Source organism: Coregonus clupeaformis, chromosome 24 (assembly GCF_020615455.1).
Source record: "Coregonus clupeaformis isolate EN_2021a chromosome 24, ASM2061545v1, whole genome shotgun sequence".
Taxonomy (NCBI): domain Eukaryota; kingdom Metazoa; phylum Chordata; class Actinopteri; order Salmoniformes; family Salmonidae; genus Coregonus; species Coregonus clupeaformis.
This window is the reverse complement of record NC_059215.1, coordinates 40,029,096-40,317,453: the sequence shown is the minus strand read 5'-3', so window position 1 is coordinate 40,317,453 and position 288,358 is coordinate 40,029,096. Positions and strand designations below refer to the sequence as shown.

At 44.0% G+C, this 288,358-nt stretch overlaps 9 protein-coding genes, 1 long non-coding RNA gene and 1 other non-coding gene across 14 annotated transcripts in view; 5 read left to right on the top strand and 6 right to left on the bottom strand.

The window, feature by feature from the left end:
* The first annotated feature begins 5,996 nt into the window (after positions 1–5,996).
* On the top strand, positions 5,997–20,582 carry LOC121538129 (serine/threonine-protein kinase Sgk2). 2 transcript variants are annotated; one of them, XM_041845917.2, is made up of 13 exons: positions 5,997–6,172; positions 13,163–13,233; positions 14,921–14,979; positions 15,496–15,553; positions 15,937–16,020; positions 16,662–16,793; positions 17,194–17,306; positions 17,412–17,448; positions 17,621–17,707; positions 17,827–17,922; positions 19,261–19,416; positions 19,604–19,693; positions 20,002–20,582. In XM_041845917.2, exons 2-13 carry the CDS (start codon positions 13,216–13,218, stop codon positions 20,158–20,160), a joined length of 1,089 nt encoding a protein of 362 aa, XP_041701851.1. In that variant the 5' UTR covers positions 5,997–6,172; positions 13,163–13,215; the 3' UTR covers positions 20,161–20,582. The 2 variants fall into 2 exon arrangements, with proteins under 2 accessions (XP_041701851.1, XP_041701852.1); XM_041845918.1 differs by lacking the exon at positions 5,997–6,172 and adding an exon at positions 7,087–7,192.
* Positions 20,583–24,572: 3,990 nt separating this feature from the next.
* Positions 24,573–34,212, top strand: mybl2a (v-myb avian myeloblastosis viral oncogene homolog-like 2a). Of its 2 annotated transcripts, none has more exons than XM_041845919.2 (8): positions 24,573–25,065; positions 26,619–26,724; positions 26,941–27,012; positions 27,121–27,213; positions 29,142–29,362; positions 31,069–31,189; positions 31,528–31,581; positions 31,797–34,212. In XM_041845919.2, exons 1-8 carry the CDS (start codon positions 25,046–25,048, stop codon positions 33,681–33,683), a joined length of 2,574 nt encoding a protein of 857 aa, XP_041701853.2. In that variant the 5' UTR covers positions 24,573–25,045; the 3' UTR covers positions 33,684–34,212. The 2 variants fall into 2 exon arrangements, with proteins under 2 accessions (XP_041701853.2, XP_041701854.2); XM_041845920.2 differs by lacking the exon at positions 24,573–25,065 and adding an exon at positions 25,080–25,182.
* Positions 34,213–54,879: 20,667 nt separating this feature from the next.
* LOC121538131 (transketolase) lies at positions 54,880–80,711 on the bottom strand. 2 transcript variants are annotated; one of them, XM_041845922.2, is made up of 14 exons: positions 80,353–80,711; positions 77,009–77,126; positions 75,580–75,693; positions 74,714–74,811; positions 66,508–66,699; positions 66,273–66,391; positions 64,042–64,238; positions 63,704–63,868; positions 62,558–62,702; positions 61,828–61,958; positions 61,578–61,661; positions 60,899–60,992; positions 56,640–56,762; positions 54,880–55,456 (listed from the first exon to the last, which is right to left on the bottom strand). In XM_041845922.2, exons 1-14 carry the CDS (start codon positions 80,457–80,459, stop codon positions 55,269–55,271), a joined length of 1,875 nt encoding a protein of 624 aa, XP_041701856.2. In that variant the 5' UTR covers positions 80,460–80,711; the 3' UTR covers positions 54,880–55,268. The 2 variants fall into 2 exon arrangements, with proteins under 2 accessions (XP_041701856.2, XP_041701855.2); XM_041845921.2 differs by having other exon boundaries at positions 62,546–62,702; positions 80,353–80,709.
* Positions 80,712–82,192: 1,481 nt separating this feature from the next.
* LOC121538132 (mRNA-decapping enzyme 1A) lies at positions 82,193–100,161 on the bottom strand. The gene is made up of 10 exons (XM_041845923.2): positions 99,994–100,161; positions 95,890–95,930; positions 95,449–95,576; positions 87,064–87,130; positions 86,753–86,894; positions 85,496–85,612; positions 84,755–85,330; positions 84,607–84,666; positions 84,247–84,483; positions 82,193–83,928 (listed from the first exon to the last, which is right to left on the bottom strand). The coding sequence occupies exons 1-10, from the start codon at positions 100,114–100,116 to the stop codon at positions 83,848–83,850; spliced, it is 1,572 nt and encodes a 523-aa protein (XP_041701857.1). The 5' UTR covers positions 100,117–100,161; the 3' UTR covers positions 82,193–83,847.
* A 3,710-nt stretch (positions 100,162–103,871) lies between these two features.
* LOC121538133 (voltage-dependent L-type calcium channel subunit alpha-1D-like) lies at positions 103,872–184,417 on the top strand. The gene is made up of 48 exons (XM_041845924.2): positions 103,872–104,285; positions 105,462–105,822; positions 106,391–106,496; positions 135,565–135,704; positions 136,940–137,079; positions 137,374–137,526; positions 138,851–139,047; positions 143,863–143,966; positions 145,413–145,585; positions 154,451–154,538; positions 154,697–154,723; positions 155,080–155,240; positions 155,555–155,780; positions 155,979–156,186; positions 156,610–156,730; positions 157,038–157,152; positions 157,252–157,309; positions 157,531–157,591; positions 157,686–157,836; positions 161,118–161,247; positions 163,500–163,559; positions 165,462–165,568; positions 165,649–165,736; positions 165,945–166,052; positions 166,174–166,226; positions 166,382–166,528; positions 166,668–166,869; positions 166,949–167,107; positions 167,396–167,506; positions 167,730–167,813; positions 171,457–171,585; positions 171,723–171,788; positions 171,881–171,972; positions 172,143–172,302; positions 172,768–172,895; positions 173,957–174,053; positions 174,200–174,302; positions 174,591–174,692; positions 177,554–177,690; positions 178,326–178,442; positions 179,511–179,887; positions 181,472–181,498; positions 181,753–181,893; positions 181,975–182,135; positions 182,247–182,371; positions 182,550–182,684; positions 182,876–183,061; positions 183,150–184,417. Exons 1-48 carry the CDS (start codon positions 104,258–104,260, stop codon positions 183,435–183,437), a joined length of 6,438 nt encoding a protein of 2,145 aa, XP_041701858.2. The 5' UTR covers positions 103,872–104,257; the 3' UTR covers positions 183,438–184,417.
* Positions 184,418–187,022: 2,605 nt separating this feature from the next.
* Positions 187,023–193,863, bottom strand: chdh (choline dehydrogenase). Its single transcript, XM_041845925.2, has 8 exons — positions 193,762–193,863; positions 192,115–192,954; positions 191,613–191,764; positions 189,829–189,958; positions 189,314–189,448; positions 188,956–189,098; positions 188,144–188,246; positions 187,023–187,916 (listed from the first exon to the last, which is right to left on the bottom strand). The coding sequence occupies exons 2-8, from the start codon at positions 192,869–192,871 to the stop codon at positions 187,498–187,500; spliced, it is 1,839 nt and encodes a 612-aa protein (XP_041701859.1). The 5' UTR covers positions 192,872–192,954; positions 193,762–193,863; the 3' UTR covers positions 187,023–187,497.
* Positions 193,047–193,121, bottom strand: trnaa-agc. The gene has a single exon. It is a non-coding gene; the product is annotated as a tRNA-Ala (tRNA).
* Positions 193,864–218,197: 24,334 nt separating the features above from the next.
* On the bottom strand, positions 218,198–222,941 carry LOC121538137. The gene is made up of 3 exons (XR_005995177.1): positions 222,862–222,941; positions 219,008–219,035; positions 218,198–218,779 (listed from the first exon to the last, which is right to left on the bottom strand). It is a non-coding gene; the product is annotated as an uncharacterized LOC121538137 (long non-coding RNA).
* A 21,266-nt stretch (positions 222,942–244,207) lies between these two features.
* Positions 244,208–249,279, top strand: LOC121538136 (zinc finger protein OZF-like). Its single transcript, XM_045206918.1, has 2 exons — positions 244,208–244,217; positions 247,313–249,279. The coding sequence occupies exons 1-2, from the start codon at positions 244,208–244,210 to the stop codon at positions 248,476–248,478; spliced, it is 1,176 nt and encodes a 391-aa protein (XP_045062853.1). The 3' UTR covers positions 248,479–249,279.
* Positions 249,280–251,122: 1,843 nt separating this feature from the next.
* LOC121537451 (zinc finger protein 90) lies at positions 251,123–258,810 on the top strand. The gene is made up of 2 exons (XM_041845080.2): positions 251,123–251,371; positions 256,986–258,810. Exons 1-2 carry the CDS (start codon positions 251,206–251,208, stop codon positions 257,999–258,001), a joined length of 1,182 nt encoding a protein of 393 aa, XP_041701014.2. The 5' UTR covers positions 251,123–251,205; the 3' UTR covers positions 258,002–258,810.
* Positions 258,811–288,353: 29,543 nt separating this feature from the next.
* selenok (selenoprotein K) overlaps positions 288,354–288,358 on the bottom strand; it is a 6,389-nt gene continuing 6,384 nt past the window's right edge. The window contains exon 5 of the mRNA XM_041845929.2: positions 288,354–288,358. This exon is cut by the window's right edge and continues 293 nt beyond it. The gene's annotated coding sequence lies outside the window, so the exon portion shown is untranslated.

Sequence of the window (288,358 nt, the reverse complement as noted above, 5' to 3'; positions counted from 1 at the left end):
GTCTCATATGATACTACCAAATGTTTTCGGCCCTACCGATCTAAAGAGCCCGCTGACGCCTGCTATAAAATGATTATAAAGTCAGTTTTATTCTTTACCCTCTAAAAGTCGAAGCCTTGGTGGCATAAATTGCATTGAATAACACATTCATAAATGGCAAAAAAAAGAAATCATAAGGAATAAGGTTTTGAAGTGTCTGTTCTATATCTACATAGGAGATATAAGAAGGTCTGGAACTTTTTTGTTTTTTGGAAACATATTTAAGGCCTTTTTTGTTGGCACAAAACTACCTCCATGCTAACATTAATTTGTATGGATTTCTCTTCAGACAAGTCCCGTGACAAGGGGAACACCATCTTGTTCGTGGGAATCCCCCCTTTCCATTGTGGGGTCATATTAGTTTGACTCAGAACCTGATGAGCAGTTTGACTCAGAACCTGCAGTATCCTCAGTCATATCTGCGGTACAGGCGGGTTTTGGGTCATTAAATATTGTGTGGATGAAGGGAGGACGGGTTGAATAATATGGAAGAGTATTAGGGCCAAGTGAAGAGAAAAAATAAATAAACATACACCTTAGACAAATACATTTTTTAATCCTAGTAAATATTCCCTGTTTTACGTTAGTTAGGATCACCACTTTATTTTAAGAATGTGAAATGTCAGAATAATAGTAGAGAGAATGATTTATTTTAGCTTTTATTTCTTTCATCACATTCCCAGTGGGTCAGAAGTTTACATACCCTCAATTAGTATTTGGTAGCATTGCCTTTAAATTGTTTAACTTGGGTCAAACATTTCGGGTAGCCTTCCACAAGCTTCCCACAATAAATTGGGTGAATTTTGGCCCATTCCTCCTGACAGAGCTGGTGTAACTGAGTCAGGTTTGTAGGCCTCCTTGCTCGCACACGCTTTTTCAGTTCTACCCACACATTTTCTATAGGATTGAGGTCAGGGCTTTGTGATGCCCACTCCAATACCTTGACTTTGTTGTCCTTAAGCCATTTTACCACAACTTTGGAAGTATGCTTGGGGTCATTGTCCATTTGGAAGACCCATTTGCGACCAAGCTTTAACTTCCTGACTGATGTCTTGAGATGTTGCTTCAATATATCCACATAATTTTCCTTCCTCATGATGCCATCTATTTTGTGAAGTGCACCAGTCCCTCCTGCAGCAAAGCACCCCCACAGCATGATGCTGCCACCCCGTGCTTCACGGTTGGGATGGTGTTCTTCGGCTTGTAAGCCTTCCCCTTTTTCCTCCAAACATAACGATGGTCATTATGGCCAAACAGTTCATTTTTGTTTCATCAGACCAGAGGACATTTCTCCAAAAAGTACAATATTTGTCCCCATGTGCAGTTGCAAACCTCAGTCTGGCTTTTTTATGGCTGTTTTGGAGCAGTGGCTTCTTCCTTGCTGAGCGGCCTTTCAGGTTATGTCGATATAGGACTTGTTTTACTGTGGATATAGATACTTTTGTACCTGTTTCCTCCAGCATCTTCACAAAGTTATTTGCTGTTGTTCTGGGATTGATTTGCACTTTTTGCACCAAAGTACGTTCTTCTCTAGGAGACTTCCTGAGCGGTATGACGGCTGTGTGGTCCCATGGTGTTTATACGTACAATTGTTGGTACAGATAAACGTGGTACCTTCAGGCATTTGGAAATTGCTCCCAAGGATGAACCAGACTTGTGGAGGTCTACAATTTTTTTTTTCTGAGGTCTTGGCTGTTTTCTTTTGATTTTCCCATGATGTCAAGCAAAGAGGCACTGAGTTTGAAGGTAGGCCTTGAAATACATCCACAGGTACACCTCCAATTGACTCAAATGATGTCAATTAGCCTATCAGAAGCTTCTAAAGCCATAACATCATTTTCCAAGCTGTTTAAAGGCACAGTCAACTTAGTGTATGTAAACTTCTGACCCACAGGAATTGTGATACAGAGAATTATAAGTGACATAATCTGTCTGTAAACAATTGTTGGAAAAACTACTTGTGTCACATACAAAGTAGATGTCCTAACCGACTTGCCAAAACAATAGTTTGTTAACAAGAAATTTGTGGAGTGGTTGAAAAACAAGTTTTAATGACTCCAACCTAAGTCAAATCAAATCAAATCAAATTTTATTGGTCACATGCGCCGAATACAACAAGTGCAGACATTACAGTGAAATGCTTACTTACAGCCCTTAACCAACAGTGCGTTTATTTTAAACAAAAAAAGTAAGAATAAAACAACAACAAAAAAAAAGTGTTGAGAAAAACAAAGAGCAGAAGTAAAATAAAGTGACAGTAGGGAGGCTATATATACAGGGGGGTAACGGTGCAGAGTCAATGTGCGGGGGCACCGGCTAGTTGAGGTAGTTGAGGTAATATGTACATGTGGGTAGAGTTAAAGTGACTATGCATAAATACTTAACAGAGTAGCAGCAGCGTAAAAAGGATGGGGTGGGGGGGCAGTGCAAATAGTCCGGGTAGCCATGATTAGCTGTTCAGGAGTCTTATGGCTTGTGGGTAGAAGCTGTTGAGAAGTCTTTTGGACCTAAGTGTATGTAAACTTCCGACTTCAACTGTATGTTCCTAGCGGCCAACATTGCAGTAATATCTAACAATACAAAACAATACACGCAAATCTAAAAAGCTAAATAATGGAATAAAAATATATAGAAATATTAGAATGAGCAATGTCAGAGTCCGGAATGTAAATATACACTACCAGTCAAAAGTTTGGACACACCTACTCAATCAAGTTTTTTTACATTGTAGAATAATAGCGAAGACATCAAAACTATGAAATAACACATATGGAATCATGTAGTAACCACAAAAGTGTTAAACAAATCAAAATATATTTTGTATTTGAGATTCTTCAAATAGCCACCCTTTGCCTTGATGACAGCTTTGCACACTCTTGGCATTCTCTCAACCAGCTTCGTGAGGTAATCAACTGGAATGCATTCAAATTAACAGGTGTGCCTGCTTAAAAGTTAATTTGTAGAATGTATTTCCTTCTTAATGTGTTTGAGCCAATCAGTTGTGTTGTGACAAGGTAGGGGGGGATAGCCCTATCTGGTAAAAAAACAAGTCCATATTATGGCAAGAACAGCTCAAATAAGCAAAAGGGAAACGACAGTACATAATTACTTTAAGACATGAAGGTCAGTAAATATGGAAAGATTTCAAGCACTATGACAAAACTGGCTCTCACAAGGACCGCCACAGAAATGGAAGACCCAGAGTTACCTCTGCTGCAGAGGATAAGTTCATTAGAGTTACCAGCCTCAGAAATTGCAGCCCAAAGAAATGCTTCACAGAGTTCAAGTAACAGACACATCTTTTACATTTTTACATTTACATCATTTAGCAGACACTCTTATCCAGAGCGACTTACAAATCTTGACATCAACTGTTCAGAGGGGACTGTGTGAATCAGGCCTTCATGGTTGAATTGCTGCAAAGAAACCACTACTAAAGGACACCAATAAGAAGAAGAGACCTGCTTGGGCCAAGAAACACAAGCAATGGACATTAGACTGGTGGAAATGTGTCCTTTTGTCTGCAGTCCAAATTTGAGATGTTTGGTTCAAACCGCTGTGTCTTTGTGAGACGCGGTGTGGGTGAACGGATGATCTCCGCATGTGTAGTTCCCACCGTAAAGCATGGAGGAGGAGGTGTTATGGTGTGGGGGTGCTTTGCTGGTGACACTGTCTGTAATTTATTTAGAATTCAAGGCACACTTAACCAGCATGGCTACCACAGCATTCTGCAGCGATACGCCATCCCATCTGGTTTGGGCTTAGTGTGACTATCATTTGTTTTTCAGTGATTCAGCCCGACAGGATGCTCTCAATGGTGCATATGTAGTTCGTGAGGGTCTTGGTGGGCAAATTTCTTCAGCCTCCTGAGGTTGAAGAGGCGCTGTTGGGCCTTCTTCCCCACACTGTTTGTGTGGATGGACCATTTCAGATTGTCAGTGATGTGTAAGCCGAGGAACTGTGGTCCAGTTGATGTGGATGGGAGCATGCTCCCTCTGCTGTCTCCTGAAGTCCACAATCAGCTCCTTAGTTTTGTTGCAGTTGAGGGAGAGGTTATTTTCCTTGCACCACTCTGCCAAGGCCACCACTCCCTCTGCTCTTGCTGCGCATCTATTCCTCCATCAGTTTTTTTAAATATAATTTAGCTGTGATGGCGAGCGGGGATGTAGACCCTGATCAGTCTTCTGTTGTTACATTTGTACAGTTGATACATTGGAGCCGTGCTCAGAGTGAGCAAAGTTGATACATTGTATCAATTCATCCTTGGTTTAACCAAAAGCACAGGCCAGTCTTAATGCCAAAATGTGGTCAGATGCCCCTCTCAAATTTTGTAACAATGCGGATGGATCCCTATCAGAGTACGTGAGCGGAGCGGAGCTGGAGCAGAGCGAGGAGCAGAGCGAGGAGTGGAGCGTGCCCAGTTTGACTGGAGCATGGAGCAAGATTCCCAAAGGTTGGAGCGTTGGCCTTCTCGCCCGCTCCAATTTCTCTCCTGTAGCGCTCCAGTAACGCTCACTTCATGAGCTCAGGGCATAACCGGCCCAGCATGCATTTGTAGTCTACTTGTGTGCTGCTATAGCCCCTTGCTTTAGCTACTGTCATGGAGTTCGCTAAATATTTTCAAAAAGAAACTGATAAAACACACAGGTGCAAAATCAAGGTGACTTACAAAGATGTAGACCAAGAGCAAGAGAGGGAGTGCGGTGATGTAGTGTCCACAAATAAATAATAATTATGAAATCTGAAAGGACGCATATCCCGAAAGCATGATGGTGTACTTACTACATGCATATTCTAAAGAAAGGAACGAGGTGGGTAGCTAATTAAGTGTGTCATTGTAGCAAAGTATTTATAAACAAAAAATCAGATCTCTTAAAAGTTTCCTTCATTTTTGTTCTGTTATCTATACAATAGGCTATAATTGATTTTGGGCCAATAGACCTGGCATATTCCAACTTTCATGGAGCTTTCCGTTTTGATTGGGTTATTTTGCCTAAAAACCTTTAGGCCTACCTATATATATATATATAAATTAAAAAGCTCTGCATCCCTGCCCAGCCAGGCAAGAGTGGCCAAAGGGTGTTCAGCATCCCCAGTGGCTCTGCAAGCATGAAGAGGATATCATCTACTGCTGGCCTGCTCTCCAGGCACCATCACATGAGCCTGAAGCCACAGACTCTGGCCACACTGGTGTTTCTAAAAATGAATTAAAAGGCACTGTAGACTAAGCCTAATAAGGCATTTTTCGTTGAATGTGTATTTAATTCTAAGTAAGTCACAGCCTACATGCGCAATTTATAGACTATAATTATTTAATACAATGAAATGTTGTTTAAATGCAGAGTGCTTATTGTCCCTGACTCCCTACCAGCCTAGTGTGTCGCACTCACAAATGCTTCACAATGTATTTATTTGTAGGCTATAGCCTTGAAATAATTGAAATAATATAGCCTAAATATTTAATTTCCATTCCTTCTTAGGCTCCCTGTCTGGCACCTGACCTATTTAGAGTGTTTATATGCTGTTTAATATGACATGTAGCCTATTTGAAATGATGAGCGCTTCTTACATTCACCTTTTCATGTTTATTAAAATACTTTTCATTCAAATCATATGGTTTGATTTCAATAATTAAAAACCAAATGGTAGGTCCAGGTAGTCACAAAAATAGATGGGCGTTTGTTCAATTGTGATTTTAATTTTAATGAATGGATAGAATTTGGAGCAGCAGTTTTTTTTTTCCTGTGAGTGCTGAGAGATTTTTTGTGGAGCCGTTGGAAAGGACGTGGAGCGCCAGAGCAGTGAGCAAGCACCGCTCCATGAGCGATGAGCGGGATATCCGACCGCTCAACTGCTTACATACTCTTCTCCCTTTAGCTCCGCATTGGCATGATTGGTTAACGGTAGGTGGGGGCGGTAGCCTACATCCTGTATAAATTCAAACTCACTTCCTTGACAACTTCTTTCAAAATAGCTCTGCTCTTCTCCTCTAAGCGCAAGAAGTATGAAAGCTCTGAAGTCGGCGGAGGCTGTAAATGCTGTACAGCCACTTCAGACGACGGATTGACCAATCAGAGCCTTTAAGTAGGATTTGCAAGTTTGCTGTCACGCAGCAGTGCCAGAGAGGAAAAAGGTTCGTGACAGGCATGCTTGTGCTTTACAGAAAATAAAACGGCTTCTCTAGCTCAACTTTTTTTTTATCTTCCTGCGCGATTTCACGTGCATCTGATATAATTTCACAAACCAGGTCGCGGGCGGTTTTAAACTAATCTCGGTCGCTAAAATTCAGCCCTGGCATTTCAGCAACACCAGCCCACAACACCCCCCCCACCCTCCTTTCAGGGTTAAATTTCAGCTGAACTTTGAGAGGACAGTTGCCTAACTACTTTAAAAAGCGTGTTTCTCTCAAAGAGCTATAAAACTAAAGTAATTAGCCGTATTAGACTGAAATAAATAAGTTCATGTTCATTAATTGCTTTTTCAAAATATTTGCTGCCACTTCACTCAATCCCGTTTTAAAATTATCCCCCTTCCTAACTACTTTACTAAAACTAACGTGAAATGTTCCCTTGGCCAAATATTCCCAGATTGTCGTAAAACAGCCATACATGTGGTCTCGTTTCTGCATCACCAAATTTTGCGCGAGGTTAAAGAGTAGGCTACATGCGCTTCAATTAGCTCGTTCCGTGCAGCGGGAGTAGGGGTGTAGTGCTGCTGGAGTTCACCTAAGCGTTGCTCACAGGAGCTCGGCTACTTCTCACAACGGTGGTAGGTGCTCGTTTAGTAAAGTTAGATCAAAGCTGAATCAATGTCTTAGAAGATCAGATAATTAGTATTCTACATTCCAATATAATAGCATAGTATAACGTTATTATTACACCAAAAACACCACCTTACTTATTTCTTATTAGATTTTAGGATGGTTAGCTGAGTAATCAAGTCCAGACGATAGTGGAGATCCATAAAGTCTGCTAGCGGCTGCCAAGACTAGTTCATTACGTGACCCCAACCAGCCCTGCTATCTGTAGCCTTAAAATGTAGGACAACAACAGCGCTGTGCTCTGAGCTGGGACACTTTACTTCACCCGCGGCACTTCGGTCAGTCAGTCGACTAGACAGCACTCAACCGACCGCACGCACGCACCTGCGACAGGTAGGCTTGAACTCAGTTTGAACATTGAGCATGTACATAATGTACTGTAAAATGTAGCCTACAGATGTTTTTATACATTTATGGTTAGTGGTGAATGCAGGGCCGGTCCTTGCCATTCTGCCGCCATAGGTAGGCTGGACAATAGAACATTGGCTAAACTGGAACACTAGCGCGAGCCCATAGCAAATTAATTGAATCGAACGTTTGCAGAGCCTATTTTGACTGGAATTATGCTTAGAGTTCCATTTCGCCTAAATGGCACCAACAAATGTATACCTTTTCATTTTACCACTACAATCTGTTCTTAGGACAAAACTGAAAAATAACAACTTGTGTAGAAAGTAAACATCCACACCTCGATGGTGTCAACTGTGCTTATGTCTGCATAACGAGGAAGTAGGAAATAAATGTCAACTTCTGACTATTTCTGGTCTAGCGATCGATGACAATGGAGTACGCTGCCCAGCCTTACATAATTAGAAAGAGGAGATTGTCGTGATTAAAATGGTGTCCTACTTGAAAATTTTTAAATATACTCATTGCAAGATATTTGGCGAAATATACCAGCATGCCTCTCCATAGGAAAACAATGGGGGGAGCTCAGCATTCCAAGGGCAAAAAGTATTTAGGGGCTAGCGTTTGACGACAACGGAGTATGATGCCCAGCTTTACATAATTCGAAAGAGGAGATTCTCATGATTAAAATGGTGCCCGACTTTTTGGCGAAATAGACAGACATACCTATATTTCCCCTATAGGAAACAATGTGACGACCTCAAAGTTACATGAGTAATTTTTTGTTGTTGTTGACGTTTTAACCACCAGCAATTGGTTCAACCTGGGCAGGTCTCATTGCCAACAATAGCAAAGCAGACATTGTGACGTAGAACAATGGGCTGGGAATAAAACATTCGGAAGGCGAGTTGGTGCCACGGTGCTCAATAGTACTAATAGGAGCTGGCAGGGTGAAAAATGCCCTAAAATAAGGCCTGTTTTTTCATGATTACTTCAAAACTACAGCAAGCAGCTGGGACATATGGTAATATTATGAAACTGGGCTCCACGGCGGATGCAATGAACTTGTTTTTATCAGTAAAAAGCTAGAATAGACCCAGTCTCAATGAGGTTGAAAATACATTAAAAATAGTTTTTTCCAGACATTGACCTTAGGTTCAATTTAGGTTCTGAATGAAAGTTGAAAATACAGTGAGGGAAAAAAGTATTTGATCCCCTGCTGATTTTGTACGTTTGCCCACTGACAAAGAAATGATCAGTCTATAATTTTAATGGTAGGTTTATTTGAACAGTGAGAGACAGAATAACAACAAAAAAATCCAGAGAAACGCATGTCAAAAATGTTATAAATTGATTTGCATTTTAATGAGGGAAATAAGTATTTGACCCCCTCTCAATCAGAAAGATTTCTGGCTCCCAGGTGTCTTTTATACAGGTAACGAGCTGAGATTAGGAGCACACTCTGAAAGGGAGTGCTCCTAATATCAGCTTGTTACCTGTATAAAAGACACCTGTCCACAGAAGCAATCAATCAATCAGATTCCAAACTCTCCACCATGGCCAAGACCAAAGAGCTCTCCAAGGATGTCAGGGACAAGATTGTAGACCTACACAAGGCTGGAATGGGCTATAAGACCATCGCCAAGCAGCTTGGTGAGAAGGTGACAACAGTTGGTGCGATTATTCGCAAATGGAAGAAACACAAAATAACTGTCAATCTCCCTCGGCCTGGGGCTCCATGCAAGATCTCACCTCGTGGAATTGCAATGATCATGAGAACAGTGAGGAATCAGCCCAGAACTACACGGGAGGATCTTGTCAATGATCTCAATGCAGCTGGGACCATAGTCACCAAGAAAACAATTGGTAACACACTACGCCGTGAAGGACTGAAATCCTGCAGCGCCCACAAGGTCCCCCTGCTCAAGAAAGCACATATACATGCCCGTCTGAAGTTTGCCAATGAACATCTGAATGATTCGGAGGAGAACTGGGTGAAAGTGTTGTGGTCAGATGAGACCAAAATCGAGCTCTTTGGCATCAACTCAACTCGCCGTGTTTGGAGGAGGAGGAATGCTGCCTATGACACCAAGAACACCATCCCCACCGTCAAACATGGAGGTGGAAACATTATGCTTTGGGGGTGTTAAGGGGACAGGACAACTTCACTGCATCAAAGGGACGATGGACGGGGCCATGTACCGTCAAATCTTGGGTGAGAACCTCCTTCCCACAGCCAGGGCATTGAAAGTGGGTTGTGGATGGGTATTCCAGCATGACAATGACCCAAAACACACGGCCAAGGCAACAAAGGAGTGGCTCAATAAGAAGCACATTAAGGTCCTGGAGTGGCCTAGCCAGTCTCCAGACCTTAATCCCATAGAAATCTGTGGAGGGAGCTGAAGGTTCGAGTTGCCAAACGTCAGCCTCGAAACCTTAAGATCTGAAAGAGGAGTGGGACAAAATCCCTCCTGAGATGTGTGCAAACCTGGTGGCCAACTACAAGAAACGTCTGACCTCTGTGATTGCCAACAAGGGTTTTGCCACCAAGTACTAAGTCATGTTTTGCAGAGGGGTCAAATACTTATTTCCCTCATTAAAATGCAAATCAATTTATAACGTTTTTGACGTGTTTTTCTGGATTTTTTTGTTGTTATTCTGTCTCTCACTGTTCAAATAAACCTACCATTAAAATTATAGATTGATCATTTCTTTGTCAGTGGGAAAACGTACAAAATCAGCAGGGGATCAAATACTTTTTTCCCTCACTGTAAGTAATTTATAGACGTCTATGTTTGGTCCAAATCAAGGCTGTTCCAGACCGGACAAAATCTGAACCAAACATAGAAGTCTATGATTAGTTCAGATTTGGTCCGAACCGGACCAAAAATCAATGTCTGTGGATGTGGAAATCAAGGCCGGTTCGGAACTGCTCCAAAAAAATAAGTCCAAAAGGCGTCAAAGTCGGTCCGTGCTTACTGAGGTGTAGCCTACAGTGTTGTCTGAAATTAAATTTTATGAATGCCCATCTATGTGGTAAGCCTATCATTTGTAAAACACCAAAAAACGACGTCCGGACAGGACCAAAAAAAGGCGTCCAAAAGACGTCGGGTCGTGCTTACTGGGGTGTAGCCTACCATGTCCGCCCACAATGGAATTTTATGAATGCCCATCCATGTGGTAGGCCCATCGTTTGTAAAACAGGCCATTGCGTTGGCTTTATTAGTCCTGATTCTTGTGACTAATCAATTAGGCTATTTAAGCTCTGAATATCAGCTACCCAACTTTATCAGGAGTTATCGTGAGCCTATTTGCAATGTGTTTACACAGTGGGAAATGCAGAAGTATTTTCTTTTTCGCTATGATCAGCTTGTCAAAAATTTATGGATACAAACTTGAAACCACTGATCATGACAATGGGGTGAAACTCCTGGACAACAGTTGTAATTATCCATTCCATATTTTCCATTTTGCTTTGACCTGTCCTGTTTTTAGGATATGTTGTTTGTTGACATGACAGCACTTTATTTTTTTGATTGAGCGCCATTTAGGTTAGACCATTTGATCGTAGAAACCTGCATGATGTAAAGAGTGTCATTACATGATCATACATTTTATCTCCAGCCTGTAAGCTACAGAAAAGACCACATACTCTTTCTACCATATCCTATATCTTCTCCATGATTTATGTTAGATACTTTTTTTGACGGAACGTTGGTGGAGCGCTGCAGAGATGCGTCTCTCCAACAGCACCCTGGAGAGGCGCGCTGGGAATGGACAAGCAAAATATTTTGCGCCTTTGTCAAAGTGTGCACTATTTATCAAAGGGTGGCATCAGCGCTCACCTAAAAAAGCCATTTGCGACTGGTTGAGAGAAATTGTCATTGTTTTTGGGCAGAATTAAGTGAGGTTTTATGTGTTGTTGTTGGAGGTGCGTCTTGGTGAGTTTAACTCAGAAAATGCCGCCCTCGTCAACCTTCCGCCATAGGTGGCCGCCTAATCCTGCCTAATGAGTGGGCTGAATACTTTACATAAGTATTCAGACCCTTTGCTATGAGACTCGAAATTGAGCTCAGGTGCATCCTGTTTCCATTGAACCTCCTTATTGTTTCTACAATTTGATTGGAGTCCACCTGTGGTAAATTCAATTGATTGGACATGATTTGGAAAGGCACACACCTGTCTATATAAGGTCCAAGTTGACAGCGCATGTCAGAGCAAAAACCAAGCCATGAGGTCGAAGGAATTGTCCGTGACAGGATTGTGTCGAGGAAAGGGTACCAGAAAATGTTGGCAGCATTGAAGGTCACCAAGAACACTGTGGCCTCCATCATTCTTAAATGGAAGAAGTTTGGAACCACCAAGACTCTTCCTAGAGCAGACCACCCCACCAAACTGAGTAATCGTGGAAGAAGGGCCTTGGTCAGGGAGGTGACCAAGAAACCGATGGTCACTCTGACAGAGTTCCACAGTTCCTCTGTGGAGATGGGAGAACATTCCAGAAGGACAACCATCTCTGTAGCACTCCACCAATCAGGCCTTTACAGTAGAGGGGTCAGACGGAAGTCACTCCTCAGTAAAAGGCACATGACAGCTCGCTTGGAGTTTGCCAAAAGGCACCTAAAGGATTCTCTGGTCTGATGAAACCAAGATTGAACTCTTTGGCCTGAATACCAAGCGTCACGTCTGGAGGAAACCTGGCAACATTCCTACGGTGAAGCATGGTAGTGGCAGCATCATGCTGTGGTGATGTTTTTCAGTGGCAAGGACTGGGAGACGTAGTCAGGATCAAGGGAAAGATGTACGGAGCAAAGTACAGAGAGATCCTTCCAACAGGACAATGACCCTAAGCACACAGCCAAGACAATGCAGGAGTGGCTTCGGGACAAGTCTTTAAATGTCCTTGAGTGGCCGAGGCAGAGCCCGGACTTGAACCCGATCGAACATCTCTGGAGAGACCTGAAAACAGCTGTGCAGCGACACTCCCCATCCAACCTGACAGAGCTTGAGAGGATCTGCAGAGAAGAATGGAAGGAACTCCTCAAATACAGGTGTGCCAAGCTTGTAGCGTCATACCCAATAAGACTCGAGGCTTTAATCACTGCCAAAGGTGCTTCAACAAAGTACTGAATAAAGGGTCTGAATACTTATGTAAATATGATATTAACGGGGGGGTTTTAATATACATTTTCAAACATTTCTAAAAACCTGTTTTTGCTTTTTCATTATGGGGTATTGTGTGTAGATTGATGAGGGAAAAAACAATTTAATCAATTTTAGAATAAGGCTGTAACGTAACAAAATGTGGAAAAGGTCAAGGGGTCTTTCCAAATGCATTGTATTTATGCATGTTTTATGCTGCATTTTTTATAGTTTGTAAGCACCCCATTTGCAATATGTGCATGTATTTACACAATGGTATAATCTGAGAATATAAGGCCTATAATAATTCCAAAGCCCTAATTAGAGGGTAATGCACTTGACTGTAAACATAGATATCAGCCTTCAAATGGGTTTCTAACTTTCCACACCTCTACTGTAGCAAATTACTATCTACTCTTCAGGACATATGGCTGATCCACTGTATTTATTCAGTAGGGCTAAAGGTTAAACATTTCTTAAGACCGAGGAAGGAATATTTCAAAACATTCATACATTCTTGGCAAGTGACTGTGTGTGGGGGAGATTAGAGTTGGTTTGAATAATGACCTAAGCCATCCTGCACACATTTGTGGACATGGGAATGGCAAAATAATATTTGCCATGTAAAGGTGTCCACTGATATGAACTCTCCAAAACACCAAATGTCCTTTGTTGTGTGTGCGTTGGGTTTCAAACCAGAACTACCAGTTTCTCAGGGTCAGGCTGGCATAGGGGGACCAGCAGTAGAGTCACACACTGACGGGGGTGCTATCAAATCATTATGTTCCTATTGTGTCCTCTTTGTAATGACAGGTCTGTGAAGCACTGATGTAGGCTCCCCGGTGGGAAAGGAATGGACCAAGGCCATGGCGAATTGTAATCCAGTGAGTGTTTCTGTCTGTACAGTCGTGGTCAAAAGTTGAGAATGACACAAATACTAATTTTCACAAAGTCTGCTGCCTCAGTTTTGATGATGGCAATTTGCATATACTCTAGAATGTTATGAAGAGTGATACGATGAATTGCAATTAATTGCAAAGTCCCTCTTTGCCATGAAAATGAATTTAATCCCCAAAAAACATTTCCACTGCATTTCAGCCCAGCCACAAAAGGACCAGCTGACATCATGTCAGTGATTCTCTCGTTAACACAGGTGAGAGTGTTGACGAGGACAAGGCTGGAGATCACTCTGTCATGCTGATTGAGTTAGAATAACAGACTGGAAGCTTTAAAAGGAGGGTGGTGCTTGAAATCATTGTTCTTCCTCTGTTAACCATGGTTACCTGCAAGGAAACATGTGCAGTCATCATTGCTTTGCACAAAAAGGGCTTCGCAGGCAAGGATATTGCTGCTAGTAAGATTGCACCTAAATCAACAATTTTTCGGATCATCAAGAACTTCAAGGAGAGAGGTTCAACTGTTGTGAAGAAGGCTTCAGGGCGCCCAAGAAAGTCCAGCAAGCGCCAGGACCGTCTCCTAAAGTTGATTCAGCTGCAGGATCGGGGCACCACCAGTGCAGAGCTTGCTCAGGAATGGCAGCAGGCAGGTGTGAGTGCATCTGCACGCACATTGAGGCAAAGACTTTTGGAGGATGGCCTGGTGTCAAGAAGGGCAGCGAGGAAGCCACTTCTCTCCAGGAAAAACATCAGGGACAGACTGATATTCTGCAAAAGGTACAGGGATTGGACTGCTGAGGACTGGGGTAAAGTCATTTTCTCTGATGAATCCCCTTTCCGATTGTTTGGGGCATCCGGAAAACACCTTGTCCGGAGAAGACAAGGTGAGCGCTACCATCAGTCCTGTGTCATGCCAACAGTAAAGCATCCTGAGACCATTCATGTGTGGGGTTGCTTCTCAGCCAAGGGAGTGGGCTCACTCACAATTTTGCCTAAGAACACAGCCATAAATAAAGAATGGTACCAACACATCCTCCGAGAGCAACTTCTCCCAACCATCCAAGAACAGTTTGGTGAGGAACAATGCCTTTTCCAGCATGATGGAGCACCTTGCCATAAGGCAAAAGTGATAACTAAGTGGCTCGGGGAACAAAACATCGACATTTTGGGTCCATGGCCAGGAAACACCCCAGACCTTAATCCCATTGAGAACTTGTGGTCGATCCTCGAGGCAGATGGACAAACAAAAACCCACAAATTCTGACAAACTCCAAGCATTGATTATGCAAGAACTGGCTGCCATCAGTCAGGATGTGGCCCAGAGGTTAATTGACAGCATGCCAGGGCGGATTGCAGAGGTCTTGAAAAAGAAGGCTCAACACTGCAAATATTGACTCTTTGCATAAACTTAATGTAATTGTCAATAAAAGCCTTTGACACTTATGGAATGCATGTAATTATACTTCAGTATACCATAGTAACATCTGACCAAAATATCTCATAACACTGAAGCAGCGAACTTTGTGAAGACCAATACTTTTGTCATTCTCAAAACGTTTGACCACGACTGTAGTATGCTATGCTACAGTCAATAAAGGATTTAATCCTATTTTTGGTACTGGTTTTTTACACTGCTTTGCTCTATCATTTATCGTTTTTTCTATTTGTCTTCTAGCTTAGATCACCGTCCTCCACCCTCAGTGAGGTCAACCTGGGACCCTCAGCAAACCCACAGTATGTACAGTATTAAGAGTCATGGATTTCAATGATTCATAATGCCACGTAGAACTGACATCTGGTAACCCTTTACCAATAGAATTGTGATCCTGATGCATTAATTGACAAAACTATTTTCACCTCGATATGATGCCATACATCAATTGCAACCACTAACATACATTGCTGTACTTTGCTTTTGAGACTTGGGGCTCTTTTCAATCCGCGTCGTGGAAAGGAAGCTTTATAGCGTGATTGAAATTTAAAGGCAATGTTCCTGCTTTAGTGGAGACTGTATTCACGATAAACACTGCATATGTCGGCTCAATCTGAAATGACCTTTACATTTCTATCGTGGAATCTGTAATGCTTCAGCTTTACAGATTGAATAGAGCCCTTGATCGAAAATGTTATTTCATGCATCATACCAGAGTCATGTTGCGAGACGGTTGTTCTGCCATAACCTGTTATGATAAGTGTAATGTCAATCTGTATGACACAGATATCTGTATCATCATTCCTGTCTTGTTTCAGTGCCAAGCCCACTGACTTTGACTTCTTGGCTGTTATTGGAAAAGGGACCTTTGGGAAGGTAAGACAGACTACACTGCTGCCTGCCTGATAAAAGGCTGCATGCCTTCATCAATGATTAACTCAGTCTATGCAGGACTGTTAAGGTTACCTTGATGAAAAGGCAAAAACAAAACAATGAATGAGGATAAAGAGTTTTTGACAAATTGTACTCAGGATAAGCAGCCATTTTGAATTCTTCCAGTTCATTTGCAGTCCTTTGTCATTGTGTCTATGACTACTTCATTTCTATATTTTGTGTGGCTGTTAATCAAATATGTTATTTGTGTGTACTCATTCCCCTTCTAGATTGATTTAAGATATGTTTATGATAAGAGTGTCATATTAGTAGGTGAAGTGTTGAGTAAACAACCAGAGATTTATTGGCAACCACCCTACATCCAGGTCCTGCTCGCCAAGCTCAAAGCTGACAACAAATTCTATGCAGTCAAAGTTTTACAGAAGAAAGTCATCCTGAAGAAAAATGAGGTTGGTCTATAAACGTTTAGTTTAGTTATTCATTATCACAACAAACTCACATAAGAATTCTTTATTTTCTGTGATAAAGGTCCATTAAATTACACTAATAAAACCCTTTATGTCAGTATATATTCAACATGTGTATGAATTTCACTGTGTAGCAGAACTGGTTTAGCCTAAATCTGTTGTGTGTTTCTAAGAAAGATAACATCCTAATCTAATCTGAAGTGTGTTCTGTCCTTTGTACTCTGACAGACTGATTATACAGCCCCAAGTCTCTATTGTGTGTTTCTTACAAACTGTACATCCCTATAATCAAAACGGTTTTATTCCCTTAGTTTTGTATCACTTGATAGTTATAAGCAAATTAATCTTGGACTTTCTGAGCTACCTACAGACACACGTTATAGCTGTCTGACAGACCTAGTCAGATGAGTGTAGGCGGCTGTACTTGTGACATAAAGCAGCATAAATAACACTGAGGACCTTGTAGGAAAGAGGTGTCTCGCTCTCTCTCCCCACTCTTTCTGTATATTGTCTCTTGTCTCGCGCTTGGGGTTGATGCAGTGGTGGTGACAGGGGCCTGTATTCTGCTGTGTCCTACCCTCTGCCTCGTGTCCGCTGGTTCAATGCTGCTTTGTGTCCTCTAGCAAAAGAACATCATGGCAGAGAGGAACGTGCTGCTGAAGAGCTTGAAGCACCCTTTCCTGGTGGGCCTCCACTACTCCTTCCAGACCGCAGAGAAGCTCTACTTTGTCCTGGACTATGTCAATGGGGGAGAGGTACCAAGCTAACGGCCCTGGGTTTCCCGAAAGGTTTCATATGACTGTTTGGTTATGAAAATGCTAAAAGGAATGGACTGTAGCAATGTTCCTAATAAGTCATCCTTTATTTGTATTAAAGCTGCCAAGCTATTGCCAGCACAGAAGCAGCAGAGCAGTGTGTCATAGCCCCAAGCCCTGGGCTTAGTCACACTGTACTCCCATTTAATCATCGGCTCAGTCCAAAGTCTCTCTGTATCACAGTATTATGAGGAGTTAATAATGTAGTGCTAGTAATATGACATGCTTTGTCAGAGCCCAGGAGACTGACAGTTAAAACAACAAGACAGAACTGTTTTCTCTCTCCCTCCATCTCTAACCTCTTTCTCTCCCTCTCAATCCATCTCTCTCTGTCTTGTAGATCTTCTTCCACCTGCAGAGGGATCGGTGCTTCTTGGAGCCAAGGGCTCGGTTCTATGCTGCTGAGGTTGCCAGTGCCATCGGCTACCTTCATTCCCTCAACATCGTTTACAGGTCAGACAGTTTGCACAAACACATTCACGTAGAAACAACACGTTATTATATACAGTATTGAGGTTCAGTGAAATCAGATATCTTTGTTTGTTTGTTCTTATGTAGAGATCTGAAGCCAGAGAATATTCTCTTAGACTCTCAGGTAAGTGTTGACTCATAAAGGGGTGTAAATGTAATTGGATTGTTTTCAATATCTCAACTCACTTCCTTCTCATCTTAGAGAAGATGGTTCAAGATTTCGCAATACGGTATCATATGCAGTCTGTAAGTTCCTGTAAGATTGGGATGGTGCTTAAAACGTGTATGTGTTCCAGGGCCATGTGGTGCTTACAGACTTTGGGCTGTGTAAAGAGGGAGTGGAGCCAGAGACCACCACGTCCACTTTCTGTGGAACCCCTGAGGTGAGGGATAGCCTGAGATTGTGTCTGTGATCAATGATATGTTAATGATAACATATGTCTAATATTCACTTATAGCTCTATATATCCATCTGCGTATTTATCTCTCTCTCTCTCTGTAGTATTTGGCCCCTGAGATTCTGCGTAAGGAGCCCTATGACCGCACGGTGGACTGGTGGTGTCTGGGAGCTGTGCTCTATGAGATGATCTATAGTCTTGTACGTTTTTGAATCTTAGCCACCCAAGGCTTTTACTAGCGACATATAGTTCAATGTACTAAAGATGAACAATGGGTAAAGAGGAACAATGAAGATGCTCATCCACATAATATTTGAATGTGTCTATTTTAAAAGGATAAAGCTAAGAACATAAACAACTTCATAGTTAAGAACACTATATCAACATGGAAGAAAATGAAACGTATTCTACAAGAACCAATATCACTCCCTAAAAACACAACCCTATGGAACAATCCTTGGATAGTTTTTTAAGAATTCACCGATAAATTGGTCCACATGGAAAACTAAAGGCATAGAGATCGTAAATGACTAATAGGAAATACATTTATTTCCATGACAGGATTAAAAAGCAATTTTGGATTGACCAATGTAGATATTTTCAAATATGCAACGTAAAAGTTTTATATCATTACATTTTGATTAGGAATCAGAGCAATCTTGAGGGAATCCTATTTGAGTCAGAAAAGGATATTCATATGATAGGTAAGCTATACAAAACCTTGCAGAGAGCCTATCCAACAGTCTCTTAGAACTAAATATAAACTATTGAAACCGAGACTTAAAAATAACTGATATTGGCACAAGATGGAGGGAATGTTGGAACATAACTAATGAAATTACAGTTAACGAAAATGTACGCTTAATCCAGTATAAACTAATGTATAAAATGTATTATACAAGAGACAAAATTCACAAATTCTACAGCACAACGGCAAAGTCATGTCTTAATTGTAAAACTAACAAAGACTCAATAATCCATGCCTTCTGGGAATGTTATAAAGTCCAAAAGTTATGGGCGAAGTTAGAAAGTTGTCTGTCAGAAGTATTACAATGTAAATTTACTTTTATTCCGTCTGTCTGCATATTTGAAGACATGGCATATGAGGGTGCAGTGAGATACCCGATGGGTTGGACGATACTTTTCTCGTCAATCATCTTGAAAAAACGTATACTTAACTGGAAATCAACACAATGGAAAGGTCAAATGCTTTATTATCTAAATGTTGAAAGTGTGTGGATGAAGGAGAGAAACAAAATGGTGCAGTTGGAGACCATGTGGCGGAGAGTGATGCGGGCGCTGGAGATAGGGGTGTGAGCTTGTATGTTTTGTATTGTCCAAAAACATCATACTAAAATAAAATAGTTTTTGAATCTTATATAGCTACTGTACTTAGCGCAATCTAAGGCCAACCCAAATATTGTTTACATGTGCAGCAAATGTCCAAGACAATTATGTTACCAACTTCAGGAAATGTTTCTGGAGTAGCTGGTTGCTACAGTACTGTGTGTCTCTTCTCCGTTCTATTCCGTTTCTAGCCTCCTTTTTACAGCCGGGACATGTCTGAGATGCATGATGGCGTCCTGCACAAGCCTCTGCCGCTGCCCCCAGGGAAGTCAGACGCTGTCTGTAGTCTGCTCCAGAGCCTCCTGCAGAAGGACCAGCACTGCAGGCTGGGAGCCATCGACGACTTTGTGAGTGGCTGACTAGACCCTCTCCATGGACCATGAGTTGCATCTGAAATGGCACCCGAAGCCCAATATAGTGCAGTACTTCTGTACCATTTCGGAAGCACTCCATGTCTTTGCCAGTTACTGTGTTTCACTAATGTTCATTCAGTTATACATTGCTTATATCTTGTATTCTTGTTTTACTTTACAGTTAGAAATCAAGAACCATGTGTTCTTCTCCCCGATTAACTGGGATGACCTGTACCACAAGCGAATCACTCCTCCATACTACCCCAATGTGGTGAGTTGTTGGAGTGGATGGTCGGGGGGGCGGGGGGAACAGATTTCCTACATTTGCTGGGGATTTTACTTTTTTAAACCAAAAACTAACCCCCCCCTCCCCACTTTGGGGGGCCAAAATAAATTGCCTGTTGCTGACCCCTAGCTTATAACATGCCGGTTGTTTCTTACCATGTTCTCTAACCTTAACGTCTCTTTCTCTAAAACTTTCTCTCACTACCTTTCTTTCCTCGTTTTCACCTTCACTCTGTCCCTCTCTTTACTCTATCACTTCCCTCCATTCCCTAACATGTCCCCTCTCTCCTCCAGAAAGGGCCAGCGGACATGCAGCACATAGACCCAGAGTTCACCAGAGAGATGGTGTCTAACTCGGTGGGCCGCACCCCTGAGCTCAACGCCAGCACCAGCAGCTCCAACGCCTTCAATGGCTTCTCCTACGTCTGTGGTGAAGAAGACCGCTTCCTCTAAGACAGGGAGGGAGGTCCCTCACAGCACCACCACTGCCTGAGCTCGAGGTAGAAGATACCCCTAACCACATCTAGGATTTAATTCCTCAACCCCAAATCCTAACCTTAACCTCTTAAGTCAGGAGGAGAAAAATATATTTGGCCCTTGATTCATCAGTTAGTGGCAACCTCTATCAACTTCATTGGCCACAGCCATAGAAATGGAGCACATGAACAGAATGCATTTTTGTGTAGGCTATGGACGGGGCTGCCACGTCTGTTTATCTAGACATTAGAACAGGCAGACGCAGCAGGCACAAATGATATGTGTGAAACTAGTCGAAACCATATTTCTGCTCTTTTAAGTGCTGTTTTTAATACAAACACGGTGGACTTTCCAAACATTTGTTATTTTGAATTAAAAGTGATGATTGTCAAACAATACATTTTTGTACATTATTGATTTGAAAACATGCTGTTTCTGTTATCACTGACTTTTTGTAGATTAGAGGCTTGACTCTATTGTTGCGTCTAGGCATGCTTAAAGGATAGCTCACCCAAATTACAAAATTACCTATTGGTTCCCTGTCAGCAGTCTATGGACAAGGTTTGACGGCAATTCTAGATGATTCGAACATGCGTGGAAAATGTGCATATCAGTACCATGACTTGAATTGGATTTGTGCCACAAATGCCACAGTCATGGTACTGATATAAGCAGTCTATGGACAAGGTATGACAGCAATCGATGCTTTGGTTTTATTTCCCTGCCACTGTTTCTAAATGTACAAAAGCTGAAGAACATTCGCACATACAGGTACTTTTTTGCAGGTGCAGGAGTTATAGGTGAACTCATAAAAAATACACTGCACACTGCTGTTCATGCTCCCAGGTGATTTTATTGAAACAAAGTTTTGACCCTTAGGTCTTCATCAGGCATCCAAAGTTTTAGCATTTGTGGCACAAATCCTGGTACTGATATTAGCATTTTTCGCACATCAGGTTCAAATCATGTATAAGTGACTTTGTTGAGCTTCACAATCAATTTTAGATACTTTCTCATGATTTGAACATGATGCGTGAAAAATGCTAATATCAGTACCAGGACTTGGATGGGATTTGTGCCACAAATGCTAAAACCTTAGCATTTGGAAACCGCGCCAGGGAAATAAAACCAAAGCACGGGATGCTGTTATAGCATAAACTGCTTACAAGGTAAGGAAACCAATGTGTCATTTTGTAATGTGGGTGAGCTATCCCTTTAACATAAACTAACGCCATCTTCTTACAACTGTAAAGGTGTGTACCATGGTGTTATTAACCATGTGAAACAAATCATATGATTGTGTCAAAACAACGGGTGACATTAAAGACTGTTGACTTATGCCAGCACCATGTTAAAGGTGACTGATGCGCAATGAAGCACAGTTACAAGTATGTGTACATAAAAACGTTACAATAAATAACTATCCATATGTTTACGGTGTCTTGCGTTGATAGATTTTCCATCTGATTGAAGTGTGAAAACGAAAACTATGAAGAAATGATTATTTCTCAACATTTTATTTTCATCAAACAAAACAAGCAAAATATACAAAGGTAGCACTAAAAAGGCTTTCTGCAAATGTTTTATTTCCAATATCTGCCCTGCTAGAATAGATTTCTGATCAACTAAATGTGTTCCTAAAACTGAAAACAGTTTCTAAATTAATCAAAAACATGACAAAAGGCAAGACAGAGATCACTTACTGACAGAGTACATGCTGAACAGCTCATCACGTTTCACGCTGCTCAGAGGACGTGCGTGTGTTTTCCTGTTTTGGGATGTATTGTGAGTGAGTTTTTGGGTGTGTGTTTGACAAAAAACCTTTGAATGTGTAAAGTGTGTGTCCATCCTATTTTTTTGTGAGCGCGCTGGCTGAGGAGAAAGCAGATGAGCAGCAGGACCACAAAGATGGCCAGGAAGATGCCCAGTGCCACACTAGATGGCAAAGGGTGAGGAAGGAACGCCCCGTACACACTGAATGTAGTGGTCAGCGTACAGTAGCTGCAGAAACACAGAGACAGTAAATATCTTCATAAATATTACAAGATCAATGACAATCCAGGTTTAATGTGTACTATATAATATGGCATACAAATAGTATACTGGCTATGACACTTTCTTCACTTGATATGAAAATATTCCACTACCGTATTCAACCTTCAGCTCCTGGGCTTGGATCAGCATCCGGTTCTCCTTGGAAACTGAAACACGCAGGCAGACACAGGACAGTACAAAACATTATAATACAGGACAGGACAGCTCTCTGTTACTGACAGTGGATTTATCTACCCAATCAGGTCCCTTGACATCATTCTGTATAATAATACATGTGTAATATACAGACCTACAGCGTATATATTTATGACAACACTGGCCAGGGCTCAGGACATCTCACTATCACTGAAGGGATTTCAGAACTGGCAGTTGATGCAGTTGCAATTGAGTTGCACAATGTGAAAGCAGTTGCACAATGTTGTGGGGGCGGCAGGTAGCCTAACGGTTAGAAAAGCAGGCCAGCAACCAGAGGGTTGCAAGTTCAAATCCCAGCTCAGATGGGAAAACCATCCTAGATACCATTGCCTGCCGTTGTGCCCTTGAGCAAGGCACTTAACCCCCTACAATTGCTCCCGCTGCACTGTGGCTGACCCATTGCTTTCAGCCCCTCTGTGTGCGCGTGTGTCTTGGGGGGTTGGGTTGTGAGCATAAAGACACATTTCCATACTCTGCAAGCTTGGAGAAACAGGAAAAAGTATTCGCACACTTCCAGGCAAATGTATTTTAATTATAGCTGAGCTTTCTGAGACTTTTCCCTGTTTCTCCAGTTTCGCCTTTTGCCTCCAGCACCTTCACAAATCAGGTTTGGGTGTGCGGTAGATTCTGCCTTTTACATACTCTGCAAGTTTTAAAGTACATCTTATCTTAATATGGAAATGACATGTTAATCACATACTGTATGTTCAGTATGTATGTACGTATATATACAGTTGAAGTTGGAAGTTTTCATACACCTTAGCCAAAGACATTTAAAGTCAGTTTTTCACAATTCCTGACATTTTATCCTAGTAAAAATCCCCTGTCTTAGGTCAGTTAGGGTCACCACTTTATTTTAAGAATGTGAAATGTCAGAATAATAGTAGAGAGAATGATTTATTTCAGATTTTATTTCTTTCATCACATTTCCAGTGGGTCAGAAGATTACATACACTCAATTAGTATTTGGTAGCATTGCCTTTAAATTGTTTAACTTGGGTCAAACGTTTCAGGTAGCCTTCCACAAGCTTCCTACAATAAGTTGGGTGAATTTTGGCCCATTCCTCCTGACAGAGCTGGTGTAACTGAGTCAGGTTTGTAGGCCTCCTTGCTCGCACACGCTTTTTCAGTTCTGCCCACAAATTTTCTATAGGATTGAGGTCAGGGCTTTGTGATGGCCACTCCAATACCTTGACTTTGTTGTCCTTAAGCCATTTTGCCACAACTTTGGAAGTATGCTTGGGGTCATTGCCCATTTGGAAGACCCATTTGCGACCAAGCTTTAACTTCCTGACTGATGTCTTGAGATGTTGCTTCAATATATCCACATAATTTTCCTTCCCATGATGCCATCTATTTTGTGAAGTGCACCAGTCCCTCCTGCAGCAAAGCACCCCCACAGCATGATGCTGCAACCCCGGTGCGTCACGGTTGGGATGGTGTTTTTTCGGTTTGCAAGCAACCCCCTTTTTCCTCCAAACATAACGATGGTCATTATGGCCAAACAGTTCTATTTTTGTTTCATCAGACCAGAGGACATTTCTCCAAAAAGTACGATATTTGTCCCCATGTGCAGTTGCAAACCGTAGTCTGTCTTTTTTATGGCGGTTTTTGAGCAGTGGCTTCTTCCTTGCTGAGCGGCCTTTCAGGTTATGTCGATATAGGACTCGTTTTACTGTGGATATAGATACTTTTGTACCTGTTTCCTCCAGCATCTTCACAAGGTCCTTTGCTGTTGTTCTGGGATTGATTTGCACTTTTCGCACCAAAGTACGTTCAAAACGTTTTAGCATTTGTGGCACAAATCCCATTCAAGTCATGCAAACAATATTAGCGTTTTTTGCACATTGTGTTCACATTTTTATAAGTGGCTTTGGCCAGCTTCACAATCAATTTCAGATACTTTTAGATGATTTGGACATGATGCACGAAAAATGCTAATATTGTTCCCATGACTTGAATGGGATTTGTGCCACAAATGCTAAAATGTTAGCATTTGGAAACAGTGCCAGGGAATCTAAACTAAAGCATGGATTGATGTCATACATTGTCCATAGACTGCTTACAGGGTAAGGAAACCAATATGCCATTTTGTAACTTGGGTGAACTATCCCTTTAAGCATGTTTAATAATGATCTCTTACCTAGCTTGATGAGTGTCTGGGGCCATTTTTGCTGTTCTAAAAATAACTAGTTAGAAGGGCCTGGGTCATGTTAAAACTGCGTAGAAATGCAGGAAATTAGCTTTAGGTTTGGGAAAAAGTTGCGCTCTTGCTTTTCGGTATTATGTAACGTTATGACAAAATCTCCGAGTCCAACAAACGCGTTGTTTCCGGAGAGCGTTGATGGTCTTGAACATACCCTTCTTCCTTACCGGTTCCCGGGAAAAATCTGCAACTAAAATGCGCTAGGCGCGAGATAGAAACTGAAACGCATGAGTCTGGTGGATTCGTTTTCTATAGTCTAGCTACTTTACTTGCAAAGTATTGTAATTTAAGAGTTTTTTTGTTACGGTTAGAGTTCCGTGTCGGTTGAACGTACGGGACTGTGAGGCAAGGCCGCGACAGTTGGGTTTGGGAGGTTTGCTGGACACTCCAAGAAGCTGAGGGGAAATGTCCGGTTGGCCGCGCGGGTAAGCCAATGGGCCATACGGTTCATCTTATTCAGTAGTGAAAAGGAGCCACGCGCATCAACTTATTCCACGAGAACCTGGAACTGTGGCTGCATCCCAGAAAGCGAAAATGCCTTGGTACATTGTGTCGTTTTACTTTCACTGGACTTCGTGTGCATTTTGGTTGTGAGCCGGAAACTAGCTCGCTAGCTAACTGTTCAGTAACAGTCCATTGCCGGTTTAGAAGCCGTTGTTGTTATCGTGGCCAGTAGTCGGCTAGTAGTTGTTTGCTAGCTAGCTGGACACGTTAGTTAACGTTACCGGCATCTTCACCACCAGTTGCAGTCAATAATATGTTTTTCTGTCATGTAAGAATGCAACAATTTGCTAATTATAGCTTTAGCTATCAACTTTTAAGTACCATGGTGTATATTATGGTATTGATTGGTGAAGATATTACTAAATTGATTTGCCTAAATTAAAGGTTGGCTTTATCGTTCGCAGCAGTAGCAAGTAGTTTGTTGATTAGCTAGCTAGCTAACTACATTGTTTCCAAGACTGTTGGGGTGGGCCTCAGGAATTCGTTACATTCATTGTATGTGAACACCAACTTGTTACAAGGTTGCGCAATTTGAAGCACATGCATTGGAATTTTGTATTTCATGTTGCCACCTTTTGTTGCAACCCACAGACGCGCATGGGGTACTAGGGCTGTAGTAGTGTAGTTTGTTCGATTTTTTTTAGTCGAAATAGCTTTTAAAATGGTAGAAATGACTAGGCCTTGTATTGTTAAAGAGTGCACTTTTAAGGATAGGGACCGGGTTACTTTTTACTTTTGGCCGAAGGACTTGGAGTATTGTAAGAAGTATTACAACTATGTCAGAATCAGCCGGCCTGCCTTTGTTAGGGGAACACCAGGCGTTACAACCATATGTGTTGTTAATTTTGTCCCGAACGATTATGAGAGATACCACAAGTGGAAGGCTGGTTTTGTTGACAGGCTCAGGCTGAATTTCGGCGCTGTACCAACCTTCATTGGGTACAGCACCCTATTGGACATCACAATGTGTAAGAGACAGGTAATAGGATTAGCGTTCTGAATGGCCAAACGGATTTATCAACCTTGTGGTAGAGAGGATACTGTCATAAAAAGTAAAGACTTCTCTAACAGTTCAAGTGTACAGTGCTCACATGTAATAGGTTCAGGTCAATAAAGTAGCTGGTATGAGTAGACTAAGTGATGGCAGCTGTGTAGGAACTTTGTAATTGAGGGGCACATCCATGTCTCACTCAAACATCAAATTCCATAAAATCCAGGTGTGCAAGGGTTGTATGCCTGCCTCTGGTCTCTTCTTGGCTGCGTTCCCCTGCTCAGACATTCTAATGCATCAACCAATGGTTGCGTGCCACGTTATCGGCTGCCATCGGGCACTAGATTGCTATAACATACGATGTAGTTAGCTGATAATTAAAATACTTACCTATCCAGGCATTGTAAAAATCTGGCATGCGTCAGCAACGCCTGGGCAGAGGAACGCACCCCTTCTCATCAGTTTCTACCTGTTTATTTGCAGCATGCAGAGTGAAGATGGAGATGAAATGCTGTGTGTTGACACAGACTCTGATGTGGCGGAACAGCGGGAGAGTTATAAAGTTAAAGTGAAGTGGACACATGAGGAGGTGAGTGATTGATCTGGACTGAACTCTGGGCCTTGTGCCATAACTCTAAAATGGCCTCTTTTACTTGTATACTGTCCTCTGTAAACTGAACACTAACCAGAGGCTCGCAGCCCTGACCTAAAAGTGCTATGAAGGAAAAATAGAATAATTGCTGCTCTAAGTACTTAGCAGGTGTAGTGGTATGTTCTCTAAGTTGTTTTTCTCTTGTACTGGCAGGATGAGAATCTAAAGATCCTGGTGAACAACTTTGGAAATAGTGACTGGACAGCTATCGCCAGCTTCCTACCAGTGGGTATTGGGGATAGATATAGCACAGGCTATATGGCTGAATTGTAGAAGATAATTCTAGTCCTATTTTTTTCTATTAGGATTGATACTAAAGTAGATTTCTTATAGGGACGAACAGAGTATCAATGTATGCACCGCTATATGAAGGCTCTAGATCCAGATTTAATCAAGGGGACTTGGACCAAGGAGGAGGATGACAAGGTGAGCAATGAAAAACAAATGCCATTATACAGACATATATAGATTAGTTATCCATCCCTTTTTTCTTTAGGGGGTATATCAGCTTTAATATTGCAGATAGATTGTAACTTCCATCAATGTAATTGTCTGCATCACTTCCAATCCCCATGTTCCCCCCCGCAAATATATATATACAGTGGGGGAAAAAATTATTTAGTCAGCCAACAATTATGCAAGTTCTCCCACTTAAAAAGATGAGAGAGGCCTGTAATTTTCATAATAGGTACACGTCAACTATGACAGACAAATTGAGAAAAAATAATCCAGAAAATCACATCGTAGGATTTTTTATGAATTTATTTGCAAATTATGGTGGAAAATAAGTATTTGGTCACCTGCAAACAAGCAAGATTTCTGGCTCTGACAGACCTGTAACTTCTTCTTTAAGAGGCTCCCCTGTCCTCCACTCGTTACCTGTATTAATGGCACCAGTTTGAACTTGTTATCAGTATAAAAGACACCTGTCCACAACCTCAAACAGTCACACTCCAAACTCCACTATGGCCAAGACCAAAGAGCTGTCAAAGGAACCAGAAACAAAATTGTAGACCTGCACCAGGCTGGGAAGACTGAATCTGCAATAGGTAAGCAGCTTGGTTTGAATAAATCAACTGTGGGAGCAATTATTATGAAATGGAAGACATACAAGACCACTGATAATCTCCCCTCGATCTGGGGGCTCCACGCAAGATCACACCCCGTGGGTCAAACTGATCACAAGAACGGTGAGCAAAAATCCCAGAACCACACGGGGGGACCTAGTGAATGACCTGCAGAGAGCTGGGACCAAAGTAACAAAGCCTACCATCAGTAACACACTACGCCGCCGGGGACTTAAATCCTGCAGTGCCAGACGTGTCCCCCTGCTTAAGCCAGTACATGTCCAGGCCCATCTGAAGTTTGCTAGAGTGCATTTGGATGATCCAGAAGAGGATTGGGAGAATGTCATATGGTCAGATGAAACCAAAATATAACTTTTTGGTAAAAACTCAACTTGTCGTGTTTGGAGGACAAAGAATGCTGAGTTGCATCCAAAGAACACCATACCTACTGTGAAGCATGGGGGTGGAAACATCATGCTTTGGGGCTGTTTTTCTGCAAAGGGACCAGGACGACTGATCCGTGTAAAGGAAAGAATGAATGGGGCCATGTATCGTGAGATTTTGAGTGAAAACCTTCCATCAGCAAGGGCATTGAAGATGAAACGTGGCTGGGTCTTTCAGCATGACAATGATCCCAAACACACCGCCCGGGCAACAAAGGAGTGGCTTCGTAAGAAGCATTTCAAGGTCCTGGAGTGGCCTAGCCAGTCTCCAGATCTCAACCCCATAGAAAATCTTTGGAGGGGAGTTGAAAGTCCGTGTTGCCCAGCGACAGCCCCAAAACATCACTGCTCTAGAGGAGATCTGCATGGAGGAATGGGCCAAAATACCAGCAACAGTGTGTGAAAACCTTGTGAAGACTTACAGAAAACGTTTGACCTGTGTCATTGCCAACAAAGGGTATATAACAAAGTATTGAGAAACTTTTGTTATTGACCAAATACTTATTTTCCACCATAATTTGTAAATAAATTCATTAAAAATCCTACAATGTGATTTTCTGGAAAAAAAATTCTCAATTTGTCTGTCATAGTTGACGTGTACCTATGATGAAAATGACAGGCCTCTCTCATCTTTTTAAGTGGGAGAACTTGCACAATTGGTGGCTGACTAAATACTTTTTTCCCCCCACTGTACATATCCTTAAAAAAATATATATTTCCCTTTATTACTTTCCAACCCCACCACCCCTTCCCTAATTGGAGTAAACTAGTGAACAACAATGCTTAGGCCTTTACTTCCAGCTTATAGATACTATACACATTTTATCCTTGTTCCTCTCTGTAGGTCATTGAGCTGGTGAGTAAATATGGGACCAAGCAGTGGGCAATGGTGGCCAGGCAATTGAAGGGTCGCCAGGGGAAGCAGTGCAGGGAGCGCTGGCACAACCACCTCAACCCGGACGTGAAGAAGTCCTCATGGACCCCAGAGGAGGACCTGATCATCTACAAAGCCCACTGTGTCCTCGGGAACCGCTGGGCGGAGATCGCCAAGCTTCTACCTGGAAGGTAACTGACCACAGCAGGGTTCCATGTTAACTACTGACCTGGACCTGTGGTAGATTAAATACATTAGGGTCATGCAGGGCCCATAGGTTAGCGTGCTGTCTCTCTGTTATTCAACTACGAATAGGCAACATTTGAGTATGGTAAGTATTAAAATCTGCGTAATATAAATTGTTAATGCAAATCATTACTTTATTCTTTAAAGCTGAGATCTGCATTAGGGTAAAAGGCGCCACTGGCCGCCCCCAGGCGCATTTGTTATTGTTTTGTTTATTAAACGGAGGAGAGGATCTCCAGCATCAAGGTTAAAAAGTTGCACATACTCTGCTGTTCGATCACTTGTGCAATGATGTCCGACAGGGAAAAAGATGGTGTTCGTTGTTTGAGGTAAGGTCTTTGTTGTTGTAATTTCGCAAACAGACATGGCAGCTAACTTTCAAATTGCATTGTAGAATTCATTTTTCATGTTTCTATTACGAAGTATGTCATTATCTTTTTAAAGCTAGTCCTTAGTTGCTACCTCCATTTTTGGATGTATACCAATTGATTCTTGAAGAATATACTGTATCTTATAAATGCCTCATGAGCTTAGTGCAACTGTCGTAACCCATCAAAACCTAAAATATAAGCTTGTTTTACTCCAATATTTATAAACAAGGTAAGTGTAAACAAACACTGTAAAGCCTCAAAACATGGTTAAAACTATAATTTTGATATCATGGATGGTCAGTCCTTGCATCCATAGCTCTGTCTTGAGTGGTTACATTTCTGAAGGCCCATCCCTGAGCTTTTTACCAAATTAGATGTGGGGTGACCGCTTTGTTATTGTTTCAAGTAAGGATACTAGGTTTAAGATGCCGTTGCCCCTTTAAGAACGGTATTTTGCTCTGCACAGCTAGCTTTTGAACACATCAACTCACTTCGCTAGAAATGTGAAAACCCGCAAGTTGTTTCTGAATGCAAGTCACTCTTATTATTATTATATTTATTATAACCAAAATCTACCAACATATAGTTAATAATTTTAGCTAAGTCTAGTAATATTTAACTAGTTATGCTGTGCTTTGATTTCAAGAAGTAGTTGTGACTCTTGGTGGTGCTCGAATGAACGGCTAATCATATTGCTCCAATAGCACAACTTTTACGCATATTTCCAACAGTGCGGTGCTGAATGCGATGCGGCCCCACTAGTTTTAATGGAAGACCACAGCAGCACACGGAAATCTCGAACTGAAATGCCAAAATACGCAGAAAAGTTTTTGGCCTGATTGAGCCAGTGACTGTAGAGATCTACTGGCCCAGACATGTTTGTACTGGCCCGGGTGACATCGTTAATCATAATTAATGTCGAACCCTGCCAAATGCTATGAAACAGGATCTGAATGCGACCTAACAGGATTTGTATAATAATAATAAATAATTGGTCATTTAGCAGACGCTCTTATCCAGAGCGACTTACAGGAGCAATTAGGGTTAAGTGCCTTGCTCAAGGGCACATCGACAGATTTTTCACCTAGTCGGCTCAGGGATTAGAACCAGCGACCTTTCGGTTACTGGCACAACGCTCTTAACCACTAAGCTACCTGCCGCCCTCTAAGATTTGATTAATTTAACAATGACATCTCCAATTTACTGGTCAATTTGAATAGAAGGTCATAGTGTAGTTTTGCACTCCAGGAATGACACACAGCTTTTCTACCTCTTGACAGGACGGACAATGCTGTGAAAAACCACTGGAACTCAACCATCAAACGTAAAGCAGAGATGGGAGCATATGTTATGGATGATGACGGGAGCCCACTACTACCCACTACTCTGGAGCAGGGCGAGGTCAGTCCTTTGTATTCTTCACATACTAACAAGCACAATGTTTCACCTAACCCACCACCCACTACTCTGGTACAGGGTGAGGTCAGGTCTTTGTATTCCTCAAATACAAACAGGCACCCTGTTATGCTGTTAGTGTAAACAAGGGAAATTGTGGTTGTTTTCCAACTTAAGTTGGTAAATAGTTGGTAGAGCATGGCGCTTGCAACGACAGGTTTGTGGGTTCAATTCCCACGGGGGACAAGTACGAAAATGTATGCACTCACTACTGTAAGTCGCTCTGGATAAGAGCGTCTGCTAAATGACAAAAATGTTAAATGTAATGTTATCTTTGCTTACAGGTAGATTTTCGTTGTGACGTTGTTTTGGACTCGGAGCCTGAACCTCCAGAGGTGGTAAGAATGCCATATCCTTGACTCTTTCTATATTTGCACATACTCACCTATGTCTGTGGGAGACCTATCAGAAGGGATGTGTAATGTGTTCTGTTATCCTCCTATCAGGCATAAAGTATTACTATCACTAACCAAATTGAGCCTGTTGAGCATTTTTTCACACAATAATCTTGAAACGTTCAACCCTTTTCACCCATTCTCTTTGTTCTTTGTAGATGAGGCAATATAGAGAGGCTATAGCCCCCATGCTAAAAATTAGGCCAAAAAAGGACTCTCACCCAGTCAGGTCAAAGACGGTGGTGTTCCCGCCTGTCTTAGCCAAGAGGGACTCCAACAACCCCTGCTCTAGCTCCGGCGGCGTCCCCACGCTCCACCAGTCCCGCCAGAAGAGCATCACAGAGGCCGTACTGCGGATGATAGCGGAGGACATGCTGCCCCTCAGCTTCGTGGAGGGCTCAGGCTTCAGGAGCTTCATGTCTGTGATCGGCCCCCAGTATCAGAGGCTGTCCCAGCGTGCCGTGGGCCTCCGGCTGTACGACGACGTGGAGAAGGCAATCAAGCCCCATCTGATCCGCGACCTGAAGACCTGCTTGGCTGCCAGCGCGGGCGATGCCGTTGTCCACGCCACCCTGGACCTCTGGGCCAGCCCCTACGCCGACCCTATTGTCGCCGTGCAGCTGCACTTCCTGGATGACGACTGGCACATCCACCGGCCCACCGTGGCCTTCCGCCACATCGGCCACAAGAACATGAACGTGGCCATGGCCCGGGAGCTGGAAGCCGTGCTGCTGAGCTACGGCCTGTTCCCCAACAACCTGGGTTACATCATCACCAACGAGGCCAAGCACACCATCGCTGCCTACGACCTCTTCTGCGACTATAGGATCATGTGCTCATCTCAGAGGGGCGACCCGGACGAGGAGGAGATGCTAGCCTTCCTGGGTGACCAGATGCCCACAGAGGACTTCTCAGAGATCCAGTTTGGCACGCGCGTGGGCTGTGTCGCCAACATGCTGCAGCTGGTGATCAAAGAGGCTCTGAAGAACTCTCGCGTGGTGGAGAACCTGCTGTCCCAGGTGCACAACGTGGTGGCCTTCTTCCGCCGCAGCGCCTACTGGAACGAGGTGCTGCTGAAGGAGTGTGGCCTGTCACTGGCTCCCTCACCTGGCAGCTGCCGCTGGAATTCCACCTTTGTGTCGATGCGGCGGATGGTGCAGGAGGCGGTGTGGGGCTCGGTCATGACCCTGCTTGCCCAGGCCCGCATTGAGGCGAAGGACTCGTCCAGCTCCCCGCCCATGGTGAGGGCCAAGCGGGAGCAGGTGGTGGACATCATCGGCCTGCTCGAGCCCTTCGAGGAGGCCATCCAGGTGCTGCAGAGCGATGCCGTCACCTTCTCTCTCATCATCCCCTCCCTGATCGGCCTGGACAAGACCCTGGAGACCCGCTCCACCAACTACAGCCACTTCTCCAAGGGGCTCCGCTCCGGCCTGCACACACACTTCCAGCCCCTCATCCTGCAGAGGGACCTGATCCTGGTCACGGTGCTAGACCCCCGCATTAAGCTCCAGCCCTTCGATGACGCCAAGCAGGAGGGGGACACTGCCTCCCTGGCCGCCCCCTCCAAGTTACAGGTCCGAACGCTGGTCAAGTCGTCGGTCAGCGACATGGATTCCTGGAAACCGGTGAAGCAGGAGGAGAGTGAAGAGAGCCAGGAGGACTCTGAGGCCTCCAGCTCTAACAGTGGCAGCGGCAACCTCAAGCGCAAGTCCATCTTCAGTTTCCTCCAGCCTGCGGCCAAGAGCATGAAGCTGTCTGAGCTAGACCAGTACTTGTCAGAGCCTGTGATGGATGGGGACGGCTCCACCCAGGTTTTCTGGAGAGACGCCTCACGGTTTCCCCAGCTCCAGAGGGCAGCCAGGAAGCTGCTGGCTGTGCCTGCCACCTCAGGCGGCTTTGACCGACTCTTCCCCATGGCGTCCTGCATCGTCAGGGCCAAGAGGAGCCGGCTGCCCCCTCACACCACCGAGAGGCTGCTGCTCTACAGGGAGTCCCTGAGGGGGAAAGATGGGAGGTCCAATTCCAATGGCTCCACTAAACAATAGACATGCTGAACACAGTGCCTGCTACTGTCCTATATATCTCATTATCAGTCCTGTGTGTGCAGGGTCTCTTACCCTAATCTGTTACTCAATTGTCATCCAAGTTTATATGATTGAACAATGAGCCGGGACAAAAACCTGCACACCAAGGTTTGAGCTTTGAGGGCTGAGTGATGTCATGTCAAGAAATGTAACACAACAGAAATAATACCTCTAATAATAATGTTATTTTTGTAATTATGAAGTTAATAAATTGTAGTTATCATGGAAAAAAATAGGAAAGAACATGTTTGGAACACCTTGTAATGATGGCCAATTATCTTTGAGTGTATCCTGGAAATGTTTCTTTACTTTTTGTGTTTGGAGTTTGAATCTGCAAACAGATATCAGAAATGTAATTTTCTACATAAGCATTTTTTTTCATTACCTACTGTAGTTACTACTTCTTATTTGGCATCTTCTTTAAAGGGGCAATCAGCAGTTGCTACAGCCATTTTTGGACTTATACATAAATTATATGTACCCATTGATTCATGAAGAATATAATGTATAAATGCCTCATGAGCTTAGTTCAACTGCCGTACCCCATCAGAACCCAACATATAAGCTTGTTTTACTCTAAAACTTAAATTTTTATATAATGGATGGTCAGTCCTTGCATCCTTAGCGCTGTCTATGAATTTGAGAGTGGTTACTTTTCTCTAGAATACTTTCTTATTGTTTCTACTGCCGATTGCCGCTTTAAGGATCATGTAGCATACAGGGAACCTGTGTTATACAGTGACAATTGAGGTAATTGAATGGTGTGGTTTTTCTGATTTGTTTGGTCAAACACAACTTTCAATCAATGGACATTGTTTGCATATATTACTGTAAACAGGTCTTCTACATTTTGTTGACATATTTCACAAATAGAAAGATGCACTTTTCTCTACCTCTTCATATTTCTACAACTTTGAGGTTTCAGTTGCTTTTCACTGTGAACTCTTACTTGGGGACTAATCGCATAGCAAGTAGTGTTGGAATAGTAGATTGATAAACTGCTTTTCTTTTGAAGCTGCACAAATATGTTAATTTGTATCTGCAAGGAATGAGTGATCATTTCTATGTCAGTTGTAAGTGTACTTATTTAAATAAAACAATTCCCTAAGAATTGAATTTGAATGTGCAGTACAGAATTTGAATGTACAGTACAGACAACCTGTGGGGGCAGTTTTTGTTAACTAATGATGCATAATGACAGAGTAAGATGCCTATATAATGTATGCAACTGGGTCAAGCAGTTAGTGTTTTCCTTGCCCTAGCCTATGTATTAGTCCAGCAGTTCCCCCGAGATTGTCTGGAAAGGTCACTATTACATTCTTTATTCTTATTAATTTTGTGAATAAATCATTTTCTCATTTTCTAAGACTACAATTTATCAGAATATCCACACAACTGTAAGTTCTCCATGTATTTATTCTACTCGCTTGAAACTAACAATGCCTTGAATGTATGCAATTTACTCCAATCATGTAATTTGATGGATTTGGATTTTTAAAATGTTGGTCTTATTTTGGGGGGGATTGTGTTAAACAAATGCAACCCCCTCGATATTTAATGAACTACTGGTAATGCTTTCTGAACCTCCATATAGTACTGTGTCCAATTGCCTTTTCTCTCACAAACAACTATCTTTAGTTGGGCTGAATTGTATGGAAAATAAAGACATTCAATTTTTCTGTATTTTTTTTTTAGTTTCAGGTTCTCATTTTTGTTTTGTCTGCATAAGAATTATGTACAAATGCCTACTGAATAATGCACATCTAAAGGTTGTGTACAGTTGTGGTCAAAAGTTTTGAGAATGACACAAATATTACTTTTCACAAAGTCTGCTGCCTCAGTTTTTATGATGGCAATTTGCATATACTCCAGAATGTTATGAAGAGTGATCAGATGAATTGCAATTAATTGCAAAGTCCCTCTTTGCCATGAAAATGAACTTAATCCCAAAAACACATTTACACTGCATTTCAGCCCTGCCACAAAAGGACCAGCTGACATCATGTCAGTGATTCTCTCGTTAACACAGGTGAGAGTGTTGACGAGGACAAGGCTGGAGATCACTCTGTCATGCTGATTGAGTTAGAATAACAGACTGGAAGCTTTAAAAGGAGAGTGGTGCTTGAAATCATTGTTCTTCCTCTGTTAACCATGGTTACCTGCAAGGAAACACGTGTCGTCATCATTGCTTTGCACAAAAAGGGCTTCACAGGCAAGGATATTGCTGCTAGTAAGATTGCACCTAAATCAACCATTTTTCGGATCATCAAGGAGAGAGGTTCAATTGTTGTGAAGAAGACGTCAGGGCACCCAAGAAAGTCCAGCAAGCGCCAGGACCGTCTCCTAAAGTTGATTCAGCTGCGGGATCGGGGCACCACCAGTGCAGAGCTTGCTCAGGAATGGCAGCAGGCAGGTGTGAGTGCATCTGCACACACAGTGAGGCGAAGACTTTTGGAGGATGGCCTGGTGTCAAGAAGGGCAGCAAAGAAGCCACTTCTTTCCAGGAAAAACATCAGGCAGGGACAGACTGATATTCTGCAAAAGGTACAGGGATTGAACTGCTGAGGACTGGGGTAAAGTCATTTTCTCTGATGAATCCCCTTTCCGATTGTTTGGGGCATCCGGAAAACACCTTGTCCGGAGAAGACAAGGTGAGTGCTACCATCAGTCCTGTGTCATGCCAACAGTAAAGCATCCTGAGACCATTCATGTGTGGGGTTGCTTCTCAGCCAAGGGAGTGGGCTCACTCACAATTTTGCATAAGTACACAGCCATGAATAAAGAATGGTACCAACACATCCTCCGAGAGCAACTTCTCCCAACCATCCATGAACAGTTTGGTGACGAACAATGCCTTTTCCAGCATGATGGAGCACCTTGCCATAAGGCAAAAGTGATAACTAAGTGGCTCGGGGAACAAAACATCGACATTTTGGGTCCATGGTCAGGAAACTCCCCAGACCTTAATCCCATTGAGAACTTGTGGTCAATCCTCAAGAGGCGGGTGGACAAACAAAAACCCACAAATTCTGACAAACTCCAAGCATTGATTATGCAAGAACGGGCTGCCATCAGTCAGGATGTGGCCCAGATGTTAATTGACAGCATGCCAGGGCGGATTGCAGAGGTCTTGAAAAAGAAGGCTCAACACTGCAAATATTGACTCTTTGCATAAACTTAATGTAATTGTCAATAAAAGCCTTTGACACTTATGGAATGCTTGTAATTATACTTCAGTATACCATAGTAACATCTTGACAAAAATATCTAAAAACACTGAAGCAGCAAACTTTGTGAAGACCAATACTTGTGTCATTCTCAAAACTTTTGACCACGACTGTACAGCATAGTAGAGTACACTATTATTGACAGCAGGTTGCTATCAACCTCCAGAGGGCAGTCACTCGCGCGCTCTGAACGTTCCTGAAATAAAGCCAGAGAGGAAGAGGCGAGGCGAGAGGTTTCACTCGACAAAATCTGTCCAAAATAAGCACATTGCGTTTATATTGGCTTATTTTGGACCTAAACTTGACCACGTTTATATGCCCACCAGTATCCCGTTATTATTCGGGATACTCAAGTATTATGTTTTTGAGTTGACACCAGGGGCGGTGTGTTCAATAGGGCGATATGGGCGACGCACTGCCAAACGGGAAAAGGAAGGGATTTTTTTTCTAATCAATTATATCACGGCAACAGTAGTTATCAGTGTTGTAATCTAGACGTCTGATCTGCCACAGTGCCACTAAATGTCCAATCAGGCTAAAGTCGTGCTTCAAATGGCCCCCCCCCCCTTTTGGGGCGATTTCAGTCAGGTTGAAAATCGCCCAGAAGTCTCTCATAGCCTCTAATGTAAAATAAAAAAAATTCAAATATCAGAGCTTTCAATACAATCTCTATGGGTTTCTGAGGGCTTGCACTTACGCGCTTTCGTCATACGTAACGTAACCATGAACGTAACAAAAAAAAGAGCGGGTAGCCTCATCAATCAATTCACTACTACTGTGAAAATGGCTATAGCGTTCAGTGCAACTCGATTGTCTCTTTGAAATAAGTTACTTTTTGTCGGCGAACAAATGAAGATAAATTGGCAACGAAACAATTAGGACCTCCCAGACCAAATTTAATAATTCAACAGGTTTCTACTAAAGGGGGGAAGTCCTACACCCGAGGATTTTCCAAAAATTGGTACGAACGAAAAACCTGGCTAGCAGGCTGCGATGTAGCTAATGCAGTCTTCTGCTACCCCCTGCTTACTCTTTCACCCTGAAGGCGGCACGGCAGACAGCACCGCTTGGACAGCGACTGGTGTGTAACGGACATGCACCATCTTTCAGGAAAGATTAAGAAACATGAGCTGTCAAAGACCCACATGGATAGCTGTTTGAGATTGTCTGCTTTGGGGAGAGTGAACATTCCCACTCAACTGGATGAGGGATACAGGCTAGCTGTCCGCCGCCACAACGATGAGGTTAGTGTTGATAATCACAAGTTTACTGGAGAACTGAAACTGACAAGGCTGACAAGATAGGACCCTTTTGTCCATTGTTATTGGATAGGAACATAACTTATAACCAGCTCCTGACCTAAATAGATCTTAGCACAACATTTTACTCAACATATCATATTCCATATTCACTATAACAAATATATTTACTACGACATTAGCAAGAACCGCCACATCCTCAGCCGGCTAATCCAGTGTGTGAAGTTTTGCGGAGTGTTTGAGTTAGCTTTGCGAGGCAAAGATGAAACTGAGGGCTCCACCAACCCTGGTAAGCCAACACTTTTGAGATCAGTCAATAAATGCTTCTGGTATTGACTTATATGCTGCCCCTGTCTTCATGTTGTTGCTGGACATATCTTTTTTTAAATGTGTGTAGGTCACCTAAATCATCAGAAAAATTGCCCCCCCTGAGAATTTTTTCAGGAGCCGCCACTGGTTGACACATATAAACATCATATCCAATGGTGGAACAAGCTCCCTCACGATGCCAGGACAGCGGAGTCACTGACCACCTTCCGGAGACACTTGAAACCCTACCTCTTTAAGGAATACCTGGGATAGTATAAAAGTAATCCTTCTACCCCCCCACCCCACCCCCACAAAAAAATATATATATATATATTGTAATGACCTGACTAGATCATAAAAGAACAACTGTCCAGACAGAGGATTGAGTTTACGAATGGACGGTTTATTAAACCAACTTTACACAGGCTACTGTTTGGCCGTAGCCCACGCCAAATAAATGAAAGATAACCCACAAGCCAATCGTGACCTTCTCTTGTGAAGCCCAGACGTAAAAGAGAGAGAACAAAGGCTAAACCTGGTCTTAACTTCCAATGCTCCATCCCCTGCCCAACCCCCCTCCACGCCACTCCGCCAACCGCCAGGATGCCCGGCATCAGAACATTCCAGGCATTCCCGTGATTGGCAGATAGCAGGTTGATTGACATGTCGGACCCCGCGAACACTGGGTACTGGTAGGTACAACACAACCATCTACTAGCCTAACCCATAACACACAGCTGTCTGTGCGGGTCGCTACACAGCCCCCCCACCACAAAGTCCCTCGTCCCCGAGGGAACAAACAAAGTTTCTGAAGCGACCCGGAGGTCTCCTTTGCCTGCGTGGCTGTGATGGCCGCAGAGTGCCCCTCTGGGAACCAGGGGATGAAGGCAAGGACATGGGGACAAGGAAGCGAGAACGGGTAATACAGTCCGTGGCTCTGGGGAACCACGCGGTGACACAGGGGAGTGGGCTGTCTGGAGCCTTGTCTGCGGCACCTGGGGGTGGGTGCCTGGAGAATGTCATTGCCAGAGAGGGGAATTGTGGGGGTTCCTGGGGTTTGGGGAGAAGAGGCCCCTCTATATGGGGCTAACCTGTCCCGGTGCAGTGTCACCTTTCTCCCCCTGGGAGGAAGCTGCACCCGGTAAACAACCTCCCCTACCCTCTCCAGGACACTGCAGGGTCCCACCCAGTGACTGTTCAACTTGGGGCATCTGCCTTTTTTCCTTAGCGGGCTGTAGACCCAGACCAGCTCCCCAGCCACAAAGTGCCTTCCCCGGGTGTGCACGTCATAGTTCCTCTTCTGCCTCACACCTGCATTCAGCAGCTGCTCTCTGGCGAAGGTGTGGGCTGTCTCCAGGCGGTCCTGGAGTCTCCGGGCATACTCCGGCCCCGGGGAAACATGAGGGCTATCCAGGGGCCGACCAAACGCCATCTCCGCAGGGGTACGGATCTCTCTCCCCAGCATGAGGAGGGCAGGCGTGCAGGAGGTGGAGTCTTGGACAGCGGAGCGGCATGCCATGAGGACCATAGGCAGGTGCTTGTCCCAGTCACGCTGGTGTTTGGAAGAGACGATGGCCAGCTGCTGTCCAAGCGTTTTGTTGAAGCGCTCCACAAGGCCATCACTTTGAGGATGGAGAGGAGTAGTGCGGGTCTTGTGCATACCCAGCCTCTCACACATGGTGGCGAACACACGGGACTCAAAGTTTCTGCCTTGGTCGCTGTGGATGGACTCTGCAGCTCCAAACCTGCTGAACATCCCCGCTGTCAGGGCGTCGACGATGGTCTCTGCCTCCTGGTCAGGCAGAGCATAGGCCTCGGGCCATTTTGTGAAATAGTCCATGGCCGTGAGCACCCAGCGGTTTCCACTGTCTGTGGTGGGGAACGGCCCAACTACATCCACTCCCACCCTCTCCATGGGAGCCCCCACTGGGAACTGTTGGAGCTGAGCATGAGAGCGGCCTGGGGAGCCCTTTCTCGCTGTGCAGTTGTCACAGCGGCGGCAAAAGTCTTCCACATCCCTCTTGTGCTGCCCCCAGTAAAAGCCCTTACGGAGGCGGCACAGTGTTTTTGTGACCCCAAAGTGTCCAGTCCCCACCCCCCCATGAGTACTCTGGAGCACAGCCTCCCGCAATGCTTTTGGGACCACCACCTGCCACCTCTCCTCCCCCGTAGCTGACTCCTTCCATGCCCGCTGTAACACGCCATCAGCCAGCCGCAGTCGCTCAAACTTTGACCACAACCCTTTGGTCGCGAGTGAGAGCGCTGTCACCTCTTCCCATGGTGGCCTCACCTGCGCCTCTACCCACTGTAGCACTGGCTGTAGGTCTGTGTCCCGTCCCTGCTGCTGCCCCCATTCAGCCACGTCGACAGTCTGCAGCTCACAGCAGACAGGCCCGCTCGCCCGACACACTGTGGCACAGACCCCCTCCTCTGCACACAGCTCTCTCTCCCGTCCCTCTCTCCGTTCACAGTGGCGGCAGCCGTCTGCAGTACAGGGCCGACGGGACATGGCGTCGGCGTTGGAGTGGCGTGCCCCTGCCCTGTGCACCACCGTGAAGTCATACGGCTGAAGCTCCTCCAACCAGCGTGCCACCTGCCCCTCTGGCTCTCTGAAAGACATGAGCCACTGGAGAGCAGAGTGGTCAGTCCTTACAGTAAAGGGCAGACCACCCAGGTAGTACTTGAAGTGTTTGACGGAAGCCACAACAGCCAAGAGCTCCCCGCCGGGTGACACAGTAGTGGCGCTCATGTTTGTCAAATGTTTTGCTGAAGTACGCCACCGCTCTCTCCCCCTCTGGCCCCACCTGGGCCAGCACCCCACCCATGCCCACATTGCTCGCGTCTGTGTCCAGGATAAAGGGCAATGTGAGGTCAGGGGGCGAGCACGGGGCCTCGATCAGTGCACGTTTGAGGGTGTTGAACGCCTCCTCACACTCCACTGTCCAAGTGAAAGCCTTGTCCTTCGGCAGCAGGCGGTTCAGTGGAGCAGCAACGCTTGAGAAGCCCCGTACAAACCTCCTGTAGTACGAGGCCAGGCCCAGGAAGCTCTTCAGCTGACGCTGGTCGGTGGGGGTGGGCCAGTCTCTGACAGCCGCTACCTTGTCCTCCATGGTGCTGATCCCCTCCTTCCCCACTCGGTGGCCCAAGAAGGACACCTCTCTCCTCATGAAGTGGCACTTCTCGGGGTGGAGCTTCAGACCTGCGGCAGCCACCCTCTCCAGCACACACCGTAGCGCCCCCAGGGCTGACTGGAAGGAGCTGCCATGGGCCAGGATGTCATCGAGGTATACCAGACACTGCTGTCGGGGATGCCATCCAGCACCCTGTCCATCAAACGCTCAAAAGTAGCTGGAGCGTTGCACAGGCCAAAGCACAGGACCTTGAACTGCCAGTGTCCTCTGTTAGTGGAGAACGCAGTTTTGGCTCTGGCCTCTGGGGAGAGGGGCACCTGCCAGTAGCCACTGCGGAGGTCTAGTGAGGAGAACCAGGAGGACCCCCTAACCAGGTCCAGCGACTCATCGATACGTGGTATGGGGTATGAGTCCTTCTTGGTTACCTCATTCAGCCGCCTGTAGTCCGCACAGAACCTCAGCTTGCCCCCCTTCTTCGGAACCATGACGACTGGCGCCGCCCAGGGGCTGTCTGAGGGCTCAATGAAGTCTGCCCGCTGCATCTCCAACACAGCCTTGTCTGCCGCCTCCTGGCGTGCCAGCGGGATACGGCGGGGACGCATCTTGATAGGTCGAGCATCACCTGTGTCGATCTCATGCTGCACCAGATGAGTCTGACCCACCTCTTCCTCACTCAGCGCAAAGCTGTCTCTGAATTCAAACAGCAACTGCCTCAACCGTTCCTGCTGCTCGGGGTCAAGACCAACACAGTTCCTCCCCCATATCTCCCTCACTGCAGACAGTGTCCTCTCCCCCATCTGGGGTAGCTGGGCTGGGGGCGCGGCCCGGGCTCACAGAGGACTGTGTCGTGGAGGTAGCTGGGGGAATGTAACGCAACGCCGTAGGTGACAGGGGGCTGGGGAAAAGTCACACCCAGATGTGGGGGAGGGGGGCAGCCATGAGTCTCTGCTGCTTTAACTGTTGGAGTAAAGGGTTTGTTGGGTTGAGTGAATGTGACATCAGGGGCCATGGTGACCTCCGGCCCTCCCTGGAAGCTCAGTGTGCCCCTATTTAGGTCTAACTGGCAGCCTGTGCTCCTAAGAAAGTCCAACCCCAGGATACAAGGGTCCTGCACAGCCGCCACCCACACAGGATGACGCACAGTCCTGCCCCCTACTGTCAGAGTCATTATTCCCTTCCCTTTCATGGGTGCCAGCTCACCTGTGACTGTGCGGAGCTGCACAGTTGTAGGCTCACACTGAGTCCAACCTGGCACAATATCTGGCCTCACCAGGGTTACTGTGGACCCAGTGTCCACCAGGGCGGAGCAGGGCACCCCCTCCACAGTGACAGGGACATGACAAAAGTCCCCAACACAGGTCCGGCCCACCACAACAACAGGCTCCATCCGCTTGCCCTCGTCTGCTTCTGGGGGAAGTGGAGCCTTGCTTCCCCGTCTGTGCCGGTGGGCTCCTCCTGAAGAAGATGGTGGTTGGGATAGAAAGCCAGGGGTCCGCACTACCCGGTCTATGCGGACCCCGAGCCGTTTCCCTGAACTCTGGGGGACATGGGGCAATCTCGGCGCAGATGGCCTGGCTGGCCACAACCCCAGCAGACCCTGGGACCAGGGCGTGTGTTTCGTGCCGCCTGTAGCGACACAGCACGAATGAGTTCTGTCATTTCAGCCACCCATGCAGGCTTTTCCGGCTCCGGGCTGCTCTGCCCCCCAGATCGCACAGAGGGTCTGTCTCCCTGCACCCCCACCAAAGCCCCAGCTGAAGCCCCAGCCCACACCAGCTCCCTCTCCAAAGCCATCTCCAAGGCTACCTGCAATGACTCAGGATGAGCCAGCTGGGTCTGTATGCGCAGCTCTGTAGGAGAGAGCGCCTGTATGAACTGGTCCCGTGCTAGCTCGCTCTGCACGGAGGGGGGCATGTGAGCATATGCCCGCCGAGAGAGGCTCTCAATGTCATTAGCTAGCACCCGTAGAAGCTCTCCAGGCTGCCTACGTCTATTACTCAGTTCGGAGCGCAGTAGCCCGGGCTGTACACACTGTCCATAGCGCCTCCTCAGTCCTCCCACTAAAGCACCATAATCACGTCTGTCCTCGGGGCTAATCAATATCAAACAGGCCAGAGCTTCATCCGTGAGGCATAAAGCCAACTGCAGTGCCCTATCTTCATCCGACCACCCCCTAAAATGAGCTAACAGTTCAAACTGAGCATGAAAAGCTTCCCAATCCGCCTTACCGGAATACTTCGGGGTCTTAACGGATCCGGACGCAGCCGGGAACTGGGCGCCGCCATGTTTGTTTACATCCTGAGCCCCAGATTCCTCGTCCCGCCGCGTCGACGTCACCCCTTCGGTCCGCCCACCAGAATCCGCGCGAAACACAGTCGACGAAGCACTCATGCCCGCTTCAGCTGCCATCACTCTAACGTCCTCCCTCAAGCGGCCTCTGGGCTCCGATGCCCTGGCGATCTCCTCAGCCAGAACCCCCGACGTCCATGCACACGCACCTCCTTGGCCATAATCGTCCCCTACCTCCACCTTCACTTTCGGATTCCCTCGACGCATCTTCAACCCCCGTTCTCACCTACGGTAGCTAGCCACAGAAGTCAGCTAGCTAGCTGGCTAACTTTTATCAACGTTTTTACTTCTGACACCAATGTAATGACCTGACTAGATCATAAAAGAACAACTGTCCAGACAGAGGATTGAGTTTACGAATGGACGGTTTATTAAACCAACTTTACACAGGCTACTGTTTGGCCATAGCCCACGCCAAATAAATGAAAGATAACCCACAAGCCAATCGTGACCTTCTCTTGTGAAGCTCAGACGTAAAAAGAGAGAGAACAAAGGCTAAACCTGGTCTTAACTTCCAATGCTCCATCCCCCTGCCCAACCCCCCTCCACGCCACTCCGCCAACCGCCAGGATGCCCGGCATCAGAACATTCCAGGCATTCCCGTGATTGGCAGATAGCAGGTTGATTGACATGTCGGACCCCGCGAACACTGGGTACTGGTAGGTACAACACAACCATCTACTAGCCTAACCCATAACACACAGCTGTCTGTGCGGGTCGCTACAATATATATAAAAAAATTAAAATAAAAAAATATACTCTAAAAATAACAAATAAAAAAATTTGGGAAAAAAATGTATATATAAAAGACAAAAGAGATGAAAAAAATGTATTACTAAAATATTGACAAAAAAAATAAGAAAAATAAAATAATATTTATTAAGTGGTTGTCCCACTAGCTATCATAAGGTGAATGCACCAATTTGTAAGTCGCTCTGGATAAGAGCGTCTGCTAAATAACGTAAATGTAAATGTAAATGTAATATCCCGTTTACAATAAGCAGAAATAGCTTGTATCCACGTTATGAGAAACTTGGGTAAAATGCCCGCCCGATTATTGTTGTTTTTCACGGTTATACGGGCTCAGTTTTGCATATTATGTGTGTTGTGTGATGATGTTTTCGTCTGATTGTCAAACAAATCACTTAAAAAGGTAGGCTATACCTGGGCAGTTCGATCCACCATAATAATTCCATAATTTATTTTGCTGATACACCGTAGCCTACTGGTCTGGTTTAGGCTACGTTCACTCCTAATTTATATAGATATATTTCTGCTTATAATTTCTGACATTTGGTAGGCCATTTGTTTGTAATCTATAGTTAGATACATGCAGCTTCTCTTCTGTCATAACTTGTTGCCTAGAAGACTAAGTAAAGTAGTGCTCACCAGAATAATGTTTTACATCGATAGAATGAATGCATTAGTAATCTAGTTAACACCGGTAAAGTTGTCTGTTTTGTTTAGGGACCCGGGAGAAAACGCAATAACTCCAAAACAGTGGAAAGATTGTTCCCATGCAAAATGTCATCAGGTTGACCGGTTGTAAGGAAATTAAAAGCTGAGAAACACGTTTCTAATAAGACTTTAGTTTGACTTTGGTGCATATTTTATGTGGTTGAAATACTGTACTTGCACAACAGTGTCAAAGATAAGTTACACCTGTACTTGCATTTTTTCAAGAGATACTGAAATAAAAACTCCAGTTCCCGATAGAAAATTAACATGTGTTGTAAAATTTTACGCCTACTGCAAGAAATGCATAATTCTGCAGGAGTTAATATTATTTTAGGCTATATGTGAGAGGTTATAGGCCTACAGACAGTGTCCAGATTTCAGTTACTATTCCATTTAACCCATATGAACTTAGATTAGAAATATTATGTTTATTCATGGTTACAGAGCTACTATTCGGAATACTGTGCTCGTGTAAACGTGGTCCTTGTCGCCTGCCTTCGCGCCTTTGGGACAACGACTCCCATTGTTAGGGCGGAGACATTGGGCATCTCGCCATTATATACAGATCTCTGTTAAAGTCAACCATTGATTGAGCACAGAACCATCAGCCTTGCGTAAACTGCCCAAAATGTTTTGTAATGTTTTGTTTATTACAGTTAGTGGTAACAAAGATTTAGCACACGGACTACACATAAATTACATCGAAAAGAAAGGTACATAACCCGCAGAGTCCAAAATGTTGCATACCCCTTTTGTATTTTTTCGTTTAAGTTAAAACAGCTAAGCTGCATGGTCTCTTAGGATGGCTCAAGTGCCCAAGGTTAGGCTGACAGGGGGCTTGGAGATATGCCGCATCCTGAACGGCAGGTGTCTGGTGGTCATGGTCCGGTTGATCAGCCCAAAGCAGGTAAACTTAAAGTGATAGGTCACTCCAAAATGTTCAGATCAAACGTGTCTGTCTTACATGAGTGAGTGTCCCACACCATCTGTTGGCCTGTTCTCCATACAGTATGAAGGGGGAAAATGGGTACTATGTAATTAAGCAATAAGACCCGAGGAGGTGTGGTATATGGCCAATATACCATGTCTAAGGGCACAACGCAAACCCCCGAGGTGCCTTATTGCTATTATAAACTGGTTACCAACATAATTAGACCAGTAAATTGTCATTTTACCCATGGTATACGATCTGATATACCATGGCTTTCAGCCAATCAGCATTCAGGGCTCGAACCACCCGTTGTATAGTTATGCCGCCTGACAACATATATATATATATATATATATATATATGATGCTGCCTATTTATTTGCATTATTTTACTCACTACTTGTATTGTTGTAGTAGTTCTTATCAAACCCCTTTTCCTATTTCAGTGCAGGTGATGCAAGCCTATGTTGATGCCGGCCTGACAACATTTGACATGGCAGATATCTATGGATCAGCAGAGGAGATTTTTAAACACTTCAACAGCCAGGTATGAGTTAGAATCATTGTTATTATAAGCCTACACCACATAAACTCCAGATTATGAACCTATTGGATTGAAAGTGAATGTGAAGTAAAAAAATAAATAATCTTATGAACATTGATCTTAGATCTGTGTGCAAGTGGAGCAGCACCCCTGAATAGGCACAGGAGGGAGCTAATGTAGCACAGTTGGTATTGGGTGGTGGGGCCGCACTCAAGTCAGGGGAGAGATGGCGAATGGAAAATCTGTATATTCTCTCTCACTCATAGACACACATGAATAAGCCCTTACACATGGAGCCTTAGTTATACATACATGGACAGATAAACTCTGACACACACAGATTCACCACTACCATTGGTTTCAATATTATATATATTTTTTCATTGCCCAGGCAGGCTGCATCTCTCACAGTTTTGACAGCCTAATGGCATAGACCCGAGTCAATCATCTAGAATAATGTCCTCTGAGAACGCTTCCCAACAAAACCTCTCTCTGGGGAATCCCCTTCATCATCACACACACTCTATAACTGGGCACATCTGCTCTGCTCTCACATGGGAAACGGAGAGATTTCGATGGTCCATAAGGTCGGACTGAAAAGTATCTGAGATCTTAGAGGGAATTATGTGGACTGAGGATGTTATTCTACATAGTGTTGTACACAACCACACCACAAGTAAATGTAGTGAATACCGGAGGGTATGAATTTAGTGAATACATTTCAAAGTGTCTAGTCACAGATGGCACAGATTCTAATTGTAGCATTCTGTTTTCTAGGTGAAATCGAAACCAAGCGGTGTAACCCCTGCAGGGTTTGACTAAATGGGTGCCTGGACCTGGACCGATGGACCGCAAGGTGAGTCTTAAATAGAGACTAGTGTGGGCAATATCATGCTGCAAGTTCCCCACCATCCAGTAAAATCTGAAAGCTGCATACTCATAGGTGCCTGAGCAATGGAGCAAATTTAGTTTTTGCACCCCCACTTTTCAACCAGAAAAGTATCATGGTCCATTGGGTAATTTGTCATTTTCAAGGATTAGTAATGATTTGAGCTAGTCCGAATTAAAAATAGATATGTCCATTTTATATATTATATATTGTATATACTGAACAAAAATACAAACACATGTAAAGTGTTGGTCCCATTTTTCATGTGCTGAAATAAAAGATCTCAGAAATGTTCCATATGCACAAAAAGCTTATTTCTCTCAAATTTTGTACACAAATTTCTTTACATCTCTGTTAGTGAGCATTTCTCCTTTGCCAAGAAGCTAATTAAACAGCAAGATCATTACACAGGTGCACCTTATGCTGGGGACAATAAAAGGCCACTCTAAAATGTGCAGTTTTGTCACACAACACAATGCCACAGATGTCTCAAGTTTTGAGGGAGCGTACAATTGGCCCACTGACTGCAGGAATGTCCACCAGAAATGTTGCCAGATAATTGAATGTTAATTTCTCTACCATAAGCCGCCTCCAACATCTTTTTAGAGAATTTGGCAGTACGTCCAACCGGCCTCACACCCGCAGACCACGTGTAACCACGCCAGCCCAGGACCTCCACATCCAGCTTCTTCACCTGCGGGATCGTCTGAGGAGGGGGAACAGGGGTGCTGAGGAGTATTTCTGTCTGTAATAAAGCCCTTTTGTAGGAAAAAAATCATTATGATTGGCTGGACCTGGCTCCCAAGTGGGTGGGCTATGAAATCCATAGATTAGGGCCTAATGAATTTACTTCAATTGACTGATTTCTTTCTATGAACTGTAACTCAGTAAAATCTTTGAAATTGTTGCATGTTGTGTTTATATTTTTGTTAAGTATATATAATAATTAACAGATTGCATTTTGCAGCCCCTCCCCAGTCGCCTCAAGATGAATGGTTTTGCCCACTCTAAAGTGTTGCTTCGCTCCCGCGGCCCTGTTTGTTTCAGTGCCGTTAGAAAGCACTAGTTCCACCACTCGTGTTTAAAATGAAAAGGCACCTGCAAAATAATTGTTTGTATCTATTTTGTTGTGCTCTTGTTACATTTGTATTTTGTTTCATGGTGTTGTTACATATCATTTGACCTGCGGGCACCACAAGCACATTTTGTCATTTCACTTTGCCTGTAAGAATGAAGGTTACGTATGTAACCACGGTTATGTGAGCTATATGGATCACTCCAATCCTCTACGGTGTTAGAGGCGCCTCAAAAATGATGTAGAGAACGTGTGTCGCGGTCATGGGGTCTATATATAGGGGCGGACCCCAGCCGTGACACAGGTGTACATGGGAGTAAATCTGTAAATCCTCACCTCGGATGTATCCCTCCGCCACAGAGTGATACCAATATATTGGAGTGATCCATATAGCTCACATAACCGTGGTTACATACGTAACCTTCGTTATGTTTCACTATATTGGATCACTTCAATATATTGGTATACCCGTACCAGATTTAGTCGGTGCTAGAGGGACCTGGCCAGCCAGCGGCCAAGTCCCAGCGTGGAACAGAGACGCAGGGGCCGTCAATGTGGAAGGGGGGTCCAGGCACAGTCCCCGGAAGGGGAGGTGACGCCCAGGACCGCTGAACCAACCGCAGAGGGAGGTGCCACATTTACCCGATAGTACCAAGCAAAGGTGCAAGAGGAAGCCCAGCTGGCCGCAGCACAGATATCAGCGAGGGGCACTCCTCTCAGTAGAGCCCAGGATGCAGTCACACCTCGTGTTGAATGTGCCACCACAGATCCCTAGAACTGGCCTGCCAGCCAGGCGGTATGCTGTCATAATCGTGTCCACGATCCAGTGAGAGAGCCTCTGCTTTGATAGCCCAGCCCCCAGGACTCTCTCACCATAGCAGACAAAGAGCTGGTCTGTTGTTCTCACTGACCGTGTCCACTCCACATAGGCAGCCAGTGCCTGCACAGGGCACAGCATGCCGGAGGGAGACCCAGACTCCCCCGCCGCTGCCAGGGGGTCGTAAGCAGACAGGATAAAAGGGATGTTCACATTCCTGTCTGACAGAACCTTCGGGAGGAATGAAGGGTTGGGGTGGAGAGATATACTCCTCCCACCGGGGTCCATCCGTCCTCGCCATTGAGCAGGTCCTAGCTGGACGCATGCGATAAACTCCCTTCATAAACCTGGAGACCAAGGGATGGTGCCCCACTGGCCTGTCCATCCACCCCACATGGCAGGTAGATATAGCGGCCAAATACCCTCTCAGTGTAGAGGCTGCCAAGCCCACATCCAAGCGAGACTGCAGGTATTGGAGGACATACTGCACCCCGCATGATTCGGGCACAACCTCAATACCAGTGCACCAAGAGCAGAACAACCGCCAGCGCAACTGATATGCCGTGGTTGTAGCCGGTGCCCTTGCGCTCTGCATAGTGTTCCTTACACCCTCCTGTAGTCCTAACATGGACCATTGGTGCCGCTCAGCGGCCAAGCCCACAGACTGAGGCGGTGCGGTCTCGGATGCCACAGTGTTCCCCCAGCCTGAGACAGCAGGTCGGGTCTCAGGGGCAGTTGCCAAGGTGTCCCAGACAACAGGGACAGGAGAAGTCTGAACCAGGGTCGTCTGGGCCAGTATGGGGCCACCAGCAGCAGACGATGCTCCGCCATCCAGCATATCCGCTGCCACATTCAGGATGTCAGTACGTGACCAGCTCGAGACGGCACATGCCTCAGCCTCAGAGCAGTCCTGCCATAAGAAGGAGCGGCGGCACCACAGTCCACCCTGAGGCATGTGAGCTCACCAGCTGTGGCGTTGTCTGTTCTCACCAGGACATGTCTTCCCCGGTGGGAGTTGAACCACTCGCGCATGGCATCCAATCGCGCCAGGCGTTCTGAGAACACCACACAAAACAGGCATCCTGTAGGGCGCTCCACCGCCCTCTCCGCGTGGCCCAAACCCAGGCAGTGCATACACGAGGTATGCGGATCCCCAGGGGGATGCCACCATCACACCTGTCACAAAGGGAAGCCATAAGCTCAGTCAAGCCAACAAGGCCATGGAGCAGGGGTCTGACGCCCTGGGAGAGCTTATGTCGTGACCCGCTTGGAGGAATAGGAACCCGGTGAGGGATAAATTACCCAGTACCTCTGCAAACACCGGGGAAGACCCCTGTGGGAAAAGCAGGCAGACCCCCCAAAAAACAGCAACCAAGTAATGGATTTGATTAGATTTTTTTATTAGATTTTTTTTACGGCAACTGCAATATTACTTATTTTAATATCCAAGCAGGAAAAACAGCCCATATGATGGAGTAACTCCGTTAAGGAACCTACAAGCAGGGCGGAGCTCAACACCGCCTCCCTCAGTAAGTACAAGAACGTGGATGGGGGCTGTTCCAGGAGCTGCTGGTTGCCTTGGACACGGTTGCCAGGGGTCATGGCTGCTCCATCGCCAACGTGGCTACCCGCTACGTCCTGGACCGGCCTGCTGTGGGTGGAGTCATCGTGGGCTGTTGTCTCGGTGTTGCCGGGGAAGAACACATCGAGGACAGCCTGCGCAGCTGCAGCCCAGAATTGGAACTCATGGCGCAAGACCTGCGCACCATCGACGGTGTGGTGCAGCTGTCGCGTGACCTCATGAGCCTCATCGGAGACGAGTACAGGAACTAGAGGAGGATGGAGATGATGGACCAGAACATCTGTGTTGGCAGGAAGTGGAGAGGTGATACTGAAGGAAGAACACACACAATCTTCAGTGTTGACGTTAATGTGTGAATAAATGTGTGTATAGATACATTTTCTGTTTGCCATCAAACGTCACATTCGAGTGATGCGTGCGCATCCCAACAGCAAAATGCACTGTAGCAGGATAGCTAACGCTAATGTCGGGACCTTGACAAACTTAACAGTAAGTGAGTGATGAACATGAAAACACACAAGACTGATGGCTATAGCTATGTTCAACAAGTATATTATTCTTCTGGCTTTATCTACAGTCCCTTAAGAAAGTATTCATACCCCTTGACTTATTTCACATTTAGTTGTCACAGCCTGAATTCAAAATGTATTAAATATTTGTTTTTTCAGCCATCTACACACATTACCCCATAATGACAAAGTGAAAACATGTTTTTAGAAATGTTGGCAAATTTATTGAAAATGAAATACAGAAATATCTCATTTATGTAAATATTTACACCCCTGAGTCAATATATGTTAGAATCACCTTTGGCAGTGATTACAGCTGTGAGTCTTCTGGGTAAATCTGTAAGAGATTTGCACATCTAGATTGGACAATATTTGCACATTATTCTTTGTACAATTGTTCAAGCTCTGTCAAGTTGGTTGTTGATCATTCCAAGACAGCCATTTTCAAGTCTTGCCATAGATTTTCAAGCTGATTTTAAGTCAAAACTCTCAGGAAAATTCTATGTAATCTTGGTAAGTGTATATTTGGCCTTGTGTTTTAGGCTATTGTCCTGCTGAAAGGTGAATTTGTTTCCCAGTGTCTGTTGGAAAGCAGACAACCAGGGTTTACTCTAGGATTTTGCCTGTGCTTAGCTCTATTCCGTTAAATTTTTATCCAAAAAACTCCCTAGTCCTTGTCAATGACAGGCATACCCATAACATGATGCAGCCACCATGCGTGAAAATATGAAGAGTGGTACTCAGTGATGTGTTGGATATGCTCCAAACATAATGCTTTGTATTCAGGACATAAAATTAATTTCTTTGCCACATTTTTTGCAGTTTTTCTTTAGTGCCTTATTGCAAACAGGATGCATGTTTTGGAATATTTATATTCTGTACAGGCTTCCTTCTTTTCACTGTCATTTAGGTTAGTATTGTGGAGTAACTACAATGTTGTTGATCCATCCTCAGTTTCTCCTATCACAGCCATTAAAATCAGAAACTGTTTTAAAGTCACCATTGGCCTGAAGGAAGGAAACTGCTCAGGGATTTCACCTATCTGGCAACTGAGTTATGAAGGATGCCTGTATCTTTGTAGTGACTGGGTGTATTGATACACCATCCAAAGTGTAATTAATAACTTCACCATGCTCAAAGGGATATTCAATGTCAAATTTTAACACCTGAACTTATTTAGGCTTGCCATAAAAAGGGTTGACTACTTATTGACTCAAGACATTTCAGCTTTTCATTTTGTATACATTTTTAAACATTATTCCACTTTGACATTGTGGGGTATTGTGTGTAGGCCAGTGACACCAAATCTCAATTTTAAATTCAGGCTGCAACACAACAAATGTGGAAAAAGGTGAAGGGGTGTAAATATTTTAAGGCACTGTAACTCTATTTGTCTATTTGTGTAAACAATACTCTGATGACATCTGCGATGTTTTAATGTAGAGGATAAGCATCTGATTACATGTTTGTTAACTTACACAAGCTGCATTTGAAGTTGCATGTGATCGTATCCACTGCTAGGTAAGCAGAGAAATCTGATGACGAACTGCGCACACAACTTTTCATGATGCGGACGGAAAATTGGTCTATAGTTGATGGTGTGAAGAGGATGGCAGGAGTAGAGGGAAATGTGGCAGAAACAGAAGGCGTGAAGGGCAGGAGCTGGAACTGGAAATGGCAGATATGAGGGGGAGTGACAACATGAACTATAAAATTGTTCCTCTTCCTGTATTCGATTTCATGACACCCCTTCAAAAAAGAAGAAAGTATTTATTTGACATTACTCAAAAGACGGAAATGTCTCTGTGTTTTAGGCGGTCTGTGGTGGACATTTGTGTGCAGTAGACTGGTTTTGTGTGTTTGTTTGAGGGTTACTAGGGGTGGAAGATGTGGGCAGACCTGTCTGGGGAACAGTTACAGTAGGGATGGAGGCCATGGTAGAGTGCTCTGATGTTCCTTGACAGAGCTAGCGGACTGGCTGTTCACTCAAGGGTGTGGATATACATGGCCCCCCTTCCAGCATTGGGGAACATCCTGCGCGCGCCACCTCTATTTCTATTGGCACAAGCACTGTTCATGACACAAACTGTTCACGCGCTCTTGTTGACAGAGAATATTTTGCAGGTTTTAAAGCTTATTTCCTGCAATTCTACACATTTTGTCATGAGGTGCAGAGAACATTTAGCAATTCTAAAGCAAATCTTCTTTCAATCCAATACATTTTGCCATGTCTAATGTGTATTCGTGATATTTGAGTGACTCAAACATTACAACAAAATCTATAGACTAAAAAACCTAGCTAAAAAACTTTAGCTGACATGGAATAGTTGATCTGGACATTTCTGACCAGTTATAAATAGCTCTCTAAGGTATGCAATGACTGACATGACAAGAGGATTCTACTATTACAACTTCCAAGAGTAAAAAAAAAAGACTTTGAGAACCACTGAGTTACAGTATCACATGTACTAACCTATGGGGAAACCCACACTAGGCTTGAGTACAGTGAGTACCATGGACTATGACTTCCAGTAAATCTCCACTGTCTCTCACCAAGGGACAGATTAGCCTGCTTCAGTGTCTCAAAATGCTTTAGCCTATATTCTCCAGCTCAGATGTCTTCAGGTTAGAGTGAAAGCAGCCATGTATGCAGTTTGTATCATATTTCTGTGGTGGGTTTCTGTGCATCATTTGTCTACCCTCTCTCATCTTGTTGGATGACCCTGATGTTTAAAGAGCATCTCTGTCTGCAGTTTCATTGCACACACACATGCTGCAGTGCTCTTGAATCTTTCAATAGGCTTTTTAATTATTAACACACATGAAATATGCACAGCACATGGTGGGTATGTGCTTGTATGTTCAGCTCTCAATGCAGCATGTAGACAGGGCCCATGGTCCAGACTCTTTGTAGACACACTGCACCAGAATCAATCAGGTGTGGCTCAAGTCAATGTGTGTTGCCATGTAGGCTATGCTCTGTAGGTGTGTGTGTGAATGAATGTGCATGATGGTATTTGATTATGGACATGAAATCCTGAAAGAACAAGACATGAAAAAACCTTTAGACACAAGGGATGTGAAGAAACCATTCCTTTATTGGTGTGAAGTCCCAGTCAGGAGGAGGGGCTAAAAACAGTGCTCTACACCAGACCCATGTCCACTCACTCACGTGGGGTGTGTCGCATGTGAAAATAATCAGACAAAAATTACTAAAAGAAACGTTCACCGCTTACTTAGACTACAGCAGTACTCGTGACTTTCTCTGGGATGGGGTGGAGTGTTGGGGAGTGGGGTACTGAACTTACAAGGGGTCAAGGGTCAAAAACACATTGACAATCCCATATTCACTTTTTAAATTTTTATTCTTTGATTCATACTTCTTATTCTCGGAGAGGGAGAGCGGGTGTGCCAGATGTGCTTCCCTGTTGATGTTTCCATGACAATGCTGTGATGCCGGTAGTGGTCTATTTGGCATTTGCGGAGCTGCTGAGCATCTTACGGACGGCCTGCGCGATGGCGTCACGGTCGATGCCGAAGATCTTGAGGAGCTCGGTGGGTTTGCCACTGCGGGGAACGTAGGCCACAGCCAAACGGTGCACATTGAAGCCGATCTCATTCACCACAGCAGAACACACGGCCTCTCCCAGGCCACCTAAATAATTACAACCACATGTCAGTCAATCACATTTATATTATAGCCCTTTTGACATCAACATTTGTAACAAAGTGTAAGACTAGGGAGCGCTATATTCTGGGTCTTCATAGGACAAATGTGTTAAGTGCTAAGACTACATATCTAACATCCTTCTCTAACTCATTTGTGTCCGTCTTGCTGAGCGGTCTGTCTTTGTCCAGTGAAGCCCCGCTGTGTTGTACAGCATGTACAGTAGCTGGCCAGTCAGTCCGATTGATACATCGACTTTGTCTTCCAATCCACTGACCCTGTATCACTGACCTGAGCCTCCCCGACAGGCATGCCACCACCCACTCATTGACTGACAATCAGGCCCGGGGTGGCGAAGGGGAGCCGGGGGCGAGAGAGGGCGTTCCACCACTCTACTGTAGTAGCCATCTGCACTATTAGGGTCCTTGAGGCCTGGGTCTCTCCACACAGCCCCTCTAATGCCCCTACCACAGCCTCCCTTTCCTCTCCCTCTTCCCACCCCCTGTGGCTCTGAGTGGACGCCCACCCCCATCCCCCACCATGTCCTTGCATGCTCACCTGTCATAATGCACTATTCATGCTCATGTATAGATGGGGGTGGGGATTGGGGGTTGTCACGGCATGGTTTTTCTCGGTTGGGGGTTAGTTAATGTTAAGATGCTGACTGTGGCATGGCTGTGCTTATTCATTTCTTTGTTAAGTTCCATCAACGGACTGTATAAATCCCAAAGGACAAATAAGGCAACTGCGCCAAAATAAAACCACACACACACACTTTTGGACTTGTGTTTTTCCCCCTTCCTGTTTTCTAGGTCAGTGAAAGCCCAAAGGCCAGAGCAGAGCTGAAGTGGAAAAACACTGAGGGACGCTAGTCTCTTCTCCTCCTCCTTCTTCACATGCTCAAATACTGCAGCCATGACACTTCTCAATATCATTTTACATTTACATTTTAGTCATTTAGCAGACGCTCTTAACCAGAGCGACTTACAGTTAGTGAGTGCATACATTTTCTTTTTCATATCAGAGAGCATCAACCACAAATCATTGGAATGCCTGGCAACTGCATAATGTTATATATATTACTACATACCTCAGAGGCACTCTACCACATATTCCACTGGAATAAGATAACCTGAGTTCAGAAGGCAGCCTGTGTGTGCAGAGTACCCACCCTCATAGTAGTGGTCCTCTACTGTGATGATGCGTCCCCTGGTGGCCTTGGCGTGCTCGATGATGGACTTGGAGTCCAGAGGCTTGATGGTGAAAGGGTCAATCACTCGAATGTTGATCCTCTCTGAGAGAGAAACACAAGATAATATAACGAGCTACAGAAAAGGACACACAGCACTCAGTCAATGTAAAAGAAGAATTCCTCCTAACCAATACCAGATAAAGAGTAGAATGAAATCTAGACTTTTGTCAATGCTGGAGACAGATGGCAGGAGCGCTGACTCTGTTGTTGGGGTGTTTATTTAAATGCTTATTTAAAGGGTGCCACTATCAGCCACTACAGTTGGCATATACTCCAGATCAGTGATAGGCAACTTTGATGTTGGTGGGGAACACCAAAAATCTGAACTCATCATGAGGGGCCGTAAAATATATATATATATATTTTGTGTGTGTGCCTTGAATTCTAAATAAATCACAGACAGTGTCACCAGCAAAGCACCCCCACACCATATAACACCTCCTCCTCCATGCTTCACGGTGGGAACCACACATGTGGAGATCATCCGTTCACCTACTCTGTGTCTCATAAAGACACGGCGGTTGGAAACAGAAATCTCACATTTGGACTCATCAGACCAAAGGACAGATTTCCACCGGTCTAATGTCCATTGCTTGTGTTTCTTGGCCCAAGCAAGTCTCTTCTTCTTATTGGTGTCCTTTAGTAGTGGTTTCTTTGCAACAATTCGACCATGAAGGCCTGATTCACGCAGTCACCTCTGAACAGTTGATGTTGAGATGTGTCTGTTACTTGAACTCTGTGAAGTATTTATTTGGGCTGCAATCTGAGGTGCAGTTAACTCTAATGAATTTATCCTCTGCAGCAGAGGTAACTCTGGGTCTTCCTTTCCTGTGGCGGTCCTTATCAGAGCCAGTTTTATCATTGCGCTTAATGGTTTTTGCGACTGCACTTGAAGAAACATTCAAAGTTCTTGAAATTTTCCAGATTGACTGACCTTCATGTCTTAAAGCAATGATGGACTGTCGTTTCTCTTTGCTTATTTGAGCTGTTCTTGCCATAATATGGACTTGGTCTTTTACCAAATAGGACAGTCCATCATTACTTTAAGACATGAATGTCAGTCAATACGGAAAATGTCAAGAACTTCGAAAGTTTCTTCAAGTGCAGTCGCAAAAACCATCAAGCGCTATGATGAAACTGGCTCTCATGAGGACCACCACAGGAATGGAAGACCCAGAGTTACATCTGCTGCAGAAGATAAGTTCATTAGAGTTACCAGCCTCAGAAATTGCAGGCCAAATAAATGCTTCACAGAGTTCAAGTCACAGACACATTTCAACATCAACTGTTCAAAGGGGACTGTGTGAATCAGGCCTTCATGGTCGAATTGCTGCAAAGAAACCACTACCAGAGGACACCAATAAGAAGAAGAGACATGCTTGGGCCAAGAAACAAGCAATGGACATTAGACCGGTGGAAATGTGTCCTTTGGTCTGGAGTCCAAATTGGAGATTTTTGGTTCCAACCGCCGTGTCTTTGTGAGACGCAGTGTGGGTGAACGGATGATCTCTGCATGTGTAGTTCCCACCGTAAATCATGGAGGAGGAGGTTTTATGTTATGGGGGTGCTTTGCTTGTGACACTGTCTGTGATTTATTTAGAATTCAAGGCACACTTAACCAGCATGTCTACCACAGCATTCTGCAGCAATACGCCATCCCATCTGGTTTGGGCTTAGTGGGACTATCATTTGTTTTTCAACAGGACAATGACCCAACACACCTCCAGGCTGTGTAAGGGCTATTTTACCATGAAGGAGAGTGATGGAGTACTGCATCAGATGACCTGGCCTCCACAATCCCAAGACCTCAACCCAATTGAGATGGTTTGGGATGAGTCGGACGGCAGAGTGAAGGAAAAGCAGCCAACAAGTGCTCAGCATATGTGGGAACTCCTTCAAGACAGTTGGAAAAGCATTCCAGGTGAAGAATGCCAAGAGTGTGCAAAGCTGTCATCAAGGCAAAGGGTGGCTATTTGAAGAATCTCAAATATAACATATATTTTGATTTGTTTAACACTTTTTTGTTTACTACATGATTCCATATGTGGTATTTCATAGTTTTGATGTCTTCATTATTATTCTACAATGTAGAAAATAGTAAAAATAAAGAAAAACCCTTGAATGAGTAGGTGTGTCCAAACTTTTGACTGGTACTGTGTGTTTATATATATATATATGTCTATATACATATATATACACACACACACACAGTGCATTCGGAAAGTATTCAGACCATCACTTTTTCCACAACCTTATTCTAAAATTGATTCAGTTATTTTTTTCCCTCATCAATCTACACAAAATACCCCATAATGACAAAGCGAAAACAGGTTTAGACATTTTTGCAAATGTATAAAAAAACAAAAAACTGAAATACCTTATTTACATAAGTATTCAGACCCATTGCTATGAGACTGGAAATTGAGCTCAGGTGCATCCTGTTTCCATTGATCATCCTTGAGATGTTTCTACAACTTGATTGGAGTCCACCCACCTGTGGTAAATTAAATTAATTGGACATGATTTGGAAAGGCACACACCTGTCTATATAAGGTCCCACAGTTGACAGTGCATGTCAGAGCAAAAAACAAGCCATGAGGTTGAAGGAATTGTCCATAGAGCTCCGACAGGATTGTGTCGAGGCACAGATCTGGGAAAGGGCACCAAAAAATGTCTGCAGCATTGAAGGTCCTCAAGAACACAGTGTTCTCCATCATTCTTAAATGGAAGAAGTTTGGAACCACCAAGACTCTTCCTAGAGCTGGCCGCTCGGCCAAACTGAGCAATCAGGGGAGAAGGGCCTTGGTCAGGGAGGTGACCAACAACCTGATGGTCACTCTGACAGAGAACCTTCCAGAAGAACAACCATCTCTGTAGCACTCCACCAATCAGGCCTTTATGGTAGAGTAGCCAGATTAAAGCCGCTCCTCAGTTAAAGGCACATGACAGTCTTGGAGTTTGCCACAAGGCACTTATAGGACACAGACCATGAGAAACAAGATTCTCTGGTCTGATGAAACCAAGATTGAACTCTTTTGCCTGAATGCCAAGCGTCACATCTGGAGGAAACCTGGCACCATCCCTACAGTGAGCATGGTTGTGGCAGCATCATGCTGTGGGGATGTTTTTCAGCGGCAGGAACTGGGAGACAAGTCAGGTACGAGGGAAAGATGAACGGAGCAAAGTACAGAGAGATCCTTGATAAAAACCTGCTCCAGATCGCTCAGGACCTCAGACTGGGGCGAAGGTTCACTTTCCAACAGGACAACGACCCTAAGCACACAGCCAAGACAACGCAGGAGTGGCTTCGGGACAAGTCTCTGAATGTCCTTGAGTGGCCCAGCCAGAGCCCAGATTTGAACCCAATCTAACATCTCTGGAGAGACCTGAAAATAGCTGTGCAGCAACGCTCCCCATCCAACCTGACAGAGCTTGAGAGGATCTGCAGAGAAGAATGGGAGAAACTCCCCAAATACAGGTGTGCCAAGCTTGTAGCGTCATACCCAAGAAGACTCGAGGTTGTAATCGATGCCAAAGGTGCTTCAACAAAGTACTGAGTAAAGGGTCTGAATACTTAGGTAAATGTGATCATTCCGGGGTTTTATTTTGCTAAAATGTTTTACAACCTGTTTTTCCTTTGTCATTATGGGGTACATTTTAGAATAAGGCTGTAATGTAACAAAATGTGAAAAAAAGTGAAGTTGGTCTGAATACTTTCCGAATGCACTGTATATCATTTTAAATTTACATTTTAGTCATTTAGCAGACGCTCTTATCCAGAGCGACTTACAGTTAGTGAGTGCATACATTTTCATACAGGCCCCCCGTGGGAATCGAACCCACAACCATGGCGTTGCAAGCGCCATGCTCTACCAACTGAGCTACATGGGGCCTTCAAAATGGGGGCTGCCACCAGTTGCCCTGCTCCGGATCATGCTGAACGGTCCAATGCCTTAGTGGGACAAGTCTCACAACAAAGTGTCAGTATGTGTGTGCTTGTGTGCATGTTTGTGTGTGTGTGCGCATGTTTGTGTGTGTGTGTGCGTGCAAGTGTCACTCAGAAGACGTTGATGCCATCAGTGCCTGGGTAAAGAGCACATTTGCTGACAGCGAATGTATAAAATAGACTGAGTTACAGTGACGGATCTATGTAACTTTCCGAAATTATGGTTCTGTACCTTTCTTTAGCATTTCAGCAGCTGCCAGTGCCTCATGAAGGGTCACGCCCGCTCCAATCACTGTCACATGATCATCGTTGGTCTTGTACACAACCTGGTGGACAGGAGATTGAGGTTTCTATTTTCTAGGCATATTCAAATGAAAATAATTTAGCAAGCATGTAAGTACTTTAAGACAGTTGTAAGTCTTTAAAGGAGCAGTGCAGTACATTTTTTAAAATATATATATTTCCACACTGTGAGGTTGGAATAATACTATGAAATTGTGAAAATTCTGATAATGCACTTTTAGTGTAAGAACTGTTTGAAAAGGCCTGAAATGTCAGCTTGTTTGGCTGGGTGGAGCTTTTTGTATACTGTAAGTTAATAGACCAATAGCAAAGAGAGTTTGCCCTCCTCTCTGCCAATAACAGCTAGTTTTCAGGTTACACATCCCTCCCAATAGACTCCTCCAATTAGGCCCCTTTCTTAGACAGTCCTAGCAAAATTCTTACTTGATATATTGAATTTTTCTAAGAAGCTATTTCTGTTCCATTTTGACCATTTTAATTGAAAACAATCACAGTAAGTTACTAAACTGTTACCCAGAAATGATTTGATATTGAGATAAAAGCAGCTGCATTGGCCCTTTAATTAGTCAGTGTGTATAGTAGATCTCAGCTATCATTGGTCTCCATACCTTTGCCTGTCCCACATGGAAGTCCTCGTTGCTGTTGTAAAGAACAGCGTTCTCTGGGCGACTGGTTCTGATGAAACACACACCCTGAAACACAGATGGAACATGTCAATCAGCCTCTGGACTTTCATTACCTTGTCATTTGTCAGACAGGTTTACTAAACAGAGCCATACTCAGCAGCTGTGGGAACCCAAGATATTGCAGAGTGAGCGCAAAGCAAGAGGCAGATGTGACAGAGGGGGTGCGGAGTACCTTTGTGTTGGCGGCCAGCTCCACAGCTTTTTCAGCGGACACACCGTCGCTAGGGTAGAAAATGGTTGCCGTGGGAATGGCTCTGAACATGGCAATGTCTTCAAGGCCCATCTGAGAAGGACCATCCTCTCCTAGAACACATACACGCACGTCGGATAGAACAGCACTTGGGGTGTTTGGGCTGGCTGAAAGTGAAAGCTACAGGACTGGCATGCGTTCAGTGGGGCGAGTCGGCGTGGGCATGCAATGTACCTGACGAACCAAAAGGAAACCTGGCCGCCCCGCCACCACCACTTCCATGACACAGAGAGAGAGAGAGGGAGGGAGGGAACGAGTGCTGGCCGGAGCCACACTGATACAGTAGTAGATGGAAGGAAGTGTGAAGAAACAAAATCAAAGTTCAGGATTCAGGAAATAATACAGGATTATACGACACGAGGTCAATTACAAGGGAACGATTCAACCCACTGCAGGAGTGTTACCAAAACGTTCAATCGAAACCAACTGAAGCCAAATGCCCTATCCGCCTAAACAGTTTTAGGGGAAGCACTGTGTTAGTACTGTGTGACAGTAAGCCAAGTCTTCTGCAGTGGGCTGAATCGGTCCCAGAGGAACAAGTGCTGAGAGCTACGTCAGGGTCACAGTGAGGAAGTCACAGGGGTCATTACACAGACAAGTCACTAGGGGGGGGGGGTCAAAGGTCAGTGGGCGGACTGACCGATTGACACACCGCAGTGGGAGCCACACAGGTTGATGTTGCTCTCGGAGATGGCGGCCATGCGAAGCTGGTCGTAGGCACGTGTGAAGAAGGTGGCGAAGGTGCTGGCGAACACCACGTTACGGTCCCGCGTGGCACAGCCCACTGCAATGCTCACCTGACAGACGAGGAGAGGGAGGAAAGCGGTGTTCATGATTAAAAGACCACATAGAAGCCTGAGCAACTTGTGTTCTCACATTCTGCCCAAAGTGCCTCACGTCATTCCTTAGACTCATAAGGAGGGAGCCATCATCTTTCAATTCATATGGCGGAGATTTTATATTTGTCCCATTTCATTTCCTGTTAGCCCTGAGAAATCCCATTCCCCATGAGGCCTTGCTAAGGGGATGGGGCCTGTGTGAGACATTGTCAGTGAGAACTTTTACTCACGAAAATACAGTATATTGGTGGTTTAAACAATGCCATGTACATTAGGTACAGCAAAGCAAAGTGTGTCGTTAGCTAGCATAGAGCATCGTTACTTAGATACTTAGAAAGCCAACAGAGCATTACAATGTTCCAATCCCTTAATAATATTCATATTTGATGTGACAGCATGACGAGCGTAAATCATTAATTCATCTAAATAACATCTGACCTATATTTTACTTCTCTATTGTGTGTGTGGGAGTCACAACTAGTCACAGGCCACAATACATCTCCATTAAACCTGCTAATGATGCCTCTGAAGGAACTGCCACTGGAATCTAGCCGAGACATTACGAATGAGTCTAAGTCTCTTAGCCAATCAGGCAGGAAGGGTAGAAGGATTCAGGCCCTAGAAGTGGGGGTGTGGCACTCTGTGTGTCAGAGGCGAATCATTCAGATATGAGGGTGGGACGAAGCAGAAGAGGCCGGTTTTAGACTATAGTGATGGATAAAGCTGAGTTGTGTGTCATTCTACAGCCGTTCAAATACAAAGACATGCAGGCCTACAGTTCGAATGGTCTGGATGGAACTTTGATGGTCATTTTGGATTGATGTCACATAGTCCTATCAATAACAGCGTATCATTATTCGTAAAAAAAGAAGAAGATTTTGTGAGCAGTACACTTCAGTTCAGCCTACTAGCCCTAGACTCAGGTCAGATATGTGGCATTGGGTGTCAGCTAAGCTTACCATGTTCTGCTCGGCAATGTAGCACTCGACGTAGCGTTCGGGGTGCTCGTTCTTAAAGAGCTCAGAGAAGGTGGAGTTCTTGGTGTCTCCATCCAGAGCCACCACATGCTTGTTGTAGCGGCCTAGCTTAGCCAGAGCCATGCCATAGGCCTTCCGCGTGGCAATCTGGAGCCAAACACAACCAATGGGTTAGTTCATTAAAAACACAGGTCAATGTAGCAGTCCATCACCATCATGTAAGTCAAGATAGTGCCTGTGCCTTGTTCCAGGACTTAAAGCATCTCTCTCTATCTAACGCTCTTGCTCTCTCTCTCAACTACACGCACGTACGCACACACCTTCTCTCCGAGTTTGTAGCTGGGTGCGCTGGGCATGCGGACGTTGCGCAGGCTGACGGGTGGGGCGTCCTCAGTGGGCGTGGCGGGGTACAGCCGCTTGTTGCTGTTCATGATGCGCGCCTGGATGTCCTTCATCACCCCCTCAGCCATCTCCTTGGGCACGGGCTTCCCATGCCAGCCCATCTTGTCCTCCGCAGCTATAACACACACAGAGAACATGATGAAATACACACACACAGACAGACAGACATCACACTACCTCACACCCAGCAAATACGGCTTTAGTATGTATATAACATAGTGCCCTCAAAGTTCATCACTAAGCTAAGGACCCTGGGACTAACCACCTCCCTCTGCAACTTGATCCTGGACTTCCTAACGGGCCGCCCCCAGATGGTAAGGGTAGGTAACAACACATCTGCCACGCTGATCCTCAACACGGGGGCCCCTCAGGGGTGCATGCTCAGTCCCCTCCTGTACTCCCTGTTCACCCATGACTGCATGGCCAGGCATGACTCCAACACCATCATTAAGTTTGCCGACGACACAACAGTGGTAGGCCTGATCACCGACAACGATGAGACAGCCTATAGGGAGGAGGTCAGAGACCTGGCCGTGTGGTGCCAGGATAACAACCTCTCCCTCAACGTGATCAAGACAAAGGAGATGATTGTGGACTACTGGAAATAAAAGAGGACTGAGCACGCCCCCATTCTCATCGACAGGCTGTAGTGGAGCAGGTTGAGAGCTTCAAGTTACTTGGTGTCCACATCACCAAACTATCATGGTCCAAACACACCAAGACAGTCGTGAAGAGGGCACGACAAAGCCTATTCCCCCTCAGGATACTGAAAAGATTTGGCATGGGTCCTCAGATCCTCAAAAAGTTATACAGCTGCACCATCGAGAGCATCCTGACTGGTTGCATCACAGCCTGGTATGGAAATTGCTCTGCCTCCGACCGCAAGGCACTACAGAGGGTAGTGCGTACGGCCCAGTACATCACTGGGGCCAAGCTTCCTGCCATCCAGGACCTCTATACCAGGCGGTATCAGAGGAAGGCCCTAAAAATTATCAAAGACTCCAGACACCCTAGTCAAGTGGTACCGGAGCGCCAAGTCTAGGTCCAAAAGGCTTCTACCCCCAAGCCATAAGACTCCTGAACAGCTAATCATGGCTACCCAGACTATTTGCATTGCCCCCCCCCCCCCACCCCCCTCTTTTACACTGCTGCTACTCTGTTTATTATTTATGCATAGTCACTTTAACTCTACCCACATGTACATATAACATAAATTACCTCGACTAACCGTTGCCCCCGCACATTGACTCTGTACCGGTACCCCCTGTATATAGCCTCCCTACTGTTATTTTATTTTACTGCTGCTTTAATTATTTTAAATTTTTTCCTTATCTATTTTTTACTTAACTTTATTTTTTTTTCTTAAACACTGCATTTTTGGTTAAGGGCTTGTAAGTAAGCATTTCACTGTAATGTCTACACCTATTGTATTCGGCGCATGTGGCAAATAAAATGTGATTTGATTTGATAAGCAGTGCATTGATTGGTGGACAATCTGCTTATTTTATATATCTGTTTGACATGATATCAGCATCAAATTGTCGTAAATTACATATTCCTGAACGCCCCCCTCTCTCATCACAAAGCCTTACACATGAGTGGCCATCAAAGACAATTCTATAGGTCAGGGCTCCACATCAAAAGCCATATTCTTATGACAACAGCCAGACAAAGGCCAGTGATCTGAGTATATCCTACACATTCTGAGGGATTAATAGGCTGCTGCAGCTAATGCGCTAAAGCACTGCCTGGATTACCACAGGTTTAGGTGCCCCTTATAGAAGACAGGCAGGGCTGATTCGGGTCTATCAGACATAACTTTATGTATTTTAAGGGACAGGCACAGATTATACCTTTTGGATTTTAGGATTAGTGGGGTTTGGTAGTAGGTATTGATGACAAAGCAGCAGCCGAGCACCACAGATATATTTGAATGTGAATGGGTAGAGGGGAGTCTTTCAGTATCCAAATCAAGCGGTGTTAGTATATTGCAGGAAAAGGCGGTGCTGCTAGCAGGGTTTCCATCTCATCCCCCTGGTATAGTATTAGGGTTTGGTTAGTCTCTGGGTGAACCCGTCTGTACTAGTACCTATAGGGGCGCATGGGATTGGGTATCTGTTGAGGTGTATTACTGTAGGGGAGTGTGTACCTGGGATTCCCTTGCCCTTGATGGTTTTGGCTATGATGGCGGTGGGCTGATGACGGGGTTGGCTCAGAACCTTAGTCAGCTCCTCCACACTGTGCCCATCCACAATGATGGCATTCCACCTACAAACACATGCACACACCAGGGAAGATTGGTGGGAGTCATTTACATTCTCAGGCCCACTTTCATGGTCTCTAGGCCACACATTTTCTAGGACAGACTTTCTCCCAGTACTCACCCGAAGGCTTCGCAGCGTTTCTGGTACTTCTCCACATGGTGCTGCAGGGGAGCTGGGTCACTCTGGCCCAGACGGTTGATGTCCAGGATGGCAACCAGGTTGTCCAGCTGGTAGTAGGAGGCAAAGGCCATGGCCTCCCACACCGAGCCCTCAGACATCTCCCCATCACCCAGCAGGCAGTACACACTGTAGCTACAGAGGGACAGACACAGACAGAATTAGACGCAAGATCACAGCAGCAAACTTTTGTAAAATATAAACACTAATAAACATGTACAGTTATGACTAATCCACACTTTTCAATTGATTACCACTTGATTGACTTAAGGGATGAAATGCAACACAAAGGAGCAGAAATATAATACTCTCCCTCAACATCTCCTCCCCTCTCGGCTTAAAATTTTCCACTCCCTTCATCTTCGAAATGAGCCCCCCTCAACCGCCCTCCCCGATACAGAGCGAACAGGAACAGTTGAAACCCTCTCGGAGCTCCTATCACCCTGCATGGTTAACAGGGTCTGACAGCTTTCCAGTCAAATAGACACATTCTCATTAAAGCGAGAAGATAGGCTGAGACACGACACATTATGGCACGCATTCCGAACCGGACAGCATTCCGGAGCCCAGAGAGGGAGCCACAGACACCTGGACCAGATCCCGCTTAACAGCCTCCCTCCCTGTTACTCCCAGTTACTCTTGCCTCAGGGGAGCTGCAGCACCTCTCACTACCCACAGACAGACAGAAAGCCCTTCCCTGCACCAACACACCAATGCAATTTAAATCAAATCAACACAATCTAAGACGTCTATGATGGTACACTACATGACCAAAAGTAAGTGGACACCTACTTGTCGAACATCTCATTCCAAAATCATGGGCATTAATATGGAGTTGGTCCCCCCTTTGCTGCTATAACAGCCTCCACTCTTCTGGGAAGGCTTTCCACTAGATGTTAGAGCATTGCTGTGGGGACTTGCTTCCATTCAGCCACAAGAGCATTTGTGAGGTCGGGCACTGATGTTGGGCGTTTAGGCCTGGCTCGTAGTCAGCGTTCCAATTCATCCCAAAGGTGTTCGATGGGGTTGAGGTCAGGGCTCTGTGCAGGCCAGTCAAGTTCTTCCACACCGATCTCAACAAACCATTTCTGTATGGACCTCGCTTTGTGCACGGGGGCATTGTCATGCTGAAACAGGAAAGGGCCTTCCCCAAACTGTTGCCACAAGGTTGGAAGCACAGAATCGTCTAGCATGTCATTGTATGCTGTAGCATTAAGATTTCTCATCACTGGAACTAAGGGGCCAAGCCCGAACCATGAAAAACAGCCCCAGACCATTATTCCTCCTCCACCAAACTTTACAGTTGGCACTACGCATTCGGGCAGGTAGCGTTCTACTGGTGTCCGCCAAACCCAGATTCATCCGTTGGACTGCCAGATGGTGAAGCGTGATTCATCACTCCAGAGAACATGTTTCCACTGTTCCAGAGTCCAATGGCGGCGAGCTTTACACCACTCCAGCTGACGCTTGGAATTGCGCATGGTGATCTTAGGCTTGTGTGTGACTGCTCGACCATGGAAACCATTTCATGAAGCTCCAATCTAACAGTTCTTGTGCTGACGTTGCTTCCAGAGGCAGTTGGAACTTGGTAGTGAGTGTTGCAACCGAGGACAGACAATTTTTACGCGCTTCAGCACTCGAGGGTCCCGTTCGGTGAGCTTGTGTGGCCAACCACTTTGCTGCTGAGCATTTGTTGCTCCTATACGTTTCCACTTCACAATAACAGCACTTACAGTTGACCGGGGCAGCTCTAGCATGGCAGAAATTTGAGGAACTGACTTGGAAAGGTGGCATCCTATGACAGAGCTACGTTGAAAGTCACTGAGCTCTTCAGTAAGGCCATTCTACTGCCAATGTTTGTCTATGGAGATTGCATTGCTGTGTGCTCGATTTTATACACCTGTCAGCAACGGGTGTGGCTGAAATAGCCGAATCCACTAATTTGAAGGGGTGTCCACATATTTTTGTATATATTGTGTATATGATCTAATAGCAGTGTGTTGACTGACTGGTTGTTATAACATATGAGTTGATGATAATGGTGATTATGTAGCTCGTTAATTACATGGTAATGAAGGGCAAAAGTAGATATCAAAATATGAATGGATAAATGACTGTTCTATTGTTTTGGAGGAATAATGCCTTGGTTGAGGCAAGTAGTCTAGTCTAAAGCTGATCTCTTCAGACAGAGATGCCACAGATTTGTCCCAGGGAGAGTACAAGGTGAGAACAGAACACAAACTGACAGCTCATACTGTCCAAACCGGTACTGAGAGCCCTCAGGCCGGTCTGGCAAACATAGAACCAACGACAGGGAAACGTTGTCTCAACGCACCCCCTCGTGAACCTGCACCAAATTGTTTTACGTTGACTTTGATTAGCTAAGCATGGATAATCATATTCAAACTCCATTTGCTAAATAAATTAAACATCTTCGCATTGAAAGTGATTCTAAGAAGCGGTATAGCTGTTCAATGTGCACTATTTCTATGCTTCCCATGCTTATGTTTAGTTTTTTATTACCCCTGTAAGTGAGGTTTTAAAGATGTAATGTGGCATTTTGACTCACTAATTCTCACCATCCTGCTAAGTGTATTTGACACACATTTGATTCACAGATCACTCTCTTTATCCGTGACCCTGACCTGAGCATGTAAGGCTGTGTGTTTTGGGGTCACAGACTATAAGAGAAAGATTGTGTAATGAAAGCAATCTTACATACAGATGAGTCAGAGTTGAGGCTGGATGCTACAGTAGCTCAGTAGTTTCCCTTAGAGAGGGGGGGGGGGGCAAGAGAGAGATTGCAAGGAAGAGAGAGAGGGCAGTATAGAGAAAGAGAGAGAGAGAGAGAGAGAGAGAGAGAGAGAGAGAGAGAGAGAGAGAGAGAGAGAGAGAGAGAGAGAGAGAGAGAGAGAGAGAGAGAGAGAGCAAAATAAAAAGGGTGGGGGGCGAAGGTCCAGTCATGCATCCTCCGAAAACATGACCCGCCAAACCGCGCTTCTTAACACCCACCCGTTTAACCCGGAAGTCAGCCGCACCAATGTGTAGGAGGAAACACTGTTCACCTGACGACGAGGTCAGCCTACAGGCGCCCGGCCCGCCACAAGGAGTCGCTAGAGCGCGATGAGCCAAGTAAAGCCCCCACTAGCCAAACCCTCCCCTAACCCGGACGATGCTGGGCCAATTGTGCGCCGCCCTATTGGACTCCCTGATCACGGCCGGTTGTGATACAATCCAGGATCGAACCCGGGTCTGTAGTGACGCGTCTAGCACTGTGATTCAGTGCCTTAGACCGCTGCACCACTCGGGAGGCCCAAGAGCACGTTTTTTTGTTGTTGTTGATTTTATTAGGATCCCCATTAGCCGACGCCAATGGTGACAGCTAGTCTTACTGGGTCCCGAAACATAACGAAAAAGACATTACAGACAAAATACTTTACCAATTATTTGGAAATGAAGACTACAACTGCCACGCAAGATCTCACCCCGTGGGGTCAAAATGATCACAAGAACGTTGAGCAAAAATCCCAGAACCACACGGGGGACCTAGTGAATGACCTGCAGAGAGCTGGGACCAAAGTAACAAAGCCTACCATCAGTAACACACTCGCCGCCAGGGACTCAAATCCTGCAGTGCCAGACGTGTCCCCCCTGCTTAAGCCAGTACATGTCCAGGCCCGTCTGAAGTTTGCTAGAGTGCATTTGGATGATCCAGAAGAGGATTGGGAGAATGTCATATGGTCAGATGAAACCAAAATATCACTTTTTGGTAAAAACTCAACTCGTCGTGTTTGGAGGACAAAGAATGCTGAGTTGCATCCAAAGAACACCATACCTACTGTGAAGCATGGGGGTGGAAACATCATGCTTTGGGGCTGTTTTCTGCAAAGGGACCAGGACGACTGATCCGTGTAAAGGAAAGAATGAATGGGGCCATGTATCGTGAGATTTTGAGTGAAAACCTCCTTCCATCAACAAGGGCATTGAAGATGAAACGTGGCTGGGTCTTTCAGCATGACAATGATCCCAAACACACCGCCGGGCAACGAAGGAGTGGCTTCGTAAGAAGCATTTCAAGGTCCTGGAGTGGCCTAGCCAGTCTCCAGATCTCAACCCCATAGAAAATCTTTGGAGGGAGTTGAAAGTCTGTGTTGCCCAGCGACAGCCCCAAAACATCACTGCTCTGGAGGAGATCTGCATGGAGGAATGGGCCAAAATACCAGCAACAGTGTGTGAAAACCTTGTGAAGACTTACAGAAAACGTTTGACCTGTGTCATTGCCAACAAAGGGTATATAACAAAGTATTGAGAAACTTTTGTTATTGACCAAATACTTATTTTCCACCATAATTTGCAAATAAATTCATTAAAAATCCTTCAATGTGATTTTCTGGATTTATTTTTCTCATTTTGTCTGTCATAGTTGACGTGTACCTATGATGAAAATTACAGGCCTCTCTCGTCTTTTTAAGTGGGAGAACTTGCACAATTGGTGGCTGACTAAATACTTTTTTTCCCCACTGTACATTACCATGTAGTGTGTGTGTGTTTGCATTTATCAGTTACACATACATGTCAGTACATACACACAACAAGTAGGTCACATGGGGGAGAGGCGTTGTGCCGTGAGGTGTTGCTTTATTTGTTTTTTGAAACCAGGTTTGCTGTTCACTTGCACTATATGAGATAGAAGGGAGTTCCATGCAATCATGGCTCTGTATAATACTGTATGTTTCCTTGAATTTGTTGTGGACCTGGGGACTGTGAAAAGGCCCTTGGTGTCATGTCTGGTGGGGTAAGTGCTGTGTGTAAGTTGACAAGTTGCAATTTCCAACACATTGAAGCGATGCAGTCAGTCTTTCCTTAAGTCTTAGCCAAGAGACTGGCATGCATAGTATTGATATTAGCCCTCTGATTACAATGAAGAGCAAAATGTGCAGCTCTGTTCTGGGCCAGCTGCAGCTTAACTAGGTCCTTCTTTGCAGCACTTAACCAGATGACTGGACAATAATCAAGATAAGATCAAACTAGAGCCTGCAGGACTTGCTTTGTAGAGTGTGGTGTCAAAAAAGCAGAGCATCATGGACAGATCTCTCCCAATCTTTACAACCATTGAATTAATATGTTTTGAACATGACAGTTTTACAATCTAAGGTAACACCAAGTAATTTAGTCTCCTCAATTTTCTCAACAGCCACACCATTCATTACCAGATTCAGCTGAGGTCTAGAACTTAGGGAATGATTTGTACCAAATACAATACACTTAGTTTTAGAGATGTTCTGGACCAGTTTATTACTGGTCACCCATTCTAAAACTGACTGCAATTCTTTGTTTAGGGTTGTAGTGATTTCAATAGCTGTGGTTGCTGACGCATATATATTTGTATTTGTATTTATTAAGGATCCCCATTAGCTGCTGCCAAGGCAGCAGCTACTCTTCCTGGGGTCCTGCAACATTAAGGCAGTTATATATAGGGTTGAATCATTAGCATACACAGACACACAGGCTTTGTTTAATGCCAGTGGCAGGTCATTGGTAAAAATAGAAAAGAGTAGAGGGCATAGAGAGCTGCCCTACAATACACCACACATTACATGTTTAACATCAGAGAAGCTTCCATTAAAGAAAACTCTGTGTTCTATTAGCTAGATAGCTCTGAATCCACATATGGGAGAGGTTTTTCAACAACAGATTTGGGAGAGTTTTTTCAACAACAGGTTATGGTCAATAATATCAAAGGCGTTACTGAAATCTAACAGTACAGCTCCCACAACCTCCCACAATCTTATTATACATTTATTTCAACCGATCATCAGTCATTTGTGTCAGTGCAGTACATGTTGTGTGCCCTTCTCTATAAGCATGCTGAAAGTCTGTTATTAATTTGTTTACAGCAACAGTTTTGCTAAGAGCTGGCAGCAAGCTGATAGGTTGGCTGTTAGAAACAGTAAAGGCCGCTTTACCATTCTTGGGTAGCGGAATGACTTTGGCTTCCCTCCAGGCCTGAGAACAAACCCTTTCCTCTAGGCTCAGATTAAAGATATGACATATAGGAGTGGCTATATGGTCAGCTACCATCCTCAGTAGCTTTCCATTTAAGTTGTCAATGCCAGGAGGTTTGTCATTATTGATCGATAACAATAATGTTTCCACCTCTCCCACACTAACTTTACAAAATTCAAAATTACAATTCTTTTTTCATTATTCGTTTTTTTAATGCACGAATATAATGGCTCACTGTTTGTTGTTGACATTTCCTGCCTAAGTTTGTCCACTTTGCCAATTAAGTAATCATTCAAATAATTGGCACCATGAAATGGCTTTGTGATGAATAAGCCATCTGATTTGATGAAAAATTGAGTTTAATTTGTTTTTCAGACCATCATTTAATTTAAAGTTTTTTTCCCATCATTCTTTAAATCATTGATCTTGGCTTCATAATACAGTTTCTTCTTTTTGTTTAGTTTAGTCACATAATTTCTCAATTTGCAGTAAGTCAGCCAGTCAGATGTGCAGCCAGACTTTCTAGCTACTCCTTTTGCCCCTTCTCATCATCAAGTGCAGTGTCTAGATGCTCCTTATTAATCACAACAACAAATATTGTTTACATCATCCACATAAGAGTCACAGTAAGATCTTCTCTATGATCTCTTATCCACTATTTTATGTCCAGCTTTTGGAACCTTGGCTTTCCTGGATATAGCCACTATATTGTGATCACTGCATCCAATGGGTACGGATACATCTTTAGAACAAAGTTCTACAGTATTAGTAAAAATGTGATCAATACATGATATAGTTGATAGTTCATGTTGATAGTTCCTGTAGTGTTTGTAAATACCCTGGTAGGTTGATCATTAACCTGAACCAGATTACAGGCACTGGTTACAGTGAGAACCTTCCTCTTGAGCAGACAGCTTGATGAAAACCAGACAATATGCAGGTCCCCAAGAAAGTAGACTTCTCTGTTTACATCACATACACTATCAAGCATTTCACACACATTATCTAGATAGGCATTCCTGTCTCTTCTGTAGATGTTATATCCTTGTTTTGCTACTGCTGTATCAAAGGAATTATCTAAGTGAGTCTCAGAAATGGCTAATATATTAATGTTATCTGATGTTAAGAAGGTTATTGATTTCATGAACCTTATTTCTAAGGCTACATATATTAATATGGACCATTTTTAGCCCTTTCCTGAGTAGCTTATCAGAGATAGACATAATATGAAAAATAACAAACAAAGCAAGGGTTAGTAGTGAGAGAGATAAGGGAGTGAGAAGAGCAAAAGAGAGTGGCTCTCTCGCAGCCCTGATTATTAGAGCAGAAGAATTGACTGAACACAAAATGCAGAGAAGGCGCAGCCAACCCATCACACATATACATTCTACGGCAGACTGCTTTGTTATGCGGTCCGAAAATGAAACCAGAGAATAGCAACAAAACAAAAAAATATTTAAACGTTTTTCAAAGTCTATCCCTAACCCCAAAGTACAGCACAGCTATCCTCTACTGTTATAGCTTTGTCTATGTATTCAGATATGAAGGGGAATCTGCTTTGTCATATGCAGATTGCCATAGACAGCATTCCAGGCTCCATTGTCTGCCAGTGTTCACATGGCCATTCTAGAACTCGTCGTGCACAATAAAGAAGCTGGCTTCCAAACCATGTTCAGTAGTGAAACGGCCAGCCTCTCTCCACGCCCCTACATACAAGACCAGCTATGGCTGTCAGCTTGCATCTACTCTCCTTAGGGGAGCTGAAATGTCAGATGTCAGGTTGAGTTATTGTTTGCTGAGAGTGTGCACCATGAGTATAGGTGTGTGTATTGTGTCCATGCATGCCTTTGTCTATGAATGGGCCACTCTATGCCTATGTGTGGGAGAGTATCACAGTATATGTTCATAGTAGGTGTATCTGATGTATTTAATTGCATATATTTCCTTGTGCTTACTTCCCTTTGTCTATGCTATGTATCTGATTATTTGTGTGTTGGTCTATCTCTGTGTGTTCTTGTATAGCCAGACAACGTATGACCACGCAACTAAAGCATGACCTTAGAGGGGTGTCGAGCATCTCACTGAGTTCTATGCGAAAGTCCATATTATGTACAGAGGTGTGTATGTGGGAGTATGGTCTCACCTGGCCTTGTCAAAGTATTTCCCAGTGTAGGCCATCCCGCAGGCAGCCCCTAGACCCTGTCCAAGAGAGCCGGTGGCCACATCCACAAACTGCTGTTTCTGTTTACACACACAAATGTTAGACATTACACAAACACATCACAGCACATAATAAACCTGCATTACACCAACAAACACACATTCATCAAAGTCATCAAACATTACATCAATTATACTGTTAAATTGCGCAGACATCAACTAATCCCACACAAAGACTACCTGCTCAGCCAAAACACACCCACATTCAGTCTCATTACCATCAAAATCACATACTGTCCACAAAACACACACTTCCTCTCAAACACACTTCCTAAATATACACATTCATTCAGTGGTCATATTAACAGCTCAACAGGGTAAATCAATGTGTAAGCATTATATGAAGAGACACTGAATCCATTGAGGGAATCAGTGTGTGTGAACAGAGCATGGCATTACTAGGAAGTTACTCTGCGTGCACACAAAAGGGGCCTTGGACAGCCTGTCTCTGTCACACAAGCACAGCTTTGTGACATACACTCTACACTACAGTATATAGTGTATGTTGTGTGCTCAGACTTCCTCTCTTCAACAAGGGAATACCAGTGCTCTGAAAAAGAGACAAGTTTGGCATTGGAGGATACATTTGACCATGTTAGTTGTAGTTCAGAAGAGACCACAGGTAACAAACAGTCATGGGTGAACGGGTCTGAAGAAGAAAGGGCCAAAGATAAGCCAGGCTTTTGAAAGGCTGACTCTCGCTGGGTTAGTGGAGTGAAGAGATGATTTGTGGGCCAAACAAGGTTGTGTCATGTGGATTGATAGGTCACTTCCTGATCCTGTTCTCACCGGCACAGGATGTCCCTCCAGGATGGAGTCGACCTTACGGAGGTTGAGCAGTTCGCTCTCCTTCAGGTAGCCTGTCTCGGCCCACACCGCGTAAAGCACCGGGGCTGCATGACCCTGGAGGAGAGAGAGAGAGCGGGACAGAGTTAGAGAGAGAGAGAGAGAGAGAGAGAGAGAGAGAGAGAGAGAGAGAGAGAGAGAGAGAGAGAGAGAGAGAGAGAGAGAGAGAGAGAGAGAGAGAGAGAGAGAGAGAGAGAGAGAGAGAGAGAGAGAGAGAGAGAGAGAGAGAGAGAGAGAGAGAGAGAGAGAGAGAGAGAGAGAGAGAGAGAGAGAGAGAGAGACAGGGACAGAGTTAGAGAAAGAGAGAGAGACAGAGTTAGAGAGAGAGAGAGAGAGAGAGAGAGAGAGAGAGTGAGAGAGAGAGAGAGGGAGGGACAGAGTTAGAGAGAGATAAAGAGAGGGAGCAACAGAGTTAGAGAGAGAGAGAGAGAGAGAGAGAGAGAGAGAGAGAGAGAGAGAGAGAACAGTCACACAGATACAAGTTATGCAGACAGAACATACACAACGGACCCTAGCTATTGTAAACAAACTTCAACCATTCACTGCAACCACCTTGTATAGCTGTTATTCCCTATGTTAGACTCTCACATACAGTATCACACTCTGTGCCTGGACCACTTTCACTTCTGGGATTGAGAAACTCATCCCAAACGTTCTTCCTTCCACACCTCCAAATGAATGATATTCCAGTAGTCCCAATAGGATTACATTCCCGCCTCCCAGTCTGTCTCCTAAAGGTCCCAGGTTCCTGCACCAGGTTACATGCTTACTCTACAAATTGGGCCTTTAAAAACTCTAATCATATGGCTGGCTCTTCCCAGCACAGACTGGCCAATGCAATCTGACTGGTTAAAATCCTATGAATATACAGCTTTCCATCAATTCATCAGGTCGTTTCTTGGAAATGAAATTAGTTTGATACAGAGCCCTGGTGCTGGCTAAGGGCTCTAACCACTCTGACAATCTACTCTGGCAAACTTGATTGAACTGAGTCTGATGCCCAGGTGGGCACTGAAAGACGTGTCCCACATCTGTCCAATGAGGCTGATGAGGTCATTAAGGAAGGGGAGGAGCTTAGCTACTACAGTAGGCCTTACCTTAGAGGTGAACATGTAGGCACTGCTTTAGAATGGATTTGGCAGACGGCACACTCACACATACTTTATCACAAACTCAATAACATAGAATTTAAACAGGTTGAGCACAGAGCCATTAAGGTTAAATCACTTCAAATTAATAAGGGAAAGTGCACCTTTGGAAGCCTTCACACTGTGCATATAAACGTTTTACAACTATCTGGGCCTGGGATGCCTGTATTCCCCTGGAGGGAGGTTTAGTGGTTAGGGATGTCTAGACGGGGTGAGAGTGGTACCTTGGAGAGGACGAAGCGGTCGCTGTTGATGTTCCGGGGTTCCTCAGGGCGGTACTTCATGGTGTTGAAGAAGAGCACAGACATGATCTCTGCCACACTGCAGCATGATGTGGGGTGTCTGAAGGCCAGAGAGGACAGGAAAAGGGGTCAGACCAGGGCTCTGACTGACACATGCACAAATAAACACACACCTCCATGTGCTCAGGTCACACTGAAGTGTATAGCTGGAAAGTGTCACACACACACTAAATGACCTACAATCAGTATAGACTATTACATGGTCCTCCCATATTTCCAGTAGACACACACATGCAGACACATTGACAGTCAGAGCCAAGACTTCACACAAGACGCACACACTGTTGGAGCATCAAAGGAAACAAAGGCATCTTCAGCTCTACTTGATCACCCAGACTTCAACTCTGATTTTCATTCTTCATTGAGTGCTGGGGTAAGCCTATATTAGTCTGTGTACCAACTGTAATAAAGCGTTAACACTACAGTGAGGGAAAAAAGTATTTGATCCCCTGCTGATTTTGTACATTTGCCCACTGACAAAGACATGATCGGTCTATAATTTTAATGGTAGGTTTATTTGAACAGTGAGAGAAAGAATAACAACAAAAAAATCCAGAAAAACGCATGTCAAAAATGTTATAAATTGATTTGCATTTTAATGAGGGAAATAAGTATTTGACCCCTCAAAAAACATGACTTAGTACTTGGTGGCAAAACCCTTGTTGGCAACAACAGAGGTCAAACGTTTCTTGTAGTTGGCCACCAGGTTTGCACACATCTCAGGAGGGATTTTGTCCCACTCCTCTTTGCAGATCTTCTCCAAGTCATTAAGGTTTCGAGGCTGACGTTTGGCAACTCGAACCTTCAGCTCCATCCACAGATTTTCTATAGGATTAAGGTCTGGAGACTGGCTAGGCCACTCCAGAACCTTAATGTGCTTCTTCTTGAGCCACTCCTTTGTTGCCTTGGCCGTGTGTTTTGGGTCATTGTCATGCTGGAATACCCATCCACGACCCATTTGCAATGCCTTGGCTGAGGGAAGGAGGTTCTCACCCAAGATTTGACGGTTCATGGCCCTGTCCATCGTCCCTTTGATGCGGTGAAGTTGTCCTGTCTCCTTAGCAGAAAAACACCCCCAAAGCATAATATTTCCACCTCCATGTTTGATGGTGGGGATGGTGTTCTTGGGGTCATAGGCAGCATTCCTCCTCCTCCAAACACGGCGAGTTGAGTTGATGCCAAAGAGCTCAATTCTGGTCTCATCTGACCACAACACTTTCACCCAGTTCTCCTCTGAATCATTCAGATGTTCACTGGCAAACTTCAGACGGGCCTGTATATGTGCTTTCTTGAGCAGGGGGACCTTGCGGGCGCTGCAGGATTTCAGTCCTTCGCAGCGTAGTGTGTAACCAATAGTTTTCTTGGTGACTATGGTCCCAGCTGCCTTGAGATCATTGACAAGATCCTCCTGTGTAGTTCTGGGCTGATTCCTCACCGTTCTCATGATCATTGCAAACACACGAGGTGGGATCTTGCATGGAGCCCCAGGCCGAGGGAGATTGACAGTTATTTTGTGTTTCTTCCATTTGCGAATAATCGCACCAACTGTTGTCACCTTCTCACCAAGCTGCTTGGCGATGGTCTTGTAGCCCATTCCAGCCTTGTGTAGGTCTACAATCTTGTCCCTGACATCCTTGGAGAGCTCTTTGGTCTTGGCCATGGTGGAGAGTTTGTAATCTGATTGATTGATTGCTTCTGTGGACAGGTGTCTTTTATACAGGTAACAAGCTGAGATTAGGAGCACTCCCTTTAAGAGTGTGCTCCTAATCTCAGCTCGTTACCTGTATAAAAGACACCTGGGAGCCAGAAATCTTTCTGATTGAGAGGGGGTCAAATACTTATTTCCCTCATTAAAATCCAAATCAATTTATAACATTTTTGACATGCGTTTTTCTGGATTTTTTTGTTGTTATTCTGTCTCTCACTGTTCAAATAAACCTCCCATTAAAATTATAGACTGATCATTTCTTTGTCAGTGGGCAAACGTACAAAATCAGCAAGGGATCAAAAACTTTTTTCCCCTCACTGTAATTCCCAACAATCAATCCTCTATTTGCCTGTTACATAGGGCAGACCCTCTTCAATACATTCAGTCAGGGTTAGACAGTTACCCAACACTTTAGACAGTTTTATTACAGCAGACCACAAAAGCACTTATTTTGTTTATTGCCAAAACTCCATGCTTGAAGCAAAATGCAAAAGACATCAATATAACAAGGTTTTTTTGAAAGCATCTATAACATATTGAGATTCCAAACAGTGCATGCCCATTTGTAATACTTCACCATAGCACAGGTGCCAGGTACCCACCAGAATTTGTTTATATATATATATTTTTTAATTCAACCTGAAACAGAAAGGTGGTCAAAACAGACAATGAATAAATGAAATATTTATTGAATTAAATCATCAATAAACAGATAAATAAATGTAGAAACATTTACTAAAGGGTTGATGTCCCTGGTTATTATGGCTCTAATAGCATATTTTATGTGAGCTGTTTACTATACTGTAATAAATAGGCCTAAGGAAATAAGAAAATCGAATGAATGAATGTCTCAAAATATAAACTACATTTGTTCTAACAACATTTACTCCTATCTGTCATTTCTCTTTCCCCAATATCGTGTGCCGAAAAAATATATACCAAGGACAAGCCTGAATAAATAATTATAGAAAGGGAGGGCATTGGTCGGTGATTGTCCAGGTCCCGGTGGGCCGACAAGCATCAATCAGCCCGTCAACAATCGTTTCGCTCTGCGAAGAGGAAGGCACTAACGCGGTCCCTTTAGTTGCAGTGGACGAACCCCACGTCGCCACCACGTGTAACGACCCATTCATTATTGAATCAGATTGAATGAGTTTTCGCTCTCATCTTACATAACCAGAAAAAATATGCATTCAAAGATAAAAAGGCATACCGTTACGTTACTGCACAATCGAAAATAATGTATCAATGCACCTGCAACGAGTAGTCTATTACAACATAATAAGACAACAAAATTGCTGCACATTTTATCTACATCTATATGTAATAGCATGGTTTAAAACCCACATTTTATTCATGTCAAATATTAATGCCAAATGGATGGCATTGTAAGGGTAAAATTAAGAACAGTAGCCTTTTCTGGAGCGATGCGTAATACACGCACACAATGTCCGAGCCATGGACATTACGCATGTAAACCTATCACATAGTCTGCATGGACACCTCATATCGCACATTTCTTTTTATTTTGAAGCATTCTTTAAAGCATGGTGCTTACCCACTGCCTGCAGCAGTTGTAGCCTTGATAGAATTGATCCTGAGCCGGTTGGCGATGTTCCTAAGCGCCTGCAGGGTCTGCTGGTCGGGTTTGTGATAGTCCTCCATCTGTGCGCACTTCTGTCAAAAATAAATTTTAACTAAGTAAAATACTGTCCGGGATAAAAACACGAACAACGTCAGGGTAAAGATCGCCTTGAACCTGTGCCGGGGATAGAGTCAGAGAGAATGACAGAGTGAGGGGGCGTTGGTAAACCTATGAATATGGCTAATCTAGAGCTAAAGGGTGAGATAGACAGCACACGGGCTCAACGATCGCAGAGTGCGTTTGCGTGGCAGTGCACAAAGTAGCTTAAGTCCCAAACCGTCACACATGGGCGAAATGGTGGAGGCGGAGTTGCCAAGGGCAAGTGCAATGGACTTACTGTCACGCCCCCGTCCTCACTCGGCGTCATACACAGCCGCTCGTACTGCAGGGCCACACAACAGGGCTGGCAGCGGCATAATGACCTTTCGTAGGCTAATCTTTGCTACTTCTGTCAAAGACCAGGGAAAAGTGCAGGATTGCAATGGCATATACTGTAGGTAGTTAGCTATAAGACAGCTATTTGGTCTCCATTGGTACATTAGTACAGGGGTTCCCAAACCTTTTCACTCGGCCCCCCTTCCAGCATTGGGGAACAAGGTATGTAATGACTAACATGACTAGAGGAACTGATGATGCACTACCCAATTTCGAAATTGCACCTTGTGCATTCTACTATTACAACTTTCAAGAGTACGTTTAGGGGGCACAACCCACAGTTTGGGAACCACTGCAATAGTTAACCTACTACAGTACATATTGCCTACTACTGGAATTGTAGTTAAAGAATTAAAGAACCGCGTTGCTGAAACTGTTGAGGATGGATGGGGAGGGTTCACAAATTACACTGTACTAACCTAGGCTAATGATAATCTATGTTCCCACAGTGTTGACCTGACTCACTCACAAAAGTGGCACCATGAGTTGATTGAAAAGATGGCCACTGGCCCTCCCGAGTGGTGCAGCGGTCTATGGCCCAGCACTGTCCGGGTTAGCGGAGGGTTTGGCCGGGGGTGCTTTACTTGGCTCATCGCGCTCTAGCGACTCCTTGTGGCGGGCCGGGCGCCTGCAGGGTGACTTCGGCCGTCAGTTGAGCGGTGTTTCCTCCGACACATTGGTGCGGCTGGCTTCCGGGTTAAACGGGCGGGTGTTAAGAAGCGCGGTTTGGTGGGCCATGTTTCAGAGTACGCATGACTCGACCTTTGCCTCTAGAGTCCGATGGGGAGTTGCAGCGATGAGAAAATATCGAAATTGGGGAGATAAAGGGGGGTAAAATACAAAATAAAAGATTGCCACTACTATAGAGTATAAAACAAAGGCTATGGATTAATGGGGCATACTGTGTGTAGTGCAGTAAAGAACACTGGCGACTGGGACAGGTCATTGCATTGGAAATGGAATTTTCTGTCGAAAACCGTAACCCGGTTGCCCTCTAGTGGCTTTATCCAGATATGAATCATCTATGATATTTCTTGTGCTGCATCTCAAGCATCCAAAACAGACTACTTTCTTTGTCTCCTTTCCTTCATCTGCACTGATGTGAAAAACTCTGGTCAGATTAGAGCAGACGAAGGACAGGAAACTAGGAGAGGAAACTACATTGGACTACTGAGATGCACCACTGGTTTCAGCATTTGCCTCACTGTTTTTGACATTGCTGGATGTAATGACTGCAATGGTCAAAACAGAGAATAATTTATATTTTGTCGACCAAGAAAAGTAATTCCTTTCAGCAAGAAATGTAAATAGCTTGAGAGAAAACTTCACTTTAATATCACAAAATAGTAATAATAAACAAAAGTACACAGTGACATAGAATACAACTAATTAAAAATGAATGATGCTCTTAACACTCCAAACAACAAGTTAACTCATCATTAAACTGGCACTGATCAATAAGAAGCATACTTTAACGCAGTGTAATAATCTTAAAAATCATACTGTTTTTAAAAAGTATTTTTATCTCTGGGCCTCACCTCTTTTCTCCACCAGTATTGAGCCTGTGACTAAATAATATGTACACAGGGAAGTACACTTTGATATCCTGTCTGAAAACACACCTATCAATCAACATGTATTACTATGTTATATAAAAAAACGTATTGAGGAACCAAAGGAGTCACAAATTGCTCATGAAATGCTTTTTACTGACATTTGTTGACGTGAAAACAAAGTGCATCAAGTAAGAGGTTCTCCTCTTACCTCCCAAAGAAACTTACATATACTTACTGGCTGAAATAAATCAAGAGACAAGGTCAAAAACAAATATTCCTTAGACAACATAATGTGTTGATCAGTTATTTGTTTAGAGTATGTTCTCAATTGCTTCCCATGTCTATAGCTTAACGCCACCATTCGTTAATTCTGTCAATCGGAATCAAATGTGTGATTGATTGCAGCCAAACTGAAATACATACTGTGCGTGATCAAATAATAAAAGAATGTGAACACAGATTGGCAGTATGGCACAAGGTCAGATATGTGTACAGGGGAGACATGATCAATCACATTCAAACTGCCTGACCTACAAGATCAAATACATCCACACTGAGCTGTCATGACATGCTAGTCCCTTTGAGCTGTTGGCTGCGGAGTGAAAACAAACTGCGTGTTAAACAAGATGACCCTGTTGAATGCAGTTAGCTCATGTTGAGTGCTGCAGTAGCCTTTACTGCAAAACCCACAGAATAGGGCCTAAATTAATACAACAATTCTCTGTTTTAACCCTTGGAAAAAAACACTTAAGAATCACTTCCACAGGAGAAGCCAGGTTCTATAAAAAAAAAAAGTAATCTCCCAGAAGGCATTGCATTCTATTGCACACGTCCCTTAACAGGCATAGTGACAGAGGCTGGCGGTGGTGAATGGGGTGAGCGAAGGACAGAAAAAAGAGAGAGAAAAAGAAGGAACATGAGAGGTTAAGAAAGAGGAGAGAGGGGGGAGAACAGAGGGCATGTGTGTGGAGAATCCCATCTATACCGAGGCAGAACAAGGAAGTGGAGTTGAATGAAGCTTGGCTTGCACAGCAAGCCCTAACCCCTGACCCCAACAGAGATGAGGGTTTAGGGTTTACCCTCCCTAGGGGTTTGGTCTAGTTCTCATCCACAGAAGAGAGGAACAATATTTCCTTCTAGAGTGCGTCCATGATTTGACAGTACTGTCAAGCGTAACACCTCCCTTTAATCTTCTCCTCTACACAGGGTAGCAGAGCCATATGAGTGAGCCTCCTGGGTTCCAGTCCTCCTCCTGCAGTCCCATAGCTGCTCCAGAGGAACAGAGCCAGTGTCTGTACATAGCATGTGGCAGCAGAAGCAGTCCCAGCTCCCACCCAGTGGTTCAGTACCTGTAGTTTAGGTTGGCTGGTGCCCCTGTCCTGACATCTCCAGGCCCAGCCCCAGGTCTGGACTGAGGCTATAGCTTGACGTTGCTCAGGTCCTTGGAGAGAATCTGGAGGTAAGCCTCGTGGATGGCACTGAGAAACGCTGGGTCATTCTGCACAGGGCACAAACACAGGAGAGAGAGAGGACTTATCTTCCAGACATTTTGTATAACAGTAGCAAACAAGTTCCCAGACTTCAACTGCTTCAGTTCATTGCAGATCTCTCTCTCTCAAGTATTAGATTTGGGTACAGAAGGACTTCATAACACAATTCATAACCCATGCATAACACATTCATAAGCTGTTCAGGAGAATTTCATAAATGTCAACAACCGCAAGTTGAAATCTTCAGTAGAAAAACCCTGAACCTGACGAAAGGCATCAAACACAAGGCTTCACACACAAGAAAAAGGCTTCAGCTCTCTCTGTACCTTGATGAGGTGGATGAGTGTGTCCTGCAGCTGGGTCCTATTGCAGGAGGGTTGGGGGGGCTCCACAGCCCCTGTGGCTGCAGATGGAGGGGAGGGAGGGGCAGCTTGCCTCTGCAGTTCCGTTGTCTTGGCAACAGAATGCTGAAAGGCGCTCGGTGAGAGCAGCACGGAGTGCTCCGCCCCTGTAAGTGAAGTACCCGCCCTCGGTATCACAAGCCCTGCCTTCATAGGAACAGCCTTGGATGGGCGAGAGAAAGAGAGAGGGAAAGAAGAGGACATGGTAAGATTTCATTTCAACTATGTAAAGAAATGCCTGTACAATCAAAGCCATCTACATCACGATAGCAAAATTATACTTACTGGCATGGTTTTCAACAGTTTCTGAGACTGAGCGAACACATCCATTTCTTTACTCTGTGGCTGAGAAAGACAAGAAAGGGAGCCCTTAAGAAATGAGAGATTACACAAAGTCTGCATCTCACAAACAGGGGCAAAGGCAGTTGGCTACCTGCACAGGGCCTGTGGGAATGCTACAGATGGCAGCAGGATTGGGGATTTGCTCTCTGAAGCTCTGGGGCGTGGCCAGCGGGCTAGGCAGGAAGTTGGGTGCGAGGGCAGGTTTGTGGAGGTCAGAGGGGCTGGGTTTCAGTGAGCCCAGGAGATCCTGCCCCAGGTAGGCCAATGGAGGGACAGGGGGGGGACCGCGAGCCTCAGCCCCAGATGGAGCCACCAACAGCGGGGACACAGAGTGCTGGGGTTCCCCTGGAGGTCCACCGGGAAACACAGGGCTGGGGTGGAGGGTGTAGCTTGGGCCAGCGCCACCTCTGGCCTCCATCAGGGGGATCAGACCAGGGGCCAGGTGCCGGTTGTTGCCCCCTGGGGCTGCTGTGAGGCGGGGGGCCAGTAAGGGCTGGAAGGGTATGGAGGGGGCGTAGTGCTGGGCCTGGAGAAAGTTGGCGGGGCTCGGGGCAGCAGGGTCTGTGGAACTCTGGGTAGGCATGGCTGGCAGCAGGCCGGTCTCCTTGGGTAGAGAACTGCCAAACAGCTCCTCCACAGTGATCTGCCTCTGGCCAGAGTGGGAGTTCTGCAAATACAGTTATAACAGTCAATATGAAACATACTTATACAGGGAACCATTCAATTATGAGTGAAAAGTAAAAGTCATTTCAGTCATGCGAGAGAACACTTGTTACAGGTAGCATGTTGTCCGACAAAGTGCAGTCATTTCAGGCAGAATGTGGTACTGTACCCTTTCTGGCTGTGGGGCGCTGGGAGCATGCTCTGTAGCACCGCCAGCTGTTTTCAGCGTCTCTGTGTTCACCCCCTGCTCAGCAGTAACGGACATCTCCGTTTCACCCGTCTGAGTCTAGTTAACACACAGACACATGTATCATTTTGACATTCCAACTAGTGCTTTCAGTCTAATGCAGGATTTCCCAAACGCAGTCCTCGGGACCCCAAGGGTGCACGTTTTGTTTTTTGCCCTAGCACTACATAACTGATTCAAATAATCAACTAATCATCAAACTTTGATTATTTGAATCAGTTGTGTAGTGCTAGGGCAAAAACCAAAACGTGTACCCCTTGGGGTCCAGAGGACCGAGTTTGGGAAACGCTGGACTAATGTAAATTGGGAGGGCTGTGAGCAATCTCAGCATTTAAAACAATGAAAAACACTTGGGGCAGCAGGACTAAGATCTAAGGAAAGACAGTGATACCAATAAAGAGTAAATAAACAGACAGCCAGTGAGTGAGTTTTTAACTGACTTCGAGAGATAGCGAAACAGAAGGGGGACATTGGTACGCCATCTACAGCTGGGTGCACACAATAATCAGGAATTTTAATCGCACTCTAATTCCTGATGTGTGTGAGAAGAGAGAGGGGTAAAGTCCGTCAAACTATACTATTTTCTGGACTGTGGTCACGTGTGTTTGTGGAAGTGTTGGGATTAGTTACTTGAAAAAGTTCTATATTACTTGTTACATTTAACAAAAGTAACGCGTTACTTTACAATATTACTTTGTGTGGAAAGTAAGAAGTTAAATTACTTTGTGTTACTTTTATGAAAAAAATCTCAATCTCCCTGTTTGCTTGACTGTCAGAGGGAGCAAGGTGAGCCTCGCGCTCTACCAAAGATAGGCTACTTTCTAACTCAGGTTTGATCACTTTCTCCTTTCATTGGTGGCGCTGCTTTCCTGCACTAGTCTACAAGTGACGCGCTATCATATGGGCTGCTTAATTAGCCGTATATACTGTAAGCCAAACATCTGTACAGATTTCCTATCTTTTCATTCAAAAATCGCTCTCGAGCCGCCAGTTCTGGTCACGCGTTGTTTGACAGATTAACTGTAATAATACTACCCAATTTGAAAAAGTAACACGTTACTTTACTCCATTACTCATAAAAGTAATCGGATTATGTAACGCAATACTTTTGGAACGCATTACCCCCAACACTGGTGTGTCGCCACAGAGTCCTGGGCGATGACTTGACCTGTCTCTCACCCTGTGGTATTCATCCTTGGCCTTGCTGAGGAGCTCCAGGATGTCGATGGGGCGAGGTTCTGCGCAGCCATTGGTCCTCCCAGGGACGTTGGCCCTCTCTGGGGAGCCCCGGTGGGCCTGCATGGCTTCCTGCTTCACGATCCTGGAGGACAGAGACACACACAATAAAGATACAAACAGTGGAAAACTCAAATACACAATCCAATCTCATATCTGTAAAGTGCAAAATAGCTCCCCCCAGTGGTGTGTGGGTGATGATGCTTTTTATATGTGTGGGTTAGTGGTGGTGTGTTTCACCGGGCCATACTCACTTAACCATGAGCTGAGTGATGCGCTGGCAGTCCTTCTTATCGTAGAACCAGATGCTGTATATACCCACTGTAGGAGGAACACCGAGAAAAGACAGGGAGAAGGTTCACTGGAGCTAGGATGCATCTCTTAGGCAGAGGGAGGTTGTAGGAAATAGAGGGTTCTGCAACTTTATGAGGCAAGCTTTTGTGACAGGAGTGTCACGTTGCATACTCGTGTGTGTGTGATAAGAAATTCTTGCCAGGTTTCCCCTCAGAGGCTGGTAACGTAGCAATGGTAGTGTTTCTCCATCTACCTGGGGAACCCTGGGACGTGTAAACAGGTGTGTGTCTAAACAGGCCACATTGTCTAACCTGTTGAAGCACTGACACAACTCCTCCACTAACAGATGTGTGCAACGAGAGAGAAGGCAGGACACAAACCTGAACTGTTGAAATCATGCTAAACAAAATAATAAGTCACGATCTCTTCACAAGTTACAAGGATAGCCAAGAACCCCTCCCTCCCTCCCAAAAACACTTTGGGGCCTGCAGGCAATAGACTACTAGGGAGGAGTCACAGGGTTCCAGACAGATAAAACTGCTGCCCCTCTGGATGACTGGATCAGACGACTACAGAACTCCCAATGAGAGCAGACGTACTGTATCCATCCCATCCATGAGGTGGTTCCAGGCAGCTCCGGACCATAGAGGTGGAGGAGACCTCTCAGAGGAGATGCTCCTGCTCAATGCGCCCCATCATCCTCAGCGTGACCTCCGGCACAAGGGGAAGGTCATCTTCCAGAGGACCCTGGGAGGTGGACCGCTGAGTGTATTCAGAGGCAAGTCTAACTGGAAGGCTAGTGTGTTTAGCATGTGGCCAACGTCCATCTGATAAGTTTGTGTGCATGTACAGTGGGGAGAACAAGTATTTGATACACTGCTGATTTTGCAGGTTTTCCTACTTACAAAGCATGTAGAGGTCTGTAATTTGTATCATAGGTACACTTCAACTGTGAGAGACAGAATCTAAAACAAAAATCCAGAAAATCACATTGTATGATTTTTAAGTAATTAATTTGCATTTTATTGCATGACATAAGTATTTGATACATCAGAAAAGCAGAACTTAATATTTGGTACAGAAACCTTTTTTTGCAATTACAGAGATAATACGTTTCCTGTAGGTCTTGACCAGGTTTGCACACACTGCAGCAGGGATTTTGGCCCACTCCTCCATACAGACCTTCTCCAGATCCTTCAGGTTTCGGGGCTGTCGCTGGGCAATACGGACTTTCAGCTCCCTCCAAAGATTTTCTATTGGGTTCAGGTCTGGAGACTGGCTAGGCCACTCCAGGACCTTGAGATGCTTCTTACGGAGCCACTCCTTAGTTGCCCTGGCTGTGTGTTTCGGGTCGTTGTCATGCTGGAAGACCCAGCCACGACCCATCTTCAATGCTCTTACTGAGGGAAGGAGGTTGTTGGCCAAGATCTCGCGATACATGGCCCCATCCATCCTCCCCTCAATACGGTGCAGTCGTCCTGTCCCCTTTGCAGAAAAGCATCCCCAAAGAATGATGTTTCCCACTCCATGCTTCACGGTTGGGATGGTGTTCTTGGGGTTGTACTCATCCTTCTTCTTCCTCCAAACACGGCGAGTGGAGTTTAGACCAAAAAGCTCTATTTTTGTCTCATCAGAGAACATGACCTTCTCCCATTCCTCCTCTGGATCATCGGCAAACTTCAGACGGGCCTGGACATGCGCTGGCTTGAGCAGGGGGACCTTGCGTGTGCTGCAGGATTTTAATCCATGACGGCGTAGTGTGTTACTAATGGTTTTCTTTGAGACTGTGGTCCCAGCTCTCTCCAGGTCATTGACCAGGTCCTGCCGTGTAGTTCTGGGCTGATCCCTCACCTTCCTCATGATCATTGATGCCCCACGAGGTGAGATCTTGCATGGAGCCCCAGACCGAGGGTGATTGACCGTCATCTTGAACTTCTTCCATTTTCTAATAATTGCACCAACAGTTGTTGCCTTCTCACCAAGCTGCTTGCCTATTGTCCTGTAGCCCATCCCAGCCTTGTGCAGGTCTACAATTTTATCCCTGATGTCCTTACACAGCTCTCTGGTCTTGGCCATTGTGGAGAGGTTGGAGTCTGTTTGATTGAGTGTGTGGACAGGTGTCTTTTATACAGGTAACGAGTTCAAACAGGTGCACTTAATACAGGTAATGAGTGGAGAACAGGAGGGCTTCTTAAAGAAAGACTAACAGGTCTGTGAGAGCCGGAATTCTTACTGGTTGGTAGGTGATCAAATACTTATGTCATGCAATAAAATGAAAATGAATTACTTAAAAATCATACAATGTGATTTTCTGGATTTTTGTTTTAGATTCCGTCTCTCACAGTTGAAGTGTACCTATGATAAAAATGACAGACCTCTACATGCTTTGTAAGTAGGAAAACCTGCAAAATCGGCAGTGTATCAAATACTTGTTCTCCCAACTGTATATCTATGCAGGAGTCAGCATGGAAGGGGATTGAAGTGGTGGCATTATGTCAGAGGGGGCATGTGTAAATGAAAGTTATTTTCCTGTATGTATGTGTGTGTCTGCTGCACGGACAGGGTCATTTTATTTTCCATAGGACTAAACAGGAAGGTGAAAAAGTCGATTTTATGATGGGATTGCAGTAGAAGACGTCATACCTTCGTCATCAAAGAGTCTGGAAGATTTCAAGTTCTCCTTTGAATTCCACACAGTTTGACAGATCTTTAATGACCGTGTGCAAGCAGAGCTCTGCAACTTCATTCCAAACAAATGTGTTTATAAAACATTGATGGTCTTCCTTATTTATCTGGGGCGCATGACATAAATAGCACATTCAATGCTAAATTTAGCCTAGAAATACAAAAGATGTACACCAGCAGCTCTTTCAATAGAAATATAGGACAAAATATTTTTGGTATCTCAGATTGTTCTGGCAATTCTCACATAGAAACTTCATTGAAAATAATGTTTGAAATGCTTTATACATTTGTATCACAAACAGTTTTTTTTGAAAATCATGATGAAAGTGGCCATTTTTAGACCTATACATGTCTCCTGTAAGACCCTATGATCTGTGAACCGTACATGATACAGACACCATCTTGATGTCATTATAATTCTTATACAGTGAGGGAAAGAAGTATTTGATCCCCTGCTGATTTTGTACGTTTGCCCACTGACAAAGAAATGATCAGTCTATAATTTTAAAATGGTAGGTTTATTTGAACAGTGAGAGACAGAATAACAACAAAAAAATCCAGAAAAACACATGTCAAAAATGTTATGAATTGATTTGCATTTTAATTAGGGAAATAAGTATTTGACCCCCTCTCAATCAGAAAGATTTCTGGCTCCCAGGTGTCTTTTATACAGGTAACGAGCTGAGATTAGGAGCACACTCTTAAAGGGAGTGCTCCTAATCTCAGCTTGTTACCTGTATAAAAGACACCTGTCCACAGAAGCAATCAATCAATCAGATTCCAAACTCTCCACCATGGCCAAGACCAAAGAGCTCTCCAAGGATGTCAGGGACAAGATTGTAGACCTACACAAGGCTGGAATGGGCTACAAGACCATCGCCAAGCAGCTTGGTGAGAAGGTGACAACAGTTGGTGCGATTATTCGCAAATGGAAGAAACACAAAATAACTGTCAATCTCCCTCGGCCTGGGGCTCCATGCAAGATCTCACCTCGTGGAGTTGCAATGATCATGAGAACGATGAGGAATCAGCCCAGAACTACACGGGAGGATCTTGTCAATGATCTCAAGGCAGCTGGGACCATAGTCACCAAGAAAACAATTGGTAACACACTACGCCGTGAAGGACTGAAATCCTGCAGCGCCCGCGAGGTCCCCCTGTTCAAGAAAGCACATATACAGGCCCGTCTGAAGTTTGCCAATGAACATCTGAGTGATTCAGAGGAGAACTGGGTGAAAGTGTTGTGGTCAGATGAGACCAAAATCGAGCTCTTTGGCATCAACTCAACTCGCCGTGTTTGGAGGAAGAGGAATGCTGCCTATGACCCCAAGAACACCATCCCCACCGTCAAACATGGAGGTGGAAACATTATGCTTTGGGGGTGTTTTTCTGCTAAGGGGACAGGACAACTTCACCGCATCAAAGGGACGATGGACGGGGCCATGTACCGTCAAATCTTGGGTGAGAACCTCCTTCCTTCAGCCAGGGCATTGAAAATGGGTCGTGGATGGGTATTCCAGCATGACAATGACCCAAAACACACGGCCAAGGCAACAAAGGAGTGGCTCAAGAAGAAGCACATTAAGGTCCTGGAGTGGCCTAGCCAGTCTCCAGACCTTAATCCCATAGAAAATCTGTGGAGGGAGCTGGTTCGAGTTGCCAAACGTCAGCCTCGAAACCTTAATGACTTGGAGAAAATCTGCAAAGAGGAGTGGGACAAAATCCCTCCTGAGATGTGTGCAAACCTGGTGGCCAACTGCAAGAAATGTCTGACCTCTGTGATTGCCAACAAGGGTTTTGCCACCAAGTACTAAGTCATGTTTTGCAGAAGGGTCAAATACTTATTTCCCTCATTAAAATGCAAATCAATTTATAACATTTCTGACATGTGTTTTTCTGGATTTTTTTGTTATTCTGTCTCTCACTGTTCAAATAAACCTACCATTTAAACTGATAATTTCTTTGTCAGTGGGAAACGTACAAAATAAGCAGGGGATCAAATACTTTTTCCCTCACTGTAGTGTGCTCTAAAATATGGAGTATGTCTTGATTCTGAAATACAATGTTTCACATTCATTTATTCAACATTGAAAATATTAAGATTCATATCTCAAAACTAACCTTTTTGATTTGGTTTGGAACAGTATACTCTACAGTACATCACATTTCCAGAGTGGGCTCTCTGCTAATTCTGAAGGCATGATACATTTTATGAGCACCACCAACAAAGTGAATGAGAGAAATAGATTCAAAGGGAACTCCTTCTGCTGGTGACATGCTGAATGTGCCATTCTAAAAGAGGGCTGTGATTGGTTAATGACCTATAATGTCAATTTCTATGTATAAAATGGGTGATATCATTAGAAGTACCAGAGAGCCCACTCTAGAAATAAGCAAAATCAGAAAGGGTTGTTTTGAGATTAATAAATGAATGTGAAAATTGTGTATTTCAGAATCTAGACATACTCCATCAATTTTGAGAGAACACTATAAGGAGTATAATGACACCAAGATGTTGTCTGTACCCGGTACGGTTCACAGATCATAGGGTCTTACAGGTGGCATGTACAGTGGGGGAGAACAAGTATTTGATACACTGCCGACTTTGCAGTTTTTCCTACTTACAAAGCATGTAGAGGTCTGTAATTTTTATCATAGGTACACTTCAACTGTGAGAGACGGAATCTAAAACAAAAATCCAGAAAATCACATTGTATGATTTTTAAGTAATTAATTTGTATTTTATTGCATGACATAAGTATTTGATACATCAGAAAATCAGAACTTAATATGTGGTACAGAAACCTTTGTTTGCAATTACAGAGATCATACGTTTCCTGTAGGTCTTGACCGGGTTTGCACACACTGCAGCAGGGATTTTGGCCCACTCCTCCATAGAGACCTCCTCCAGATCCTTCAGGTTTCGGGGCTGTCGCTGGGCAATACAGACTTTCAGCTCCCTCCAAAGATGTTCTATTGTGTTCAGGTCTGGAGACTGGCTAGGCCACTCCAGGACCTTGAGATGCTTCGTACGGAGCCACTCCTTAATTGCCCTAGCTGTGTGTTTCGGGTCGTTGTCATGCTGGAAGACCCAGCCACGACCCATCTTCAATGCTCTTACTGAGGGAAGGAGGTTGTTGGCCAAGATCTCACGATACATGGCCCCATCCATCCTCCCCTCAATACGGTGTAGTCGTCCTGTCTCCTTTGCAGAAAAGCATCCCCAAAGAATGATGTTTCCACCTCCATGCTTCATGGTTGGGATGGTGTTCTTGGGGTTGTACTCATCCTTCTTCTTCCTCCAAACACGGCGAGTGGAGTTTAGACCAAAAAGCTCTATTTTTGTCTCATCAGACCACATGACCTTCTCCCATTCCTCCTCTGGATCATCGGCAAACTTCAGACGGGCCTGGACATGCGCTGGCTTGAGCAGGGGGTCCTTGCGTGCGCTGCAGGATTTTAATCCATGACGGCGTAGTGTGTTACTAATGGTTTTCTTTGAGACTGTGGTCCCAGCTCTCTTCAGGTCATTGACCTGGTCCTGCCGTGTAGTTCTGGGCTGATCCCTCACCTTCCTCATGATCATTGATGCCCCACGAGGTGAGATCTTGCATGGAGCCCCAGACCGAGGGTGATTGACCGTCATCTTGAACTTCTTCCATTTTCTAATAATTGCGCCAACAGTTGTTGCCTTCTCACCAAGCTGCTTGCCTATTGTCCTGTAGCCCATCCCAGCCTTGTGCAGGTCTACAATTTTATCCATGATGTCCTTACACAGCTCTCTGGTCTTGTCCATTGTGGAGAGGTTGGAGTCTGTTTGATTGAGTGTGTGGACAGGTGTCTTTTATACAGGTAACGAGTTCAAACAGGTGCAGTTAATACAGGTAATGAGTGGAGAACAGGAGGGCTTCTTAAAGAAAAACTAACAGGTCTGTGAGAGCCGAATTCTTACTGGTTGGTAGGTGATCAAATACTTATGTCATGCAATAAAATGCAAATTAATTACTTAAAAATCATACAATGTGATTTTCTGGATTTTTGTTTTAGATTCCGTCTCTCACAGTTGAAGTGTACCTATGATAAGAAAGTATAATACAAATACTTGTTCTCCCCACTGTATAGGTCTAAAAAGGGCCTAAAACTGCCAATTTCATCATGATTTTCAAGAAAATGGTTTGTGATACAAATGTAAAAAGCATATTAAACATCCTTCCTACCAATGAAGTTCCCATGTGAGAATTGCCAGAACAATCTGTTCCCACTGGCGTGGAATCGCCCTATAGTTAGGTTTACCTAAACAACATGTTAACATGACCCTTTTCCTCCCCACACTTTCTTCTAATCTTTCATGTAGAACACGTGTCAAACAAGGCCCGTAACACATTTCTATCCGGCCCGTGCAATGATTTGGGTTGTCTATTTATTTTGGCCCGCTTCCATACCGACTCCAACTCACAGCAAGTACTGCCAACGTGTAGCATGCCAAACGGCAGTGCATTGCCACACACACACACCCCTCCTCCCAAACCCACACACATGCCAGCCAGTGTACTGTATCATATCACCACTAATGGCAATGGCCAAATCTTCTACCGGAATGAAAGTTTAAACGTGTTGTAGGCTAAATGTCCATGCCAAGTTTCAGTTCCAACGGGTCATTGCTATAGACTACAAAAAATGTCATCTTGGTTGTCAAAAGGTTAGAAGATAAAGGATTCACACACGGGTATAAATTACTACTAAAGGACAATTGGACACACAAGCAAGTATAAATGTCAACAGTTGAGTCATCTACTTACAGCCTGGTGCGCTCGCATCAGTGAATTCAATGTCAATTGCGCTGCTTTCGTGTGTCCCCTTTACAGCGCGCAGCGGAGGGAAAGTGTACAGACACATGCCACAGTCCTAGCTAGGATACTAACATGTTGCAGTCTAGCTTCGGTTTTTAAAGCTTGACAATTAATAACCCAAAAACAAAACATGCAACAAAACACAGTGCAAAGGAGAAACATGTAGGCCTATTACAGCAACATTTGAGCAGTAGTCTAGACTGGCTACTCAACTACAAGACATTTTGATAGCACCATACAGCAATGCTGCATTCAACCACACTGGTGATCCATGCAGTGAAAAACATTTTTAAAATTTAAACATTACAACAACCTAGCTACGTTTTTGTTATTTGGAGTTATGAATTACTTTTTGATTAGGGTCGCAGCATATAATGAACATCTGCGAGCATAGCAGCAAAGGCTGGAAACAATTATTCATCTGTTCTTTTGTTTTAATATGTTAAAATGCTATATACAGCACCCTATACCCTTTATAAGGGGACAGTATAAAGGATCATATGTTTTCTAATAAAACAATAGCCAGTTTGGGTCACAGTTGTATGGACGTTTTTTTGTAAATACAAACATAATAGGCTATGTCTGGCCCGCAAATTCATTGTGTTTTTTCAATATGGCCGTGCGCTGCTTGAGTTTGACACCCCTGATGTAGACTAAAGGCTATATAATTGAATCTTCTAGATGTGCAGGCTACATGGTATGGACAGTAACAATGACAAACTATAGCTCTATCTGTAGGTCATTGCAAAGCAGACAATGGGGGTGAAATCTCAGACTGTCAAGTGGACTATTATGGAATATCCTACTCACAGTTAGCGTTTCTGTACAGCAAGAAGGGGTCTTGGAGCTGAAACTCAAGGTCTTTGTTGATGGGCTCCACAAGATTCTCTGTGCTTAGCCGATTCATGATTGTGAAGCCATGATGAGGGGAAGCAGACCTGTGGACAGGTTATTGAGCACAATGGAGACAGACTATTAGGCTACATGTTTTCATGTCTCAAAAAAAGAAAGAGAAAAGCAAAGAGTGATTCAGTTATAGAGAGTAACAGGGAGGGGTGGAGGTGAGGAGAGAGAGGAAGAGATCACTTAGGGAGCCATAGACATATGGACAATATAAAGGCACATGTATTAAGGAGAGAGGACATGTGGTGAGACAACATCCACAGATAAAAAAGGGGTTAGTTAAGCATCTTTGCAACAACAGTGCCCCCTTCAAAAAAGGTCACCACATAACTGATACAAATAAATTACCTGGCATAAACAAATAAGGTGCCCTCGATTTCGGTCTTTTCCTGAAATGGAAATTGCGCAGAAAAATTACAACTTGAACTTGCTGAACATTAATCAATCATCAAGTACAAGAAGAATAACCACTGCATGCAAAAAGTCTGATATTTGGTCTGGGGTGCGTTCATTAAATGTTTTACTACGTTGCGTTACGGTTGTACTGAATGACAAGTTCCCCCAAACGGTTCTTCAACCGTCTTTAAGGTATGGTTAATCTCTCGTGGACAGACTACTTAAACACAAATGGTACCGTAGATCTGTCATGAAACAACGGGATGCGTGAGATAACAAGCAGCATTAGTTCCAGTGCTTTCGACAAATCATGATTTCCCAGGTGTTAGCATCTTTCAAATTTCGGAAGGGGATTGGACATTTGGCCGATAGACTTGCAAAGAGAGAGGGTGGAGCTATTCGTTCCGGTTCCGATCCTCATTCTGTCTCTTCTCTTAACAAGTATGGACCCATACTGACCAATTACGCAATACTTTAGTTCTGGGTTAACTGAGATTAATGCTGCGTTCACGTCTTGTTGGAAACTCTGAGTTAAAATTAATGTAAGTTACTTGCGTAGAGCTTCCCATTGGTTGATTCTGATACTTCCCAAGTGGGAAACTCAGGTGTCATCTTTCTTCAACAAGTAAGCAAGTCAAACATTTCTGAGTTTCTGACATGACGTGAACGCAGCATAAGGTATGCTTTGATCCCGTTAGGTGGGTGTGGCCTGATCAATATGGCTGTGAAATGTTTTGTGTGAAACCACACAAAAAACTGCAGCTGCGCGAACTGATCATTCAGAACAGCACAGTTTCCATTAAATCAAACATTGTACACCGCTGTGTCCTGCTGAATGGGGCCCTGATGGCTAGCTAGCAGCTAGCTTACAGCGTTGGTACTTTGCACAACATACAGTGGGGAGAACAAGTATTTGATACACTGCCGATTTTGCAGGTTTTCCTACTTACAAAGCATGTAGAGGTCTGTAATTTTTATCATAGGTACACTTCAACTGTGAGAGACGGAATCTAAAACAAAAATCCAGAAAATCACATTGTATGATTTTTAAGTAATTAATTTGCATTTTATTGCATGACATAAGTATTTGATCACCTACCAACCAGTAAGAATTCCGGCTCTCACAGACCTGTTAGTTTTCCTTTAAGAAGCCCTCCTGTTCTCCACTCATTACCTGTATTAACTGCACCTGTTTGAACTCATTACCTGTATAAAAGACACCTGTCCACACACTCAATCAAACAGACTCCAACCTCTCCACAATGGCCAAGACCAGAGAGCTGTGTAAGGACATCAGGGATACAATTGTAGACCTGCACAAGGCTGGGATGGGCTACAGGACAATAGGCAAGCAGCTTGGTGAGAAGGCAACAACTGTTGGCGCAATTATTAGAAAATGGAAGAAGTTCAAGATGACGGTCAATCACCCTCGGTCTGGGGCTCCATGCAAGATCTCACCTCGTGGGGCATCAATGATCATGAGGAAGGTGAGGGATCAGCCCAGAACTACACGGCAGGACCTGGTCAATGACCTGAAGAGAGCTGGGACCACAGTCTCAAAGAAAACCATTAGTAACACACTACGCCGTCATGGATTAAAATCCTGCAGCGCACGCAAAGGTCCCCCTGCTCAAGCGTGTCCAGGCCCGTCTGAAGTTTGCCAATGACCATCTGGATGATCCAGAGGAGGAATGGGAGAAGGTCATGTGGTCTGATGAGACAAAAATAGAGCTTTTTGGTCTAAACTCCACTCGCCGTGTTTGGACGAAGAAGAAGGATGAGTACAACCCACAAGAACACCATCCCAATCGTGAAGCATGGAGGTGGAAACATCATTCTTTGGGGGATGCTTTTCTGCAAAGGGGACAGGACGACTGCACCGTATTGACGGGGAGGATGGAAGGGGCCATGTATTGCGAGATCTTGGCCAACAACCTCCTTCCCTCAGTAAGAGCATTGAAAGATGGGTCGTGGCTGGGTCTTCCAGCATGACAACGACCCGAAACACACAGCCAGGGCAACTAAGGAGTGGCTCCGTAAGAAGCATCTCAAGGTCCTGGAGTGGCCTAGCCAGTCTCCAGACCTGAACCCAATAGAAAATCTTTGGAGGGAGCTGAAAGTCTGTATTGCCCAGCGACAGCCCCGAAACCTGAAGGATCTGGAGAAGGTCTGTATGGAGGAGTGGGCCAAAATCCCTGCTGCAGTGTGTGCAAACCTGGTCAAGACAGGAAACGTATGATCTCTGTAATTGCAAACAAAGGTTTCTGTACCAAATATTAAGTTCTGCTTTTCTGATGTATCAAATACTTATGTCATGCAATAAAATGAAAATTAATTACTTAAAAATCATACAATGTGATTTTCTGGATTTTAGTTTTAGATTCCGTCTCTCACAGTTGAAGTGTACCTATGATAAAAATTACAGACCTCTACATGCTTTGTAAGTAGGAAAACCTGCAAAATCGGCAGTGTATCAAATACTTGTTCTCCCCACTGTAGTTAGCAAGCAAACGTAGCTAATGTTAGCGAACTAGACAATAGTTATCTAGCAAACTAGCTAGTTAGCTAACTTAAAACCTGTTAGCTAACTTAGAACAGCCGCTAACATGGCGGCCGTTCTAAAACCTGGCAAAACTCTCTAAATAACCATATGGAGAACTTTGAGCAGTTCTGAACTGGCTCCGACTGACATTTGTGTACAAGGCACTCTGTGAATGCCAAAAAGACCCATCTGTCTGCTCTCAGTTTCCACTCTCCAAGCAGAGCTGACTTGAAGTGTCAGGTTTCAGACCCCACATTTGAATAGGGAGTGATGTGTCATTTTCTGGCCTATCCAGACAAAGAATCGATTATCTCTTCCTCTTAGCGAGTGAGCCCAGCTTGGGAGACCGCAAATGAACGGTGACAGTGTAGTAAGTCCAGCCATTGTGGTTTCATCTCACTGATATTCTGAGCCGGATTTAGAGCTCTCAGCATGAACAAATACAGAATAATTTCATAGAATTTAAAGAACAGCACTTTCTCTTGGTCATAGACAGGACAAAATCACTATGTGCTTAAAGCTGAAGTTGTAACGAGTCTGCGCACATTTGAATGGCATCTCTGTGCCGCTCAGTGGACGTTTAGGAGAAAATTCTCTGTTGACAGTTATAAGAAATAGTGCCAATATTGTACTGTCATTAAGTATGATATTTATTTGACAGTTATGAGAGCTCTTATAGTAAGTCATTTATAATGTGATTGTTACTATATCTAGAAAGCATTTCAGTCATTCCAAGCCCTATTGCCACACTTTTGAACAGGGAGAAAAAAATCATAGCTATGATTTTTCCTAATATTTGTACTATGTACTTGAGCTTGTGTCCTCAAAAGTGAGTACACCTCAGCAATTTATAACTATTTTTTTCATTGGACGAAAGTGTCTTGTTCTGTAGGTGGGAGTTGTTAATAGCTATGACAGTCAGTCTGAAGATTAACACGCATCGCTAGCGGTACGATTTTGGAAGCATGGGGACCTTATCTTGCATATCTGCGATAAATAATTGTAAAAAAAACAAAAGGTTAAATTGATACACACATTTATAGGCTTAGGGTTCCCACACGGCCATATCTCCATGTTACAGCGCGTGTTTACAGACATAATACAGTACTAATTAGCTGTCTAACATGCTCCAAATACCTATGTGTAATGGAAGAAGGCCGCCAGAAAGGTGGTCACTGAAAAATACTGTCAGCTGCAATTGTGATAAAGCCGGCAAAAAACTGTGTACAGTAAGTGTATATTTAGCATTTGTGACTGTATTTTGATGTGATATGAAAGCAAAAGGCTTTATGTTTCTACAACCGTATCGCAATTGCGATTCGATTCACGTTTAGATAGAGTATTTGGCTATTTTGGCTGCCAGAGCCAGTCTACCTCTGAAAATAACATACGGTCCTTGAACATTAGGAGTAACGGTAGGCTCCTTAAGAGTACATCTTGGACAAGGTAGATAGTTAGCTAGCTAGCTACCTTTAGTTAACAGAATAAACTAGCGACTCCTTTGGCGAACTTACCCATTCATTTGCTTTGGAATTAAATGTGTACAGTGCTACCTGTCCGGTAACATCGAGAAGTTTGTTGATATACGGATCTTGTTGTTGTAGAGCTGCTAGGCTCATTTTACTGGCGGTCTCCATCTTGAATACAATGTTTACCACACGGAAGAATGTCTATGAACACTCCATTTCCACTGTCCTCGGAAGACATGGTCACAATGCCTTATAGTTCCGCCCCACTTTTTGTTCGGCAATGAGTTGTAGTCATTGGCCGTGTTCGAGAGCATCAGAAGTAAAAACCGTAACGTATCATGTGTAAATTGTGACTGACTGATTGATCTACAAATAATATTGAGTATTTATTAATGACGCAAGGTGATTTGTAGATCAGTCCAGTCAGTATTGACTCGCATTTCGAATGCGCCCCAAAATGATTTCTCTCTCACATGTAGGCTATCATGAATTTGAAAGGTGACTATTTTGCTACGGGCCTGTGTATCCATGTAGGCTATATCACTTGATGATGAAAAAACGTAAAACCCATAGCCCTGGATTATGATAGCCTAGATCTCTAAAAGCACATAAAATAAACTAAAATAAAAATAAACATAGCCTGCTGTCAGAGGAAAATAATGACCACACCCACCAATTCATCCATTTCTTTCAGACTATAATTTATTTCGGACTGGGCAAAATATAATATTTTTTCCACAAGGAGGCACTGCTGCAATATATTTCGATGACACCCATAATCCGTGTGGCAACACCTTTATAATAGACAATTTGGAGCTACAGGTGACCCTCAAATTTAAAGCATCTTTTAGCATAGAGGAATACATATGTTTTATAAGCACCTCAATGCGAGGTTTGGCATAGTAAAAGAGATAGGCATACCTGTTCTGTAAATAAACCTACCGTTATTAGTGATAAGTGAGTGACGGGCCTCCAACTCAGTCTTAAACCCGTAGGCCTATGCTATAGGCCGAAATATAAAAATGGAGATTGAAATTCATTAGTTATTTGCTGAAGTAGCCTTAGGCCAGTTAGGCCAACAACATCCTTTGCTTCAGTTCACTGAGGAACAAGGGATTATTTTCAGGGTTATCGCTGTGAAACCGTTTTCTTGCTGCAGACAGGTAGACCTAGGCTAATCCAATAACCGGTAACCTTCCAACACACAGAGGGTTCATTTCCTTTCGATTCGTTACAGAATGTGGGCCCTAAACTGCGTCATGTAGCCCCAAAGAAGAGGGAGATGATATGGTGTTCATGGGTAAATCATGGGGATAGTGTTACACAATTGATGTTGCCTAACGACCTCATGCTAATAGCCTAATCAATGGCAACATTTGAAAAAACAACTGATGGACAATATATGTTTAATGTTGGTATAATAACACATGAGCTACATTATTTTATAGGCTATACGTTTTATTCTGTAGACCAGTAGCGGTGCGTGGGTAAAATCACTGGGGAAGCCAGAAAAAAAAGCCATATTACAACCCATGTGTTGTGATAATTGCGTTGTTTGCTCTATAAATCCTGTTAGTTCATATGCCTTGCGGCCATGATATATAGGCCTAAAGCCGAGACAGTAAGAAACAGTGGCAGAATAAATTCAACCACACCTTTGTTTCATCACAAAACCGGAGAGCAACTTCTGTCTGGTGAAGTCCACAAAGCATATTGCATGTAACTAACAGTTACATGACCTACAGAATGGTCAAGCAAATTAATGTTTCCGACATTTTCGGACCACTAAAATACTATTGATTTAGAACCATGGAGAGTTTACCGCAAGTCGCAAAGAAAACAGGAGCTGCCTCCACTATTCCAGAACCATTTCATCATCAAATCACCTATGCTTAGTCTAATACAGTGACAACTAAAAGATACCAAAAACAATTTAGTCCAATCAACATAAGCTAAATACAATGTGACTTTGTTTGTGCAAGTAGAAAAAACATGTTGACTTACCCTACTTGTAGAGAAATGCCAATACCATTCTCCTCTCTTTCATGTTGACAAAACGGTATATCACTCTGTCACAAAGTACACTCATTTATTTTTTGTTGTCCTAGGCTACCTGGCTAAAATGCTTGCTCGCTAGCCTAACTTCCTTTCATGGGCAACATTAGCTAGTTAACATTAGACTTCTACATCTAGCTACATATTAAACTTCCATCCTCTCAGGCCAGGGGCACAATGTATGAATTAATGGTTGGATCAGAATCGCAGTTATAATCATTGGCCAGTATGGAGAATTAAGTAAAACCACAACTCCAAATTCCTATCTCCATCCATGGCTAATTTAGGAAAGTGCTAATTTTAGTTAGCTAGCTAGCCACCGGAGGACAACAATACCACGAGATGCAACAATTCAAGTTGTTTCTGTCAATGATGCTCTGGATGCAAGTTGATAGGAGTGAAGCCAAATCCAAACTGGCTTCCCTTGACACTTTTTTTTGGTGCACCAGGACCATTCACAGTTGAGCTCGCTCAGTTTAGCTCAACGCTGATTGACTATTATTTTATACTTTTTTTATCAAGGGAAGCCAAATGCTCCTGCCTTCCTTTGCATTCAATGTTACGTGCGGCCACAATGTCATACTCTTTTGGACCAGACAGCATCAGATAGATGGCCTACACATACAAAGACAGAGGGGCGCTGTTTCGCTCGCTCGGATGCTTTCTCCGGCGAGATACATTCAGCGAATTGAAGGACAATTATGAAACACAGAGTGACGAAATATATATTATTTTATGTTTTTTTCTTGGTCAATTTTTTGGGGAAGCCTGGCTTCCCTTGGCATCCATGTATACACGCTACTGCTGTTGATTTATTTTATAGGTCTACAATTTATATGCATAATGTCTTCACCATGAGCGTGCATTACATGATAGCCTATGTGCCAGATGTTGGCCTATGTTTGGCTAATAATTGGCTAATAATTGTTTGGCTTTTTAGAATAAAAAGTATAGCCTTTTAAAAACCAAGTGATATAATGAGAGTGACAGAATGATGAATAATAACCTATTAAATGTGAAATCTGCAAGGTGTGCATACAGTACTTCATATCTGAAATATCCATGCAGGGATTTCAATTATGTGAGATAAAAAACGAATCATTTACAACTTAAGAGTTGCCAATTATAGCCAAAACAGGAGCAATAGGTCATTCGTTTTTGGGTTATAATAAGATATTTGTACCCTACCAAGCTCATAAACACATCTTGTGAAATTGTTAGATATTACTTGTTAGATATTACTGCACTGTCGGAGCTAGAAGCACAAGCATTTCGCTAAACCCGCAATAACATCTGCTAAACACGTGTATGTGACAAATAACATTTTATTTTATTTTATTTTATCTATTGTCCCAACCTCAGTTAGTGACTCTTATTAATCCAAAATCATGCATATTTTATTATCGTGTCAGTGTCGTTGTGTGGGTGTGTGGTGTGTGTTTGGTGCGTCCATGCGTCCGTCCGCGGGGGTACTTAATTTACTATGCCACAGGCATATTTGTCTCTGTGATTGCCCTGGAAAGTTATTGAGCAACACATTGATTAACCTTAAACCTACACATGTTTATCATAGTTATTTCATCAATGTCATAGTCATATTAGGCCCATGATTTATTCGTTTTACTTATTCGTTTGATTTATTATGGTTAATTGAAGATGGTTATTAGGCTATATGGCCATCCATTGCCTTATTGTTTTGCGCGTCTCGAGACAGTCGCCCTAGTTGGAAAGGAAAGGCGGGTCGGTCAATGATGACTATGTCATTGAATTGACTGGCATTGGCCCAACTCAGAAGCTGATTTATTTACAACAACCATTTCTGGTAGACTACTACAGTATATTGCTATCTCTAAACGGATTAGCATGGGATGCCCGTAAGAGAGTGAACATTGACACGTTGCGCACCTTGGACACAGGGTCCAAAATCATATCTTCGCGTCCTTCTTGAGAGGATGGTCACAGCTGTTTTCCTGTTGCTTCAGTAATCTAACCAAAAACTTCGAAGGGACTTTTTGCCTATGGACCACTGATCCAGGATATAATGTAGGCGTCTGTATTTTACCCATCTACGATCCATCATGCACAACACCCGGATGTTGCAATGCAAAGCTGTTTGTGGTATAGGCTACTCTCTGGGGTTCTGTAGACTTTATTAAATGTAGTTGAATACTTTGCTTTATCGTTTATTGTTACACTTTTCGATATTTTTTGGACTGTGTTGGAATTAAAACGGAGTTTCAATGTGGATAGGAGGATGCAAGAAGCAGAGGAACAGCCCGAAGGTAAATCCGATGCTTTGACTCAGTTGTCACTAGAGCGCTGTGCTGTCGGGAGGACGCTCGTGCGCTCTTGTATATATGTATTGTGTGAGTCTTATCGTATTTGTCACTCTTGTGACCCGGAGCCCAATGCTTTCTATTTGTTTTGTGCTGCGAGCATCTTTTATTATTATTATTATTATTATTATTATTATTATTATTATTATTATTATTATTATTATTATTTTATTTTATTTTCATTTTTTTTTATAAGCAGTGGATATCACTGATGTCTCGGTACTAGATTAGAATAATCAGCTGAAAGGTAGTCCTGGAGAAAAGGTAGGTTTATTTGTGGATTGATTTGATGGAAGTTTGGACTATGATCAAATGAAGTCTAGTCTAGGTGAGAGGAAGCAGTGAAATTATTTAGATTCAAATAATTAAATTGTATTTGTCTGACTCAGTTTTGCATCAACAGTTGAGCCTGCAACAGATGTTGGATTAATTACTTAATTTGTTGTAACAGTGGATTATGTAATCCATTTCACAGTATTACATTAGGTCATCACCAGAAATAAATAATTATTTTAATTATAAATAATTTCCCTTTTCCCTTTTATGTAGCATCCATATGGTTGACTAGGCTCTTACAATGAGCAGCCTTCCCTTGTGTCCTCTGTGTTTTCATTAGTTGTCAAGGGAATGCTCCCTGGTAAGCTTAGCCCCCTCTCATCAAACACTAACAACATCACTATCCTGTCCAAGGATGTCATTGCTTTGATTACATCTTGCCATTCTAATCAGCTCACTGCAACATTCATGTTTGCCAATATAAATGAAATGTAGTGGTTTTCTGAGACAAAAAAAAACATATTTTAGAATATGAAAAGAAAAGATGCACCACTAACTAGGCATACATACTAAATAAAGCCAATTGGCTTCACTTGTAGTGTCTCCCTGTGATCTGCATGAAATACATGCATCGTTAAAAGGTTTATTTCAATATTGAAGTGTCGCATGGCGACTTGTTGGTTGAATACATGGCTAGAGGAATGTTCTGCAGGTTTGGAGCTCTGAAAGTCACTGCACAGTCACAGAGACTGGTGAGGGCACCTTCACTGAGTTTCAAATACAGTTTGTATTTCATGCCTTTCTCTCTCACTTCCCCTTTCTACCCCCCCTTCTGTCTTTCCTCAGGGGCACAGTATGCCAGCAGCACCAGAGCCCATCCCTCTGGTGACACGCCGGCCCTCAGGTCAGAAAACCCCTCCCACCCGCAGCCCGAATCCTGCCCCCGGTCTGGCACAATCTCCTGGCAGGGCGCGATCCATGCTGCTCGTAACGCCCAGGGCAACGCCCCCCAGAGCATGAGCACCTGCCCCTCTGTCCCTGGGGCCACGCCTGCCCCGGTGGGCTCACTGTCACAGAGGAAGAGGCAGCAGTATGCCAAGAGCAAGAAGCAGGGCGGCTCCACCAATAGCAGACCGCCCAGGGCCCTGTTCTGCCTCACCCTCAACAACCCCATCCGCAGAGCCTGCATCAGCCTGGTGGAGTGGAAGTATCCTTTCTGGGGCTCTCAATGGAGATATACAGGGACTCTCTGTCTCTCCACATGGGACCATGGAAAACACCTGTGGCTTTTGGTCTATTCGTTGACAGGCGAAAGCAGTCCATGGTAGCCATGATGGCAAGTGTCATTCTCTGATAGTTAGCATCCCTCCCAAGCACTAAACAAACAAGCAGCAACAAAATCATTTATTCTGCAGTCTCTATAGTGATCATGTAGCCTTGCCTTTGTCTGAGTCTTTTCTCTTCTAAGCTGAAAACACTCCCAGACCAGACCTCGGTTGGAGACAGTCTAGAGAGTTCATTTGAGTGTAGTGCTGAATGCAGACATCACAGACAGTGTGTTTCTAAAGATGGCACATTAAGACAATCCTATGATAAGGAGTAAGCTCTCCGTCATCTATCAAACTGATGATGTCGCTGTATTTGAAAATGTTTGCTTTAAGCATTGTTCTTTTTACTTAAGCATCTACCTTTACATGACTGCAATGTGCTCTCTCTGTTGACACTCATGTATTGACCGTGTGCTTTGATCATTGTCCCTTAACTGTGTGCCTCAGACCCTTTGATATCTTTATACTGCTCTCTATTTTTGCCAACTGTGTGGCCTTAGCTGTTTACATCCCCTTCCCAGAGGACGACTCCAACTCCACCAACCACGACCTGGTGAGCATTCTATTCTACAGTATAGTTGGGCTTCAGGAAGTGAAAGTTGTTTATAGTTTATCTAGGAGAATCTTTTCTGCTATTGAATACTGAGTTAACCATGGCATGGATGGACGATGTTACACCTTCATCAGGGTACTTCTGGGGAATCAGGGTACATTCAGGATTGGCACTACACTGTTGCAGTTGTAGACTGCAATTTACTGTGCTTTGTGTGTTGCCGCTGGTGGATGTGGCTCACCATAGGTAGTCTGAAGAACACACACACACTGGGGAACACACACTGTTCATGTTGACATCACTATGGCTACACATATTGGTCTTTAACCTGTCTGCTGGGCCTGGCTTGGGATTGGTTGTTCCCTGCATGGCCTCAGGGGTTTCCCGTCATTATTTGGTGATGTATCATGTTTCGTTTGTTGACGCAAACAGTATGCTACGCTAGTCTGTTCTGGAGGTCATCTGTCCTGTGTGTCATGCCCAGTCTGTTCCACACACAGTAGTGAGGGCTTGGAGAGGAGAATGCCCTGATCATTTGTTATACCATGTTAGTTTCTTTATGGTGCTGATATAATCATACACAGACTATATGTGCAGTGCAGCTGCAGCATAACATCAATAAGGCAATGAAAATGATGAAATATAATCATTCACAATGAGCAGTTATAGTTATAGTTACAATTATAGTTCTATGACCAGTTATATGTCAATCAGCAAGTATAGTTCTAGGACCAGATATATGTCAATTTGCAATCAGTAACGGTGATCAGCAAACAGATGATTGTGAATTATATTGTAGCTGCCTCATCAAGAGGTTTTGACCTCTTGACATAACGGTTAAGGTGTTGGCTTGATAGTCGCTGGACCCGGGTTTGAGTCCCGGTCGGGGCTACCCCCCAAATTTGCTACACTGGTGTCAAAAGTGGGATTGGGGGCCGTGGGGCGTGTACACATGAGGGACTTGGTCTATACCAAGTGGGGACACGCTCTCCCGAAGAAAGGTGGTAGCCTCTTGACGACCTCATCAAGAGGTTTGGACTTCTTGGCGTAATGGTTTGAGTCCTGGTCGAGGCTACCACCCGAATTCGCTACAATATGTAACAGGTGGTTGTCAAAGATATTTAATTCCATTTTGACACACAGAGCTGTATACCTTGTATCTCACGATTTACAGAGAGTGGCACAGGGAAGGATGACATGAGAGGTGGCTATAGATATTCAGAGTTTCTGATGAATTTCGCTTCATCTTTGTGTGTTAGATTGACCATCTATCTCGGTTCTATTCCATCTCTGTGCATGCAGATCCAATGGCATGCCAGTCTCTAGAAATAAACTACAAATCCATTTGATCGTCAGGCTGCTAACTGTTAAAAAAGTGAAAAGATGTTAGTCCTCTTTAGATTGTACTGGAAGACGCATGCCTGTGAACTTGTCGTGCTGTGACTGAAATTGCCCTGAGATCTTCTTAGAGAAATAAGTATTAAAAAACAGATCTCTGGTCAGCATCATCTCATGTCCAAGCTTTATTTTATGGAGGTTTTCTCTATTCTCAAAGCCCTCGTCAGAATAAATACATTTTAAAATAGCAGGAAGGAGATCATATAATTTATTTGTTGTAAATTGCTGGAGGTATAACGCTGTTGTGAACACATTTTGAGAGAGTAATTTATAGCATATTTTAGCTTCTCCCACCCTTCTTATTTTATGTGTATAACTTGTATAGGAGCAGTAGGCAGTATTGTGGCAACAGTGGAAGACATTATAGAACGCCGCTGTTTCCTATAATGCTGTTTCCTGCTTTTGTTGCCAACAGGCCAAGGATGCAGATTCCTCCATCATGGTTATTGTTGAAGTGAACGCTAGAGTGAACTGAGTCACTAAAGAATTTTCCTTTAGGACAGTAGTTTGTATTATTTGAGGGATTTGACCTATCAACATCTGAGGATTTCTACTGTGAAACTGTAGAGATTCAGGTGATTGGGTCATGTGAACTTCCTGTCTTTGTTAAAGCGGATAGTTGGCTTTCTGGGAAATGTGGTTTTAGATTTCAACATCTGTTGGGTGAGTTGGCATGAGTTAAATACTTTCCAGTGTCTGTGCACTAACAACAAACAGGCACACACACACACACACAGAAAATAAACCAAATTCCAATTCCACATTTTCCCAATTGAAAAGCATTGAAGAGAATTGCAATTGGAATTTCAGTGTACTTCCTGAATTATCTGGAATGTAAATGGAATTGACCTCAAGCCTGGTGTGTGCTTAATATGCTAGCTAGCATGAATGAAACCAAAAATTCCTAATCTATCAAAACCTTGAATGCACTCTCTCTTAGGGTGTAATCCTAATTTGAACACTGTAAGGGTGGACCAGTATAAGTGCAGATCTTGAGCATGAATGAGTGCGTGTGTCTTAAGGATGATTACATGTGTGTCTTAAGAGTATAAGGCCATGTACTATTATAATCTCCACTCGGCACAGCCAGAAGAGGACTGGACACCCCTCAGAGCCTTGTTCCTCTCTAGGTTTCTTCCTAGATTCCAGACTTTCTAGGGAGTTTTTCCTAGCCACGTGCTTCTACATCTGCATTGCTTGCTCTCTGGGGTTTTGGGCTCAGTTTCTGTAAAGCACTTAGTGACAACTGCTGATGTAAAAAGGGCTTTATAAATACATTTGATTGATTGATTGCGTGTTGTACTGTGTGATGGCCACTTAGCGGCTTGAGACCCTCATGTGTCATTGAGCATGGCTACTCACGCCAGTGTGGCTCTTTATCTGGTGTGCATGTCAGTATCTGTAGGAATATCCTATATTGAGAGAGAGAAAGAGTGTGTGTGTGTGTGTGTGTGAGTTTGTGGGTGTGTGCGCACATCTCTCTGTGTCCCTATGAGTGTGTATGTGGCCAGGTTTGGAGGATTAAGCTGTGCTGTGGATTAGTGCCCAGTAGATGAGTGGAGGTTGTGCAGACAGAGACGGAGAGGGTGAGTGGTCAGGGTCTAGGCCATGAGTGGGAGGTGGGTCTATGAAAAGAAGGAGGGTTTAACAGTGGATCATGTGACTCTGTCTGACTGACCCCTGCTGTGGCTGGGATGACGATAAGGATCATATTGAGCTTGGCTATGATCTGGTGGGTACTTATACTTATGACCTTTGACCACGTGTGTGAGAAAGTTACAGAGGGTCAAAGATCATACCCCTAAGACATGCTAACCTCCCCTGTTATTGGTAATGGTGAGAGGTGAACATCTCTTGGGGGTACAAGCTTGATGTAGTCATTGCGTGCTAGGAATATAGGACCAAATACTAAACATTTGACCACCTTATTTTGTTAAACAAAATCTATTTTTCTGAGCAATTGTATTAGTATAAAACAATATAATTTCCCAATTTTCTTGAGCATACAATATAGCTCAATATTTAAATGATGTATTTTATACAGTCATTATTGTTCATCTTTATCAAGGGTGTCAATCATTTCGGGCCCCACTGTATAATATGTGTGTGTTATACAGTGCCTTCGGAAAGTATTCAGACCCCTTGACTTTTTCCACATTTTGTTACATTACAGCCTTATTGTAAAATGGATTAAATACAAACATTTCATCAGCAATCTACACACAATACCCCATAATTGTCAAAGTGCGACGTGAATGCGGTAGGCGAAGTCAAACGCAGGACACCGAGCTACTGGAAACGTACTTTACTAACAAAGTAACCAGAGTACAAAACAACCTCCAAACAGGGAGGAGAATACCCGCACAATAGCAACTGCCGAAAATGACGAGAACAATCACACACAACACACAATGAACGACAGAGGGTTATATAGGGAATGCAATACAACATAATAGGAAACAGGTGTACACAATCAAGACAAAACAAGTCAAACACAGAAACATAGATCGGTGGCAGCTAGTACTCCGGGGACGACGAACGCCGAAGCCTGCCCGAGCAAGGAGGAGGAGCAGCCTCGGCTGATTCCGTGACAGTACCCCCCTTGCCTCAGGGACGGCCAGGAGGACGCGGAGCAGGGCGAGTCGGATGACTCCGGTGGAAGTCCCTCAACATGGAGGGATCTAGGATGTCCCTCCTGGGGACCCAGCACCGTTCCTCCGGACCGTACCCCTCCCACTCCACGAGATACTGCAGGCCCCCCGTCCGATGCCTCGAATCCAAGATGGAACGGACTGAGTACGCCGGAGCCCCTCGATGTCCAACGGGGCGGAGGAGCCTCTCGTACCTCACTCTCCTGGAGTGGACCAGCCACCACCGGCCTGAGGGAGAGACACATGGAACGAGGGGTTAATGCGGTAATTAATGGGCAGTTGTAACCTATAGCATACCTCGTTCAGTCTCCTCAGGACTTTAAATGGCCCCACAAACCGCCAACCCAGCTTCTGGCAGGGCAGGCGAAGGGGCAGGTTTCGGGTTGAGAGCCAGACCCGATCTCCCGGTGCATACACCGGAGCCTCACTGCGGTGGCGATCGGCGCTCGCCTTTTGCCGCCTGATAGCCCACTGCAGATGGACATGCACAGCGTTCCAAGTTTCTTCCGAGCGCCGAAACCACTCGTCCACCGCAGGGGCTTCGGTCTGGCTCTGATGCCAAAGTGCCAGGACCGGCTGATAACCTAGCACACACTGGAAAGGCGTAAGGTAAGTGGACGAATGGCGGAGTGAGTTTTGGGCTATCTCTGCCCAGGGAATATATCCCGACCACTCATCTTGCCGGTCCTGGCAATACGACCTCAGAAACCTACCCACATCCTGGTTCACTCTCTCCACCTGCCCATTACTCTCGGGGTGAAAACCTGAGGTAAGGCTAATCGAGACCCCCAGACTTTCCATAAACGCCCTCCAGACTCTAGAGGTGAACTGGGGACCCCGATCAGACACTATATCCTCAGGCACCCCATAGTGCCGGAAGACGTGTGTAAACAGGGCCTCAGCAGTTTGTAGGGCAGTAGGGAGACCTGGCAGAGGAATGAGACGGCAGGCTTTAGAAAACCGATCCACAACGACCAAGATCGTAGTGTTCCCCTGGGAGGGGGGAAGGTCCGTGACAAAATCCACCGATAGGTGAGACCACGGCCGTTGTGGAACGGGTAGGGGTTGTAACTTCCCCCTGGGAAGGTGTCTAGGCGCCTTACACTGGGCGCACACCGAGCAGGAGGAAACAAACCCTCACGTCCTTCGCTAAAGTAGGCCACCAGTACTTCCCACTAAGGCAGTGCACTGTCCGACCAATACCCGGATGACCAGAGGAGGGTGACGTGTGAGCCCAGTATATCAAACGATCGCGAACCTCGAGCAGCACGTACTTCCGACCCTCTGGACACTGTGGAGGAGTAGGATCGGAACGTAACGCCCGCTCGATTTCCGCATCAACCTCCCACACCACCGGTGCCACCAGACAAGACTCCGGGAGTATGGGAGTGGGCACAATGGACCTCTCCTCTGTGTCATATAGTTGGGACAGGGCGTCTGCCTTAGCGTTTTGGGACCCTGGTCTATAGGTGAGCTTAAATACAAAGCGGGAGAAAAACATAGCCCACCTTGCCTGGCGAGGGTTCAGCCTCCTCGCTGCCCGAATGTACTCCAGGTTACGATGGTCAGTCAGAATGAGAAAAGGGTGTTTAGCCCCTCAAGCCAATGTCTCCACACCTTCAGGGCTTGAACCACAGCTAGCAGCTCCCTGTCCCCCACGTCATAATTGCGCCCGCCGGACTGAGCTTCTTAGAATAGAAAGCACAGGGGCAGAGTTTAGGTGGCGTACCCGAGCGCTGAGACAGCACAGCGCCGATCCTAGCCTCGGGAAGCGTCCACCTCCACCTGGAATGCCAAAGAGGGATCCGGATGCGCCAGCACCGGAGCCGAGGTAAACAGGTCCTTCAGACGTTTAAACGCCCTGTCCGCCTCAGCCGACCACTGCAGGCGCACCGGACCCCCTTTAGCAGAGAGGTAATGGGAGCTGCTACCTGTCCAAAGCCCGGATAAACCTCCGGTAGTAATTGGCAAAACCCAAGAAGCGCTGCACCTCCTTTACCGTGGTGGGAGTCTGCCAATTACGCACAGCAGAAACGCGGTCAATCTCCATCTCTACTCCCTGACGCGGACAACCGATGTCCCAGGAAGGAGATGGACTCCTGGAAGAACAGACATTTCTCCGCCTTCGCATACAGGTCATGCTCCAACAGTCTACCAAGCACTCGACGCACCAGGGACACATGCTCGGCTCGTGTAGCGCAGTATATTAGAATGTCATCAATATATACCACTTCACCCTGTCCATGCAAGTCCCGGAAAATCTCGTCCACAAATGATTGGAAGACTGAAGGAGCATTCATTAAACTGTATGGCATGACGAGGTACTCATAGTTACCCGAGGTGGTACTGAATGCTGTCTTACACTCATCTCCCTCCCTAATGCGCACCAGGTTGTACGCGCTCCTGAGATCCAATTTGTGAAGAATCGCCCGTAGATGACTCCGTCATACTAGCAATCAGAGGGAGAGGATAGCTGTATTTGATTGTGATCTGATTGATACCACGGTAATCAATACACGGGCGTAAACCCCCATCCTTCTTCTTCACAAAAAGAAACTTGAGGACGCAGGGGAAGTGGACGGCCGTATGTAACCCTGTCTCAGAGATTCGGTGACGTAGGTCTCCATAGCTGCCGTCTCCTCCTGAGACAGAGGATACACATGACTACGTGGAAGCGCAGCGCCTACTTGGAGGTCTAGTCGCCTTCTTTTACTGAAGGCGAGTGCCAAATCGGCATACTTAGGTGGCATGTGCAAGGTGGGAACTTGGTTCGGGCTTTCCACCGTCGTTGCCCCTACGGAAACGCCTACACATCGCCCAGTACACTGATCAGACCATCCCTTGAGAGCTCTCTGTTGCCATGAAATGTTGGGGTCATGAGATGTTAACCAGGGAAGCCCCAACACCACGGGAAACGCAGGAGAATCAATCAAATACAAACGTAATATCTCCTCATGACCCTCCTGCGTTTTCATCCGGAGAGGCGCCGTGACCTCCCTAATCAATCCTGACCCCAAAGGGCGGCTATCTAGGGCATGGATAGGGAAGAGCACATCAACAGGTACGATAGGAATCCCTAACTTATAGGTGAACTGGTGATTGATAAAATTCCCAGCTGCGCCTGAATCTACTAGCACCTTATGCTGGGAGTGAGGAGAAACCTCGGGAAACACCACTTTAATACACATATGAGCAACAGAGAGCTCTGGGTGAGTTGGGTGCCTACTCACCTGGAATGACTCATCAGTGCGTCGCCCACTGCCTCTATTCCTAGGGAGACCCCCCCCAGCACCAACCAGCAGTGTGTCCTCTGCGGCCACAGTTGGTGCAGGGACGGCCTCCTCCTGGTCTCCCTCCTGGTCTCCTAGCACCAGCACCCCCGAGCTCCATAGGGGTCGGCTCGGAAGTGCTGGGGGATGGAATGGACGGCCCCGAATCCGGACGTCCGCGGGTAGCCAACAGGGTATCCAGGCGAATAGACATGTCCACCAATTGATCAAAGCTGAGGTTGGTGTCCCTGCAGGCCAATTCCCGACGCACGTCCTCCCTCAGGCTACATCTATAGTGGTCGATGAGGGCCCTCTCATTCCATCCCGCGTTGGCAGCCAGCGTCCGGAAGTCCAGCGCGAACTCCTGCGCGCTCCTCCTCCCCTGTCTAAGGTGGAATAGACGCTCACCCGCCACTTTACCCTCTGGTGGATGATCGAATACTGCCCGGAAGCGGCGGGTGAACTCTGCATAGTTGACCGTAGCGGCGTCTATCCCACCCCACTCGGCGTTGGCCCACTCCAGCGCCTTGCCGGACAGACAGGAGATGAGGGCGGACATGCTCTCGTATCCCGAGGGCGCCGGGTGAATGGTTGCTAGGTAGAGTTCAACCTGGAGTAGGAAACCTGGCACCCGGCCGCTGTGCCATCATAAGCCCTCGGGAGCGAGAGCCGAATCCCACTGGACCCCGGAGGTGAAGCGATGGGCACGCCGATGGTGGTGGTATCGTTGGAGGGGGTATAGGTAGACCCCCTCTTTCCCATCGCTCAATGGTGTTCACCACCCTGTTCCATGGCGGTGCCGAGAGCCTGGATCATGGCAGCTTGGTGTTCGACGCTTGCCTCCATAGATCCAGATGGCACCGCCGTTCCTGCTGACTCCATGAGTGGTGTGTGATTCTGTCAAAGTGCGACGTGAATGCGGTAGGCGAAGTCAAACACAGGACACCGAGCTACTGGAAACGTACCTCCAAACAACCTCCAAACAGGGAGGAGAATACCCGCACAATAGCAACTGCCGAAAATGACGAGAACAATCACACACAACACACAATGAACGACAGAGGGTTATATAGGGAATACAATACAACATAATAGGAAACAGGTGTACACAATCAAGACAAAACAAGGCAAACACAGAAACATAGATCGGTGGCAGCTAGTACTCCGGGGACGACGAACGCCGAAGCCTGCCCGAGCAAGGAGCAAAAACAGGTTTTTAGACATTTTTGCAAATGTATTACAAATAAGAAACAGAAATAACTTATTTACATAGGTATTCAGCCCCTTTGCTATGAGACTCGAAATTGAGCTCAGGTTCATCCTGTTTCCATTGATCATCTTTGAGATGTTTCTACAACTTGATTGGAGTCCACCTGTGGTACATTTAATTGATTGGACATGATTTGGAAAGGCACACACCTGTCTATATAAGGTCCCACAGTTGACAGTGCATGTCAGAGCAAAAACCAAGCCATGAGGTTGAAGGAATTGTCCCATAGGGCGGCGCACAATTGGCCCAGCGTCGTCCGGGTTAGGGGAGGGTTTGGCTGGGGGGCTTTACCTGGCTCATCGCGCTCTAGCGACTCCTTGTGGCGGGCATGGCGCCTGCAGACTGACCTCGGTCGTCAGGTGAACAGTGTTTTCCTCCGACACATTGGTGCGGCTAGCTTCCAGGTTAAGCGGGCGGGTGTTAAGACGCATGACTCAACCGAGCCCGTTGGGGAGTTGCAGAGATGAGACAAGATTGAAATTGTGGAGAAAAACGGGAAAAAATAAAAAAAATACTTGGCACCATCCCTACGGTGAAGCATGGTGTTGGCAGCATCATGCTGTGGGGATGTTTTTCAGCGGCAGGGACTGGGAGACTAGTCAGGATCGAGGGAAAGATGAACGGAGCAAAGTACAGAGAGCTCCTTGATGGAAAACTGCTCCAGAGCACTTAGGTCCTCAGACTGGGGCAAAGGTTCACCTTCCAACAGGACAACGACCCTAAGCACACATCCAAGACAACGCAGGAGGGACTTCGGGACAAGTCTCTGAATGTCCTTGAGTGGCCCAGCCAGAGCCTGGACTTGAACACGATCGAACATCTCTGGAGAGACCTGAAAATAGCTGTGCAGCAACGCTCCCCATCCAACTTGACAGAGCTTGAGAGGATCTGCAGAGAAGAATGGGAGAAACTCCCCAAATACATGTGTGCCAAGCTTGTAGCGTCATACCCAAGACGAATCGATTCTGTAACCGCTGCCAAAGGTGCTTCAACAAAGTACTGAGTAAAGGGTCTGAATACTTATGTAAATGTGATATTTCCGTATTTTTTCTTCCTTTATATAAATTAGCAAAAATTTCAAAAACACTGTTTTTGCTTTGTCATTATGGGGTATTGTGTGTAGATTGATGAGGGGAAAAAAACTATTTAATCAATTTTAGAAAAAGGCTGTAACGTAACAAAATGTGGAAAAAGTCAAGGGGTCTGAATACTTTCTGAAGGCATTGTACATGACATTCTTACCAAACAGCATTCTGTGTGTGTGTGTGTGTGTGTGTGTGTTTGTGTTATTCTTTCTGTTAGGGATGGAATGTTTCATCAAAGAGGAGGGGAAATTAGTCAGGCTAAGCAGCACACTGGTCACGTGTGTATGTTTGTGTGTGTGTGTGCGTGTGTGTGTGCGTGGGCGTGCGCATATGTGTTTGTGAGAGAGAGAAATAGAGGCAGACCTTTGGTAAATGTGTTAAGAGCATTTCTTTATTTCAGCCGCTGTAAGACTCTCCCTCTCTCCCAGTCTCATAAGTCTGATAAATTGACTACCTACTAAACAATTTAGTACTGTGTTGTAAAATCTATCTAATTTGAATTTGAATATAAAATAAATTATTTTGTTAGGGTTCCCACTTTCCACTGTTGGGTTGTTTTATTCAAATCAAATTGTATTGGTCATATGCATAAGGTAAAGCGTAGTTTACACAGTACAATCCTCTCAACAGTGCAACAGTTACAAAAAAAGTACAGTACAGAGTGTATGGTTATAATGAAACTCTGTAGGTTTAAGCACACAGGGTGTTAGTATGGAAGGCCTTATCCCCATTTAAGACCACATATACTTGATGTAACTTGATGTTCATGGTTGTTCACTATAACAGCACAGTATGTCTCAACCGGGGCTGAGAGCAGATGTCCATTGATCGAATCGGGCTCCCAGAGCTGTGTAACAGGGTATGACCCCAGACGGGCTAGCCGAGGCCAGGCTCTGTGCCCCCGGCAGCATTATTACAGCCCCATTTCAGCTCTCGCCTCATTACAACCAGGAAGTGCTCTGTTGTCCTCGGGGGGAGCCGGCCACTCCAAGACCAACATAGTGAGTCTGGATACTGGGCTGTCAAATTAGACAGACACGCGTAGTACACGTGCACCTTGCAGACACACACATGTCTGCAGACACGTGAAACGGACGTCAGTTTGCTGCTATCAGTATAGCTTCCTCCACTGTCCATGTCCCCAAACTGGGCTCGAACCAGTGATCCTCTGCTCGCAAACACAAGTGACCACCCTCCATGATAACGTACCAACCGTTTAAACTATCAGAAAAGATCTAATTCGATAGCTTCAAGCAAGCTGTGGAGTGAGCTTACGCTACGTTCTTAACTCTGTTACACATGCAAGCATGCACACACTCGCACACAATTTGTCTTGACATTTTTGGACTCTGTATTAATAATTTTTTCAGAATGCTATGAATTTACCCTCACTCCAGAGGAAACCACTGTCCACTCCACAAGATAACCTAAATGTCTACCACAGAGCAGAGTGTGTGGGCATGGTGAGTGGGTAGATGTCTTACAGCAGCTAGATCAGAGCTCATTGTCAGTCAGAGCCATCAGCCAGAGATATGGCTGGCAACAACAAAATGAATTAAACACACTGTACAGCACAGCACAACACAGTAGGACAGTACAGCACAACTCAACACAACACAACACAGCACAGTACATTACTGCACAATACAACCCATAGACAGCCTCTCTCTCCCCCAGGGCTATAGAGGACAGAAGCAAATGTTTGCATGCACAACTTGTTTGCAAATCATTCATTTAAACTTAATGGTGTGAAAATGTTCTCCTTTTTCCAGTGTGGCTTTTGATGCTCTAAGTATTTACATGGCCAACAAATATCATTGTGTATATCTGGAAGAGATGGAGAGGAGAGAGGAGGAACATATGTGTGAAAAACTAACTTAATGCCTAGCACTTACTGCTCCACTCTCCTCCTGTTTTCCACAGCATTACCCTCATACTGTAATCATTACCCTCATACTGTAATCATAACCCTCATACTGCAATCATTACCCTCATACTGTAATCATTGCCCTTCATACTGTAATCATAACCCTCATACTGTAATCATTGCCCTCATACTGTAATCATTTCCCTCATAATGTAATCATTGCCCCATACTGTAATCATAACCCTCATACTGTAATCATAACCCTCATACTGTAATCATTACCCTCATACTGTAATCATTACCCTCACACGGTAATCATTACACTCGTACTGTAGTCATTACCCTTATACTGTAATCATTGCCCTCATACTGTAATCATTTCCCTCAAAATGTAATCATTGCCCCCATACTGTAATCATAACCCGCATACTGTAATCATAACCCTCATACTGTAATCATTACCCTCATACTGTAATCATTACCCTCACACGGTAATCACGCATGCAGCGTGTGCGTGTGTGTGTGTGTGTGTGGAGGTTTCATGAAATGTCAACAGTATTTTGCCTCGCCTTGGTACAGAGTGTGTCTTTGGTCTGGGTGAGGTGTCAAAAGCTTTTCGCCACGAGTGCTTTTAGGTCTCGTGAAATGTCAACAGCGGTTGGCTTCACGCGTGTTAGCCTCATGTAACTTCTTTGGTGTTTTGAAATGTCAACAGAAGATCTGTTGCAGTCACTGTATGTCCAGGCCCTGAAGTGGTGTGTGTGTGTGTGTGCGTGCGTGCGTGTGTATGTATGTGCATTTGTGTCTGTGTGTGCACGTGTGCGTATTCTATCCTGAGGTTTTTTTAGATATACTTGTCAGATCCATCAGATGTGGTCAAGCTGCCCCCATGGCGTTGTCCATCTGAGATTAGTCATGCTCTGGTGGATGTGAATGTAGTGGCCCTGCTTCAGTCATCTCTCTGTGAGATGGAGATTGGATAATGATAGGAATGATGATGATCAGAGCCATGTATTTAGAGCCAAGTTAGCTCCCCATTAACATTACATGGGGAATATTTTAAAAAAGACTATTAAACTGAATGCCTAGAATGAGCATTATGATGCATATACATGACAGTACAACATTCTATGGCAGCCATGTTAGCTCCCCATTAACATTACATGGAGAATATCTTTTACAAATACTATAAAACTGAATGCCTAGAATGAGCATTATGATGCATTTACATGAAACTACAACAAAGGCAGCCATGTTAGCTCCCCATTAACATTACATGGGGAATATTTTTTAAAAATACTATAAAACTGAATACCTAGAATGAGCATTATGATGCATTTACATGACACTACAACTGTGGCAGCCATGTTAGCTCTCCATTAACATTACATGCTATGTAACTGAATGTCTAGAATTAGAACAATATTCAAAATTCTAAAAGTCGGCCTAACTCTCCAAATACAGTATATAGCTCTGATGATAATGATGACGACAACAGAGATGTTGGATGATGAACATGATGATGATGATATGGATGAGAATAAAGAGGAAGGATTGTAAACAGTATGCTGCTGGCTGTGAGGAAGCTTGTCTGTTTTAATCCTGCCTTATAAGGCCCAGTGAGGGCGGATTACTGCAGCCAGGCCTGTGCAGCTGGAAAGTGCCTGCAGCCTGATTGATGCCTGTTTCACCATGGTCCATCCCCACTCCTATCTCATTCATCTGTCTCTGTCGTCAATCCCTCACTGTTGTCAGAGAGTCATCCTCTTGTTTCCTCTCTCAGCTATTCCCTCACTCAATCACTAAGTCACTGCTCTGGACCCCTTATGATAGGTTAGGGGGATTTATAGAGAGATGGAGGGATGGAGGGAATGTGGGAGCATTGATTAGGTTGTAATTGGATTGACATGGGGATAGGGAGGGTGAAGATGTCCCCCCTCATTATGCTAGACCAGTTGTTAGACTGAGGAAACAGAAGACTGTGGTGGCAGTTGTTACACATGGCGAAGCATCCAAAGAAACTCAGTCTTGATGAAGTTTTTGACGTCGAGAGTCAAGTGGTGGGAGCGTTTTGTTTTTCTTTGGTGTTTTTACAAATCTCACAGTGGTGGTGAGCAAGGCACTACTTTACTAAACCAGAGAAGTCACAATGAGATTTACGTCTCTTTTTTTTTTTCTATGAGGAGGAGGACGGCCCTCAGAGGGACACATAAGGCCACACACAGAGTCACAGTCACATGCTCCTCTCCATCGGTCCAAAACCAGCTCCTCAATCCACTGTGTTACTGATCCCATCGCCAGCCGCACCCAGTGACCAGCCAAACTGACTTAATGTTGTGACATTAGGTGCCCTTAAGTCTAGGAGTAGAACAAAAGAATGTGACCTTGAATAGAGTGGGGCTTTACCCCCCGTCCTGGGAGGCCCACTAGGAGGCAGATACCATGACCCGGTTACCCAGCCTGTCCTGTTGGCACGCCCTGTTGGTACACAGATGCCCAACCAACAGAGCGTTAGTGTTAGTGGGGCCATAAACAGCAACAGCAAGACAGAGGGCATTTTGGGGGACCTGGCTGGCACCCCTCTCACATGGGTTTTCTAACCTGTCATCCCCGTAACGTCAGTATTTACGCCAGTGTGAAGTTAATACAGTGTTTTGATACTGTGGTTAAAGGATCAAAATCAATGGCGTTGTGTAGAGGGTTTGATATCTGCTACCCCTATAATGAAATGCTCAATATCATAAGGGGTATATTACTGGAGCTGGAGGTCAGGCAAATGTTTAGTCTTGTCTTGTGTCCTCTGTGCTTATTCCTCTTATACATGTGAGTGGTTCTGTGTCTGTGTGTGTAATATGTGTGTGTGTGTGTGTGTTATTGTAAGCGAGTGTGTACTGTGTGTATATTCATCTGTGGCTCCTTCCTTCACCCATTTTACATAAAGCTCTCCGCTACCGTGACAACTGTGTCCATGGAGACTTGAGGGTGTCTGGGAGGAAGTGTTTGCCTCTGAGACTCTCTTCAACCAGGAATATAGATGAGCTACAGCTGCTCTATTTGCTGCCCGCCTGCCTGCCTGCCTGCCTGCCTGCCTGCCTGCCTGCCTGCCCACTCTGTCCACTCCACAACATAACCTGGCTGCATTGATGCAAATATGTGTTGTGTGTGTGTGAATGCATGTTTGTATACCAATATATGTTAATCTGTTTCTCAATGCATACTGGATGTGTGAACATGTTAGAGTACACATACACTCTAAAACTGTGGCTATAAGTGGCTGCTGGTGATAGGCCAACATCAAATATGTTTATAGTTAATTTTATCCATGTACTCTGTTGACATTGTGCAGGATTATAAATCCAGCACTTAAAATAGAAACAAGAGGGAATCATATGGGCTTAATTGTAAAACCTGTGAGGGTATGATGATGATGGGTGGGAAGAGTTTGTGGAGTAAAGCTTGTGCACGATCAAACACAAGGGCTTTTATATTGATAAAGGACCAGCAAATTCTTATGGATCTCTCTCTCTCTCTCCACTCTCTCTCTCTCACTCACTTACGCACTCACTCACACGTGACTGCACACACACAGGTGCCAGAGCCTCTGCCTTGGTTAACCCTCAGTGACTGTACTTCACATCACCATAACTCTGACCCACTCCTGTCTCTTCCTGTTCTCTAACCTCCCTGACTGACCAATCAGCAAGTCTTCCTCATTATGCTAAGCCAATTAGATATGACATAACCGAGCCATGTATTATTAGACATGTGACATAACCACCATCTCTTTCATTATATGATATAATCTATTATTAGTACTCATGATGATATAACCAAGCATGTTACTCACTATGAAGGACCACAGTGTTCACAATAACTGTAAGTTTCATATTTTATATTTAGTTTATTAAATGTCTAGTGTATATCTGATTTCTCCTTTCACTATTTGGTATTTTGGTATTTTATTTGGTATTTTATTAGGATCCCCGTTAGCTGTTGCAAAAGCAGCAGCTACTCTTCCTGGGGTCCACAGAAAACATGAAACATGACATAAAACAGAACATTAATAGACAAGAACAGCTCAAGGACAGAACTACGTACTTTTTTTAAAAAGCCACACGTAGCCTACATATCAATACATACACATAAACTATCTAGGTTAAATAGGGGAGAGGCATTGTGCCGTAAGGTGTTGCTTTATCTGTTTTTTGAAACCAGGTTAGCTGTTTATTTGAGCAATATGAGATGGAACAGAGTTCCATGCAATAATGGCACTATATAATACTGTACGCTTTCTTGAATTTGTTCTGGATTTGGGGATTGTGAAAAGACCCCTGGTGGCATGTCTGGTGGGGTAAGTGAGTGTGTCAGAGCTGTGTGTAAGTTGACTATACAAACAATTTGGTATTTTCAACACATTAATGTTTCTTATAAAAAGAGGAAGTGACGCAGTCAGTCTCTCCTCAACTCTTAGCCAAGAGAGGTTGGCATGCATAGTATTTACAGTACCAGTCAAAAGTTTGGACACACCTACTCAAGGGTTTTTCTTTATTTGTACTATTTTCTACATTGTATAATAATAGTGAAGACATCAAAACTTTGAAATAACACATATGGAATCACATAGTAACCAAAAAAGTGTTAAACAAATCAAAATATATTTTATATTTGAGATTCTTCAAAGTAGCCACCCTTTGCCTTGATGACAGCTTTGCACACTCTTGGGATTTAATACAATGTAGAAAATAGTAAAAATTAAGAAAAACCCTTGAATGAGTAGGTGTGTCCAAACTTTTGACTGGTACTGTATATTAGCCCTCTGATTACAATGAAGAGCAAGACGTGCCGCTCTGTTTAGGGCCAGCTGCAGCTTAACTAGCAGCACTTGACCACACGACTGGACAATAATCAAGATAAGACAAAACTAGAGCCTGCAAAACTTGGTTTTTGGAGCGTGGTGTCAAAAAAGCAGAACATCTCTTTATTACGGACAGACCTCTCCCCATCTTTACAACCATTGAATCTAGTAATTTAGTCTCCTCAACTTGTTCAACAGCCACACCATTCATTACCAGATTCAGCTGAGGTCTAGAACTTAGGGAATGATTTGTACCAAATACAATGCTCTTAGTTTTAGAGATGTTGAATCATCAGCATACATGGACACACATGCTTTGTTTAATGCCAGTGGCAGGTCATTGGTAAAAATAGAAAAGAGTAGAGGGCATAGAGAGCTGCCCTGCGGTACACCACACTTTACATGTTTGACATTATAGAAGCTTCCATTATAGAAAACCCTTGAGTTCTATTAGAGAGATAGCTCTGAATCCACAATATGGCAGAGGTTGAAAAGCCATAACACATACGTTTTTTCAACAGGTTATGGTCAATAATATCTAAGGCTGCACTGAAATCTAACAGTACAGCTCCCACAATCTTCTTATTATCAATTTCTTTCAACCAATCATCAGTCATTTGTGTCAGTGCAGTAGATATTGACTGCCCTTCTTTATAAGCATGCTGAAGGTCTGTTGTTAATTTGTTTACAGAGAAATAGCATTGTATTTGGTCAAACACCATTTTTTCCAACAGTTTGCTAAGAGCTGGCGGCAAGCTTATAGGTTTGCTGTTAGAACCAATAAAGGCCGCTTTACCACTCTTGGGTAGCGGAATTACTTTGGCTTCCATCCAGGCCTGAGGACAAAGACTTTCCTCTAGGCTCAGATAAAAATATATGACAGATAGGAGTGGCTATATAATTAGCTACCATCCTATGCACTTTAATAAATGAAATGAATCAAAGTGAACAAATGATTGCATTAGTCTTGATCCATTTGGATGACTAGATCGAATAGCCTTGTTAATTAAAACAACCCCAATCACCCAGATATATATATACAGTGCATTCGGAAAGTATTCAGACCCCTTGACTTTTTCCACATTTTGTTACGTTACAGCCTTATTCTAAAATGGATTAAATAGTTTTTCCCCCCTCATCAATCTACACACAATACCCCATAATGACAAAGTAAAACAGGTTTTTAGAACTTTTTGCAAATGTATTAAGAATAGAAAACTGAAACAGTACATTTACATACGTTTTCAGACCCTTTACTCAGTACTTTGTTGAAGCACCTTTGGCAGCAATTACAGCCTTGAGTCTTCTTGGGTATGACGCTACAAGCTTCACATACCTGTATTTGGGGAGTTTCTCCCATTCTTCTCTGCAGATCCTCTCAAGCTGTCAGGTTGGATGGGGAGCGTCGCTGCACAGCTATTTTCAGGTCTCTCCAGAGATGTTAGATCGGGTTCAAGTCCGGGCTCTGGCTGGGCCACTCAAGAACATTCAGAGACTTGTCCCGAAGCCAATCCTGCATTGTCTTGGCTATGTGCTTAGGGTAGTTGTCCTGTTGGAAGGGGAACCTTCGCCCCAGTCTCAGGTCCTGAACGCTCTGGAGCAGGTTTTCATCAAGCATCTCTCTGTACTTTGCTCCGTTCATCTTTCCCTCAAACCTGACTAGTCTCCCAGTGCCTGCTGCTGAAAAACATCCCCACAGCATGATTCTGCCACCACCATGCTTCACCGTAGGGATGGTGCCAGGTTTCCTCCTGACGTGATGCTTTGCATTCAGGCCAAATAGTTCAATCTTGGTTTCATCAGACCAGAGAATCTTGTTGGTCTGAGAGTCTTTAGGTGCCTTTTGGCAAACTCCAAGTGGGCTGTCATGTGCCTTTTACTAAGGAGTGGCTTCCGTCTGGCCACTCTACCATAAAGGCCTGATTGGTGGAGTGCTGCAGAGATGATTGTCCTTCTGGAAGGTTCTCCCATCTCCACAAAGGAACTCTGGAGCTCTGTCAGAGTGACCATCGGGTTCTTGGTCACCTCCCTGACCAAGGCCCTTCTCCCCCGATTGCTCAGTTTGACCAGGCGGCCAGCTCTAGGAAGAGTCTTGGTGGTTCCAAACTTCTTCCATTTAAGAATGGAGGCCACTGTATTCTTGGGGACCTTCAATGCTGCAGACATTTTTTGGTACCCTTCCCCAGATCTGTGCCTCGACACAATCCTGTTTCGGAGCTCTATGGACAATTCCTTCGTCCTCATGGTTTGGTTTCTGGTCTGACATGCACTATCAACTGTGGGACCTTATATATATTTTTTGTCATTTTAGCAGAAGCTCTTATCCAGAGCGACTTACAGTTAGTGAGTGCATATATATTTTTAAATTTTTATACAGACAGGTGTGTGCCTTTCCAAATCATGTCCAATCATTTTAATTTACCACAGATGTTTCTACAAATTGATTGGAGCCCACCTCAAGGATGATCAATGGAAACAGGATGAGCTGAGCTCAATTTCGAGTCTCATAGCAAAGGGTCTAAATACTTATGTAAATAAGGTATTTCAGTTTTTTATTTTTACTACATTTCCTAACATTTCTAAACTTGTTTTCACAAAATTAATTTTATAAATTTTAGAGTAAGGCTGTAATGTAACAAAATGTGGAAAAAGTATTGGGGTCTGAATACTTTCAGAATAGACTGTATATATATATATATATATATATATATATATATATATATATATATATATATATATATGTATATATTACATTATTATTTTTTAATTTTTTATTAGCTGTTGAAGAAGCAGAAGCTATTTTTCCTGGGGTCCACACAAAACATAGAACATGACAAAATACAGAATACTAATGGCCAGCAACAGCAACATAAATATAAACAAAGGCCACTACGACTATTTAAAATATAAGAAGAAGAAGAAAGAGAAAATAAATAAAAATAAATAAATGAATAATACTAAGAATAATGTGTGGGCGTGTGTGTGTATGTGTCTCTTCAAAGTCCGCGTTGTTCCTTGGGGTTTTGATTTATCCGTTTTTTTCAAACTGATTTTATTGCTTGCCTGAGTTACCTGAGGTAGAAGAGAATTCCATGTAAACATTGCTCTATACAGTACTGTGCGTCTCCCAGCCTCTGTTCTGGACTTGGGGACTGTGAAGAGACCCCCGAGACCCCTGAGTTTTTGGGCTGTTCGTTAACTGGCTGAACAGACAATTCGGTACCTTCAGAACGTCAGTACTTCTTACAAAGACCAGCAGTGATGCAGTCAATCTCTCCTCCACTCTGGACCAGGAGAGACTGACATATATGGTATTGACATTGGCCCTCCGTGTACATTTGAGGGCCATACGTGCTATTCTGTTCTGGGCCAGCTGCAGCTTTTCTAGGTCATTTTTTGAAAGACCTGACCATACACCTGGACAATAGTCAAGATGCGACAAAACCAGAGCTTGCAGGACTTGTTTGGTTGCATGTGATGTTAATCAAGCAGAGCATCTCTTTATCACAGGCAAACCTCTCCCCATCTTCACAATAATATAATCAATATGCTTTGACCCTGACAGTTTTCAATCAAATAGAGCACCAAGAAGTTTACCCTTACAAAAAAATATATATATCAAGTGAAATGTTCACGAGTCAGACACATTGTTTTCGGACACAGGTGTGAAGTTTCACATGTTCATTTTTCACGTGTTTTTCCCTCATGAAAAAATAGCATTTTTTTTTTTTTCACATTATAGTTTTCATCACTTCCAGCTACATCTGGTCTCCCATCCAGGGACTCTATTAAAGGTGTTTAAAGTGGCAATCCTTAATTGAAACATGAACAAAGTGTTCCCCCTGCCAAAGCTTCGGTAAAAGCTGAGGGATGGGGCTGGAGAAATGCAAGCACTCTCAAATCCATAGGCTATAATATCAAAATAATAGTTTTAACCATGTTTTTAGGCTATACATTTACTTTGTTTACAAACATTGGAGGAAATGTGGAGTTTTCTTACATGTGAACCTGCAAATTATAATTTTTTTCACATTTGATTGATTTTCATGTGACCTTGCAAATCCACATGTGAAAGTGAGATTTTTACATGTTGAGGTTTTTTACATGTGAAATGACACAATTCTCCTCACCTGAAAAGGAGGTGTTAACATGCAAACTCTAAATGTAATAATATGGTTTCACGTGAAATTTAAGCTCAGCCATTTTACATGTGTTGTTTTGTAAGGGTAGTCTCTTCTATTTGCTCAACAGCCACATTATTCATTTCCAGATTCAGCTGAAGTCCAGTACCTAGGGAGTGATTTGTACCAAATACAATGCTTTTGGTTTTAGGTACTGTATGTTCAGGACAAGTTTATTCCTAGCCACCCATTCTTAAACTGACTGCAACTCTTTTTTTAGGGTTGCAGTGATTTCACTAGCTGTGGGTGCTGACATGTGCTCTCTCTTTCTCTCTCTCTCTCTCTCTCTCTCTCTCTCTCTCTCTCTCTCTCTCTCTCTCTCTCTCTCTCTCTCTCTCTCTCTCTCTCTCTCTCTCTCTCTCTCTCTCTCTCTCTCTCTCTCACACTGTCTCTCCATAGGGCAGAACAGTTTTGTAGCTGGCAGAGAATAGGTTAAGATTTTTACTGTGCAGAGTGCTTAGCCAATGAGGGGGAGGAGAGCAGAGTCAGATTTGTATCTAACGCCTGTTGTCTTTGTTGACAAATAACAATAGGTCTGCGTGGGAGGTGAGGTGACAGAAAGCCTGAAACTTATTTTCAGAAGAGGTCCTTTGCTTATTGTCTGAGCTTACATAGAACATTCCATTAGGGAGTTTGTAACTGTTGTTTACTGTCATATCTGCCTGTATTGAGGTTTGGATTGCTGTTTTTATAGCAAGTAGGAGGTAAATGGCTATTGGAGTGTTGCTAATGGTGGAGATGTGGGGCTCCTCTGTTCAGCAGTCGCTCTCTTCCTACTGTGTTCTGCTGTAGTCTGCAGCACACTGTCCCCCATTCTGGCTCTTATTAATCTCATCAGATCAATCAGTGCAGAGCTAATAAGGCCTGATTACCCCCACAGCCTGCTACTGGACTACATCAGGGCCTCAGGGTTAGCTTACAGTAGCATACACACACACACACACACACACACACACACACACACACACACACACACAACCCACACACACACACACACACACACACAGTCTCTCTCTCTTTATCTCATCATTCATCATCCTCAAAGCAAACGTCCACAATGACCCATAAATGAGATGCCATCACCATAAGCCTATTGGCTACTTGATCTAATAGTTAGTGTCTCCGCTGTTAACGTCACGTTATGTGACACTGACAATTCGGGAGGTACCATGTGATCCAAGGTAGAGGTTGTTGTGGTTTGTGCTCATCCAAATGGCATTGGGTCTGTCCACTCTGATCAGCGTCAGATGCTCAGATGGCATGGCACGAACCCTCTCTGGTATGCCTACCACTGCTCCCAGCTGATCCATCTAGCAGGTAATGCGTGACGCTGTCCACCCAACCCTGCAAAATGATCGATCCCAAACACACAGAAACAGAAACAGAAACAGAGAGAGAGAGAGAGAGAGAGAGAGAGAGAGAGAGAGAGAGAGAGAGAGAGAGAGAGAGAGAGAGAGAGAGAGTCAGACTGAGTATAAAACACAGTGACCTGTCCCCCCCAGTGATAGGTACCCTGTAGGCTGCACAACACACACTGCTGATTATACTGAACACAGTATCTCTCTATGTCCAGTTAACATGAATCAATTTGATTGGCCCACCCATGTAGTTGGTGTCCCATATTCATATACAGTGTGAGTGTGATCTTTCCCATCTCTCTCTCTCTCTCTCTCTCTCTCTCTCTCTCTCTCTCTCTCTCTCTCTCTCTCTCGCTCTCTGTCTATCTCTCTCGCTCTCTCTCTCTCGCTCTCTCTCTCTCGCTCTCTCGCTCTCTCTCTCTCCCTGCCTGCCTCCAGCCCATACACCCAAAGTTCAACAGACGATACCTCAGATACTTTGACTACCTGTCCGGATTGGGGTCAATTCAGTTTTATTTTCAAACCATTCACTTCCTGGATTGATTTAATTGAAAACTCAACTGAGCCCAACCCCAATATCTTTCCAGGATCACCCAGTAGGAGGCTCCACCTCTTTCCATCTGCAGAGACAGACAGGCGTCAGTCTGGGTGCTTAAATCTGTCAACACCATTTTGCCATGTTGAGTGATTGATTTATTTGATGGGATGGTAGATTATTCTGAGTACATGGCTGGACCATGATGAGTGATCTGAGCAGCTCAGGCCTGGGGGTGGGTGGGTGACAGACAGGATTACAGTGAAAAGAGGAGCACACTGTCTCACACTGATGCCCCCCCTCCTCCAGTCTTTCTCTCTCCCTCCTCCAGTCTTTCTCTTTCCCTCCTCCAGTCTTTCTCTCTCTCTCCTCTGTCTCGTATTCACTCTCGTTTTCTCTCACTATCGGTCTGTCCTCTCTCTTTCTATGTCTCTTTCTCACACTTACACACATGCCTTCTTACTCTCCCTCAGTCTCTCACTTGCCCTTGAAAAATGACACTTATGGAAGCCATTTATTGATGGAGAGCGGCATTGTCCTGTATTGGTCACTGGACTATGGACTGTATGCTAGGAGAGCTCCCTCTCCTACCATATCAAAAAACACTCTACACTGATAGCCAACAAGACTAAAGAGATAAAGAACACTGACCTGGTGGATGCGTGTACAGAGACACACACACACACTTATCCAATGGCTCCGTTATCCTCCATTGAAAGTATATTAACAGTCCCTTTTCATTAGTTTGTTGCGCGGTATTCTTTTAGAAAATAAATTGGTTCCAGCATCAATCATTCAAATGTTGTATAACAAGGACTGGATGTTTTATTTGAGTGCTCAGTTTAATTTAGACTGGTTTATTTGGATGCAGCAGAGCAGTTTGGGTTCAGAGAGAGTTCACTGAGAGACTCAGCTCTGTGTTCCTCCATGTCCCATGGGTACAACACTCAGGACGCCACCTGTCAGATAAAGACTACAGGCACTATTTAGTCTAACTCAATCTAACTCAATTTAACTCAAACTACAGGTTTCATGAACAAAATAAATAATTATTTGTGTGCTGCATGTTTACATGTTCGCTCACACCTACTGTATGTACTTAATAAAATTATGTTTACATTGAGACAAAATGAACACTGAGTGTACAAAACAGTAATATTGAGTTGCACCCCCACAATTCTGCCCTCAGAACAGCCTCAATTTGTCGAGGCATGGACTCTACAAGGTGTCGAAAGCATTCCTCAGGGATGCTGGCCCAGGTTGACTCCAATGCTTCCCACAGTTGTGTCAAGTTGGCTGGATGTCCTTTGGGTGGTGGACCATTCTTGATACACACAGGAAGCTGTTGAGCGTGAAAAACCCAGCAGCGTTGCAGTTATTGCTACAAACTGCTGTGCCTGGCACCTACTACCATACCCCATTCAAAGGCACTTAAATATTTTGTCTTGCCCATTCACCCTCTGAATGGCACACATACACAATCCATGTCTTAATTGTCTCAAGGCTTAGAAATCCTTCTTTAACCTGTCTCCTCCCCTTCACCTACACTCATTGAAGTTGATTTAACAGGTATCATAACTTTCACCTGCATTCACCTGGTCAATCTATGTAATGGTGTTCATAATGTTGTGTACACAGTGTAGATTCTTCCCTATGAGAACCCATAATACCAACCCACAATGAGTGTAATGTATTCTTTAATGAGTAAGACGTAGCCCACTGAGTATTAAGACTGATGAGGGCCAGTCTCAGACTATTCAAAAGCACCAGAGAGACTTTGATTACTGGGCTGAATAAACAACTTCAGTTTGGGGTTGGACCCAAATATGGTGATTTAATACTTATGGTCTACCAGTCCGTAAGTCAAAAGTCATTGAAGCGTTCCTTTGGCAGTGGTTTGGTTCATGCCTCTCTCTCATCCCGTGATCTGGCAAGTCACAGTGGCTGCTAGCGTCCTGTTTCTGACCTATTTTAGGATACTGTTCCACTCTACCCATTGATGATCGTGATGATGATGGATTGGATTTACAGTAAATACATAGCTAGCACTTTTCCAAGTGCTCAAAGTGCTTTACATTGTATAGGGGAAACACCTTATCCACCACCAATGGAAGAGGAGTTCAACCTCTTGGCACCCCCTCATCATCACACTGGAGCTGTTCTGTTTGATTCAGCTCTATCACCTACAGGTCCAATTCTGGTTGTTGTGTTTGTGTTCCCATCTTCAGCTGTTCCATTAGTCACTAATAGTGGATGTTCCATATTCTTAGCTGTTCCACTCCCTCCCTGCCGTTCTATTAGCTGATGTTCACAATGGCGAGATGCTGCTCCCCTCCTTCCTCCACTGATTACACACATTTGTACATTTTAGTCATTTAGCAGACGCTCTTATCCAGAGCGACATACAGTTAGCGAGTGCATACATTTTTCACACACCTTCTGTCTCTATTGTCACTTGGCTGCAATCTCTCCTCTTCAGGCCCAGCTTCTGCACACACACACACACACACACACACACACACACACACACACACACACACACACACACACACACACACACACACACACAGTGACTTAAGGTCACAAAGGTAGCAGCAGGGCGGACGTGGCGTCCGTGGCTGCCACAGCGTCAGAGTTCTGCTAAGTGCTTCCATTCAGACGTGATTATTACCGTAAAGAGGGATTGGGCAGGTCTGCTTTGTCAGCTGTTGACAGAACAGAAAAAGGGGCCATTTCAGACCAAAGCAAACAAAGGGGAGAGGAGTGAGGAAGGGGACACACATTCAAGCAGTTAAAATGTGTGTGTTCATGGCTCTTATCAGTATGAAGCAGCTAGCTTTCTCGCCTCTTCAACAGTCCACCCATCTAGCTGTTTGTGTATTCTCCTATTTTCTGCATCTCTTTTGTAATTCCTCTATCTGAAGAAAACATTTGACATTTTAGTAATGTAGCAGACGCTCTAATCCAGAGTGACTTACAATTTGTGCATTCATAGCTGGGTGAGTCAACCACATTATCACAATCGTAGCAAGTACATTTCCCCTCAATAAAGTAGTTCAGCAAAGTCAGTGCCAGTAGGATAAAACAAATATATACACAAAAGTTTGGACACACCTACTCATTCAAGGGTTGTTCTTTATTTTTATTTTTATGTTTACATTGTAGAATAATAGCGAAGACATCAAAACTATGAAATAACACATATGGAATCATGTAGTAACAAAAACATTGTTAAACAAATCAAAATATATTTTATATTTGAGATTCTTCAAAAGTAGCCACCCTTTGCCTTGATGACAGCTTTAAACACTCTTGGCATTCTCTCAACCAGCTTCATGAGGTAGTCACCTGGAATGCATTTCAATTAACAGGTGTGCCTTCTTAAAAGTTAATTTGTGGAATTTCTTTCCTTCTTAATGCGTTTGAGCCAATCAGTTGTGTTGTGACAAGGTAGGGGTGGTATACAAAAGATAGCCCTATTTGGTAAAAGACCAAGTCCATATTATGGCAAGAACAGCTCAAATAAGCAAACAGAAACGACAGTCCATCATTACTTTAAGACATGAATGTCAGTCAATACGGAACATTTCAAGAACTTTGAAAGTTTCTTCAAGTGCAGTCGCAAAAACCATCAAGCGTTATGATGAAACTGGCTCTCATGAGGACCGACACAGGAAAGGAAGACCCAGAGTTACCTCTGCTCAGAAATTTCAGCCCAAATGCTGGTGACACTGTCAGTGATTTATTTAGAATTCAAGGCACACTTAATCAGAATGGCTACAACAGCATTCTGCAGCGATATGCCATCCCATCTGGTTTGCGCTTAGTGGGACCATCATTTGTTTTTCAACAGGACAATGACCCAACACACCTCCAGGCTTTGTAAGTGCTATTTGACCAAGAAGGAGAGTGATGGAGTGCTGCATCAGATGACCTGGCCTCCACAATCACCCAACCTCAACCCAATTGAGATGGTTTGGGATGAGTTGGACCGCAGAGTGAAGGAAAAGCAGCCAACAAGTGCTCAGCATATGTGGGAACTCCTTCGAGACTGTTGGAAAAGCATTCCTCATAAAGCTGGTTGAGAGAATGCCAAGAGTGTGCAAAGCTGTCATCAAGGCAAAGGGTGGCTACTTTGAAGAATATAAAATATATTTTGATTTGTTTGTCACGTTGTATACTGATAGAAGACAGGCGCAGGAATACGTAATATATATTTTTATTACTCTACCCAACATTAGGTATGTCATGGAAAACGACGGGGACGAAGCCTAAAACAAACACGTCTATATATACCACAGGGATGTAACCCAAACAAAAGAGCTAAGTGTAAACCTCTAAACAATACACGGGACGAGACCCGTAATAACAAGAGCACAATACATGGTACTCACGAGACCAACGGACATGGGACAATGGGGAACAGAGGGCACATATATACACATACTAATCAGGGAGAATGGGAACCAGGTGTGCGTAATGAGACAAGACAGTCCGGGTTTGGTGGTAATGAACCAGATCAGTGACGCCTAGAAGACCGGTGACGTAGACCTCCGGAGCTGGTGAATGGAATGAGCAGCAGTACCGGGGGGATCCGTGACATTCTTTAACACTTTTTTGGTTACTACATGATTCCATATGTGTTATTTCAAAGTGTTGATGTCTTCACTATTATTCTACAATGTAGAAAATAGTAAAAATGAAGAAAAACCCTGGAAGGAGTAGGTGTGTCCAAACCGTTGTGTGTGTGTGTGTGTGTGTGGGGTGGGGGTGGATTCATTTTAGGTACTCTTTGAAGAGGTAGGGTTTTAGACATTTTCGAAAGATGGGCAGGGACTCTGCTGTCCTAGCTTCAGGGGGAAGCTGGTTCCACCATAGGGGTGCCTGGACAGAGAAGAGCTTGGACTGGGATGAGCGAGAGCTGACCCCCTGTAGGGGTTGGATGGGCCAAGAGACCAGAGGTGGCAGAATGAAGCGCTTGTGTTGGGGTGTAGGGTTTGAGCATAACCTGAAGGTAAGGAGGGGCAGTTCCCCTTGCTGCTCCATAGGCAAGCACCAGGGTCTTGTAGTGGATGCAAACTTTGACTGGAAGCCAGTGGAGTGTGCGGAGGAGCGGGGTGACATGGGAGAACTTGGGAAGGTAGAACACCAGGTGGGCTGCGACGTTCTGGATGAATTGGAGGGGTTTGATGGCACAAGCAAGGGAGCCCAGCCAACAGAGAGTTGCAGTAGTCTAGACGGGAGATGACAAGAGCCTGGATTAGGACCTGCGCCGCTTCCTGTGTGAGTAAGGGTCTTACTCTACAGATGTTGTAGAGCATGAACCTGCAGGAGTGAGTCACTGCGTTGCAGAGAATGACATAGTGTTGTCCAGGGTCACGCCAAGGTTCTTTAGACAGTTCCCACATCGTTGTCCCCCTATCATCCTCACAGGTCAAGTTGTTCTATCTCTGTATTACTCTATATTAGCTAATCCCTGTGTGAAAAGGCTGCTTTATAATGAAGGCTGACTGGTTGGCTTAATGGCTCTTTAAAGCCTGCTGCTGAATCACAAAGCAGAGGCCTTGAATGATGTGGGAATCTCTGCCAGATACAGGGATATGCTCTCTGACCGGTATTAAAAGTAAAACTCATGCTGTTACCCTGGTAACATTTGCATTACGCAACGAACAGGAGATGACAGTTTTCTGATGTTGACTTTGTGCTCCTTAGATGAATTCACTGAGATATGTGTTGGTGGTGGGGAAAAGTGTTGCTTTGCTTGTAGGCTGTGCTGATAGTGTTGACAAGTCACAGCATCGTAGGGATCTGGTGTCTTGTGATGTCTTTTGGATTTGAGATATGTGTGTTTTGTGCCCACAATTCTTTGTATACAGAGGTGTATTCTGACCACAGGCTTGTCTAGAAGTGAGATTGAATGCTTTCCCAGACCACGGCAGATTGGTTTTTAAAAAGTGGATGCCAATTACTCAACCCAAAACAAGTTTTCTCAGGTGTGACCAGCATGAAAGACCAAGTAGAGGAATGGAATAGTTCAGAGGCTCTCCTCTCCTCAGGATTACACAAGTCAGACTGCTTTGTTCTGGCTATTCCTCCCGTCGCACTAATCCAGACCTCACGTCCTGTCACCCTCTAATCATCTGTCTGTGTGGCTCTGCACCACCAGGCATGATGGGAAAATAGAGATCATGATCATCAATCATCCAATGAATTACATTAATGTTGTTTTCACATACCTTTTATCTGTCTAACTGGATTAGCAACCTGTTTTCTTTCTTTCTTTCTTTTCCCCACATCTCTGTCTGTTGTTTCTGGCATATTCTAACCTCTGCCACTGTAACTGAATCCTCATCATTTCTCAAATCCCTGCTCTGGGCCAGGTGAATGATGAGTGATGATCGCCCCAGTACAGTTAAAACCTGTTGGCTCAACCATTACTGCCTGCGTACTGCACAATGAACCAATCAGACTTCTTCTTCTTGAAGAGTGTTTGTTGTTGTATTTATTATTCACATCCTTGATGTTTAATGGCCCTCCCTCTCTCACTGTGTCTCTCTTTCTCCTCCCCTCTCTTTCCCTCCCTCCCTCCCTCCCCACAGGAAACAGTAGAATATGCCTTCCTGATCATCTTTACAATAGAGACCTTTCTGAAGATCATAGCGTATGGTTTAGTCATGCACCAGAACTCCTACGTAAGGAACGGATGGAATATGCTGGATTTTGTCATTGTCATAGTAGGGTGAGTACCACTACTGTTTAATGAATGGCTCTCCCAAGACAGAGTCATACACACACACACACACGGCACACATATGGATAAGTATGTCAGTTCCTCCTGATGCCCAAGGTACATCATTACAGCCCAGTCTGGACTGCCGAATGTGCCCTCAAGAGAAAAAGAAAATCCTTAAGGGTTGCAAAAAGGCCACAAAAAGGTTATTGAACCCACTTCTTATAAAAAAAGACTTACAGATGCCGTGTCTTAATCTGATCATTCTTTGTGTATTCAAGGTTTAAAAAGGCTTCTAAAGTGAGTAATTTCCACTTTAAAATGTCAGACTTGATTTGCCCTAAAGAAAAATGTCAATTTATTATAATCCACATAACAATTCGCATTTCCTGTTGCTGCAGGATTATTTTCCTGCTATGTGAAACTGGCTCAAATTAAGATACAGTATCTGTAAAGGAAATAAATAAAAAATAATTAGTGTAGTCTACTACTCTTAGCCATAATGCTGTGTCCTATGTCACCTCTGGACTGGGGGGGTATTCTTCTAATTTTTCCTCTCATTTTGGTGCCTTTCTGTAATGCTAGCTCATAGAATTTGTTATACCTTTATTTAACTAGGCAAGTCAGTTAAGAACAAATTCTTATTTACAATGACGGCCTACACCGGCCAAACCTGGACGATGCTGGGCCAATTGTGCGCCGCCCTATGGGACTCCCAATCACGGCCGGTTGTGATACAGCCTGGAATCGAACCAGGGGGTCTGTAGTGACGTCTCAAGCACTGAGATGCAGTGCCTTAGACCGCTGCGCCACTTGGGAGCGATATTTTGATATACTCAATATTGACAGAAATAAATATTTATATTGAGGAGTTTGTTTGCCACACAAACTGGGCGACAGACAGACACTCATACAGTGCAGTGTGTTAATCAGGGGAAACCCAAAACAGACATTTCATAGCGGTAGGCGCCATGTTGTTTTTACATGTGTTTTTATTCAATTCAAACAAACTTTACACACACACACACACACACACACACCACACGCTACAGTATGGCCCAGAAAAGACCACTAAGATAAATCAGAGCTCTGTCACCAGAGACCTCAGAAAGCCTTATGACTCAGGGCTGTATTTTTAAATGATGTCATCTGTATCTCTGTGTGTGATCTCAGTGATCTCTCTCTCCCCCTCCCTCTTTCCTCCCTCTCTCTCCCTCTTCCTCCCTCTCTCCCTCACTCCACAGGTTGTTCAGTGTAGTTCTGGAGGTGATAACCAAAGAGGGCGATGTCGGGGGCCAGGGGGGTAAACCGGGAGGCTTCGACGTCAAGGCCCTCCGAGCGTTCCGGGTGCTCCGCCCCCTCCGCCTTGTCTCAGGAGTACCCAGTGAGTCGCCATGGCACCAGAACATTCAATAAATATAGACTCTAGAGATCCATCAGTATGTAGTAATCTCTCATAATGTTTCTGGTTCTAGTTCAAGCTCAAGTTTTATTGATACCCATATAGAAGTCTATACAGGCTGAAATCTAGGTATGGACATAACATATACAAATACTGAATGGATTCCTCATAATATACTCAATGGATATATTAAATGGATGTCCTCATAGCTTTACACTGTCCCTGCTTCCATCCTGCGTGTCTGTCTGTCTGACCATTCTCTCTCCATTTCTCTAGGTTTACAGGTAGTGTTGAACTCCATCATTAAAGCCATGGTTCCTCTGCTCCACATCGCTCTGCTCGTCCTCTTCGTCATCATCATCTACGCCATCATCGGCCTCGAACTCTTCATCGGCAAGATGCACGCCACCTGCTACCTGGTGGGCACCGGTAAGGGCCTGCGTCTGCGTCTCGGTCCGTTACTTGAAGTTAAACTTTTTCCAGCTTTTGATGCATGGCCCTCTGTAGCTCAGTTGGTAGAGCATGGCGTTTGCAATGCCAGGGTTGTGGGTTCGATCCCCACGGGGGGCCAGTATGAAAAAAGTATGAAAATGTATGCACTCACTAACTGTAAGTCGCTCTGGATAAGAGCATCTGCTAAATGACTCAAATGTAAAATGTCAGTTCCGCATAAAAAGACAGGCTTAGATTGCCTGCTGCTGTGTGTCTCTGTAGTACGTCCATGTATGACCCCCATTAAAAAACACTAGGCTCAATCCATTATCTGTCTGTACAAACCCTAAGACTCCAGTCACTCACAAATTGGAATCAGCTTTGTTTCAATATTTAAACGATCTCTGCTGACTAGTACTTATTCTAGTACTTTCCCCTGAATATCAATGAATATACAATAAATATCACTTACAGTCAATCAGAGCGATCTGTATGAAACATGAAAGCTAGATGACGTTGTACCATTACTCCTGTATTTTTCATCTACAATAAGGTGGTCTTATAGTGGGGAGCTCTCTCTCTTTGTTGGCTTGTTTGTTTGCATCCCTGTGGTCCTTGAGAAGCAGCAGTGCAATGCATGGCAGCCAGGTCAGCGCAGAGTAGACCCAGATCTCTGCTTGCTGTAATCCGGTCCTCTATGCTGATGTTTGCCCTCAAGAAAAGCACTTAGCTAGGGCTCAGGCCACATCTCATTATCATGCTATAGGAAGAGATTATTGATGTAGGGAGATGTAAGCCATGTCAGTTGAGTTGGATGAGTGGAACTGCAGGCGGTGAATGTATGTGTGATTATGAATGGAATTTACATGCAACATCAGCAGGGAGTTAGGGACTGTGGTGTGTGATGGCGGAGGTGCGTGTGTGTGTGTGTGTGTGTGTGTGTGTGTGTGTGTGTGTGTGTGTGTGTGTGTGTGTGAGCGATAGAGAGACTCGGATGAGCTAGTGTGCTATGATCATTATGTGTAAACATGTACACTATACATACAGAATGTGTATCTGGAAACCAGATTATGTAAGCAAAACTGCATAAAGCCACACTTTTCTGTACGTCCGAGTGCCCTTTTTCACTGGATGTATTTGATATTCTCATATGACAAACGCACTCTGATATCATGCATCTGATGCCATGCATCATTGTTTACTAAGTTATTGTCCGGCATTACATGCTGTGCATTACTGTTGTACATGTTTAGTAACTTACTTTGTTCGTGTTTCTAACTACTTTCCTCCCTTTCTCTCCATCTCTCTATATGCACTGAAGGTATTCTGGCAGAGGAGGAGCCTGTTCCGTGTGCGGTGTCAGGCCATGGGCACCAGTGCATGATGAATGGGACTGTGTGTAGAGAGGGATGGCACGGCCCCAATGGTGGCATCACCAACTTTGACAACTTCCTGTTTGCCATGCTCACTGTTTTCCAGTGTATCACCATGGAGGGCTGGACTGATGTTCTGTACTGGGTGAGGCTGCTTTATGAACGACACCCAGCTAGCAACTAGCAAGCTATCTCTACTCACAGTAACACAGAGGTTTCAACAGGGTTAGCTTAGCTTCATCGCTAACACTGGATGAGCTCCACTAAAATCTCATTTGTAGAACCTTTATAAAATGTCAGAAATAATGTACACAAACATACTCCCCCTCCCCTCTACGAACTCCCACCTATCTCTCCCTCTCTCCTTAACCTGTGTCTGAACCCTACCTCTCTGTCCAATCTCTCCCTCCCTTTCTCTTTCTCTGCTTTTCTCCCTCTCTTCTTAACTTGTCCCTCACCCCTGCGTCTCTACTCCATCACTCCCTCCTTTTCTCTCTCTGCCGAATGACTCTCCCTCCCTCTCTATCGGTACTGTCCTCTCTTCTTCTCGTTCATGTATCAGTTACCATGGCGATGTCATGCTAATGAAGCCATGAATGGGGTGAAGGTGACATTGGGAGTGGAGGAGAGATGCAGCCACTCGACAGACATGAAAGGGATTGAGTGAGAACTGAACACAGAGGAGGAATGGGGAGATGAGATTGGCAGTTATCCACCTCCTTTTCAAAGGTTTTTAAATCACGGAAGCAAGCGAAATACGGAAACTATTATCATAATTCATATGTGCGCCACTAGAAACCCAGTCAATAGCATATTTCTGCATTAATTTTGTTAACGAAATCAACAACTGCAATAATACTACCAATACAAGTTTGCAAGCTAAGACTGGGATGGATCCCCAAAGTATAAGGTGGGAGTATTCCCAAAATCTATTTATGAGAGGAGACGGAAAAACAGTACCCGACCCAGCGGGTCTCACCACTGGCTGGGATACTGATATGAAACCCTCTGTGGCCGTCCATAAAGTGAGCCAAAATATGCACATATATCATTGATTCTCTTGCGGTTGATGGTCAGGCTATGGAAAATCTTAAAAGCTCAGAAGCCTACCAGTATGTAAAGAGCAATAAAGTTGGGACCGTTCTGGCGAAGTCCGTCGGAGACGAAGATAAGTGGATCTTACTCAAAGCCAATGTCGACCCGAGCCAGACTGAGGAGCCAACCCCACCAAGCATGGGTGGTATCTAGCATGGAGGGAGAAGTACTGACTGCTGGTTTCACCTGCATCGCGGTTTAGGGGAAATCCTGTTGCCACGCCACCGCGATATGTGGAAGGTGAGATTAATACGACACTAGCTAGTTAGCTATCACTATCTATTTCCCCCTTGTTCCTGTAAATTGGGATGCAGGACACACTTTTCACTTGTTTACTTCCCAAATGCATCTGAACTACACCTACGGGAAGTCTTGTGGGACCATCCGCACATTTCTTCTGCCTCCTGAGGTTGAAGAGGTGCTGTTGCGCCTTCTTCACCACAATGTCTGTGTGGGTAGACCATTTCAGATTGTCAGTGATGTGTACTCCGAGGAACTTGAAGCTTTTCACCTTCTCCACTGCGGTCCCATCGATGTGGATAGGGCCGTGCTCCCTCTGCTGTTTCCTGAAGTCCACGATCAGCTCCTTCATTTTGTTGACATTGAGGGAGAGGTTATTTTCCTGGCACCACTCCGCCAGGGCCCTCACCTCCTCCCGGTTGGCTGTCTCGTCATTGTTGGAAATCAGGCCTACTACTGTTGTGTCGTCTGCAAACTTGATGATTTGAGTTGGAGGTGTGCTTGGCCACGTAGTCATGGGTGAACAGGGAGTACAGGAGGGGGCTGAGCACGCACCCTTGTGGGGTCCCTGTGTTGAGGATCAGCGAAGTGAGGTGTTGTTTCCTACCTTCACCACCTGGGGGCGGCCTGTCAGGAAGTCCAGGACCCAGTTGCACAGGGCGGGGTTCAGACCCAGGGCTCCGAGCTTAATGATGAACTTGGAGGGTACCATGGTGTTGAAGGCTGCGCTATAGTCAATGAACAGCATTCTTACATAGGTATTCCTCTTGTCCAGATGGGATAGGGCAGTGTGCAGTGCGATGGCGATTGCATCGTCTGTGGATCTATTGGGGCATTATGCAAATTGGAGTGGGTCTAGGGTGTCAGGTAAGGTAGAGGTGATATGATCCTTAACCAGCCTCTCAAAGCAATTCATGAGGACAGAAGTGAGTGCTACGGGGTGATAGTAATTTAGTTCAGTTACCTTTGCTTTCTTGGGTATAGGAACGATGGTGGACAGCTTGAAACAAGTGGGGACAGCAGACTGGGATAGGGAGAGTTGGAGAGGGTTTATCTAATGTTCCTGTGTTCGATTTTAGCTCATCTCGCTCTGGCTAACATTAGTTGTTGATCTTGTTGTTGTTCATGTGCATAACTGAGGGAGAGAGAGCCTACCTTTTCATGGTTGTTTTATCAATAGGACTGTAAAGTTCCCAAATGTAAGAGGACTCCCGTGGTGTTTACATATCTGCAGAAATCCATTCAGGTGTATTTTGTGGCTTTTGGCGAATGCGTTCTAATGATCTAAAGTCGTGCTGTTGCACCTGCCTGTAAACACACAGTCCAGTTCAAAGTGAATGATGGCAGGCCCATGTTGCTCTGATTGGCTATAACTCACCAGTATGTGTAGACTCCGGTCCTGGACAAGACAGATGTTTTTATTCGGTTTTATTTACTGCAGTGTCTATTAATTGTCGAAATGCATGGCCGCTCTACTCTAAATTGCTTTAGAATTTTCAAAAATGCCTTAGTATATGTAATTCGCAAACATCCTAAGAATTTATGAAAACGTGAAAATAAATATATCTAAGTGGTCGCTTGTCAGATTTTTTTTTGTAAGTGTTGAATTCATCCTGGGGGTGTATATGAACAGATTTTTTTATAAGATTTCATGTTGCTTAAATGCTGTCAGTTCCACTTTAAATGCAACAATGTTTCACACACTAGCTATTTTCAAAGAGATGGCTAAAAACAGCAAGCGCGCTGCAATAAACAAACACAGTTCCACTCACCAGATGATGATCATTTGAAACGTACATTCTTGTTGAAAGTTATTCTTGAAAAGGGAGAAGCTAACAAATTAGCAACAACATCCTCTTTGATAACACCTGCTGAAACCGCTGCAAACTAGCCGGCAACAAAAGCTAGCTAGCTAGACTGTGGGAAAACTACTGCTCGCTATTGCACAATGACCTGTTGGCCTTCAAGAAGGCATAAGTTTCCAGACGTTTTTGTAAAAACGGTCCCACTCATTAAGTCAAAATGTGATTGGTTAATTCCACTGTCACTCCAAAATGTTCCCTAATACAGTTGAATGGCAGATGCCTTTATCTAGCTTCTGATGGCCTAGCCAATGGCTGACTTAGCTAGCTAGATTTATCTCCCCAGAGACCAGCAATGAAGAATTCTGATAGGATTTTTAAAAAATCTCTTCAGTGTTAACCCTTTCCCTTCTAACAAAAACTGAAGAGATTAAATCAGAACATCATTGAAAATAATAATATAATTATAATTATAATTATAATAATAATAATATTATTATAATATTCTCTGAAGGTGTAGAAGGCCCATTGTTCCACACTGTGTTTGGGTTAGTAATAATTTGGAGTGTGGCTCTATTTTTCCTCAGCATGCATTTTTTCACTATTCTGAATGTCTAAAGAATCCATATATTCTGAAATATGAACACAGAAATACTGGACATTTTGAAATCTTATTATGGTGGTGATTTGACAAAATTACAATCATGGTATTGAATTGCATTTTTCTGGTCTCGGTCTTGACTCTGTCTCGGAACCCTTGTCCCTCTCCTGGTCTCGGTCTTGACTCGGTCTCACCCCCCTCCGGTCTTGGTCTTGAATCGGTCTCGCTTTAGGTGGTCTCGAGCACAACAATGCTGTGCGCACCACCACCAATTCCGCAAAATTAATCCACGAACACTTGTATCCCTCCTTCCGGGGAAACATGGCACCCAAACATGGAAAGGAGAATGAGATCCATGGCACCGGGTTTGTGCAGGCTCAGGGGTTTGAGGTGGTTCACAAAGGTCTGGTGGTGTGCCCAGAGGAGCCATGGCTGGCAGCCAGTTCAGACGGCATTGTAGACGACAGAGCTGCTGGAAATAAAGTGTCCAGTGACCAACTCACTTGTCCAATCCCTACAGGAGAGAAGAGAAGATGTCGTTGTGAGATAGGAGGGGGGGATTTGTGATGCAGTCCAATGGGCCAAGGTGGTAGTACTTACAAGTTTAGTTGTGGATGTACTGCACCAAAACCAGTTTGTCATGTGGACCCCATCAGAACAGATAATACTTGACATACCGTTTGACAACAAATTCACACAGCAGCAAGTAGAATGACTCTGAATGTTCTACTTTGGACATACGCTGCCTTCTTTGGTAGATTAGTTTTCTCAGGGCAGACTGCAGCTATGCCAGAAATATCTGGACATTCTCAAGAGCTAGATGCCATAGATGTGTGATGGGGTAAAATGACACAATCTGCTTTGAAAGTTGTTAATTCACGGAAATCTCCTTCCATTGTTTGATTTAATTTCTCTCTTCAATCCGCCCTGATAAAACACCACAGTATTTTATCATGTTTATGCCATAATATAATATGTGTGTTCTGCATCAAAAGCCTGCACCCTCACTAGTCTTGGAGAGAGAGAGTCACTTCAAAGAGAGATGCCAGGGTTCAACTGTAGTTACCGGTAGAATCGTTTCCATCGACAAACCTAATAGATACGTTCGTTTTCTATGGCAGACTGTAATCTGTACTTCTAATAGGGGCTAAATGATGATTGATATACAGGGACTTATGGATTGTCCTCTAAACTGTGACTGTCAATGTTGTTGTTGTTTCAGATGAATGATGCCATGGGTTCTGAGCTGCCCTGGGTCTACTTCGTCAGTCTGGTCATCTTCGGCTCCTTCTTTGTTCTCAACCTGGTTCTGGGAGTGTTAAGCGGGTAAGATATCTGAGAGTTGCTAACACATGCACATATGCACACACACGTAGGCATGCATGCACAGCCACACGCCTGCACATACAGTTGAAGTTGGACGTTTAAATACACTTAGGTTGGAGTCATTAAAACTCGTTTTTCAACCACTCCACAAATTTCTTGTTAACAAACTATAGTTTAGGCAAGTTGGTTAGGACATCTACTTTGTGCATGACACAAGTAATTTTTCCAACAATTGTTTACAGACAGATTATTTCACTTAATTCACTGTATCACAATTCCAGTGGATCAGAAGTTTACATACACTAAGTTGACTGTGCCTTTAAACAGCTTGGAAAATATCAGAAAATGATGTCATGGCTTTAGAAGCTTCTGATAGGCTAATTGACATCATTTGAGTCAATTGGAGGTGTACCGGTGGATGTATTTCAAGGCCTACCTTCAAACTCAGTACCTCTTTGCTTAACATCATGGGAAAATCAAAAGAAATCAGCCAAGACCTCAGAAAAAAAGAAAGAAATTGTAGACCTCCACAAGTCTGGTTCATCCTTGGGAGCAATTTCCAAACGCCTGAAGGTACCACGTTCATCTGTACAAACAATAGTACGCAAGTATAAACACCATAGGACCACGCAGCCGTCATACCGCTCAGAAAGAAGACGCGTTCTGTCTCCTAGAGATGAACATACTTTGGTGTGAAAAGTGCAAATCAATCCCACAACAACAGCAAAGGACCTTGTGAAGATGCTGGAGGAAACAGGTACAAAAGTATCTATATCCACAGTAAAACGAGTCCTATATCGACATAACCTGAAAGGCTGCTCAGCAAGGAAGAAGCCACTGCTCCAAAACCGCCATAAAAAAGACAAATGACCCCAAGCATACTTCCAAAGTTGTGGCAAAATGGCTTAAGGACAACAAAGTAAAGGTATTGGAGTGGCCATCACAAAGCCCTGACCTCAATCCTATAGAACATGTGTGGGCAGAACTGAAAAAGCTTGTGCGAGCAAGGAGGCCTACAAACCTGACTCAGTTACACCAGCTCTGTCAGGAGGAATGGGCCAAAATTCACCTAACTTATTGTGTGAAGCTTGTGGAAGGCTACCCGAAACGTTTGACCCAAGTTAAACAATTTAAAGGCAATGCTCCCAAATACTAATTGAGTGTATGTAAACTTCTGACCCACTGGGAATGTGATGAAAGAAATAAAAGCTGAAATAAATCATTCTCTCTACTATTATTCTGACATTTAACATTCTTAAAATAAAGTGGTGATCCTAACTGACCTAAGACAGGGATTTTTTACTAGGATTAAATGTCAGGAAATGTGAAAAACTGAGTTTAAATGTATTTGGCTAAGGTGTATGTAAACTTCCGACTTCAACTGTATGTACACACCCACACACACTGAGGAAAAATATGTCTAAGTGTGTGTGTGTCCGTCCACAGAGAGTTCTCCAAGGAGAGAGAGAAGGCCAAGGCTCGTGGAGACTTCCAGAAGCTGAGAGAGAAGCAGCAGCTGGAGGAGGATCTGAAGGGCTACCTGGACTGGATCACTCAGGCCGAGGACATCGACCCTGAGAATGATGAGGAGGGGGACGAGGAGGGGGGCAAACGCAACCGTGAGTCCTCCTACCTCACCACCCCCTTCACATCACATTCCCCCCTCTTCTCCTCTACCCTGTTAGGAGCACCTGTGGTTCAGAGACAGGGACAGAGTTCTAGGTTTTAAACACACATGGCTCTGACAATGGGATTTCCTCTTACGTAAAAGTGAGGTGAGGAACACAGTGCTAATCTTCCCTATTCAAGGTGGAGCCCAGAAAGAGAAGAGTTTAGCTTTAAATGGTTGGATGTTGTGAATGTGTCTCTATACGACAAAATGAATGCATGTCCAGCATTGTCATTCTGCTGCTGAGGTCTTGTTCCATGCTCTTGCTTTTTTTTGTTCCTGTGGTTATCATCTAAAGCCCTATTTGGACGGGATAAGTTTTACTGGGGGAGCTCAGGTAATGTAATTATGTGCACAAGCACAAATCACCACGTCCGTCATTTTTGTCCCGTACGAATCTGCCATGTCAGTCATTTTTACTTGGCAGGAAGGTTATTATCCCAGCCCTAAAAACATAATGTTTTTCGACAAACTTAACCCGTGCGAATCGTCATCCCTGTGTTTTGAGGGATATTACAGAGTTTAACAGGTGCTGCACCCAGTTTGGGTAAGAACATTAGAACAAATTGATGCTTAAAACAAAGTGCTATGCACGTAGCCTACAGATGAATGATCTGTTTTGTCACATATCAACTTATCTAGTGCCATACTTCTCTTTTAAAAGATAAAGTGGACGATATTGTGCCAATTAATTGATAAATTGCGAAATCTGTCAGGTAATTAAATGGTTCTTATTTATATGCATTATTATTTTGACTTTCTCTGAACTGAAGGCCATTAGGCCAATATTAGGTTATCCTGTCAGAAGGCGACAGTGAAATGCGGTAGGCGAAGTCAAACGCAGGACACAGAGCTTTCTGGAAACGTACTTTACTCGAAAGTAACCAGAGAAGAAAAACAATCTCCAACATAGGAGGAATAAACAACCCGCACATGAACACTGCCGATGACGAAATACAATAACACACAACACACAATGCACGACAGAGGGTTAAATAGGGAATACAATACAAGCTAATGGGGAACAGGTGTACACAATCAGGACAAAACAAGTCAAACACCGAAACATGGATCGGTGGCAGCTAGTACTCCGGGGACGACGAACGCCGAAGCCTGCCCGAGCAAGGAGGAGGAGCAGCCTCGGCTGATTCCGTGACAGTACCCCCACCTTGACGCTCGGCTCCAGCCGTGCGCCGACCCCGGCCTCGGGGACGGCCAGGAGGACGCGGAGCAGGGCGAGTCGGATGACTCCGGTGGAAGTCCCTCAACATGGAGGGATCTAGAATGTCCCTCCTGGGGACCCAGCACCGTTCCTCTGGACCGTACCCCTCCCACTCCACGAGATACTGCAGGCCCCCCGTCCGACGCCTCGAATCCAAGATGGAACGGACTGAGTACGCTGGAGCCCCCTCGATGTCCAACGGGGGCGGAGGAGCCTCTCGTACCTCACTCTCCTGGAGTGGACCAGCCACCACCGGCCTGAGGAGAGACACATGGAACGAGGGGTTAATGCGATAATTAATGGGCAGTTGTAACCTATAACATACCTCGTTCAATCTCCTCAGGACTTTAAAGGGCCCCACAAACCGCCGACCCAGCTTCCGGCAGGGCAGGCGAAGGGGCAGGTTTCGGGTCGAGAGCCAGACCCGGTCTCCTGGTGCATACACCGGAGCCTCACTGCGGTGGCGATCGGCGCTCGCCTTTTGCCGCCTGATGGCATGCTGCAGATGGACATGCGCAGCGTTCCAAATTTCCTCAGAGCGCCGAAACCACTCGTCCACCGCAGGGGCTTCAGTCTGGCTCTGATGCCAAGGTGCCAGAACCGGCTGATAACCTAACACACACTGGAAAGGCGTAAGGTTAGTGGACGAATGGCGGAGGGAGTTTTGGGCTATCTCTGCCCAGGGAATATATCCCGACCACTCCTCTTGCCGGTCCTGGCAATATGACCTCAGAAACCTACCCACATCCTTGTTAACTCTCTCCACCTGCCCATTACTTTCGGGGTGAAAACCTGAGGTAAGGCTAATCGAGACCCCCAGACGTTCCATAAATGCCCTCCAGACTCTAGAGGTGAACTGGGGACCCCGATCAGACACTATATCCTCAGGCACCCCATAGTGCCGGAAGACGTGTGTAAACAGGGCCTCAGCAGTTTGTAGGGCAGTAGGGAGACCTGGCAGGGGAATGAGACGGCAGGCTTTAGAAAATCAATCCACAACGACCAAGATCGTAGTGTTCCCCTGGGAGGGGGGAAGGTCCATGACAAAATCCACCGATAGGTGAGACCACGGCCGTTGTGGAACGGGTAGGGGTTGTAACTTCCCCCTGGGCAGGTGTCTAGGTACCTTACACTGGGCGCACACCGAGCAGGAGGAAACATAAACCCTCATGTCCTTAGCTAAGGTTGGCCACCAGTACTTCTCACTAAAGCAGTGCACTGTCCGACCAATACCCGGATGACCAGAGGAGGGTGACGTGTGAGCCCAGTATATCAAACGGTCGCGAACCTCGAGCGGCACGTACCTCCGACCCTCTGGACACTGTGGAGGAGTAGGGTCGGAACGTAACGCCCGCTCGATTTCCGCATCCACCTCCCACACCACCGGTGCCACTAAACAAGACTCTGGGAGTATGGAAGTGGGCTCAATGGACCTCTCCTCTGTGTCATATAGTCGGGACAGGGCGTCTGCCTTAGCGTTCTGGGACCCTGGTATATAGGTGAGCTGAAATACAAAGCGGGAAAGAAACATTGACCACCTTGCCTGGCGAGGATTCAGCCTCCTCGCTGCCCGGATGTACTCCAGGTTACGATGGTCAGTCAGAATGAGAAAAGGGTGTTTAGCCCCCTCAAGCCAATGTCTCCACACCTTCAGAGCTTGAACCACAGCCAGCAGCTCCCTATCCCCCACGTCATAATTGCGCTCCGCTGGACTGAGCTTCTTAGAATGGAAAGCACAGGGGCGGAGTTTAGGTGGCGTACCCGAGCGCTGAGACAGCACAGCGCCGATCCCAGCCTCGGAAGCGTCCACCTCCACCTGGAATGCCAAAGAGGGATCCGGATGCGCCAGCACCGGAGCCGAGGTAAACAGGTCCTTCAGACGTTTAAATGCCCTGTCCGCCTCAGCTGACCACTGCAGGCGCACCGGACCCCCCTTTAGCAGAGAGGTAATGGGAGCTGCTACCTGTCCAAAGCCCCGGATAAACCTCCGGTAGTAATTGGCAAAACCCAAGAAGCTCTGCACCTCCTTTACCGTGGTGGGAGTCTGCCAATTACGCACGGCAGAAACGCGGTCAATCTCCATCTCTACCCCTGACGCGGACAACCGATGTCCCAGGAATGAGATGGACTCCTGGAAGAACAGACATTTCTCCGCCTTCGCATACAGGTCATGCTCCAACAGTCTACCAAGCACTCGACGCACCAGGGACACATGCTCGGCTCGTGTAGCGGAGTATATTAGAATGTCACCACAACACCCTGTCCATGCAAGTCCCGGAAAATTTCGTCCACAAATGATTGGAAGACTGAAGGAGCATTCATTAACCCGTATGGCATGACGAGGTACTCATAGTGACCCGAGGTGGTACTGAATGCTGTCTTCCACTCATCTCCCTCCCTAATGCGCACCAGGTTGTACGCGCTCCTGAGATCCAATTTTGTGAAGAATCGCGCCCCGTGTAATGACTCCGTCATACTAGCAAACAGAGGGAGAGGATAGCTGTATTTGATGGTGATCTGATTTAGACCACGGTAATCAATACACGGGCGTAAACCCCCATCCTTCTTCTTCACAAAAAAGAAACTTGAGGAAGCAGGGGAAGTAGACGGCCGTATGTAACCCTGTCTCAAAGATTAGGTGACGTAGGTCTCCATAGCGGCCGTCTCCTCCTGAGACAGAGGATACACGTGACTATGTGGAAGCGCAGCGCCTACCTGGAGGTCTATCGCACAATCCCCCTGTCGATGAGGTGGTAATTGAGTCGCCTTCTTCTTACTGAAGGCGAGAGCCAAATTGGCATACTCAGGTGGAATGTGCAAGGTGGGAACTTGGTTCGGGCTTTCCACCGTCGTTGCCCCTACGGAAACGCCTACACACCGCCCAGTACACTGATCAGACCATCCCTGGAGAGCTCTCTGCTGCCATGAAATGTTGGGGTCATGAGCTGTTAACCAGGGAAAACCCAACACCACGGGAAACCCAGGAGAATCAATCAAATACAAACGTACTATCTCCTCATGACCCTCCTGCGTTTTCATCCGGAGAGGCGCCGTGACCTCCCTAAACAACCCTGACCCCAACGGGCGGCTATCTAGGGCATGAATGGGGAAGGGCACATCAACAGGTACGATAGGAATCCCTAACTTATAGGTGAACTGGCGATCGATAAAATTCCCAGCTGCGCCTGAATCTACTAGTGCCTTATGCTGGGAGTGAGGAGAAACCTCGGGAAACACCACTTTAATACACATATGATCAGCAGAGAGCTCTGGGTGAGTTGGGTGCCTACTCACCGGGAATGACTCATCAGTGCGTCGCCCACTGCTTCTATTCCTAGGAGACCCCCACCAGCACCGACCAGCAGTGTGTCCTCTGCGGCCACAGTTGGTGCAGAGGACGGCCTCCCTCCTGGTCTCCCTAGCACCAGCACCCCCGAGCTCCATAGGGGTCGGCTCGGAAGTGCTGGGGGATGGAATGGACGGCCCCGAATCCAGACGTCCGCGGGTAGCCAACAGGGTATCCAGGCGAATCGACATGTCCACCAATTCCCGACGCACGTCCTCCCTCAGGCTGCATCTGTAGTGGTCGATGAGGGCCCTCTCATTCCATCCCGTGTTGGCAGCTAGCGTCCGGAAGTCCAGTGCGAACTCCTGCGCGCTCCTCCTCCCCTGTCTAAGGTGGAATAGACGCTCACCCGCCGCTTTACCCTCTGGGGGATGATCGAATACTGCCCGGAAGCGGCGGGTGAACTCCGCATAGATGACCGTAGTGGCGTCTATCCCACCCCATTCGGCGTTGGCCCACTCCAGCGCCTTGCCGGACAGACAGGAGATGAGGGCGGACACGCTCTCGTATCCCGAGGGCGCCGGGTGAATGGTTGCTAGGTAGAGTTCAACCTGGAGTAGGAAACCCTGACACCCGGCCGCGGTGCCATCATAAGCCCTCGGGAGCGAGAGCCGAATCCCACTGGACTCCGGAGATGGAACGATGGGTATGGCTGATGGTGGTGGTATCGTAGGAGGAGGTGTGGGCAAACCTCCACTCTCCCATCGCCTCAAGGTGTCCATCACCTCTTGCATGGTGGTGCCCAGGTGCTGGATCCTGGCCTCTTGGTGGATTACGCGCTCCTCCAGTGATCCCCTTGGCACCGCCGATCCTGCTGACTCCATGATGGTGTGTTATTCTGTCAGAAGGCGACAGTGAAATGCGGTAGGCGAAGTCAAACGCAGGACACAGAGCTTTCTGGAAACGTACTTTACTCGAAAGTAACCAGAGAAGAAAACAATCTCCAACATAGGAGGAATAAACAACCCGCACACGAACACTGCCGATGACGAAATACAATAACACACAACACACAATGAACGACAGAGGGTTAAATAGGGAATACAATACAAGCTAATGGGGAACAGGTGTACACAATCAGGACAAAACAAGTCAAACACCGAAACATGGATCGGTGGCAGCTAGTACTCCGGGGACGACGAACGCCGAAGCCTGCCCGAGCAAGGAGGAGGAGCAGCCTCGGTTGATTCCGTGACATATCCCTAGACATTTGAAATATCTTGACGCCTAGAAGAGCCTCCATTTTTCCGTCATAACGGTCAATTTTGATTGAGGAAAAAAAAGAATTACAGAGGCAATTTGGTAAAAACAAATAATGTCCGAATCGTCCACTGGAAAAACGGACATGCTAGGGTAATAATTACATAACCGACATTCCATAGTAATACTAGTCCCGTGTAAATAGGGCTTAAGACTATTGTGTTGGATCAGTGCTAAATATATCTATAGAACACTACAGTAGCCTATAGGTTTTTGCGTCTTTGCAGTAATGAATTTTGGTTCCCTGTTGGTTCTACCACCTGTTCCTAAGAAAATTATGAAAGTGAATGTCATGTCTGCTGCTTCAGCCATCCCGCACCCACACACACACACACACACACACACACAGACACACACTTATTGTGTGCCACTGCCTGTGTGCTCAACTTGTGCAGTGTGGGGTGGTCAACGGTGGGAATGATGATGATATGACCAATGAGAGAGCGAGAGAGAGAGAAGAGAGGAGAGAGAGATCTGTTTGCCTGGTAGAGATATGTTTGATCTGTCATCAGCTATAATGCCTGGTAGAGATATGTTTGATCTGTCGTCAGCTATAATGCCTGGTAGAAATATGTTTGATCTGTAATCAATTATAAACCCTAAACTCCCGAGTGGCGCAGTGGTCTAAGGCACTGCATCGCAGTGCTAGCTGTGCCACTAGAGATCCTGGTTCGAATCCAGGCTCTGTCGTAGCCGGCCGCGACCGGGAGACCCATGGGGCGGCGCACAATTGGCCCAGCGTCGTCCAGGGTAGGGGAGGGAATGGCCGGCAGGGGATGTAGCTCAGTTGGTAGAGCATGGCGTTTGCAACGCCAGGGTTGTGGGTTCGATAAAATAATGTATGCGCTAACTGTAAGTCGCTCTGGATAAGAGCGTCTGCTAAATGACTAAAATGTAATGTAAATGAGATCTAGTGAGTTAGACTAATGCATGCCAGTAGCTTTGAGTGCCTCATTGGCCGTCTACTGTATACAGCACACTCACTCTCACTATTGGCCTGTACATGGTAGCTACATTATGTACTGTTTCTTATTGAGTGTGCGTGGGCCATTAGTTGACCTGGTTGCAATTGTAAGCAAAATGCAGGAAATACTATGACAGTATCTTATCATGATCAGGATAACCCAAACAAACTCTGTCCTCAATAATGGTAGACCCTGAAGAAGGCACAGTGATGCCGAAACGTTGGTGGTTTTTTACCCAATAAATTACTGGGAGGTTATTCATATGGAGTGTGCGACTCTCTTTATATTGATAGCTTACAGTTGATTCACCGTTAGTCAGCACCTCCACACAAAATAATTTTCTCTGGGTGTGCGGCAGCTCAGGCTTTTTATTAGGTTCATATTAGAACACTTCATTTCAGAAGGTGTATGTATGCATGGTCAGTAGCAGTACATGCTTTAGTTTACACCCAGTGGAAGTTATGTTAGTCTGTGATTGTGAATGGGTTTTCTTGGCAAAGATGACACAGTTGTAGAATCCCTTGAGGCCATGAGGTGTCTGTGTGAGTCTGGAAAAAGAGAGATGAGTGTGTGGAACAACCCCCTCACTGTGTTAGACTGTTAGCTCTCTCTATGTCAGATGTCTATGTCTGGTGTCTAGCTACCGTACTGCATACATGGTTTGTTCTGCGTAGAGTTGAACTGTGTGTGGCCCAGCTGATACTAATCAATGTCCTTCTTCCTCTTCTCTCCTTTTACTCTACAACTGCTTATTCCTCTTCTTCTTCTTTCATTTTACATTGACATTTGAGTCATTTAGCAGACGCTCTTATCCAGAGCGACTTACAGTTAGTGAGTGCATACGTCTTTCCTGTCTTCTAGTTCTTGGCTTCTCTTCTCTTTCATCTCTCCTGCCTTCTTTAGTGCTTCCCTAGTCTCTTCTTAATGTGCTGAAATACTGTAGGTAGTAGATGTCTATTGTCTATTGTTCCGTCTTCTTCTCTGGTGACTCGCTGCTCCCTCTGCTGTCTGAATGTATGTACTGCATGCATTTTAAACACCAAGGGGTGACACTGGCTGACCTAATGGAGAAGAAGAAAGGGAAGTTTGGCTGGTTCAGCCAGTCAACAGAGTCACATGGTAAATTGTGCTGTGTGTGTGTGTGAATGTGTTTTGCCCTCCCTCATTTCCTTGCTTTGCTACTGGCTTGATGTGTGCTTGTCCAATTGTTGTGTTCAATCATCTTAACTCACTCTTCATTTCACTCAATCAGCCTCTTAGTTAGATCTGTGTCCTCATTTTGTCCTGAGTCTTTGATAAAGTATTACAAGCAGTGAGTGGGTGGGTTTGTGGATTAATCATCAGAAGTACATGAGACACAACCAGCAGGTTTTAGGCTTCTAGAGGTTACGAGAGGTCATATGCATGTTGTAGCGTAGAATTCTCCAGAAATGGACCAAAGGTGAATAAGGTATATATTGTCTGCAGAATATATTGACATGTTGACTATGGAAAGGGTATCCATATTTATAATGAATGAACAGAGATAGATTGCCTTATAGACATCCATAGTGTGGTAATTTCAAGTCATTCATTGTCATAATTATTTATTTTGTAGACTTGTTTTCTTCAATTTCTGTGCATTGTGGTTTGGATTTTTCCCTTTAGATATTTTGTGGAGTATTTTTGACCCTGTACTTGAGCATATGGTTTGTACAGCATCTGCACAGATCCACTAGTATAATGTTTCAAGCCCCTTTAGAAACCACACTATTGTTATCCCATTCACATAGTAAACACCATGGATGATCTGTGCAGGTGCTGCATTGTCTACTTCTGAATCAGCCCTCTGTATTCTGACAGTCAATGATGGTCCTCAAAGAGCCCTGTACTAAATCATGAGGATATGAAATCATGACATGGTTACTAGATTTAAACCATAGAACCGAAAACACTCACCCATAAGGGTTCTTTAGGTCTGAAACTCAGAGCCATCGTTCGATTGGATCTCACCTTACTTCCTGTGTTTGTGTGATGTCACAGCAAGCATGCCCGCCAGCGAGACAGAGTCTGTGAACACTGACAACCCCAACAGAGAGGACGATAAGACTAACTGCTGTGGACCACTCTGGTGAGTCTGTCTGTCTGTGTCTGTGTCTATGTCTGTGTCTGTCTGTCTGTCAAGGTTCAAGATTCCTTTCTACCTGGATAGACTATTGGCTTGAAAAGCTACTGTAATACGTCTTTCATGCAAATGGTTATTAACAATATGATTCTTAATTTTCCCAGTCAAAAAATTACAAAATCAAAGTACAGGTCAGTTCTCTGTCGGTACTGTGTGTCATTAATGTTCTTTGCATGGTCCTGGCATTGTGGAGACTCATCATCACGTGCTTGTGTTTTTCCCCCACACACACTCTGTTCCTCCTGATCAGCCACTGCACTCCTGCCCATGTCCTCTTCATCATCACCACATTCTCATCATCATCATCATTATTATATCTGCTTTTTGATTAGTCTGTGACACATAGATTGAGATCTTCTGTCTAACAAGCATGATTTCATTACAGTTCACAATTAACCTGTGCAAGAAATCCTGTGTTGATCAACCAGCACATAACACCACTTCCTAGTTCGGGTCAGATTGTGACATCATTTCCTCTCTCTTGCAGTCGACGATGGCGTCGCTGGAACCGGTTCTGCCGCAGGAAGTGTCGTGCTGCCGTGAAGTCGGTGTCTTTCTATTGGCTGGTGATCATCCTGGTGTTTCTCAACACGCTCACCATCTCGTCAGAGCACTACAACCAACCTGACTGGCTCACTGAAGTACAGGGTGGGTAGAGGGTCAAAATTGTATTTTCCAATTACATACCCTCAGCATAATGTGCACTTTACAGTGTCCTTCTCAGGAACCCAGTATACATCCTATGATCTCTATGAATCTTGCAATCTGCAATGTTATTGTACTACAGTGTCCTTGATAATCAGACAATGCCTATGACATACCCAATAAAATGTTACTGTATATCTGCAGTATACTGTTTCTGCAACCCTTCCTACCAGATCTCCATAGCAATGATCTTTATAACTGGAACATGTTGTACTGTAATGTCTACATGCTGATGTCCTCTGCTCTTTGCTCTCCAGATGTGGCCAACAAGGTTCTGCTGGCTTTGTTCACGTGTGAGATGCTGGTGAAGATGTATAGTCTGGGCCTGCAGGCCTACTTTGTGTCTCTGTTCAACCGCTTCGACTGCTTCGTGGTGTGTGGCGGCATCGTGGAGACCATCCTGGTGGAGCTGGCCATCATGTCTCCTCTGGGCATCTCTGTGTTCCGTTGTGTCCGCCTGCTACGCATCTTCAAGGTCACACGGTGAGACTGGGAGACTTCAGGAGAGGCTGGACATAGACTGATGTGGTAGAGGTGTATAATGGGCTAAATGTTTACCTCTGTGATACTTTCACGTCGTATCTTGTTCCTTGCTCACTGGTTTGATTAGTCAATAACTGTTGGAATATCAATGTCTAGGTATGTGTGCATTCATCTTAACCCTCTCTCTCTCCCATCTAGCCACTGGGCATCTCTCAGTAACCTGGTGGCGTCGCTGCTCAACTCCATGAAGTCCATCGCCTCCCTCCTGCTCCTGCTCTTCCTGTTCATCATCATCTTCTCCCTGTTGGGCATGCAGCTCTTCGGAGGCAGGTTCAACTTCGACGAGACGATAACCAAGAGGAGCACCTTCGACAACTTCCCCCAGGCACTGCTCACAGTGTTTCAGGTAGGCCGCCTCTACCTGGGGATTATTGACCTATTGACCTGTTGTGATGATGTTGTAATGACGTTGAGATGCTGTTGTGGTGACGTTGCAATAACGTTGTGATATGACGTTGTGATGACTTGTAATAACAACATTGTGATAATGTCATGATGACGTTGTGATGACATTGTGTTGACTTGTAACAATAGCATTGTAATAATGTTGTGATGCGATGTGATGACGTTGTGTTGACTTGTAATAATAGCATTGTAATAATGTCGTGATGAGATGACGTTGTGATGACATTGTGTTGACTTGTAATAAAAACATTGTAATAACGTCGTGATGGGATGACGTTGTGATGACTTGTAATAATAACATTGTAATAATGTCGTGATGGGATGACGTTGTGACGACATTGCGTTACTGTGTTGTGTGACTCAGATCCTGACAGGCGAGGATTGGAATGCTGTGATGTATGATGGCATCATGGCGTACGGTGGTCCCTTCTCGTCAGGCATGGTCGTCAGCATCTACTTCATCATCCTCTTCGTCTGCGGAAACTGTATCCTGTTTCTAAAACATGGCTTCCACTGCCTGTAGTCATCTAGAATTTAGATCAGTGTTATCCACTGGTTCGAGAGCCGTGCAGGCGTTTGTTGCGCCCCAGCACTAACACACCTGACTCAGCTAGTCATGAGTTACTCTTTATGAGTACTTAGTTTGTTGAATCAATTACATTAGTCCTGAGCTGGAACAAAATCCTGCACACATTGCAGGCCCACAGGACCAGGAGTGAAGAACAGTGCATTACATTGAAACGTTAGGTGAATGTTGTATCTCTGTTGCCCTTAAGTCTTGTGTGTAATCAGACATCCTGCTGAACGTCTTCTTGGCCATCGCCGTTGACAACCTGGCAGATGCAGAGAGCCTGAACACAGCCCAGAAGGAGGAAGAGGAGGAGAAGGAGAGGAAGAGGAGTTCCAGGTAATGCCAATACTGTCTGGCTGATAGGAGATGGTTATTGTTGTTTTTCCTCCTGACCTGACATGGAGGTTGTCTTGTGTTTGGGGTCATTTTCTCCAGAAGTGACACAGACAAGACAGATGATCTGAAACCTGAAGGCCAGGATGGGGAGATCAAGGTAATCACAGACTTTTAGTTTCAGTGTTTAGAAAGTCAGAGGAGAACAAGCCATAACCACACAGAGGCACCATTAGATAACAAATTGTGCTGATAATCATTGGATATTTTTCACGTATACATTCTTAGCAACTTAGAATGATACAGTGAGGTAAAACCATATGGCATTCATAACAGTACTGATACAATGCTCACATGTCATTTGTGTCTGCATGGGTGTAGATTCCATTGGAGGAGGAAGTGGAACAGGAAAAGGAGCCATATCCCACTCCAGATACTCCAGGTAAACTCATCTGTTCTGAGGTCAGTATCCTAGCTTTGGTGCTATAGCTTCCGTGCCCTGACACTGCTTTGTCTCTGATCCTGGATCTCCCCAGTTGGTGATGATGACGATGATGATGACGATGATGAGCTGCCAGAGGTTCCGGTTGGGCCACGCCCTCAGAGGCTGTCAGACCTCGGCATCAAAGAGAAGACTCCGCCCATCCCTGAGGGCAGCGCTTTCTTCATCTTCAGCAACACTAACCCGTGAGTAGGCCTCAGTACAAACATAGGATATTATGCACACACACACACTGACTTTTTTGCATACCGTCCCAACAGATCCATAGATGACGCAATCTCAATTGCTCTCCATACTGCCCTCACCAACCTAGATAAGAGGAATACCTATGTGAGAATGCTGTTCATTGACTACAGCTCAGCATTCAACACCATTGTCCCCTCCAAGCTTGTCACCAAGCTTAGGACTCTGTGTCTGAACACCTCCCTCTGCAACTGGATCCTGGTCTTCCTGACGGGCCGACCCCAGGTGGTGAGGGTAGGCAACATCACCTCCACCACACTGACCCTCAACACAGGGGCCCCAAAGGGTTTGTGTGCTTAGTCCCCTCCTGTACTCCCTGTTTACCCACGACTGTGTGGCTACGCATGACTCCAACACCATCATCAAGTTTGCTGACGACATGACGGTGGTTGGCCTGATCACAGGCGATGATGAGTCAGCCTATAGGGAGGAGGTCAGTGACCTGGCAGTGTGGTGCCAGAGAAACAACCTCTCCGTCAACGTCAGTAAGGAGTTGATCGTGGACCACAGGAAACAGGGGCGTATGCACGCCCCCAAACACATGCGCACAGTTGTGAAGAAGGCGCAACAGCGCTTCTCCCTCAGGAGGTTGAAAAAATCCTCAAAAAGTTATACAGCTGTACCATTGAATGCATTTTGACTGGTTGCATCACTGCCTGGAATGGCAATAGCACCGCCCTCGATCGCATGGTGCTACAGAGGGTGGTGTGGACAGCCCAGTACATCACTAGGGCCGAGCTCCCTGCCATCCAGGACATCTATATCAGGCGGTGTGGCCGTATGGCCACCACTCTTCCGTAAAGCCCACAGAGCTGGGATTTACGGAAGAGTGGCCAGAAAAAAGCCATTGCTTAATGAAAAAAATAAGCAAACACGTTTGGTGTTCGCCAAAAGGCATGTGGGAGACTCCCCAAACATATGGAAGAAGGTACTCTGGTCAGATGAGACTAAAATTGAGCTTTATGGCCATCAAGGAAAACGCTATGTCTGGCGCAAACCCAACACCTCTCATCACCCGAAAAAGGCCCGGAAAATCGTTAAAGACTCCAACCACCCAAGCCACAGACTATTCTCTCTGCTTCCGCACGGCAAGCGGTAATGGTGCATCAAGTCTGGCACCAACAGGCTCTTGAACAGCTTCTATCCCCAATCAATAAGACTGATAAATAGCTAACAAAATAGCTACACAGACTATCTGAGTTAACCTTGTATCTTTATTGACCTAGGTTTATCTCTAAGCACACTCACAGGGCAATACACACACACACTCGCTCAATCACACATAATATGTAGATACATTTATACGGACTCTACACACCCGCACACCCACTCACATACAAGCTGCTGCTACTCTGTTTATCTTATATCCTGTTGCCTAGTCACCTTACCCCTATACATACATTTAAGTATTAATCCCCCTAGGCTTTTTTTCTATTTTGTTGCATTACAACCTGTAATTTAAATTTAGATAATGTAATGGACACACACAAAATAGTCAAAATTGGTGAAGTGAAATGAAAAAAATAACTTGTTTCAAAAAATTCTAAAAAATAAATGACGGAAAAGTGGTGCGTGCATATGTATTCACCCCCTTTGCTATGAAGCCCCTAAATAAGATCTGGTGCAACCAATTACCTTCAGAAGTCACATAATTAGTTAAATAAAGTCCACCTGTGTGCAAAGTGTCACATGATCTCAGTAAATATGCACCTGTTCTGAAAGGCCCCAGAGTCTGCAACACCACTAAGCAAGGGGCACCACCAAGCAAGCGGCACCATGAAGACTTTGAACATCCCACGGAGCACCATTAAATCCATTATAAAAAAATTGAAAGATATGGCACCACAACAAACCTGCCAAGAGAGGGCCGCCCACCAAAACTCACGGACCAGGCAAGGAGGGCATTAATCAGAGAGGCAACAAAGAGACCAAAGAGAACCCTGAAGGAGCTGCAAAGCTCCACAGCGGAGATTGGAGTATCTGTCCATAGGACCACTTTAAGCCGTACACTCCACAGAGCTGGGCTTTACGGAAGAGTGGCCAGAAAAAAGCCATTGCTTAATGAAAAAATAAGCAAACACGTTTGATGTTCGCCAAAAGGCATGTGGGAGACTCCCCAAACATATGGAAGAAGGTACTCTGGTCAGATGAGACTAAAATTGAGCTTTATGGCCATCAAGGAAAACGCTATGTCTGGCGCAAACCCAACACCTCTCATCACCCGAAGAACACCATTCCCACAGTGAAGCATGGTGGTGGCAGCATCATGCTGTGGGGATGTTTTTCATCGGCAGGGACTGGGAAACTGGTCAGAATTGAAGGAATGATGGATGGCACTAAATACAGAGAAATTCTTGAGGGAAACCTGTTTCAGTCTTCCAGCGATTTGAGACTGGGACGGAGGTTCACCTTCCAGCAGGACAATGACCCTAAGCATACTGCTAAAGCAACACTTGAGTGGTTTAAGGGGAAACAGTTAAATGTCTTGGAATGGCCTAGTCAAAGCCCAGACCTCAATCCAATTGTGAATCTGTGGTTTGACTTAAAGATTGCTGTACACCAGCGGAACCCATCCACCCTGAAGGAGCTGGAGCAGTTTTGCCTTGAAGAATGTTCAAAATCCCAGTGGCTAGATGTGCCAAGCTTATAGAGACATACCCCAAGAGACTTGCAGCTGGAATTCCTGCAAAAGGTGGCTCTACAAAGTATTGACTTTGGGGGGGTGAATAGTTATGCACGCTCAAGTTTTCAGTTTTTTTAGGTCTTATTTCTTGTTTGTTTCACAATAAAAAAACATTTTGCATCTTCAAAGTGGTAGGCATGTTGTGTAAATCAAATTATACAAACCCCCCAAAAAATCTATTTTAATTCCAGGTTATAAGGCAACAAAATAGGAAAAATGCAGAGGGGGGTGAATACTTTCGCAAGCCACTGTATCTACCTCCATCACTCCAGTATCCCTGCACATTGTAAATATGGTATTGGAACTGACCCTGTATATAGTATGCTTACTTACTTACTTACTTGTTGTGTTCTTCATATTTCTTCTTATTTCTCGTGTGTTTTTTTAAATAGTATTACATTGTTATTGATTATTGCATTGTTGGGTTTTGAGTTTGCAAGAAAGGCATTTCACTGTACTTGTTCATGTGACATTAAAACTTGAAACACACACACACACTCACTCACAAATAATGTGTAATTTCATGGCTTTCTTTCTCAGGGTCCGGGTGGCCTGCCACAAGCTGACCAACCACCACATCTTCACCAACCTCATCCTGGTCTTCATCATGCTGAGCTCTGTGTCTCTGGCTGCTGAGGACCCCATACGCAACTTCTCCGCACGCAACATCGTATGTATACTGCAGCAGCAGCCTTTTCTTTGACATTCAAAATAACAATTAAAGCTGCAATATGTCACTTTTTGGGTGACCCGACCAAATTCACATATAAATGTGAGTTATAGATCTATCATTCTACTTGAAAGCAAGTCTAAGAAGCGGTAGATCTGTTCTATGTGCGCTATTTCTCTGCTTCTCGTTCTTAAGTTCAGTTTTTGCGTCGATTACTTCCGGTTTTGTACACCAGCTTCTAACAGCTGAAAATACTATATTTATGGTTATTGAAAATATATTTCACAGCGGTTTAGATGGTACAATGATTCTCTACATTATACAGTTGAAGTCGGAAGTTTACATTCACCTTAGCCAAATACATTTAAATTCAGTTTTTCACAATTCCTGACATTTAATCCTAGTAATAATTCCCTGTTTTAGGTCAGTTAGGATTACCACTTTATTTGAAGAATGTGAAATGTCAGAATAATAGTAGAGAGAATGATTTATTTCAGCTTTTATTTCTTTCATCACATTCCCAGTGGGTCAGAAGTTTAGATACACTCAATTAGTATTTGGTAGCATTGCCTTTAAATTGTTTAACTTGGGTCAAACATTTTGGGTAGCCTTCCACAAGCTTCCCACAATAAGTTGGGTGAATTTTGGCCCATTCCTCCTGACAGAGCTGGTGTAACTGAGTCAGGTTTGTAGGCCTCCTTGCTCGCACACGCTTTTTCAGTTCTGCCCACAAATGTTCTATAGGATTGAGGTCAGGGCTTTGTGGTGACCACTCCAATACCTTGACTTTGTTGTCCTTAAGCCATTTTGCCACAACTTTGGAAGTATGCTTGGGGTCATTGTCCATTTGGAAGACCCATTTGCGACCAAGCTTTAACTTCCTGACTGATGTCTTGAGATGTTGCTTCAATATATCCACATCATTTTCCTTCCTCATGATGCCATCTATTTTGTGACGTGCACCAGTCCCTCCTGCAGCAAAGCACCCCCACAGCATGATGCTGCCACCCCCGTGCTTCACGGTTGGGATGGTGTTCTTCGGCTTGCAAGAACCCCCTTTTTCCTCCAAACATAACGATGGTCATTATGGCCAAACAGTTCTATTTTTGTTTCATCAGACCAGAGGACATTTCTCCAAAAAGTACGCTCTTTGTTCCCATGTGCAGTTGCAAACCGTAGTCTTGCTTTTTTATGGCGGTTTTGGAGCAGTGGCTTCTTCCTTGCTGAGCGGCCTTTCAGGTTATGTCGATATAGGACTCGTTTTACTGTGGATATAGATACGTTTGTACCTGTTTTCTCCAGCATCTTCACAAGGTCCTTTGCTGTTGTTGTGGGATTGATTTGCACTTTTCGCACCAAAGTACGTTCATCTCTAGGAGACAGAACGCGTCTCCTTCCTGAGCGGTATGATGGCTGCGTGGTCCCATGGTGTTTATACTTGCGTACTATTGTTTGTACAGATGAACGTGGTACCTTCAGACATTTGGAAATTGCTCCCAATGATGAACAAGACTTGTGGAGGTCTACAAATCTTGGCTGAATTCTTTTGATTTTCCCATGATGTCAAGCAAAGAGGCACTGAGTTTGAAGGTAGGCCTTGAAATACATCCACAGGTACACCTCCAATTGACTCAAATGATGTCAATTAGCCTATCAGAAGCCACTAAAGCCATGACATCATTTTCTGGAATTTTCCAAGCTGTTTAAAGGCACAGTCAACTTAGTGTATGTAAACTTCTGACCCACTGGAATTGTGAAACAGTGAATTATAAAATGAAATAATCTGTCTGTAAACAATTGTTGGAAAAATTACTTGTGTCATGCACAAAGTAGATGTCCTAACCGACTTGTCAAAACTATAGTTTGTTAACAAGACATTTGTGGAGTGGTTGAAAAACGAGTATATTCAACTGTATATTGCTTGTTTTGTCACAAACTGAAATTAGGTGAACTATTAACTTTTTTGCAACCAATTTCTGCATATTGCACCTTTAATAGCATCAAGATTACTTTCATGAAAGTAATTTGACTGTAATTTTACAGTAATGACATTAAGATCATGTTTAACAGTGAAATGGAATATCCATGTTAAAAAGAAAATGTTAACTAAAAACTCAAACCTACACTCAATAGCAGTGGTTATAGATATTTTGTTATCAATTTAGGATGGTTGATGCATTCTGAAGTTGTTGATATCATGTCATGTGGTGATGCCTTGAACTCCTGTTAAACTTTCACATTGCCTTTTGCAGATACTTGGTTATTTTGACTATGCTTTCACGGCAATCTTTACTGTTGAGATCCTGTTGAAGGTAAATGCTTTCCCCTGTGTGTGTGTGTGTGTGCTGTGCTCTACTGCTTGTGTAGTAACAGTCCAACCTTCTTGTTGCTTTCCAGATCCTAGGCTATGCAGATTATGTCTTCACTAGCATGTTTACCTTTGAGATCCTGTTGAAGGTAACCTGGTTTCTATGACAACCATAGCCTTGCTGCACTCCCCTGTCTACTGTATGTCGCCTGTTTGTAAATGGCGCACATTTTTTCCTGTTTGTCTCTTAGCAACCATCACGACACCTCTTTTAACCACAAACGGACCTGAAGCTCAATAGATAACACCAGATGTTATCCGATGAGTTGTTGTTCTTTTAATTTGGAGCCAAAATAGCGGGCAATATGTATTTTTTTTTCTTTTTTTTTGTGTAGCATGGATCACTCTTATAGCATAATCCACTGCCTTCTTATTGTGTACAGTTTAAACTGCACCCTGTAAAGATGAGGGTTCATGGTAGGTCACCTCTTTGTGAATCTCCACCATAGAGATTCTTTCCCTGGTTGGTAGATCTGTTTCTCCTTTAGCCAACAACTCCTTTGTCATTATGAGTTTGGCCTGAACTAAAGAATAAACAGATCTGACATGCTTTCCAGACCCAATTCCCTTCTGCTGCTCAGCCCCCCACCTGTGTGTTCTCTTTGCTTCATGTGAGGACTCACGTCCGCATCCTATTGGTCATACGTTTGTTTTGGTATGATGTCGTCATCCTTCCCCCTCGAGTACTTCCACAGAATGTGCATGAAACCACGACACACATGAATGACTCTGAAGCAATTTGACTACACTTTTGAATGCAACCTTACCCCCCCCCCCCATCTGGTTTGGGGGGTTTTCATACACTTGTTTACCTCTCCCCTGATGCAATGCCCATGTTTCGTGTTTTAAGCCTGGGCTTGAAGATGCAAATGACAGAACCAATAGATTACTAGTAGATTCATGGAATGCAGTTTGAGCAATCTTTGTTCTAATCTTTACATGAAATGAATAGCATATCTCTGAAATAATATGTCCAATGTCAGAACGGTTCTCATTTGTCAATGTTTTCAATGGCATTGCCTGTGTGTGTGTGTGTGTGAGAGAGAGAGAGAGAGAGAGAGAGAGAGAGAGAGAGAGAGAGAGAGAGAGAGAGAGAGAGAGAGAGAGAGAGAGAGAGAGAGAGAGAGAGAGAGTCAGACTGAGTATAAAACACAGTGACCTGTCCCCCCCAGTGATAGGTACCCTGTAGGCTGCACAACCCACACTGCTGATTATACTGAACACAGTATCTCTCTATGTCCAGTTAACATTCTATGTCTCTATTGTCTGATATGCAATTTCATGTTTTCTTTGTTGTATCTGAGTTTCTGTAGAAACCAATTTTTGTGGCATTGAATAGTATGTGTAGGAGTTTGAGTAAGAGTGGAACTAGCTCTGTGTGTAGGTGGACGTGTTTCACTATACTTGTGTAGACCAGAAGTCCCCACAAGAACTATAAAAAAATTTGACTAACTGGAGAATAGTAAACTAACAAAAATTTCACCTACTGGGGACATTTTCTTAGTCCCCACAAGGAAAAATGCTATTTCTAGGGTATTTAGGATTAAGGCTAGAATTAGTGTTAGGGTTAGAATTAGGGGTTAACGGGTAGATTTAGGGTTATGGTTAGGTTTTTGGGGTTAGGGTAAGGGTCAGGGTTGGGTTTAGGTTTAGGGGTTAGGGAAAATATGATTTTTAATGGGAATCAATTGTGTGTCCCCCACAAGGTTAGATAAACAAGACTGTGTGTGTTTGTCTGCCCACGTCTATGTCATCTACATTTATAGCTAAAGCTATTGTGTCTAGTAAGAGACAGCCCAATGTATAAGGTCAGTATATCTGATGCCAGTTTCTCTGTGTTCTCCAGATGACAGCGTTTGGGGCTTTCTTCCATAAAGGAGCCTTCTGCAGGAACTACTTCAACCTGCTGGACCTACTGGTGGTGGGAGTCTCTCTGGTGTCCTTCGGCATTCAGTACGTAATCAATCAATCCATACATTCATCAATCAAGCAACCAACCAATGTGGCCATAACTGTCTGTGTTTGGTGTTCAGGTCATCTGCCATCTCGGTGGTGAAGATCCTGCGTGTGTTGAGGGTGCTGCGGCCCCTTAGGGCCATCAACAGAGCCAAGGGCCTCAAGGTGAGACAGGGGTCCCGTGGGCCACAGTGGAACAACTGTTTAACAACGCACCCAGAGAAAACCTATTCTAACTAGTACACTTCCACAAGGGAACCGACTGTTGAAATCCCCTGTAAATCATCATGCTAAGGGTACAGGGTTCAATAAGGTCATTCGTCCCTGACCTTTTCTCTCTCGTCTCCTCTGCTTTTGACCCCTGACCCTACAGCATGTGGTCCAGTGTGTATTTGTGGCCATCAGGACCATTGGTAACATTATGATCGTCACCACGCTGCTACAGTTCATGTTCGCCTGCATAGGAGTGCAGCTCTTCAAGGTACCTACCTCCATTACAGTGTGACAGAATGTCAATGATAACACGGTGGACACACTGAGTGTTGTGTGTGCAGTAGTGTGGGATAGAATAGCAGCTGTTAATGTTCTGTTCTCTCGCTCAGGGCAAGTTCTATCGATGCACAGACGACGCCAAGTCCAGCCCAGAGGAATGCAAGTGAGTTGGATTTGCTCTCCATTTTTCTCCCTGTACTATGCTGAATACAATTGTAAGCTTATCATTGTGTGTGTGTGTGTATGTTTGTCTGTTAATGTGTCATACAGATATGTAAATCTGTGTGTAGAACTATAACTTCTTCTCTCCTTGTGTAGAGGCACATACATCCTGTATAAGGATGGAGACACAGTGTTGCCTGCAGTCAGAGAGAGGATCTGGTACAACAGCGACTTCAACTTTGACAACGTCCTCATGGCCATGATGGCTCTGTTCACCGTCTCTACGTTTGAAGGCTGGCCTGCGTAAGAGCCTCTCACAGACGCACGCACACAGCAAACGCATACGTGAACATACACACTCCCACGTATGCGTATCCAGACACGCATACATTTTCACGAAGCGTCTCACTGATTAGGGTGTTTGTTTGTTTCTGTGGCTCAGTCTGCTGTACAAGGCCATCGACTCCAACAGAGAGAATATGGGTCCCATCTACAACTACCGCGTGGAGATCTCCATCTTCTTCATCATCTACATCATCATCATCGCCTTCTTCATGATGAACATCTTCGTCGGTTTCGTCATCGTCACCTTTCAGGAGCAGGGAGAGAAAGAGTACAAGAACTGTGAGCTGGACAAAAACCAGGTAAGAGCCTAGTGTGTGTGTGTGTGTGTGTGTGTGTGTGTGTGTTTGATTAACTCTGTGTTCTCTCTACCCTCTCCAGCGTCAGTGTGTAGAGTACGCTCTGAAGGCTCGCCCGCTGCGGAGGTACATCCCTAAGAACCCCTACCAGTATAAGTTCTGGTATGTGGTCAACTCCACTGGCTTTGAGTACGTCATGTTCGTGCTCATCATCCTCAACACACTGTGTTTGGCGATCCAGGTGAGTCCCTACTGCTATGCCTTTATAGCCCTCTATAGCCCTCTATAGCCCTCTATAGCCCTCTCTCTGTTCTCTTTCTGTCTCTCTGTGTGTGTCTCTGTCTGGGTCTATTTATCTGTCCCTCTATGTCTCTCTGTCTCTCTCTGTGTTCTGTGACATTTTGTCAGACTCGTTAACTCTATATTTATTTTTCTGTCTATATCTCATCATGCTTCTTTCTGTTCTCCAATGCCACCTTCTCTCTCTTTCTCCAACCCTCTCTCGCTCCCTCGCTCTCCATTTCCTCAGCACTATGGCCAGTCCCACCTGTTCAACTACGCCATGGACATCCTCAACATGGTCTTCACTGGCGTCTTCACTGTGGAGATGATCCTCAAACTCATCGCCTTCAAACCCAGGGTGAGTCAGTCAGTCGGCCTGCCTCTCAGCTTGCATCATAGACCAGTTATCTCACCCCTCTCCCTCCTCTCATCCCCCTCTCCCACTGTCAAGTATTTCCCTCTGTAATATTGACCTTAACACTCCCCGCTCACCCTTTCCCTCTCTACTTCTTACCCTCCACTGACCATCCTACCCCTCTCCCTACCTTCCCCTGCGGTGCGCTCTGTACCGTGGCCTGTAGGGGTATTTTGGGGACGCCTGGAACGTCTTCGATGCCCTGGTGGTGATCGGCAGCGTAGTAGACATCATTCTCAGTCAGGTAGATGTGAGTATTGTAATAGACCTGCCCTTCCTTCCTCCCTCCTTCCCTCCCTTCCTCCCTTCCTTCCTTCCTTCCTTCCTTCCTTCATTCCTTCATTCCTTCATCTTTTTCTAGACTCACTCGATCCACTTTCTGGTCCTAAAGCCAGTCTGTTGGCTTCTTGGCCCAGTGTCAGGGCTGGTCACCCATAGGTCTAGATCAGGGTTCCTCAACTGGCGGCACGGCCCTCAGATGGCTTTATTTGGCCCCCCATGTTTTCTGAACAAAGAAAACAGACGTTGTTTTTTTTGTTGGACATAAAAAAATGTAAAAACACCAGGAAATCAGCTCCAAGTTATTTTTATTTGGGGAATCTGTCTCTAAGTATTTCCCCGCATAATAGAGGAACACGTGATCATATACAAATGTAAGCAAGGTTTGAAATTATGATGTTTTAGTGAAAGATTATATCTGTCTGTGATTCTTGCGGTCAATTTGCAGTCTACAAATTATTTGTAATTATGTTCCGGCCCCCCGACCATCCGCTCAAGAAAAAATCGGTCCGTGACGGAATTTAGTACATGATCCCTTGTCTGGACTGGTGTTGGGTCTAGGTCTATGGTGGCCAGTTACTCAGCACTGTGTAGGCACTGTATCAGTGAGAAACGTATAAGACCTTATAGAGCAGGGTTCTTCAATTCCGGTCCTGGAGGGCCGAAACACCTCTGTTTTTCATCCTCTCCTTCTAATCAGGGGCTAATTCAGACCTGGGACACCAGGTGAGTGCAATTAACTACCAGGTAGAAATAAAAAACAGAAGTGTTTCGGCCCTCCAGGACCGGAATTGAAGAACCCTGTTATAGAGGGTTGTAGGGTTCATAACAGATCATAGTCAGAAGAACTTCATTCACTGTTTCATATGTATAAGTTGGGCTCCTTAGAGGCTTGCATCACAGGAGGCTGCTGAGGGGAGGACGGCTCATAACAATGGCTGGAATGGAGTTTATGGAATGGTATCAAACACATGGAAACTGTATGTTTGATGAGTTCGATACCATTCCATTAATTCCCTTCCAGCCATTACTATGAGCCCGTCCTCCCCAATGAAGGTGTCACCGGCCGCCTGTGGCATGCATACGTCTTGTATTCTCACAGACAGTGCCACTCAGACGCTTTTTCTACTTCTTGTTGTATTCTTTCATGTCTTAACTCATGTGTATTTTCACATCTCTCTATCCTTCTCTTTCTGCCTCTGTTCTCTCTCTGTTCTCTCCCCGTCTCTCCCCTTCTCTTTGTGCCCGTGGGCTGGCGCTTACAGCACTATTTCTCTGATGCATGGAACACGTTTGATGCCTTAATTGTTGTTGGTAGCGTCGTTGACATTGCAATCACAGAGCTCAATGTAAGTAGCCATCTTCATGTCACTTGTCCTGTAGCATTATTGGAGGGAATGCCTTGCAATAACATCAGGGTTACATTCAAGATCCCCAAATGGTTTCATGTCCCAGACATGTTCATTAACTATGGTAGATAGCTCTTTGGAAAGTTGTTGCTCTATCTAGCTGTTTAGAAGCATTGACAATCATGAATGCAACCCTATGAGCCTTGGAGATCAACATTTGGCATGTGATATCTAGAAATGTGATGACAACTGAGTCAGATCTTTACCAGATTTGTAAGATTTTATAATGATAGGACAGTTTTGAAACACTCTAAGGCAGTGGTATTCAAAGTCGGGGTCGCGGGGGAATTGCAGTGGGGCCAAAAAAGTACAGATTATTGTATGGGACAATATACAGAAATTGAGTTTTTTTAATGTAAAAATCTAAATGTAGTGATTTTAAGGTTGTGTCATTAGATTTGGGGTGTGGTGGGGTCGCCAGAAATTCAAGTGAACGAAATTAGGTCCCCGCTGAAAAAGTTTGAATACCACTGCTCTAAGGGTTATTGCGATGACTCCCTCCAATATGTTGTCTAGATTAGGGATCCATGCTTGGTGCTGTTCTGTGACTGTGTGTCATCATGAAGTTTGTGTGGCTCTGTCTTTTCTTCTGTTTGGAATACAAATCTAAACACACATATGGCCTTACACACATACACAAAAACAGAGTGTCTTACTACATGGTAAGTGAGTTAAGTGAAACAATATATTTATATTAGTCAGGTTAGTCATATTGTAACATACTGTCATAAATGTGTTTGACCAATGAGTGACAATCACATTGGATATTTACTTTAATGATTTAATGTTAAACCAAGTTTGTATTTCTGGGACCTCCTCATTATCTGGTACCGGTCAAAGTTTTCTTTCTTCACCTGTGTAGAATTGTATGGCACGTTTTATGCACTGAACATGCTACTGTGATCATACTGTGCTAAGTTACTGTGATTCTGCTTTGCATGAGAGGCAAAGATGATGGTGTCCAGAGTCAATAATGTTGCTTACTGTAACATGTCTGTTATGGATGTTCTATGATTTCTGAGTTTTATTAAAGAAGTTACAATCATATTTTTCTGGGTTGATTGAATCAACAATGAAGAAATGTAATGACATTGTTAAGCAGTCGTAAGATAAGTAATTATGTCTATAACAATGTCAATGACTAATTGATGACATCAATGATATGAGTGATGAAACAGTCAAGTTGTTAGTGGTTAACCCAGACCTTTGGTTTCAAGGCCCTCCCAGTGGTGAAGGTGATTGTGGAGCCAGGGGTAAGAAGCCCCTCCCACTACCCCACTCTTCCTCATCGTCATCGTTTCTGTTGTCAGTCAGTCAGTCGTCACGTTAGTTTGGAATGAAATATCATGTTCTGAATTACATTCTTTATTGAGGCTTTGTCTTGCCTGTTTTGTGGCCTGGTACCATGGACAAGATCAATTCTGGTTTGGGATCTTGCTCGTGTTGATAGTCATCTCATTATCAGTCTTTTGTTATGTTGTTTTGTTCATGTTTGACCTGGATCATGTAGATGCTGTGGGTTTGCTTGTTTCTAAAGCAGTCATTCAACGGAGCATGTGTCTGGACATTCCCACCAAGTCTGGAGACATGCCCCTGTATGAAGCTCCTGAGTGGCGCAGTGGTCTAAGGCACTGCATCGCAGTGCTAACTGTGCCACTAGAGATCCTGGTTCGAATCCAGGCTCTGTCGCAGCCGGCCGCGACCGGGAGACTCATGGGCGGCGCACAATTGGCCCAGCGTCGTCCAGGGTAGGGGAGGGAATGGCCGGCAGGGATGTAGCTCAGTTGATAGAGCATGGCGTTTGCAACGCCAGGGTTGTGGGTTCGATTCCCAGGGGGGGCCAGTATAAAAAAAAAAAATATAAAAAAAAAGGGTTTCACTAACTGTAAGTCGCTCTGGATAAGAGCGTCTGCTAAATGACTTAAATGTAAAATGTATGACTCCTAGGAGTGGGGACACTTGTCTTTGGTGGCTACTGTATGTATGTGGCTGTGTATGCATTGCATTCACACAAGTCAAGGACTCTTGCATGTTCTTCTACCTGAATGCGTACACACATGCACTGATGTGCACCCACCCACACACACACACACACACACACACACACAAACTGCATGTTGATCTCTGGCCTGCTCCTAGCTGTGTGTTAAAGCAGAACCATCAGTCCTATGGGTGTTCCACCTCCTGTTTCTCTCTCTGTCTCAGAACACAGAGGACAGCGCTCGCATCTCCATCACATTCTTCCGCTTGTTTCGAGTCATGCGATTGGTCAAGCTGCTCAGCAGAGGGGAGGGCATCCGAACGCTCCTGTGGACCTTCATCAAGTCCTTCCAGGTGAGAGAATAATCCACTCAGGTAACAGCGGAGTCATACGGGTCAGACTGTAACCATACAGGTGAAGGTGCACCTTTTCTTCCTGAGTCTGAACACACTACTGAAACTGTCTTTCTCTCTCTGGCATTCATTCCTAGGCTCTTCCCTATGTTGCCCTCCTAATAGCCATGTTATTCTTCATCTATGCTGTTATTGGAATGCAGGTAACTGACAAACATTTCTCTTTGAATTGACATTATGATTAGCTTATCTACAGGACTTGTTCCTTCGTAACACACTGTGTTGTTTGTTTCAGGTGTTTGGAAAGATCGCCATGGTAGACGGCACACAGATTAACCGCAACAACAACTTCCAGACCTTTCCTCAAGCTGTCCTTATGCTCTTTAGGTGTGTGTGTGTGTGTGTGTGTGTGTGTGACTAGTTTGTTTATTATGTGTCATCATATTGTGGTGTGCTAGGGACAAGTTTGGCAGCAGATCAAGCTAACGTGTATACGGTTATGGATGTTGAATAGTTGTGGTTGTGTTGGGGTCATAATATGACTTGAATGTTCTCAGGTGTGCTACAGGTGAGGTGTGGCAGGAGATCATGCTGGCATGTCTGCCAGGGAAGCTGTGTGACTCAGAGTCAGACTACAACCCTGGAGAGGAGAGAACCTGTGGCAGCGGATTCGCCTACATCTACTTCATCAGCTTCTACATGCTCTGCGCCTTCCTGGTACACACACACACATTCACACAGCATGTAGACACACGCACGCACGCACACACACATACAGTCTTGTACAGCTAACCTTGTGGGGACACACAATTCAGTCCTATTCAAAATCCTATTTTCCCTAACCCCTAAACCTAAACCTAACCCTAACCCGTACTCTTACCCTTACCCTCACCCTAACCTTAACCCAAAAACGTAACCTAACCTTAACCCTAAACCTAACCCTAGCTCCTAACCCTAAAACTAACCCTAGCTCCTAACCCTAACCCTTAACATAATTCTAACCCAAACACTAATTCTAACCTTAACCCTAAACCCCCTAGAAATAGCATTTGATCTTGTGGGGACTAAGAAAATGTCCCCAGTAGGTGAAATTTTTGTTAGTTTACTATTATTGTGGGGACTTCTGGTCTACACTAGCATAGTTAAACACGTCCACTGAGTGTCTTACTACCTCTGTTCCAGATCATCAACCTGTTTGTTGCTGTCATCATGGATAACTTTGACTATCTGACGCGTGATTGGTCCATTCTGGGCCCTCACCACCTGGATGAGTTTAAAAGGATCTGGTCTGAATATGACCCTGAGGCTAAGTGAGTCTGCATTACCATCTGGACATACAGTACACACACACACACACACACACACACACACACACACACACACACACACACACGCACACACACACGTGAAAAAAGTACTCAATTGACATACTTGAGTAAAAATACCTTCATAGAAAATGAAAAGGTGAAAGTCACCCAGTAAAATATTACTTGAGTAAAAGTCTAAAAGTATCTGGTTTTAAATGTACTTAAGTCAATTCTTAGAAAAAAAGTGCTATCTAAAACCTAAAAGGGTTCTTCGACTGTCCCCATAGGAGAACCCTTTGAAGCACCCTTGTTGGTAGAACAGTTTTTCCACAGAGGATTCTACATTGAACCCCAAATGGTTCTACTTGGAACCAAAAAGGGTTCTCCTATGGCCGAAGAACTCATTTGGAACCCTTTTTTCTAAAAAGTACTCAATTGTCCTACTTGACTAAAAGTAAAAAGTCAAAGTAAATGCTATACATCAAATTCCTTATATTAAACAAAACAGACGGCACAATTTTCAATTTTTTTTTTTTATGGACAGTCAAGGGGACATTCCATCACTCAAACATAATTTACAAACGCAGTATTTGTGTTTAGTTAGTCCGCAAGACCAGAGGCAGTAGGGATGACAACGTGTTATATTAACAGGATAGTGAATTAGTGTTAGGGTTAGAATTACGTTAAGGTTTAGGGTTAGGAGCTAGGGTTAGTTTTAGGGTTAGGGTTAGGTTTTTGGGTTAAGGTTAGGGTTAGGGTTAAGGTTAGGGTGAGGGTTATTGCTGTAGTATTTTGGGGGTCAGGGAAAATGTATGGAAGTAAAAAGTACATATTTTCTTTAGGAATGTAGTGGAGTAAAAATAAAAGTTGTTAAAAATATAAATAGGAAAGTACAGAAAAATTACTTAAGTAGTACTTCAAAGTATGTGTTACTTTCAGGAGTGTGTTGGTTTCATTAGTGTGTTGGTTTCAGGAGTGTGTTGTTTTCAGCAGTGTGTTGCTTTCAGGAGTGTGTTGCTTTCAGGAGTGTGTTGCTTTCAGGAGTGTGTTTCTGTCTCTTTCAGGGGCAGGATAAAGCATCTGGACGTGGTCACCTTGCTAAGACGCATCCAGCCTCCTCTAGGCTTCGGCAAGCTGTGTCCACACAGAGTGGCCTGCAAGGTGTGTTTATACACCCACACAAACACACACATTATATTCAACACACAGCACAAACATTACACACACATGTTACACAAGGTGTTCATATTGTGGGCTCAATCGTGCCCTGGTTAACTCATGTGTTGCATAACCTTAACTCCTTTCAGAGACTGGTTGCCATGAACATGCCCCTGAACAGTGATGGCACGGTCATGTTCAACGCCACCCTGTTTGCCTTGGTGAGGACCGCTCTGAAGATCAAGACCGAAGGTGAGCAGTCCGGTCATTGCAGCAGCAGCTGCTGTGGACATTCACTTTTGAGGATAGGCGAGCTTGGCATATTACACCAACTTTATGGTAGGGGATTTAGTACTGCCTGTAGCCACAAGAGGGTGCTGCTGGGGGTTAACACAGTGATGATGTCTGAATGAGGACATACAGTCTGGGACACAATCATCACACAGTTTCTCAGAATGTACTCAAAATACTCTTATACAGTGGCCTGCTCAATGGCTGTTTTGATTGGTCCAAAACATTGACCAAGTGTTTGTTTCCTAGGCAACCTGGAGCAGGCCAATGAGGAGTTGCGAGCGGTCATCAAGAAGATCTGGAAGAGGACCAGCATGAAGCTGCTGGACCAAGTGGTGCCGCCCGCAGGCGGTCAGTAGAATGGCTCCAGTCTCTGTGATGTCTGTCCACAGTAACTGGACAGTAGATGTGCCGTTACCTCATGGCTAGCCTTGTTACAGAGAGGTGGCAGACTGCCCTGCACACCCACACATGCTCATTTGGTATGAACACTTTAAACATACAAATGCGCTGTGCAAATGCACATGCATAAGCAGTGATCAGGGTGGCGATCCTATGCTCCAGGCTGACCTGCAACAAAGCTTTCCCTCAGCAGTGGTATTACACATAATACATTCATGGGACTTGTTGCATAGAGGTACATGGATTGCTAACAGCATATGTTCTTTGGTTATTAGCAGTCACACATTGAGAATCAAATCATTCATTGACATTAGGGATCCATTGCCTTACTGACCTTCTAGTGAAACAGTTTGCATTGACTAATTATTGACAGGCAGTTAAGTCCTCTCTTCCTGGTTTCATGTGTCAATAGCTGTTAAAGCCTAGTCGTTTGACCACAGATAAGAGCAGGATCAGATAAAGGAGCAGACAGTCACTTCATTTCAGAGAAACTCACCTTATCTCACTCTATCTTTCCATCCACACAGAGTGTGCTCATATCAAAGGTCAAATAGGGGGTGCTTATATTTGTCCTGTTTCACACATGTACAAGTCTGTGGCCTGTACAAGTGTGTTGCATACACCCTCAGAGAGTGGGGTTACAGCCAGGGATCAGCCATTATTGATGGCGTTCCTGCATATGCTAACTGCAGCCTGACTCTGGGGCTCCCTATTGATAGTCAGGCCAGGTTCAATCCGATATGATACCCTATTCACTTTATTGTGCACTTAGTAGTGTACTTTATAGGAAGGGAATATGGTGGCAGTTAGGATGCAGACTCACAGCACCCATGTGTTTCTGTGCAATGCCATGCTCAACTGTTTTGCTGTGTATTCTTTTGTTGTCTCACACTTGGTTGTCCTGGGCCGTACTGTACTATACAGTCTGTAGTGTCATGCTGTGTCATGCTGTGTTGTACTGTGTTGATGTTGACCAACCTGTGATGTTTTCACTGTTCCCTAGTTTGCTGCAACCCACCCTTATTTTTCGTATTCATTTTATTTACCTAGTTGTCCTTTGCTGCACTATGCTTTGTGATTTAGCTCTGATGCTTTAGCTCTGATGCTTGGCTCCGATGCTTTGGCTCTGATGCTTTAGCTCTGATGCTTTAGCTCTGATGCTTTAGCTCTGATGCTTTAGCTCCGATGCTTTAGCTCCGATGCTTTAGCTCTGATGCTTGGCTCTGATGCTTTAGCTCTGATGCTTGGCTCTGATGCTTTAGCTCTGATGCTTGGCTCCGATGCTTTAGCTCTGATGCTTGGCTCCGATGCTTTAGCTCTGATGCTTTAGCTCTGATGCTTTAGCTCTGATGCTTTAGCTCTGATGCTTGGCTCCGATGCTTTAGCTCTGATGCTTGGCTCTGATGCTTTAGCTCTGATGCTTGGCTCTGATGCTTGGCTCTGATGCTTTAGCTCTGATGCTTGGATCTGATGCTTTAGCTCTGATGCTTGGCTCTGATGCTTTAGCTCTGATGCTTGGCTCTGATGCTTTAGCTCTGATGCTTGGCTCTGATGCTTTAGCTCTGATGCTTGGCTCTGATGCTTTAGCTCTGATGCTTGGCTCTGATGCTTTAGCTCTGATGCTTTAGCTATGATGCTTGGCTCTGATGCTTGGATCTGATGCTTTAGCTCTGATGCTTGGATCTGATGCTTTAGCTCTGATGCTTGGATCTGATGCTTTAGCTCTGATGCTTTAGCTCTGATGCTTTAGCTCTGATGCTTTAGCTATGATGCATGGGATCTGATTCTTGGCTCGTTCTAGCACTGCATGCTCTGCTATAACTACTAACTCCTCTTGATCTCTCTCTCTCTTTCTGGCTAAGCTTCTCTTCTCCACAGCTTTCCCTCCTCCTCTCCCTCTTCTTCCGTAGTCTCTTTCCCTCTCTCTGCCGCCGGAATTTCCTGCAGCAGTTCTGTTTTTGGCCGGTGGCATGGAACTATTGTTCTCTCTCTCTCCTGTGTCTTATGTCCCCAGTCTGCTTACTAACTAGCTGAGTGACACCGATCGCTGCTTCCTCTGTTCTCTTCCTCTGTTCTGTACTGCTTCCCTGGCCTGCGCGTCGCTTTTGACAGCTTAGATACACTCGTCTCTCTGCTGTATACTTCTTGTTAGATGCTTCTAACTGTGGCGGTATCCCTGTACTGTAGCTAGCTAAGCCTTAGGTAATAACAGCAGTACTGTAGTTGGATGTGTAGCTAGCTGTGTGGTAGACTTTAGTCAGATGTGATTGTGAATATAAGGTTGTGGTTGGTTTGATAGGAAACAAACGTTGCACCGCTTCTCATGACTGTATTGAGTTGAGGCTAGTGTCTCTTTGCTAGTTTAAAATTCTACGTTTCAGAACTGTTGATATTTTGATAATGCCAGAGACTCTCTAGTGGGTAGAGCTGCTGATGTTGTTTTGAGAGGTCTGGTGGGCTGATATTTTGCTGGCTGTTTCTGATGGCTGTCTGTCAGAAGGTCAGGCCTGTGCTCGGCTATGTTCTCTGTCACCACAGATGTACAGGTTCAGGAAGAAAGCTGAGAAGCTGCTGATTCTATCACACCGGTCTGGTAGACACCAAACTGCAGTGTAGAGCTTGGTTAAAGTCCCATGCATTTTCAGCTTTTTTATGAATCTTTGATACGTTATATGCCACAGACTGCTTTGCACAAAGCTTGGTGATCCCTATAAAGTCAGCTACCGTGCTAAAGAATAATGGGTTATACGGTGCGTGATGGCGTGGTGCGGTGCTGACAGTGGAGGCGTTTGTGTGGTCTGTTCACTCAGATGATGAGGTAACCGTGGGGAAGTTCTATGCTACCTTCCTGATACAGGACTACTTCAGGAAATTCAAGAAACGCAAAGAGCAAGGCCTGGTGGGAAGAAACTCATTCACCAGCCTGAACTCCACCATCGCCCTCCAGGTGAGTCTCAACTGCTGTACTGTTCTGTACTGGACTGTACCATTTGACCTCCTCTAAGGTTGTCAACACTAACAAAACTCCACTATTATGGCCAATCTGTATGTAACACAAGTCAATATCTTTTAACTGCAGATACCTGTAGAACTCAAAAGATAATAACCTTTGAAACAACAACTGATTACATGACTTACAAACCCAAATATGGGTGCTATTTTAGTAAGATAATAACACATTGATAAGGGTAAACAATATGTAACTGCTAGTTTGCGATAAATCACACTGAGTAGTGCTTTGCCCAATCACCACTGGACATCGGCAAAGCAGCAGGCCACTGCATCTGAACAAACACAATGCTGCTTCCCTGGCCTGCACTTTGCCATTTCACCTCTGGCCATGCTAACAGCTACAGACTATCCCCTTTCTTATCCACTTCTAGTGATAATGAGAGATAAAGAGAACAGCATATCTATAGCTTTACAAAGCACCTCAGTATGTCTGGTCTGAAGGTCTTTGTGTGTACTGTATGTGTCTGACCTTATGCTTCAGTTCATATATGTGTGTGTGTGTATTCTTCAGTTGTGCGCATGTGTTTGTGTTCCTCCCGGCGCTCAGCTGCTCTCTTGTCGTCGTTGCAGGCTGGCCTTCGCACACTGCATGATATTGGGCCTGAAATCCGCCGAGTCATATCATGTGACCTGCAAGACGAGGGCCTTGTAGACATTAACGCAGAAGAAGACGACGAGATTTATAGGGTAAATCACTGTCCCAGTTCATTCAATAAGTGTGCTCGACACGTTCAGAGGGCAGGGTTCGCTTTTTACAGCCAATGGAATGGTCCCAAATCCAGTTTATGTGGTTGCTGGGTGAGCTAAATCAAGTGACTATTAAAACAGGTCCTTTGTTGGCGTATGGTTTGGGAAAAGCTTGCTTGCCTGTTAGGGACTGCTTGTTCATAGTGTGCTTATTAGTAGTAGGTGAAGTTTGCTGAGGGAGATCGTGGCAAATAAAAGAGAGCTAGGTTACATATGCTTAAACCGACGCAGCTGTCATCATGTTAATTGACTCATAACTAAATGTCAAGGATCTTTACATTGTTATCTTTCAACTGGTCTCAACAAGACTTGATTCCTTTCTGCAAATCATACACCAGCCTGGTCTCATAGACTAGACATAACATAGTAAACGTAAATCCGGGACACTCAAATAAGTATGACATGTTACATTTGGTATGGTTACATAAGACAGAAGGTTACTTAAGGCAAAAATGAAAGGAGGGTGGTTGGTCGGGGTTGGCGTATTATGTGAACGTCTAGCAACCCAAAGGTTGCGTGTTTGAATGGCATCATGGACAACTTTAGCATTTTAGCTAATTAGCAACTTTGCAACTACAGTACTTACTACTTTTTAGCTACTTTGCAACTACCTAGCATGTTAGCTAACCCATTCCCTAACCCTAACCTTAACACTTTAACCTAACGTGACTCGTGACCCGGGTTCACTTCCTGCTCCCTCCATTCATTACAATAACACTCATATTGCCTGTGAACCCAGAGCATACAGATGACAGAGTTGTTCAACCTAGTGGTTTTTAAAGTCAGTCCTCTTTCATAGCATGTTTTGCACAAAAACCTTCACTAAATGCACGGTTAATTTTATACTTTCATTATCTGTTTAGCATAATTTAGTGAAGTTTGGAATGAAGACCTCAATGACAAAGTGCCCTACCACCAGGACAGACCCAAAGCCAGTGGTTAAGTTTAATCACTGTGTTATTATGGTCATGTGTACTGTCGGTTCTGACCAGAGTGTTGTCTCTACAGAGGAACGGTGTGATCTTCTCCAACCACACCAATCACGTTAGTGGGGACCACCGGGGTTCCGCCCACCAGACTAACGTCACTCAGCGGCCCCTTCAGGTCCCCCCTCCTTCCTGTCACGCCTCTGTGGAGCCCTCCCAGGTCGGCTCTGAGGAGAGGGCAGGCGACCCCCACTGCTACAACCACTACTACCCCAAATCCCCCATATCCTCTAACGCCAACCTTAACAATGCCAACGTGCCCGCTGTTCCCTCCTTGACCAACGGGGGGCAGCGCCGCTGTCTCCGCCGTGAGCACCCGTCTGCTAATGGGGCACTCTCCTCCAGCTCACACCGCAAGATTGTTGACTTCGACACCCACACCACGGTCCAATCTGCAAGGTAACTTAAGATGCTGCTTTCTTGGCTAGGTTTCTCTGGTAAAAGAGGTCTCTTGACCCCAATTAGACTTCCTGGTTAAGTAAAAGTTAGATAATATTATGGTTATCTCCATCTTTAATGCAGTAGTCATTGAATGCTGGTAATGAACTAGTTGATTATTTTAGGTGTGATTTCATGTGTGATGAGCACACTGGTTACCTGCTTGCGTAATGTCTAGGAGCTGTGGAGCTCCAGTGGTGTAAAGTACTTAAGTAAAAATACTTTAAAGTACTACTTAAGTCGTTTTTGGGGGTATCTGTACTTTACTATTTATATTTTTGACAACTTTTACTTTTACTTCACTACATTCCTAAAGAAAATAATTTACTTTTTACTCCATACATTTTCCCTGACACCCAAAAGCAGGACAGACATTTTTTCCAATTCACACACTTATCAAGAGAACATCCCTGGTCATCCCTACTGCCTCTGATCTGGCGGACTAACTGAACACACATACTTCGTTTGTAAATGAGTGTTGGAGTGTGCCCCTGGCTAGCCGTAAAAAAATATTTTTAAAATGGTGCTGTCTGGTTTGCTTAATATAAGGAATTTTTAATGATTTATACTTTTACTTTTGATACTTAAGTATAATTGAGCAATTACAGTACATTTACTTTTGATACTTAAGTATATTTCAAACCACGTACTTTTAGACTTTTACTAAAGTAGTATTTTACTGGGTGACTTTCACTTTTACTTGAGTCATTTTCTATTATGGTATCTTTACTTCTACTCAAGTATGACAATTGGGTACTTTTTCCACCGCTGTGGAACTCTATTAGAGGAACCCCATGACAACAGATGTGGATCTGAATAGGGCGTTTGTGTTTTGAAATTGTTGCCCCCATCACATCCTCACCACACCTCACCATTTCCTTCACATATCCTGGCCTTCCATATAATGGATCTTTTCAGCACCATTAATTCTTGCACCACAAGGGTCTCTATTCAATCTGTATCGCTGAAGCATTACAGATTGCACGATAGAAATGTTAAAGTAATTTCCGATTTAGCCGACATATGCAGCGTTTACCGTGAATGCTAACGCTGGAACTTTGCCTTTCAATTTCAATCACACTGTAACGATGAACTTCAGCGATACGGATTGAATAGAGCCTAAGAGCTCTTTGTGTCGAAATCCTGGAATTGTGTGTATTTATCAGCAACACACACACACACACTCCAGACCCATTCATTCATGACTACCTGACCTCACCACTCCCAGTTTCCTCTGTATCCATCCACCTGCCTTTCTCATTCATCACAATACGTTATATCATCCAGACCATCTCTTACTGTAGGCTGAATCATCACCACATCTACTGTACACACGTATGATAAATAGATAGAATGTTACCTGTGGTGTTACTTCTATGATGTTTCACCCTTTTTGGTGGTCATGTTTATTGTTTTATATGTCTTGGATTATTATTTCTGTTTGTCTCACATTACGGATTGTGTCTTGTCTTTGTCATTGCATGCCCTTCTCCTCACCTGTCCCAAATACAAATTCCCTTCACCACCACTTGCTTGCTTGGACAGGAGGTGCTACTATGAGACCTACATTAGGTATGTGTATGAAACTATCACCGCTTAATGACCCCAATCTTTCATTGGTTTATAATGAGCTGTGAGCAACACCCCCCAAAACATTAATGATATACTATTGTTTACAGTTGTAAACCATTTGATGAATTCATCTGTATCTTCTTTCAAATGCAGAGCTTTAGTCTGTGATCTGTATGTACAGTGTTTATACAGTGTGTTCAATCCTTTTCCTCAATCCCCCCTCTTCTGGTTGAACTTTGACCTTTTGACCTCAGGTCAGAATCAGGGGGTGTTCTGTACCCCACGATTCGTAGAGAGGAGCCAGGGGGGGCAGACAGTGATGATGACAGGGGCTCTGGAGAATACTTCAGTGGGGAGGAGTACCAGGAGGATGATATCATGTTGCACAAAAACAGGTATCACCATGGAAATCACTATGTACTGTACTGTTCCTGCTGTTGACAAGGTGGTTGTTTATTGATGATGTTGTTGTTCAGGATGTCCCATAAGGAGTATCAAGACCATCAAACTGACTTTGACACAGAGGCGTCCAGGGATTACCATCAACCGGACAGTCTCTATGATGACGACCAGCAACCCATTTACCAGGATGGTGGGCGGTCGGCGAAACGACGGTTGCTCCCCTCTACATCCCACGGTGAGGCCCCTTGGTCACTGATTGGCTGATAAAGAGGATGATGTAACACTCAAATGTAATACGACCCATATCTGTAACTAAAAGGTGTCTCTCTTGTGTTTAAACCTATAGCCCTCCACAGACACTCATTCAACTTTCATTGTCTGCGGAAACAAAGCAGTCAAGACGATGACATCCCCTTGACCCATTCCATTCCCCATCGAACAGCTCTACCCCTGCATCTGATGCAGCAGCAGGTAGGTACCACTGAACCAAACACACACAACCAAACTGATGCTTACCCTTATATGCACCAAAATATGCTAGACATGACTCACTACACATACAATATGTATCACTCTTCATTTAGGCAATATAATAAAGGTATGTGTATGGTTTGACCCCCTTTAACCCCTTCATTAATCTGTTGCCTAGGTGATGGCGGTGGCTGGCCTGGACTCCAGAAGAGTCCAGCGTTTCTCTCCACCACGCTCTCTACGCTCCTGGGCCACGCCCCCAGTCTCCCCCATCAGCAGGGACCACTCCCACTACTACACACCCCTCATCCAGGTGTGTGTGTGTGTGTTTGTGTTGGAGTGTGGTAAGCACTCCCGAGGGGGGCCAGTATGAAAAATGTATGCACTCACTAACTGTAAGTCGCTCTGGATAAGAGCGTCTGCTAAATGACGTAAATGTATATTGAGAGATACTGTACATATATGAATGTAAATGTGTTGATTCATGTGTCTGTATATATCCAGGTGGACTGGCGTGGGCTGAGCAGTGTGAGTAGCACCCCTTGCTCTGTGAGAAGGAGCTCCTGGTACACTGACGCCCCAGAAGCCCCCCTAAGCCGTACCTACTCCCCCTCACAGCTCCAGATCCCACCAGAGTACCGCAGGCATTACCACCAGAAGAGAGGCAGTGCTAACAGCCTAGTGGAGGCTGTGAGTAGCCCTGACACACACACACACACACTACACTTTGATTGATTGACTGATCGAATGACTGATTTTCCCCTCTGTAATGTTTCAGGTGTTGATTTCAGAAGGACTGGGGAAATACGCCAAGGACCCCAAGTTTGTGGCGGCAACGAAGCACGAGATCGCGGACGCCTGCGAGATGACCATCGACGAGATGGAGAGTGCCGCCAGCAACCTGCTGAACGGCAGTGTGGGTAATGGGGCAGCGGCCACGGACACAGTGACTGCCTCGAGCCTCAGGGACCGTAATCTCCATGACTACAGTGATGAGGAGCCGGACACGAGTGGGAAATGCGAGGAGGATTTGACTGATGAGATTATATGCATCAGCACCCTATAGCAGTCACTCACACTAGACACAGGCTGAATCTGACATGGCATCTTATTCCCTATAGTGTGCTTCTAGTGCACTATATAGGGAGAGATGTGCCTTTTGGATGCAGCCAACAACCATACAAACAAGGGAACAAAGTGCCTTTCTTTCTGTGGAATGAATGGATGGAAACACTGCCAGCTGAAGAGGAGGGGAGGGATGGAGGGACACGCTAAGGATCCAACTTCAGAGGAGTCCCGCCCCTTCCTCTCTGTCTGTTTTGCAGCACCGAGTGAAACAGTGTGTGAGATAAAAGAAGGGGTTGTCCCAAAGGGGATGCAGTAATGCTGGGTTTCCTCCTCAACGACTTCATAGAGAAATCACATATCAGTGAAATTAAGTTCCAATCCTCAGGCATATGCCCCCCCCCCCTCCCGTTTGCCTTACCCTCTGCACAAAGATACTAAGAGTAGTCAATCATAGATGGAGAGTGGCGGCCATTTTACAGACCGCGTTTTGAAACTGTGAACAACCAACATGAGAAAACAGTGTACTCCAAAACACAAACACTCCTGCCCAACCAATCAATCTTCAGGGATGACTTAGCAGCCATATTGTTTTAATGAAAGGAAAAGCTATTAAGTTGTAGATATATTTTAAACCCTCTAAGAAAAATCAACTATTTGAAAGAGTTACTTTATATTTAGTTATTTATGGATCGTTACAGGTAAACATTATCTTCCCCATGCCTATGAAATAGATAAGTATAATTTTATTTGGAATTAATATTAAATTATATTTGAAGCCTTTTTTTCACTACTTTAAGGGGAACAATGTTGATTTAGAAGGAATATGATGTCAAAAAGAGCTATTTTCTCTGAAGTGTGTTTCTACAGAAGTAGGGTTTGCCATTTACCAGTTTAGCTCACTGCCAACAGAAAAAACTAGTAACGCCAGGGTAGTGGGTTTGATTACCAGGACCACCCATATGTAAAATGTATGCACACATGACTATAAGTAGCTTTGGATAAAAGCGGCTTCTAAATGGCATATACATTTATTAGGACAACTAGGTACTATCATTGAAATGTGTTTCTGTCCTCTAAACCTTTATGTGCAATGAAAGGGCTCTTTCAAAATAATAATAATAATAATATGCCATTTAGCAGACGCTTTTATCCAAAGCGACTTACAGTCATGTGTGCATACATTTTTACGTATGGGTGGTCCCGGGGATCGAACCCACTACCTTGGCGTTCCAAGCGCCGTGCTCTACCAGCTGAGCTACAGAGGACCAAAAAACACCAAAAGGGAAAATATATGCTTTAAAGACACAGCTGTTGCCAATAAATCTGTACGATTTAATATGCATTTTCCAAACGTGTAAAGTCAAGGTCAGCATAAACCTGGGTCACGTCTGGGATCTTTGTGAAATGGCGTCACGAAATGTAAATTCCTTGCTAATGGAATATTGTTTACAACTACTAGGGTTTCCTCAGCATAACTACCAGCTTTCTTTCGACACAGAACAATGCTCTCAGTTCAAGACGTGAATGGTGGAGGGCATGAAAGATGGCTGACAATAGTGATGGCCACTCTGTGGGTGTTTCGACTAGTGGGGTTAAAATCCTGACATACCGGTAATAATACCCACCGCATTAGAAGTTATATCACTGGTTCAAGTATATTTCAAATGTAATTAAGATGGTGAGACTGTACTTTCCCTGGGGCTGTGTATGTCGTTACGGAGACCTTTGAGTCAGTGATTGGCCAAGTGATATGTTATGGTATATTCCACTAAATTAAATCATCTTTATTTATACTGTATGCCAATGATAAAAAAAGACAACATTGAAACAGACAAGGTTTGTTATTTAACGTGCGCAATTCACAGCTTTATTTTTTGTACTACTTCTGTTTTAAAATATGCATTGAAATGTTCGTGGCAATGTTAAAACCTGTACAGAATGTGTAAATGAAGGTTCAAGTGATTCACTGTACTTGAAGATTTCTGCTTTCTAACCGCTAACGCTACAGCTAATTCCACTTTGTAGCAGATTAGATTTACCTTTAAATGTTACACTTTATTCTCTTGAATATTTGCCTGGAATTACACGGCTGATGATTTTCTAACGTTCACAACTGTATAAACTCTGTGCCACTCAATGCCTCCAGAGGACAGCATCTGTGCTCTACGTACTCAGAGGCAGGAATTAGCAAAACAATCAAATCTTACAAAAAGGTTTTCTAAAGAATATTATTTTCACAACCACAGCTGTTTGTGAGTCTGTGCTAAAATCTGGGTGTAAAGTGTTCATGTAAGGCCTAGATTCAGTCAGATCAAGGTCTCTATTCAATCAGATCCACTTTAGCCGACATCCACATAGTGGTTGTTTTGACGATGTTGGAGGTGGAACTGCGTTAGAAATGTCAAATCCACAAGCGGTCCTGGCATTATACCTAAAGCGGACATTGGCGTTGGTTGCATGGAGTCGCATTAACAGAAATCCCAGGCAGCCTTGTTTACAAGTTTACAAGTTTGTAATTTACACCTCCATTGGGATTATTTCGTTGAATGGTTTTTCAATTTGAGCTTCATTATTTCTATATAGCCTACACTTTCTGGTTCTGAACTTCTAACGCGACTGGGGCAGGTGTGGCTTTGTGTCAATGATCACAAGAGCAGCTGCTCACCGATTTGACAGCTCCAACGCAGTTACACCTCCAACACTGCCAAAACATCAGCTATGCGGGTGTTGGCTATCGCCGGTTAACGCTTCATCTGATTTAATCTAGGCCCAAGATTACATCTCACATTCCAGTGTTCGAACTTGTGAACAAGGCTGCATGGGATTTCTCTTAATGTGACTCTGTGCAGCCAATGGCAATGTCTGTTTTAGGTATAATGCAGGGAGACACTTGTGGATTTGACACCTCTTAACACAGTTCCACCTCCGATGTCGGCTAAAGCTGATCTGATTTAGTAGAGCCTTAAGACTGCATTAAAACCTGAGTCACATTATTAAGGCTAGCATTAACTTAATGGTTAATACTATGCAAGTGTATGAGAATACTACTGTACCATATTATTGCAGTTCTGTTGAAATGATCAATAGATTACCATAAGATTTATCATACCAAACATACTTCATTTAAGGCACTTCAATCAAGACGACATACTTCAAGGCACTTTCATGATTGGCAAGGCGACTCATGCGACTATCAAATGCTTAAATCCTTCAATAAAATCATCTTCAAATAATTGTAAACAGAAATGTAAGAATAATACCCAGAGAACTTGATCAAATCACATAAACTCACTGGGAAATGATTTAGTCTTTCCAAGGTTGATTACTGTTTCTGAATTCAGGTAACTACTTTTACCTAATGTTTACCACATAGAAATTGAATTATTTACTTAATCATTTATTATTTAGATTAAATGTCCATAGTGCAGTAAAACGGACTTCCCATCTCTAGTTTACATTTTACATTTTAGTAATTTAGCAGACGTTCTTATCCAGAGCGACCTACAGTTAGTGAGTGCATACATTTATTTTAATTTTTTTCATACTGGTCCCCCGTGGGAAACGAACACACAACCCTGGCGTTGCAAACGCCATGCTCTACCAAATGAGCTACACGGGACTATAGTTGTCTCTCATTATAAATGAAGAGAGGAGTTGGACAGAAAACCAGCATTATGAGAAAAGTAGGGAACACTGCAATCAACAGTGATTGTAGTATCTGCTGGTTAGCATGTCTTGGCACCTTATTGACTTCCAACGGAGCCTACTATACCTTTAAGATGCTGATTATTAAGTAATGATAAAAAGCAGCTGCCACATCTTTGAAGGTACAAGCTCTGCCAGAATTTTACACCAATGGATGGGTTAGACAATGAAAGGTTTATCTGTATTTCTGACGCTGCTGTCTTTTTTTACATATATCAATAGTAAAAAACAGACAAACTTTTGACGTTAAAGACAGACGGACGGATGTGTACATGAATACCTAGCATCCACCTCTGTCTGTACAGGCCCTTAGGAGATGGTAACACCGCAGGTTCCACACGTCTGTGTGAAGCTCATCGCTGGGTCTCTAGAGATGCAGGCTGGTACACAGGCACCCCGGGGTTGCTGAGCGCTGGTCGCCCTCTGATGATGTCAGCAGCCTTCTCCGCGATCATAATGGTGGGGGCATTGAGGTTGCCACTGACGACGCTGGGCATGATGGAGGCGTCGACCACACGAAGGCCTTCGAGTCCCAGCACCCGTGTCTCTGGGTCCACCACCGCCATTGGGTCAGATGGAGAACCCATCTTACACGTGCAGGACGGATGGTAGGCGCTGTCAGCCTTGCGACGCACAAATGCGTCAATCTCGGCGTCTGACTGACACTCAGGCCCCGGCTGTACCTCGGGCCCCCGGAATGGGTCGAAGGCCTTCTGGGCGAAGATCTCCCGAGAGAGCTTGACACACTCCCTGAACTCCCATACATCTATGTCTGAGGCAGAGAGGGGAGACACACAAGTCATTAACCACACTAGGCCTGTTTCCCAGAACCAGATTAAGCCTACATCTGGACTACAAATGAAGAGGCATTTTCAATGGAGATTCTTCCTTAAGCATGATTTTCTGTTTGGGAATAGGCTTAATCTGGGTCAGGGAAATAATCCATTCAGAGAATTGTGTTAGGTATGGTCTGGTGACAGTGTTCTAGGCAGAGCTTACCTGTTGAGAGGTAGTTGGGCTGGAGGATTGGGTGATCTAGAGGGCTGGCACTCTTCAACTTTAACCATCCAATACTAGTACTTCTCATTGGTCCCACGTGAACCTGTCACATCAAAACGGGCCAATCGGTTTCAGTATCAACATTAGTTCATATTTTAGAGACGTGACAGATTTAGCATGACAACAAACATAATGAGTTTGCTTAAAGCACAAGCTGATCTGCTAACAGGTTAAGGTTCATTGCTACTTCATGGGGAAATCCTAAGTACATGCGAGTGGGAACGTGTAGAAACTATAGTATATGGTAAATTATTGTAGTATCATTATGTCTCATCTAGGCTCAGTGGTACAGTTTCAGCAGATGTTTCTAGAAATGTTATAAATGTGACAATAACATTGCCCATTATGACCGAAGGCAGCAGTTGATAAAGTATTTACAACATTTCCATATAAATTGCAATAGGAACAATGGCTACAGATTCTGAGGAATTGGGATATTCAAACTACATGTGTGCCGTTGTTGCCCCCATTCAAAACAGAGGATTGGATTAGGTAAAAAGGCACATAGAAAAGGTTCAATAAAATCCAAGTGCTGGTGATACAGTTCTTGCAAAATTCTCACACACACTTCAACTGCTACCACAAGCGTGAATGCATAACTTTGGGAATGCACTACATGTGCAGGTGTGAGTGGGAAACGCCTTTCACAACATGCAGAGCCTTGGATGAATCAAAGCATGGACATAAGAGTGTTTAGCATGGAGAGATTTATCGGGCGTAAGGACACACACAAGTCCACACACACAGCTTACCTGGTAGGCTTCTATCTTGGAGGCGACGCGGCCGTGGTCGATGACCTGTGAAGGCAAGAAGTGGAACTGGATGTCGGGGTGGGCCACGCCCCCTCTGCTCCGGATGAAGCCCCCGCTCTCCAGGTGGGCCGTGGCCCCGTATCCTGGGAGGCAGGTGCCATGGTTACCGGGTTAAACGATTTGGATGCTACACGCAATTCTAATGAAATTACATATTCGGACAAAATAAAAACTGCCATCAGAACGTTCTCTTTTTTTCACTGGTGTGAAAAACCCTGTGTACTTGTTTGACCTGTGTACTTGTTTGACCTGTGTATTTGCTTAACTCGTGTAGCTTTGCTGTACTTGTTTGTTATACCTGTGTATTGGAGGAGCCACTCCAGGCCAATCTTGACCATGTGGAAAGGCTTCTGGGCCTTGTACAGGGTGATGGGTTGAGTGCACTGCTGCTGAACATACAGCTCCAGGTGGTCCTGAAGATTACTGCCCACTCCTACAGTTAGGAACATATGCAGACACACACACAGGTACACAAGTCAACATTATGTAATGACATTTTTAAAAAAACACAAACATAGTACTACTCTCCCCAACTTGAACACACATACACAACCATGCACACACACACCCTGTATATTTTATCATGAGTTAATGTCCTTGAGCTTTGCTACAGCTGCTTTAATTTATTCTTTTTTGTTCTGTTTTAATAACTCACTGACTTCTTTGGAAACTTGCCTCATTGGGAATGTCTTACTATGAAACCTAACAGACTTTAGTTGTATTGTTCTTTAGTCGTAGTGTTCTTAGTTGAAATGTGTTGCTGTTCTTGTCCATTAGTGTTCTGTATTTTCAGGGTGGGGGTCATTAGGTCACCTGGTAGATGCTGGACCACAGGGATGTCTAGCTGTTTCAGGTCATCAGCGTTGCCCACCCCGGACAGCATGAGAAGCTGTGGGGAGTTGATGGCCCCACCACTGAGAATCACCTCCTTTTCAGCAAACACCTGAGAGAGAGAAGAGAGAGATGAAGAGAGAGATCTGAGAGGGGATATACAGTGAGGGAAAAAAGTATTTGATCCCCTGCTGATTTTGTATGTTTGCCCACTGACAAAGAAATTATCAGTCTATCATTTTAATGGTAGGTTTATTTGAACAGTGAGAGACAGAATAACAACAAAAAAATCCAGAAAAACGCATGTCAAAAATGTTATAAATTGATTTGCATTTTAATGAGGGAAATAAGTATTTGACCCCCTCTCAATCAGAAAGATTTCTGGCTCCCAGGTGTCTTTTATACAGGTAACGAGCTGAGATTAGGAGCACACTCTTAAAGGGAGTGCTCCTAATCTCAGCTTGTTACCTGTATAAAAGACACCTGTCCACAGAAGCAATCAATCAATCAGATTCCAAACGCTCCAACATGGCCAAGACCAAAGAGCTCTCCAAGGATGTCAGGGACAAGATTGTAGACCTACACAAGGCTGGAATGGGCTACAAGACCATCGCCAAGCAGCTTGGTGAGAAGGTGACAACAGTTGGTGCGATTATTTGCAAATGGAAGAAACACAAAAGAACTGTCGATCTCCCTCGGCCTGGGGCTCCATGCAAGATCTCACCTCGTGGAGTTGCAATGATCATGAGAACGGTGAGGAATCAGCCCAGAACTACACGGGAGGATCTTGTCAATGATCTCAAGGCAGCTGGGACCATAGTCACCAAGAAAACAACTGGTAACACACTATGCCGTGAAGGACTGAAATCCTGTAGTGCCCGCAAGGTCCCCCCCTGCTCAAGAAAGCACATATACAGGCCCGTCTGAAGTTTGCCAATGAACATCTGAATGATTCATCTGGGTGAAAGTGTTGTGGTCAGATGAGACCAAAATCGAGCTGTTTGGCATCAACTCAACTCGCCGTGTTTGGAGGAGGAGGAATGCTGCCTATGACCCCAAGAAAACCATCCCCTCTGTCAAACATGGAGGTGGAAACATTATGCTTTGGGGGTGTTTTTCTGCTAAGGGGACAGGACAACTTCACCGCATCAAAGGGACGATGGACGGTGCTGTGTCCTTCCCTCAGCCAGGGCATTGAAAATGGGTTTTGGATGGGTATTCCAGCATGACAGTGACCCAAAACACATATGGCCAAGGCAACAAAGGAGTGGCTCAAGAAGAAGCACATTAAGGTCCTGGAGTGGCCTAGCCAGTCTCCAGACCTTAATCCCATAGAAAATCTGTGGAGGGAGCTGAAGGTTCGAGTTGCCAAACATCAGGCTCGAAACCTTAATGACTTGGAGAAGATCTGCAAAGAGGAGTGGAACAAAATCCCTCCTGAGATGTGTGCAAACCTGGTGGCCAACTACAAGAAACGTCTGACCTCTGTGATTGCCAACAAGTGTTTTGCCACCAAGTACTAAGTCATGTTTTGCAGAGGGGTCAAATACTTATTTCCCTCATTAAAATGCAAATCAATTTATAACATTTTTGAATGCATTCTTCTGGATTTTTTTGTTGTTATTCTCTCTCTCACTGTTCAAATAAATCTACCATTAAAATTATAGACTGATCATGTCTTTGTCAGTGGGAAAATTTACAAAATCAGCAGGGGATCAAATACTTTTTTCCCTCACTGTAGGCTGTTGAATTTCCCAAAGACCTACCTGCTTCTTCTCCCCGTTCTGAGTGTACTCCACGCCCACAGCTCTCCTCCCATCAAACAGGATCCTGGTGGTCAGACATTGCACCTCTGTCCTCAGGTTGTCTCGGTTAAGGACCGGCCGCAGGTACGCACTGGCTGTGCTCCACCTCTTACCTTGGGGACAGGGAGGGTAGGAGAAGGAGAAAGAGGGGGATGAGAAGAAAAGAGATCAGTCCTTTTATAATGCAATTCCCTACTTCTTTTATCTGTACAGATACAGACATAAATTATGTGCATACACTGAATGTACAAAACATTAGGAACACCTTCCTAATATTGAGTTGCACCCCCCTGTTTGCCCTCAGAACAGCCTCTATTAGTTGGGGCATGGACTCTACAAGGTGTCGAAAGCGTTCCACAGGGATGCTGGCCCATGTCATGGAAAGAGTTCCTAATGTTTTGTACACTCGGTGTATGTGTGCATATCTACTATCCTACAGGTGTATCTTTAATTAATCCCCTACCTTTATAGATGGTCATGTCCATCCAGCCCAGGCCCTCCTGCTGAAAGCCGTTCATGTCGTCAGTGAAGGGGTACCCAGCCTGCTGGCCAGCCTCTATGAAGGCCCGGTGTAGTGGGTGGTCCGTCTTCCCCCGGGACACATGCAGGGGCCCGCTCCCTCCCCGGTACCGGTCTCCCCCCAGCTCGTGGCACTGGGCCTTGCGGAAGTAGGGCAGGCAGTGGTCGTAGTCCCAGCCTTCCGCCCCCTCCCTCTGCCAGCGGTTGTAGTCCTCAGCGTGGCCCCGGATGTACACCATGGCGTTGAGAGAGGAGGAGCCACCCCACACCCTGCCGCGGGGCCAGTACATCACCCGGTTGTTCACATGCTCCTGGGGCAGGGTGTGGTAGAACCAGTTGACCTTGTCATCACACAGGTTGTAGATGAGGGCGGCCGGCATGTGGATCTTCCAGGAGAGACGGACGTTGCCCAGGGTCATGTCCTTGGGGCCGGCCTCCAGCAGGAGCACTGACTCCTGGGGATCCTCCGTGAGACGGTTGGCCAGGACACAGCCCGCCGAGCCAGCGCCCACGATGACGTAGCTGAAGGATGGGGTGCTGCGTTTGGCTGCTGTGGTGCTGTACATGGGAGAGGGGTCCCAGTCCCTCCTTCTGGTCAGGGCCATTGGGGACCCTCTTAACCAGGCTGACACACACCTGCCCACTCCCATCCCCATCCCCACACAGAGCCCAATTTTGCCTGACACAGCTGCAGAAAGCATCCTGATGGCTGTGGAATTCCTGTCCTCATTCACTTTCTGTCTTCCTCCAATGCGCAGACAACACCACAAATGCCAGTGCACACCTGCACAATAAAATACATTTTAAAAAATTTACATTTTAGTAGACGCTCTTATCCAGAGCAACTTACAGTTAGTGAGTGCATACATTTTCATACTGGCCCCCCGTGGGAAACGAACCCACAACCCTGGCGTTGCTAGCGCCATGCTCTACCAACTGAGCTACAGGGGACTACATCATGAATGAATATGAAATATGAAATGTTTTTTTGTGTGTAGAAAAAATAAGAGATGATTTCAAGCAAATCACTTCCGAGGTCAATTATATTATTTAAACGCTTGGAAAACGGAAGAATAGTGGAAAAGATATTGTAAACAACAGCACAACTCAAAGTCCATGCACTGCCTGTCACATGATGCGCACACGTTTGAGATTCTAGGAACAAGATGACACAATGAAAACATGATACAGTAGCCTACTTGTATCATATTGCTAGTCTAGTTGAATAATAGCACTGTACTGGGAGGGGGCTATAGCGGGAATTAACGCCTTCCTTCTCGAGTTTCAGTTTCAACATAGCAAACAACTTTAATCTCTCAAGAGAGAAATGTTTGCAACCTCAACTATACTTTCTGCAATAACGTTTTTTTGTACGTGTCAGTAAAAACACATATAATGTGTGTGTGTTGTTGTTTTTTTAAATGCAGGCAATAAGACGATATAAAACTTTGGAGTGGGGTCACAGCAATGCAGAAAACAGAGAAGAAGTTTGCGAACTGTGGTTATGGTTGACACAAAGTGTCATTAAACCTCGCCCACATTATGTGGTAAAACATGGAAATAACGGTTGAAAAAAAACAGGTTTACTTACCGTTATACTTGATCGCATCGACCTTTTCCTTTCAACTGTCACACTCTGCAAGAGAAGAGGGCGGAGTTTACTGTCCGTTTACGACGGGGCGCTTGATTTAGCTTGCAATGCGCGCCGGGAGAAGCAAAGTGGTAGCGGTCCCACAATGATCTGTCCTGCCCAATAACATATATAACATCTGGATGGCAGATGCTGTGTATTGGCCATTGAGAGGCTTTGAAGCCATCGGTCGGCCATATTGGCACTCCCTAGTAGAAGCAGTCCGCCATAGGAATGAATGGAATTCCACAATATTTCAATTACATTTTTCAAGGACAAAATTACATGTATTTAAGGGTGCGTTCATAAATTCATTCTTGAGTGCCAGAGTATTCTCAGTGTGCGCTCTGGGCGTTCGTAAATTCAGAGCGTAGTCAGATTGTCCGTTCATAAATTCAGAGCATTCCGCTCTCAGAGCGTTCAGAACACACACTGGACACTCTGGGCAAGGAGTAGGGTTGATGCGAGCGTTCTGACCTCCCAACTGCAGTCAAGCACCCAAGCTAACTGGCTAACGTTGGCTAGCTTGCTAGCTACTTCCAGACACAAATGAGAGAACACTTCACTCTGACCATTTTACTCGCCCTAGCAGAGCTGGTTAGGCTTTTTTCATGTTATCTACAGCGTTGGTGACTGTAACTGTGCTGCTGGCAACAATTTAATTGTGCTTTTTGGCCGACCATAACGGCCATATTCAACGGGTTTCGAGCGTTCGTAAATTAGTCAGTTATTCTGCGGTCTGGCACACTCAGACGAGAGTGCTCTGAAATCGGAGTAGATAGCCAGAGTGAAATTACGAACGCACCCTATTTTTCTTGTAGTGGGGACAGTAACATTGGTGGTTTAAGGAAAATGTTTTTATATATATGTATAGCTCACATAATATAATTTAAAAGTATGCATTAAGGTGTTTGTAATATAATAATCTAGTCCAAAAAGAATGTAGATATTAATAAATACATTTTTATAGCTTCCAAAATATTTTTTTACAATTGAGGAGGAATGCCAAGATGGCTGTGGGGTGGCTTCAATACAGCGGCCCCTGTTAGTCATCCAGGGTTTATACACATCATTGGTCCTGCCATGGGACCCTGCAATCCAGAGCTCCGGGTGCCAAGGGGACCTAATGGTACGTAGCCTATCCTCATATTTAACCAAAGGGTTCACAGAGTGAACGTCAGTAGGCAGACGGATTTGGGTCTCTCAAGAGTTTATTATAGGGCAGGCTCTTTCACGTGATATTTATTTTGCAACTACAGATTATTAAAGTTACATTCTTTTCAATCATGAGGACCTTGATATTGATTATATTCTCTAAATCGCTTACTGTTCAGCCATCATCCTCAATTCTAAGTTTTATTTATGCTGTAAAAAACAGGCACATTTTATGTGCAAAAGCTTTGATGCAAGATTAACCTTTTTAATTATTGTTCATTATGTAATCCACAGAGTGTTACTTGTGAGAAATTAGAAGATGGTGAGTTAGTCCAGGGATGGTTCACTCAGATTACAAAATATTTGTGTTCTCACCTTGAAGGTATGGACAAGGAGAAACTATAATCCACATATGCCAAATCAGTCTCTCTAGTACATAAACTGCTTCTAGACCCGCAAGGGGCACTATCGATGTTCGCTACATTGGTGTAAGAAGTGGGATGCTGTCAATAAATAATGGGGTATTTTTTTCCCCAAGGGATACCACCGGAATGGACAGAGATTCCTGAGGCCAGTCCTTCTCATCTGTGTGCACTTGAAGTTGCTCATCTGCCTGAAGACTGGGGGGCTATTCGGCTGAACATAAGTTGGGGCCATCAACATACAGTGAGGGAAAAAAGTATTTGATCCCCTGCTGATTTTGTTCGTTTGCCCACTGACAAAGACATGATCAGTCTATAATTTTAATGGTAGGTTTATTTGAACAGTGAGAGACAGAATAACAACAAAAAGATCCAGAAAAACGCACGTAAAAAATGTTATAAATTGATTTGCATTTTAATGAGGGAAATAAGTATTTGACCCCTCTGCAAAACATGACTTAGTACTTGGTGGCAAAACCCTTGTTGGCAATCACAGAGGTCAGACGTTTCTTGTAGTTGGCCACCAGGTTTGCACACATCTCACGAGGGATTTTGTCCCACTCCTCTTTGCAGATCTTCTCCAAGTCATTAAGGTTTCGAGGCTGACATTTGGCAACTCGAACCTTCAGCTCCCTCCACAGATTTTCTATAGGATTAAGGTCTGGAGACTGGCTAGGCCACTCCAGGACATTAATATGCTTCTTCCTGAGCCACTCCTTTGTTGCCTTGGCCGTGTGTTTTGGGTCATTGTCATGCTGGAATACCCATCCACAACCAATTTTCAATGCCCTGGCTGAGGGAAGGAGGTTCTCACCCAAGATTTGACAGTACATGGCCCCGTCCATCGTCCCTTTGATGCGGTGAAGTTGTCCTGTCCCCTTAGCAGAAAAACACCCCCAAAGCATAATGTTTCCACCTCCATGTTTGACGGGCGAGTTGAGTTGATCAATCAATCAATCAATCAATTTTATTTTATATAGCCCTTCTTACATCAGCTAATATCTCGAAGTGCTGTACAGAAACCCAGCCTAAAACCCCAAACAGCTAGTAATGCAGGTGTAGAAGCACGGTGGCTAGGAAAAACTCCCTAGAAAGGCGAAAGCCTAGGAAGAAACCTAGAGAGGAACCAGGCTATGAGGGGTGGCCAGTCCTCTTCTGGCTGTGCCGGGTGGAGATTATAACAGAACCATGCCAAGATGTTCAAAAATGTTCATAAGTGACAAGCATGGTCAAATAATAATCAGGAATAAATCTCAGTTGGCTTTTCATAGCCGATCATTAAGAGTTGAAAACAGCAGGTCTGGGACAGGTAGGGGTTCCATAACCGCAGGCAGAACAGTTGAAACTGGAATAGCAGCAAGGCCAGGCGGACTGGGGACAGCAAGGAGTCACCACGGCCGGTAGTCCCGACGTATGGTCCTAGGGCTCAGGTCTCTCAGTTGGCTTTTCATAGCCGATCATTAAAGAGTTGAAAACAGCAGGTCTGGGACAGGTAGGGGTTTCGTAGCCGCAGGCAGAACAGTTGAAACTGGAATAGCAGCAAGGCCAGGCGGACTGGGGACAGCAAGGTGTCATCATGCCCGGTAGTCCTGACGTATGGTCCTAGGGCTCAGGTTCTCAGAGAGAAAGAGAGAACGAGAGAATTAGAGAGAGCATTGTCAGTTGATGCCAAAGAGCTCGATTTTGGTCTCATCTGACCACAACACTTTCACCCAGTTCTCCTCTGAATCATTCAGATGTTCATTGGCAAACTTCAGACGGGCCTGTATATGTGCTTTTTTGAGCAGGGGGACCTTGCGGGCACTGCAGGATTTCAGTCCTTCACGGCGTAGTGTGTTACCAATTGTTTTATTGGTGACTATGGTCCCAGCTGCCTTGAGATCATTGACAAGATCCTCCCGTGTAGTTCTGGGCTGATTCCTCACCGTTCTCATGATCATTGCAACTCCACGAGGTGAGATCTTGCATGGAGCCCCAGGCCGAGGGAGATTGACAGTTATTTTGTGTTTCTTCCATTTGTGAATAATCGCACCAACTGTTGTCACCTTCTCACCAAGCTGCTTGGCGATGGTCTTGTAGCCCTTTCCAGCCTTGGGTAGGTCTACAATCTTGTCCCTGACATCCTAGGAGAGCTCTTTGGTCTTGGCCATGGTGGAGAGTTTGGAATCTGATTGATTGATTGCTTCTGTGGGCAGGTGTCTTTTATACAGGTAACAAACTGAGATTAGGAGCACTCCCTTTAAGAGTGCGCTCCTAATCTCAGCTCGTTACCTGTATAAAAGACACCTGGGAGCCAGAAATCTTTCTGATTGAGAGGTGGTCAAATACTTATTTCCCTCATTAAAATGCAAATCAATTTATAACATTTTTGACATGCGTTTTTCTGCATTTTTGTTGTTGTTATTCTGTCTCTCACTGTTCAAATAAACCTACCATTAAAATTATAGACTGATCATTTCTTTGTCAGTGGGCAAACGTACAAAATCAGCAGGGGTCAAATACTTTTTTCCCTCACTGTATAGGCATGGCAGTCCTCTCAGTCAGGTGTCTCCTTTGACCAAAATGATCACTAGACTGTGAGAACATGATAATACCAGTCTGATGACAAACCCAGAGCTTAAATAGTATTGTGAAAAAATAATACTGATTACAACTTTCTCTGACCATTAATAGCATCAATGGCTGTGCAAAAATAAGGGGATGCTAACTTTTCTCACTTAGCATTAAGATTACATTTTAAAGAATTATGTTATTTCTCCTAAAATATTTGTGTTTTGGAAATGAAACAAATATTCTGTGGCTTTGTAATTTTTATATAGTTATTAAATGTTTAATGTAAATAAATACTTTGATCTAACACTTGACTGTTCCAATATTAATGCATTAATGATTATAATTAATACAATACTACAATATGTTTTTTTCTTTAGAAAGCTTCACAGTACTATATTTTGTGTCAGATTTGCATTTTCACATGTTTTATGTGGAAAATCAGATCAAAGACATCCTGGTTTTTGGTATTTTTCGCTACATCAAAAACAGAATATGGGTTTCACATGCTGATAAATATGTTTGCTTTCCCCTGATTTATATGAACTAATAGGCAAGTATCCAAACCAGTATTAATAAACCATTTAGAATACATATACAATACATTGCTTCATTCTGTGGTGTACAGTAAGTAAAATCAAATCAAATCAAATGTCATTTGTCACATACAAGTGTTTAGCAGATGTTATTGCGGATGTAGCAAAATGCTTGTGCTTCTAGCTCTGACAGTGCAGTAATATCTAACAAGTAATATCTAACAATTTCCCAACATATACCCAATACACACAAATCTAAGTAAGGAATGGAATTAAGAATATATAGATATATGGACGAGCAATGACAGAGCGGCATGGACTAAGATACAGTAGAATATTATAGAATACAGTATATACATATGAGATGAGTAATGCAAGATATGTAAACATTATTTAAAGTGACTAGTGTTCCATTTCTTAAAGTGGCCAGTGATTTCAATAGGCAGCAGCAGCCTCTAATGTGCTAGCGATGGGTATTTAACAGTCTGATGGCCTTGAGATAGAAGCTGTTTTTCAGTCTCTCGGTCCCAGCTTTGATGCACCTGTACTAACCTCGCATTCTGGATGATAGCGGGGTGAACAGGCAGTGGCTCGGGTGGTTGATGTCCTTGATGTCCAGTATGAAAAATGTATGCACTCACTAACTGTAAGTCGCTCTGGATAAGAGCGTCTGCTAAATGACTAAAATGTAAAATGTAAAATGTAATGATCTTTTTGGCCTTCCTGTGACATCGGGTGCTGTAGGTGTCCTGGAGGGTGGGTTGCTTACCCCCAGTAATGCGTTCGGCAGACCGCACCACCCTCTGGAGAGCCCTGCGATTGTGAGCGGTGCAGTTGCCGTACCAGGCGGTGATACAGCCCGACAGGATGCTCAAAATTGTGCATCTGTAAAAGTGTGTGAGGGTTTTAGGTGCCAAGCCAAATTTATTCAGCCTCCTGAGGTTGAAGAGGCTCTGTTGTGCCTTCTTCACCATACTGTCTGCGTGGGTGGACCATTTCAGTTTGTCAGTGATGTGTACGCCAAGGAACTTGAAGCTTTCCACATTCTCCACTGCGGTCCTGTCGATGTGGATAGGAGGGTGCACCCTCTGCTGTTTCCTGAAGTCCACGATCATCTCCTTTGTTTTGTTGACATTGAGTGAGAGGTTATTTTCCTGGCACCACACTCCCAGAGCCCTCACCTTCTCCCTGTAGGCTGTCTCGTCATTGTTGGTAATCAAGCCTACTACTGTAGTGTCGTCTGCAAACTTGATGATTGAGTTGGAGGCGTGCTTGGCCACGCAGTCATGGGTGAACAGGGAGTACAGGAGGGGGCTGAGCATGCACCCTTGTGGCGCCCCAGTGTTGAGGGTCAGCAAAGTGGAGATGTTGTTTCCTACCTTCACCACCTGGGGGCGGCCCGTCAGGAAGTCCAGGATCCAGTTGCACAGGATGGGGTTTAGACCCAGGGCCTCAAGCTTAACGATGAGCTTGGAGGGTACTATGGTGTTGAATGCTGAGCTATAGTCAATGAATAGCATTCTTACATAGGTATTCCTCTTGTCCAGATGGGATAGGGCAGTGTGCAGTGTGATGGCGATTGCATCGTCTGTGGATCTATTGGGGCGGTAAGCAAATTTAAGTGGGTCTAGGGTGACAGGTAAGGTAGAGGTGAAATGATCCTTGACTAGTCTCTCAAAGCACTTCATGATTACAGAGGTGAGTGCTACGGGGCGATAGTAATTTAGTTCAGTTACCTTTGCTTTCTTGGGTACAGGAACAATGGTGGCCATCTTGAAGCATGTGGGGACAGCAGACTGGGATAGGGAGAGATTGAATATGTCCGTAAACACACCAGCCAGCTGGTATGCGCATGCTCTGAGGACGCGGCTAGGGATGCTGTCTGGGCCGGCAGCCTTGCAGCGGTTAACATGCTTAAATGTCTTACTCATGTTGGCCACAGAGAATTTTTGCCACAGAGAAGGCAAGCCCACAGTCCTTGGTAGTGGGCCGCATTGGTGGTACTGTGTTATCCTCAAAGCGGGCGAAGAAGGTGTTTAGCTTGTCTGGAAGCAAGACGTCGGTATCGGCGACGTGGCTGGTTTTCCTTTTGTAGTCCTTGATAGTCTGTAGACCCTGCCAAATACGTCTCGTGTCTGAGCCGTTGAATTGCGACTCCACTTTGTTTCTATACTGATGTTTTGCCTGTTTAATTGCCTTGCGGAGTGAGCAGCTACACTGTTTGTATTCTGCCATATTCCCAGTCACCTTGCCATGGTTAAATGCGGTGGTTCGCGCTTTCAGTTTTGCACGAATGCTGCCACGGTTTCTGGTTAGGGTAGGTTTTAATAGTCACAGTGGGCACAACATCTCCTATACACTTCCTGATAAACTCAGTCACCTTTTCAGTGTATTCATCTAAATTATTTTCGCAAGCTACCCGGAACATATCCCAGTCCGTGTGATCAAAACAATCTTGAAGCGTGGATTCCGATTGGTCAGACCAGCGTTGAATAGTCCTTATCACGGGTACTTCCTGTTTGAGTTCCTGCCTATAGGAAGGGAGGAGCAAAATGGAGTCGTGGTCAGATTTGCCGAAAGGAGAGCAGGGGAGGGCCTTATAACCATCCCGGAAGTTCGAATAGAAATGGTAGAGGATTTTAGCAGCCCGAGTACAACAGTCGATATGTTGATAGAACTTCGGCAGCCTAGTCCTCAAATTTGCTTTGTTAAAATCCTCGGCTACAATAAATGCAGCCTCAGGATATGTGGTTTCCAGTTTGCATAAAGTCCAGTGAAGTTCTTTGAGGGCCGTCGTGGTATCGGCTTGAGGGGGATATACACGGCCGTGACTATAACTGAAGAAAATTCTCTTGGGAGATATTACGGTCGGCATTTGATTGTGAGGTATTCTAGGTCAGGTGAACAAAAGGACCTGAGTTCCTTTATGTTACTACAATTACACCATGAGTCGGTAATCATGAAACACACACCTCCGCCCTTCTGCTTTCCGGAGAGATATTTAATTCTCTCTGCGCAATGAACTGAGAACCCAAAGTATGTTACAGGCCCTGTTGTATCTCTAGAAAGAAATCCTTGCCCCTTGGCTTATCGACTTTGTTATCCAAAGACTGAACATTAGCGAGTAAAATCCTTGGAAGAGGTGGGTGGTGTGCGCGCCTCCTAAATCGAACCAGCAGTCCGCTCCGAGTGCCTCTCCTCCGCCGGCGATGTTTTAGGTCAGCCGCTGGAATCAGTTCAATTGCCCTGGGGAGAGCAAACAAAGGATCTGCTTCGGGAAAGTCGTATTTCTGGTCGTAATGCTGGTGAGTTAACGCCGCTCTGATATCCAATAGTTTTTCCCGGCTGTATGTAATGATACAAAACACTTTCTGAGCTAATAATGTAAAAAATAATCCATGAAAAAACAAAATACCGCAAAGTTTCCTAACTGCCATCTTCTGTCTGTCTGTGATTCTCTTCTTCTTCTTCTTCTTCTTCTTCTTCAATGAGGTTTAACGGTGGGTGGCATCCAATTTGTTACATTAACGCCACCTACTAGCCTGGAGTACAACTCCCTTATATTTTGCTTGAAAAATAAATTAAAATAAAGAACAACCCTACCATCTAACACTACACTCACAAATTCAAAATTATTATTAATAATTAACACCACCCTTCTCCACTATTTAAATATATTAATTCCTACCTCATGCCCTCAACCTGAAATGATGGGACATCACCACTTAACACTCCCTGTACCTCTTCTGATGATCTCCTCTGCTGTCACTTTGTCTGTCTGTCTGCCTGTCTGTCTCTCTGTCTGTCTGTCTGTCTGTCTGTCTGTCTGTCTGTCTGTCTGTCTGTCTGTCTGTCTGTCTGTCTGTCTGTCTGTCTGTCTGTCTGTCACTCTGTCTGTCTGTCTGTGATTCTCCTTGTTCTCCTCTGTTGACTTTTCTGGGGTATTTGCCTCTCTTGCTTGCTCTCTTTCCTCAACTTGATGATGGGCCTGAGCATCATCATTTTCTGGTTCACTGTCTGTGCTAGGTCTAGCATCATCCTAGTTGTGAATTTATAAATACACTTATTAGACAATTATAGAGAGGGGGCGCTAGTGCGCATGTGTATGGAGTAGAAGCGTTCCCTCAGATCTCCTCTCAGCAAAATTTTTTATCTTTAATTTTTACCGTATTATTTCCAAGTTTGCTAAAAAATATATATATACACATTGTTTAGTATATTCCCCAGGCACTAACTAGCAGCGAAAAAGTAAAATATGGCGACGAAAACCAACAGAACAACTACTGTAAAGTTGACAGAGGCCCAGGCCCAACAAGCAGCAGCTAGCGCCATTTTGAGTACAGATGACGACAACTCTCCAGATACCCAGCAACAAGATTCAGCCACAGCCATGTGTCAACAAATGAAAGCCTGTAATAAAAACTATGAACGAGCGTTTGACCAAATGGAATGGTTATACATGTTCGAAGCACTCACTAGGTTTGGATTTGGTGACTAATTTACCCACTGGGTCAAAATGCTCTTGTCACGATCGTCGGTAAGAGAGGAGGACCAAGGCGCAGCGTTGAATGCGAACATATTTATTATAGGTGATACACGATCAAAACAACAAAACGATAACGTGACAGTCAACGGTCTAACACAAACCAACTAGAACAAGATCCCACAACCACTGTGGGCAAACAGCTTGTTTAAATGTGGTTCCCAATCAGAGACAACCAGCCACAGCTGACACTCGTTGCCTCTGATTGAGAACCACACTGGCCAACATAGAAATGGAACACATAGAATACAAATGAAACTCACACCCTGGCTCAACATACAAGTGTCCCCAGAGCCAGGGCGTGACAGTACCCCCTAAAGGCGCGGACTCCGACCGCGCCAACTAAACTACCACAGGGGAGGGACCGGGTGGGCACTCCGCCTTGGCGGCGGATCCGGCTTCGGGCCTGATCCCCACTCCCTCTCCAACCCCCAAAGTACCCCTGGTCCGGTCTGGCCCCGCTGGCCGGAGCTGGACTGCACACTGATGGAGCGGATTGCTCTCGCTCCGGCGCGTAACGCATCTGACCGGTGCCGGACCAGGCACCAGTGGAACAGGCACGGGCCGTGCCGGACTGACGACGCCCACCACTGGCTTGGTGTGGAGAACAGGCACGGGCCGTGCAGGACTGGCGACGCACACCACTGGCTTGGTGTGAGGAGCAGGAGCGGGCCGAACCGGGCTGGCGACGCGCACCATTGGCTTGGTGCGGGAAGCAGGAGCGGGCCGGACCGGGCTGACGATGCGCACCCCTGGCTTGGTGCGTGGAGCAGGAACGGACCGGACCGGGCTGACGATGCGCACCCCTGGCTTAGTGCGTGGAGCAGCAACGGGCCGGGCCGGGGCTGGCGATCGACGCACCCCCTGGCTTGGTGCGAGTGGCAGGAACAGGCCGGACCGGGCTGGCGACGCGCACCATAGGCTTGGTGCGGGGAGCAGGAACAGGCCGGGCCGGGCTGGCAAAGCGCACCATAGGCTTGGTGCGGGGATCAGGAACGGGCCGGACCGGGCTGGCGATGCGCACCATTGGCCTGGTGCGGGGAGCAGGAACAGGCCGGACCGTACTGGGGACACACACCACTGGCCCTACGCAGGGATCTGGAACGGGCCGGACCGGACTGGTAACACACCCCAGTACCTCTCGCCGTGCCTCTACACCTTCCATCCCCTCTTCGACCAGTGGCCCCCGTAACCTGGCGGCCTCCTCTGCCAACCCGCTGGGCCGCTCTGTCGCGGTCTCCTGCTGGCCCGTCGTCCACGGCGTTAGCCCCCCCCTAAAAATTTTCTGGGCGTCTCTCCTACCCGTGGACCAGGTCTCCATGTCCCTCGCCAGACTTTCGCCCTTCTCCTCACCCGGCTTGACCCAGTCGAGGAGGCGAAGGAGATCTGCTAGAGATCTCCCTGGCGATGGCTCCTGGACACGCTGCTTGGTCCAGTCTTGGTGGGATCTTCTGTCACGATCGTCGGTAAGAGAGGAGGACCAAGGCGCAGCGTTGAATGCGAACATATTTATTATAGGTGATACACGATCAAAACAACAAAACGATAACGTGACAGTCAACGGTCTAACACAAACCAACTAGAACAAGATCCCACAACCACTGTGGGCAAACAGCTTGTTTAAATGTGGTTCCCAATCAGAGACAACCAGCCACAGCTGACACTCGTTGCCTCTGATTGAGAACCACACTGGCCAACATAGAAATGGAACACATAGAATACAAATGAAACTCACACCCTGGCTCAACATACAAGTGTCCCCAGAGCCAGGGCGTGACAGCTCTATGGCTGCCCAACATCCTCTATTCTGACCAACAGTGAGCAATCCAGTCCTTTTTAACTACATAGATCTGTCCAACAGGGTTGTCCACGCAGTCCTCTGCTCTTCGCTGTTGGCCTTGAACCCCTAGCTATACAACTAAGGGATCATCCTAATATCCAAGGTCTTAAAGTAGGAAACATAGAAAGACGCATTTCGTTATATGCAGACGATGTGCTTCTATACCTTTCAGACCCATTAGCCTCTGTCCCCAACCTACTAGATTTAATCAATTCATTTGGCAAACTATCTGGCTATACAATAAATTGGGGCAAAAGTCATCTCATGTGTCTCTCAGACAATATCACAGCAAGTGAGTGGGAGAAGATACAATTTAAAGTGGTGCATGACCACTTAACTTACCTGGGACTAAAAGTACCTAGAAATCCAAAGCTCATCTTCAAGCTGAACTACAGCGAGCTGGTTGCAAAGCTAAAACATAACATAGAGAGCTAGAGAATATTGCCTCTATCTATGATGGGGCACATTAATGCCATAAAAATTGTAATTTTTTAAGACATTGGACTCGACAATCATGCCATTTGTCTGGGGTTACAAAACCCATCATATTTGTAAAGCCCACTTGCAAAAGACCAAGGAAAGAGTCGGCCTAGGCCTACCCATCTTTAGGCATTACCACTGGGCTGCATGTACTGGCAACTGGGTTTCACTGATAAATTGGACACGGTTGCCCCCCTGTGGCTAAATATGGAATTTAAGTCTGTAACACATTCCTCTCTTCAAGCCTTGCTTTTCTCCAAAGCAGAGTGCCCAAACAAACTGACAGGCAACAACTTTGTTTTGTGAAATTATGTAAGAATTCTAAACCAGATTAAGCATGTTTATAAGGTGCCTGATACCTCTGTATACACCCCGATTGTTCCATTGTTTCAAGCAGACCACCATAGTCCCCGTGCCCAAGGACACTAAGATAACCTGCCTAAATGACTACCGACCCGTAGCACTGACGTCTGTAGCCATGAAGTGCTTTGAAAGGCTGGTCATGGCTCACATCAACACCATTATCCCAGAAACCCTAGACCCACTCCAATTTGCATACCGCCCCAACAGATCCACAGATGATGCAATCTCTATTGCACTCCACACTGCCCTTTCCCACCTGGACAAGAGGAACACCTATGTGAGAATGCTATTCATTGACTACAGCTCAGCATTCAACACCATAGTGCCCTCAAAGCTCATCACTAAGCTAAGGATCCTGGGACTAAACACCTCCCTCTGCAACTGGATCCAGGACAACTGGATCCGGGCCGCCCCCAGGTGGTAAGGGTAGGTAACAACACATCTCCCACACTGACCCTCAACACATGGGGCCCCTCAAGGGTGCGTGCTCAGTCCCCTCCTGTACTCCCTGTTCACCCATGACTGTATGGCCAAGCACGACTCCAACACCATCATTAAGTTTGCTGACGACACAACAGTGGTAGGCCTGATCACTGACAACGATGAGACAGCCTATAGGGAGGAGGTCAGAGACCTGGCCGTGTGGTGCCAGGATAACAACCTCTCCCTCAACGTGACCAAGACAAAGGAGATGATTGTGGACTACAGGAAAAAAAAGAGGACTGAGCGCGCCCCCATTCTCATCGACGGGGCTGTAGTGGAACAGGTTGAGAGCTTCAAGTTCCTTGGTGTCCACATCACCAACGAACTGTTATGGTCCAAACACACCAAGACAGTAGGGAAGAGGGCACGACAAAGCCTATTCCCCCTCAGGAGACTGAAAAGATTTGGCATGGGTCCTCAGATCCTCAAAAAAGTATACAGCTGCACCATCGAGAGCATCCTGACTGGTTGCATCACCGCCTGGTATGGCAACTGCTCGGCCTCCGACCGCAAGGCACTACAGAGGGTAGTGCGTATGGCCCAGTACATCACTGGGGCCAAGCTTCCTGCCATCCAGCACCTCTATACCAAGCAGTGTCAGAGGAAGGCCCTCAAAATTGTCAACGACTCCAGCCACCCTAGTCATAGACTGTTCTCTCTGCTACCGCACGGCAAGCGGTACCGGAGTGCCAAGTCTAGGTCCAAAAGACTTCTCAACAGCTTCTACCCTTAAGCCAGAAGACTCCTGAACAGCTAATCATGGCTACCCGGACTATTTGCACTGCCCCCCCCACCCCATCTTTTATGCTGCTGCTACTCTGTTAATTATTTATGCATAGTCACTTTAACTCTACCCACATGTACATATTACCTCAACTACCTCAACTAGCCGGTGCCCCCGCACATTGACTCTGCACCGGTACCCCCCTGTATATATAGCCTCCCTACTGTTATTTTATTTTACTTCTGCTCTTTTTTTCTCAACACTTTTTTGTTGTTGTTTTATTGTACTTTTTTATAAAAAAATAAATGCATTGTTGGTTAAGGACAGTAAGTAAGCATTTCACTGTAATGTCTACAATTTGATTTGATTTGATTTGATCTAGGTCTGATAAGGTGTTTGTTGAGTGGAGGGAGAAGGGACTGGCCACAATTGAAGACCTATACATAGATAAGCAATTAGCATCATTCATCCAATTAAAGAATACATTCAAACTCTCTCAATCATATTTTTTCCCGTTATTTACAAGACAGACACTATATCAAAGGGAAAATTTAAAAATGTTGATACCTTCCCTGTACAACATTAGTTTTGGTCTGCTACAGCGCCCTCCCAATTTAAAACACCTCATCTCACAGTTTGTCTCCAACTATACAGATGCCTCTTCTAGTCATCTCAAGGAGTAGTTAAATATTGAGATCTTAGATGATCTATGGGGAGAAGCCCTGTCTAGAATTCACTCCTGTTCCATCAATGCCAGATATCAATTGATACAATACAAAGTCATGCATAGACTAAATTACTCCAAAACCAAATTGCATAGAATTTACCCCCAGGTCTCCCCACTGTGTGACAAATGTAAAGCCTCAGAGGGTTCATTAACTCATCTTTTTTGGCTCTGCCCCCTAATTAATCATTTTTGGTGGAACATCTTTGATTGGTATTCAAAGGTATATGAGAGGGCCATTGAACCTGACCCAGAACTTGCTCTCTTTGGCTGCTCAGAGTCTGTTCTAAGATCGTCCTATTAGGAACAACAGGCTCTGATGTTTGGAATGGTGGCTCACAGAATGGAAGTCACCCACCCCCCGCTTGCTTCCGTAGATGGCTAGCAGAAATTATTAACATCATAAACATGAAAATATATATATATTATCAGAACTAACTCCTCCAGCAGTTTTCTCAAGATTTGGGGTCCGTTTCTGGACTTTCTGGACAGAGACTGATTGTGAACACTGATTAGGAGCGCTTATTGTTGTTGTAACTGTCATATTGTTGTTATATTCTTGTCCCATGTCTTGCTTAAGCAATACTTCATATGTCTGGTAGCTGTGTTTTTTGTTATTTTATGTGTGAGAAAATCATTAAAAATATATATATATTATATATAAATATGGAACACACATTATGAACTAATTGTGTTTGAATGTAGACATAATTAGGATTATTGTGTCATAAGTGTTCCCCTCTACCCTAGTGTTAATTACTATTACATATTAAGGAACTGGCAGTGCATCAATGTGTCTGTCTCTCTGTTTTCTTTCTACCTCCACTACACTCGTCCCTGAGCTGTCTCTGCTATGCCTAGCATCCTTTCTTACGGCACTGGTACCAGAAGACCAGGGAACCACACTGCCAATACTGGGCCCAGCAACATCCTAGTTGTAAATGAATAAACACGTACAGACAAAGAAGAAAATCACTGAATAAATGCCTTATAGATCAATGGTTCTCAAAGTGGGTGTTGCAAGGTTTTGGGGGGTTGTGAGTGTTTTTTATATATACATATTTTAATAGGTTACATAAAGCCTACTATTTGTATTTTAAAGTGATATATTTGCCTATTTGAGCTGGTCACTAACATAGGCCTGTGGCATTACACCAAATTCTTGTCTCAAAAACATCTAATCTGTGCTGGTACTTCAGAACCAAAAGGTTGCGTGTCCTGACTGCCCATTTAGCTGTGTTTAATATTAGGCTACATATACAGCTCAAACATTAAGGAACTGGCCAGTGCTTGACATGGACTGAAAGAAGTGCTGGTACTTTTGAGCTAATATTCTATAAGAGGTACAGGAGCAAAAGCGGTATCAAATCTGAGGTGCCGGTACTCCCCACCTGCCCAAGTCAAGCACTGGATCTGGCAGTACATCTGTCAGTCTCTTTTCCTCTTTCTCTGTTTTCTTCTATTGAATTCGATATGAAACCATCTGTGTTGGTCATATAATGATGGGACTAGTTTCTGTGGATGCGGACAGATTTCCAGCGTTGTGCTTCATTTGAGGCAAGCAGTGACGGGCCTTCCGATGAGCGAATTACATTTTAAGTGGGACTTTCCAGCCTCCAATGGTGGTGGATATGTAATGTAATCCAACACCAGTGTCCCTAGTCACTACAGGCAAATGTGATCTATTATATGTACAGAGAGACCGCTCTAACAATGGAAATACATTTCCTTAAAGATGTAAGGCAGGTGGGAGGAGGCGAGATCAGGTGGGACCACTAGCCAATGAGGGGGCAGATATCTTCCAGTTCAAAAACCATAGTTGCCTCGCTGGCTGCAGAGACACTGAGATTTAGAAGCAAAGTAAATAGCCTCAATTGATAAAACAATTTAAACTTCACCTTTAACAGATTAATTAGTATTATTTAGCATTTATGCATTCATTCAGTTTTTTATTGTAATACATGATGACTTTTGTGTAATAAATGTCTACTGGATGGCTATTGCCTTACCTATGTGTTATAAAAGCCCATCTAAAACTTGTCAGGCTATATTGCTAAATATATGCATGATATATGATTTTCTTCTTCCTCTTCTTGTCCGTCATCTGAAGAGCAAATGTACTGTCGTGGAAATTCTACACAGGGACACTCAAAGTCAATCTTTAATCATTCTTTATTATCAGCGCCGCTAGAGAGGTTCCAACCAACTCAATGCACCAAGTACACATGTCGATCAGGAGCTCTCTAGGGGCAGTCCCGTTAGCTCTCTTATATACTGCAGACAAGTTACAGTTGAAGTCGGAAGTTTACATGCACCTTAGCCAAATACGTTTAAACTCAGTTTTTCACAATTCCTGACATTTAATCCTAGTAAAAATTCCCTGTCTTAGGTCAGTTAGGATCACCACTTTATTTTGAGAATGTGAAATGTCAGAATAATAGTAGAGAGAATGATTTATTTCAGCTTTTATTTCTTCCATCACATTCCCAGTGGGTCAGAGGTTTACATACACTCAATTAGTATTTGGTAACATTGCCTTTAAATTGTTTAACTTGGGTCAAACGTTTTCGATAGCCTTCCACAAGCTTCCCACAATAAGTTGGGTGAATTTTGGCCCATTCCTCCTGACAGAGCTGGTGTAACTGAGTTAGGTTTGTAGGCCTCCTTGCTCGCACACGCTTTTTCAGTTCTGCCCACACATTTTCTATAGGATTGAGGTCAGGGCTTTGTGATGACCACTCCAATACCTTGACTTTGTTGTCCTTAAGCCATTTTGCCACAACTTTGGAAGTATGCTTGGGGTCATTGTCCATTTGGAAGACCCATTTGCGACCAAGCTTTAACTTCCTGACTGATGTCTTGAGATGTTGCTTCCATATATCTACATAATTTTCCTTCCTCGGGATGCCATCTATTTTGTGAAGTGCACCAGTCCCTCCTGCAGCAAAGCACCCCCACAGCATGATGCTGCCACCCCCGTGCTTAACGGTTGGGATAGTGTTCTTTGGCTTGCAAGCAGCCCCCTTTTTCCTCCAAACATAACGATGGTCATTATGGCCAAACAGTTCAATTTTTGTTTCTTCAGACCAGAGGACATTTCTCCAAAAAGTACGATCTTTGTCCCCATGTGCAGTTGTAAACCGTAGTCTGCCTTTTTTATGGCGGTTTTGGAGCAGTGGCTTCTTCCTTGCTGAGCGGCCTTTCAGGTTATGTCGATATAGGACTTGTTTTACTGTGGATATAGATACTTTTGTACCTGTTTCCTCAAGCATCTTCACAAGGTCCTTTGCTGTTGTTGTGGGATTGATTTGCACTTTTCGCACCAAAGTACGTTCATCTTTAGGAGACAGAATGTGTCTCCTTCCTGAGCGGTATGACGGCTGCGTGGTCCCATGGTGTTTATACTTGCGTACTATTGTTTGTACAGATGAACGTGGTACCTTCAGGCGTTTGGAAATTGCTCCCAAGGATGAACCAGACAATTTTTTTTCTGAGGTTTTGGCTGATTTATTTAGATTTTCCCATGATGTCAAGCAAAGAGACACTGAGTTTGAAGGTAGGCCTTGAAATACATCCAAAGGTACACCTCCAATTGACTCAAATGATGTCAATTAGCCTATCAGAAGCTTCTAAAGCCATGACATCATTTTCTGGAATTTTCCAAGCTGTTTAAAGGCACAGTCAACTTAGTGTATGTAAACTTCTGACCCACTGGAATTGTGATACAGTGAATTATAAGTGAAATAATCTGTCAGTAAACAATTGTTGGAAAAATTACTTGTGTCATGCACAAAGTAGATATCCTAACTGACTTGCCAAAACTATAGTTTGTTAAGTATGAAAAATGTATGCACTCACTAACTGTAAGTCGCTCTGGATAAGATTGTCTGCTAAATGACTAAAATGTAAATGTTAACAAGAAATTTGTGGAGTGGTTGAAAAACAAGTTTTAATGACTCCAACCTAAGTGTATGTAAACTTCCGACTTCAACTGTATATTTGCATGATTTAGCTCATTCATCATTCATAATTAATTCATCATTATCATTTGCTTCATTCATGTGACTGACCAATACTGGTTCATGCATGTGACAGACCAATACCTCACAAGGCTTCTTCTCTCTAAGCTGAGACCTTGAAACTGAGATATCTTTCATTCTCAAAACAAGGGTCTGGGCGTACTGCCAAATTGCAGATACTAATAGTGAGGATTCGTTCAATCAGTCACATGCATGAACACAGAAATTGGTTATTAGAAAAGCACAAACATAGAACACAGAAATTGGTTATTAGAAAAGAACAAACATAAAATGTTCCATCACAGTACATTTCTGAGATATTGTTCCTAAGTGAATTTATCATGTTTGACACAAACGAAGCTAACAACATTATTGAAACAGCACACTTGAATTAAAATGTATGGCAGACCCACATGATATTAGACACTATCCAAGTCTTACCTTTTATGGCTGCAGTTTGTGCATCCACACACTGCTCATACATTGTTGTGACAACTTCTAGAAGTTCAACCCCTAGGCCCCTCAAACTCAAATCTGGACCTCAAAGCCAGTTCCACTGCATTTTTTCATTGTTCCCCTCTAATCAGGGACTGATTTCGACCTGGGACACCAGGTGTCTGCAATTCATTATGTTTTGCTTGTCAGCAATCAAGTTTTCAAGATATGTAACTTTCAAAATACAGAAATCATCCCTGTATGATGCATTTTGCATCATATGATGCAAAATACATCATACGGGGATCATTTCTGTATAGACTAATGAAACAAATACCAAAAGAGAGTTTTTGGGTGGAATTTTTCTTTAACTGTACTTGAGATAACCCAAAGTGGCAGGAAAACTGTATATCCTCAACATGGTTGATAAGGATTTTGTGCAAAGCTTGTTTACTTGTTTCCCCATACATTATCCCAGTGAAACTTCAGTCCTGCACAGTGTGTGTGTGTGTGTGTGTGTGTGTGTGTGTGTGTGTGTGTGTGATTTGAATGCACCAATTTGTAAGTCGCTCTGGATAAGAGCGTCTGCTAAATGACTTAAATGTAAATGTAATGGTGGCACCTTATGAAGTTGAGTAGAACTACCCCATGACATGAAGTAACATATACAGTGAGGGAAAAAAGTATTTGATCCCCTGCTGATTTTGTATGTTTGCCCACTGACAAAGAAATGATCAGTCTATAATTTTAATGGTAGGTTTATTTGAACAGTGAGAGACAGAATAACAACAAAAAAATCCAGAAAAACGCATGTCAAAAATGTTATAAATTGATTTGCATTTTAATGAGGGAAATACGTATTTGATCCCCTCTCAATCAGAAAGATTTCTGGCTCCCAGGTGTCTTTTATACAGGTAACGAGCTGAGATTAGGAGCACACTCTTAAAGGGAGTGCTCCTAATCTCAGTTTGTTACCTGTATAAAAGACACCTGTCCACAGAAGCAATCAATCAATCAGATTCCAAACTCTCCACCTTGGCCAAGACCAAAGAGCTCTCCAAGGATGTCAGGGACAAGATTGTAGACCTACACAAGGCTGGAATGGGCTACAAGACCATCGCCAAGCAGCTTGGTGAGAAGGTGACAACAGTTGGTGCGATTATTCGCAAATGGAAGAAACACAAAAGTGTGAAAGTGTTGTGGTTAGATGAGACCAAAATCGAGAAGAAACACAAAATAACTGTCAATCTCCCTTGGCCTTGGGCTCCATGCAAGATCTCACCTCGTGGAGTTGCAATGATCATGAGAATGGTGAGGAATCAGCCCAGAACTACACGGGAGGATCTTGTCAATGATCTCAAGGCAGCTGGGACCATAGTCACCAAGAAAAAAACTGGTAACACACTACGCCGTGAAGGACTGAAATCCTGCAGCGCCCGCAAGGTTCCCCTGCTCAAGAAAGCACATATACATGCCCGTCTGAAGTTTGCCAATGAACAACTGAATGATTCAGAGGAGAACTGGGTGAAAGTGTTGTGGTCAGATGAGACCAAAATGGAGCTCTTTGGCATCAACTCAACTCACCGTGTTTGGAGGAGGAGGAATGCTGCCTATGACCCAAATCTTGGGTGAGAACAATGACCCAAAACACACGGCCAAGGCAACAAAGGAGTGGCTCAAGAAGAAGCACATTAAGGTCCTGGAGTGGCCTAGCCAGTCTCCAGACCTTAATCCCATAGAAAATCTGTGGAGGGAGCTGAAGGTTCGAGTTGCCAAACGTCAGCCTCAAAACCTTAATGACTTGGAGAAGCTCTGCAAAGAGGAGTGGGACAAAATCCCTCCTGAGATGTGTGCAAACCTGGTGGCCAACTACAAGAAACGTCTGACCTCTGTGATTGCCAACAAGGGTTTTTCCACCAAGTACTAAGTCATGTTTTGCAGAGGGCTCAAATACTTATTTCCCTCATTAAAATGCAAATCAATTTATAACATTTTTGACGTGTTTTTCTGGATTTTTTTGTTGTTATTCTGTCTCTCACGGTTCAAATAAACCTACCATTAAAATTATAGACTGATCATTTCTTTGTCAGTGGGCAAACATACAAAATCAGCAGGGGATCAAATACTTTTTTCCCTCACTGTATATATATATATTTAAATACTTACTTGAATTCCACAAGTTTTCCTCAGGCCACTGCTTGAGGAAAACTTTTTTTTTCTTCTTTTCTCTCCAACATGGGTATATGTCCACCACGCCATGTCCACCACATACTTATTTTTATTTTTTTAAAGCTTCCCAATGCTTTCTCGCAGTTCCTCAGCCTCTATAGGAAGAGAAAGAAAAACAGAATAAAAAAAGAAAAAGAGAGAGAAAAATATATTCACAATACGTGTAGAAAATGTTGTCTGATGTGGTGATAAGATTGAATCTATGAATAAGTATATGAATAAGAAATACATTTTATACTTGTTTTTTACTGATGTTCCTCCTTTTTAGCTGATTCTAATTCGAAAGCCCAGTATTTGGATACAAATGCTGCACTGAACAAAAGCTGAACTGTACTGAACCCTTGGTTAGCTTCGACACCATAGATGTCATTGTGGCATGGGGCCTGGGGTCACTCCAACCCCCTGAAATTCCTCTCAGGAGGGTCTTATTATTCCTGTTGACCCTCAGAAAGGCTACAAGTGAAGAGAGAGACATATTCTGAGAGGGCCCTACCATCCTCTTGACATCCTTGTCACGATCGTCTGACGAATGAGTAGACCAAAGCGCAGCGCGTTGAGCGAACATGACTTTATTTAATAAAGCGTAACACGAAAACCACAAAACAAATGACGATACGTGAAGTCCACAGTGACAATGACTGTACAGGAACAAAAACCCACAAACACAAGGTGAAAACAGACAGTTTAAATATGGCTCCCAATCAGAGATAACGAGCCGACAGCTGACACTCGTTACCTCTGATTGGGAGTCACTCGATCAACCAAGAAAACACAACCAAAGACAACCAACCAAAACACAACAAAACGAACACACCCTGGCTCAACATACAAAGTCCCGGAGCCAGAGCGTGACAGTACCCCCCCCTAAAGGCGCGGACTGCAACCGCGCCTCAAAAACCCCAAACAGGGAGGGCTGGGTGGGCATTACTCCTCGGAGGCGGCTCCGGCTCGGGCTTGACCACCACCCTTCTTCAATCCCCCGTAGCGCCCCGGTCCGATCTGACCCAGCTGGTAGGATCTGGACTGACGACGCGCACCCCTGGCTTGGCGCGTGAGGCAGGAACGGACCGGACCTGGCTGACGATACGCACCCTAGGCTTGATGCGTGGGCCGGAACGAGCCTCACCAGGCTGACGACTCGCATCCCTGGCTTGAGTGCGAATAGCAGGAGTGGGCTGGATCAGGCTGACGGCTCGCACCCTTGGCTTGGTGCGAGTAGCAGGGACGAGCTGAACCAGGCTGACGACTCGCACCCTTGGCTTGGTGCGAGTAGCAGGAACGGGCTGGACCAGGCCGACGACTCGTACCCCTGGCTTGGTGCGAGTAGCAGGAAACGGGCTGGACCAGGCTGACGACTCGCACCCTTGGCTTGAGTGCGAGTAGCAGGAACGGGCTGGACCAGGCTGACGACTCGCACCCTTGGCTTGGTGCGAGTAGCAGGAACAGGCTGGACCAGGCTGACGACTCGCACCCTTGGCTTGGTGCGAGTAGCAGGAACGGGCTGGACCAGGCTGGCGACTCGCACCCCCTGGTTTGGTGCGAGTGGCAGGAACAGGCCGGGTCGGGCTGGCGACGCACACCGTAGGTTTTGTGCGTAGAGCAGGAACAGGCCGGGCTGGGCTGGCGACGCACACCGTAGGTTTTGTGCGTGGAGCAGGAACAGGCCGGGCTGGGCTGGCGACGCACACCGTAGGTTTTGTGCGTGGAGCAGGAACAGGCCGGGCTGGGCTGGCGACGCACACCGTAGGTTTTGTGCGTGGAGCAGGAACCGGCCGGGCTGGGTTGGCGACGCACCCCGTAGGCTTTGTGCGTAGAGCAGGAACAGGCCGGGCTGGGCTGGCGACGCACACCGTAGGTTTTGTGCGTGGAGCAGGAACAGGCCGGCCTGGGCTGGCAACGCACACCGTAGGCTTTGTGCATAGAGCAGGAACAGGCCGGGCTGGGCTGGCGACGCACACCTTAGGTTTTGTGCGTGGAGCAGGAACAGGCCGGGCTGGGCTGGCGACGCACACCGCAGGCTTTGTGCGAGGAGCAGGAACAGGTCGGGCTGGGCTGGCCACGTACACCGTAGGCTTTGTACGTGGAGCAGGAACAGGTCGGGCTGGGCTGGCCACGCACACCGTAGGCTTTGTACGTGGAACAGGAACAGGCCGGGCTGGGCTGGCGACGCACACCGTAGGTTTTGTGCGCGGAGCAGGAACAGGCCGGGCTGGGCTGGCGACGCACACCGTAGGTTTTGTGCGCGGAGCAGGAACAGGCCGGGCTGGGCTGGCGACGTACACCGTGGGCTTGGTGCGTGGAGTAGGAACATGCCGGTCCGTACTGGGAACACACACCACTGGCCTTAACCGGGGATCAGGAACGGGCCGGACCGGACTGGTAACACACCTCAGTCTCTCACGCCGTGCCTCAACTACTTCCCTCCCTCTACTCGCCAATGGCTCCCGTAATCCGGTAGCCTTCTCTCCACGTCTCCCTGTGGCAGCCTCCTGCTGCCCAGCCGCCCAAGCCATGTGCCCCCCCCAAAAAACCTTTTGGGGTTGCCTCTCGTCCCTCCGACGATGGCCCTGCTGACGCCGTTGCTCCTCTCTCAGTCGCCTCTCCACTGTTTTACTCCATGGCCGGCGATCCATCCCATCCAGGATTTCCTCCCAAGTCCAAGACCCTTTACCATCCAACATCTCCTCCCATGTCCAGACCCTTGGCTCCTGGACACGCTGCTTGGTCCTGGTACGGTGGGTTTTTCTGTCACGATCGTCTGACGAATGAGTAGACCAAAGCGCAGCGCGTTGAGCGAACATGACTTTATTTAATAAAGCGTAACACGAAAACCACAAAACAAATGACGATACGTGAAGTCCACAGTGACAATGACTGTACAGGAACAAAAACCCACAAACACAAGGTGAAAACAGACAGTTTAAATATGGCTCCCAATCAGAGATAACGAGCCGACAGCTGACACTCGTTACCTCTGATTGGGAGTCACTCGATCAACCAAGAAAACACAACCAAAGACAACCAACCAAAACACAACAAAACGAACACACCCTGGCTCAACATACAAAGTCCCGGAGCCAGAGCGTGACAATCCTCTACAGTCACCGAATATCTTATTGGATTTTCTTTTCTTCGAAAAATAGATTCAGCACATTAAACTTCTAAAAACATGAATACAATAATAGCAATTGGATATACCCATGTTGGAGAGAGAAAAAAAAAACACTAAACAACATTTCGGTAATGCCCAAACCTGTAAATGTTACAACAACAGGCATTTTACCTTAAATATTTATTTGAATGTTGCTGTATTACATGAAGATCAACGGGTGAATTTTGAGGAGAACTGGGGTAGAATTGGATTTCGCATGTATGTAGATCTATTGCTACAGCAAATCTAATGAACAGATGCAAAAAGTGTACTCGTCTAAAGTGCCAATAGCTTTGAAAGTATGGAAACATACAAAAAGAGGGCTAGATTCAATCCGGACCCCGTTATAGAGCGATTTACATGTAAAGGTAATTTTCGATTTACCCGACAAATGCAGCGTTTACCGTGAATGCTGAACATTGCCTTTAAATGTAAATCGCGCTATACCCCCGGATCTTCAGCGGTCCGGATTGAATCTAGGCCTTTAAAATAGAGTGGCGCAGTGGTAGCTGTGCCACTAGAGATCCTGGTTCGAATCCAGGCTCTGTCGTAGCCGGCCGCGACCGGGAGACCCATGGGGCGGCACACAATTGGCCCAGCGTCGTCCAGGGTAAGGGAGGGAATGGCCGGCAGGGATGTAGCTCAGTTGGTAGAGCATGGTGTTTGCAATGCCAGGGTTGTGGGTTAGATTCCCACGGGGGGCCAGTATGAAAAATAAAAAATGTATAATGTATGCACTCACTAACTGTAAGTCGCTCTGGATAAGAGCGTCTGCTAAATGACTAAAATGTAAATGTAAAGAACATCCTCATCTGTCCAGCTGGAGTGGCTCAAACGTTTTTTGAAGGATTCCGGCGGGCTAACACTCGTCATTCAGAGCTTATATACCCCTTTATATGCTCCACGGGCATAGACTAATTTGCTTTAAAAATAATATAGCCTATACGTTTTCTTACGGTGCCCAAAACCAAGGGGAAGAACACTTTACAGGTCCCTAAAATGTGTCCTCTGATGTGCAGGGACTGTGGCAGGGTTTTGTGGAGCGGGGCGCGGGGCTGGCAGGGTTCTGAGAGGCTGGGGTGGGTAGAGTATTCAGAGAAGAGGAGAAGAGCGGGGTGTCTTGGAAAGGCCGGAGTAGTGGTTGGGGGTTGATTGTGGGGAGAAGGTGTGGTGGGGGTTGGCAGGTTTCTGAGGGGTTGGGGTGGGTAGAGTATCCTGAGGGGAGGCGAAAAGCAGGATGACATGGATAGGCCAGAGTGGGGGTTCGGGTTGATTGGTTGGGGTTGCTTGAGGGAGAAAGGTAGGGTCAGGGCTGGCCCTTTCACCTAAAGACAACAAAGAGTTAAACATAAGTGTTGGACTAGTAGAAAAATTACATAACTAGTTTTAAAGATATGTTCATTTTTCAGTGTCTTTTAAAAATGTATGTTAAATTGATCAATGTATATGTTTGATTGTTCTGCAAAATGATTTGCTTTTGCATGATTTTGTACTCTTTTAGAATGTCATGATTTCCATTAGGTTTAGGTCATTTTGGAGAGATGATGACTTACCGGTAAATGTTTTCACAGGAGGCATTGTCTGAAATAGAAGAACAATGACAGTGTTAATGACAGTGTTAATCAACAATTACAATCAACAATTTAACAGCCTGTACACTGACCAACCTCGAAAGTCCATATAGACCATCCTGCAATGCCCCTATTTATCCTTACCAGCCTGCGAGGCCCCTATTTACAATGACCAGCCTGCGAGGAACATATTTATCCTGACCAGCCTGCGAGGAGCCTTTAATTATACACCAGCCTGGGAGGAGCCTTTAATTACACACCAGCCTGGGAGGAGCCTTAAATTATACACCAGCCTGGGAGGAACCCATGTATCCTTACCAGCCTGCAAGGCACCTACACTGAGTGTACAAAACATTAGGAACACCTTCCTAATATTGAGTTGCACCCCCTTTTGCCCTCAAAACAGTCCCAATTCGTCGGGGCATGGACTGTACAAGGTGTCGAAAGCGTTCCACAGGGATGCTGGCCCATGTTGACTCCAATGCTTCCCACAGTTGTGTCAAGTTGGCTGGATGTCCTTTAGGTGGTTGACCATTCTTGATACACATAGGAAACTGTCTCAGGGCTTAAAAATCCTTCTTTAACCTGTCTCCTCCCCTTCATCTACACGTATGAAGTGGAATTAACAAGTGACATCAATAAGGGATCATAGCTTTCACCTAGATTCACCTGCTCAGTCTATGTCATGTAGAGAGCCGGTGTTCCTAATGTTTTGTACATTCAGTGTATATATATACACTTAACAGCCTGGCAGGAGCCTTTAATTATGCACCAGCCTGCGAGGCACCTAGTTATAATTACCAGCTTGTGAGGCACCTATTTATCATTACCATTTCTTGACTTGCACTGGAATAGGTGCCAGTACTCATTTTGGATGCCGGTACTGTTTATTTTAGGTGCAGGAGCTCCACAATACTTTTGAGCTAATATGCTATAAGAGGTGCAGGAGCTCAAGCAGTCTAAAATTGTAGGTGTTGGTACTCAGCTCTGGTGAGCTCCTACCAAAGTCAAGCACTGATCCTTACCAGCCTGTGATTTAGTTAGTTAGATGAAAATAGATAGATATATACAGTGCCTTCAGAAAGAGATTTTGTGTCACCAGTCTACACACAATACCCCATAATGTCAAAGTAGAATTATGTTTTTAGAATTTTTTACAAATTAATTTAAAATGAAAAGCTGAAATGTCTTGAGTAAATAAGATTTCAACCCCTTTGTTATGGCAAGCCTAAATACGTTCAGGAGTAAAAATTTGCTTAACAAGTCACAAAATAAGTTGCATGGACTCACTGCAATAATAGTGTTTAACATCATTTCTGAATGACTACATTTACATTTTAGTCATTTAGCAGACGCTCTTATCCAGAGCGACTTACATTATCATTTTTTTTTCATACTGGCCCCCCATGGGAATTGAACCCACAACCCTGGCGTTGCAAACGCCATGCTCTACATCCCTGCCGGCCATTCCCTCCCCTACCCTGGACGACGCTGGGCCAATTGTGCGCCGCCCCATGGGTCTCCCGGTCGTGGCCGGCTACAACAGAGCCTGGATTCGAACCAGGATCTCTAGTGGCACAGCTGGCACTGCGATGCAGTGCCTTAGACCACTGCGCCACTCGGGAGACTACCTCATCTCTGTACCCCACACACAATTATCTGTAAGGTCCCTCAGTAGAGCATAAAAAAAACTAGACATTGAATATCCCTTTGAGCATGGTGAAGTTATTAATTACACTTTGGATGGTGTATCAATACACCCAGTTACTACAAAGATACAAAGATACAGGCGTCCTTCCTAACTCAATTGGCAGAGAGGAAGGAAACCGCTCAGGGATTTCACCATGAGGCCAATGGTGACTTTAAAACAGTTACATAGTTTAATGGCTGTGATAGGAGAAAACTGAGGATGGATCAACAACATTGTAGTTACTCCACAATACTAACCCAATTGAAAGAGTGAAAGGATGGAAGCTTGTACAGTGTAAAAATATTTCAAAACATGCATCCTGTTTGCAACAAGACAATTAAATAATACTGCAAAAAATGTGGCAAAACAATTACTTTTTGTCCTGAATAAAAAGTGTTATGTTTGGGGCAAATCCAATACAACACATTACTGAGTACCACTCTGCATATTTTCAAGCAAAGTGGTGGCTGCATCATGTTATGGGTATGCTTGTAATCGTTAAGGACTGGTGAGTTTTTCAGGATAAAGAAGAAATGGAATGGAGCTAAGCACAGGGAAAATCCTAGAGGAAAACCTGGTTAAGTCTGCTTTCCACTAGTCACTGGGAGATTAATTCACCTTTCAGCAGGACAATAATCTAAAACACAAGGCCAAATCTACACTGGAGTTGCTTACCAAGAAGACAGTGAATGTTCTTGAGTGGCCGAGTTACAGTTTTGATTTAAACTACTTGAAAATCTATGGCAAGACCTGAAAAGGGTTGTCTAGCAATGATCAGCAGCCAATTTGAAAGAGCTTGAAGAATTTTGAAAATAATAATGGGCAAATGTTGCACAATCCAGGTGTGGAAAGCTCTTAAAGACTTACCCAGAAAGACTCAGCTGCCAAAGGTGCTTCTACAAAGTATTGACTCAGTGGTGTGAATACTTATGTAAATGAGATATTTCTGTAAATCATTTTCAATACATTTGCTAACATTTCGAAAATGTTATGAGGTATTGTGTCTAGAGAGAGACAAAAATCTCAATTTAATCCGTTTTCAATTCAGGCTGTAACACAACAAAATGTGTAATAAGTCAAGGGGTATGAATACTTTCTGAAGGCACTGTAGTTATCGTCTCCCTTTCCTACTGGTCTGTAGGCTGCCTTGCAAAGTGTTAAACCCCCATGCAGATGGCGGCACTGTTGTGAGATTCCGAGTTTGCCCCCCACTAGAACCAAAGAGTTTTCTAGAATTCCTTGACTAGAACATGGAAGTAGCATTGGAGACGACTTTGTCAAATATATTTATAACTAACCCAAGATAGTTCATCTGTGTCGTTTAGTGTGTGCAAATGAAGCAAAGTGGGCAGAACAAGCAAGTAGGTGGGCAAAGCCAAGCACGAGCGAGCGAGATCCTATTGGCGTGTTGTAACATGGTTTTAGGGAACGCCTCCTCTGTGAAATGCGCGTGTGCACAAACTCAATTCGACCTTGCACTGCTTCTAAACAACGCAATACTTTAAAACTTTGGCAAAGCGTCATGTCTATAAAATGTAGTGCACTGTGTTTGTAACATATTCTAGTTTTGGGAACAGAAAAATGTATTGAGATCAGATGTTTCATCGATTAGAAAATGTGCAGAACGTCGGCCCAGTTTCACCTAGTTCCATCTTCTCCCACTAACCTCGACTGGACTTCCTCTCACTACCATATTTGGTGGTGAGAAAACATTCTAAACGGATGCTTCAGCTTTATAGCCCTTGTGACGTGTCTAGGTTACCCATTCTGTCTGACTGTTTTGATTTTGCATGTATTGTGTGGAGTAAAGAATGACATAGCCTACTGACTGAACTAAATACGCTACCTAACTCACATTCTACTGAAAATGTATCAACTACAGTTATTGCGTGTGTTTTTAAATGAGCGTTTAACTGCGGCTGCTGTGGAGATTTTCGGGGCGGTTGAGAAAACGCTAGTGGAGTACCAGGAGGAGAATGATCGGCTACGGAGACTGCTGTGGATCACGCCAGGGATAAAACAATGTAGAATAGGTTCGTATGTTAATCTACTGATAGTTAGTTCTACTCAATTAATTAACTGTTTAGGCTACCAGCGATCACCATTTCAACCATGTTAAGAAGTAGTTTTTAAACTTTTACCGTACATGGATAAAAACAATGTCTGTGTCGCGAAAACGTTTGTTTACGGATGTAACCTTGGTTCTCTGATTAGAGTAAGGGGTCGCCAAACGACCTAATGGAACTCCTTCCACTTCACGCGATGCTTAATATCAAACATGTTTACAATCACGCCACACCCATACTGTACCCACGTGACATGTCACTATAACAGGCGGGGTGGCGTCTATTACTTCGCTCGAACCCCACGAAGGTGGAGGAACGACATGAAAGCGTGACAACCCTATTACTCTACTCAGAGAGAAAGTTTTCTTTCGTTTTCGTAACGGGTCGCCAAACGACCTATGGGAGAGGCTGTACCAAAGAGGTATTTCAGAAAACCGAGTGGGATAATTAACCATTTAACCAGGGCCCGCTCCAGGCATAAGCGACATAAGCAGTCACTTAAGAAAACACCATTTATAAACACACACTACCAGTCAAAAGTTTGGACACACCTACTCATTCAAGGGTTATAAAAAAAAAAAAATCCATTGTAGAATAATAGTGAAGACATGACAATGAAAATAACACATATGGAATCATGTAGTAACCAAAAAAGTGTTAAACAAATCAAAATATATTTTATATTTGAGATTCTTCAAATAGCCACCCTTTGCCTTGATGACAGCTTTGCACACTCTTGGCATTCTCTCAACCAGCTTCATGAGGTAGTCACTTGAAATGCATTTCAATTAACAGGTGTGCCTTCTTAAAAGTTAATTTGTGGAATTTCTTTCCTTCTTAATGCGTTTGAGCCAATCAGTTGTGTTGTGACAAGGAAGGGGGGGTATACAGAAGATAGCCCTATTTGGTAAAAGACCAAGTCCATATTATGGCAAGAACAGCTCAAATAAGCAAAGAGAAATGACAGTCCATCATTACTTTAGGACATGAAGGTCAGTCAATCTGGAAAATGTCAAGAACTTTGAACGTTTCTTCAAGTGCAGTCGTAAAAAAGTGCTATGATGAAACTGGCTCTCATGAGGACCGCCACAGGAATGGAAGACCCAGAGTTACCTCTGCTGGGACCAAGTCACTATTATTCCATTCACAAGCAAGTCTCAAGTCACAAGGTCCGAGTCTCAAGTCGTTCATTTTAAGAGCAAGTCGAGTCGAATCACAAGTTTTCAAGTCAAGTAAAAAAAAAAAAATATTTAAATGCAACGACTTATTCAACTACAAATCTTTGTCTATTTATCGAGGCTACAGGACAGCCCTTTTCATTATTTTGTCTACAACATATTTTATTAGCCTATGTCATTGTTAAATATGGACCTTGTAGCAGTTGTAAGGGCATGAAATCAGCAGAAGGCAAGGCAGGTTGACGTGCTCAGAGTGTAGATTTATTTACAGGTCTTGGTGATCCAATGGTGAAAGTGCCATATCATACAAAATAAAGTAGATTTACCAAATATACATGGGCAATAGCCCAAAAGAAATAACCTCAGTATCAGGCTTAACCTGTCCTATCTGAGAAATCAAATCTGTCTAACAGGAGCTCAAGCAGGTAGGCCTATATAATAAGCTCTTGGCCCTTAGGGCCATACAATTACCCAATTGGCAATTACATACATGGAATCATTTTCTCTTATTCAACGTTCTGACTCCAAAGCTTGGAGCGCAGGCCACGTAGCCCATTTCGATGCGCAGTAAGGCGCGCTCTCCTATTACTCACACCAAAAATGACAGAGACGTAGGACACGGACACACGGAACTCCGACATAACCCGGGAAATATGAACAAAGGAAACTATACATTTCATTAAATAAACATAACTTGTACCTCATGAGTTGCGAATGTTCATGTGCACTATAAACATCGCGCCCACTCTGAGCAGGGTAAGAAATGGTTAGCTATAAAATGAAAATGTATCGTAGGCCTATCAAACATGAAACAGAAATGTCTACGTGTTGCAATAAACAGTAAGGTAATGGAATGATGAAACGCTAGCAATTATTGTAGTATTAGATGGAATATAGATTTACCACATAGGGCCTATGCATTTAAACGCCTGAAAGCAACAGCAAATATTTCAACAAGAGAAGAAAATTACTCTCCACTGGCGGGAGTTTGGAGAGTGCAAGTGAAGAGCAGCGCCTATGGTGCGTCTTCGCCATAGTAATATTTGATTTTAACAACAAATTTAAAATGCAAGCTTCATAAGTAAATTATTAATATCAAGCAATTGTTACATACCAAAAGGCCAGTAGACCTATGCTAGTAATTGTTGCCTCATTGCGGGTGAGCTTGCAAAGTAAACAGTTAATACTCTCTTGATCACCAATTTGTTGGGGGGCTGCATATTTATTTATTATAGCAATCCTCTCTCCCTACAATTTGACATTTGTGCTGCACCCGATCCTATAGCTGTACAGCAAATCAGCAATCTGTTCGCTAGCTCACCCGACCTGTGTTGATTGACAGTTTGCTGGTCCAATCAGAGTGCAGAGTGTGCGTTTCACTAGCCAATCTGTTGCAGTTTTTTTTGCAAGGGTGATGCTGCGACTACTGTCTCTGACTGCGTGTAGATTAATCCACATAGACTCTGTGCCATAAAATGAGTGACAAAACATTACAAAACCTGGCCAGATAATTTCAAGTCATTAGTCTCAAGTTATTTTATTTTCTATCAAGTCCAGTCTTGAGTCATCAAATTTGTGACTAGAGTCAGACTCGAGTCCAAGTCATGTGACTCGAGTCCACGACTTTGCTATAAGTAATGGCAAAATGGTTACAATTTCAGGAAATTAGCAGTAAAACAGGAAAAAAATTATCCGTGCCCCATAGCAAAATGAGTAGAATTGCATGAAATTTGTCATAAAATTGCTAACAGTTCTCACCACCCCATGGCAAAATGTGTATAATTGCAGGAAATTCACTTTAAAACAAAAATGCTAGAGCCGGAAGGCTAGAGCCGGCCCTGCATTTAACGTGGTCCAGATGAGTCCCTGGGACTTCCTTGTATCCACCACAGGATGCAACCAAATATATTTACCCAACAGGGTAAGACAGAATTTCAACTGTGGTATACAACTGTATACACAAGCAAGCTGAAAGCTGGAACCTACAACATGAGGCTTGAATTGGGTGCAACAGCACCAAGAGTGGAAGGCCTCTGTATAGAACATCCATCTCACTGATGGTTGATAAGTAAGTACTGTATGTACAAGGTTCACAGTACGCTCACTTATCTGGTTTGAGAGGCTGTGCCGTGTCCAGAACCACAGATCCCACTGATGGTGTGGACATAACATTGAGTCTGTAGTTCCTCATGAAAGCCATGGGTGTTGCCCAACTTGCATCAGCACAGATAGAGTCCAGGGAGGCCATCTCTGAACAGGGCCCATGAACTGGGCATACCCCTGGTGGAGTGTGCTACCATGCCATCTGGAGTTGGTCTACCTTCTGCAGTGTATGATTTTGACATTGCAGTGGTAATCCAATATGTCAGTCTCTGTTTCGAGACAGGGTACCCTTTGGTGTTCTCCCCATAACATACAAAAAAATTGTTCTGTTTGACGAACAGTTCTTGTTGCAGCAAGATAGGCACTCGATGCCATAACCCGGCAAAGTGTATGCAACTCACAAATCTCCAGTGAGGAGTGGGGAGGCGGGTGAAATGCCTCTATGATTAAGGGCTGGTTAGCATGTGATGATGAAGGCACCTTAGGTAAGAATTCTGGATTTGGCCGAAGCACTGCCTTAGATCCATCTTCTGCTAAATTGAGGCATGATGGATGGGTAGAAAGCGCTTGTAATTCTCCAACACGCTTAACTGAAACAATAGCCAATAGTAGTTGAGCTCACATAGCTCAAGTGAAGACGGGCTCAAATGGTGGGCTCATAAGTGATCGTAGGACAGCATCTAACTCCCATGAGGGTACTGAAGGAGCCTTGGGGGGCCATAGCCTGCGGGCACCATTCATGAATTGCGATTCAAGAGGGTTTGCTCATGGTGATGCACCCGCAATTTGGCCATGACCCATAGAGATGGCTGCCATATACACTTTCAATGTAGAAGGGGACTCCTGCAGCCATAAGCTCCTGGAGGAAAGTCAAAATGACAGAAATTGGGCAGGTAGATGGTGATTCTGCATGGTCGACACACCACTTCCTGAACACATTCCACATTTCAGGAATACAGGGTTAGCGTAGAGGATGCCCTGGCAGCCTGAATTATATCAATTACCAAGGAGGTCACGTTCAGGGGCCACACCCACAACTTCAGTATGCTGGGTTTGGGGTGCCAAAACTTGCCTTTCGCATGTGATAGGAGGTCTGCTCGAAGAGAGAGTTCTCAAGTTGTCAGCTTTACAAGGTCTAAAAACCAGTGATGATGCGGCCAATGTGGAGCAACAAGTATAACTGATGCGCTCTCAAGGCTGATCTTCTTCAAAACCTGAGGGAGCAAGGGAATTGGTGGAAATGCATACAGCAGCCCCCTTGGCCGTCTGTATGATAGGGCATCGCCCCCGAGTGGGCCTGTTGGACCCTTTATGGAGAACCACACAGGACAGGGACAAGCAACTTTGATGAGGGTGGGGGCAAAAAAAAATCTGAACTCATCATGAGGGACCGCAGTTGCTCGCAGGTCTGTTTACCTACATGTTGATCCGAGGGCCTTCAAAAGTTGCCCATCCTTGACATAGAACAATGGGTTGAGATGCAAACAGATTGAAGAGGGCCTCCTCTGGAGAGGTCTGCTGCTGATTCTGTGGCGCAGTGGTCTAAGGCACTGCATCGCAGTGCTAGCTGTGCCACTAGAGATCCTGGTTCGAATCCAGGCTCTGTCGTAGCCGGCCGCGACCGGGAGACCCATGGGGCGGCGCACAATTTGCCCAGCGTCGTCCAGGGTAGGGGAGGGAATGGCCGGCGGGGATGTAGCTCAGTTGGTAGAGCATGGCGTTTGCAACGCCAGGGTTGTGGGTTCGCTTCCCACGGGGGGTATAAAAATAATGTATGCACTAACTGTAAGTCGCTCTGGATAAGAGCGTCTGCTAAATGACTAAAATGTAAATGTAAAAATGATTCTCCACCCCCGGCAGGTGTATTGCTCTAAGTGATGTAAGGTGTCCATTTGCCCAAAGCAGTAGCTACCTTGCTACCTGGTGCAGAGCCATTGACCTCAGTCCGCCCTGGCGGTTGATTTGTGCAACCAAAGTTGTGTTGTCTGTCCGTATCAGTATATGTTGTCCTCTCAGTTCTGGGAAGAAGTGCTGGAGTGCAAGGGGAACCGCCTTGAGCTCCAGTACATTGATGTGAGCTGTCCATGGTGCTGACCATATACCATGGACCCCTGACTGGTTCAAGACTGCTCCCCATCCCTGTAGGGAGGTGTCTGTGATCAAAGTCACCTGGTTGTGAACTGCGCCTAGGAGTTTGAAGTGCTAGGCACCACCATTGTATTGCTCTCCAGCAACTCGCTGAAATGGTCAGCTTTTTGTGTTTGTTGTACCAGCAGTGTATTGGCCACATGGTACACCATGGACTGCAGCAGCTAGGAGGCCTAGGAGCGTCTGACTCTCTAGCGCTGTCACCTGTTTTGAATGTTGAAAGACAATTTTTCAAAGATGCCACTCTTTCTGGAGAGAGTGTTGCTCGCATGATTTGAGTGTCCAAGTCAAGATCAGGAAGTGGGGACCAGAGAACTATTTTCTAAGTTCATTGTAAGTCCCAACTCGGAGAGGTGATGTGAGACCATGGATGTGTATGCCAAGGCTTGGTAACCCTGCACATATTAGCCAATCGTCTAAGTAGTTCAGGACCCTGACTCCTGCTTAGCGAACAGGGGCTAGCGCTGCACTTATCCACTTTGTGAAAGTGCGAGGGGCGAGCGAAAGGCCGAATGGTAGAACGCAAAATAAAACATGTTTTTCGAAGGCAAATCTCAGGTATTTTCTGTGTGCTGGTAGAATGTGCATTTAAACACAGTTTTGAATTTTGAGGAGCTAAAGGGCGCGAATATCACCAGCCAGACCACATTCAAAACCATGTCTGAGGATTTTGCAATATTCCAAACAACACTTGACAAGCAGTCTTCCAAAGGAGACTACCTCGAAAACCAATTGAGGCGCAATGACGTTTTAATCAATGGAATTGAGGACATAAAGACTGAAACTTGGCATGACACAGAAGTCAAGGCGAAGAAACTCTTGGCAGATCAACTCAAACTGGACCCTAAACTCATCAAGATGGAAAGGGAGGATAGGAATGGCGCTTTCTTCCCCGATGGACGGCCCAGATACAGTTGAAGTCGGAAGTTTACATACACTTAGGTTGGAGTCATTAAAACTTGTTTTTCAACCACTCCACAAATTTCTTGTTAACAAACTATAGTATTATCAACTCGGTTAGGACATCTACTTTGTGCATGACACAAGTAATTTTTCCAACAATTGTTTACAGACAGATTATTTTTATGTGGTCCTCTGTAGCTCAGCTGGTACTTAAGGTAGTGGCACACAAGTATGCCCTGTTGCTTTGTAAAAGCTCTGCTAAATGGCATATTATTATATTATTCACTTATAATTCACTGTATCACAATTCCATTGGGTCAGAAGTATACATACACTAAGTTGACAGTGCCTTTAAACAGCTTGGAAAATTCCAGAAAATGATGTCAATGATTTAGAAGCTTCTGATAGGCTAATTGACATCATTTGAGTCAATTGGAGGTGTACCTGTGGATGTATTTCAAGGCCTACCTTCAAACTCAGTGCCTCTTCGCTTGACATCATGGGAAAATCAAAATAAATCAGCCAAGACCTCAGAAAAGACATTGTAGACCTCCACAAGTCTGGTTCATCCTTGGGAGCAATTTCCAAACGCCTGAAGGTACCACGTTCATCTGTACAAGCAATGAGTACGCAAGTATAAACACCATGGGACCACGCAGCAGTCATACCGCGCAGGAAGGAGACGCGTTCTGTCTCCTAGAGATGAGCGTACATTGGTGCGAAAAGTGCAAATAATTCCCAGAACAACAGCAAAGGACCTTGTGAAGATGCTGGAGGAAACAGGTACAAAAGTATCTATATCCACAGTAAAACGAGTCCTATATCGACATAACATGAAAGGCCGCTCAGCAAGGAAGAAGCCACTGCTCCAGAACTGCCATAAAAAAGCCAGACTACGGTTTGCAACTGCACATGGGGACAAAGATCGTAGTTTTTGGAGAAATATCCTCTGGTCTGATGAAACATAAATAGAACTGTTTGGCCATAATGACCATCGTTATGTTTGGAGGAAAAAGGGGGTTCCTTGCAAGACGAAGAACACCATCCCAACTGTGAAGCATGGGGGTGGCAGCATCATGCTGTGGGGGTGCTTTGCTGCAGGAGGGACTGGTGCTCTTTACAAAATAGATGGCATCATGAGGAAGGAAAATTATGTGGATATATTGAAGCAACATCTCAAGACATCAGTCAGGAAGTTAAAGCTTGGTCGCAAATCGGTCTTCCAAATGGACAATGACCCCAAGCATAATTCCAAAGTTGTGGCAAAATGGTTTAAGGACAACAAAGTCAAGGTTTTGGAGTGGCCATGACAAAGCCCTGACCTCAATCCAATAGAACATTGGTGGGCAGAACTGAAAAAGCGTGTGTGAGCAAGGAGGCCTACAAACCTTACTCAGTTACACCAGCTCTATCAGGAGGAATGGGCCAAAATTCACCCAACTTATTGTGGGAAGCTTGTGGAAGGCTACCCAAAACGTTTGACCCAAGTTAAACAATTTAAAGGCAATGCTACCAAATACTAATTGAGTGTACGTAAACTTCTGACCCACTGGGAATGTGATGAAAGAAATAAAAGCTGAAATAAATCATTCTCTCTACTATTATTCTGACATTTCACATTCTCAAAATAAAGTGGTGATAATAACTGACCTAAGACAGGGAATTTTTACTAGGATTAAATGTCAGGAAATGTGAAAAACGGAGTTTAAATGTATTTGGCTAAGGTGTATGTAAACTTCCAACTTCAACTGTATATAGTGGTGAAACTGCTCAGATTCAAAGACAAGGAGATTCTCAGGAGAGCCAAGTGCCTGAATGGAACCAAAATCTTCATCAATGACTTCTCCGAAAAGGTACGCCTCAAAAGAAAGGAACTGCTGCCACGACTAATTGAAGAATAAAAAAAAAAGGCTACATCATATAGCTGAAGTATGATCAGCTGGTTATTCACCCCCTCTCTCGTAGGCCTATGGCAAGTGACTCCGCTATATGTATGTGTGTGCAGATGCTTTGACACATGCACACACATACATACACCCACACATATTTACTACTTTGTTCATATGTTTCACCTAACCTCATGACCAAAAACACACATTGCTCTAAATGTTGTAACCCTCTGAAGTCTTCAGTTGTGTTATGTGGACTGTGTCAATTACATTTTAGTCATTTAGCAGACACTCTTATCCAGAGCAACTTACAGTTAGTGAGTGCATACATTTATTTTTATTTTTTTCATACTGGTCCCCCGTGGGAAACGAACCCACAACCCTGGCGTTGCAAACGCCATGCTCTACCAACTGAGCTCTACCACTAGGATCTCTAGTGGCACAGCTAGCACTGTGATGCAGTGCCTTACACCACTGCGCCACTCGGGAGACATGCAGTCTCCTCTGAACAGTTGATGTTGAGATGTGTCTGTTGAGCTCTGTGAAGAATTTATATGGGCTGCAATCTGAGGTGCAGTTTACTCTAATGAACTTATCCTCTGCAGCAGAGGTAACTCTGGGTCTTCCTTTCCTGTGGCGGTCCTCATGAGAGCCAGTTTCATCATAACACTTGATGGTTTTTGCGTCTGCACTTGAACGTTTTTGAAATTTTCCGGATTGACTGACCTTCATGTCTTAAAGTAATGATGGACTGTCGTTTCTCTTTGCTTATTTGAGCTGTTCTTGCCATAATATGGACTTGGTCTTGGGCTATCTTCTGTATACCACCTCTAACTTGTCACAACACAACTGATTGGCTCAAACGCATTAAGAAGGAAAGAAATTCCACAAATAAACTTTTAAGAAGGCACACCTGTTAATTGAAAGGCATTCCAGGTGACTACCTCATGAAGCTGGTTGAGAGAATGCCAAGAGTGTGAAAAGCTGCCATCAAGGCAAAGGGTGGCTACTTTGAAGAATCTCAAATTTAAAATATATTTTCATTTGTTTAACACTTTTCTGGTTACTACATGATTCCATATGTGTTATTTCATAGTTTTGACGTCCTCACTATTATTCTACTATGTAAAAAATTGTAAAAATAAAGAAAAACCATTTAATGAGTAGGTGTGTCCAAACTTTTGACTGGTACTGTATATCTTCACCAAATCAATGCAAACTGGGATTGTTCCTAAAGATTAGAAAATTGCCAAAGTTATCCCCCTCTATAAATCTGGGGATCCCAGATCTTTTACAAATTATCGCCCAATATCTGTACTACCATGTTTCTCTAAAATCCTAGAAAAATGTGTGTATAAGAGAATGTTGAAACATGTAAATCAACACTGTATTCTATATTAGCACCAATATGGTTTCAACACTGTATTCTATATAAAACTACTACACAGATATGTCTCTTTTGCAACTTGTGGATAAAATCTTTACAGCCCTGAACAACAATGAATATGCTCTTGGCATCTTTTCAGATATATCCAAAGCGTTTGACATGGTTGATCATGAAATATTACTTTTGAAATTGCATTATTATGGTTTTCATTATTATACATATAATTGGCTATACAGTTATGTTTATGATAGAGAACAATTTGTTTATGCAAATGGCTGTGCATCTACCAGGGCCAGGATATCCTGTGGCGTGCCATAGGCTTCAATAATTTGACCTTTTTTATTCCTAATCTATATCAATGACCTTGCTGCTGTGTCTTCTACCGTACTTCCCACTCTCTTTGCTAATGATACCAATTTGATTTTACCACACAAGAATTTTGCCGCACCAATTAATGAAGCCAACTCAGGCATGGACACATTTTCTGAATGGTTGCAGATAAAATAATTATCTTTAAATGTACAAAAATCCCACTTTATTCTTTTCACTAGTAAGAATAAGAAATATTGTTTTTTTTTAAAGAGCCAGAACCTCAATTGGTGGGAATGAAATGGAACAAGTCACATCCACTAGATTCCTCTGAGTTCTAATTGATGAAAAGTTATCCTGGAAAGATCATATTCAATTTGTCTGCAGCAAAGTGATAAGATCTGTTGGTATCATCAGAAAGATTCGTAGTTTGGTTCATCAGGCTTGCTTCCTAACACTATACTATAGCATAATTTACCCATATCTAATTTACTGTAATATTGTCTGGGCCAGTACATATGCCTCCTACCTACACAAATTACTCATCATACAAAATACATTTGCATGACTAGCCGCCTCCTCTAATTACCTGGCTCTATGTGCACCTTTGTTTAATAAACTCAATATCTTGTCTATTTACGACATTAATGTACGTCAATTATGCACTTTTATCTACAAATTCTCATACCTCCCAGACAGTTTACCTAAACCCTTCAATGGATTCTTCCAGGTTAATTCTAAAATCCATCTATATAACACAAGACACTGCGATAACCTACACCCTCCCCACTGCCGCACCTCACATAATCAATTCTCTATCAGATATAGAGGTACCATACTCTGGAATTCTTATCTTCACATTGCGAAAACATCATCATCCCTCAATAACTTCAAGCGAAGACTGGGGGTCAGCCTGATGAACCAAACTATTCAGTAATCTCCTCCATATAGCCTAACTCTCACATGCACACACACATTTAAACAAAACAAATCTAGTGATTACTGATCAATTCATTTATACATTTATAATTAGTAGGTTTTATTTGTTTTATCAAACCTTTTTTATTTTTGTATTTATGTATTGTATATTGTTTTTTTGGGATGTGGTTTTCATATAAGCCCTTAGGCTTCCAACCACACCTGCACAGCGCTTTTTTTTTTCAATTAGTTTTTTTCAGTATTGTCTATGACTTGTTTTCTTTGTTGCAAAAAAATAAACAAAAATAATTTATAGCTAACTAGCCACTTAATATAACTTGTTTTCTCAAAATGTATGTTTGCTAGCTAAGTTAGCAATGTTATGAATACATCTCCCATCTGCTGTTGACATCAGGATACGATTTGAGGGCACTAGTTTGCTCCAAAAGTTTTTATAGCTTTGACTGCATGCTTACAGTGAATTCAGAGACATTCAGTGGCTAGCTGCACTACATACAGGCCACCACAACATACCCAAGAGTTTCCTGATTAGCAAGGGGTAGTCTGTGTTTAATTTCATTATGTATTAGAATCACAGTTTGAGATCATTGTGAGGGGATTTCGCCAGTGATTGAATGGGGAATTGGGCTTCCTGGGAAAATGTTGTCCAAGGTTGCAACAGTAACCAAGGGGAGCGTGGCTTAGCAAAGGGTCAATTCCATGCTGAGTGTTCGAAAATAAACACATTCATTGGACCAGCGCTGTTGGTGATTCTACTAGATTAGCATTGACCAAGTAATAAAGTGGCTGTAGATAATTTGAAAAACGGTTGTTTGAAAAAAGGTAAACTCAGCGATATGACGAAGATGCAGAAAGTAAACAGCATAGTGGGTCAATTTCCGCAAGAACTAAGAGCGTTGGTATCTCCGCTGTTTTGGTCCCGTCGCTACCACATTGTAAAAGCATTAATCGAACCCATGCACATGCGCAGATACTGTGTGTGACTGTAAGAGCGAAGTCTTGCATCTCGCTCATCTCAATATCTGTGGTGCTGCTTGTGGCAACATCCTTTCGTTCAAGCCACATTATGTTGCGCCTAGCTAGCTAGCTGCTCTGTAAGATAGCTTGACTTGCTAGAAAGTTATAGAAACGAGTTGAGGAAAAAGTAACTAAACAAAACATGTTTTATTATCAACTGAATGAAAAGGTCATATTTTGCAATCTTCCAAAATAAATGCAATCTCTGACCAGAGACTAGGCTTTCCTCCATCTTGTCTTGCGTTGTGAAACCCTATTCTCTCCGTCCAGTAGAGTAACGGAGATCGCATGAAGATTAATGTACGGCGTAATGATATGCGTCACGATGTAAACGGGGCATGAGTGTACCTTTAAATGAATAGAATGACAGTAAAACAGTTATGGTATGTGTTTGCTGAGTAGTTAGCTGAAATTCACTACGATTGTGTTTATTTTCCACTCCGATGGCAAACTTTCTGTACTGCTACTATTCACTCCCAGTCATTTTCGCTGTGGCGCTGGTCCAGTTAATTTCTTTATTTTCGAATGCTTCTGCATGGGATTATTACGTTGTCTTTTTTAGGGGGTAGATCAGCTTTAATATTTCAGATAAATTGTCTGCATCACTTCCAATCCCCCATATGTTTTTTTTCTCGCATATATACAAATATACATACACACATACACATACATACACACACACACATACAGTGGGGAGAACAAGTATTTGATACACTGCGGATTTTGCAGGTTTTCCTACTTACAAAGCATGTAGAGGTCTGTAATTTTTATCATAGGTACACTTCAACTGTGAGAGACGGAATCTAAAACAAAAATCCAGAAAATCACATTGTATGATTTTTAAGTAATTAATTTGCATTTTATTGCATGACATAAGTATTTGATACATCAGAAAAGCAGAACTTAATATTTGGTACAGAAACCTTTGTTTGCAATTACAGAGATCATACGTTTCCTGTAGGTCTTGACCAGGTTTGCACACACTGCAGCAGGGATTTTGGCCCACTCCTCCATACAGACCTTCTCCAGATCCTTCAGGTTTCGGGGCTGTTGCTGGGCAATACGGACTTTCAGCTCCTTCCAAAGATTTTCTATTGGGTTCAGGTCTGGAGACTGGCTAGGCCACTCCAGAACCTTGAGATGCTTCTTACGGAGCCACTCCTTAGTTGCCCTGGCTGTGTGTTTCGGGTCGTTGTCATGCTGGAAGACCCAGCCACGACCCATCTTCAATGCTCTTACTGAGGGAAGGAGGTTGTTGGCCAAGATCTCGCGATACATGGCCCCATCCATACTCCCCTCAATACGGTGCAGTCGTCCTGTCCCCTTTGCAGAAAAGCATCCCCAAAGAATGATGTTTCCACCTCAATGCTTCACGGTTGGGATGGTGTTCTTGGGGTTGTACTCATCCTTCTTCTTCCTCCAAACACAGCGAGTGGAGTTTAGACCAAAAAGCTCTATTTTTGTCTCATCAGACCACATGACCTTCTCCCATTCCTCCTCTGGATCATCCAGATGGTCATTGGCAAACTTCAGACGGGCCTGGACATGCGCTGGCTTGAGCAGGGGGACCTTGCGTGCGCTGCAGGATTTTAATCCATGACGGCGTAGTGTGTTACTAATGTTTTTTTTTGAGACTGTGGTCCCAGCTTTCTTCAGGTCATTGACCAGGTCCTGACGTGTAGTTCTGGGCTGATCCCTCACCTTCCTCATGATCATTGATGCCCCACGGGGTGAGATCTTGCATGGAGCCCCAGACCGAGGATGATTGACCGTCATCTTGAACTTCTTCCATTTTCTAATAATTGCGCCAACAGTTGTTGCCTTCTCACCAAGCTGCTTGCCTATTGTCCTGTAGCCCATCCCAGCCTTGTGCAGGTCTACAATTTTATCCCTGATGTCCTTACACAGCTCTCTGGTCTTGGCCATTGTGGAGAGGTTGGAGTCTGTTTGATTGAGTGTGTGGACAGGTGTCTTTTATACAGGTAACAAGTTCAAACAGGTGCAGTTAATACAGGTAATGAGTGGAGAACAGGAGGGCTTCTTAAAGGAAAACTAACAGGTCTGTGAGAGACGGAATTCTTACTGGTTGGTAGGTGATCAAATACTTATGTCATGCAATAAAATGCAAATTCATTACTTAAAAATCATACAATGTGATTTTCTGGATTTTTGTTTTAGATTACGTCTCTCACAGTTGAAGTGTACCTATGATAAAAATTACAGACCTCTACATGTTTTGTAAGTAGGAAAACCTGCAAAATCATACACACACACATCCTTTTTAAAATTATATTTCCCTTCATTACTTTCCAACCCCACCACCCCTTCCCCAATTGGAGTAAACTAGTGAACAGCAACGGTTAGGCCTCTACTTCCAGCCCATACATACTATATACATTTTATGGACACAGTCAAATTCTACAATAATTATATTATGTTTGTTTTTACTCCTGAACTTCCTCCGATCATTTTCATGATGTCCATCATGTGCTCTTTCACAAAAGCTCTCAACCTATAACCTATATACTTATTATGGACACAGTATGCTTTACATTAGTTATCTTGTTGTTATTAGTTGTTGTTATTAGTCCCATCCTTCAGCTCCATTCAACACCTCCCATCTATCTCGTAACACCATCCATATTGTATTTCTATTTGCCATATATGTTTCAACTGTACTGTGATGTTTTACAAAAGTTCTGAACCTTTCTATTCTCATTGTTTCGTAAATTGAATATAAACATTTTTGCTAAAAGTATTATTATATTATTGATCGATTGACTATGACTTTTCAGATCACCCAGTAGTGCTACAGTGAGGGAAAAAAGTATTTGATCCCCTGCTGATTTTGTACGTTTGCCCACTGACAAAGAAATGATCAGTCTATACTTTTAATGGTAGGTTTATTTGAACAGTGAGAGACAGAATAACAACAAAGAAATCCAGAAAAACGCATGTCAGAAATGTTATAAATTGATTTGCATTTTAATGAGGGAAATAAGTATTTGACCCCTCTGCAAAACATGACTTAGTACTTGGTGGCAAAACTCTTGTTGGCAATCAAAGATGTCTACGTTTCTTGTAGTTGGCCACCAGGTTTGCACACATCTCAGGAGGGATTTTGTCCCACTCCTCTTTGCAGATCTTCTCCAAGTCATTAAGGTTTCGAGGCTGACGTTTGGCAACTCGAACCTTCAGCTCCCTCCACAGATTTTCTATGGGATTAAGGTCTGGAGACTGGCTAGGCTACTCCAGGACCTTAATGTGCTTCTTCTTGAGCCACTCCTTTGTTGCCTTGGCCGTGTGTTTTGGGTCATTGTCATGGTGGAATACCCATCCACGACCCATTCTCAATGCCCTGGCTGAGCCGAAGTCGGCTAAGCGAACCGAACGAGTGTGCTCTTAAAAGACTTTCGCTTGAAAAACTAGAAAAAGCGCAATAGTACTGTTTGTCCATTTTGAGACGCCGTAGCAGTATACACTTCCTCAAAATAGTCTGAATTAATCTAAGACTCAAGGACTCAGTAAATCTGCCATTAATCTGGATGTTTTTACCGAAGAGATCTTAGTTGCGCAATTCTACATCTAACTTGGTGCAGTATCTTTTAATGAAAAAATGTGCATGAAAACGAGTCATCTCTTGTTCAATGACAACAAAGACTTTATTGAAGAATCCCTACTTTTGACCAATCACCGACGAAAGGGGCGTAGACTTCTGTTCCGACCTTGCCCGAACAACTGAAAAAACTAATCGAAAGTCCAAAACGAACAAAACATTTCACAAAATGTAATTTATTTTTTATTTAACTAGGCAAGTCAGTTAAGAACAAATTCTTATTTACAATAACAGCCTACCCCAGCCAAACCTGGACCAATTGTGCGCATCCCTATGGGCCTCCCAATCACAGCCAATTGTGATACAGCCTGGAATCGAACCAGGGTCTGTAGTGACGCCTCTAGCACTGAGCTGCAGTGCCTTAGACCGCTGTGCCACTCGGGAGCCCTAATAGCAGGAGTCATTATAATATATGCATGAACTCTACCGAACTGTTTCTGCTGGGAAGCATGCAGACGCCTTAAGGGCTGTTCTTAGGCATGACACAACCTCTGGGGCACCACAAACTAAAGAGGTACCATACTGTGCATTCGGAATGTATTCAGACCCCTTCCCTTTTTCCACATTTTGTTACGTTACAGCCTTATTCTAAAATTGATTAAATATTTTCCCTCATCGATCTATAATGAAAAACAGGTTTTTCTAAAGTTTTGCTAATTTATTCAAAATAATAAACAGAAATACCTTATTTACATAAGTATTCAGACCCTTTGCTATGAGGCTCGAAATTGAGCTCAGGTGCATCCTGTTTCCATTGAGCATCCTTGAGATGTTTCTACAACTTGATTGGAGTCCACCTGTGGTAAATTGATTTGGAAAGGCACACACCTTTCTATATAAGGTCCCACAGATGACAGTGCATGTCAGAGCAAAAACCAAGCCATGAGGTTGAAGGAATAGTCCGTAGAGCTCCGAGACAGGATTGTATCGGGGCACAGATCTGGGGAAGGGTACCAAAAAATGTCTGCAGCATTGAAGGTCCCCAAGAACACAGTGGCCTCCATTATTGTTAAATAGAAGAAGTTTGGAACCACCAAGACTCTTCCTAGAGCTGGCCGCCCGGCCAAACTGAGCAATCATGAGAGAAGGGCCTTGGTCAGGGAGGTCACTCTGACAGAGTTCCTCTGTGGAGATGGGATAACCTTCCAGAAGGACAACCATCTATGCAGCACTCCACCAATCAGGTCTTTATGGTAGAGTGGCCAGACGGAAGCCACTCCTCAGTAAAAGGCACATGACAGCCCACTTGGAGTTTGCCAAAAGGCACCTAAAGGACTCTCAGACAATGAGATTCAAACAAGATTCCTGGTCTGAGGAAACCAAGATTGAACTCTTTGGCCTTAATGCCAAGCGTCACGTCTGGAGGAAACCTGGCACCATCCCTACGGTGAAGCATGGTGGTGGCAGCATCATGCTGTGGGTATGTTTTTCAGCGGCAGGGACTGGGAGACTAGTCAGGATTGAGGGAAAGATGAACGGAGCAAAGTACAGAGAGATCCTTGATGAAAACCTACTCCAGAGCACTCAGGACCTCAGACTGGGGCGAAGGTTCATCTTCCAACAGGACAACGACCCTAAGCACACAGCCAAGACAACGCAGGAGTGGCTTCGGGACAAGTCTCTGAATGACCTCTGAGTGGCCCAGCCAGAGCCCGGACTTGAACCCGATCTAACATCTCTGGAGAGACCTGAAAATAGCTGTGCAGCGACACTCCCAATCCAACCTGACAGAGCTTGAGAGGATCTGCATAGAAGAATGGGAGAAACTCCCCAAATCCAGGTGTGCCAAGCTTGTAGCGTCATACCCAAGAAGATTCGAGGCTGTAATCGCTGCCAAAGGTGCCAAAGTGCCAAAGTACTGAGTAAAGGGCCTGAATACTTAATGTAAATGTGATATTTCCGTTTTTTTTATTTTTATACATTTGTAAAAAATTCTACAAATCTGTTTTTGCTTTGTCATTATGGGGTATTAAGTGTAGATTGATGATGGAAAATAAACAATTGAATGCATTTTAGAGTAAGGCTGTAACGTAACAAAATGTGGAAAAAGTCAAGGGGTCTGAATACTTTCCGAATGCACTGTATAAACAGCTTAACAACTTAATTAGAACAGTAAACAAGTAGTTTTGCGTCATACCTGTGGTATATTGTCTCATACAACAGCTTTCAGCCAATCAGCATCCAGGGCTTGAAGACTCAGTTTATAATTAAGCAATAAGGCCCGAGGAGATGTGGTATATGGCTAATATACCACGGCTAAGGGCTGTTCTTAATCACGACGCAACGCGGAGTGCCTGGATACAGCCATTAGCCGTGGTATATTGGCCATATACTACATACCCCAGAGGTGCCTTATTGCTATTATAAACTGGTTACCAACGTAATTACAATTATTTTTTTGTCATACCTGTGGTATGTTGTCTCATCAAGGCTTTCAGCCAATCAGCTTTCAGGGCTCAAATCACCCAGTTTATAATGTGGTATTAAGTAGGGAACAATATGATAGTGAGGTCTATGCTCAACTAAGTTCTATGTCCTTCTCTGTTCCAACCCCACAGACAGAATAACAGATAGAACAGTAGCTCTTGCTGCTGGTGATTCTCAGATCCACCTCTACGCAGACGACACCATTTTGTATACATCTGGCCCTTCATTGGACACTGTGTTAACAAACCTCCAAACGAGCTTCAATGCCATACAACACTCCTTCCGTAGCCTGAAACTGCTCTTAAACACAAGTAAAACTAAATGCATGCTCTTCAGTCGAACGCTGCTGGCACCCGCCCACCCGACTAGAATCACTACTCTCGACGGGTCTGACCTAGAGTATGTGTACAACTACAAATACCTAGGTGTCTGGTTAGACTGTAAACTCTCCTTCCAGACTCACATTAAGCATCTCCAATCCAAAGTTAAATCTAGAATCGGCTTCCTATTTCGCAACAAAGCCTCCTTCACTCATGCTGCCAAAGATGCCCTCGTAAAACTGACTATCCTACCGATCCTTGACTTTGGCGATGTCATTTACAAAATAGTCTCCAACACTCTACTCAGCAAATTGGATGTAGTCTATCACAGTACCATCCGTTTTGTCACCAAAGCCCCATATACTACCCACCACTGTGACCTGTATGCTCTTGTTGGCTGGTCCTCACTACATATTCGTCACCAAACCCACTGGCTCCAGGCCATCTATAAATCACTGCTAGGCAAATCCCCGCCTTATCTTAGCTCATTGGTCACCATAGCAACACCCACCCGTAGTATGCGCTCCAGCAGGTATATCTCACTGGTCATCCCCAAAGCCAACACCTCCTTTGGCCGCCATTCCTTCCAGTTCTCTGCTGCCAATGACTGGAACGAACTGCAAAAATCTCTGAAGCTGGAGACTTATCTCCCTCACTAAGTTTAAGCATCAGTTGTCAGAGCACCTTACCGATCACTGCACCTGTACACAGCCCATCTGAAATTAGCCCACACAACTACCTCATCCCCATATTGTTATTTGTTTTGCTAATTTGCACCCCAGTATCTCTATTTGCACATCATCTCTTGCACATCTATCATTCCAGTGTTAATACTATTTGTAATTATTTTGCACTATGGCCTATTTATTGCCTTACATCCATAACTTGCTACATTTGCACACACTGTATATATATTTTCTGTTGTATTTTTGACTTTATGTTTTGTTTTACCCCCATATGTAACTCTGTGTTGTTGTTTTTATCTCACTGCTTTGCTTTATCTTGGCCAGGTCGCAGTTGTAAATGAGAACTTGTTCTCAACTGGCTTACCTGGTTAAATAAAGGTGAAATAAAAATACAATAAAATAGATAGCTTAATTGATAACGCTTTTTCAGAGGGTTGGATAACTGAAACTGAGGACTTTCTCATTATGCTACACCCTCTCCAGTTTATTATGGCTTACCGAAGAAAAAAAAACGAAAGCAGGGCCAGTTGGTCACGGTGGATGGGTCGGCATATAACACAACCGTCTAGCAACCCAAAGGAGTTAGGTTAAAGGGTTATGGGAAGAGTTAGCTAAAAGGGTTACGGTTAGGGTTAGGGGAAGGGTTGCGTGTTCAAATCTTATCACGGACAATTTTAGCATTTTAGCTAATTAGCAAATACGCAACTACTTAATACTTTTTAGCTACTTTGAAATTACTTAGTATGTTAGCTAACCCTTCCCCTAACCCTTTAACCTACCTCCTAACCTTAACCCTAACCCAGCTAACGTTAGCCAGCTAGCTAACATTAGCAACAACAAATTGGAATAACATATGGTATGTTTTGCAAATTCGTAACATATCATACGAATTGTAACCACAACTGAATACATACCATATGAAACATAACATATCATACTAAATGGGCACCATAGTGCCCTCAAAGCTCAACAATAAGCTAAGGATCCTGGGACTAAACACCTCCCAATGCAAATGGTTCCTGGACTTCCTGACGGGCCGCCCCCCAGGTGGTAAGGGTAGGTAACAACACATCTGCCACGCTGATCCTCAACACGGGGGCCCCTCAGGGGTGCGTGCTCAGTCCCCTCCTGTACTCCCTGTTCACACATGACTGCATGGCCAGGCACGACTCCAACACCATCATTAAGTTTGCTGACGACACAACAGTGGTAGGCCTGATCACCAACAGCGATGAGACAGCCTATAGGGAGGAGGTCAGAGACCTGGCCGTGTGGTGCCAGGATAACAACCTCTCCCTCAACGTGATCAAGACAAAGGAGATGATTGTGGACTACAGGAAAGAAAAGACGACTGAGCACGCCCCCATTCTCATCGACGGGGTTGTAGTGGAACAGGTTGAGAGCTTCAAGTTCCTTGGTGTCCACATCACCAACAAACTATCATGGTCCAAACACACCAAGACAGTCGTGAAGAGGGCACGACAAAGCTTATTTCCCCTCAGGAGACTGAAAAGATTTAGCATGGGTCCTCAGATCCTCAAAAAATTATACAGCTGCACCATTGAGAGCATCCTGACTGGTTGCATCACCGCCTGGTATGGCAACTGCTCGGCCTCCGACCGCAAGGCACTACAGGCCAAGCTTCCTGCCATCCAGGACCTCTATACCAGGCGGTTTCAGAGGAAGGCCCTCAAAATTGTCAAAGACTCCAGCCACCCTAGTCATAGACTGTTCTCTCTGCTACCGCACGGCAAGCGGTACCAGAGCGCCAAGTCTAGGTCCAAAAGGCTTCTCAACAGCTTCTACCCCCAAGCCATAAGACTCTTGAACAGCTAATCATGGCTACCCGGACTATTTGCACTGCCCCCCACCCCCACCCCATCCCCCTCTTTTACGCTGCTGCTACTCTGTTTATTATTTATGCATAGTCACTTTAACTCTACCCACATGTACATATTACCTCAATTACCTCGACTAGCTGGTGCCCCCGCACATTGACTCTGCACCGGTACCCCCCTGTATATAGCCTCCCTACTGTTATTTTACTGCTAACAGGTGCTCTTTAGTTATTTGCTTTTATTCCAAACCAATTTTACGGGCTTGTAAGTAATTAAGTTTCACTGTAATGTCTACACCTGTTGTATTTGGTGCATGTGGCAAATAAAAAGTGATTTGATTTGATTTGATCTCGGATTTACATACAGAATAATACGGAATGCTCTGAGACCAGGTTGGGCTGTGTGTTGTGCTTTTGGATGGCCAGATAGCTAGCAATGACAAGAAGCTGCCATGTGGGGAATTGTAGTTTACATGTTGTCAACAATCTAAGCCAACACCGTCTGTTTTCCCCATAGTTGTGCACACGTCGGATTTGTTGGTAAACAACACTTCAGACAGCCTTTTTAGAAGATACAAGGGATGTCCTTAAGATAATAATTATAGATTAGACACCGAAAGCATCTAGGCTACACTTGACATTCAATCTCTCTACACTAACATCCTGCATGACGGAGGGTATCTTACATCCTAAATTCTGTCTCTCACTGAAAAAGCCCCATAGGCCTATTTCCAGAATGTCGCCCTTTGGAAAAGATACATAGACGACGTCCTACTGGTATGGAACGGTACTTACGCTCTCCTCTGAGTTCATTTCTTATATCAACTCATCTGAGTTGACCCCAATCTCAAATTCACAGCATAGAGAAGTCAATACTTTTTTTTAGTTATTGGATATTACAATTTACAAAATAAAACAAGTTTAAGTCTATATTCCACAAGCCGCAGAGTAGAAATACACTTTTACGCACAGACAATAACCACTTTAAGCGGAACATACCGGTGGGTCAAACTGTAGTACTGACATAGAGTTTGAGCGCAAAGCTAATGATATGCGCACTAGGTTCCTGCAGTGCAGGTATGATGAGTGTCATTGAACAGGCCTATACCCTTTCTAGAGAGACTGAATGTCAAAGCCTACTCAGTGGCACTAATAGAAACCAGTACAAATCGCCCCCACGTTTATGTACAGTCCATGTGCCGGTCACGTCAAATCCATTGTATTGAAATACTGGATAATCCTCACGGCGAAAGCGATCCAAATCTTCGAGTTCACAACATTGCCCCATCGCATTTGCTTTCGCTGCACAATATTCAAGCTACCGAAGGCGCTTAATACTTGGCTCCCAGGCCCGTCCAATGGCAATTACAAATGTGGCCACTGTGTATATTGTGACAATACGATCAATATACAGTTGCAGTGTGTGGGTAAAATCACATCTAGCTACATATTGAACTTCCATCCTCAGTCTAGGGGCACAATGTATTTTAAGGTTGGGTCAGAATCGCAGTTATAATCATTGGCCAGTACGGAGAATTAAGTCCAAATCCCTATCTCCATCCATGGCTAATTTAGGAAAGGACCCATTTTAGCTAGCTAGCTAACCACCGGAGTACAACAACACATTGAGACGCAACAATTCAAGTTGTTTCTCTTGATGATGTATTTCTCTGTGATAGGAGAGACGCCAAATCCAAACTGGCTTCCCTTTACACTTTTTTTTGGTGCGCCAGGACCATTCACAGTTGAGCTCACTCAGTTTAGCTCAACGCTGATTGGCTATTATTTGATACTTTTTTTTTGTATCAATGGAGGCCGAATGCTAGCTGGCTTCAAGATACAAGATAGATTTATTGCAACGCAACCAAGGTTGGTGGTATGTGTTTACGGTACAGCAGGTTAGCTCTGACGTGACGATTATACATACTGTATATACCCCAGCCTCACCTCATACAAACATTCACCCACATTCATTTAACGTATACATGGTTTACATTCACAATTAGTACAAAGTAGCTAGAATAGCATCAACACAATTCATAAATGTAATATCAACAATCCATAAAGTCCACCCTCTTCCTAGTGTGACTGTCCGTGTTCCCATACCAAACTGTAATTTATGATGTGAGAATGCTCTGTATGATAGCTGTGTAAAACTGAACCAGCAACTGTTGTTTAACCCTGGACTTTTTCAGTTGTCTTAGAAAGTACAGTCTCTGCTGGGCCTTCTTGATGATGTGGTTGGAGTTGATGTCGCTGATGTAAGTGCCAAGGAATTTGAAATAATATGTCAATGTTATTGGTTGGTCAGTCATTATGACGGGGGCCTTGAGGTTCTTTCTTCTCTTGAAGTCTATTGCTATCTCTGTGGTTTTTGAGGCGAGCGTAAGGTCGTTGTCCTTACACCACATCACCGCCCGAGCCACTTCACGGTGATACTGTGTTTCATTGTTGTCTGTGATGAGGCCGACTATGGTAGTGTCATCAGCATATTTAAAGACCTTAACTGAGGTCTCCTGAGATGTAAACTGGTTCGTGAAGAGGGGGAAGAGCAGGGGGGACAGCACGCAGCCCTGTGGTGCACCAGTACTGAGGGTCAGAGAGTGAGATGTCAGATTGTTTACCTTGACAGTCTGGCTTCCCTTGCATTCAATGCTACGGGCAGCAACAATGTCATACTCTTTATGACCAGATCACATCAGATAGATGGCCTACACATACAGAGACAGAGGGGCGCTGTTTCGCTCGCTCGGATGCTTTCTCCGGTGAGATACATTCAGCCTCTTGCGAATTGAAGGAAAATTATGACAACACAGAGAGACAAAAGATAAAATTAGTAATTTTTTTCTTGGTACATTTTTTGGGGAAGCCTGGCTTCCCTTCGCATCCATGAATACACGCCACTGCCAATATAAACGTTTTTTACCACAAGAGAAAAGGTAAAGAATACAAAATCCAAAGCTTCATCAATTGTAGCACCACTAATGTCATATACATACTCAAATGCATTTGCGGGTCTGCTTATATTAGTCAAACTAAATGAGCATTGAAACTCTGCATTGCAGAACATAAGGCTGCTATTTGTAATATTAACATGGACTATGCTATTGCACGCCACTGCATAGAAGCCAACCATGGCTCACCTTCCTCTCTGCACTTTGTAGCCATAGAACACATCCAAAACAAAAATAGGCATTCTGGCAGTACTCCTTAGATCCTAAGGGGCTAAACAATGATTTTTCATTGTCCTCGTTTCCATAATGTATGTTTTGGATTTATGTGCCGCCATTTTCACAGACACCCAAATATTGACATGGCCTATTGATCCAAGAGACACCAGATTCTTCTTCTACTTCGCTATTATTTGCCATTTACCTTGAATCATGTTATTTCTATTTTTACATTGTTGTGTCTCAGTAGGTCACTAGGCTATACATAGGAGCTAAGTGCAATGGTCAGGTCACTCTGGGGAAGACATCAGCTTGACATCGAAGTGTCAGTCCCCTGAATTTATCCTGAACAATGGATTAAAGTGAGCAAATAATACATTAATCTCCTTTTTTTGTTTAGTGCTCCAACTCCTTTCTGCCTCAAATCTCGAATTAGTCCTTTTGGACGTTTTTCTTGGTAAGACATTTTGTTGGATATTTGTAATTGTTGTCGGGCACCCCTCCTACTTTCCTTTGTTTGCTGTAGTGCGGAGGCCTACCTTAACTCCTGTATAGCTAACCTCTGCTCCTCCTCTCCTTCCTTCCAGACTCCCTGCAGCTCTCTCTCGCTGTCTCTGGAGAGGAGGTTCCCCCTGAGCAACAGCACTGTGAGCAGGAGTGGAGCCCCAGTCTGGGGCAGGAGGACCCCGAGCTCACACAGATTAAAGAGGAACAGGAGGAAGTCAGGACCAGTCAGGAGCAAGAGCAGCTTCAAGGGCTGGAGGCTGATAGCATAGAGTTCAAATTCACTCCTTCCTGTGTGAAAAGTGAATGTGATCAGGAGGACCCACTTTGGTCCTTGCCTCTTCCCCAAATCCAGACTGTGGAGAACAGAGAGAGTGACTCTAAAGTAGTGGATCTCAAACCTTTTGGCACTGTGACTCAGCTAAAGAGTCTTGCCATTCCCTGTGACCCTCCAGATAATGATAACAATGCCTCCAGCCACAGCTCAGCCATAAGCAGGGACCCAGTAGGACTTGACAGCAACCCACAATTGGATCCCAACCCACCATTGGATTCGAGCCCACCATTGGATCCCCACCTAACACTGGAGAAACTTTCTTCCAAACCCAGCACCACGTCTAGAAAAACTCAACGCTGCCATGACTGTGGTGAAACGTTTGCTCCAAAAGCTGACCTGCTGAGGCATGTGACTCTAAACAAGGAGAGGCCCAGCGAATGCTGCTTCTGCAAAACCAGTAAACTGAAGGCCCATAAACCTTGCACCTGCCCAGTTTGTGGCAAGACATTGAAATACAAAGGAGATCTGTCCAGGCACATGAGGATTCACACAGGAGATAAATATTTTAGCTGTGGTGACTGTGGGAAAAGTTTCCGTCTCAAGGGGAACCTAATGAAGCATAAACTGACTCACACAGGAGCAAAACCATTTAGCTGTGGTGACTGTGGGAAGAGCTTCAATCGAAAGGAGAACCTAACCATGCATATACGTACTCACACAGGAGAGAAACCATTTAGCTGTGGTGACTGTGGGAAAAGCTTCAGTCTCAAGGGGAACCTAATGAAGCATAAACTGACTCACACAGGAGCAAAACCATTTAGCTGTGGTGACTGTGGGAAAAGCTTCACTGTCAAGGGGAACCTAACCATGCACAAACTGACTCACACAGGGGAAAAACCATTTAGCTGTGGTGACTGTGGGAAGAGCTTCAATCGCAAGAAAACCCTAACCATGCATACGTACTCACACAGGGGAGAAAGCATTTAGCTGTAGTGACTGTGGGAAAAGCTTCAGTCTCAAGGGGAACCTAATGAAGCATAAACTGACTCACACAGGAGCAAAACCATTTAGCTGTGGTGACTGTGGAAAAGCTTCACTGTCAAGGGAACCTAACCATGCACAAACTGACTCACACAGGGGGGAAATCGTTTAGCTGTGGTGACTGTTGGAAGAGCTTCAATCACAAGAAAACCCTAACCATGCATACGTACTCACACAGGGGAGAAATAATTGAGCTGTAGTGACTGTAGGAAAAGCTTCAGCGTCAAGAGGAACCTAACTGTGCACAAACGGACTCACACAGGACAGAAACCATTTAGCTGTGGTGACTGTGAGAAAAGCTTCAGTCAGAAAGGGGACCTAGAGAGGCTCATACTGACTCAACCAAGAAATAAACAATTTTGATGTGGTGACTGCAGGAAAAGCTTTAGTGTCAAGGGGAGTCTAACCACTCATAAACTGACAAAGGAAGGAAACAACATGGCTGCTCAGTCTGTGGTAAAATATTCACTCATACGGCTTATCTGCTGAAGCACGTCTACAAAGAAAGAAAACAGGATGAAAACGGAAAGAAAAAATAAATTAAGACAAAGGATGTGGACAACACTCTTAGGATAAGTAAAGAAACTCTGGATCATTAATGCTATGGGTTTCAGATAAATAGATCTATAATGGATGTACTTTTGTAATACGTATGTCAATAAAGTTTGATTTAACTTGAATGATGACTAGAAGTGTGTGGAGACTTTTCCCTGTTTTTCCAGTTTTGCATTTTGCTTCCAGCACTAATCTATTTTGGATGTGCGGTAGATTCTGCATATTATCTACATGGAATTTTCATCACATGTAAAATATATAGAATAATAAAATAAGATTTTAAAATTAAAACTAGAATGACAAATCTGTAAAAATTATCCTAAATGTAACACATACATTTAGTGAAAACCATTGGTGTTTAATATGGAGCTTTCAGCATGAAATATATTTTATCTTTTTACTTGTATTTATTTTACTATGTCTTTGTTTTAAATGTTTTAGCGCGAAACTGGTGGCAGTTGTGAAAAAAGTCAATAGTTGGAAAAGTTGCAGAGGTAATTGAAAATAATGCCATTGTTGAAACATATGGTCTCTCTACTAGAAACTCATGGACGATATGGACACAGATATAAAAAAAGTAATACTTTATATGATTATTATTTTTTAAGTTATTCAAAGTAAAAGTTATTAAAGTATAAATTACCATAGATTGCCATAGATTACCTGTTAATTACCAACAATTCTGGTAACACTGGTAAATTACTGGTCGTTTTACAACCCTAGGCCAGACTGCTGTTATTGATACATTAAATATATACTTTCCAGAAAGGAGCACCTTCCATTTGTTCAAGACTATTGCTCATCCATTTTGACCTAATGCTGCTCATTCATGATATTGTTTAATCTTGTACAGAGTAATGATATACAGTCGACTCATGATGAAGAATTTATTCTCCCAGAGCATCTTATACTTATGATAACCGGGTCGTTCCACGAATAGAGTACAATTTGCGTTCCACAAATAGAGTACATTTTGCATCCCTTTGATATTTTAAGTAGAAATAGTGCACCAATATTGCATTTTAAAAGCATGTTATATTAAATTAAGTCCCCTTAAATATAGACCTCATGGATAATTGTATAAATCAGTTGTTATAGTGTCAATAATTTGCATTTTGTTATGTTTTTCCAATTTCTAGGAAGAGTTTAACCTGCTTTAACCCAAAATTTCTCCCAGTTTTCACCATCATTGTAAAGCCCTAGTTATGTTCTTGTTTTGACAGTCATTTTTGAAGATTAGAGGTCAACCCTCTTACATTAACTGAATTCTCATTTTAATATGGTGAAATTATATTACATTTAAATTTGGTTAAATAATAGTGTAACAGCAGGTAAGCTGCTCTTTGTGGCAATTGTTTGGTGTTTTGTGCTTGAAAACTGACCATGTCAAGCATAACATTCAACCCTGTGTGAAGCTTGCATTCAATTGCCCCTCCCTGTTGCACACTACACATTTTCCATTCCCCCTGTCACAAGGGATTTATGGCTGATTTAAGATTACAATCTCAACCTTGTTACAGAAAACTCTGTTACTTCAATTGCACTTTATTGGCACTATAGTCTTTTTTATTTAACCCCTTGATATAGGAAATCATGTTTTTTTTTATGAAGTTGAACATGTGGTCTTTATGACAGAATGTTAAAACTAGGTGAAGTGATGTTCTCCATTCGTTGAAAGACTCAACCACGCCTTAAAAAATTTATTTGACTAGAACATGGAAGTAGGATGGGAGACGACTCTATCACAGAGTTTCTAAACCCAGGGGCGCAACTATATGAAATAATAATTAATTATTATTTATATGGTACTTAACAGAACATTGTTGACCATTTAGGCGTAAAACATTTTTTACAGAAAATGATCTTTTAGAAATACTTGTAATTATTATTTGTATGATAACTAGTATGAAATATATCGACAATTGTGCATATTTTCGCCATAATTATTCATTTACAAAGTGTGCAGGATGGGACTTTTATTTTTGAAGGATTTCAAAAAAGTGTGACCCGGAAGTACTTAGTTATTCTTGCCAGTTTAGATTTTGCATACTTTTTTAGGAGTAAAGAAAGACCAACTGACTCAACTGAATAGGCTACCCAACTCTCATTCGACTGAAAATGTCTAAACTAGATTTGTTGCGTGTATTTTTAAATGAGCGATTAGCTGCGGCTGCTGCGGAGATTTTCGGGGCCGTTGAGAAAACGGTAGTGGAGTATCAGGAGGAGAATCATCGGCTACATAGACTTCTGCGGATTACACCGGAGATAAAACAATGCAAAACAGGTTCGTATGTAGATATACTGATAGTTACCTATAGTTGTACTAAATTCGGACACTGGTTAGGCAAATAGAGATCACAATTTTTTTTTTTAATCAAGACATTGTTTTTAGCTAATTCATGTTCTCTCCATTTGTTTTTCTTTATACAACGGGTGGGTCTGATCCTGAATGCTGATTGGTTAAAACCGTATTCCAGCTGGTGTCTATTCCACAAGTTACCACCAGCTAAATCTATGACGTTAAAATGCCTATTTACTCTGGTCCATTTGACTGCGCAATCCACTGTCTCATCAGCCCAGCCAGGCAATTTATAAACTTGATCTCCACTATAAAAGCATCTAGACATCATCTCACATTTCTTTTAAACTAACATTTTGTTTTCAACAGCAGATATGTGTATAAACCTTGCTGTCTGTCTCTCTGACATTTGCAACATTGTTTCAATATTCAAATTCGATCTCCAGCTGTCCCATAGCAATGAAGGTATCGGATGAGACAGACAGGCAGTCAGCTTTTCTCAGCCAGTCGAAATCATGAATCAGTATCATTTTTATGGATATACAAAGAACTATCAATAGAAAACAGGTAAAACGAAATGAAGTGCAGCTAGTTTGCTGTCTTTCCAGCTTCAGTTTGAAGTGATTGTTGGCTAGCTCCTCTGAACAACAGTGTCCTGATGAGAGAGCACATTTTCTATGCCAGACGAAATCGCGCCTCATTAGCTCATTGTTATGGATGTGTCGAAATAAATGTCACTAGAAAACAGCTTAAACAAATGCAAATGCATCTACTGTTGTTATTCTGGCTGCACTGTTTGACTGTAAGTTAGCCCTAGTTGGCTAGCTAGCAAGCAAGGAATAAAAACGTTGCCAGCCAGTATGGCATTGGAACATTTTGAACGAATGACTGGTCGCGTCCATAGATGCAGAACAAAAAGACTGAATGACTGGGTCGCGTCTCTGGCAACCGATAGAACGAACGACCAGCAGGCTTGTGTAGCAACCCTAGATTTGTGTCGGGACTATATAAAAAAAAAAAAATATGTCAATCGTTACCAGCCGGCTTATGTAGCAACCCTAGATTTGTGTCGGGACTATATATATATATATATGTGTGTATGTAAATCGTTATTTGAATATGTTGGTAAACCATTATATAAAAGTGAGAATGCCTGAGAAGCCGGTGTTTGGGGGATATATTGGCACGGTTTGCCAAGACCCATGACAATATATCCTCCATACACCGGCTTCTCGGGCATTATCACTTAAATATGCAATTTTTCATGTGTTCCATCGCAAACATTCATAAACAAATCTCACAAGTATCTGACACCGCAAGCTCCCAGCTACTATCTAATCAACACAACGTTGAACATTTTCCCACCTCTGGTTAGCCACTATTGGCTTAGAAAGCCAAACCTAACACTATCTGCCAATTCATTTCTAGAAATATTGCCCCTGTCTGTCTGTGGTGCACGTTTGTCTATCACTCCGTGTGTAGCCAGTTGATATAAGCGTCTTGTGGGTTGACAGAAATACATTCCCCAAAACCTTCTCAATTAAATGTTAACTGCAAAGTAGGCTTACCTGTATATCATTTGTATTTGTACACCCATACACAAAAAAATTTATGCACGCATGACTGTAAGTCGCTTTGGATAAAAGCGTCTGCTAAATGGCATATTATTATTATTATTATTATTATTATTATTATTATTATTAGTTATTTGTAAACTTTGCCATGACATGAGCAGTAGCAGTACAGAACCATAGCTAGACCTGCACGGTCCTCTCTCGCTAGATGCACAATTAAAGGGCCAGATGCACAATTAAAGGGGATTTACACTCAAAAATCAATTTGTTCTTCCAAACCAATTTTTTTTTTCTTCTTCTGATGTGATTTAACCGTCAACATCCAGTTTTGTTGTTTCTTTATGAACAATTGTAATTTTGAGAGTGAAAAACAAAAACATCAAAAACCAGGAATAATACAACTAAGAAAACCGAATTTGGGAAAATATAAAACCGAATTTGGGTGAAAGAAACTAGGATTTTATAGGGCCCCCTGAGAATTGTATATTAACCATTATTTTAGCAGGTCTATTGATAGAAAAGAGTGCACTACTTTCTCTTGTACAATAAGGACCCGGGGAAGAGTTGCAGGGGAGAGGAGTTTCCTGAGTGGCGCAGTGGTCTAAGGCACTGCATCGCAGTGCTAACTGTGCCACTAGAGATCCTGGTTCGAATCCAGGCTCTGTCACAGCCGGCCGCGACCTGGCGGCGCACAATTGGCCCAGCGTCGTCCAGGGTAGGGGAGGGAATGGCCGTCAGGGATGTACCTCAGTTGGTAGAGCATGGCGTTTGCAACGCCAGGGTTGCGGGTTCGATTCCCACGGGGGGGCAGTATAAAAAAAATATGTATTCACTAACTGTAAGTCGCTCTGGATAAGAGCGTCTGCTAAATGACTAAAATGTAAATGTAAAAATGAGAAGAGAAGAAATTTGCCTATTTGAAAGCTAGAAAAAACATTGTAGCTTGCGACATCATTTAAAAAAAGTAGTTATCATGCTAGAAAAGGTTGGAGACCCCTGATAAATAACGACACATTATTATTTGTAGATTAAGTCAGTCAGTCACAATTTACCCTTGATACATCACTGTTTTGATGCTCTCGAAGACAGCCCGTGTGTTGTTGTGATTCTGGATGGCCAGATAGCTAGCAACAGTGAGGGGATTCGATTAATCTTGCCTGGGTGCCATGGTAGGCGTGTTTTGCACAGGGTGAAAGTTTATTCTATTGCATTTGTTTTGGAACCGGTCTGCCTCCCGGGCATGAGCCAGGTGCCCCGTTCAAAGCCCACGGTGAAGTCGGCTCAAAACAAAAGTGACGTAATTAGGCACAAGTAGAAGTGATTCACATGCAAAAGTGATTGTTTTTGATAAAAACGCTTAATCTGCCTTCCCAATGAAAACTACAGTAGTTTGAAAATGCAAACATATATTTGATGGAAAATATATTTTTCCATGGACGATGCACCATGCTGTTTTGTTAACAACATGACCAAGTGGCGCAGATTACTGTTCATTTGAGAAGGGCGCTCCTCCCTCACTGCTTTTGCCGGTTCACGTCACCGGGGCCATAGACTGGTGCCCTGTGGCTCAGCATAATCTAATCCGCCCAATGACAAGAAGCTGATATGTCAAGTCTAAAATAATGTCTAAAATTTGCTAGCTAGCTAACCAACATCTGTAATGATGTATTTGAGAGACGACAAGTGCTCATTGTACAAATGTATTTATGTTTTCAATAAACATTGGAGACAAAATAGTTACATGGTGTCAACAATCTAAGCCAACCCTGTCGGTTTTGCCCCATAGTTGCGCAGACATCGGTTTTGTTGCTAAATAACCAACCCGTCTATACACCAATTCAGCTGTTAGCTGTGAATGTGTAGCCTACAAGATGAAATGAACAACTGAAGCAAAAAACCATTCATATGTGTATATTTAAAATAGGAATATAGTTGTTTGTGTCACAAAAAGCGTTTTGATATGGCATGTCAATGTATACAGTCTGCATATTATAAGTATGCAACCCACCCCCCTTGGATTTTTTCACATTTTGTTACGTTACAAATTGGATTTGAAATGGATTTAATTGGGATTTTTTTGTCACTGATCTACAGAAGTGAAAATAATTCTATAAATGTTTACAAATTAAGAAATACAATTAAAATGTGTATTAGTTATATAATATAAGTATTCACACACTTTTTTATGGCAAGCCGAAATAGCCTAAGTTCAAAAGTAAAAAATAAATAAAAATAAGCTTACCAAATCACAGTAGCATGGACTCACTCTGTGTGCAATAATTACATTTACATCATCTAGCAGACGCTCTTATCCAGAGCAACTTACAGGAGCAATTAGGGTTAAGTGCCTTGCTCAAGGGCACATCGACAGATTTTTCACCTAGTTGGCTCGGGGATTAGAACCAACGACCTTTCGGTTACTGGCACAACGCTCTTAACCACTAAGATAACTACCGTTAATAGATGTTAAGATGATTTTTAAATGACTACCCCATCTCTGTACCCCACACATATAATTATCTGTAAGGTCCCTCAGTCAAGTAGTGGATTTGAAGCAAAGATTCAATCTCAAAGACCAGGGAGCTTTTCCATACCTCGCAAAGAAGGGCACCGATTAGTATATGGGTAAAAAGGTGGACACTGAGTATTCCTTTGAGCATGATGAAGCTATTAATAATTTTACATTTATTTAACCTTTATTTTATTAGGGAGTCATACTGAGACCAATGTCTCTTTTACAGATGAGCCCTGAATTACAGAAATACAGACATCAAGGTATATACAAAATTCAAGCAGAAAGAAACACGGTTATAAAAAAAACACATTAATCAGTAATGAGGTCCTCAATCAGCTTTCTGAATTGCCTTAGAGGCACCAAAACATACAATTTAAGAACATTTTGAAGATTGTTCCACAAATAAGGTGCAATGAAACTAAAAGCTGATTTACCCAACTCAGTAGACCAAAGGAATTTCCAGAGTTAGCAATCCCTGATACCGGGTGTGGTAACTCATATGTCTTAAGGTTAGTAATGATGTTAGGTGCAGTGGGAGTTTTTGTAAAAGGGCTTTATAAATGAAAACATAGCAATATATCAATCAACGTGACATCAAAGAGGGCCAACCAACTTTCTGGTAGAGAATGCAGTGAGGCGTACTAAGACTGTTGCCCGTAATAAAGTGCAGTGTGCTATGATAAATGGCATCTAATGGCTTTAATGAAGCGGCAACTGCATTCATATAGATGATGTCGCCATAGTCTAGGGCCGGTAGGAACGCCGACTGAATAATCTGCTTCCTACTATTTAGCGAGAGGCAGGACCTATTTCTATAGAAGAAGCCCACTTTTATTATCAGCTTCTTAACTAACTCATCAATATGCTATTTAAAAGACAGGTTTTCGTCTATCCAGATGCCCAGATATTGGTAAGCAGGGACACGATCAATATGGGCACCATCCAAAGTACATATGCTTAAATTATCAGAGTTATTTTTAGGCTTATAAAATGTGTCTTTGGATGGTGTATCAATACACACAGTCACTACAAAAATGCAGGCATCCTTGCCAGAGAGGAAGGAAACCACTCATGGATTTCACCATGAGGCATCTTTGAATCTTAATTCAGAGCAGATATTTAAGTTGTATGGTTTGTTAAACTTTGAAGTCTCCGTAATAATTCCGTTACTGTGGCCTGTAGGCTTGTCAAATAATGGGCAAATGTTGCACAATCCAGGTGTGTAAAGCTCTTAGAGACTTACCCCAAAAGACTCACAGCTGTAATCGCTGCCAATGGTGTTTCTAACATGTATTGGCTCAGGTGGGTGAATATTGATCTAATAAAGATATATTAGTGTTATATATGTTTATGTTCTTCCACTTTGACATTTAAATAATATTTTGTGTGGATTGTTGACAAAAACAAAAAGGTATTAAATCCATTTTACAATGTGAAGAAATCCAAGGGCAGTGAATACTTATGATAGGCACCTGTAGATAACCACTTCTCCTCCTCTCCTTCCCTCCAGACTCTCTGCAGCTCTCTCTTGCTGTCTCTGAAGAGGAGGTTCCCTCTGAGCAGCAGTACTGTGAGAGGGAGTGGAGGCCCAGTCTGGGGCAGGAGGACCCCGAGCCCACACAGATGAAAGAGGAACAGGAGGAAGTCAGGACCAGTCAGAAGGAAGAGCAGCTGGAGGCTGATATCATAGAGTTCATATTCACTCCTCCTTGTGTGAAAAGTGAATGTGATCAGGAGGACCCACTTTGGTCCTTAACTCTTCCCCAAACCCAGACTCTGGAGAACAGAGAGAGTGACTCTAAACGAATGGATCCTAAAGCTTTTGGCACTGTGACCCACCTAAAGGGTTTTGAAATTCCCTGTGACCCTCCAGATAATCAAAACAATGCTTCCAGCCACAGCTCAGCCATAAGCAGCGACCCAGTAGGACTTGACAGCAGTCAACCATTGGATCCCAGCCCACCATTGGATCCGAACCTACCAATGGGGGAACACTGTTCCAAACCCAGCACCACATCGATAAAAGCTCACCGCTGCCGTGACTGTGGCAAAACGTTTCCTCTGAAAACGGACCTGCAGAGGCATGTGAATCTCGACAAGAAGAGACTCAGTGAATGCCACTTCTGCAAAAAACAGTACAACTCCACTTGTAAACTGAAGGCCCATGCCAGACTCTGTCACGGTGGGAAACCCAGCACCTGCCCCTTTTGTGGCAAGACCTTCAAACACAAAGGACATCTGTCTAGGCACATGAGTATTCACACAGGAGAGAAACCATTTAGCTGCGGTGACTGTGGGAAGAGCTTCAATCAGAAGGGGGGCCTAAGAAGACATATACTGACTCACACAGGAGAGAGACCATTTAGCTGTCATTTTTGCTGTAAAAGCTTCGGGCAGAGGAGGGATCTAAGGAGACATATACTGACTCACACAGGAGAGAAACCATTTAGCTGTGATGACTGCGGTAAAGGCTTCATTCGCAAGGAGCACCTAACTGCACATATGCGGACTCACACACAAGAGTAATCATTTATCTGTGCTGACTGCGGGAAAAGCTTCAATCATAAGGAGAAGCTGAGAATTCATATGGACTCACACAGGGTAGAACTCATAGATCTGTGATGACTGCCGGAAAAGTTTAACTCAGAAGACTAAAGGCTCTATTCAATCCGTATCGCGGATGTTCAGCGTTAGTGTGATTTTACATTTAAAGGCAATGTTGCTGCGTTAGCTGAGACTGCATTCACAGTAAATGCTGCATATGTTGGCTCAGTCAGAAATGACCTTAACATTTATATCGCGCAATTTGTAATGCTTCAGCGATATAGATTGAAAAGAGCCCTAACCTAACCAAACATTTACGGACTCACACAGGAGAGAAACCATTTAGCTGTTGTGACTGCAGGAAAAGCTTCAATAAGAAGGGGGACCTAACCAAGCATATACTGACTCACACAGGAGAGAAATCACATAGCTGTGCAGTCTATGGTAAAAAATTATCTCAGAAGGTAAACCTGCTGAAGTATGTAAACAAAACATACACAAATAAAGAAAACAGGATGGAAACTGAAAGAAGATGTTCTGTCAGAAGATAGGAATGAAAAGCAATTGTGAATAATTCATGCTCTGGGTTTTAGAGAAATAGATACAGTACATTATGGATTTACTTTTGTAAAATGTTCTATGTACATAAAGTTTGATTGGATTGAAAGTATTAAGAAATGAACAAACCGTAGTGCGTGTATTATGGGAATCTTACAGATCGCTGTTCTGTTGATGTTTTCACGTTATTAGAAACAGGAAGATCTGGACATAAAAAATCAAATCAAATCTCAGGGTGATGAGAAAATGGTCTGACTGATGTTATTGATTTGTCAAAAATGTATACTTATCCACTTTATCCAGAAAATACGACCTTCCATCTGTCCAAGAGTATATTTTATCCATTTTCACCTAATGCTAGTCATTCATGATATTGTTTGAAATTATATATTTTGGGAACCAATGATATACGGTCGACTCCTCGTGAGTGCACAGTCTGTTTTATGTGCACAACAGTGTTTTTCCTGTCCTAATTCAATAACATCTACATTATAATACTGTAAGCCCTCTAAGCTGCGGGAGGATCTCCGTCTATAATTTTGCGCAGATTTTCTTAGTTGTAGGCTCAAAAGAAGCGCATCATCCTCTTACATGGTAGTGTCAACTTTATATATTGCCAGGGGAGATGATGTTGTAATAAAGCATTTGACGTTTTTGTTGTTAACTGCATTAGAGCGTTCTCAACAAACACTCTTTTCAGACCAGGTAGCTATTAGTCTTTCTAAAGTCAAGGCATAACTTAATTTATTGATAAGACAGCGAGTTAGACTCAACCATTCCATGGTAATCGTCCTAGTCGTTTACTGGCCAACAAGCTATGCAGCAATGATCATTAGCTGATATAGCAACTATTGAGTCTGAAACAGGGGAATTACTATCAGAACCCAAATTAATCAATCAAAGATTCTCCTGCTTCTATAAAGAACTGTACTCCTCTGATTGTAAATCCACACCAAGCCGGATTAAGTCCTTTCTAAAATAATTAAGAACTCCTCTTCTCTCAACAGAAGAAGCCACCTTGCTGGGAGCCCAAATCTCTCTCAAGAACTCAAAAGGACAATGGGGTAGCATGAATAAAGGCAAATCACCTGAATGGGACGGTATTCCTCCTGAGGTCTATTTAAAATGTTGGAATCAATTAGGTCCACTATTGCTCAAAATGATTAACAAGGCCATTCACAAAGGTTCATTTGAGAGAGATGTGAAAATTGCACTAATTTCGCTTTTATAAAAAAAAAAAGGTAAAGATGCCACCCAGTATTCTCACTATCACCCCCTATCTTTGATAAACACAGATACATTATTTTCCTAAACGTTGTCGTCCCGTCTCCAGATTTAATTACCCAAATTGTTCCACACGGACCAAAGCGGGTTTGTTAATTTTTTTAAACTATTACATATCTTAAACGCTTCATTAGAAACAACAGTGCCTTGGGCTGTATCATCTCTCGATGCAGAAAAAGCTTTTGATAGACTAGAATGGGCATACAGTATCTCTGGTCTTGGAACATATGGTAATTGGCTCCAATTTCATTAATATGATTAAAATGCGATATGTCAATCCCTCAGCTATAGTTATAACAGGCAATATCACTAGAAGCAGCAGTCAAGGCGATCTGATTTCGCCTTTGCTATTTTACTATCCCAGTTGCTATAACCGACAGAATATCTATTGTCAAAATGAATATATTGCCACGGTTGAATTTCTGTAGGTCAATGCTTCCCATGACTCCCCCTTCTGACTATTGCGATACAATTCATTACAGGAGCAATTAGGGTTAAGTGCCTTGCTCAAGGGCACATCGACAGATTTTTCACCTAGTCAGCTCAGGGATTAGAACCATCGACCTTTCGGTTACTGGCACAACGCTCTTAACCACTAAGCTACCAGTGGATACAGTTCCTATTAGAAGTTATAACAGAACTATCGACAGCGAGAATGAATGGTGCTAGTCAAGGAACAATTGAGGCCTGGACAAATATACTTGACTCTGTAAAGAATAATCTCAGCTAAAGCCCAACACATACAAAGAAACAATCCATAAAGCCCAACACATACATACAAACAAATACAAAACATTAGGAACATCTGCTCTTTCCATGCCATGACTGACCAGGTGAATCCAGGTGAAAGCTATGTTCTGTTATCTACACTTAAGTGTGTCAAGAACTGCAATGCTGCTGCGCTTTTTACGCTCAACAGTTTTCTGTGTGTATCAAAAATGGTCCAGCACCCAAAGGACATCCAGCCAACTTTGCACAACTGTGGGAAGCATTGGAGTCAACATGGGCCAGCATCCCTGTGGAACGCTTTCGACACCTTGTAGAGTCCATGCCCTGACGAATTGAGGCTGTTCTAATTGCAAAAGTGGGTGCAACTCATTATTAGGAAGGTGTTCCTAATGTTTTGTACACTCAGTGTATGTACTTATGTGTGGATACATATATACTGAACCAAAATATAAACGCAACATGCAACAATTTCAAAGATTTTACTGAGTTACAGTTCATATAAGGAAATCAGTCAATTGAAATACATTTATTAGGCCCTAATCTATGGATTTCACATGACTGGGAATACAGATATGCATCTGTTGGTCACAGATACCTTTAAAAAACAAAAGTAGGGGCGTGGATCAGAAAACCAGTCAGTATCTGGTGTGACCACCATTTGCCTCATGCAGCATGACACATTTCAGTCGCATGGAGTTGATCAGGCTGTTGATTGTGGCCTGTGGAATTTTGTCCCACTCCTCTTCAATGGCTGTGCGAAGTTTCTGGATATTGGTGGGAGAAATGCTCACTAACAGGGATGTAAACACATTTTTGAGAAATAAGCTTTTTATGCATACCGGAACATTTCTGGGATCTTTTATTTCAGCTCATGATACATGGGACCAACATTTGACATGTTGCGTTTATATTTTCAGTGTATGAGCATAAATGGGCAAATATGTTTCCACCATATACAGTGGGGAGAACAAGTATTTGATACACTGCCGATTTTGCAGGTTTTCCTACTTTCAAAACATGTAGAGGTCTGTAATTTTTATCATAGGTCAAAAAATCACATTGTATGATTTTTAAGTAATTACTTTGCATTTTATTGCATGACATAAGTATTTGATACATCAGAAAAGCAGAACTTAATATTTGGAACAGAAACCTTTATTTGCAATTACAGAGATCATATGTTACCTGTAGGTCTTGACCAGGTTTGCACACACTGCAGCAGGGATTTTGGCCCACTCCTCCATACAGACCTTCTCCAGATCCTTCAGGTTTCGGGGCTATCGCTGGGCAATACGGACTTTCAGCTCCCTCCAAAGATTTTCTATTGGGTTCAGGTCTGGAGACTGGCTAGGCCACTCCAGGACCTTGAGATGCTTCTTACGGAGCCACTCCTTAGTTGCCCTGGCTGTGTGTTTTGGGTCGTTGTCATGCTGGAAGACCCAGCCACGACCCATCTTCAATGCTCTTACTGAGGGAAGGAGGTTGTTGGCCAAGATCTCGCGATACATGGCCCCATCCATCCTCCCCTCAATACGGTGCAGTCATCCTGTCCCCTTTGCAGAAAAGCATCCCCAAAGAATGATGTTTCCACCTCCATGCTTCACGGTTGGGATGGTGTTCTTGGGGTTGTACTCATCCTTCTTCTTCCTCCAAACACGGCGAGTGGAGTTTAGACCAAAAAGCTCTATTTTTGTCTCATCAGACCACATGACCTTCTCCCATTCCTCCTCTGGATCATCCAGATGGTCATTGGCAAACTTCAGACGGGCCTGGACATGCGCTGGCTTGAGCAGGGGGACCTTGCATGCGCTGCAGGATTTTAATCCATGACGGCGTAGTGTGTTACTAATGGTTTTCTTTGAGATGTGGTCCCAGCTCTCTTCAGGTCATTGACCAGGTCCTGCTGTGTAGTTCTGGGCTGATCCCTCACCTTCCTCATGATCATTGATGCCCCACGAGGTGAGATCTTGCATGGAGCCCCAGACCGAGGGTGATTGACCGTCATCTTGAACTTCTTCCATTTTCTAATAATTGCGCCAACAGTTGTTGCCTTCTCACCAAGCTGCTTGCCTATTGTCCTGTAGCCCATCCCAGCCTTGTGCAGGTCTACAATTTTATCCATGATGTCCTTACACAGCTCTCTGGTCTTGGCCATTGTGGAGAAGTTGGAGTCTGTTTGATTGAGTGTGTGGACAGGTGTCTTTTATACAGGTAACGAGTTCAAACAGGTGCAGTTAATACAGGTAATGAGTGGAGAACAGGAGGGCTTCTTAAAGAAAAACTAACAGGTCTGTGAGAGCCGGAATTCTTACTGGTTGGTAGGTGATCAAATACTTATGTCATGCAATAAAATGCAAATTAATTACTTAAAAATCATACAATGTGATTTTCTGGATTTTTGTTTTAGATTCCGTCTCTCACAGTTGAAGTGTACCTATGATAAAAATTACAGACCTCTACATGCTTTGTAAGTAGGAAAACCTGCAAAATCGGCAGTGTATCAAATACTTGTTCTCCCCACTGTATGCCCAGTAATATACATATATTGCCATATATTACTTTTTCATATGGGCGACACAGCGAAGCCTTATTAGACATGCTCGTGCTCATCATGGTTCTTACAGGCAAGGTGAAATGACATAATTTGCTCCTGGTGCACGCCTCTCAAATGATATAACACCATGAGTGCATCGGACATCAAACAACGATACAAATAGATCACACCTTTTCATTTTAAACACCAGTGGTACAACTAGTGCTTTCTAACTGCACTGAACCAAAATAGTGTCGTGCGGGAGGGAAGCGAAACATTCTAGTGGGCAAAACCATTCATCTTGAGGTGACGGGGAGGTGTTGCAAAATGCAATCTGTTAAATCAAATCAAATCACATTTTATTGGCCACATGCGCCGAATACAACAGGTGCAGACATTACTGTGACATGCTTACTTACAGCCCTTAACCAACAGTGCATTTATTTTTAATAAAAAAGTAAAATAAAACAACAACCAAAGAGTGTTGAGAAAAAAAGAGCAGAAGTAAAATAAAATAACAGTAGGGAGGCTATATATACAGGGGGGTACCGGTGCAGAGTCAATGTGTGGGGGCACCGGCTAGTTGAGGTAGTTGAAGTAATATGTACATGTGGGTAGAGTTAAAGTGACTATGCATAAATAATGAACAGAGTAGCAGCAGCGTAAAAAGATGGGGTGGGGGGGCAGTGCAAATAGTCCGGGTAGTCATGATTAGCTGTTCAGGAGTCTTATGGCTTGGGGGTAGAAGCTGTTGAGAAGTCTTTTGGACCTAGACTTGGCACTCCGGTACCGCTTGCCGTGCGGTAGCAGAGAGAACAGTCTATGACTAGGGTGGCTGGAGTCTTTGACAATTTTGAGGGCCTTCCTCTGACACCGCCTGGTATAGAGGTCCTGGATGGCAGGAAGCTTGGCCCCAGTGATGTAATGGGCCGTACGCACTACCCTCTGTAGTGCCTTGCGGTCGGAGGCCAAGCAGTTGCCATACCAGGCGGTGATGCAACCAGTCAGGATGTTCTCGATGGTGCAGCTGTAGAATTTTCTGAGGACCCATGCCGAATCTTTTCAGTCTCCTGAGGGGGAATAGGCTTTGTCGTGCCCTCTTCACGACTGTCTTGGTGTGTTTGGACCATGTTAGTTCGTTGGTGATGTGGACACCAAGGAACTTGAAGCTCTCAACCTGTTCCACTACAGCCCCGTCGATGAGAATGGGGGTGTGCTCAGTCTTCTTTTTTTTCCTGTAGTCCACAATAATCTCCTTTGTCTTGGTCACGTTGAGGGAGAGGTTGTTATCCTGGCACCACACGGCCAGGTCTCTGACCTCCTCCCTATAGGCTGTCTAATCGTTGTCTGTGATCAGGTCTACCACTGTTGTGTCGTCAGCAAACTTAATGATGATGTTGGAGTTGTGCTTGTCCACGCTGTCATGGGTGAACAGGGAGTACAGGAGGGGACTGAGCACGCACCCCTGAGGGGCCCCCGTGTTGAGGATCAGTGTGGCAGATGTGTTGTTACCTACCCTTACCACCTGGGGGCGGCCCGTCAAGGAAGTCCAGGATACAGTTGCAGAGGGAGGTGTTTAGTCCCAGGATCCTTAGCTTAGTGATGAGCTTTGAGGGCACTATGGTGTTGAATGCTGAGCTGTAGTCAATGAATAGCATTCTCACGTAGGTGTTCCTCTTGTCCAGGTGGGAAAGGGCAGTGTGGAGTGCAATAGAGATTGCATCATCTGTGGATCTGTTGGAGCGGTATGCAAATTGGAGTGGGTCTAGGGTTTCTGGGATAATGGTGTTGATGTGAGCCATGACCAGCCTTTCAAAGCACTTCATGGCTACAGACGTCAGTGCTACGGGTCGGTAGTCATTTAGGCAGGTTATCTTAGTGTCCTTGGGCACGGGGACTATGGTGGTCTGCTTGAAACATGTTGGTATTACAGACTCAGTCAGGGACATGTTAAAAATGTCAGTGAAGACACTTGCCAGTTGGTCAGCACATGCTCGGAGTACACGTCCTGGTAATCCGTCTGGCCCTGCGGCCTTGTGAATGTTGACCTGCTTAAAAGTCTTACTCACATCGGCTACGGAGAGCGTGATCACATAGTCATCCGGAACAGCTGGTGCTCTCATGCATGCTTCAGTGTTGCTTGCCTCGAAGCGAGCATAGAAGTGGTTTAGCTCGTCTGGTAGGCTTTTGTCACTGGGAAGCTCGCGGCTGTGCTTCCCTTTGTAGTCTGTAATAGTTTTCAAGCCCTGCCACATCCGACGAGCGTCAGAACCGGTGTAGTACGATTCAATCTTAGTCCTGTATTGACTCTTTGCCTGTTTGATGGTTCGTCGGAGGGCATAGCGGGATTTCTTATAAGCGTCCGGGTTAGAGTTCCGCTCCTTGAAAGCGACAGCTCTACCCTTTAGCTCAGTGCGGATGTTTCCTGTAATCCATGGCTTCTGGTTGGGGTATGTACGTACGGTCACTGTGGGGACGACATCATCGATGCACTTATTGATGAAGCCAGTGACTGATGTGGTGTACTCCTCAATGCTATCTGAAGAATCCCGGAACATGTTCCAGTCTGTGCTAGCAAAACAGTCCTGTAGCTTAGCATCTGCGTCATCTGACCACTTTTTTATTAACCGAGTCACTGGTGCTTCCTGCTTTAGTTTTTGCTTATGAGCAGGAATCAGGAGGATAGAGTTATGGTCAGATTTGCCAAATGGAGGGCGAGGGAGAGCTTTGTATGCGTCTCTGTGTGTGGAGTAAAGGTGGTCTAGAGTTTTTTTTCCTCTGGTTGCACATTTAACATGCTGGTAGAAATGAGGTAGAACGGATTTAAGTTTCCCTGCATTAAAGTCCCCGGCCACTAGGAGCGCTGCCTCTGGATGAGCGTTTTCCTGTTGACATATGGCCTTATACAGCTCATTCAGTGCAATCTTAATGCCAGCATTGGTTTGTGGTGGTAAATAGACAGCTATGAAAAATATAGATGAAAACTCTCTTGGTAGATAGTGTGGTCTACAGCTTATCATAAGATACTCTACCTCAGGCGAGCAAAACCTCGAGACTTCCTTAGTATTTGATTTTGTGCACCAGCTGTTGTTTACAAATATACACAGACCGCCACCCCTTGTCTTACCGTTCTATCCTGCCGATGTAGCGTATAGCCCGCTAGCTGTATGTTATCCATGTCGTCGTTCAGTCACGACTCTGTGAAACATAAGATATTACAGTTTTTAATGTCCCATTGGTAGGATAACCGTAATCTTAGGTCATCCAATTTATTTTCCAATGATTGAAGATTGGCTAATAGGATTGATGGGAGCGGCAGTTTACTCGCTCGCCGTCGGATCCTTACAAGGCACCCCGACCTACGTCCACGATATCTCCGTCTCTTCCTCATGCGAATGACAGAGATTTGGGCCTTGTCGGGTGTCTGTAGGATATCCTTCACGGCCGCCTCGTTGAAGAAAAATTATTCGTCCAATATGAGGTGAGTAATCGCTGTCCTGATATCCAGAAGCTCTTTTTGGTTATAAGAGACGATGGCAGAAACATTATGTACAAAATAAATTACAAATAACGCGGAAAAACACACATAATAGTACAATTGGTTAGAGGGCTGTAAAACGGCAGCCATCTTCTCTGGCGCCATTTCGTAAATTATTATATACTGGGTGGTTTGATTCCTGAATGCTGATTGGCTGAACGGGTATGACAAAACATTGATTTTTGATCTTCTAATTACGTTGGTAACCAGTTTATAATAGCAATAAGGCACCTCAGGGGTTTGTGGTATATGGCCAATATTCCATGGCTGACGGCTGTATCCAGGCACTCCGTGTTGCATAGTGCATAAGAACAGCCCATAGCTGTGGTATATTGGCCATATACCACACCTTCTCAGGCCTTATTACTTAATGATATAATATATACATTGGACATATCTATTTTAATACAGACTAGCTAAAAACATTACTTATCATTGAAAATGACAAATTACCCAATGGATCATGATATTTTCTTGTGAAAGTGGGGATGCAGCTGCTCCTTTTGCTTCATTGCTCAGGCGCCTATGATAACAGGGACCTAATATAACAGGCTACTAGTACTAACAGGGACCTAATATATCAGGCTACTAATAATAACAGGGACCTAATATAACAGGCTACTAGTACTACCAGGGACCTAATATAACAGGCTACTAGTACTACCAGTGACCTAATATAACAGGCTACTAGTACTAACAGGGACCTAATATATCAGGCTACTAATAATAACAGGGACCTAATATAACAGGCTACTAGTACTACAAGGGACCTATATAACAGGCTACTAGTACTACCAGTGACCTAATATAACAGGCTACTAGTACTACCAGGGACCTAATATAACAGGCTACTAGTACTACCGGGGACCAATATGACAGGCTACTAGTACTACCAGGGACCTAATATAACAGGCTACTAGTACAACCAGGGACCTATATAACAGGCTACTAGTACTACCAGGGACCTATATAACAGGCTACTAGCACTACCAGGGAGCTAATATAACCGGCTACTTGAGACCATGGCCAGTATGTCTTTACCTACCGCCTCTCTCTCTCAAGTGAGACCATGGCCAGTATATTACCTACCTCTCTCTGGTGAGACCATGGATAATATATTAACTACCTTCTCTCTCTCTGGTGAGACCATGGATAATATATTAACTACCTTCTTTCTCTCTGGTGAGACCATGGATAATATATTAACTACCTTCTTTCTCTCTGGTGAGACCATGGATAATATATTAACTACCTTCTTTCTCTCTGGTGAGACCATGGATAATATATTAACTACCTTCTTTCTCTCTGGTGAGACCATGGATAATATATTAACTACCTTCTTTCTCTCTGGTGAGACCATGGATAATATATTAACTACCTTATTTCTCTCTGGTGAGACCATGGCCAGTATATTACCTACCTTCTCTCTCAATTAATTGATGTTGAATTGATGGTTGAATTCATAAACGGTGTGTACGTTCACTATAGTTTACTCATTTTCCATCAATATTATGTTATCAAATCAAAATCAACGTTTATTTTGGCATATGCACAGGATACAGTGGGGTTTATACGGGAATATGACATTGCATTGTACCGTGTATTATTAAGTAACTATTTGTTTTATGTTTTCCCACAGTGCCAAGAACCCCCACAGAGCCCTCCTGTCCCACTACCCAACCAAGCAAGAGTTTCTCCAGGAACATCAGTGTAAAGGTCTTGGTAGGAAACTTTTGTTCATACTGAATGGCAAACATTAAGCTCGTTACAAGTATTTTCCCTTTTCCTGATGTAACTTGAGAAATGATTATACAATTACATTGAGTTAGAATCAATACTATGAAAACCTGGTTTGGAAAGGCCATTGAAACTAGCGTTAATAAGTGACTTCAATACATTTAATTTATTTATTTTTATTTTTATCAGCATCAACACTGCAGTAGTAACACACCACAGATGGCTTGGACTACTTGCTGCATTATAAAAAACTGACCACATACATCGTTGTTATGTAAAAATCCACGTTTTCATTTTAATTCACAATTCAAAACTTTACAAGGTAAAAGTGACTTTTCTCCCAAAAAATATACAATTACAATGACAACTGAACACTTGTAGAACTTAAATAAAACCAGCATACAAGGCAGGACATTTACAGCTAGCTAACAGCTCCCAGGAAAAAAAACTACATGGTGCCGCAGCGGATCACGGGAGGCCATACTCGCCACACACAGCAGCTTGGAATGATGACCCTGTTGCAAGGTCCAACACCTCCAGGCCACAAACTGTTATGTGCTGCTCCTGGTTCCCACTTTTCACCCCCTACTAGGAGGTCATCAGAGCCGGTATGATCCCAATGCATCCTTACAGCCAAGACGTTGAATTCTCAATGGCTTATGCACATGTCTTACGCACACGTTCATTCTTGTGAATTGAAATACTGAGAAATAAAGTTGATTTAGTTGGTTTCTGGTGTAGCAGGTGTGGGGATTTATTATTCTCATAATTGATGGGATGACTAGCTTGGAAGGAATGCATTAATGATTAAGGCATGGTGGGTCTGGACTATGCTGATGTGGGTTGTTTCACCTGGCAGGCTGTGATTCATGTAAGAACGTTAGGGGGAAGGACAGATAAGACTTGTATTTCTTACAGATAGGAACACTGCCTCTTTGTTGTCTGTGAACCGTTGTCTGTGAACCATCCTTGGACGTAGGAATGGTGTCTAGGGGAGCTGGCTCTTCTCACCATGACAGGTTGTTATGATAAAAACTTATGCCTGGCAACAGGGATGCGCCAAGGGGCTGGGACTAGCCTGTGCGCCAACGGATTGGCTGAGTAAGTCTAAACCACGCTCAGTCTCTACTCTGATAGGCCCAGGAGAGAGTGGGAACTATCTCTGTCAGAGTATTTGAAGAAGAACTCATAACAATGGATTAGTTCTCTGTCTGCCCTGCGTGGTATTTCAGGGAGCCCGTATATACGAACATCATATTTACCATTGAAGGTTTTGCATTAATTAAAATACTAGTCTATTTAGAAGACGTGTATTGACCTCTTTTGTTCCTAATACCAGATTTGAATTGACCCGACTTTGACACAGGTAGAACGTCACATAACTTATATAACAAATGTCCCCACTCTGGTCTTTTGACGTGCGCTCTAGCCAACAGCTCGCAAAATGTCTGTCGGCATTTATAAAATTATACCGGCATATCCTGTTTTCTTTTTTATATTGCAGATATTGTAGCTTCCATCAATGTAATTGTCTGCATCATTTCCAATCCCCCATATATATTTTTGGAAATATATAATATGTCTATTTTTAAAATATATTTTCCTTGACTATTTTCCCCTAACCCTACCAACCCTCCCCTAATTGGAGTAAATTAGTGGACAACAACACGTTGTTTTCTACTTCCAGTTTATACATCCTTCAGCTACCCTTAACAGTCTTAACTGCAAGGCTACCTGCTGGCCTGCAACAACAATAACAACAATGATATCTTCATTTGTTTTTGTCTTCTACTCTAGACTGATTTAAACAAACATTGTATAAGTACCTGACCGTCTACATCAAAGTACTGTACACTAAATCTGTGTTTAGTAACAATAACCTCTAAACAAGGATAGGTGATCCATATTGTGTGTATAGTGATGAAAAATGTGGACATTAACAATTTATTGATTATAATATCATATCAGCTGAACTAACACTAAGTGAACCAAAAAAATTATATAGATAAATCCAGATAAAAATCTAGATAACACAAAGTCTACTAAACCCCCTTAAAACATAGATTAAAACATATAAATGATTTTGCATAAATGTTATAAAGATATAGTAAAGAAAGAAGGATATAGTTAATAAATCACATTTTATAATATAGCACTATTGTACCAGCACGCAAAGCTAACAGCTAAAAAATAACAGTGTCTCACAGTTCCAGATTAGAAGTCCATGAGTTCCATTCTGATGGTTGTTATGGTGATCCGGTGATGTCACTCTTCAACATGTTGACCTGCTCAACACACAGAATGGGACATCTCTGTGACATTATATTTACTAAAATACTCAAATCATATTTACTCTAACACCATACTAGGCTGTATATACGTTCATATACAGTACATTAATAACAAATACATAGTGAACTCCATTTAAATGCAACAGCTAGTGTGCAACACACAGTTCACACACAGTCCCAAGCCGTTGAAGGCCTAAATAGCAGGAGTTGAAACAGCGGCTGTTTGGACTAACCAGTTCCACATTCGGTTCAGAACACCTGTGCTAAAGAAATTGTAATATTGAAAGGTAGAGACCGTCATCTGGTTGGTCTTGGCGTGTCTTCCTGGGTACCCTGGTTTCCCCTAAACATAGTTATCAACACTTTACAACAGGGTTGAATGAGAGTTAATTATCAACACTTTAAAACATGGTTCAATCAGAGCTAGTTATCTACACTTCAATCAGAGCTACAGTTATCAACACTTTACAACATGGTTAAATCAGAGATAGTTATCAACACTTTAAAACATGGTTCAATGAGAGCTACAGTTGTCAACACTCATGAGTCACAAAAGGCTGTTACGAATTGTAAATGTATACACTATATAATGGTTGAGGGTTCTCACCTTGAGCCCGGCGCCTGCGGCATTTCACTAGCAGTATGATGGTCACCAGCAGGTAGGGAGACATCACCAGTAGACTAAACAGCAGCCTGGGCAGAGACATGGACCACACTGGCCATGGGTCTAGAAAGAGAATTATACAATTAAAAAATACATGTATGCACGCATGTGCACACACACACACACACACACACACACACACACACACACACACACACACACACCTGTCACAGTCATCCAGCTCGCTGGTGATTCTCCTTCAGAGTTGTTACACTTGTAGAGCCCTTCATCTGACTTGGATACTGCAGGGATGGTCATCTCCCCTGTAGTCTCAGTCCTGATGAGGGATCCATCTTTGTAGAAATCAGCTGTTAGTTCAGAACGAGTTCCCTGATATCTGCAGTGCAGAGTCACAGACTCATCCTCAGTCACAGGAAGGGCGGGGCTCTCCAAGATCACAGCACCACCTGTACTAATGAAGGGTTAGTCAGTGTTTATCAATCCATTGCTGGGGAACCCCTGGGGTGTGCAATTTATTTTGCTCTAGCCCTGCAAAACACACCCGATTCAACTAATCAAGCAAGCACCAAGCCCTAGATTAGTTTAATCAGGTCTGTTAGTGTAGGGCTGGAACAGAAATGTGCACACCCTGTGGGTCCCCCAGGAATGGATTGATAAAAAACTGGATGAGATATTTGACCTAAAATAATACGGTAATGTAGGTACTGCAAAGGCAATAAACACTGTAATGTAAATATTGTCTGTGGGTGTACCATGTACTGTGATGTTGACAACATTGCTGCGTTGTCCAGACCCAGACTCACACCAGTACACTCCACTGTCTGATGTTTTGGCTGTCTTGATGACATATTTGGAACCGTGATTGAACCCCCAGTCGACTCCAGTCACTGTGTATCTCATCAGTCTCCATCCAGCAGAGCTCCCCTGAACCTCACAGCTCAGAGAGACAGACTTATATTCAAGGAACTGAGATCTGTCGGGACTGATGCTCAGAGAGGCTGGAGACCAACCTAAGGGAGAGAGTGAGAGACAGACAGACAGACAGACAGACAGACAGACAGACACATTGCACATACAAATGTACTGAATGGCTTCAAATGTATATTAACTCAACCATAATAAGAACTATATACATTTTTTAAATATTACAATTCTGCATGTGATTTTCTTTTCCTCACTTTTTGCAGTCATCCAGCTTGCTGGTGATTCTCCGTCAGAGTTGTTACACTTGTAGAGCCCTTCATCTGACTTGGATACTGCAGGGATGGTCATCTCCCCTGTAGTCTCAGTCCTGATGAGGGATCCATCTTTGTAGAAATCAGCTGTTAGTTCAGAGCGAGTTCCCTGATATCTGCAGCGCAGAGTCACAGAATCATCCTCAGTCACAGGAAGGGCGGGGCTCTCCAAGATCACAGCACCACCTGTAAGCAGGACAATTACAACATAATCAGATAATCAAAATAAACTAATAACATATAACATAATTTACAGACACTGGTATTGTGATAGCTCCTTGTCATGGGGTATTCAACTCTTACCCTATGAGGTCTGGAGCCTGCTGGTTTTCTGTTCTACCTGATTATTAATTGCACACACCTTGTGTCCCAGGTCTAAATCAGTCTCTGATAAAAAAAAAATATTAAAAAAATAACCATAACCCTAAATGGCTTTGAGGTCCAGAGTTGAGTTTGAAGGTTCTAGTCCAGGGGTACTCAATTACTATTTGAGAAGGTCTGGTCAAACAAATTTCCTAGGTGGCAAAGGTCCAGATGGATAATGTAATTTATCGGCGTAGTAACAAACCCCCTCCTCGCAACCCATGCGACCTCAAACTGTTCACACCGCTCTTGTTGGTGAAGAGAAAATGTGAAGTTTTCTACACATTCTGCATGGGGCAGAGATTTGTTTTGCTGCTTTAAAGCTAATTTCCTGCAATTCTATGCATTCTTCCATGTCGTATGTGTGTTTATATGATACCAGGGGCCGAAGTCCGACCGAGTAAAAAAACAAATTTTGTTTAAAAAAAAATTAATTCGGGACCTGCGGTACATATTGACCCCATTCTGGATCCGGATTTAGTCTGCGGTCCGCCAGTTGAGTATGTAGGTTCTAGTCTATTGTATATCTGTCTGGACGTACCATGTACTGTGATGTTGACAGCATTACTGTGTTCTCCAGACCCAGACTCACACCAGTACACTCCACTGTCTGATGTTTTGGCTGTCTTGATGACGTAGTTGGATTGATTGAATCCCCAGTCGACTCCAGACTCTGACAGTTTCCCAGCCGCTGTGTATCGCTTCAGTCTCCATCCAGCAGAACTCCCCTGAACCTCACAGCTCAGAGAGACAGACATATATTCAAGGAACTGAGATCTGTCGGGACTGATGCTCAGAGAGGCTGGAGGAGACCGACCTGAGAGAGCGAGAGAGATGGACTGAAGGGGGCAGACAGGCACATTGTACATTACGTTACAGCCTTATTCTAAAATGGATTAAATTCATTTTTTTCCTCATCAATCTACACACAATACCCCATAATAACAAAGCAAAAACAGGTTTTTATATGTTTTTGCAAAGTTATTAAAAATAAAAAACAGAAATACCTTATTTACATAAGTAAATTCGAAATTGAGCTCAGGTGCATCCTGTTTCCATTGATCATCCTTCAGATGTTTCTACAACTTGATTGGAGTCCACCTGTGGTAAATTCAATTGATTGGACAAGATTTGGAAAGGCACACACCTGTCTATATAAGGTCCCACAGTTGACAGTGCATGTCAGAGCAAAAACCAAGCCATGAGGTCAAAGGAATTGTCCGTAGAGCTCCGAGACATGATTGTGTCGAGGCACAGATCTGGGGTAGGGTACCAAAAAATGTCTGCAGCATTGAAGGTCGCCAAGAACACAGTGGCCTCCATCATTCTTAAATGGAAGAAGTTTGAAACCACCAAGAATCTTCCTAGAGCTGGCCGCCTGGCCAAACTGAGCAATCGGGGAGAAGGGCCTTGGTCAGGGAGGTGACCAAGAACCCGATGGTCACTCTGACAGAGCTCCAGAGTTCCTCTGTGGAGATGGGAGAACCTTCCAGAAGGACAACCATCTATGCAGCACTCCACCAATCAGGCCTTTATGGTAGAGTGGCCAGACGGAAGCCACTCCTCAGTAAAATGCACATGACAGCCTGCTTGGAGTTTGCCAAAAGGCATCTAAAGGACTCTCAGACCATGAGAAACAAGATTCTCTGGTCTGATGAAACCAAGATTGAACTCTTTGGCCTGAATGCCAAGCGTCACGTCTGGAGGAAACCCGGCACCAACCATACGGTAAAGCATGGTGGTGGATGCTGTGGGGATGTTTTTCAGTGGCAGGGACTGGAGACTAGTCAGGATCAAGGGAAAGATGAACAGAGCAAATTACAGAGAGATCCTTGATGAAAACCTACTCCAGAGCGCTCAGGACCTCAGACTATGGCGAAGGTTCACCTTCCAACAGGACAACAACCCTAAGCACACAGCCAAGACAACGTAGGAGTGGCTTCGGGACAAGTCTCTGAATGTCCTTGAGTGGCCCAGCCAGATCCCGGACTTGAACCCGATCTAACATCTCTGGAGAGACCTGAAAACAGCTGTGCAGCGACGCTCCCAATCCAACCTGACAAGAGCTTGAGAGGATCTGCCGAGAAGAATGGGAGAAACTCCCAAATACAAGTGTGCAAAACTTTTAGCATCATACCTAAGAAGACTTGAGGCTGTAAACGCTGCCAAATGTGCTTCAATAAAGCACTGAGTAAAGGGTCTGAATACTTATGTAAATGTGATATTTCCGTTTTTTTATTTTTTATACATTTGCAAAAATGTCTAAAAACCAGTTTTTGCTTTGTCATTATGGGGTATTGTGTGCAGATTGATGAGGGGGGAAAACAATTGAATCCATTTTAGAATTAGGCTGTAACATAACAAAATGTGGAAAAAGTCAAGGGGTCTGAATACTTTCCGAATGCACTGTATATTACAATTCTGAATGTGTTTTTTAATGTGTATCTCTACAGCCTCCATCCAGTAGAACTCCCCTAAACCTCACAGCTCAAGCTCAGAGAGACAGACTCAAATTGAAAGAACTGAGATCTGTCAGGACTGACGCTCAGAGAGGCTCAAGGAGAGTGATATTTGACACACGCATGCACACACAGCACAAACCCACACACACACACACGTTGGAACATTTGAGTCTGTAGGCCGTAATCATTGCTTATGTGGTGGGTGTCTTATGCAGTGCCCAATGCTTCATGAGAAGTGAGACCAAACAGAGTTCCTATGAACTGCACCCGAAATGGCACCCTAATCCCTATGTAGTGCACTACATTTGACCAAGAACCATAGGGCTCTGGTCCAAAGTAGTGCACTATGTACATTTGGGATACATTAGCTATAGAGGCATCAGGGTCTCAGAAACCCCCAGGCCTCCAAACTACAAGCCATGGAAACACTTTTACATTTTAGTCATTTAGCAGACGCTCTTATCCAGAGCGACTTACTGTTAGTGAGTGCATACATTTTCCATTCTGGAAAGATCACAGCAACTGGGGCACAAGCCGAATCAAGCGTCTGAGTACCGGTATGTGTGCTGACCTAGGATCAGTTTTGCCTTTTAGATGATAATGAATAAGATTACATGGACAGAGGGGGGCCTGACCCTAGATCATCACTCCTACTCTGAGACGCTTGATACATACAGGGCCTGTACTAACATGATCAAACACAACATAATTTGAATTTCTGCATGCCTCCGGGGGCTCCGCAATTGCATCACACCCTCCATATGAAGCCTCCGACCACATTTTCGGATCAAGCCTAAATTGGCTTTTAGATGGATGCAATAAAATGTGAAGGAAGAGAGAGAGAGAGAAGTCGAGGAGGAAAGGGAAGTGAAAAGAGAGCAGTTGTGATAAATTAACAGAAATGTTCTCACCACCACCGTGACCGAGGCTAGAGTATACCAGTGTAGTCAACAGCACTGAAACACACAAGGGAGAACGATCACTATGGTACATGATGTATACGCATATTAAACCATACAGATATATAAAGTTACAGACGCACAAATATCGTACCCCCAAAACATGCTAACCTCGCACCATTACAATAACAGGAGGTTAGCACTTTGGGGGGGTATGATATTTGTGCGTCTCTAGCTTTCTCACTCATCATTATTCACGATTCATTCAGGACTATCCATAATCATGGTAGCATCCACATTAATATTTTTGTTTGTTTTATTTTTTGTTTATTTTTTTGTTTTTATGTAATATATATATATATATATACATTATTATTATTATTATTATTATTTCATTTATTTATTTAACAGTAACAGCCAGAGGGATTACACAAAGAAATGAGGAGAGAAAAAAAAAAATATAAAAAAATAACACAAATCCACATTATATCAAATCAAATACAGACATGTAACGAATAAAAAAAATTGACATTTTGTTTTGTATACGTTTTAATAGTGCTAAATAGTTTTCCAAATCTGATTTTAAAAAATAAAAAAGGGGCTTTTTCTTCATACATTTCTTCATAAATTTAGTTGTACATCAGTCCAGAACACCTCACTATGTAAACAATTACAAAATAAGTGTTCAATAGATTCAGTTTCTAGTTCACAAAAACTGCATTCACTAGTAACATCAGGTATATATTTAGAAATCAGGCTATTACACGGGTAGAATCTATGGATAATCTTAAAGGAGATTTATTGGTCACCATACATTTGTGTGGAGTGAGCCAAGCACGGCGCCAGTTTACATCAAACTCTAACCTCATAATCACTGTATAATTTAAAAACACCAAAGTGCTGGAGAACAGAGACAGAATTAAGATAACAAACCATAAAGGGACTCACAGGGTAGAAGACAGGTGCATTCCATTTCTACGTGTCGATCACTAATGCTCTCTAAACTATATAGTGATTTATAGCCTGTCCATCTAAGCCCCCTATTCACATGCACACAGACACACACACAGCATGCGTCAACCACATGCACTTCCTGTGTACTCAGACCAAGGCTTTGAGATGAGAAGAGGTGCAAGAAAGAGGAGAGGGCGAGAGAGAAAGAGTGGCACACACACTACTTGGCCTATTGTTTTTCAGCTGCTGTTAACCATATCCTCTGTCACCTCGCTCCCCTCTCTGTCTGACACTCTACACACCTTAGCAATAAGATTAACTAATATCATCTTCATCATCACACCATTATCATCACCATCATCATCATGACTATTATCACCACCACCATCATCATCATTATTACCATCATCTTTCCTTGTGGGCATACAGGTTATGACCTGTTTTTTCTGACCACTGTGAGAGATTTATTATTTTTATAATTGATGGGATGACTAACTTAGAAAGAATGCATTCTTGACTGGGCTAATGTAGGTTGTGTCACCTGGCAAGCTGTGATTGATGTGAAGAGCTGTTTTAGGGGGTAAAATGAGATAAGGATTTGTGTCTCCAAATACTAGACTATACTGGTTCTTTGTGATCTGTGAACCTTCCTTGGACGTAGGAATGGTGTCTAGGGGAGCTGGCTCTTCTCACCAAGACAGGTTGTTATGATAAGGACTTATGCCTGGCAACAGGGGTGCATCAACAGATAGGCTGAGTAAGTCTAAACCACGCTCAATTCTCTACTCTGATTGGCCAGCAGAGAGGTGGGAAACTCTCTCTGTCAGAGTATTTGAGGAAGAACATGTAAACAAGGATTTAGTTCTCTGTCTGCCCTGCGAGGTTTTTCAGTGAGCCCGTATACGAACCAACATACTTATCATCCATACATTTTGCATATAATAAATTTAGCTTGGATTGAAGATCTCTTGATTCTTATTTCAATACCAGATTTGAATTACGCAATTTCTAACACCACACCGGACGTATCGCGTGCGCGAGCGTTGCAAACTAAATGTACACATACATGCTATTCAATCAATCCTCCGACTGGCCACGCTAAAATAGAACTTGGTTCTATTTGTGACGCTCGACTCGCTATAAGTCCTGCCTCTCCCATCTCCTCATTGGTTTTTAGGAGCATACAGTGGGGAAAAAAAAGTATTTAGTCAGCCACCAATTGTGCAAGTTCTCCCACTTAAAAAGATGAGAGAGGCCTGTAATTTGCATCATAGGTACACGTCAACTATGACAGACAAAATGAGATTTTTTTTCTCCAGAAAATCACATTGTAGGATTTTTAATGAATTTATTTGCAAATTATGGTGGAGAAAAAACACGGACTTTCAACTCCCTCCAAAGATTTTCTATGGGGTTGAGATCTGGAGACTGGCTAGGCCACTCCAGGACCTTGAAATGCTTCTTACGAAGCCACTCCTTCGTTGCCCGGGCGGTGTGTTTGGGATCATTGTCATGCTGAAAGACCCAGCCACGTTTCATCTTCAATGCCCTTGCTGATGGAAGGAGGTTTTCACTCAAAATCTCACGATACATGGCCCCATTCATTCTTTCCTTTACACGGATCAGTCGTCCTGGTCCCTTTGCAGAAAAACAGCCCCAAAGCATGATGTTTCCACCCCCATGCTTCACAGTAGGTATGGTGTTCTTTGGATGCAACTCAGCATTCTTTGTCCTCCAAACACGCATTGAGTTTTTACCAAAAAGTTCTATTTTGGTTTCATCTGACCATATGACATTCTCCCAATCCTCTTCTGGATCATCCAAATGCACTCTAGCAAACTTCAGACGGGCCTGGACATGTACTGGCTTAAGCAGGGGGACACGTCTGGCACTGCAGGATTTGAGTCCCTGGCGGCATAGTGTGTTACTGATGGTAGGCTTTGTTACTTTGGTCCCAGCTCTCTGCAGGTCATTCACTAGGTCCCCCCGTGTGGTTCTGGGATTTTTGCTCACCGTTCTTGTGATCATTTTGACCCCACAGGGTGAGATCTTGCGTGGAGCCCCAGATCGAGGGAGATTATCAGTGGTCTTGTATGTCTTCCATTTCCTAATAATTGCTCCCACAGTTGATTTCTTCAAACCAAGCTGCTTACCTATTGCAGATTCAGTCTTCCCAGCCTGGTGCAGGTCTACACTTTTGTTTCTGGTGTCCTTTGACAGCTCTTTGGTCTTGGCCATAGTGGAGTTTGGAGTGTGACTGTTTGAGGTTGTGGACAGGTGTCTTTTATACTGATAACAAGTTCAAACAGGTGCCATTAATACAGGTAACAAGTGGAGGACAGAGGAGCCCCTTAAAGAAGAAGTTACAGGTCTGTGAGAGCCAGAAATCTTGCTTGTTTGTAGGTGACCAAATACTTATTTTCCACCATAATTTGCAAATAAATTCATTAAAAATCCTACAATGTGATTTTCTGGATTTTTTTTTCTCAATATGTCTGTCATAATTGACGTGTACCTATGATGAAAATTACAGGCCTCTCTCATCTTTTTAAGTGGGAATACATGCACAATTGGTGGCTGACTAAATACTTTTTCCCCCCACTGTATGTCATGCAATAAAATGCAAATGAATTACTTAAAAATAATACAATGTGATTTTCTGGATTTTTGTTTTAGATTCCGTCTCTCACAGTTGAAGTGTACCTATGATAAAAATTACAGACCTCTACATGCTTTGTAAGTAGGAAAACCTGCAAAATCGGCAGTGTATCAAATACTTGTTCTCCCCACTGTATCTACCTCAATTACCTCATACCCCTGCATTTATTCTTCGTGTTATTTAAAAATATATATATTTCTCTCTGTGTTGTTGGGAAGGGCCTGTAAGTAAGTATTTCACTGTTTGTCTACACCTGTTGTTTACGAAGCATGTGACAAATAAAACTTTGATTTTATTTATGCATATTGAGTCCAAGGCTTTCCAGTGTCCATTTCGGAACTGGTCCTCTAGCTCCCATCACCATTTGTCCTCATCATTCCGATCATTAAAATTCAATCATAAAGTATTTAGAGAGTGATTAGAGGGACTATAGAGTGCTGAGTACCAGGCCATTAGCAAGTTGGGTAGGATACCCATCAGCGCCATTCATTTGCGCCGGTGTGGCGGTAATACGGTCACCGCAACAGCCCTAGAGCTACCTTGACACTTCATTTGGTTTTGCTATGGTGTGCTCTAGTGAATAACTTAAGACCCTGGTGCACTCTTACTCGTCAGGAGTCTTGAACCTGAATATTAAAGAGTGAACTGTGTGGTGCAGGCTTTTATTCTAGCCCATCACTAGCAAACATGAGGCAAATAGCCAACTAATCATGGTCTTCAGTCTGGGCTACATGGGCCATAGCTGAATCAGGTGTGTCACTGAAAGGCTGGAATGAAAGGAGATGGAGAGACCCCATTTCTACATGCTCAGCTTTTTTGGATGGATTTGTCCTTCTCTTCCCTTTTCTCCAGGACATCTCTGGAATACAAGACCACACGTTTTGCACAGTCAGGGAAGGGCTGTCAGTGGTAAAGAGGATGATGATGGTTATGAAGCCCAGTTTGATATTGAAGATAACTATGATGATGGTAACTTAATAACCGCTGTCACAATGTGTATTTTGTGTGCCCTAGGCCCCAATGGCCCTGCCTTTAGCCTAGTGTATTTACTTCACACAAAGTCGCAATAAATTCAAAGCACATGCATAATTGAAAAGAGACCCAAATTCAGTTTAGAGTTTTCATCAGAACTGAAAATTCTATCCCGGTCCGACCCAAGGTCGGTGAGCTGAAGCCAAGCCCTGGTCCTTCATCACAGAAATTAAATGAGCCCGAATGCGAAAAAAAGGCAGATCTCTATAAAACAATATTCTACAGTATATTGATTTAAACTGGTGTTGAGAACAACACGGCAGAGGCGGGCAGCAGCTGAGTGAGGAGAAGAGGAAACAGCCATTGGGCCTAGAAAAAGCGCAGAGAGGGGAAAACTCACCTTAGTTATGATCAATTGAATGATGAACATATTGGAATAAGGTAGGCTAATGCAATTGAAGCATGCATCAAATTCTGGCTTATACTGAATCTCCCAAAGTCATATCCAATCGTTAAACTAATTTAAAGCAATAGTCGTGTGTGGTCACCTAGATTATAATTTCGTTTTAATTGGGATAGCCCATCGTGCTGCTTTGAGACAAGCATGGGGGACTCGTCTAGATAAATCAATGACAGATTTTTGTTTTCACTGAATCTCAGTTAGAATATTTGGTAACAATTAGGCTGGGGGAAATGTTAGCTAAATTGAAGTGAGTGTTAATGATCATCTTTATTCTAGTTTGATCATAGCTGATCAGAACATTTTGCTAGTATGTTATAGAAGTGGATTTTGCTCTATGTAGCCTTTCCTAGTCCCGACCAAAAGCCTGTGACTTGTCTGATAATCAATCAATGTGATTTCTCTGTCTGTATTTGGTTAATTGATCTCTGGCTGTACCAGTGGAAGTGGTAGCTCATTTATTTGTTTGCTCATCTATTACTGATCAGAAACATTTAGCATGCAATAATGTAGCCTAAATCAAGTGTATTATTTACCTATTGACTCACGTAGTATCCTTATATAGCCTTATATAGAGCCTAGGCTATTTTCCTATCATCCCAATTCCACTGAAACTAAAACTCCTGACTCCTGTCTCTCATGAAAATTCCTATGGGACAGATCGAAATTGACTGGCTTCCATGTGACAACCTGGTCCAAAATAGGGGAGGGCTGTCAAACTTGTTATTTTTGCTTTGGAGAGGGTTGTGTGGGTTTTTGGGCGGCACAGGGGAGGGCAGTGCGTTTTGTCCCTGGTTTACATTCGCTCTTCTGCTCGTATTTTCCCTATAAACAATGGCTTGACTTACTTTTGATATGACCCTAATAAAAGGGAAAGTAACTCAAATGAATGGCTACCGTCCAGTAGCACTCACTTCCGTCATCATGAAGTGCGTTTGTGGAGGCTAGTCAAAGACCGTATCACCTCCTCCCTCCCCGACACACTCGACTCTCTCCAACTCGCCTACCGCCCTGACATGATGAACACTAGGGATTAACACCGGTAACCGAGATCCCGGGACTGTCTTGGGACCACTCTTCACATTTGACAAGACCCTGGGAATTACATTTTCCCCCGACGTCGCACTAATGCAATTACACAAAATACACAACATGCCCAGCAGCAGATTGGCAAAAAATCTAATAACACATATTAAACAATCTGAACCTAATAAAGTTTAGAAATGTTTGTGAAGGTTTGGTATGGTGTGGCTATTATTAAGCTTTAGCTACTGCAGGCCTATGATATGAAGGCAGTGGGCCCCGGCGCTCCGACTGACTCCAACAGTTGAACTTGAGGTGTTTCAGGCCTACCAGAGTTATTACTTTATAACCTAAAAATATATTATAATGCTTACAGTGGGGAAAAAAAGTATTTAGTCAGCCACCAATTGTGCAAGTTCTCCCACTTAAAAAGATGAGAGAGGCCTGTAATTTTCATCATAGGTACACGTCAACTATGACAGACAAATTTAGAAAACAAAATCCAGAAAATCACATTGTAGGATTTTTTATGAATTTATTTGCAAATTATGGTGGAAAATAAGTATTTGGTCACCTACAAACAAGCAAGATTTCTGGCTCTCACAGACCTGTAACTTCTTCTTTAAGAGGCTCCTCTGTCCTCCACTCGTTACCTGTATTAATGGCACCTGTTTGAACTTGTTATCAGTATAAAAGACACCTGTCCACAACCTCAAACAGTCACACTCCAAACTCCACTATGGCCAAGACCAAAGAGCTGTCAAAGGACACCAGAAACAAAATTGTAGACCTGCAACAGGCTGGGAAGACTGAATCTGCAATAGGTAAGCAGCTTGGTTTGAAGAAATCAACTGTGGGAGCAATTATTAGGAAATGGAAGACATACAAGACCACTGATAATCTCCCCTCGATCTGAGGCTCCACGCAAGATCTCACCCCGTGGGGTCAAAATGATCACAAGAACGGTGAGCAAAAATCCCAGAACCACACGGGGGACCTAGTGAATGACCTGCAGAGAGCTGGGACCAAAGTAACAAAGCCTACCATCAGTAACACACTACGCCGCCAGGGACTCAAATCCTGCTGCACCAGACGTGTCCCCATGCTTAAGCCAGTACATGTCCAGGCCCGTCTGAAGTGTGCTAGAGTGCATTTGGATGATCCAGAAGAGGATTGGGAGAATGTCATATGGTCAGATGAAACCAAAATAGAACTTTTTGGTAAAAACTCAACTCGTCGTGTTTGGAGGACAAAGAATGCTGAGTTGCATCCAAAGAACACCATACCTACTGTGAAGCATGGGGGTGGAAACATCATGCTTTGGGGCTGTTTTTCTGCAAAGGGACCAGGACGACTGATCCGCATAAAGGAAAGAATGAATGGGGCCATGTATCGTGAATTTTTAAGTGAAAACCTCCTTCCATCAGCAAGGGCATTGAAAATGAAACGTGGCTGGGTCTTTCAGCATGACAATGATCCCAAACACACCGCCCGGGCAACGAAGGAGTGGCTTCGTAAGAAGCATTTCAAGGTCCTGGAGTGGCCTAGCCAGTCTCCAGATCTCAACCCCATAGAAAATCTTTGGAGGGAGTTGAAAGTCCGTGTTGCCCAGCGACAGCCCCAAAACATCATTGCTCTAGAGGAGATCTGCATGGAGGAATGGGCCAAAATTGGGCCAGCAACAGTGTGTGAAAACCTTGTGAAGACTTACAGAAAACGTTTGACCTGTGTCATTGCCAACAAAGGGTATATAACAAAGTATTGAGAAACTTTTGTTATTGACCAAATACTTATTTTCCACCATAATTTGCAAATAAATTCATTAAAAATCCTACAATGTGATTTTCTGGATTATTTTTTCTCATTTGTCTGTCATAGTTGACGTGTACCTATGATGAAAATTACAGGCATCTCTCATCTTTTTAAGTGGGAGAACTTGCACAATTGGTGGCTGACTAAATACTTTTTTTCCCCACTGTATCTTTACAAAATATTCTGATCGAAAATGTACCTGTACATCTATATACCTGTACCTTCTCCGCTATGCAATCCGGTTTCCGAGCTGGTCATGGGTGCACTTCAGCCATGCTCAAGGTCCTAAACGATATTATAACCGCGATCGATAATAGACAGTACTGTGCAGCCGTCTTCATCGACCTGGCCAAGGCTTTCGACTCTGTCAACCACCGCATTCTTATTGGCAGACTATTTAGTCTAGGCCTTGGTTTCTCAAATGACTGCCTCGTCTGGTTCACCAACTACTTCTCAGATAGAGTTCAATGTGTCAAATCGGAGGGCCTGTTGTCTGGACCTATGGCAGTCTCTATGGGGGTGCCACAGGGTTCAATTCTTGGGCCGACTCTTTTCTCCGTGTATATCAATGATGTCGCTCTTGCTGCTGGTGACTCTCAGATCCACCTCTACGCAGACGACACCATTTTGTATACATCTGGCCCTTCATTGGAACACTGTGTTAACAAACCTCCAAACGAGCTTCAATGCCATACAACACTCCTTCAGTAGCCTCCAACTGCTCTTAAACACTAGTAAAACTAAACGCATGCTCTTCAATCGAATGCTGCTGGCACCCGCCCACCCGACTAGAATCACCACTCTCGACGGGTCTGACCTAGAGTATGTGGACAACTACAAATACCTAGGTGTCTGGTTAGACTGTAAACTCTCCTTCCAGACTCACATTAAGAATCTCCAATCCAAAGGCTTCCTATTTCGCAACAAAGCCTCCTTCACTCATGCTGCCAAACATGCCCTCGTAAAACTGACTATCCTACCGATCCTTGACTTCGGCGATGTCATTTACAAAATAGCCTCCAACACTCTACTCAGCAAATTGGATGTAGTCTATCACAGTGCCATCCGTTTTGTCTCCAAAGCCCCATACACTACCCACCACTGTGACCTGTACGCTCTTGTTGGCTGGTCCTCACTACATGTTCGTCGTCAAACCCACTGGCTCCAGGCCATCTATAAATCACTGCTAGGCAAATCCACGCCTTATTTTAGCTCATTGGTCACCATAGCAGCACCCACCCGTAGTCTGCGCTCCAGCAGGTATATCTCACTGGTCATTCCCAAAGCCAACACCTCCTTTGGCCGCCATTCCTTCCAGTTCTCTGCTGCCAATGACTGGAACGAATTGCAAAAATCTCTGAAGCTGGAGACTCTTATCTCCTCACTAACTTTAAGCATCAGTTGTCAGAGCACCTTACCGATCACTGCACCTGTACACAGCCCATCTGAAATTAGCCCACCCAACTACCTCATCCCTATATTGTTATTTATTTTGCTCTTTTGCACCCCAGTATCTCTATTTGCACATAATCTCTTGCACATCTAGCATTCCAGTGTTAATACTAATTGTAATTATTTTGCACTATAGCCTATTTATTGCCTTACCTCCATAACTTGCTACATTTGCACACACTGTATATATATTTTCTGTTGTATTTTTTGACTTTATGTTTTTTTACCCCATATGTAACTCTGTGTTGTTGTTTTTATCGCACTGCTTTGCTTTATCTTGGCCAGGTCGCAGTTGTAAATGAGAACTGGCTTCCCTGGTTAAATAAAGGTGAAAAAAAAATATATATATATATGTGTGTGTATAGCAGACGCAGTAGCTATCTGACATAAAGAAATGCATGTTGGTGTCGTAGCATGCCATCGGCATGTCCTCATCAATCTACACACAATACCCAATAATGACAAAGCGAAAACACGTTTTTAGACATTTTTGCAAATTTATTCAAAATAAAAAACAAAAAATACCTTATTTAGATAAGTATTCAGACCCTTTGCTATGAGACTTGAAATTGATAGCCAGGGACACACTCCAACACTCAGACATAATTTACAAACAAAGTATTTGTGTTTAGTGAGTCCGCCAGATCAGAGGCAGTAAAGATGACCAGGGATATTCTCTTGATAAGTGTGTGAATTGGACCATTTTCCTGTCCTGCTAAGCATTCAAAATGTAATGAGTACTTTTGGGTGTCAGGGAAAAAGTACATTCTTTTCTTTAGGAATGTAGTTCAGTAAAAGTAGTAAAAAATATAAATAGTAAAGTAAAATACAGATACCCCCAAAAAATACTTTAGTACTTTTTTACTTAGGTACTTTACACCACTGGTTATTTTGGGAGAACCCTGGCATAGTGACCATATCTATTTTTTTGCGGTATTTCCCGTGACTCTCGGGATAAATATGAATTGTTCCCAGTATTGAAACTTGGTAGAATTTCTGGAAAATATGAATTCCTAATGAACACTACCTACTTGCAACCCAGACCAAGCAGGACCAGGTTGGACAGGGACACTGCATCATACTATCTTATTGGTACTAATATCTGATTGGCTGATACTCTCTCTCTCTCTCGATTTCCACCTCTCCCTTTTCCTCCTTTCTCCCTCCATCACGTCCTCCCTCTCTCCCTTATTATGCTCAGCCATCTAAAGTCTCACCAGAGCGTAAGTCCCTTCCCAAGCCGCCTGACTTCAAGGGGGAGTTGAGCAGCCAGGACGGGGACCCCTCAGACGGTGGAGGTGGTGCCCATGGTCAGGACGTGGAGCTGGGCCACTCCCAGCACGACTGCCTGATGGGGAGCGGAGATGGAGGCAGCCATGACCCAGTTTGAGGGCAAAGCGTTTGGCTTGGACAAAGCCATCCTGCACAGCATCAACTGCTGTGGTACGGAAACACTGCTTCAAAACTCTGTCCTTGTTTTAGTCTGCCATAAACATAAGGGTAGACACGTTTGAATAAAAAAATATAAATAGATCAACATTATTGGTCATGATAGTCATCATTACGTTATGAAGGGAGAGTAAATGCTGAATTCGAAAGCAGTGATAAACAAATTTGGGAGGTTTTGAAAGAGGGATGTCTTAGTCTTTGTGTGTGTATTTGTGTCAAGGGTCTGACGAGGCCAAGAGGAAGATGAACAGCTCCATCCTGGTGGTGGTGGGTGGCCTGCTGTTCCATAGGGCCCAGGTCTTCCTTCAGCACCGCATCCTTAACAAGATGCCCCCTACTTCTGCAGGGTGGTGGAGCGCGTGGAGGTTATCACAAAACCCAAGGTACACTGGCTGGCACTCCTTTTACACCGGGCTTAAGCTCAGTGGGCTAACACGGTCTTGAGGCATGCTAAAGATCAGGGTTTTGATACCCAGTCTGTAATACAGTGGGTATAAAAGATCATCTGGTTTAAGTCTTAGTGTGCCACACACTCTGCAAGCAGCAGTGATTAATAGCTGCTTTGCATTTTCCAGGACATGGACCCTTTCCTGATCTCGTGGAAGGGGGAGCGGTGCTGGCCTGCCTGGACACCACCCAAGAGAAGTGGAGCCAGAGGGAGTCCTAACGCTTTGGGGTGCGCATGCTCAGGGAGAGGGCCACGTTCGTCTGGTGAACCTCAGAGAACCTCAGAGAATAGAACCCACTGGAACAGAGGGAGAAGCCTGTTACCTTGATGACAGTAGAACACTGGCAAAGGTAACACTCATGGATAAAGACATTGCCAGACACACAAGATAATGCAAATGCTTAACCTGGGCAATGACCCTCGTAGGCTTCAAACAGCTCCTCCTTGGTACTTTATATTGAGTACTGTTAATAGACGTGTACAGCATGTGTCTTTCGGACATTTTAACGTAGTGATGGATTAAATTTATTTTGGTATTCGTGTGGATGTTTATTTTAAAATTAAAGCTATACTTATTTCTAGAAAATAAGATTTTTACTGTTTCAATTTTTTTTGGTACAGACCATATGTAGGTGCCAATACATTTTAGGTATGAGGCATATTTAACTTGGTAAAATGTTATCAACTGTGGTACCTTTCTGGTCACGTGTGTTTGCGAGGCAAAGGATCCGAGATCGAGTACCAGTAAGGACTTGTGAAGAAGGAAGCTATACTGTGAAACAATATTTATCATGCTACTATTACATTTCAACGTATCATTGCTCTGAACATTCTTAAAAAGGACACAGGTATACAG

Excerpts from the sequence above, each read along its gene's own strand:
- mybl2a (XM_041845919.2), top strand. The coding sequence starts at position 25,046 with ATGTCCGGTTGGCCGCGCGG. Across the intron at positions 26,725-26,940 it reads TGAAGTGGACACATGAGGAG|GATGAGAATCTAAAGATCCT; the intron begins GTGAGTGATTGA and ends TTGTACTGGCAG. Across the intron at positions 31,190-31,527 it reads CTACTCTGGAGCAGGGCGAG|GTAGATTTTCGTTGTGACGT; the intron begins GTCAGTCCTTTG and ends CTTTGCTTACAG.
- LOC121538133 (XM_041845924.2), top strand. The coding sequence starts at position 104,258 with ATGCAAGAAGCAGAGGAACAGCCCGAAG. Across the intron at positions 172,303-172,767 it reads ACATGCTCTGCGCCTTCCTG|ATCATCAACCTGTTTGTTGC; the intron begins GTACACACACAC and ends CCTCTGTTCCAG. Across the intron at positions 174,054-174,199 it reads CACACAGAGTGGCCTGCAAG|AGACTGGTTGCCATGAACAT; the intron begins GTGTGTTTATAC and ends AACTCCTTTCAG.
- chdh (XM_041845925.2), bottom strand. The coding sequence starts at position 192,871 with ATGCTTTCTGCAGCTGTGTCAGGCAAAATTGGGCTCTGTGTGGGGATG. Across the intron at positions 188,247-188,955 it reads CCAAGATAGAAGCCTACCAG|GTTCACGTGGGACCAATGAG; the intron begins GTAAGCTGTGTG and ends TTGATGTGACAG. Across the intron at positions 187,917-188,143 it reads GCCCAACTACCTCTCAACAG|ACATAGATGTATGGGAGTTC; the intron begins GTAAGCTCTGCC and ends TCTCTGCCTCAG.
- LOC121538129 (XM_041845917.2), top strand. Across the intron at positions 17,708-17,826 it reads CTTTCTGTGGAACCCCTGAG|TATTTGGCCCCTGAGATTCT; the intron begins GTGAGGGATAGC and ends CTCTCTCTGTAG. Across the intron at positions 19,417-19,603 it reads TGGGAGCCATCGACGACTTT|TTAGAAATCAAGAACCATGT; the intron begins GTGAGTGGCTGA and ends TTTACTTTACAG.
- LOC121538132 (XM_041845923.2), bottom strand. The coding sequence starts at position 100,116 with ATGGAGACCGCCAGTAAAATGAGCCTAGCAGCTCTACAACAACAAGAT. Across the intron at positions 87,131-95,448 it reads GCTGTACAGAAACGCTAACT|TGGGTATATACAGCATCTGG; the intron begins GTGAGTAGGATA and ends TTCCTCCTACAG. Across the intron at positions 83,929-84,246 it reads CACTCATCCACCTCATCAAG|AATGACCCAGCGTTTCTCAG; the intron begins GTACAGAGAGAG and ends TGCCCTGTGCAG.
- LOC121538131 (XM_041845921.2), bottom strand. The coding sequence starts at position 80,459 with ATGGAGGACTATCACAAACCCGACCAGCAGACCCTGCAGGCGCTTAGG. Across the intron at positions 64,239-66,272 it reads CAAGGGCAAGGGAATCCCAG|CTGCGGAGGACAAGATGGGC; the intron begins GTACACACTCCC and ends TGTGTGTTATAG. Across the intron at positions 63,869-64,041 it reads GCTACAAACTCGGAGAGAAG|ATTGCCACGCGGAAGGCCTA; the intron begins GTGTGTGCGTAC and ends GTTTGGCTCCAG.
- LOC121537451 (XM_041845080.2), top strand. The coding sequence starts at position 251,206 with ATGTCTAAACTAGATTTGTTGCGTGTATTTTTAAATGAGCGATTAGCT. Across the intron at positions 251,372-256,985 it reads GATAAAACAATGCAAAACAG|ACTCTCTGCAGCTCTCTCTT; the intron begins GTTCGTATGTAG and ends CCTTCCCTCCAG.